The sequence below is a fragment of the Orbicella faveolata genome, unplaced genomic scaffold (genome assembly GCF_042242905.1).
Source record: "Orbicella faveolata isolate gen_17 unplaced genomic scaffold, um_ofav_v1 contig_3, whole genome shotgun sequence".
NCBI classification, from domain to species: Eukaryota; Metazoa; Cnidaria; class Anthozoa; order Scleractinia; family Merulinidae; genus Orbicella; species Orbicella faveolata.
In genome coordinates this window covers 13904589-14186295 of record NW_028301558.1, presented here as the reverse complement: position 1 = coordinate 14186295, position 281707 = coordinate 13904589, and the positions used below count along the sequence as shown (strand labels likewise).

The 281707-nt window shown below is 39.6% G+C and overlaps 24 protein-coding genes, 3 long non-coding RNA genes and 2 pseudogenes across 53 annotated transcripts in view; 12 read left to right on the top strand and 17 right to left on the bottom strand.

Annotated features, from left to right (window-relative positions):
• LOC110048131 (anoctamin-4-like) overlaps positions 1 to 5094 on the bottom strand; it is an 11673-nt gene extending 6579 nt beyond the window's left edge. The window contains exons 1-4 of the mRNA XM_089298544.1: positions 4761 to 5094; positions 4440 to 4499; positions 1617 to 3124; positions 662 to 759 (exon numbers count right to left, since the gene is read on the bottom strand). Coding sequence (XP_089154670.1) covers positions 662 to 759; positions 1617 to 3124; positions 4440 to 4499; positions 4761 to 5003 — 1909 coding nt within the window. The 5' untranslated portion in view covers positions 5004 to 5094. The remainder of the gene's footprint in view (positions 1 to 661; positions 760 to 1616; positions 3125 to 4439; positions 4500 to 4760) is intronic.
• Positions 5095 to 14386: 9292 nt separating this feature from the next.
• LOC149106525 (uncharacterized) lies at positions 14387 to 18077 on the top strand. The gene is made up of 3 exons (XM_089298575.1): positions 14387 to 14870; positions 17045 to 17193; positions 17835 to 18077. Exons 1-3 carry the CDS (start codon positions 14783 to 14785, stop codon positions 17985 to 17987), a joined length of 390 nt encoding a protein of 129 aa, XP_089154701.1. The 5' UTR covers positions 14387 to 14782; the 3' UTR covers positions 17988 to 18077.
• Positions 18078 to 18216: 139 nt separating this feature from the next.
• Positions 18217 to 20903, top strand: LOC149106524 (uncharacterized). Its single transcript, XM_089298572.1, has 6 exons — positions 18217 to 18379; positions 18767 to 18880; positions 19122 to 19247; positions 19432 to 19528; positions 19974 to 20192; positions 20614 to 20903. Exons 1-6 carry the CDS (start codon positions 18284 to 18286, stop codon positions 20901 to 20903), a joined length of 942 nt encoding a protein of 313 aa, XP_089154698.1. The 5' UTR covers positions 18217 to 18283.
• On the top strand, positions 20849 to 25911 carry LOC110048147 (neurexin-4-like). The gene is made up of 7 exons (XM_089298559.1): positions 20849 to 20990; positions 21434 to 21601; positions 21778 to 21888; positions 22143 to 22262; positions 22678 to 22768; positions 22870 to 23244; positions 24853 to 25911. The coding sequence occupies exons 1-7, from the start codon at positions 20922 to 20924 to the stop codon at positions 25575 to 25577; spliced, it is 1659 nt and encodes a 552-aa protein (XP_089154685.1). The 5' UTR covers positions 20849 to 20921; the 3' UTR covers positions 25578 to 25911.
• Positions 25912 to 30864: 4953 nt separating this feature from the next.
• On the top strand, positions 30865 to 43448 carry LOC110048117 (uncharacterized). The gene is made up of 15 exons (XM_089298543.1): positions 30865 to 30988; positions 34441 to 34589; positions 35041 to 35292; positions 36055 to 36219; positions 36620 to 36733; positions 37019 to 37144; positions 37331 to 37427; positions 37872 to 38090; positions 38534 to 38910; positions 39199 to 39366; positions 40064 to 40174; positions 40440 to 40559; positions 40914 to 41004; positions 41434 to 41808; positions 42447 to 43448. The coding sequence occupies exons 1-15, from the start codon at positions 30904 to 30906 to the stop codon at positions 43172 to 43174; spliced, it is 3177 nt and encodes a 1058-aa protein (XP_089154669.1). The 5' UTR covers positions 30865 to 30903; the 3' UTR covers positions 43175 to 43448.
• Positions 43449 to 47265: 3817 nt separating this feature from the next.
• LOC110048129 (uncharacterized) lies at positions 47266 to 98822 on the top strand. Of its 4 annotated transcripts, none has more exons than XM_089298538.1 (15): positions 47266 to 47360; positions 88726 to 88874; positions 89329 to 89580; positions 90343 to 90507; positions 90908 to 91021; positions 91307 to 91432; positions 91619 to 91715; positions 92160 to 92378; positions 92822 to 93198; positions 93486 to 93653; positions 94351 to 94461; positions 94741 to 94860; positions 95211 to 95301; positions 95818 to 96192; positions 97677 to 98822. In XM_089298538.1, the coding sequence occupies exons 1-15, from the start codon at positions 47276 to 47278 to the stop codon at positions 98420 to 98422; spliced, it is 3195 nt and encodes a 1064-aa protein (XP_089154664.1). In that variant the 5' UTR covers positions 47266 to 47275; the 3' UTR covers positions 98423 to 98822. The 4 variants fall into 4 exon arrangements, with proteins under 4 accessions (XP_089154664.1, XP_089154666.1, XP_089154663.1 ...); XM_089298540.1 differs by lacking the exons at positions 47266 to 47360; positions 88726 to 88874; positions 89329 to 89580; ... (10 more) ...; positions 95818 to 96192; positions 97677 to 98822 and adding exons at positions 69133 to 69339; positions 72212 to 72360; positions 73003 to 73254; ... (10 more) ...; positions 78052 to 78426; positions 80037 to 81643; XM_089298537.1 differs by lacking the exon at positions 47266 to 47360 and adding an exon at positions 69153 to 69339.
• On the bottom strand, positions 49823 to 60198 carry LOC110048130 (anoctamin-4-like; annotated as a pseudogene). The gene is made up of 6 exons (XR_016209955.1): positions 59872 to 60198; positions 59551 to 59610; positions 56760 to 58235; positions 55803 to 55900; positions 53817 to 54237; positions 49823 to 51864 (listed from the first exon to the last, which is right to left on the bottom strand). The product of XR_016209955.1 is annotated as an anoctamin-4-like (transcript).
• On the bottom strand, positions 98815 to 116289 carry LOC110048162 (glucose-6-phosphate isomerase-like). Its single transcript, XM_089298558.1, has 22 exons — positions 116048 to 116289; positions 113923 to 114013; positions 112920 to 112988; positions 112714 to 112782; positions 111841 to 111891; positions 111142 to 111166; positions 109391 to 109449; positions 108169 to 108315; positions 107424 to 107495; positions 107146 to 107190; positions 106475 to 106528; positions 106176 to 106236; positions 105664 to 105707; positions 104470 to 104505; positions 103716 to 103799; positions 103335 to 103367; positions 102994 to 103123; positions 102010 to 102086; positions 101773 to 101901; positions 100961 to 101036; positions 100213 to 100279; positions 98815 to 99373 (listed from the first exon to the last, which is right to left on the bottom strand). Exons 1-22 carry the CDS (start codon positions 116200 to 116202, stop codon positions 99247 to 99249), a joined length of 1701 nt encoding a protein of 566 aa, XP_089154684.1. The 5' UTR covers positions 116203 to 116289; the 3' UTR covers positions 98815 to 99246.
• Positions 116290 to 117579: 1290 nt separating this feature from the next.
• LOC110040498 (transmembrane protein 161B-like) lies at positions 117580 to 129680 on the bottom strand. Its single transcript, XM_020745739.2, has 12 exons — positions 129561 to 129680; positions 127089 to 127192; positions 126501 to 126611; positions 126065 to 126164; positions 124892 to 125076; positions 123186 to 123337; positions 122885 to 122945; positions 122511 to 122654; positions 121598 to 121726; positions 120572 to 120746; positions 119512 to 119608; positions 117580 to 118425 (listed from the first exon to the last, which is right to left on the bottom strand). The coding sequence occupies exons 1-12, from the start codon at positions 129561 to 129563 to the stop codon at positions 118205 to 118207; spliced, it is 1482 nt and encodes a 493-aa protein (XP_020601398.1). The 5' UTR covers positions 129564 to 129680; the 3' UTR covers positions 117580 to 118204.
• Positions 129681 to 133406: 3726 nt separating this feature from the next.
• LOC110060862 (uncharacterized) lies at positions 133407 to 142412 on the top strand. Of its 3 annotated transcripts, none has more exons than XM_089298218.1 (3): positions 133407 to 133689; positions 138421 to 138576; positions 140367 to 142412. In XM_089298218.1, the coding sequence occupies exons 2-3, from the start codon at positions 138423 to 138425 to the stop codon at positions 141629 to 141631; spliced, it is 1419 nt and encodes a 472-aa protein (XP_089154344.1). In that variant the 5' UTR covers positions 133407 to 133689; positions 138421 to 138422; the 3' UTR covers positions 141632 to 142412. The 3 variants fall into 3 exon arrangements, with proteins under 3 accessions (XP_089154344.1, XP_089154343.1, XP_089154345.1); XM_089298217.1 differs by having other exon boundaries at positions 133407 to 133716; XM_089298219.1 differs by lacking the exon at positions 133407 to 133689 and having other exon boundaries at positions 138273 to 138576.
• On the top strand, positions 135306 to 138188 carry LOC149106523 (uncharacterized). Its single transcript, XM_089297363.1, has 2 exons — positions 135306 to 135327; positions 136627 to 138188. Exons 1-2 carry the CDS (start codon positions 135306 to 135308, stop codon positions 137982 to 137984), a joined length of 1380 nt encoding a protein of 459 aa, XP_089153489.1. The 3' UTR covers positions 137985 to 138188.
• Positions 142413 to 145439: 3027 nt separating the features above from the next.
• Positions 145440 to 166991, bottom strand: LOC110062202 (uncharacterized). Of its 8 annotated transcripts, XM_089297538.1 has the most exons (5): positions 166878 to 166991; positions 158137 to 158343; positions 157211 to 157343; positions 148721 to 148878; positions 145440 to 148241 (listed from the first exon to the last, which is right to left on the bottom strand). In XM_089297538.1, exons 4-5 carry the CDS (start codon positions 148833 to 148835, stop codon positions 147013 to 147015), a joined length of 1344 nt encoding a protein of 447 aa, XP_089153664.1. In that variant the 5' UTR covers positions 148836 to 148878; positions 157211 to 157343; positions 158137 to 158343; positions 166878 to 166991; the 3' UTR covers positions 145440 to 147012. The 8 variants fall into 8 exon arrangements, with proteins under 8 accessions (XP_089153664.1, XP_089153663.1, XP_089153666.1 ...); XM_089297537.1 differs by lacking the exon at positions 157211 to 157343; XM_089297540.1 differs by lacking the exons at positions 158137 to 158343; positions 166878 to 166991 and adding an exon at positions 157558 to 157802.
• Positions 166992 to 167073: 82 nt separating this feature from the next.
• On the top strand, positions 167074 to 179685 carry LOC110062174 (uncharacterized). Its single transcript, XM_020769057.2, has 15 exons — positions 167074 to 167278; positions 167914 to 168111; positions 169563 to 170305; positions 171116 to 171174; positions 172052 to 172155; positions 172246 to 172335; positions 173160 to 173243; positions 174002 to 174098; positions 174454 to 174542; positions 174777 to 174879; positions 175393 to 175575; positions 176150 to 176308; positions 176971 to 177100; positions 177675 to 177751; positions 178175 to 179685. Exons 1-15 carry the CDS (start codon positions 167169 to 167171, stop codon positions 179249 to 179251), a joined length of 3303 nt encoding a protein of 1100 aa, XP_020624716.2. The 5' UTR covers positions 167074 to 167168; the 3' UTR covers positions 179252 to 179685.
• Positions 179686 to 179893: 208 nt separating this feature from the next.
• On the bottom strand, positions 179894 to 184216 carry LOC110062193 (kelch-like protein 18). Its single transcript, XM_020769068.2, has 5 exons — positions 183277 to 184216; positions 182364 to 182510; positions 181753 to 181921; positions 181015 to 181149; positions 179894 to 180314 (listed from the first exon to the last, which is right to left on the bottom strand). Exons 1-5 carry the CDS (start codon positions 184214 to 184216, stop codon positions 179894 to 179896), a joined length of 1812 nt encoding a protein of 603 aa, XP_020624727.1.
• A 1290-nt stretch (positions 184217 to 185506) lies between these two features.
• LOC110061344 (eukaryotic translation initiation factor 2 subunit 2-like) lies at positions 185507 to 194669 on the top strand. Its single transcript, XM_089297629.1, has 10 exons — positions 185507 to 185666; positions 185760 to 185934; positions 186880 to 186974; positions 187626 to 187751; positions 187867 to 187948; positions 190961 to 191028; positions 191550 to 191698; positions 191837 to 191893; positions 192298 to 192383; positions 193199 to 194669. Exons 1-10 carry the CDS (start codon positions 185649 to 185651, stop codon positions 193372 to 193374), a joined length of 1032 nt encoding a protein of 343 aa, XP_089153755.1. The 5' UTR covers positions 185507 to 185648; the 3' UTR covers positions 193375 to 194669.
• Positions 194670 to 196240: 1571 nt separating this feature from the next.
• LOC110062675 (oxidative stress-induced growth inhibitor 1-like) lies at positions 196241 to 208880 on the bottom strand. 4 transcript variants are annotated; one of them, XM_089297626.1, is made up of 5 exons: positions 204768 to 204843; positions 203957 to 204128; positions 199873 to 199950; positions 199096 to 199229; positions 196241 to 198443 (listed from the first exon to the last, which is right to left on the bottom strand). In XM_089297626.1, exons 3-5 carry the CDS (start codon positions 199916 to 199918, stop codon positions 197160 to 197162), a joined length of 1464 nt encoding a protein of 487 aa, XP_089153752.1. In that variant the 5' UTR covers positions 199919 to 199950; positions 203957 to 204128; positions 204768 to 204843; the 3' UTR covers positions 196241 to 197159. The 4 variants fall into 4 exon arrangements, with proteins under 4 accessions (XP_089153752.1, XP_089153754.1, XP_089153753.1 ...); XM_089297628.1 differs by lacking the exons at positions 203957 to 204128; positions 204768 to 204843 and adding an exon at positions 208771 to 208880; XM_089297627.1 differs by lacking the exon at positions 203957 to 204128 and having other exon boundaries at positions 204768 to 204864.
• A 2749-nt stretch (positions 208881 to 211629) lies between these two features.
• Positions 211630 to 231790, top strand: LOC110060882 (lysophosphatidylcholine acyltransferase 2-like). Of its 5 annotated transcripts, XM_089298565.1 has the most exons (16): positions 211630 to 211790; positions 213236 to 213403; positions 219263 to 219405; positions 220452 to 220672; positions 221435 to 221569; positions 221704 to 221745; positions 222962 to 223011; positions 225305 to 225339; positions 226054 to 226108; positions 226672 to 226701; positions 226831 to 226883; positions 227834 to 227959; positions 228387 to 228537; positions 229003 to 229101; positions 229627 to 229756; positions 230280 to 231790. In XM_089298565.1, the coding sequence occupies exons 2-16, from the start codon at positions 213377 to 213379 to the stop codon at positions 230381 to 230383; spliced, it is 1401 nt and encodes a 466-aa protein (XP_089154691.1). In that variant the 5' UTR covers positions 211630 to 211790; positions 213236 to 213376; the 3' UTR covers positions 230384 to 231790. The 5 variants fall into 5 exon arrangements, with proteins under 5 accessions (XP_089154691.1, XP_089154694.1, XP_089154693.1 ...); XM_089298568.1 differs by lacking the exon at positions 213236 to 213403 and having other exon boundaries at positions 211631 to 211790; XM_089298567.1 differs by lacking the exons at positions 211630 to 211790; positions 213236 to 213403 and adding an exon at positions 215986 to 216107.
• LOC149106522 (uncharacterized) lies at positions 212270 to 215385 on the bottom strand. Its single transcript, XR_016209957.1, has 2 exons — positions 215271 to 215385; positions 212270 to 214334 (listed from the first exon to the last, which is right to left on the bottom strand). It is a non-coding gene; the product is annotated as an uncharacterized LOC149106522 (long non-coding RNA).
• Positions 231791 to 232251: 461 nt separating the features above from the next.
• LOC110069508 (contactin-associated protein 1-like) lies at positions 232252 to 233800 on the bottom strand. Its single transcript, XM_089298570.1, has one exon. The coding sequence runs from the start codon at positions 233533 to 233535 to the stop codon at positions 232474 to 232476; it is 1062 nt and encodes a 353-aa protein (XP_089154696.1). The 5' UTR covers positions 233536 to 233800; the 3' UTR covers positions 232252 to 232473.
• A 1561-nt stretch (positions 233801 to 235361) lies between these two features.
• LOC149106521 (uncharacterized) lies at positions 235362 to 240024 on the bottom strand. The gene is made up of 3 exons (XM_089298557.1): positions 239393 to 240024; positions 238413 to 239057; positions 235362 to 236764 (listed from the first exon to the last, which is right to left on the bottom strand). Exons 1-3 carry the CDS (start codon positions 239655 to 239657, stop codon positions 235623 to 235625), a joined length of 2052 nt encoding a protein of 683 aa, XP_089154683.1. The 5' UTR covers positions 239658 to 240024; the 3' UTR covers positions 235362 to 235622.
• An 853-nt stretch (positions 240025 to 240877) lies between these two features.
• LOC110060475 (contactin-5-like) lies at positions 240878 to 247316 on the bottom strand. Of its 6 annotated transcripts, XM_089298550.1 has the most exons (4): positions 246664 to 247291; positions 245277 to 246208; positions 244684 to 244685; positions 240878 to 242046 (listed from the first exon to the last, which is right to left on the bottom strand). In XM_089298550.1, the coding sequence occupies exons 1-4, from the start codon at positions 247052 to 247054 to the stop codon at positions 241836 to 241838; spliced, it is 1536 nt and encodes a 511-aa protein (XP_089154676.1). In that variant the 5' UTR covers positions 247055 to 247291; the 3' UTR covers positions 240878 to 241835. The 6 variants fall into 6 exon arrangements, 5 of the variants coding, with proteins under 5 accessions (XP_089154676.1, XP_089154673.1, XP_089154675.1 ...); XM_089298547.1 differs by lacking the exon at positions 244684 to 244685 and having other exon boundaries at positions 240878 to 242071; positions 245291 to 246208; positions 246664 to 247316; XM_089298549.1 differs by lacking the exon at positions 244684 to 244685 and having other exon boundaries at positions 240878 to 242059; positions 245270 to 246208; positions 246664 to 247294.
• LOC149106520 (uncharacterized) lies at positions 247151 to 248176 on the bottom strand. The gene is made up of 2 exons (XM_089298576.1): positions 247656 to 248176; positions 247151 to 247316 (listed from the first exon to the last, which is right to left on the bottom strand). Exons 1-2 carry the CDS (start codon positions 247924 to 247926, stop codon positions 247249 to 247251), a joined length of 339 nt encoding a protein of 112 aa, XP_089154702.1. The 5' UTR covers positions 247927 to 248176; the 3' UTR covers positions 247151 to 247248.
• A 791-nt stretch (positions 248177 to 248967) lies between these two features.
• On the bottom strand, positions 248968 to 249891 carry LOC149106519 (uncharacterized). Its single transcript, XR_016209961.1, has 2 exons — positions 249653 to 249891; positions 248968 to 249493 (listed from the first exon to the last, which is right to left on the bottom strand). It is a non-coding gene; the product is annotated as an uncharacterized LOC149106519 (long non-coding RNA).
• A 7657-nt stretch (positions 249892 to 257548) lies between these two features.
• LOC149106518 (uncharacterized) lies at positions 257549 to 261120 on the bottom strand (annotated as a pseudogene).
• On the top strand, positions 260744 to 262420 carry LOC149106517 (uncharacterized). Its single transcript, XM_089298562.1, has one exon. The coding sequence runs from the start codon at positions 260789 to 260791 to the stop codon at positions 262358 to 262360; it is 1572 nt and encodes a 523-aa protein (XP_089154688.1). The 5' UTR covers positions 260744 to 260788; the 3' UTR covers positions 262361 to 262420.
• A 596-nt stretch (positions 262421 to 263016) lies between these two features.
• On the bottom strand, positions 263017 to 268294 carry LOC110060873 (uncharacterized). The gene is made up of 3 exons (XM_089298552.1): positions 267858 to 268294; positions 266901 to 267545; positions 263017 to 266552 (listed from the first exon to the last, which is right to left on the bottom strand). Exons 1-3 carry the CDS (start codon positions 268126 to 268128, stop codon positions 265402 to 265404), a joined length of 2067 nt encoding a protein of 688 aa, XP_089154678.1. The 5' UTR covers positions 268129 to 268294; the 3' UTR covers positions 263017 to 265401.
• Positions 268295 to 269503: 1209 nt separating this feature from the next.
• Positions 269504 to 273520, bottom strand: LOC110060501 (contactin-associated protein 1-like). Of its 2 annotated transcripts, XM_089298554.1 has the most exons (3): positions 273084 to 273520; positions 272008 to 272643; positions 269504 to 271657 (listed from the first exon to the last, which is right to left on the bottom strand). In XM_089298554.1, the coding sequence occupies exons 1-3, from the start codon at positions 273358 to 273360 to the stop codon at positions 270510 to 270512; spliced, it is 2061 nt and encodes a 686-aa protein (XP_089154680.1). In that variant the 5' UTR covers positions 273361 to 273520; the 3' UTR covers positions 269504 to 270509. The 2 variants fall into 2 exon arrangements, with proteins under 2 accessions (XP_089154680.1, XP_089154681.1); XM_089298555.1 differs by lacking the exon at positions 273084 to 273520 and having other exon boundaries at positions 269504 to 271626; positions 272008 to 272081.
• Positions 273521 to 279068: 5548 nt separating this feature from the next.
• LOC110060491 (lysophosphatidylcholine acyltransferase 2-like) overlaps positions 279069 to 281707 on the top strand; it is a 20156-nt gene continuing 17517 nt past the window's right edge. Inside the window, exon 1 of the mRNA XM_089298563.1 lies at positions 279069 to 279377. Within this exon, the coding sequence (XP_089154689.1) occupies positions 279264 to 279377 (114 nt within the window). The 5' untranslated portion in view covers positions 279069 to 279263. The remainder of the gene's footprint in view (positions 279378 to 281707) is intronic.
• Positions 281371 to 281707, bottom strand: part of LOC149106516 (uncharacterized) — an 11167-nt gene continuing 10830 nt past the window's right edge. Inside the window, exon 3 of the long non-coding RNA XR_016209959.1 lies at positions 281371 to 281707. This exon is cut by the window's right edge and continues 704 nt beyond it. This is a non-coding gene — a long non-coding RNA (uncharacterized LOC149106516).

Here is a 281707-nt window from a genome sequence, read left to right as displayed (position 1 = left end):
TGTATTCGCATCTGCGAATTTCATTGTTAGATAAATCTAACAAGTCAGTAGCAGGGTAAAACATTGATTCCATCTCCTGCAGCCGGTCTTTCATTATACTTTTCAATGGCAATTATGACGAGAATCGCTGCATTATGTTCTTTTATAATTAGCTTCGCAAGTACAAACATTTGATAAATTTAATTCTTGGAACTCTTCCCATATTTAATGGGCAAAACCGCGAAGACATCGCCATCGGTTCAGAAAGCTCTTACGGCTGATTCTTGTTCTTGTTTCAGACAATGTTTCTCATCCCGAGGAGATTTAAATCTCTCAAAGCACGTGCTAACACGTTTGCGTCCACTGCCATCTTGGCTATTTTTGTTGAAATCGTGAAACTTACATATATAAGTTACTCATTTTCTCTCAGGCAATCGGAAATTTGCTTCCGTCAGGGAACGCAGAAATGAAGTAAAGGGTCTTCTTACAGCAGGCATTCCTCTCTGATCTCCCCAATCCCTCTCCCTTTTTTCCTTCCTCCCCTTCCCCTTTCTACGCCTGCCACGTAGGCTATGGGTGTTGAGAGTCTTCATCCAATTCAATTTATCCGAAGCGTAGGCGGGAAAATTCTTCCAGCTTAGATATAAGTGAAATTGAAATTAATGTTTTTGTTTTATCGTACCAGCCTGCAAATATTCCCAAAACATGAAATGGTCGTCAGCTGGACTTAGATTAAAATCACAGACTTCACGTTTCTTGTTGCGAGTCTTCATCCAGTACCTAAGGTAGAAGAAATAGCATTAAGGATTACTTCCAAGTCAAGAAAAACTGAATAGTTCTTCATCTAGCTATCTTGGCTTGTTTAGGGTCATGACAAGGAACTGCTTTTAAAGTCGATGGTGATGTGAATTATATATGAAATAATTCATATTTGACTTGCGGTTGTAGATGAAAGTGAAGAATGATCATCGCAGTAAATTTTCCAATTTAAGCAACTGGAAAGAGGAAGCCTGAAAAAATCAGGGCTTCAACGGGATTCGAACCCGTGACCTCCGCGATACCGGTGCGATGCTCTACCAACTGAGCTATGAAGCCACACATTGGGAGCGAGGTCAATTAATTGAGTTCATATCTTCCCGTGAGGAGCGAAATGATGTGAAGTATATATGAAATAATTTGTATTTGAACTGCGGTTGTAGATGAAAGTGAAGAATGATCATCGCAGTGAATTTTCCAATTTAAGCAACTGGAAAGAGGAAGCCTGAAAAACTTTTCAGGCTTCCTCTTTCCAGTTGCTTAAATTGGAAAATTTACTGCGATGATCATTCTTCACTTTCAAAGTCGATGGTATTAAGTCACTTATTTATAATTGAATTTTATTGCTAAGAACCGAAAGAGATTAAATGCACTAGCGATGCGGCTCTTGCAAAGAGGAAACGTACGCAAAAGGTAACAGACTATGATGTCTGGTATTTTCAAAGAGACCTTAGCAACCTCCTCTTCTAGTTCGCTTTCGGCTCGCCCGTCGTTGCAGCAATTATTATATTTTGGCGAACTTATTATAGCAGCCCATTATATTCACTTTTGCCATTGCGTCTAATTTTATAAAGTGCAATAACTGTGATACAATCACTTACGGGATGGCCACTTCCATGATGATCCCGATGGCCTGCTGCCCAACCATAAGAATAAACAGCTGAATGCAAAGCTCCAGAAAGCATCCCTGCTCGCTGCATCCGTCCAACCTGTAGCTTCCACCTATCCGTTTGTATCTGCTGGGGGTTCCAATCATGTGTCCGGACTTGAAAAAGGCTATGTAGAACACGGATGAATAGGTGTTTACAAACTGGAACAGGTACATTTTCCATGTGAAGCTGTCTTTGTATTTACTACGAGTTGGCGGATTCTCCCAATCTGTCAGCCAAACCGCCAGTTTCTTGTAAAACAACTTCATCACGTTTATGGCGAGAAGATTGAGCAAAGCTGCCGTGAATGAGGTGATAATCCTCGCTTGCGCGTGGGCCGTACCATCAGAACTTCCACTCAGAGAGGCAAACACCGCCGCCCGGTAGACAACGACGCCCACGACAGCAGCGATCACCAGAGATACCATAAAAATTACGATGATCAACACGCCGGCTAAGCAGCCACATTTTCGAATCTTAGACTGCACGGTCGGTTCCATCCTTCCGGTGACTTTGTTCTCCTTCAGGTTTTCTTTTGGGAATTCCGGCCGCAAAGGCTCCTCTTCTTTAAGGGCATTAGTGTGCCAGGTTTGGGAAAGTGCCCGCTGACGACGCTTCCAGAACTTGAGAAACAACGTCGCCCAGATCGAGGCAATGACGGCCAGAAAAACCGTACCGCTGTTGTCAAAGAAGTGTGTGGCGTAAGCATAACGACACGTGGAGGAAGCTAGGTCCCAGTAGCTACACTTCTTGTCGCACAGTGGGCACATGTACCACAACCCCTTGTTTGTTGGGTCGCAAACATCTTTCACAGGAATGTGGCTGCCAGCGGAAAGGATTCCATACAGGAATACGAGCACACCAAGAATGGCTAACGGCGCCAACATGCCGGTGTAAAATCCAACCCACGCGAAATAAAAGGCAATCTCGCTACCAAAATAATTCTTGATGGCTGCATATTGCTGGAGCTTAAAAATTCGTCCAAATCTGGCCCAGTTTAGCTTTAGTCGTTGTCTGTCATTCTTGGGCTGAGTAGAATCATCAGAATCGTCGTGAAGTGGATACCCGGCCTTGTAAGCGCCATTGTATATCAATTTTTTCAGCCCAACTTCTCCGTCCTTTTTTTCTCCGAAAGGAGTGTTGGAGCAAATATGCTGGACAATGTAGATGCGATCCACTTTATCAAAGAACCTCTCTTCGTCCTGATAATTGATGAACTTGTAACAGTAATCTTGCCTGAAGTTTGCAAAGAAGTAGTCTTCCCTTTCTTCAAAGATGGGATCATGGACCCTAAGTGGATTTAATTTTTTGAGAAATGACATTACTCTTGACTCGCAGCCAGATGTGTTTTCATTCTTTTTGAAAGGGAGTTTGATACGCATTTCTTCGGCGTATTTCTTCAGCGCCTTAAATGAAGCACGAATAAGAACGAAATGCCGCGTGATGTTAGGTGGTGTAACCTGGAAAGAAAATTGAAAACTGCAAGTTATATGAAAAGCAATGTTAAACATATATCTCACAGAGATTTCGAGATCTGTGTACAGTACATATAGTATACGTCTTTGCGGGTCCGTGTAGTCTTTTAAAAATAAAGCAAATTAAACCTTTTTTGCCTTATTCTTGAATGTTACATCAAAAGTATTGAAACATGGTGCCCAGATGGAAGAAATAACTGGCGGCAGTTCAGCTATTAGAGAAAGGCAGTTTCATGAATGTAGAATTGAAGAGAGTTTTGTTTGTACTTATATCTACAAGCGGTCTATGAAGAATACCGTTCTTTTATTGGCTACGTTACTCGCTCTCTAATCTGTAGATATTGAGTAGCTGTTGTCAACAAAATGGCGGCCGGTTTTTTGCGTTTTCGAAGTGTCTGCGAGGGGGATTTAAATAATTTACCTTGTTTAGTTTTGAACGACTAGTAGATTTAATTTATACTAAAACAATTAGATTATTCCTTCTCGATTTCTAAGCTTGATAGCTAATTCGGGCTGCGCCGTCATGCATCAGCTGTCAAGCGACAGAAATCTCGAGCTCATAATCTAATTGTTGAATACAGCTACGACTATGATAAAGATACAAAAATTCGAAAGCTTAATTCGAAGGCTTAGTAGCTTTTATTAGAAAGATCCCAACTTAGGATTTAATCCAGAAGCTCAAATTGCAGAAGCTCTTCAAAACACTGAATGAACAACACCAGTTGCAATTACGGCTCAGTACATTCATTTGATCACACTTTAGCATTTCGTCCAAAGTAGCAAAACCTTCAGCCGCCTTCAAAAGCCGAACTTTCTGAAGTATCATTGCCTGTTAGCTTTAATTTCCGATCTGAAGGATTTCGCCGATCAACTCAAAAGTTAGAACCACTCAGCAAAGCACAACCAGCACTACCACAACAACTAAGAAGTGCTCAGTACTGTGGTCATTTGAATCGCCCGCCACACACTAGTATCTCATCAAAACAACATGAAAATAAGTCAGGGAAAGTGCTGCCTCTTTCTGCTGCCATAAAACCTACGCTCTTTCTTTGCGCGAGAATATATTTCACGATATATCAGTTTGTTTTTCGGGTTAAATCCGTATATGCACTCAATAGAAGACAAATCAGTCCAATCTGATACTGCTTTTCTGCTCAATCAGTAAACTGAGAGCTGGCAGACCGAGGAAATTTCTAATCGCAGTGCTTTAAATGATTTGCCATAGCATCGAATCCCTAGCCCTGCTGTTTGCGAGTAGCATAATATTTTTTCCAGGTATGCATTTGGAAGAGTGACGTACCTCAGACTTTTCTTTGCAGCATGACTTTAAAAGCTGTCTTCCTGCTTGTATCGACACATCCTAGGGCAAGATGGCAAAATATATTAATAGAATCAACGTGCTTGCCAAAGGTTTTGGGAATAAAAACATATTTAAAATTCAATGTCCACTTAAAATGCGTATAAGCTGTACCAAGCCGGAGAAAGCCACGTCCTTAAATAACTACCAAATTGGGTAAAGAATGAAAACGACATAAATCCCCAGGTTCATTACGGACTGAAAACTCTCAAAAATCTGTTTTCCTATGGCGCAGAAATTATCCATAGTTTTCTTTTAACTTACCACCTGGGCTGTGTCTTCGATACCTTCCAGCCGCCTGAGTTTTAATCCTTCCTTTTCTAGATTTTCTTCAAATTTTTTGCGCATGCCTTCAAGACGATCTGATGGCTTCTCGCACACGCCATCTCCTTCCTCCTTCCCATCTTCTTCCACCTTGCTTTGCTCATAAACGAGGACATAGTCTGTCCAATTTCGATCCTCCGTTTGATATAGTGGTTTGGCTTCGACGTCTACAGTTGTCGCCATCCTGAGACCTTCCGTTCTCTAAAACGTTTGACGGCTACAGCTAGAAAACAGGAAGATATAAGTCAACGATTAAACAATATGGCAGGAAACCAAAAATATTTGCATTATAGATGGGAACCGACCTGTCCTGCCCTAAGGTGATGTGTCACCCAAGCGTAATTATGCCACTTGAACCTGTTTTTAAGGGTGTATCTAGAAATGTATGCTTAACGTTATGGAGCCGCAAAGGTATCATTAATCACACCCTGGAGAATGAGGCTTAAAGAGAATAAGTGTTTTCTTTTCTTTTATTTCTCGTTTTTTTTTTTCATGGACTGTGTATTGACACGGCTGCTACAACTAGAAATTCCTGGTTCTTGAGCTTGAAGTACGATGATTTAGCAGTTTGAAATACTTGTCAGTGAACCGTGGATCCGCCAAAGTGTTAAAACAAAGGAGTACGTTAAGTAAGTTAAAGATGTATATGACATTCAGTATTGGACGCAATACTTGATGAAAACAGGAAGTTTTACTAGTGAATTGGGTTTTAATAATGCAAATAATTTTTCAGTGGACAATGAAATCGGCCAAGGGTGTACTTGAAGAAAACAATATGCACAAATATTTATCCCAGTTCTGTTTATGAGCAAAGAGGTATGACGTGCAATTTCATTCGAAATTTAGACTTTTTTTTTCATGGATTGGGGGTATTTAGTGATGACCACAGCCTTGGCCATGGCCGGTGAATTTTGTTGAAGCACGGAGATTAAGCGCATGCAAATATTTGTCACTTGGTCCGTGGGAATTCGAATATTTAAGTATCTAAGACGTTTCATTTCAGTTTAACCAAACAAGTTAGAAATGGTACGGTAAGTTCAGACTATAAGTTTGTGTGGCTGTACGCATACTTATCTTTTTTGTTTTTTAATAAAATTTCCAAGCCTTCAACCAATACAGTGTGTGTACTATATGATGACTACATACTACAATGAGTGGATGGCTGCGGTTTCTTTAATTTGCCTTCATTGTTAATGACATAGTGACAAGTGGGCCCAGCTGCTGCTGGGGTTCGTCTGAAATTTGTTGCGTAGATCCATCGTCGGCCTCTCGGCCCCTCGAACGATTTTTTAATTCTCTTGTAAGAGAAACTTCAGACCTATCCCTAAAGTAATTTAATTTTCAGGAAAAAACTGATGAAACCTATCTCGACGCTCTCTGCAGCAAGGGAAGTGCACCCCACCCCTCTGCCAACCGTGGAATTGTATTTGTGGAATTAATTTCAGTACCAATGAAATAATTACTAGAAATACAGCACAAGCTTCATAGGAACCTAACGCCAATTTACAAGAAGGATTTACAACCAACCGCCCCCCCCCCCCCTCCTCCAAATCATTGTAGAAGCACGTGCGTGCATCACCGATATCACTTCCGGTTTCGGCGGATTGAGAACAAAAAGTCATCACAGTTTGATTCCGTTGGACTCTCGGGCCAATTTTGAGTAAGCTTTTCTGAGGCAACTTCACTGACGCCGCTTTCAAGCGTTGTCAAGGGTCTAGTTTGAAGCGTACACTAAATGGAAAGACTAGACTTAAAAAACAAAGATCCAGTCGGATGCGAAATTATGCCAGGGAGCCGTAGAACATTAACTAGATAACTTGACAGGAACTACGAATTAATGTGGATTTTCAGTACCTGGGCTTGTTTTGACCAAGTTGACGGACCAATAGAGAAGTGAATTTCTCCATGAATTATACGTTTGGAATGTTGTACCGTGTTGGGAGTCAGGAAAAGTTTGACAATTATTCCTCTACTCTGTTTCTACTCTTTGATAATAAAAAATAATTGCAAGTAGAACTTTTAAAGTAACTTATGAAAAGACCACCGGCCGTCTTTATATGAGACAATACTACCACCAGTAAAATCAGTTGCGCTTGGGTATATACAGTACATACAGCAACTAGTATTGCTCCAAAGTTTATTCGCCTTCGTGGAAACTTTAGCAAGATAGTAAATAGTTCACTTCTCGTAATCTGACTGGCTAATTAACTGATAATACCTTTTTCTCTTCATTAGATTTTAAATTGCACCCAAAACATCGAAAACGTTTTTGGCTGAGGAAATCGGCAAAACACGATTCGTACATTCTTTGTACAGTGCAAGCAAGCGTGCATCAGGGTTACCTCATTATGACCACCACCAGTTTGGCCGAATAAAACTTAAGTTAGTAATTTCCTGTGTTTAAATACTCCTTTGAAAGGACCACGCCGTTAACACGGCGGACCAAGTTTTGGTGTCCCGTTGAATCTCATATTAATAGGATTCTACTATCTCCTCTTTACCCATCGCTCAGTGATGGCTTATCCTCTTTTCGTTTCGGTGAGTAAATGTTCTCTTACCTAAACCCGTTGCCCATTTTCAGGAACACTACAACGCGCTCTCCATCGTTGGTTTGCTGACCAACACACAGACTGTCTTCCTCATCGTCGAATTTCTCCACTGCAACAGTTCAGTTAGAAAGCAGTTAGAGATACAGTATCTACTGATCAGCACAGTTAAGAAAGGTAGCCACAAAAAATGAAAAAAAGTCATGAAATCAGTTTAGAGAAAACTTTCAAGCCTAGTGTTGATACCAGGCGAATGTGTGTTTAAATGCCCCCTAATAGTCAAATTTTCAACTGACCTGTTTTATAAATTTCCACACTCCCGAATCTGACACCAGCTGGGTTAAGAGTTCCATCACTGTATTAAAACGAAAAGAGACAAAAATTCTCAAACACTCATTTGGTTTGATAACTAGTTGGTCACAAGACGACAAATAGAATTAATGGCGGGTTCTGTTTCGGAATTTTCGTCACATTACCGTGGATGAATCTCTGCGGGCTCTCGAAAATTTTAAAGGTAATGTTTGTATTTCAGTTAGATTTCAGAATTGGCTTGTTGTCAAAATTGTTGATCAGTCTTAGTGAAGTGCAATTAGTGACTTAGCCTTATCTTACTCATTTCTCTATTCGTTTTTCTGTGTTCGCAGTAATTATCACAACCATGCTACTAAGAATTCTCGATGATGTACCTTTGAGACTGGGTGTTGTTCAACTGCAAGACACCCTATCCTAAGACACCCTAAGACATCCTAATTATCAAGAGTACCATACGACAATTCACAGAAATGGATAAACTGCAGCCTTTTGCTAAATTTTAAAACAAATTCTACGCGTGGAAGCGTCATTGTCTGTGGCAAGCGGGTGATTGTAAAGTGCTCCAGTGGAAGCTTTATTACATTCACGTTACCTGCTTCACAAAATATGAATATTCCACCAGTGGAAGAGCTGATTGAGGAGAAGTCTCCGAGAGTCCATGCACCTGTGACAATGTATGACAGAATGAGATTCAGCTACCCTTTGGATGCACAGTAATCTTGTTCAAGTGCAGTACTGACTCATGATTTGTTTTTATTCTCATCACCTGGGTTTTCCACTAGCTGTTATGAAGCTAAAACTAAAGCAAAATCAATCAGTACTCTAGTAGACCAATCAAATCTTTTCATAAATGCGCCTTCCTTATCGCCCCTATTTTAGCCACAAAATTCCCTTTTAGTGACGATGACGAAGGTACAACAAGTGAATGTTCTAATGACTCGCCAGTTTAGTGTGTTTGCTTTTCGCTTTACGTTTTCTCGAGGGGCGTGCTTTAGGCAACCTAAGCAAAAATAGTCAGTTTTTTCAGTTGCTATCGTTTAGGTACATAATCGAACCCAGTCGTGCTTTTGCCCACGCAGTCAGTCCTGTGCTTACCGCCAATGATCGGTATAGGCGTATGGGCACCTTCACACAGCGCCCGAAAGCATGCATTGTACAAACGCGTTCAAATCGCAGTAAAAACAAAAACGTTCACAATTCTCACGTCTAATAAAACTCTTATCATTCCAAAATTACAGTGGAATCCTGATTTTTCGAGCCTCCAAGGGAAACGGAAATTCGGATATTTCGAGAAATCTGGGGTAAAGTTAGAGTGTTTGATTGAGGAGAGGGAAACGACTTTTGTTTCGAGTTATCAGAGGGTTCCAAAAAATGAGGGTTCGACAAATCGGGATTCCACTGTAGTTATTTTGAAACCTCGTATACTCTATGACCTCGATCGACAGCCTAGTAAAATCAGAAACTTATAAAATAAACAGTAAATTCTTCCTCGTGCGAGAAGTTCAAGAAAATTTTTAAACGGCTCTTATTGTGGAGCCATTCAAAACTAAAAGTCTAGGTCTTCGTTTGCTTTGATTCTGTCATTGTTTTGTTGATGAAAGTAATATCCATCTCCATTTTTTTCGAAACAGATTCTCTGGATCCTTAAATAAATTGACCTTAACTTCGTCTTGACAAGTCAAATGGCAGAGAAAGTAGTCTACGAGCCTGGCTTTGACTACCTTTTATAATGTTTTATCCCCAGTAGCTTTTGGCCGAATCATCACCGTTTTGCCCGAAAAATTTCAAAAAAAATCTGTAACTGGGAGAGAGGGGGGCTGCAGCCTCCCCCGCCCCCCCCCCCCCCCATTATCTAAGGTTTCCTTTGCTAGAAACTTAAAAAGAAAAGGCGTTCTTGCTGCGTAAGATAGTAACCACTTGTAGCCAAATAAAAGCAACGGGATCTTCTTGAGGAGTCTACTTCACAGTAACATTTTACATTAGTGTTATTATTGTTACAATTTATCCCAAGAAGTACGTGCACCAACTCTCCAGCTCAGTGAAATACTCACGCAGGCTGCGGTAAATAGCTTTAACCGCACTGGAGTAAGTTTATAATATACTTCCTCTCGATGGACAAGCTCAGACGAGTTAAGTTATTTTCAATTCATATCGTTTAACGTCAAGAGTCACGTTACACTTTCAAAAGTGAAACTTGGACGCTGCAGCTTCTAATCGTCTTTACTCTGAATAAACCCACACTGAAGTGATTTGTAAGCAGCTCAGATCGAGAATGAAAAAACGTCTTGAGGAAGAGTTTGGTATCGGAAGTGTGTGGCGCCCTTGTATAAACAATGAAACAACAAGATCAAGGAGAAAAGCAGATGAACAGAAGACAAACACTGGACCACTTGTGTTCCGGGTCAGGCTTGCTGTTGTTTGTTATAGATTGTATGGCGCTAATTTACGTGGAACTCAGAATACTAGAACATCATCGACTGATATCACACTCAGTAACATTCTTTACTAAGGCCCAAAGATCTGGAATTCCCTTCCTGTTTCAATCACCTCATTGTCAAGTTTTCCCAATTTTAAGAAAAAACTGCTAGAGTTTATAATAAAATAATTACTGAACTGGCAAAGCCGCACACTGTCGCACTATTTATGTAACCGTATTGTTACGTACGAGGTGACCTGATGGTTTCTAGAGGTCATCTCGCCTCACATTAAAATATTTATAAATACTGTACATTAAGTAAAAAAGGCAAAAATAAACAGAATGAATGAATGAATGAATGAATGAATGAATGAATGAATGAGTGAATGGATGGATGGATGAACATTCTGTGATAACGGAGACAGAAATCCTTCGAAAAGTTCATCAAAACTAGGGAAGATGGAGAGAGATGGCTGCAGGCGGTTATTGGCAACCGACCAATGGTAGATGATATTTGTAGTTGTATAACTTCCTGTGTAATGTTACAGTTATTGTTGTACGCTTTCTCTTCGTGCAGGGTTGTATGACATTATTATTCTTTAGTGAATTTCTCCCCAACAGAAGCGCAAAGGAAAGACCGCTTGAGGCAGTCTTTTATTATTAAAATAGCATCCCAGCGAGCGTTGAATCCTAAAGAATGGTGCAATCTTAACATTCTTTTTCAGGTGAACAAGAAACCATCTCAAGATTAAGACCCTCTTCATCCAGCGATTCACAGCAGAAATCAACCTTAATTAATCTTGTATTGATCAAACAAGAACTTGGTCTTCTGCAAAACCAAGTCTGTGCTAAAGATCACACGCTCAGCCGTTCAGGACCAAAAGGGAACACAGGAAGACAAGGATGAGAGGGAACCCGAGGGAGACCCGGATTAAAAAGACCTCCTGGCAAACATGGACCAGTAGGAAGTCAAGACCGATGGGTATAAAAGGGGATATTAGAATGCTGGCAGATCCCGGTCCCGTGAGACCGAGAGGCCCGTCGGGTATGAATGATGTCCATCTCCTGGTAGTGGTAAGTGCGCATTCGGGATGACCAACTCATGTGCGGAACCCAGTTATGGTTGTAACTGTGATGCGCTTGGCCTTGTATGGCGTGAAGACAGCAGTCTCGTCACTGACAAGACACATCTGCCAGTTAAACAGCACAGGTTTGGGGATACAGGCAGTACGTAGCAGTGAGGAAAGTTACCATACGCTGGGAAAACTGAAGTGCTATGGTGTAGCGTAAACGCTGATATCTTGGAGAATAGCAGTCCAAGTATTAATAACAAATTTATAAGAAAAGTCGAGGCAACTTGGTATATATAATGATAATGATTATGATGACAATATCTGTGTAGTAGACATGCTGCAAAATTGTTTCATTTTCATAGGAGAAGTCACTGCAGGATGGTTATTTTTAGGTTTTTACAACAATACCATGACCCTCTGAATTTGTAGAGACACAAAAATTATGTAAAGATAATAACCCTTTCTTTCTCGATCGAAGATACTAGTCTCTCCAAAGACCTTTGATTTCCTCTTCTGATCTTAAAGAGCAGGAGCAAAATAAAAACCGTAGGGGATTGAACGAGCGTGAGAGGTTACCTATTGTTATTCTTAGAATTATGCTAAACCTAACACTGATTACTTTTAAATTCCACTGCGTATAAACCTATAATCCTAGGTCCAATTAAACGGATATTATCCGGATAGCCAGGTTCATTGCTAAATAATAACTATTTACAGCAAGATATGTGACCTTTCCCACGCAATTAACAACTTAAGAATAAACCGATCGGACAGATCCTTTTCTGCCACTGGCTTTTGTGAGCTGTTTGAAAGAGATTCTCAAGGTATTAAATGCAAAGCCTTATTTTTTCTTAAGTAGATTCTCTAAATCCGTACAATAAATTTGCCCGCCTTGGTACATCTACTTTGAGTCTTTGAATATTTAAGAATCAAAGGGAAGCTGATACAGGATCACAAAAAAAGATGACTAAAAAGTTTATTAATTGTAATCAAAATAAAGATTTTTAATCATGCTCTCCATTTTATTGATACATGTCGTATGTCCATGATATTTCTGTGTTTGCTCAAAGGCTGAACGATCTCGCATGGTCTTGGTAATTTGAACAATGGACTATTGTTGCAATAATGCAATAATGATGAGATCCATGGCAAATGTTCATAGATAGTAAAAATTCTTGGCCTTGCTTTTACAATCTCGTGGTTCCGTCAAGAGAGGATGTAACCCTCAGTGCACCCTCTCAGTCTCCACGCTCAACAGTTTCTGATACTCTCTAATGCCTCGAGCAATCTTCAACCTACCCCCACTCCATTTTACACCTCTCTCACTTTCTTCACTTTCTATCTTTTAGATAGCCTTTTTGTGATCCTCGACTCTAGATGTATCATTTAAAATTATGATACATGCATCTTCGAATTCCGACGCACGCACGACGTTTGGAGAGCACGACCTGAGAAGCGTGCGAGTTACTCTATAGGTACAACCGAAAGTAACTCTAGCTTCTTGAGTGCTCTCCAAGCTTCCCAGGTGCATCCATAGCTACAGCTTTTAAGCTTATGCTTTAAAAAGCATGACTCAATTGTTTTGTAACATGGCCACTAAAAATGGATTTCTCGTGCGAAGCGATGTTTACCGTACTCAAGCTATGCGATTATCATGCACGATTTGCTAGCCATTGAAACGTGCTTAAGCGTGCTGTATCTAATCCGTTTGCTTTGATTAGTGCCGCGTAAATATGTTAATAAGGTCTTGACTTGGCCCCTTTTCAGCGCACCATGAATAAGCGCCCGATTATTGAAAGAAAGACTGATGTGAGATTCCCGCCTGCCATCAGTCATTGTACCGATGCGATTCATTTTCAAAGTAGTAGGAAAGAATTTTTGCTTTAATTTTCAACTGCAAGGTGAGTCCTTTATTCATTCCGTGATAAGAGTTGTTGTTGGAATTGTTCCCCCAGGTAACTATAACCTGACCTGTAAATCCCCTTTGAAATAAGCCTTTCAGCTCCACCAAAAGCACATGCTAGAAATATATTTTGTTCAAGTCTTATCTGTACAATGTCTAGAAACTCAAGGTTTCCTTATTCTAAATGTAGTACTGGGTAGGTGCTTGTACTTTTCACTGCGTACTCGCATTTACAGGCCGCAAGTTCCCTGATGTACCTTTGTCTGTAATGATCATTTCCCATTTTGTGATAATGTGATATTTGTTTAGCGTCAATCCCTTAAGTAAGCTTTTAACTGTCGTAAATACTCTTTTTCTTTGGCCATCGTAGCTTGATAAGAAATAATACGCAAACTGCGGTGATAAACATGGCAATAAAACGCATTTTAAAAAGCAATGTTCATTTACCTGACGTTTCGTATGTTTCAACATACATCTTCAGTTCAGAAATGACCGTTAGGAATAGAAGTAACTACTAAGTTTCAATTTAAAATAAGTAACTAATTAACAATTACAATGACAGAAGCTTATCGCATCAAGTCTTTATTTCCCTACAAAGATAGGATCACCCGTTCCCAACTGTCAAAAGTTGTGTATAAGGCTAGTTGTTGGGACTGCCAGGATTTCTACATTGGAAAAAACAAAACGTAGATTGCATGACAGAAAAACTGAACATTTTAAATCGATCACGAGTAGCTGTCGTGCTTCTGCTATTGCAGACCACGTCACGTCAACTGGTCACAACTTCAAATGGGACCACTTTGATATGTTAGCAAAGGGTCGGACAGATACACATTACAAGATAAAAGAGACTCTGCTAATAAGGGAATTAAAAACCCACCCTAAATGATAATGTAAGCAGCGAAAAGCTTTATCTTTATTAGTTTGCATTGCTTATATGCAAATTTTTCTCAGCTTCTGTCATTGTAATTGTTAATTAGTTACTTATTTTAAATTGAAATTTAGTTATTACTTCTATTCCCAACGGTCACTTCTGAAGATGTATGTTGAAACATACGAAACGTCAAGTAAATGAACTTTGTTTTTTAACATGCGTTTTATTGCCATGTTTATCACCGCAGTTTGCGTGTTACTTCTTATCAAGCTTTTAACTGCTCCAGTCATTAAGATGTTTTGTGCCAGTTATTTGTTTCAAAACAATCTCATCCCACCCTGTTATCTGTTGCTTATCTCTTTTGTGACTACGTATCGCCCCACCCTGCCCTTTACATTATTGCACACTATGACAGAATATTTTTGTAATCTTTTGAGGACATTCTTTGAAGCTGGTCACGAAGCCAGCCACGAATAAACTTTTAACCACCGCCAATCACATCACATTGATAGTTAACTGAAGCACCGTCAACGTGTGCTTATAAAGCTTCCGCGTTGTTTTAATATGTACCACAGGTACCCCACTTTGATGTTCTTTCTGTACCTACTAATGTTTGCACGATATGTGCGTTTCCTACTGAAGTCGTGTCAAAATTTCAGGAATGTTTTAATACCTGGCACCTTCAGTCTGACTTTAATCTGACCTGTACAAATCCAGTTGCAAACAATGTATTCAAGAGACACATTCCTTCTGCTTACGTATGATGCCAGTTTGAAGAGTCCTGATAAAATAACACTCTGACACACCCGGAAAACAGTTCCCCTCCAGACTCGACAATATGCGCTTGGCAATGTGTCCTCCATCTTCGCCTTCAGTTTTGCTGGTTTTTTTATTCCTGGTTATGAATGTTACTTTTACCGTTCAAGGTAAGATTACGATTCTCACATAACTTATAGGATAGCAGTTTACATACAATGCAAAACAGCTCAAAACGCATTGTTTTAGGTTATGTCGTTGTTCTTTTACAATCATTAGGAAGTTTAGAGACTTTCTTAAAAGTTTCTTATTGGTCATGTATATTCCTAGAAATCAAGCATTTCCATAAAAAGCCAAGAAACTTGTTTCTTCAAGAATTAATCCCATAGTTCGGTTATAATTGCTATTGTTATCCGAGGAAATAGACTCGATAAAGATGTTCCTCGATCCGGATCGATTAGCTCTTCTTGTGTAAAATGCTACGCATATTTTTATTCAATGTTAACTCGTAGTACTTTATATTCGTGCCGTTTCAGAAAGACATTTTCTTTGTCGAAAACAGCAGCAGTGTTATAAAACTAAGCTTTATCATCGACGTTATCATATTGGCAGCGGACTTAAGTCGACTCGCCCCCCGAATAATGTTTCATTTTTTAGTGACTGTGAATACATCCAGAGCACTTTCCAAAACTAACCTATTTGCGACGTTTTTCAGTTAGAGATGTAGCCAGCTTTGGCATTTTTTTTCTCACGGACAAACTACAGTAGTCTCAGGTAAAAGGAGATATTTACTATGGAAGGACATCGTTGAAAGGTGACGCTCGCTGTTAACCTACTTTCTAGCGATAAAACTTTTGATCATGTACAATTGTCTCTAGCTAGCTAGCTGAAACTCTTCAGTTTCAACTTGATACGTTTGACTCATTGTATTATCGCACCAGAGAGGAGCAGGACTTGCAAAGATGAATTAAACTGTTTTGTTTGCTTTCTCCATAGATACTTAATCCATCGTCTTAGTTTTTCGTGAGTGTTATTAAATTCAAAACGTTAGTTCGTTCTCAAATGAAAAGGTTCGGAAAGTGGTCACAACCTGTTCCTTGGGAGACGTAATGGTGTGGCTGGGGGGATGGGCGAGAGTTAATTGCACAAAACTGTCCGTATTATCCGTTGTTGAAGTGTTCTGGAGGTAAAAGTATCACTTTTGAGTATTTTAAGTCGGGCTTCGCAATCAGGAAAAGGTGTCGAAGTGCCACTTGGCCGGTTTTCCTGAAAACTTTTCGAACGTGCAGGAACTCATCCTGTAAATACAAAAAAAAAAACCTACATGCGCAAGCTTACCGTAAATTTTTGACGCAGTTTTTTGTCATGGAGAAGTGGATACTGTTCAATGTTTAATGCATTTGGCAGGTTCCGAGGAATGTCAGCTTTTATAAAAAAAAGCCTATCACGTTAGTTCTGCGGAGCACTAAATCCTCTTCAACAACCGAAAAGAAGGCTTAACTGTGATTTGTTTTCCTTTGGTTTCACTGCAATGTTAAAACCACCTTTTTTCTAACTAAAAATTGAAGTCACAGATTAAGTTAGACTTTCTGACTTCATTTTCTCATCAGTGGGTCGCTTACAGTGCAAACAGTAAAATAACCCTGATCTGATGTCACTGTCGAGTTAATACGTATTCAGTGAAGCCACGCATGTCTATTCAACTTTCCATGTTAGTTCGTTCCAGAACTTTTAAACTTATTCGTATCACTGAAAATGACACTTAAATGTTTTACTGGCATTTCAGACGCCACTGAGGAAGCTGTAGCTCGCTAATGGCCTTTTAAGTACAGGCTGTACCTTGTGAATTTGGCTGGGACCAAAATTGTTTTTTGAATTTTATTTTTATCTTGGCCTGTTGAAATCCCGCAATTTCTCGTGGCAGTTTGTTTTCGTTTGTTTTTGTTATTGTTCTCTTTCTTGTTTAGAGGAGTCTTTTATTTATATGCTTGGTGCGAATCCAGAAAATTCAGATAGAGGACGCTGACGAAATTGCAGCAGAGCGAAAGCCACTCCCCTACCGCAAACCGAATAAAAAATTCCGCATTTAAGACGGTTAATCAATTTTTTTCGGAAATACAAGTAATAAGGGGACTGCGGGCGCCTCGCCCACCCCCCCCCCCCCCGCCCCTCTTAAGTCCACTCCTGAATATAAGTGGATTTGGCTTTCATACTGACCTAGCAGTTGTTTTATATTTATAGCGTCTCACTTGCATTTATCCATTATTGTCCTGTCCATGTGTTTTGTTTACACTTAATATGCGTGTTTAACAGCTAACACAATTCTACCGTTTTATCCGCTAAGGGTTTTCTCTGCTGCAAACTGGCAAGCTCAACATGTCGCAGACTTTTCAAGATTGGAGCTGTAGCAGTGGATGTTCACCCCCTCTAAATTGTCGACTGGCTATTTGTACCAACGTTGCATTTCCTCAAGCGTTTAGTGGATCTGGCAAGGTAAGTGTGCTAGTAGTCCTGAATGGCTGAAAATAACACCACCTCATATGAGACAAACTGGGACAAATGAAATTTATAACATTCATAAGTTTGTCCAATAAAATTGCTTCTTTCTTTCTTTTTTTTTTTGAGATATGGTTTTGTGAACGGTAAGTTGAAGGACCTCTGCATCAACTATGTTTCCAAGCAGTGGTGCATGGGTAGTTAAGTGGTCTATAGATATATATGCATGGCAGCGCCACGTAAGCTCAAGAGGCTGAGTACAGCTTCTACAACTGTTCCAAATCGCGTGATAATCGTCTGAATCTACCAAGGCTTCATTTTGACCTGTAGATCATTCGAGGGAGTTAAAGCCATTATTAACACATCACAGACATTGCGCATCACGGCACACAGTCGACGTAAACAAGAGCTTTCATTAACTATAAGCAGCATATTAACTTAGAGATAAAAATTATTCATTTTGTCCGATTAAAGCCTTTGTAACTGGGAAAATAAGGCTATTAACTTCATGTCAATTTATGTCCCTTGCTACATGCTGAAGTATATTTACTGAGGAGTGATTTTTTTTGTCGTGAAACGGCTTCATTTAGCTAAAGAAATTTGCTTTGCTCATATTTTATACATTTTTACCCCATTAGGTATACGTGCACGTGTCAATAGGCCACGGTGAAGAGTTTTCACGCGTCCACCCGCCTTCTGCTGTGTGGGTTCAGTCCAGTAGTACACGTGGATTTGAGGTCTGTTCACGTGAAGCAGGGACTGGATCAAATAAAACTGGAATTATCAACTAGCTGGCCTATCAAAATCATCCAAAAATGATGCATGGCAGTGTGACTTTTCAAGGACCGTGGACTACAGAAAGCAAATGTGACAAAGTGACATTCCCAAAGGTTAGACACTTAACAACAGCGTCAGGAAGGAAAGAACCGTACATGATTGTGTGTGTGTGTACCCAATGACTAGCCAAAGAACATTCTTTTTATTTATCAATTGTGACATAAGTTTGTGTAATTTACAGAGCTTTGTTGGAAGACCTTCTGTGTTTGTCTCAGCTAAGTACGCTCATAGCACAAAGCCTGATGACGCAATGTATGTTTGGTTGGAGAACGTGAATTCTGGAAATTTTGAAGTTTGCATCCGGGAATTCTTGCCGTTTGACGGAAAACATCAAGACACAATTGTGGTAAGTGAAATTTTGTTAAGGTATTTTTGAGACTTTAAGAGTCCGTTAGTGCGAAGATGTGATTACGAATAAACATTAGAGTATTTACTACAACCATTGTCTTCCAGGGTAGTTAGGTATCGCAACATATTGTAGACCACTCCCCTTCAAAGTGCTCTTCTTTATCTGCTGCTAGATTATTACACAATATGCTTTGGAGATAATTATTTTTAAAACTGAATACTTAAGTTACAATTTGAATTTTCATTCTACAATTTGTTTGTTTTCCTTATATTTTCTCGTTTTATATACTTTTGTTTCGTTAATGCGGGTGATGTTTGCCGCTTTTTTAGAATTTATAATGTCTTTGTTAAAATCATCTTAAAATATTTTCTTTTTTCTTCACAGGATTGGTTTGCTTTCCTCGGCAATGGTTCTGAGTTTAATTTTACGCTGGTAGGAGAAGCGTTTTTCCCCAACACGGGAAACCCATCAAGTGACGATAACTATGGCTTCTGTCAAGTAAGTTCTGTCATTTGATTGGCAGGTGTCAGTCGTCTCATAGACGTTTTTCATCTTAGCTGATAAGTCTGACATTAACAGCTATTGCAAATTTGAAGGCTGATCCAACAAACACATTATCGCATTCAACAAAATTTCGATTACGAAGACTATTCTCTGATATTCCTTTGGTGTTAAATCTTACTGCAGAGGAAAATTGCAATTTGACTCTTTTAAACGCCTTTTCTGTTTCTCTTCACAGCAAGTACAGTTCAACACTACCTTTTATGCGTCACCAGTTGTACTTGTGTCTGTACATCACGATTACGATCGTAAAGTAAAGAACCACATTCCACCAGAATACAACATAATAACAGCCTGGGTCGAGGTAGGACATAACTCTGTCTGGCATGCCTATCAATCAATGGCAGTTTGTTCTCGTTATTCTCTCGGAAACTAACGGGTAAAAACAGTAAACACAGTATCCTAAAAAGTCTTTATCTTATCAACAATGTAAGAAAATCGTTTATTATAAAAGGTCACTTGACGTTTAATATTTCACTCTCCTTTAGGAAGTCGGTCTGACAGCCATGAGGATTTGCGTCAAAGACCTGAGTGGATCAGGAAGTAAACAAGACCCTCTCTCTGTCAGCTATGTTGTTATTGGAGGTTTGTATTATGTACTATTTATCATCTTACTCTGGATAAAACTAAATCCCATCATTACACACTCGGTCATCCTGAAGGAGAAAGGTTCAGTCATTTACAAATTAAATTCACACTGAATTCTTTCAGTTTATGTGTCCAAAAATAATGTTTAGAAGAGTTGACAGCTTTTTGAGCGATTGACTACCTACCCTTTAGTACTAAGAATTTTGAACGACTACTAAAATAACAAATTGGGTCATTTAGGAACAAATCTTCAGTTTAAACTTGATCACTTGCTGATATCATTAGTTGTTAGTTGTATACTCCCCGGTTATGAAATCGAAATGTAATACAGTAGTAAAGGCGAAACGGCTTGTGTTTCTCAAATGAGAAAAAAGGGTTAATGTTCCACGTGGTATCCTCTATCACTCACAAACCAACTCGAAAATATTGTTTTGCTTTGCAGACTTAAACCCGTGCCTTGACGTGCATTGTCCATCATTTGGAGTGTGTAAGACTTTCAGCGCTCATGAAGCTCGCTGTGTGTGTTACGAAGACTGCCCTTCCTATCATGACCCAGTGTGCACAGCGAATGGAACAACACACGACAACAAATGCTGGCATGAGCTGTACTACTGTAGAGGACTGGAGAATAATCTTGTGTATCACCCAGGAAGCTGTGAGGGTAAGCAATGGTTTTTGTGTTAAATTAACAATGTACGTGTCTGTTCTAATCTGGTATCGCAAGAGGTGGATGGCTTATCTGTTCCAGCGCATGTGGTTTCGGTTTCTGTAGTTTGAAACTAATTGGGCAACTTTACCTGAAAGGGACTCATAACATTTATATTTCAAATCGGAGAGAGAAATTTTAAAAGAAATATGCTGCAATGAAGTATTTATTCACTGACATATTCAGTGCTTGCTCGCGCATTTACATATGCTTCTGTTTACATATAAGGCAGTCTTTCTAAATTAAAATCTAAAGATATCAGGTCTCTGATAATATTTCAGTTGTCGCTACATTCTTTGTATAGGTAAGTTACTTAAAATAAGATGTGACAATTAGGAAATGATAGGAATGGCTAACTTTTTAAATTTATTGACAGGTTTCCCAATTGTGCATGGTCGAGTAGAACTTCTTCGTGTTCCAAAGTGGTCCGATTCAAGCTGCCAGACGGTTGCTTTTCCGCCATACCGCTTTTATCCAGATAAACAGGTCCATGTGCAGATAACCGTCAATCATATGAATCTAAACGATTCTGAAACTGTACACGACGCCATTACTTCCTGGACTGAAAACATTAATACAAAGAATTTTACAGTTTGCGCAATACAATCTGGTAGAAAGAGCAAGAACTTTAATCCATTCGCGACTGTTGATTGGATGGCGTATTAGGGAGCACCGCCCGAAGGAATGACGGGAGAAATCAAGATGCAGAAATGGTGGTCTGGAACAAACTGTGCAGATGTGACTTTTCCCAAGGTAGGATTAGCTGCCTGCCTTTTCTCTCTTTTCATGAGAAATTTTGATTGATGACTGGTAGAATTCTTGTCCAATTATAAGTCAAACGAGTTAACAACTTTTCGACAAAGGCTTCATTTTCATGCTGTACCATACTATACCGGATTTCTCGTTGGATTCACTCTATTTTCCTGGTACATCATTTTTTTTCTGTCGTTGTGAAAAGAGAAAAATGATAAGCATTTTTCCTTGGTCCACACTCGAACTACGACAATCACGCCTCAAAATTCTGTATGAAAAGCTTTTCAGTGAAAGTCCTCGCCATGGTCTTGGCTCAACTTGTGATGTACATCTCATGGTGACTGGGTCGATTGTTTGAAGTGCATTTTCTGCTAGGAATACTGTTGAAAAGTGATGTTACGTTATTTAATTTGATTTCACATTTCCTCCTCGCACTTTTTCAGAACAAGTTTAAGGACGATCCTGTAGTACTCATAACAGCAGAACATCTAAGGACTGGTAAGGATTATGATGCCGCGCTGATCTGGACAGAGGATGTAACCAAGGACTCATTTAAAGTCTGCCTCCGAGAATTGCAAAACTTTGATGGAAAACATGAAGATATTAGTGTGGTATGTACTTCATAACAAAATAACACGACAAATGATTCAGTCAATATTACCTGTTTATCCACCTTCAACCATTTGGAAAATGCTTGGACACAGCTTTACATGAAGCTTTTCTAGACAGGGAGGTCTAGAAAATTTTGTTTTAATTCCTATACTAAATCCCTGTCATTTTACTACAGAACTGGTTGGCGTTTTCTAAACTTCACAAACCGCTCTTCACTGAACATGGCTCTGTCAAGTTTTCAAACACAAACCCACCAACAGATGAAAACAACAACGCTTATTGCGAGGTAAGTTTACAGCTACAATCAAAGTTAATTACCGATGTGAGAAAGAGAGAAAGCTAAAATTTTGTCTCTAGATGTAAATCTAGATGAAAATAAATTAAGTATTTACGTTTCCATATGTGTACTAACAATATTACTTTTCGCTAATATGGCGCGCATTTGCGGTGTAAAATGCGCTTACAGATTAAGAATAAAATGTAGAGATAATGTTTAGAAACAGTGTTATAGAAAGGTCCAATAATTTTTTCATGCTATAGTTTGTGCATTTTGCACGAAGTTATAACATTACACCATCAGTCCTGATATCAGCCAATCACAGCACAACAGCAATTGGAAACTTGGCACCAGTTCATAACGGTATCACAACATGGATTGAGGTAAAATATACTTACGTCTACAGTTTTAACTTACAACCGATACAAAACTAAGAGGGTGATACTGTTGCTCTAGCAATATCCATTTTTGCAGGATTCCATCCTTTGTGAAGGAAATTCATTGTCATATATCTGTTGTTTGGTGTTCAAATCGGTGTCTATCACTATTAGTTACCGAGTCAGATAGAAATCAGCTTGAGTGTTTTTTTTTTTCTTGTTTGATTTCACATTTCTAGTTTATCAAATATTGTAGCCTGATCAAGTGATTATTACTTTCGGAAAGTTTTGCTTCCGTTCAGTAAAATTACTACAAATACTTCGCATGCAGTCGAGGTTTGCCATTATTACAGTCACCGTCATCGTCATCATTATTAGTAGTATTAATAACTATAGCATTATGTTTGTTTCATATTTGTAGAACATGAATACGTCTGGATTCAGAACTTGTGTCAAAGAACTGTATGAAACAAGATATGATCCAGTGTCAGTTTGTTATGCAGTCGTAACAGGTAAGAAAGTATTATTTTATTACCATGCCCAGTTGAACAAGAAAAAATCCCTCCCAATTTATTAAACATAAAGCGCTGAGAAATATTTGTTCTTTTCTCAGATATCTGTGATCCTGGTTGGAGCTACTTTAATGGCTACTGCTACTTCACAAGTGTCAGTTGTACAAACTGGACCACAGCGGTGCAAAAATGTCGACAAGAAGACTCGGTCCTTGTTGATGTCAGCAGCAATGAAGAGAATGTGTATTTACAGCATCGACATAACGGCGCCAAATCTTGGCTGGGCTTGAATGATAGAACCATAGAGGGCAACTTTACGTGGGTGGATCGAGGAGAAAGAAACTTTACAGCTTGGGCCAAAAATCAGCCAAATAATTTCAGAGGAGAAGATTGTGTACAGGCACTTGGTGTGGAATACGGCTATGAATGGAATGACGTGCAGTGTAGTGATTGTCATCCCTACACTTGCAAGAAAGGTAAAAATTAAATATTACGAATTTTGAATATTCGAGACCAACCAAATAAACAGAACTAAGGCGCACAGAATACCCATCTTCAAATCCCATGGGCTCACACAGATAACCATCTTCAAATCTCATTGGGCTCACAGAGATACCCAACTTCAAATTTCATTGGGTTCACCCCGATATCAATTTCAAACCTTATTGGCCTCACACAGATACCTAACTACTAATCTCACTGGGTTTACGAAGGGACCCTCAACAGCCCTCAACACTTATTTTTTTTAACTTTTTAAGTGTGGACCCAGAAATAATAACCCATCACGTCCTAAACCGTCGCAAAGCTAAATTTATTTAAACCCGTGCTTACTAAGATACCACCTCTTACAATGACCAGGATCAGAAGCTATCCGCTAACACCAGCGCGTACGCACCCAAAAATCCAACTCAGACAACTCTAAGCCAGACAGCTACATTCATGTCACCAAACCCACGAAAAGAAATGCCCCCCCCCCTCCCCACCCACCACCCTCTAAAAGGGTTACTAGGCAGTGGGGCAAGCTAACCATCCCAAAAACGGGGGCCTAAGAGTACCCATTATTTGGGCTAAACTGGATTAGCATTCAACGCACCGGCGGAAAAGCCCCAAACGAAAGCAATTTAGGGATAAAACAAAATCCCAATTGGGTACAACACAGCCCCTACGAAAACAAAAAACCAAAAACAAAACAAAGTAAAAACAACCTCTACACGCGCGCAGTCGAAAATTCCCGCTTACCGGGTTTCAGCGGCATGAGGAGAATAACAAATGACTGGCACGCATAAACGACAGCCCGCAAAGAAAAGAAGTGAAATAAAAGAAACTGGACCTCCAATATGCAATACCAAAACTGCCCCATAACTAACTTTACAGACAAAAGTTCGAAATACACAAACCTGTAACGGCTCCGCCTTAGAAGGAGTAGAACTTGACGCCCGACCACGTTGCTCAACAGAAGTTCCTTGTTCAGAGGTCGTGGACGCACCAACTTGGGCTTCATTTTCAATAGCTTGCGGAGCTTGCGCTGGTTGGGGTTGTAAAGGAAGCACGGCCTACTGTAACTCAGCCGAAGGAACGTCAGCAGGCCGTGCCGTAGCAGAATCTTACTGACCCGTATTCATTGACACTCTTTGTGAACTGACAACCTCGCATAATTATGTTAGGCCCGGTTCATACGTCGCATTTCTGCCGTGTCGAATTCAATTCAACGAATTCAATTCGACAGAAATTCGACGTCTGAATCGGCTGCCGCATTTCTGCCGCACGTTCGACTGGTCTTGTCGCATTATCCGACAGAAATGCGATACCGATTCAGACGTCGAATTTCTGCCGTGTCGAATCTAATCTCTCGTTTTCTACAAGCGAAAATTAACTTGGCTGACCTGTTTCGGTCTCGTAGAATAGAACTCGTGAGCCACTTCACCCTAATATCATAAAAGTTCAACAAGGAGACATTGTCTTTATGTAAAACCAAATTTTATGAACCAACATTAATTGAAAAGTATGGTGACAAGATTGAAAGTTACTATTATATGTTTTTAAACGTCGTTTCTAACTTCATAGTTATATTATCTGTTCAACAGATCTAAATGAATGTGATAGAAATACAAATGACTGTCATCAGCATGCCAGTTGTACAAATGAACGTGGGTCATATTCATGCAAGTGTAACCATGGTTACAATGGAGATGGCTTTAAGTGCGGTCTTATGGGTTCCTGTTCGGTGATCAGAAAATACCTGAGCAGTGTAAGCGGAAATTACAAAATTGATCCAGATGGACTGAGAGGCCTGGCACCGTTTACTGTTTACTGCGATATGGATGACAAAAATGGAGTTGGCGTGACAGTCATCAGTCACGACAGTGAAAGCAGAATGTCAGTGAAAGGATGTGAATCTGGAGGTTGTTACTCACGTGACATTCATTACACAGGAGCGAGTCTTTCGCAGCTGGCGGGTCTCACCAGAGTCTCGTCACAATGTGAACAGTTTATCAAGTACGAGTGCCATGGCTCAACAATGTCTGGGGGATATGCCTGGTGGGTGTCACGTGATTCTAGTAAGATGACCTACTGGGGCGGAGCGTCACCTGGCAGTGGTAAGTGCGCATGCGGGATGACCAACTCATGTGATAGCCCAAGTCATGGTTGTAACTGTGATTGGGATAACCCAGTATGGCGTGAAGACAGCGGTCTCCTGACTGACAAGGCAGATCTGCCAGTTAAACAGCTCAGGTTTGGGGATACAGGCGATAGCGGTGAGCAAGGTTATCACACACTGGGAAAACTGAAATGCTATGGTATAGCATAAACATTATTCTAATGCAGGTTTCTCAACATTAGAGCTTTTAAGATGCAAAAATGTTTGGCCAAGCCCATCAGAAGGTATAGCTTCTTGTAGGAATGTACGGATTACAATCCAAGTCATAGCAGCAAAAATGGCAAAAAAAAAAAAAAAAAAAAACAGTTTAGGATAAGAAATGAGTTTATTTGGTATGTGGGATATGTGGTTTTCACTTCGTTGTCATGGTATAAAGCGAGGAAACTCTGTGCAGCCTAATTTCAACTGTGAAACATGACAGCTTCGTTGAGAACTGTAGTGTAACTAGACACAAATGAAAGAATAAAACGAGGAACTACTTGAATTGCTTAAGCTGTCGTTTTTTCACCCTTTTGTGACTAGAGGAAAGTTGGTTTGCACTCTTGTGACTCAAGAGAATCACTCTACTGTATTGAAATAAAACGTTTCCTGGTTTTCATTATCCGTACCAGTGTAAAATAGTCCACGGCATCCTTAAATAACACGGTGCAGACATCACACGAGAACTGCCTTTGTCTTAAGTAATTCTTTTCAATAGCGTCCTGTATTGTTCTTGCTTGGCGGGTCACTACATTATATGAAATGCATTAAGTAACAAATAGATTCCATGTTGCCGTGCGTCTGTTCAGTAATAGATCACAGATGACGTTAAAATGCGGTAAGAACAAAAAGCATATACTACCATAATTTTGCCATCTTGGAAATCGTAACTTTGCGAGAATAGATGAATTAATATGTGCAACAATTGCAGCCCTTACCTCCAATGCCAGCCACCTTGGAGTGACAGCAGATGCGCAGTTGTACCAAATGATATTTATGGCATGAAAATTCCATTCCGTTCTTGCAACGTAGTCACTTTGCTGGAAAATCGGCATTTTGTACCATTGTCCGCGTTTTACACCCACGAGTCCACGAGTATAAATTTAGTTGTTGTTTAGTTATAAAATTGTCGTGTATAAGTTCCAAAAACATTTTTCTTGCATCCAACACAGACTGATACCCGAAAATTTGACTTTAGAATCTGAGTAGGCAAGGTCAGATCTTTAATGTGAATGCCATTTTGATTTTAGTTTAGGTACCGCTTTTGAGATTTCAATTCTTGCATTTAATCAATTTTCGGTTCCTTCTGACCAGCGACGCGGTAGGGTGTTTTTGATTTTCCCTGTTTTGTGTAGTTTTTACTGACCAAACCTTTACAAACATTGGTGCAAAGCAGTTCAAACGTACCTAAATATTGTGATCTCGTCAATATGGAACAATACGCCGTAGCGGCGTTAGCCAAAAACTCGCAAATTTCGACTCCTGAATGGGCCCTAAATCTCCCCTCGGATGGCTGAAGTCATTTTTGCGTGTGGCAAAAACGAAAAGCAAGTAATTGAAAAAAACAACCCGGTTTTATTATGTAATCACCAATTCCTTTCTTTCGACAAAATAAAAAGGCTAACTTTTTTCTGACACGAAATTGACCGCACCGCTCTTAGCGGGAATGCCACTTAATTTTGGTTTATAGTATGTATAATTTCTCTTTCACAATTGTAAGGAAGAGTCTATAAGTGGGTTTTATCCTGACTGCGTGACTTAATTCTGTATTGTGTCATTGGCCATTTACTTGCAAAAGGGAAAAATAACTAAAAAGTAAGTTAATTAGAAAGGCGGAAAATTACCCTTTTTTTAGCCCAACCCCTGGGAGTCAACTAAGGGTGGCATCAGAAATAAAGAAGCTACTTTCTTGCATAAGAAAAATATATCTATGCCACCAAAGTAATATAATTTTAAAAGTATCAACAGAATTGTTAGGATGTTTGTTTTTGTTTAGACTAATTTTTGTGCCAAGCAACTGACTTCAGTCGACAGCTCAATTGATAGAGCACTTGCCAGCATCGCAGTTGACAGCATCACAGTCAGCATCACCGCAGGATTATTCTTTCACAATTGTATTGTAGGCGTGTATATATAGTGGAAGTGGAGGAAGGGTCCTATATAATTTATTAATTACAGCTAAGGAGAAAGCAATACCTCAGTTACCTTCTGTGGAAGACGAAGGGGTGTTACCTAATATTTTCCAAGATAAATTTCATTTTTTCTGCTCTCATTCCCTCTTGCCAATTATTGAACAGTCCCTTAATATTACTGCGAAGTCGTGTGTACCCTTTGTAACAGAAATGACCGGAAAACTCGATCTGGTAAGATTTTTGCTCTCTTAGGTGGAATGGAGACCTCTCTCTCCCTAATACTGGATACTGCGGGGAAACAAAGCGCTTGATGGTTAGGTTGCGTTCCGTAAAGGGGGGATCCGAATTTTCGAGTGCAACCGATCCACAACACCACTGGCACTGCGCTCCAACTAGAGAAGGACGTCTGGGGACGAGGCAGGAAAAACGACAAAGATCTTCCTTATATCGCGATCAAAATTTGCCTAAGCATATATATTGCAATGTGGATGTTGCTTTAGTGCCCTCTGGTGGCATAAATGAGCTGTTAATAGTAAAATACAGTATTAACAAGATTCCATTTCCTTGATCTGTTTCGCATTGAACGTCAGTCGCCTGATGCCAATCTGATTGGTTACATCTACGGGTAGGTTTTAGTTTAGGCTCCTAGATCGGTGCTTGTTATAACTATCTCCAAGTACGCTGCCTTCGTACTTCATAAATCGCAGCAGTGATTGTAAGCAGGATTACTTTAGTAATTCTTCTAATCCCAAACCTAACGCTAATGGATATGAACCTCCAATGCTTATACTCCTAACCCTTCCGCTCATTGCACTGACACCAAAACGTAGGGTTAAAGCAGTTGCTGTAGCCCTCTAGAACTGCGTGAAATTTCCTTTTAATTTCTCCCGTTGTTTTGTTTGGGACAGTACTGAGGACGATTTACATGGTACTCTGGTAAACTCTTTAATGAAAGCTTTTTTCCTTTCAAACGCGACATCTTGTCTCTGCCTTGACAAAGATGGCGCCATCTTCTTCGCTCGGGTAGCCAATCACAGCGCAGAATTTGGTTCGTTTTGCCCGCTAACTGAGCTAGCCATGTAATAATATTTGGTCTACACAATATAGCCCAACATTAAAACGTGCCGTAACAGATGTTATTGTCTTCGTCATAGCGCGATCGAAATTTGGCTAGTAATTAGTTTTAATAGAACCCATAAGAGACAAAGAGGATATATATTGCAATGTGAATGGTGCTGTAGTTCCACTGGCGGCATAAATGAGCTGTTATATGATTAACAGTAAACTTACAGTTTTTAACAAGATTCCCACATCTTTAATCTGTTTTGCATTCAACATCAGTCGCCTGATCAATCGGATTAGTTATGTCCAGGTAGATTTTCGTTTGGGTTCGAGCAGTGTTTGTTGTTAAAACCACCTCCTACATGTACTACGAAAGTAGCCTTCTTGTTTCACACTTTCCACCAATAATGGTAAGTACGATTAATTTAAATAATAGGGACCTTAAGCACCGACGACGAATGGGACGACGACGACGAGTAAAATTGTTGTAAGACTGGGTCGAGGACGTCGTTCACGGCGTGAAAACCAAGTGCGAGTACATGTAAACAGAGCTGAGTTCTTGTAAACATGGACCTAAAACCATCGAAAAATTTTGTCATGTCTTCCTTTCGCGAGCTCCAAGACCTGTTTCTCTTGAGCTACGAAAACGGTAGTATCGATGACAACACATTTTCAGTCCTACGTGAGGAACTGATGTCGAAAAATCCCGATTTCTCATACGAAGAACATAACAGGTTTTCACTCGAAGAGATGAATGATGCCGAATTTTCGCCCGATATAATCTAAAACGACCTTCACGGTATAAAATTCTATCCTAAAAACATAAGCGAAAGCCTACATGTAGATAGGAACCAGAAGAAACGAAATACAGAGTCATTTTTCAATTTCTGAATTCATTTAATTTCGTAGTTTCGCTGACAAGCAAATTCAACAACGGACAAATCGCCGACAAAATAAGGTTATTACCAACGATTTTTACACCAACCTCGCCGTAAAATCTAGTTGATACAAAGCTAAGAGATTAAATAAATAACCAACTTTCATTTCAATAGTTTGATATACATTTTCTGCCTGAAACACAGCGTTAATAGATTAATACTTACTCACGTTCGCTCAGGACGGCAAACCTGACGTTTTGACGTCCTCAGCTTTACGTGGACGACGAGTCTAGCATGCGCAGTAGCGCGGTAAGGGGAAATTTTACTTCCGGTCGTCGTCCTCTGGGCTCGTCGTCGTCGGTGCTTAAGGTCCCTAATGTTTGTAATTCTTGTAATCCTAAACCTAACGCTAATGGCTTACTTTCCTAACCCTACCGCCAATTGTTCTCAGTTACCCCAAAACGTAGGACCACTGAATGAGTTAAAAATTGCTGTAGCCTTCCAGAAATGGATAAAATATCTTTTTAATTTCTCGCGTTGTTTTGTGTAGGACAGCTGTTGTTTAGGATGGCGGCACGACTTGCGTGATCTACGAAAACTCTTAGAATTGAAAGTACTTTTGGCTTTGGCACGACATATTGTCTACCTTGACATTTATCCTGTTAGTTTTACGAAATAGTTTCTTAACTTTTTTAATCATGCAATTAGTTACTTTCCCTTTAATTTGGATTGTAGTATTTATGTTGTTAATCCTTTCACGAACTGATGTCAAACAAGGCGTTGTTTTTTTGTTCACAGTTTGTTCATGGCGTAATCGAACGTTTGTAGGATCATTATTTCGTTGTACGTTCATTTAGATTTCTTGTTATTTCTCTCTGCTACAAGACTACCAAGCGAATTGCTGTGGATAATAGTATTGATTAATGTTTTGCAAAACTGTTGACGATTGAGTGTAAGGAGCGCTGGAGCCGGTGGACAATTGGTTGGCAACCTGAACAATGTGGACGCCAGATGTGAAAACCATTAGTTGGATTAGAATTTAAAGAGTAAAGTGCAATTAAGATCTTAAATTTAATCATTTAGCAGTGATGGTCCAACCAAGAACTGTTTTGACGAAAGAAGCGGAAAGATGGAGAAAAAAAAGAAATCATTGAAAAGAAATTAAGAGAAGAAAACTTTGAGGTTGTTAATTACAGTGTTTAGCCTCGATAATTTAGCGTTGCACTGTTATTTCTGCTCCCAATCATTCATTGCCTGACTTTTTCAAAGTTATTTTAACCTGACCTGTTAAAATCCAGCTGAAAACAATACATTCTTCGAGAAACATAGTATTCTGATAATGGACCTATGCTACCAGTTAAAAGGGTTGCAATAAAATAAGCTCCTGATAGACTCGAAGAACAGTGCACCTCCAGACTCGCAAAGATGCGCTTGGGAATGTGTCTTCCACCTTCACTTTCAGTTTTGCTGCTTTTGGCAATGCTCGGAAATATCACTTTAGCAGTGAAAGGTAAGTCTAAAAAAATTATCCTTTTCACTTGTTAGAAGAAAAATCATTTTAAATAAATAATCGTTGAATATTGTCCTTCAGTAGGACAATTCAGTAGGATTCTTCTATCAGAAGAAAGACTTTTTTTTGGTTTCTTCAAAAAATTATTTTATTGTTCTTTTGCAACCTTGAATAAGCCTCGAGATCTTTCATGAGAGAAACGGCAGGTTTTATTTTAGGATATACTTCGTTAACACTCTACCTATACACTGCTTCATTTAATTCAGCCAAAATCGGGGTTCTTCGATTCGATCACACACGGAGCGTTCACATTTGTTCAAACTCAACGTAAAATGTCATTTTACCGAGCAGCTTTTAGTGTTGCCGTTCCAGAAACTCAAAGACATAAGCTTATTTCCTTTGTTAACATTACGGTAGAAATATAAGACTTTTTATGGCCGACTTCAAACAGTTGCAATTGCACCAGTCTCGACGGCGAAACGCCCCCTTTTACGGCAAATTTTCTGTTCTGCCAGTGGTAAATTGGAATAAAAAAAATGGAACGTTTGTTTATTTTACGGTTTATTTTTTGGCTGTTTGGACAACAAAGTTGTCTGGTTCTTTTTCTGTCGAAGAATACTGACAAACTGAACGAGCACTAGTCTCGCGTGAAATGACAAATAAATCTGTAAAGATAACGTTACGAGTCGATCTAATCTATTTGAAAACTATAGTTGCCTCTATAAGCTCAAAATTACTATCGTCTGCACGACCTGTGAAGGTATTAATCATTTTCAGAGGTCGCAAGCAGTGCATCTCACTTCGTTTGACCATATTTCAAAGGGACTATTATCCCAACAGAAAACAGCAGCGGCGGGGCTGAGGGTGGTAAAGGGTATTTTCGTGACTCGTGATCGGCCCTCTTTTTTTCCCGTGAAATGTGAAATGGCTAATTTTTTCCTCGTGAATCGTGATTTCCATAGTCGCCGTGAACCGTGATTTTCCAAAACGTTCTCTTTTATTTTCCGTGAAGCGTGAAATGCCAATGTTGTATTTTTCGTGAATTGTGAAAGGGCTGCTTTATTTTCCGTGAAACGGTGATCTATACCACCCCCCTTCCTTTACCACCCTCGGGGCTGGGGTTAATTGCAGAACACGGTACGTACCGTCTAAGGGTTTGGAAGTAATGGATCCCTGTGAGTGTTTTGCCTCGTGCCTATCATGTGACAACTTCTCGAACGTGCAAGAAGTCATTTTTGGTATACAAAGTAGAAAATTCCGTAAGATGACCTGGCTTGCTGTAAATTTTTGAGGGACTTGTTTTGATAGCTAGGTAGATATTTCAATGCTTAATGCCTTTGCTCGCTAATTTTATTCATACAGTAATTCACAAAGGTTTCCCATCCCTGTGAACTTGCGTAAAAAAAAAAAAAAAATACTATGAGCTAATCAAAGAAATAAAAAGGTGCTACTTAATGGAACAAAACTACTTAAATCAGCAGGTAAAAATAATACTGATTCAGAAAGACTACTACATTAGGCTGATGTATTGTGGAGTTCGGTACGAAGTGCCATTCTTTCAAAGTTCTGTTGAAAAAGTTGTACCCATAGTTGTTACTGTTATTGCCGATATTGATAAAACAATTGTTTGTTTAACGCTTCATATTTGCGACTGATGTAGGGATTTTCCCGAAACGACTCTAAAAATACCGCACATAAAATTAAATTCAAAGTGCTACACAGCAGCCATTTCTTTTTATTTCTAAATGTGATGCCATATGTGATGAGCATGTCTCAGCATGTCTCACGGCTTTGGTTCCCAGTGTGTCGATAACAATTTTGCCGTAAACCATTCAGTTCAACATGATTATTAGGCGAGCTATTGTGTGTTTTCCCGTTCGGGCTGTTTAGCAGGTTAAAGCTGTTCCAGGTTCACACACATCAGCTCTGAAAGATCCCTCCAGTTCTCCGCTCTGCTCCTTTGATGTCTGGAAAATACTTCTGGTTATTAGGGTCCCAAACGCTTCAAGCGTACTCCAGACAGAGTCGAACAAGAAATTTGAAGGCTTCACTTTTAACACTTTCAGGACATAAAAAAAGCCAAGGGAACGCTTGGCTTTCCTGATGATTTTGTGGATGTGATAACTCCACTTTAAGCTGGAAAACAACTCAACACGCACAGCTGTAGTAGGGGTCATAAGACGCTAACATAAAGGAATTCCATTCATCATGTTCTGGTATAAAAATGGATCTTCAAATAGATGAATTCTGACGATTTTTCACTTATTGCAATTAAAAGACATTCCAGTTCTACAAACAAGACCACGCAACTAAACACTAAGGTCATGCTGCAAGTTATAAGCATATGATTCTTCTTGCGGCTTCATACAAGTGCGCAGAGGAATGTTATGTTTTACAAAAAGGATATTATGTTAACTGTGATCACTAAATCCCCTCGAGCAGACGAGAAGGAGATTTAATTGCGCTTTGTTTTCTCTTTGGTTTAATTTGAAGATTAATACTACCCAAGTAGCTTATCTTTTTAATTCGTAAATTGGGGCGCGATTAGGACAGAAGTTCATCCAAACTGTTGGTTTTTATTTTTACTGACGTACACTTAAGTCGTGTAGAGTGCAAACAGTAAACTAGTAAGTAAAACAAGCCTGATCTCAGGTGATAGTCGAGCTTAGCATGACAGGTAATTAGTAGGCAGGTCTGTAAAACTTTCCAAACTGGTGTCACGCCACAGATCGTGGAAAACTCTATGCATGCACGAATTGTTTTTGACACTGAAAATGGCAGTGAGATGTTTTATTGAAGTTTTATTGATCAAGAGAAAGCTCCACCTTGCTAAGAGCGATATAAGTAACTTGTTAATCTGGCTGGCACTCGAAGGGATTTGATCCTGACTTGCGGTCAGCCAAAAATCCACTTTTTCCGCGACAGTCCAATATGTTTTCAAGGTTGTTTTGGCGTTTATTTCTTGATTGCGGCGATTTAGTCACATGACTGTCGACTGTTTATAGTTAGTCCACAGAAAAGAGTTCGAAAGCTGCAGATTTTTAACCATGCAATAACTGATTTGGATTGCATATCTCACTTGTATTGTCACAAATCACTCGCGTGCATCTTTCATAATTACATGCTATGTAGTTTCGCGAACGAGCACAGCGAATCAAATCCTCAACGGTGATTGGATACCGGGCGGACAAGATGGCGCTATTTGCGCGGGATTGCCCGCGTTATCCCTTTATTGACCAAGCGTAATCGGTAAATATTTCTCTTTATATTATTGGCATCGATCTTTTTAAGCGTGTTTATGGACCTTTAGGTTCATAAAAGATTTTGGCTAATATATGGCCATCTTTTTTTATGTTTTTGATGTATCATAACCCTTTAGATCTTAATTTGGTTAACATGCGTTTCTTCGTTAGAATCCTAGTAAATAGACGTCCGTCTTTTTGTCTGTTCAGGGATTTCTCTGCTGCAAACTGGCAAGCTCAACATGTCGCAAACTTTTCAAGATTGGAGTTGTAGCAGTGGATGTTCGCCTCCTCTAAATTGTCGACTGGCTATTTGTACCAACGTTGCCTTTCTTCAAGCATTTAGTGGATCTGGAAAGGTAAGTGTGCCTTTGTAGAATGTCTGAACCCCATGAAATGTTAAATGCTGTTTAATGAAAAGCTTTAAAGCATTAATGAAGCTGCTTGACGTGCATGTTTAGTTAAGTGAAAAAAAAAATTCATTAGAATGGAAACCACAATCAGTATAGGCTTGCAGTCGTCAGGCACGTAATTTCAGGTTTAAAGCTAAAGCGCTTTATTATGTAGACACGAGTGTTTTACTGGAAACACCGCACGTAAAATTCGTACGAAGCCACATCCGGGACTCGAGTGGCGTATTTTCCATATTTTCACTAGAGAAGATATCGATGATTTCACTGATATCAAGTTTGTCTCTTAAGTATCATCGAAACATCTTCGGGTGGTCCTCGAAAGTCTTCGGTTATTTTACTAAATAGCGGTAAATAATAAATTTATGTTACTAATATATTTATATATTACGCCCGTTAGGTTCAAGTGCATGTATCAATGAGCCACGGTGAAGACTTTTCACGTGTTCACTCGCCTTCTGCTGTGTGGGTTCAGTCCATTAGTACACGTGGATTTGAGGTCTGTTCACGTGAAACAGGGACTGGATCAAATAAAACTGGAATTATCAACTGGCTGGCCTATCAAAATGATCCAAAAATGGTACATGGCAGTGTGACTTTTCAAGGAATGTGGACAACGGAAAGCAAATGTGACAAAGTTACATTCCCACAGGTTAGACAGTGTATTGCAGCTGGTGTTAGAATCATTATTACATCGTATATGAATATACGTATGTACAATGTACGCCCTCTTTAAGATGAGAGTTGATTTCAATTTGATTTCCTGTTTTGAAAAGAAAATTTAAAAGGAAATTCAGTAACAGAACCCCAAAAACTGCAACTTGAGGCGATGGTTTGCAAAGAAATGGAAATGAAATTCTCGTTTTAAGCGAACAAAATTTCGATCACACCACACTTTTGAGTAGCTCTCTTCCTTTTTATCAAGTTACCTGTAGCATCAGCTATGGAGGGATACTCCCATTAAGTAATTAGAGGGAGAATCCTGCATGCTCTGATGAGTAATTTTCAGTTTCAGCGCTTCCAGAAAATTTCCCTATTTCCTACTCTGCTAACAGTTTATTCACTATCGTGAATCCTCGAATTAGCGCTCGGGGCGCTTTTCTCAAATTTAGGAGAAGACGGGGGGCGTTTATCCGAGGAAGGCGCTTATTTAATTTTTCCCAAATCGTGGCATGATCATTGTTTTAATACATCATCTGCGCGTAAACAACAACATAAGCTGTTTATCGAGAGCACTTATTTTAAGCTTATTTTAAATTTTGGCCGATTGGAGGGGCGCTTATTCGAAGGGGACGCTTATTCGAGGGGGTTGCTAATTTGAGGATTTACGGTATGTCAAAATCTTGAGCCTATCTTCTCATCAAAGAACATTCTTTCATGTATCAAATGTAACATAAGTTTGTATTGTTTACAGAGTTTCCGTGATAGACCTTCTGTGTTTGTCTCAGCTAAGTACGCTCGTAGCACAAAGCCTGACGACGCAATGTATGTTTGGTTGGAGAACGTGAATTCTGGAAGTTTCGAAGTTTGCATCCGGGAATTCTTGCCATTTGACGGAAAACATCAAAACACAATTGTAGTACGTGAAAATTTGTTGATGTACTTTTGAGACTTTAAGAGTCCATTAGCGCTTAAGATGTGATGGCAATAAACGTTAAAGTATTTGTTACAGCCATTTTCTTCCAGGACAGTTAGGTATCGTAACATATTGTAGACCACTCCGCTCTTCTTTTACTGCTCCCAAAATACTACACAATAAGTTTTGAAGACTGAATTATTTCTAAAAAGGAATATCTTAATTACAAGTTAGATTTTCATTTTACAATTTGTTTGCTTTCCTTAATTCTCTCCGTTCATATCCTCTTCTTTCGTTAATACCGGTTACCTTTCCTGCTCTGTTGTCTAATTCATTTGAATATTTATAATGTCTTTGTTGACAAGTGCCAATTTTAACAAAACATTTTCCTTTTCCTTTACAGGATTGGTTTGCTTTCGTTGGCAAAGGTTCTGAATTTAATTTTACGTTGGTAGGAGAAGCGTTTTTCCCCAACACAGGAAACCCAACAACTGACGATAACTATGGCTTTTGTCAAGTAAGCGCATTTGATAAGCAGGTGTCAATCATCTCATAGAAGCAATAATCACTTGGTCATTATTCATCTCAGAAAACAGCACTAAACAGCTGATAGGTCTGACATTATCATCTATTGTAAATTTGAAGGGTGATCCAACAAACACATCAACGTATTCATGAAATTGGCATATACGAGAATGGTTGTCTCAAGACGATCTTCTAATATTCCTTTCGTGTTAACTCTTACTACAGAGGAAGATTGCAATTTGACTGGTTTAAACTCCTTTTCTGTTTCTCTTCACAGCAAGTGCAGTTCAACACCACCTTTTATGCGTCACCAGTTGTACTTGTGTCTGTTCATCATGACTACGATCGTAAAGTAAAAAACCACATTCCACCAGAATACAACATAATAACGGCCTGGGTCGAGGTAAGACATAACTCTTTATTGCTTGGCTACAAACGGAAGTTTCGTCCTCGCTATTCTCTTTAAAACCTGCGTGTAACCACAATAAATACAGTATTCAAAAAGAAGTCTTAGGGCCATTAACAATGTAACTCTATCGTTTATTAGAAAAGGTTACATGACGTGTATTATATCTCATTTCTCCTGTAGGAAGTTGGTCTGACAGCAATGAAGATTTGTGTCAAAGACTTGAGTGGATCAGGAAGTAAACACGACCCTCTGTCTGTCAGCTATGTTGTAGTTGGAGGTTTGTATTATGTACTATTTATAATTTTACTCTGGATAAAACTTAATCCCATCATAACACACTCGGTCACCCTGAAGGAGAAAGGTTCAATCATTTACAAATTAAATTCACAATGAATTCTTTCAGTTTATGTGTACAAGTTAAAATGATGTTCAGAAGAGTTGACAGCTTTTTGAGCGACTGACTTCCTAGCCTTTAGTACTAAGAATTTTGAACGACTATTAAATAATAAATTGGGTCATTTAGGAACAAATATTTCAAACTTGATCACTTGCTGATATCATTAGTTGTTACGGTATACTCCCCGGTTATGAAATCGAATTGTAATACAGTAGTAAAGGCAAAATGGCTTGTGTTTGACAAATCAGAAAAAAGCGGTTAATGTTCCACGGGATATCCTCTATTTCACACAAACCAACTCCAAAATATTATTTCGCTTTGCAGACCTGAACCCATGCCTTGACGTGCATTGTCCATCATTTGGAGTGTGTAAGACTTTCAGCACTCATGAAGCTCGCTGTGTGTGTTCCGAAGACTGCCCTTCCTATCATGACCCAGTGTGCACCGCGAATGGAACAACATACGACAACAAATGCTGGCATGAGCTGTACTACTGTAGAGGACTGGAGAATAATCTTGTGTATCACCCAGGAAGCTGTGAGGGTAAGCAAGGATTTCTGTTAAATTGAAGAAGGAACGTGTCTGTTCTAATCAGGTTTCGCCAGAGACGGATGGCTTATCTGTTCCAGCGCACGTGGTTCCGGTTTCTGTAGTTTGAAACTAATTGGGCAACTTTACCTGAAAGGGAATCTTAACATTTATATTTCAAATCGGAGAGAGAAATTTTAAAAGTGATATGTATAACCCATGAAGACACTCGTTCTGCAATGAAGTATTTATTCACTGACATATTCACTGCTTGCTCGCTCATTTACATATGCTTCTGTTTACATATAAGGCAGTCTTTCTAAATTAAAATCTAAAGATATCAGGTCTCTGATGATATTCTAGTTGTCTTTACATTCTTTCTATAGGTTAGTTACTTAAAATAAAATGTGACAATCAGGAAATGATAGGAATGACTAATTTTTTAAATTTATTGACAGGTTTCCCAATTGTGCACGGTCGAGTGGAACTTCTTCGTGTTCCAAAGTGGTCCGATTCAAGCTGTCAGACGGTTGCTTTTCCGCCATATCGCTTTTATCCAGATAAACCGGTCCATGTGCAGATAACCGTCAATCACATGAATCTGAACGATTCTGAAACTGTGCACGACGCCATTACTTCTTGGACTGAAAACATTAATGGAAAGAATTTTACAGTTTGCGCAATGCAATCTGGGAGAAAGAGTAAGAACTTTAATCCATTCGCGACTGTTGATTGGATGGCTTATCAGGGAGCACCGCCCAAAGGAATGGCGGGAGAAATCAAGATGCAGAAATGGTGGTCTGGAACAAATTGTGCAGATGTGACTTTTCCCAAGGTAGGATAAGCTGCCTTTTCCTCTTTTTCTGAAAGGATCGATGGAAAATTTCTAAATTTAATTTTTCGTGTGTCATGGTATTCTTGTGTTATTATAGGTCAGAAACAAGTTTAAATGTGAAAAACTTTTCAGTGAAATTCCCTCGCAATGGTCTTGGTTCAACTTGACGTGTACATCACGTGGTGACTGAGTCGATTGTTTAAAGTGCATTTTCTGCTAGGAATACTGTTAAAAAGTGATGTTACGTTATTTAATTTGATTTCACATTTCCTCCTCGCACTTTTTCAGAACAAGTTTAAGGACGAGCCTGTAGTACTCATAACAGCAGAACATCTAAGGACTGGTAAGGAGTATGATGCCGCGCTGATTTGGACAGAGGATGTAACCAAGGCCTCATTTAAAGTCTGCCTCCGAGAATTGCAAAACTTTGATGGAAAACATGAAGATATTAGCGTGGTATGTACTTCATAACAGAATAACACGACAAATGTTTTAATCAAGTAAGGCTGCTTAGTGAAATATTACCTGTTTATCCACCTTCAACCACTTGGAAAATGCCCGGGGGTACTTTGGGAATTTCTGGGTGGGGATGTGCCGCTGGGACCCCGGAACCCTTAGCCTATACCAGAGCTAGTTCAGCTGAATTTTGCTAACCTATACTACGGTAAACTCCCCCAACCCCCCATCTATCGACATTGTTGAGGCCGATTTACGTAAAGTTAAACTTGCCGATTTGATTTTTTTATATTTTTGAGTGACAATTCCTGGTTTCCTTACTCTAGATAAAATCTTCAACCGACCAGTCAGTTTTGTGAAAAATTATACCCTATTCTAGACCCAAACGCTCTAATTTATATACCCTATCCTAGAGTAAACTGCTTGAACACCATACCCTTCACAGCGGCACATACCTATATAGCCCATATATGGCAGTGCCCCGCCCGGGGGAAAATGCCAGGACTCTATCCTTAATAACAACAACCCTGACCCAGGCTTTTGTAATCCAAGTGACAAGATTTGATGCGGGGCCATTTTTGAGAAATAGCCTGTTTCTTTTTTTGGTGTTAAACACAGCTTTTCTTAAGGCTTTCCCCGGTACGTCTAGAAGATTTTGTTTTAATTTCCAGGCTAAATCCCTGACATTTTATTACAGAACTGGTTGGCGTTTTCTAAACTTCACAAACGGCTCTTCACTGAACATGGCTCTGTCAAGTTTCCAAACACAAACCCACCAACAGATGAAAACAACAACGCTTACTGCGAGGTAAGTTTATAGCGGTATGGAAAATTAACAACCAATGGAAAAACAACGAAAGCTGAATTTTGTCTTTAATAATTAATTAGTAATTCTAGATGAAAATAAATTAAGCATTTAAGCAAATTTCTACGTTTCCATATGTGTACTAACAATATGACTAATATGGCGCGCATTTGCAGTGTAAAATGCTAATACAGATAACAATAAAATTCAGATAACGTGTAGAAACAGTACGTATAATAAAAGATCCAATTATTTCTTCGTGTTGAAGTTTGTGCAGTTTGCACGAAGTTATAACCTTACACCATCAGTCCTGATATCAGCCAATCACAGCACAACAGCAAGTGGAAACTTGGCACCAGTTCGTAACGGTATCACAACGTGGATTGAGGTAAAACACCATGCATTGTTACTTACAACCAATTACGAAATATACGGTTTTGTGAAATTCTTCCCCTCAAGGAGAAATTAATCGTTACATATCTGCTGTTTGGTGTTTAAATCGGTGTCTGCCACAGAGTAGTTACCGAGTCAGAGAGAGATTACTTCAGTCTTTGTTTAGTTCCCATTTCCAGTTTATTAAATGATGTGATACGAACAAGAGATCATTATTCAGAAAATTTTATTTCCGTTAAAATTACTACACGTCCTGCGCGTGCTGTCGAATTTTGGCTTCATTATCGTTATCGTCATCATTATTAGCAGTATTAATAACTATAGCATGATGTTTGTTTCATATTTGCAGAACATGAATACGTCTGGATTCAGAACGTGTGTCAAGGAACTGTATGAGACAAGATATGATCCAGTGTCAGTTAGTTATGCCGTCGTAACAGGTTAGAAATATATATATATATATAACTAACTGCAGACAGTACTGTTTCGGCCTTCTAGGCCTCATCAGTGCAGTGCTGAAGACTAGGATGGAGGCTAAGCTTAAAAAGCCGCCCCAAATACTACACATGTGGTAGTATCTAAGCCATTACCAGAGTGCTCAAACTAGCGAGCTAGTGAGCATGCGCAATTGCAGCAGCAACGACTCATCCCAGTAGAGTGCTCAAACTGGACATGAAAGCAGAGCTTTGTATGCCAGCGAGCTATATCTAACTGCAGACAGTACTGTTATATACATATATATATATATATATATATATATATATATATAGTTTTTTTTTTTTTTTTTTTACAATGCCCAGTTCAACAAGAAATAGTCCCTACCCATTTATTAAACATAAAGCGTTGACAAATATTTGTTCTTTTCTCAGACATCTGTGATCCTGGTTGGAGCTACTTTAATGGCTACTGCTACTTTACAAGTGTCGGTTGTACAAACTGGACCACAGCGGTGCAAAAATGTCGACAAGAAGACTCGGTCCTTGTTGATGTCAGCAGCAATGAAGAGAATGTGTATTTACAGCATCGACATAATGGCGCCAAATCTTGGCTGGGCTTGAATGATAGAACCATAGAAGGCAACTTTACTTGGGTGGATCGAGGAGAAGGAAACTTTACAGCTTGGGCCAAAAATCAGCCAAATAATTTCAGAGGAGAAGATTGTGTGCACGCACTTGGTGTGGAATACAGCTATGAATGGAATGACGTGCAGTGTAGCGATTGTCATCCCTACACTTGTAAGAAAGGTAAAATATGAATCATTGCGTATTAAAGCAAATTAGAAGTCGTAAACAGCAGTAAATAGCAGATTTTGAAATAATACGAATCATGCAGATGTTTCTTCACGTTGTTATCTTTTGTGCTTTGGAGGAAGATGGGTTAAAAATAACAGCAAATCTTCCAACGGGACATAAATTGATCATTACTTTACGGAGCTTTGGAATGCCCATGAACAATTTGAAAATTTATCAAAATTGTACATGTATTTAACAACAGCAACAACAGCAGCAACAACAAAAATAATAATCACTTTATTTAAGTGTCGATGTATTTAGCACTAATGTGCTAACTGGGGACACTGTAAATAAATAAACAAATGTTTCAAACATAACATAAACTACTAAGAATCCCAACTGGTGGGAGGCTGACCAGTTGGCTATTTACACAACGCGGTCGAGGAGTTGAACTCAGGGCTACCGAGAACAAATCCAGATAGCGGTAGGGCGGAGGATTTGAACTAGGGATCTCCAGATTTCAAATCCAGCGCCCTGAACCACTCGGGAACGCCGTCTTACTAACAGAGTTTGAACATCACATTTAAAATTTACACATAGAAAGAAATAAAGCACACAAAGTTACTATGGTTATGTTGTCTGTTCAACAGATCTAAATGAATGTGATAGAAATACAAATGACTGTCATCAGCATGCCAGTTGTAGAAATGAACGTGGATCATATTCATGCAAGTGTAACCATGGTTTTATTGGAGATGGCTTTAAGTGCGGTCTTCAGGGTTCCTGTTCGGTGATCAGAAAATACCTGAGCAGTGTAAGCGGAAATTACAAAATTGATCCAGATGGACTGAGAGGCCTGGCACCGTTTACTGTTTACTGCGATATGGATGGCAAAAATGGAGTTGGCGTGACAGTCATCAGTCACGACAGTGAAAGCAGAACGCACGTGCATGGGTATGGTGGTGTTGGTAGTTACTCACGTGACATTCATTACACAGGAGCGAGTCTCTCTCAGCTGGCGAGTCTCACCAGAGTGTCATCACACTGTGAGCAGTTTATCAAGTACGAGTGTTATAATTCAGTGATGTTTACTAGGTACAGTGCATATGCCTGGTGGGTGTCACGTGATTCTAGTAAGATGACGTACTGGGGCGGAGCATCACCTGGCAGTGGTAAGTGCGCATGCGGGATTACCAACTCATGTGCGGGTGGATATGGTTGTAACTGTGATAAGAATGACAATGTATGGCGTGAAGACAGCGGTCTCCTCACCGACAAGAAACATCTGCCAGTTAAACAGCTCAGGTTTGGGGATGCAACAGGTAGTGAGCAAGGTTACCACACACTGGGAAAACTGAAATGCTATGGGATAGCATGAACACTACCATCTGTATGTTGCTTTTCAGTTTCAAAAATGTTTGGCCAAGCGGAGTTTTTTGTTTTTGTGAGAATGTACGGAACAAATCAATTCGTAGCAACAAAGCTAGTGAGGTTAAGATTTTTTTAAGATTTGTCATTCCGTCGCCATGGTTTAAAACAACTGAGCTTTGTACGTAGCACTTATTGACAGATGTTAAACGTGACAGCTTAATGAACAACTGTAAAGTAACTAGACTCAAATGAAGGAATAAAACGATGGACTAATTGTTCAAGCTGTTTTGCTTTCAGTTAAATTTAATTAATTGTGCATACAGTGGAACCTCGCCTTACGACCACCCCGTTAATGCGACCACCTCGCTATTACAGCCACTTTATTCTGGCCCAAAAAGAAGCTCAGTCAGTCATTTGCTTATTTAAAGAACCCCTTTAATACGACCACCCCGTTAATGCGACCAATTTTCCGTGGCCCGAAGGTGGCCGTATTAACGGGGTTCCACTGTACATTAAATTTCTTCATTTCTTCATTTCTTCTAAGGTGTAACGGTGTCGGTGATCACGTGTCCACCCTTTTTGACTAGAAGAACGTTGGCTTGTACTCCAGTGGCTCGAGAGACATGTCTTAGCTCTTGCTGTCAAGCACTTCGTCATGTAATCGGACCGGATATTAATTGCAAAAGTAGCCTCTTCTATGCGTTCAGTTATAGTTGGGGAGCAGCGCGGAAAACAGCGAGCAAAAAAAATAGGGGAGAAGCGCGGGGAGAAAAAGCGAAAGAACGCAAAGTTTTTAATTAATGTAAATATGGTAAAGGACCGCAAACGTAAATGCTGCTGTTTTACGTAGGATCTATGAAAGATCGGCTGATCAGCAATTCATGAGAAAGTAATTCTACAACATTTTGGAAGACTAAGGACTATCACATTCTGTTTCCCAAGATGAAGCCCAAATTTCAGGCCTCGTTCCCTCCTGTTTAACTGGGCGGTCCCTTACTATCGTGGTGAAGTCTTTTGTACCCTCTGTAAGAGACCCTGCTGGAAAACTCGACCCGGTATTTTTTTTTTTTGCCCTCCTTAGTGGAATGTAGACCTTAGAAAGTGATGAACTTGGAAACTGTGGCTTCACACCCAAACTCCACTGTGGTGAATTTATGGGAAAGCGACTACCTCGTCCCTGGTGCCGTTGCGTTTCGTAAGCGAATAGCGCCGGGAAACGAGGAGGACGGTGCTTGACGGTTAGATTGCGTTCCGTGGAACGGCGTCCGATTTTTCGAGTGCAACCGGCCCACAACACCACGGACCGCGCTTAAACTAAAGAAGAACGCCTAGGGAAAACGAGAAGAAATCTTCCTCATATCGAGATGGAAATTTGGCTGAGCATATAGAGCTTTATAATCCGTCAAATATTTTCGCTCACGCGCAATGCAATTGGTCTAAACGTGCCACGTGACTGAATATTCCCCAGCTAAAATCCAATTTTCAAAGCCGCGTGTGGCGAAAATATTTGAAGGATAATAAACACAATAGCCTCCATTTGACCCGAAAATATGCTCGGATATTATCTGTTCCTCAAAGCTCAAAGTTCTCCTCGCGCTACGCTCTCGGAAAACTGTTCGTTTCCGTCGGGAGATATAATTTCCGAGGACAAATATGCTAACATATTTCCGCGCCAAATGGAGGTTTTTGTTTATGTATATTGCAATGTGTACGGGGCTATAGTGCCCTCAGGCGGAATCCATGAGCTTTTATTTCCATGTCATTGGTCTGTCTCGCATTCAACATCATGCATCAGTCGCTTGAAGGCAACCTGATTGGTTATGTCGAGGTAGACTTTAGTTTGCGCTCCCAGGTCAGTGGTTGTTATAACTACGTAACCTCTTGCCACGAAAGTAGTCTCTTTGTAGCATTAATTGCACAAATGCTGTTAAGAAGGATTAAAATAACTTTCTTAATTTTTATAATTCTTATTACAACACTGTTCTAGATCGATGTTTTACAAAACAAAACAAGCAGAGCGATGGAAATAGTTTTGTAATTTTCTTAAACCTTATTAAATTCCACACATGGAAGGTTATTTTCATGTAGATTAAGCGAGGAAGACTTGCGTTATAGTGCATCTAAATTTGTGGACTGAGTCACAAAAGCACAGAAAATTACGCGATTTCTGAAAAAAAAAGTTATAGTTAACCTCGAAATCGTAGTGTTAGACCAGTGTTGTTTTGCGAAGAACATCGTTATCGTTACATGTTTGTAGATTTTTTTCATGAATTCGACGAGATGGCATGAGGAAGGAGCGATAATCCATCTAAACAGTATTATAATCCTGAGATACATCAGGAGTTTCGAGAATCAAGATTCAAGTTGTACTACTAGTACCACCGAAGGGCCACAAGGCAAACCAAACTAAGTTCTTTCAAGCTGTTGTGCAAAAATTGCAAGAAAATGGTAAGCTCCTGGTAGATGAGCCCAGAAACACGTCCAGACACTTTAATTTCCTAGAAGCACAAATAGCAGTGTCTGAAGTTCTTGGCCGACAACGCTTTAACACGGCATCATTTTGTGCAATTGTGGCTTGTACGAAGCGCGAGCTACAAGCCATCTTCAGGGACCGATCGTTTATTACGTCCCAGGGGAGGGCGGTGGTTTTCCAAAAAAGTGTAGTGTTTGAAAACTGACCCCCCCGCCCAAATATTTTCAGACAAAAATTATACCCGGCGTCCCAATTCTTAGTTATAAAAATGTACTCCCCCCCTCCCCGGCCCCTCTTCCGTAACATTTTTCCTGTTTTTGAAAGCAGAATTCCTATCCTGACTCTTATTTTTTTAAACTCCTGTTAACTTCTCAGCCGCTTGTTCAACTTTTGATAGCAACGAGGACATTTCGTTACTCATATCTGATGGTGATTCAGTTTGACATTGCTGATGTGATGAAACATTCGCCACTCATGCTTAACATTTCTGCCATTTGTATTAAACAATGATTGATCATGTGCCTTTACTTCATTAATTAGGCTTTCTACTCAGTGATCTAACAAGTGAAGTATTTTTTCAACCACACCAGCTAAAACATTCCCATCATTAGGGCGAGGGATGTAGCCTTCTTCCAGCCGATTACCAACGCCTGTCATATTTTGCGATCCTAGAAAAAGATAACGTTTTCAATTTTTTCCTCTCTTTTAAAAAAAATCCCATGGCCTTAATTTTTCCTGTGTAAAGTACCTGCCAAAAAGTGTTTTGCTTGGAACCAGCGAACCAGCATATATGAATAAAATTCTTTCAAAAGATTGTTGGAAAACTGTGTGTCGCGATAGCCTGCGAGTTTGTTTGGGAGCCACGAAGGTCTGTGTCATTCCATCCTTCAGAACTACCTGTGACAGTCGCTCTCTCTACGTCTAAAAAAGAAATATCAGAACCTTTTAAGCACATATTGCCGGCGCTCTAAAAAAATAATATTCGTTCAAAAGTCCCAATTCTTTTTTTCAACCATATGTGCAATATGTACTATTTTTCCAGTTTCGGCAGGCATGCAGCTTGTGTCGAGCGGAACGAACTTCAATCAACCCTAGAAAACCTCAATTAGAATTTTTAATCAAATAAAACTCATTTTAGTGATTGACTAGGTAATGGCTTCGAAATCCCACCTTATGAGAAAAATCGAATTTTCGAAGTAAAATCAGTGGTCGGTTTTTACAGAGACAGCCTCTTAAAGAGTAAAGTGCAATTAAGATCTTAAATTTTAACATGTAGCAGTGATTATGTACAACTAAGAACTTAAAAGAAAGATGTAGCATATAAAAATAATTTGATGAAAGGAGAAGTGGGAAGATCATGAGAAAAGAAGAAATCATTGAAGAGAAATTAAAAGAAGAAAACTTTGGGGTTGTCAATTCAGTAGAGTGTTCAGACTTGATAATTTAGCGTTGCGCTGTTATTTCTGCTCCCGATCATGCATTGCCTGACTTTATCAAAGTAATTTTAGCTGAAAACAATGCATTCTTCAAGAAAGATAGTAGTCTGATAATGGACGTATGATACCAGTTAAAAGGGTTGTAATAAAATAAGCTCCTGATAGACTCGAAGAACAGTGTACCTCCAGACTCGCAAAGATGCGCTTGGGAATGTGTCTTCCACCTTCACCTTCAGTTTTGCTGCTTTTGGCAATTCTCGGAAATATCACTTTAGCAGTGAGAGGTAAGTCTAAAAATATTTTCTTTTTATTTAGAAAGAAAAATCATTCACAATAAATAATCGTTGAATATTGTCCCTCAGTAGGACTATTTTAGTAGGATTCTTCTATCGGAAGAAGGACATTTCTTTTCGTTTCTTCAAAATTATTTCCTAGTTCTTTTGCAACCTTGAAGAAGCCTCGAAATCTTTCATGAAAGAAACGGGAGCTTTTATTTTAGGATGTACTTAGTTAACTCTCTACCGCTATACACTGCTTCATTTAACACAATCTTCAACCAAAATCGGGGTTTTTCGATTTGATTACAGACGGAGCGTTGCACATCTGTTCAAACCTAACGTAAAATGTCATTTTGCCGAGCAGATTTTATTATTGCCGTTCCAGACACTCAAAGACGTAAGCTTATTTTATTTGTTAACACTACGGTAGAAATGTACGACTTTTTATCCAACAGTCCTTTAACGGGAAAATTTTCTTTTCTACCAGTTGTAAATTGGACTAAAAAAAATGGAACGTTTGTTTATTTTACGGTTTATCAGAGTTTCCTGGTTCTTTTTCTGTCAAAGAATACTGACAAACTGGACTAGATCTAGTCTCGTGTGAAATGAAAAATAAATCTGTAAAGATAACGTTACGAGTCGATCTAATCTATTTAAAAACTAATTGCCTCTATAACCTCAAAATTACTATAGTCTGCACCAGCTATGAAGGTGTTTTGAATAACGTATTTTGCTATTACAACAGCAGCCATAATCGGGGACGGAGACCGTAAGCGCGCGCTATTTCTAGTATTGGGGCTGTCCCTATGATATGGGACAATTTTTTCTATTTTGAAAACAAATTGCGCCATCATGTGCGGTACACGCGCGTACACGCCGCGAGGATTTTTGCGGATGTAACGCGGGGAAATAGCGTCCGAAATTCCCGAAATGTTTGATGCTTTTGGCCCACAACTCAATACGTTCATGTCTGTTGGGATTTTACTTCAGTATTTTCGTCGTAAGCTGCTCCAGTTTGAGTGAAGTAAGACAGTGTCACTGACTATGCTATGTTCCGCTGCTTCTTTTACAAGAGCTCCGCATTACTCCACTCTAAGTTTCACATATGTTGAAGATTAACAGCCTTTCCATACCACAGCGAAAAAACTAGTTTGATATTATTATATTCGGATATAGCAGCGTTTCAGGACTACAAAGCCTCCCTCCTCTTCAGTGCCACACGCTTGCGAGAATTTCGCCAGAGTCTATCGCGACCGAAAAGTAGAAAAAAAATAATTGCAAGTTTGAGTTTCGCCTGAATTGTAAGCAACGCTTGATGTTTTATCAAGGCCCTATAAGTGACAATGAAGTTTGTGTCTGTAGATGCTGCTCAGTTTTGTTTGTGTAAAAATCCAATAAATTGTCTGTTGTCGATCAATAAGTGCGCCCGCCGATGTGTGTTTTGTACAGTCAGTAAAACATGACAAATTGGACTCCCGCACTTTCGCGTGAAAACCATGTACATCGAACTCAGATAATATCTCTAGTTTTTAAATACGTTTAAGGTTGATAAATGTTTGAGAACATATTAAAAACTTAGCTGAAAATATGTGAATACAGGAGAAATAATCCGCAAAGTTACGATGACGCTTTCTTTAAGCTACTCAAAAACTTTTGCAAACTCGCCAAACAAACAGAAACATTAAGAAACTATCGAAAACAGGTTTTGGTTATGATTAAGCATTGTTTGAGAAACTCTCAAATTAGCTCGATACCAGAGTGAAGAGTTTTCTTTCATAACTTTTCTTTACAGAACAAACGCAAAAGCTTACGCGTTCAACTAGCGCGAGCATATATTTAATATTCATGCACACCGCGAAATTGAATTCGACCCTGAAAAACTCACCTTTTCCATTAGCTCAGAGCATAAGAGCCCTGGATCTTATTCCTTGCCTTATTCCCCGCCATCGCTGCGAAAAATCTGCAAGAGAATCTCGTAGCTCTCACCATTTGATCACGCAACGTGACAACATCCACGCGAGAGCCCCAGACATGTGCGTGGATCCGCGCGGATATATGACGTCAGGATGGCACAATTTGTTCTAAAAATAGAAAAATTGTCCCATATCATAGGTGCGCGCGGATCCCAAGACTTACGGTCTCCGTCCCCGATTATGGCTCCTGATTACAAACAATATTTTGGGTGCAGGATATATCAACATTCACCGATCATCCCTTGTCCTGGTAAGGAAGTAAAGTTATTTTCTTACGAGCTGAGCTGGTATACAAGCTATCAATTGTTTCTGAACAAATTTTGAATGCAACATTTAGTTTTGGTCATGAGCCATAAATCAAATAACCCTTGCCATCGACATCAGCGTTGATCTGACGAAACACAGGCGCAGATGCTTTAATTAATTGTTACTGTCATAGTCTCGTCCATGGCCAGATGTCCTCTTTTGCCTTAGTAAACAAACCCTTGTCGAACGCATCGCACGAGAAAGCACACTTTATTCAAACACGCGCGTTATTTGCACTCAGTGTTGGTCATGGGATCAAGCAATATTTACTGAAAATACACACAATTATATTTGGGTGTATGACAAGGCACCATAACGGCATACAAATCCACACAAAAAACCGGTTGAGCCAGAATAGCGTATTCAATGTCAACATTTTCCACCCTGATTTCCTAATTTTGCTGATTGTGACTAAACTGCGAGCAGTCCCTTGCTTTCTAGGGAAGAGTAAAGCGAGCAAAATTAAACACTAACAAAAATAAGGGACAACTCCGTAATCTGAATGTGACAGCTGGTGTCTTAAGTTTGCAGTAATAGCATTTTAAGTTTGCCAAGCAAAATTGAATTTTCTCTGAATTGTCTCATTTCTCTGAATGAAATACGGAGAAAACGCTACCTGCTTAACTAACAAAGATCAGGTGAGGAATCTTAAGCTTAGTTGCCAATCACTCCACACTTGAACGCTATACTTGTGAATGGGACAACATGCGCCATGGTTCGCTACCCTGAAGGGAAGCCAAGGTGGAAATGTTAAACTTACTTGTTACAAAACCCACTTTCGTAATTAAACTCTTAACCGTTTAAGCCCTTTGACTGCCAACGGCGTATATAGACGCCCTCAATGGTCGTGCTCTTTGTACCATTTTTGACGTCATCAATTTAAACATCACCAGATATTCTTGATAAGCAGATAGTAGCTAGAATAGATCTATCCGCACAATTGACTGTTTTGGACATCAATTGCAACGGCATTCTGACATAGCAAATTGAAAAACAACGTTATCATGCAGTTTGGATGCAAAAACAGTGGTAAAATGGCCCATTATACCTATAATTGAACAAGGTCCCATTTCCAGGCTTTGCTCATAATTAACACCTAACTTTTTATGGCAGCCATGCAGAAAGAATATGAAACGCAGAAGGTACCGAGAGTAAAAGGGCCAGAAAAAGGAAAGCAAGGGGGCAAGAAAAAAAAAAATCGGAATGTGCAAGGGCAAAAAAGTCCAAATTTTGGCTCATGCGCGTGCGCCTAATTAAAATATTGCACATTTTGGTACCTAATCTTGGGGAAATCTATCTTTTTGGTAAATAAAAGCTCTCTCAGCAAGACTAAGGTATATTTAGCGTCATGGCAGCCAAAAAACTGATTTAAAGACGGCTTTTTTGTGTGAAAATTTGACAGTCAAACGGTTAAGTTTCAATGAATTCCTCTCTAGGCTACCAGTTACCAGTTTTTCTCACAAGAATTAGTTTAAAACTGAAGTGAATACATCTAGCTCCCTATTGCTACGCTCGATAGTGCAGTAGCAAAGCGGTGTCAAAGTTAAGAAATTAAAGCTAAAACTACCACGCCTAAGCGCAAGAGTTCTTGAGGTATAACTTATAATTCCAAGTTAGGATTAATTTCAATCGTGCTTTCGATTAATCAGAGAACGAGTGTTAACACTCTTTTTCTCCTTCAAACACACTGATCTGAATATACTGGTAATATCTGATAAGTGATATCATGAAATTCTGCAATGTTTGAACTTGGTGACGGTTACGCATGAACACTCGTCGACGAGGTCTCCATTATCAGTGAATAAGTGCCACAACGAGAGAAATAAAAATACACAAAAAAAAAAGCGATATTCAGAATTTCCCCAGGCCTCTATTGCGGTCTCTGGTTCAAAATACAACGGTCTTTGGACACTATTGAAACTGGTCGTGTCTAAGATAGGTTCTCCCTGCACTCGCTTTAAATAAAGACAAGGTCATGACGAAAGCGGAAGTAGGCTAGACCCATTTATATTGCTCAACTGTGCCCAAAGACAGACTTAATCTGATCCTCCTCTTTCTTTGCCTTCTCGGCAATATTATTTGGAACATCTGGGAAGAGCTTCTTGACGAAGTCTGTGATTAAGAAGACTGTAAACTGGAAAACGAACACAAAAGCAAGCCGCGCAGTGGTCACCTCCCAGTGTTGCTTTGAGTAGTTGTATGGCCAAACGTTGTCATGGTAACCAGGATACCTGAAATATGCAGGAGATCATAACTATTCGATCACGATACGGCGAAATGACTTCGGGTATGTTTTACTAGGATATCGCTGGCGCCTGTCCCTCCATCTCGCGATTACTCTTTTTCGCCCTACAAGGCCCGACTAGCCTCCACACTTTCATACTGCCACACGTACACGCTTCCACACTTCCACCGTTGCACAATTCCACACTTTCACACTTCCACTCCTCCTTACTTCCTCACTGCCACACTTCCATACTTCCACGCGGACACACTTCCACAATTCCAGTCTTCCACACTTCCACAATTCCAGTCTTTCACACTTCTACACCTCCAGTCCTCCACACTTCCACACCTCCACACTTCCACACTTCCACAATTCCACACTTCCATAATTCCACACTGCCACACTTCCACGATTCCAGTCTTCTACAATTCCAGTCTTACACATTCTCACACTTTCACATGTACACTTCCACAATTCCAGTCTTCCACACCTCTACACTTCTAAAACTCCACACTTCTACACTTCTACACTTCCACGCTTTCACACCTCCACACTTCCACACTTCCACACTGCCACACTTCCATACTTCCATACTTCCACACTGCCACACTGCCACACTGCCACACTGCCACACTTCCACACTGACACACTGCCACACTTCCATACCTCCACACTTCCACACTTCCACACTTCCATACCTCCACACTGCCACACTTCCACCATTCCACTCTTCCACACTTCCACGCTTTCACACCTCCACGCTTCCACACATCCACACTTCAACACTTCCACACTTCCACACTTCCACACTTTCACGCTTCCACACTTCCATACTTCCATATTTCCATATTTCCATATTTCCATACTTTCAGACTGCTACACTGCCACAATTCCACCATTCCAGTCTTCCACAATTACAGACCTCCACAATTACAGACCTCCACACTTCCACACTTCCACACTTAAACACGTCCACACTTCCACACTTCCACACCTCCACACTTCCACACTTCCATACTTCCATATTTCCATACTTCCACACTGCCACACTGCCACAATTTCACCATTCCAGTCTTCCACAATTACAGACCTCCACACTTTCAACCTGCCACACTTCCACAATTCCAGTCTTTCACACTTTTACTCTTCCACACTCCTACACTTTCAAACTTCCACACTTGCACACTTGCACACTTGCACACTTGCACACTTGCACACTTGCACACTTGCACACTTGCACACTTGCACACTTGCACACTTGCACACTTTCACACTTGCACACTTGCACACTTGCACACCTCCAATCCTCCACACTTCCACACTTCCTCCCTTTGACACTTCCATACTTCCACCCTTCCACACTTCCACTCTTCCATACTTCCTAACCTCCAGTCTTCCACACTTCCGTGATTCCAGTCTTCCACACTTCCACAGTTTCAAACTTCCAGACTTCCTAACTTCCAGACTTGCAGACTTGCAGACTTCCAAACTTCCGTAATTCTTCCACACATAAGAGAAAATATATGTGAGTCGTGGAGGTATATTTAATTGTGCATGCAATATGACTAAGCTGGCTGTTTTTGTCATTCCACTCTGATGACGCGTTCTGTGCTCTTCTACCCGAAGTAAAAGCCAAGAACGGCTTTTAGTAGAGTACAAATTGACGCCCGAGGCATTTTTCTGAAATCGGACTTTAACTGTTTTAATTTCCCTGCAGAACTGTAACATTCTATTCAATCAGTAAAATTCTGGTCAATTCTAGTCTCTTTTTGAAACTTCTGGGAAATGTTAAAATCCAAGATGGTGAATCCGAGTGGCATGCATTTCCACAGCCATGGATACTCTCGAAGTTGAGACCAAGCTGAAAAATAACTGACCTTTTAAGCTTAGCTTAAGTCCCAGAATAAAGCGTACGGGGAACCCGAAAACTGCCTTAAAAAGATATGAAATTCATACCTGCAGAAAGAATGGTTGTATGGTAAATTGGCATGAGGATCTACTGGTTCTGATCCTGCTTCAAAGCGGGAAATATCCGCAGTATGAATGGTGGATAAGCTGTTGTTTATGTATCCAGTAAGTGTTCCTCCACCAAGCGAATCTCGGTCTGGCGCGTACCTCAATCTGTACAAAAGCTTGGGGATGAACTCAGAGGTGAACGCCAACACAAAGGCGTTGACCAGTACTGAAATTTTAGTGACCCATTTTAGGATACGATACCAGACTCCAATGGTCTTGGAGTGAGCAACGTCGGGTCTCCTGAAATGGGACACAAAGTTGATGGCATCCACGCGAATTCGGATGACAGAGGTGAAAAGGGCGAACAGAGGACCCAGTGGAAAGGCAGCCACGAACATTGTTGCAAATCCGTATTGCAGAACTGTTGAACGAAAAGTGAATGAAGGCGAGGAGCAATGTCAGTAAAGGAACAATGTAGGTAAAGAGCCCAAGCAGGTGTTTGTACTCAGAACAAGTCTTCTGTGGCTATTTACCATGCTCTGAGTTTATAGTGCCTATGTATGTATAATGACGTGTAATGCTTTTGAGAGAGTTATAATGACTTCACTTGCAGAAAAAACTAGGCAAACGAGGAAACGTCTGGGTTAGGCGCAAGTGTTTACTGATATTGGACTAAAGTTTGTTTTATAGCGTAACGGTAGAGGCTTAGTAGGAGCCGCTACAGGTGTGGATGTTCACCCTGTGTGGCAGGCATAGAAAGGCGAGGGGGAAGGAGAGCAAAAGGGAGAAGGAATGGGGGAGAGGAGAGAGGGAACGCCTGCCATAAGAACCCAGGTTTTTGCATTATGCTCACTGATTTACTCGTAATCCGATCACGTCTACCGTCAATTAACTGTCACGCGTTCACTAATCAGAACGTAGAGCTCGCGCCTTGCAGACTTCAAGAACGGAAGAACGGCAACAAGCCCAATTCAACTTTTACTGGACGTATGAAAACAATTTCACGCTTCCTTAAAACCTCGAAATTCGTAGATCAAAGAAAAAATACTTTTGCCGAAAATAAGCAGCGTTTTAGAGGTAAAAATGAGGAACGTGATTTAAGTGCATATTCAGCGTCGTAGAAGAAGTGTCAACCGTCTCGTACGTAAACAAAACTAGTTTTTTTTTCACTTTCATAGGGACTAAGAAAATAATTGGACCTTCTACAAGCAGATTGAACGGCCTAGTTTGTAATACGATTTGGAACGCTAAACACAAATCCGAGCCGGCAAAGCAAGCGACGATTGTTTTGCTACAAGCACGGAGTTCAAAATTAATTACTTGAGGTTGCATACATGATTCTGTATTCGCATCTGCGAATTTCATTGTTAGATAAATCTAACAAGTCAGTAGCAGGGTAAAACATTGATTCCATCCCCTGCAGCTGGTCTTTCATTATACTTTTCAGTGGCAATTATGACGAGAATCGCTGCATTATGTTCTTTTATAATTAGCTATGATAAATTTAATTCTTGCAACTCTTCCCATATTTAATGGGCAAAACCGCGAAGACATCGCTATCGGTTCAAAAAGCTCTTACGGCTGATTCTTGTTCTTGTTTCAGACAATGTTTCTCATCCCGAGGAGATTTAAATCTCTCAAAGCACCTGCTAACACGTTTGCGTCCACTGCCATCTTGGTTATTTTTGTTGAAATCGTGAAACTTACATATATAAGTTACTCATTTTCTCTCAGGCAATCGGAAATTTGCTTCCGTCAGGGAACGCAGAAATGAAGTAAAGGGTCTTCTTACAGCAGGCATTCCTCTCTGATCTCCCCAATCCCTCTCCCTTTTTTCCTTCCTCCCCTTCCCCTTTCTACGCCTGCCACGTAGGCTATGGTTGTTGAGGTTCTTCATCCAATTCAATTTATCCGAAGTGTAGGCGGGAAAATTCTTCCAGCTTAGATATAAGTGAAATTGAAATTAATGTTTTTGTTTTATCGTACCAGCCTGCAAATATTCCCAAAACATGAAATGGTCGTCAGCTGGGCTTAGATTAAAATCACAGACTTCACGTTTCTTGTTGCGAGTCTTCATCCAGTACCTAAGGTAGAAGAAATAGCATTAAGGATTACTTCCAAGTCAAGAAAAACTGAATAGTTCTTCATCTAGCTATCTTGGCTTGTTTAGGGTCATGACAAGGAACTGCTTTTAAAGTCGATGGTGATGTGAAGTATATATGAAATAATTCATATTTGACTTGCGGTTGTAGATGAAAGTGAAGAATGATCATCGCAGTAAATTTTCCAATTTAAGCAACTGGAAAGAGGAAGCCTGAAAAAAAATCAGGGCTTCAACGGGATTCGAACCCGTGACCTCCGCGATACCGGTGCGATGCCCTACCAACTGAGCTATGAAGCCACACATTGGGAGCGAGGTCAATTAATTGAGTTCATATCTTCCCGTGAGGAGTGAAATGATGTGAAGTAGATATGAAATAATTTATATTTGAACTGCGGTTGTAGATGAAAGTGAAGAATGATCATCGCAGTAAATTTTCTAATTTAAGCAACTGGAAAGAGGAAGCCTGAAAAACTTTTCAGGCTTCCTCTTTCCAGTTGCTTAAATTGGAAAATTTACTGCGATGATCATTCTTCACTTTCAAAGTCGATGGTATTAAGTCACTTATTTATAATTGAATTTTATTGCTAAGAACCGAAAGAGATTAAATGCACTAGCGATGCGGCTCTTGCAAAGAGGAAACGTACGCAAAAGGTAACAGACTATGATGTCTGGTATTTTCAAAGAGACCTTAGCAACCTCCTCTTCTAGTTCGCTTTCGGCTCGCCCGTCGTTGCAGCAATTATTATATTTTGGCGAACTTATTATAGCAGCCCATTATATTCACTTTTGCCATTGCGTCTAATTTTATAAAGTGCAATAACTGTGATACAATCACTTACGGGATGGCCACTTCCATGATGATCCCGATGGCCTGCTGCCCAACCATAAGAATAAACAGCTGAATGCAAAGCTCCAGAAAGCATCCCTGCTCGCTGCATCCGTCCAACCTGTAGCTTCCACCTATCCGTTTGTATCTGCTGGGGGTTCCAATCACGTGTCCGGACTTGAAAAAGGCTATGTAGAACACGGATGAATAGGTGTTTACAAACAGGAACAGGTACATTTTCCATGTGAAGCTGTCTTTGTATTTACTACGAGTTGGCGGATTCTCCCAATCTGTCAATCTCGTTTATGGCGAGAAGATTGAGCAAAGCTGCCGTGAATGAGGTGATAATCCTCGTTTGCGCGTGGGCCGTACCGTCAGAACTTCCACTCAGAGAGGCAAACACCGCCGCCCGGTAGACAACGACGCCCACGACAGCAGCGATCACCAGAGATACCATAAAAATTACGATGATCAACACGCCGGCTAAGCAGCCACATTTTCGAATCTTAGACTGCACGGTCGGTTCCATCCTTCCGGTGACTTTGTTCTCCTTCAGGTTTTCTTTTGGGAATTCCGGCCGCAAAGGCTCCTCTTCTTTAAGGGCATTAGTGTGCCAGGTTTGGGAAAGTGCTCGCTGACGACGCTTCCAGAACTTGAGAAACAACGTCGCCCAGATCGAGGCAATGACGGCCAGAAAAACCGTACCGCTGTTGTCAAAGAAGTGTGTGGCGTAAGCATAACGACACGTGGAGGAAGCTAGGTCCCAGTAGCTACACTTCTTGTCGCACAGTGGGCACATGTACCACAACCCCTTGTTTCTTGGGTCGCAAACATCTTTCACAGAAATGTGGCTGCCAGCGGAAAGGATTCCATACAGGAATACGAGCACACCAAGAATGGCTAACGGCGCCAACATGCCGGTGTAAAATCCAACCCACGCGAAATAAAAGGCAATCTCGCTACCAAAATAATTCTTGATGGTTGCATATTGCTGGAGCTTAAAAATTCGTCCAAATCTGGCCCAGTTTAGCTTTAGTCGTTGTCTGTCATTCTTGGGCTGAGTAGAATCATCAGAATCGTCGTGAAGTGGATACCCGGCCTTGTAAGCGCCATTGTATATCAATTTTTTCAGCCCAACTTCTCCGTCCTTTTTTTCTCCGAAAGGAGTGTTGGAGCAAATATGCTGGACAATGTAGATGCGATCTACTTTATCAAAGAACCTCTCTTCGTCCTGATAATTGATGAACTTGTAACAGTAATCTTGCCTGAAGTTTGCAAAGAAGTAGTCTTCCCTTTCTTCAAAGATGGGATCATGGACCCTAAGTGGATTTAATTTTTTGAGAAATGACATTACTCTTGACTCGCAGCCAGATGTGTTTTCATTCTTTTTGAAAGGGAGTTTGATACGCATTTCTTCGGCGTATTTCTTCAGCGCCTTAAATGAAGCACGAATAAGAACGAAATGCCGTGTGATGTTAGGTGGTGTAACCTGGAAAGAAAATTGAAAACTGCAAGTTATATGAAAAGCAATGTTAAACATATATCTCACAGAGATTTCGAGATCTGTGTACAGTACATATAGTATACGTCTTTGCGGGTCCGTGTAGTCTTTTAAAAATAAAGCAAATTAAACCTTTTTTGCCTTATTCTTGAATGTTACATCAAAAGTATTGAAACATGGTGCCCAGATGGACGAAATAACTGGCGGCAGTTCAGCTATTAGAGAAAGGCAGTTTCATGAATGTAGAATTGAAGAGAGTTTTGTTTGTGCTTATATCTACAAGCGGTCTATGAAGAATACCGTTCTCTTATTGGCTACGTTACTCGCTCTCTAATCTGTAGATATTGAGTAGCTGTTGTAAACAAAATGGCGGCCGGTTTTTTGCGTTTTCGAAGTGTCTGCGAGGGGGATTTAAATAATTTACCTTGTTTAGTTTTGAACGACTAGTAGATTTAATTTATACTAAAACAATTAGATTATTCCTTCTCGATTTCTAAGCTTGATAGCTAATTCGGGCTGCGCCGTCATGCATCAGCTGTCAAGCGACAGAAATCTCGAGCTCATAATCTAATTGTTGAATACAGCTACGACTATGATAAAGATACAAAAATTCGAAAGCTTAATTCGAAGGCTTAGTAGCTTTTATTAGAAAGATCCCAACTTAGGATTTAATCCTGAAGCTCAAATTGCAGAAGCTCTTCAAAACACTGAATGAACAACACCAGTTGCAATTACGGCTCAGTACATTCATTTGATCACACTTTAGCATTTCGTCCAAAGTAGCAAAACCTTCAGCCGCCTTCAAAAGCCGAACTTTCTGAAGTATCACTGCCTGTTAGCTTTAATTTCCGATCTGAAGGATTTCGCCGATCAACTCAAAAGTTAGAACCACTCAGCAAAGCACAACCAGCACTACCACAACAACTAAGAAGTGCTCAGTACTGTGGTCATTTGAATCGCCCGCCACACACTAGTATCTCATCAAAACAACATGAAAATAAGTCAGGAAAAGTGCTGCCTCTTTCTGCTGCCATAAAACCTACGCTCTTTCTTTGCGCGAGAATATATTTTACGATATATCAGTTTGTTTTTCGGGTTAAATCTGTATATGCACTCAATAGAAGACAAATCAGTCCAATCTGATACTGCTTTTCTGCTCAATCAGTAAACTGAGGGCTGGCAGACCGAGGAAATTCCTAATCGCAGTGCTTTAAATGATTTGCCATAGCATCGAATCCCTAGCCCTGCTGTTTGCGAGTAGCATAATATTTTTTCCAGGTATGCATTTGGAAGAGTGACGTACCTCAGACTTTTCTTTGCAGCATGACTTTAAAAGCTGTCTTCCTGCTTGTATCGACACATCCTAGGGCAAGATGGCAAAATATATTAATAGAATCAACGTGCTTGCCAAAGGTTTTGGGAATAAAAACATATTTAAAATTCAATGTCCACTTAAAATGCGTATAAGCTGTACCAAGCCGGAGAAAGCCACGTCCTTAAATAACTACCAAATTGGGTAAAGAATGAAAACGACATAAATCCCCAGGTTCATTACGGACTGAAAACTCTCAAAAATCTGTTTTCCTATGGCGCAGAAATTATCCATAGTTTTCTTTTAACTTACCAACTGGGCTGTGTCTTCGATACCTTCCAGCCGCCTGAGTTTTAATCCTTCCTTTTCTAGATTTTCTTCAAATTTTTTGCGCATGCCTTCAAGACGATCTGATGGCTTCTCGCACTCGCCATCTCCTTCCTCCTTCCCATCTTCTTCCACCTTGCTTTGCTCATAAACGAGGACATAGTCTGTGCAATTTCGATCCTCCGTTTGATATAGTGGTTTGGCTTCGACGTCTACAGTTGTCGCCATCCTGAGACCTTCCGTTCTCTAAAACGTTTGACGGCTACAGCTAGAAAACAGGAAGATATAAGTCAACGATTAAACAATATGGCAGGAAACCAAAAATATTTGCATTATAGATGGGAACCGACCTGTCCTGCCCTAAGGTGATGTGTCACCCAAGCGTAATTATGCCACTTGAACCTGTTTTTAAGGGTGTATCTAGAAATGTATGCTTAACGTTATGGAGCCGCAAAGGTATCATTAATTACACCCTGGAGAATGAGGCTTAAAGAGAATAAGTGTTTTCTTTTCTTTTATTTCTCTTTTTTTTTTTTTTTTTTCATGGACTGTGTATTGACACGGCTGCTATAACTAGAAATTCCTGGTTCTTGAGCTTGAAGTACGATGATTTAGCAGTTTGAAATACTTGTCAGTGAACCGTGGATCCGCCAAAGTGTTAAAACAAAGGAGTACGTTAAGTAAGTTAAAGATGTATATGACATTCAGTATTGGACGCAATACTTGATGAAAACAGGAAGTTTTACTAGTAAATTGGGTTTTAATAATGCAAATAATTTTTCAGTGGGCAATGAAATCGGCCAAGGGTGTACTTGAAGAATATTTATGTTTATGTTCTGTTTATGAGCAAAGAGGTATGACGTGCAATTTCATTCGAAATTTAGACTTTTTTTTCATGGATTGGGGGTATTTAGTGATGACCACAGCCCTGGCCATGGCCGGTGAATGTTGTTGAAGCACGGAGATTAAGCGCATGCAAATATTTGTCACTTGGTCCGTGGGAATTCGAATATTTAAGTATCTAAGACGTTTCATTTCAGTTTAACCAAACAAGTTAGAAATGGTACGGTAAGTTCAGGCTATAAGTTTGTGTGGCTGTACGCATACTTATCTTTTTTGTTTTTTAATAAAATTTCCAAGCCTTGAACCAATACAGTGTGTGTACTATATGATGACTACATACTATAATGAGTGGATGGCTGCGGTTTCTTTAATTTGCCTTCATTGTTAATGACATAGTGACAAGTGGGCCCAGCTGCTGCTGGGGTTCGTCTGAAATTTGTTGCGTAGATCCATCGTCGGCCTCTCGACCCCTCGAACGATTTTTTAACTCTCTTGTAAGAGAAACTTCAGACCCATCCCTAAAGTAATTTAATTTTCAGGAAAAAACTGATGAAACCTATCTCGTCGCTCTCTGCAGTAAGGGAAGTGCACCCCACCCCTCTGCCAACCGTGGAATTGTATTTGTGGAATTAATTTCAGTACCAATGAAATAATTACTAGAAATACAGCACAAGCTTCATAGGAACCTAACGCCAATTTACAAGAAGGATTTACAACCAACGCCCCCCCCCCCCCCCCCTCCTCCAAATCGTTGTAGAAGCACGTGCGTGCATCACCGATATCACTTCCGGTTTCGGCGGATTGAGAACAAAAAGTCATCACAGTTTGATTCCGTTGGACTCTCGGGCCAATTTTCAGTAAGCTTTTCTGAGGCAACTTCACTGACGCCGCTTTCAAGCGTTGTCAAGGGTCTAGATCCAGTCGGATGCGAAATTATGCCAGGGAGCCGTAGAACATTAACTAGATAACTTGACAGGAACTACGAATTAATGTGGATTTTCAGCACCTGGGATTGTTTTGACCAAGTTGACGGACCAATAGAGAAGTGAATTTCTCCATGAATTATACGTTTGGAATGTTGTACCGTGTTGGGAGTCAGGAAAAGTTTGACAATTATTCCTCTACTCTGTTTCTACTCTTTGATAATAAAAAATAATTGCAAGTAGAACTTTTAAAGTAACTTATGAAAAGACCACCGGCCGTCTTTATATGAGACAACACTACCACCAGTAAAATCAGTTGCGCTTGGATATATACAGTACATACAGCAACTAGTATTGCTCCAAAGTTTATTCGCCTTCGTGGAAACTTTAGCAAGATAGTAAATAGTTCACTTCTCGTAATCTGACTGGCTAATTAACTGATAATACGTTTTTCTCTTCATTAGATTTTAAATTGCACCCAAAACATCGAAAACGTTTTTGGCTGAGGAAATCGGCAAAACACGATTCGTACATTCTTTGTACAGTGCAAGCAAGCGTGCATCAGGGTTACCTCATTATGACCACCACCAGTTTGGCCGAATAAAACTTAAGTTAGTAATTTCCTGTGTTTAAATACTCCTTTGAAAGGACCACGCCGTTAACACGGCGGACCAAGTTTTGGTGTCCCGTTGAATCTCATATTAATAGGATTCTACCATCTCCTTTTTACCCATCGGTCAGTGATGGCTTATCCTCTTTTCGTTTCGGTGAGTAAATGTTCTCTTACCTAAACCCGTTGCCCCTTTTCAGGATCACTACAACGCACTCTCCATCGTTGGTTTGCTGACCAACACACAGACTGTCTTCCTCATCGTCAAATTTCTCCACTGCAACAGTTCAGTTAGAAAGCAGTTAGAGATACAGTATCTACTGATCAGCACAGTTAAGAAAGGTAGCCGCAAAAAATGAAAAAAAGTCATGAAATCAGTTTAGAGAAAACTTTCAAGCCTAGTGTTAATACCAGGCGAATGTGTGTTTAAATGCCCCCTAATAGTCAAATTTTCAACTGACCTGTTTTATAAATTTCCGCACTCCCGAATCTGACACCAGCTGGGTTAAGAGTTCCATCACTGTATTAAAACGAAAAGAGACAAAAATTCTCAAACACTCATTTGGTTTGATAACTAGTTGGTCACAAGACGACAAATAGAATTAATGGCGGGTTCTGTTTCGGAACTTTCGTCACATTACCGTGGATGAATCTCTGCGGGCTCTCGATAATTTTAAAGGTAATGTTTGTATTTCAGTTAGATTTCAGAATTGGCTTGTTGTCAAAATTGTTGATCAGTCTTAGTGAAGTGCAATTAGTGACTTAGCCTTGTCTTATTCATTTCTCCATTCGTTTTTCTGTGTTCGCAGTAATTATCACAACCATGCTACTAAGAATTCTCGATGATGTACCTTTGAGACTGGGTGTTGTTCAACTGCAAGACACCCTATCCTAAGACACCCTAAGACATCCTAATTATCAAGAGTACCATACGACAATTCACAGAAATGGATAAACTGCAGCCTTTTGCTAAATTTTAAAACAAATTCTACGCGTGGAAGCGTCATTGTCTGGGTCTCAAGCGGGTGATTGTAAAGTGCTCCAGTGGAAGCTTTATTACATTTACGTTACCTGCTTCACAAAATATGAATATTCCACCAGTGGAAGAGCTGATTGAGGAGAAGTCTCCGAGAGCCCATACACCTGTGACAATGTATGACAGAATGAGATTCAGCTACCCTTTGGATGCACAGTAATCTTGTTCAAGTGCAGTACTGACTCATGATTTGTTTTTATTCTCATCACCTGGGTTTTCCACTAGCTGTTATGAAGCTAAAACTAAAGCAAAATCAATCAGTACTCTAGTAGACCAATCAAATCTTTTCATAAATGCGCCTTCCTTATCGCCCCTATTTTAACCACAAAATTCCCTTTTAGTGACGATGACGAAGGTACAACAAGTGAATGTTCTAATGACTCGCCAGTTTAGTGTGTTTGCTTTTGGTTTTACGTTTTCTCGAGGGGCGTGCTTTAGGCAACCTAAGCAAAAATAGTCAGTTTTTTCAGTTGCTATCGTTTAGGTACATAATCGAACCCAGTCGTGCTTTTGCCCACGCAGTCAGTCCTGTGCTTGCCGCCAATGATCGGTATAGGCGTATGGGCACCTTCACACAGCGCCCGAAAGCATGCATTGTACAAACGCGTTCAAATCGCAGTAAAAACAAAAACGTTCACAATTCTCACGTCTAATAAAACTCTTATCATTCCAAAATTACAGTGGAATCCTGATTTTTCGAGCCTCCAAGGGAAACGGAAATTCGGATATTTCGAGAAATCTGGGGTAAAGTTAGAGTGTTTGATTGAGGAGAGGGAAACGACTTTTGTTTCGAGTTATCAGAGGGTTCCAAAAAATGAGGGTTCGACAAATCGGGATTCCACTGTAGTTATTTTGAAACCTCGTATACTCTATGACCTCGATCGACAGCCTAGTAAAATCAGAAACTTATAAAATAAACAGTAAATTCTTCCTCGTGCGAGAAGTTCAAGAAAATTTTTAAACGGCTCTTATTGTGGAGCCATTCAAAACTAAAAGTCTAGGTCTTCGTTTGCTTTGATTCTGTCATTGTTTTGTTGATGAAAGTAATATCCATCTCCATTTTTTTCGAAACAGATTCTCTGGATCCTTAAATAAATTGACCTTAACTTCGTCTTGACAAGTCAAATGGCAGAGAAAGTAGTCTACGAGCCTGGCTTTGACTACCTTTTAGAATGTTTTATCCCCAGTAGCTTTTGGCCGAATCATCACCGTTTTGCCCGAAAAATTTCAAAAAAAATCTGTAACTGGGAGAGAGGGGGGCTGCAGCCTCCCCCCCCCCCCCCCATTATCTAAGGTTTCCTTTGCTAGAAACTTAAAAAGAAAAGGCGTTCTTGCTGCGTAAGATAGTAACCACTTGTAGCCAAATAAAAGCAACGGGATCTTGTCAAGTTTTCCCAATTTTAAGAAAAAACTGCTAGAGTTTTTAATAAAATAATTACTGAACTGGCAAAGCCGCACACTGTCGCACTATTTATGTAACCGTATTGTTACGTACGAGGTGACCTGATGGTTTCTAGAGGTCATCTCGCCTCACATTGAAATATTTATAAATACTGTACATTAAGTAAAAAAGGCAAAAATAAACAGAATGAATGAATGAATGAATGAACGAGTGAATGGATGGATGGATGAACATTCTGTGATAACGGAGACAGAAATCCTTCGAAAAGTTCATCAAAACTAGGGAAGATGGAGAGAGATGGCTGCAGGCGGTTATTGGCAACCGACCAATGGTAGATGATATTTGTAGTTGTATAATTTCCTGTGTAATGTTACAGTTATTGTTGTACGCTTTCTCTTCGTGCAGGGTTGTATGACATTATTATTCTTTAGTGAATTTCTCCCCAACAGAAGCGCAAAGGAAAGACCGCTTGAGGCAGTCTTTTATTATTAAAATAGCATCCCAGCGAGCGTTGAATCCTAAAGAATGGTACAATCTTAATATTCTTTTTCAGGTGAACAAGAAACCATCTCAAGATTAAGACCCTCTTCTTCCGGCGATTCACAGCAGAAATCAACCTTAATTAATCTTGTATTGATCAAACAAGAACTTGGTCTTCTGCAAAACCAAGTCTGTGCTAAAGATCACACGCTCAGCCGTTCAGGACCAAAAGGGAACACAGGAAGACAAGGATGAGAGGGAACCCGAGGGAGACCCGGATTAAAAAGACCTCCTGGCAAACATGGACCAGTAGGAAGTCAAGACCGATGGGTATAAAAGGGGATATTAGAATGCTGGCAGATCCCGGTCCCGTGAGACCGAGAGGCCCGTCGGGTATGAATGATGTCCATCTCCTGGCAGTGGTAAGTGCGCATTCGGGATGACCAACTCATGTGCGGAACCCAGTTATGGTTGTAACTGTGATGCGCTTGGCCTTGTATGGCGTGAAGACAGCAGTCTCGTCACTGACAAGACACATCTGCCAGTTAAACATCACAGGTTTGGGGATACAGGCAGTACGTAGCAGTGAGGAAAGTTACCATACGCTGGAAAAACTGAAGTGCTATGGTATAGCATAAACACCGATATCTTGGAGAATAGCAGTCCAAGTATTAATAACAATTTTATAAGAAAAGTCGAGGCAACTTGGTATATATAATGATAATGATTATGATGACGATATCTGTGTAGTAGACATGCTGCAAAATTGTTTCATTTTCATAAAGGCTACAGTAACTTGTTCAGGAGGGCTATAGGAGAAGTCACTGCAGGATGGTTATTTTTAGGTTTTTACAACAATACCATGACCCTCTGAATTTGTAAAGACACAAAAATTATGTAAAGATAATAACCCTTTCTTTCTCGATCGAAGATACTAGTCTCTCCAGAGACCTTTGATTTCCTCTTCGGATCTTAAAGAGCAGGAGCAAAATAAAAACCGTAGGGGATTGAACGAGCGTGAGCGGTTACCTATTGTTATTCTTAGAATTATGCTAAACCTAACACTGATTACTTTTAAATTCCACTGCGTATAAACCTATAATCCTAGGTCCAATTAAACGGATATTATCCGGATAGCCAGGTTCATTGCTAAATAATAACTATTTACAGCAAGATATGTGACCTTTCCCACGCAATTAACAACTTAAGAATAAACCGATCGGACAGATCCTTTTCTCCCACTGGCTTTTGTGAGCTGTTTGAAAGAGATTCTCAAGGTGTTAAATGCAAAGCCTTATTTTTTCTTAAGTAGATTCTCTAAATCCGTACAATAAATTTGCCCGCCTTGGTACATCTACTTTGAGTCTTTGAATATTTAAGAATCAAAGGGAAGCTGATACAGGATCACAAAAAAAGATGACTAAAAAGTTTATTAATTGTAATCAAAATAAAGATTTTTATTCATGCTCTCCATTTTATTGATACATGTCGTATTTCCATGATATTTCTGTGTTTGCTCAAAGGCTGAACGATCTCGCATGGTCTTGGTAATTTGAACAATGGACTATTGTTGCAATGATGCAATAATGATGAGATCCATGGCAAATGTTCATACATAGTAAAAATTCTTAGCCTTGTTTTTACAATCTCGTGGTTCCGTCAAGAGAGGATGTAGCCCTCAGTGCACCCTCTCAGTCTCCAAGCTCAACAGTTTCTGATACTCTCTGATGCTTCGAACAATCTTCAGCCCACCTCCACTCCATTTTACACCTCCTTCACTTTCTGCACTTTCTATCTTTTAGATAGCCTTTTTTGTGATCCTCGACTCTAGATGTATCATTTAAAATTATGATACATGCATCTTCGAATTCCGACGCACGCACGACGTTTGGAGAGCACGACCTGAGAAGCGTGCGAGTTACTCTATAGGTACAACCGAAAGTAACTCTAGCTTCTTGAGTGCTCTCCAAGCTTCCCAGGTTCATCCATAGCTACAGCTTTTAAGCTTATGCTTTAAAAAGCATGACTCAATTGTTTTGTAACATGGCCACTAAAAATGGATTTCTCGTACGAAGCGATGTTTACCGTACTCAAGCTATGCGATTATCATGCACGATTTGCTAGCTATTGAAACGTGCTTAAGCGTGCTGTATCTAATCCGTTTGCTCTGATTAGTGCCGCGTAAATATGTTAATAAGGTCTTGACTTGGCCCCTTTTCAGCCCACCACGAATAAGCGCCCGATTATTGAAAGAAAGACTGATGTGAGATTCCCGCCTGCCATCAGTCATTGTACCGATGCGATTCATTTTCAAAGTAGTAGGAAAGAATTTTTGCTTTAATTTTCAACTGCAAGGTGAGTCCTTTATTCATTCCGTGATAAGAGTTGTTGTTGGAATTATTCCCTCAGGTAACTATAACCTGACCTGTAAATCCCCTTTGAAATAAGCCTTTCAGCTCCATCAAAAGCACATGCTAGAAATATATTTTGTTCAAGTCTTATCTGTACAATGTCTAGAAACTCATAAGGTTTCCTTATTCTAAATGTAGTACTGGGTAGGTGCTTGTACTTTTCACTGCGTACTCGCATTTACAGGCCGCAAGTTCCCTGATGTACCTTTGTCTGTAATGATCATTTCCCATTTTGTGATAATGTGATATTTGTTTAGCGTCAATCCCTTAAGTAAGCTTTTAACTGTCGTAAATACTCTTTTTCTTTGGCCATCGTAGCTTGATAAGAAATAACACGCAAACTGCGGTGATAAACATGGCAATAAAACGCATTTTAAAAAGCAAAGTTCATTTACCTGACGTTTCGTATGTTTCAACATACATCTTCAGTTCAGAAATGACCGTTAGGAATAGAAGTAACTACTAAATTTCAATTTAAAATAAGTAACTAATTAACAATTACAATGACAGAAGCTTATCGCATCAAGTCTTTATTTCCCTACAAAGATAGGATCACCCGTTCCCAACTGTCAAAAGTTGTGTATAAGGCTAGTTGTTGGGACTGCCAGGATTTCTACATTGGAAAAATCAAAACGTAGATTGCATGACAGAAAAACTGAACATTTTAAATCGATCACGAGTAGCTGTCATGCTTCTGCTATTGCAGACCACGTCACGTCAACTGGTCACAACTTCAAATGGGACCACTTTGATATGTTAGCAAAAGGTCGGACAGATACACATTACAAGATAAAAGAGACTCTGCTAATAAGGGAATTAAAAACCCACCCTAAATGATGATGTAAGCAGCGAAAAGCTTTATCTTTATTAGTTTGCATTGCTTATATGCAAATTTTTCTCCGCTTCTGTCACTGTAATTGTTAATTAGTTACTTATTTTAAATTGAAATTTAGTTATTACTTCTATTCCCAACGGTCACTTCTGAAGATGTATGTTGAAACATGCGAAACGTCAAGTAAATGAACTTTGTTTTTTAACATGCGTTTTATTGCCATGTTTATCACCGCAGTTTGCGTGTTACTTCTTATCAAGCTTTTAACTGCTCCAGTCATTAAGATGTTTTGTGCCAGTTATTTGTTTCAAAACAATCTCATCCCACCCTGTTATCTGTTGCTTATCTCTTTTGTGACTACGTGTCGCCCCACCCTGCCCTTTACATTATTGCACACTATGACAGAATATTTTTGTAATCTTTTGAGGACATTCTTTGAAGCTGGTCACGAAGCCAGCCACGAATAAACTTTTAACCACCGCCAATCACATCACATTGATAGTTAACTGAAGCACCGTCAACGTGTGCTTATAAAGCTTCCGCGTTGTTTTAATATGTACCACAGGTACCTCACTTTGATGTTCTTTCTGTACCTACTAATGTTTGCACGATATGTACGTTTCCTACTCAAGTCGTGTCAAAATTTCAGGAATGTTTTAATACCTGGCACCTTCAGTCTGATTTTAACCTGACCTGTACAAATCCAGTTGCAAACAATGTATTCAAGAGACACATTCCTTCTGCTTACGTATGATGCCAGTTTGAAGAGTCCTGATAAAATAACACTCTGACACACCCGGAGAACAGTTCCCCTCCAGACTCGACAAGATGCGCTTGGCAATGTGTCCTCCATCTTCGCCTTCAGTTTTGCTGGTTTTGGTATTCCTGGTTATGAATGTTACTTTTACAGTTCAAGGTAAGATTACGATTCTCATATAACTTATAGGATAGCAGTTTACATACAATGCAAAACAGCTCAAAGCGCATTGTTTTAGGTTATGTCATTGTTCTTTTACAATCATTAGGAAGTTTAGAGACTTTCTTGAAAGTTTCTTATTGGTCATGTATATTCCTAGAAATCAAGCATTTCCATAAAAAGCCAAGAAACTTGTTTCTTCAAGAATTAATCCGATAGTTCAGTTATAATTGCTATTGTTATCCGAGGAAATAGACTCGATAAAGATGTTCCTCGATCCGGATCGATTAGCTCTTTTTGTATAAAATGCTACGCATAATTTTATTCAATGTTAACTCGTAGTACTTTATATTCCTGCCGTTTCAGAAAGACATTTTCTTTGTCGAAAACAGCAGCAGTGTTATAAAACTAAGCTTTATCATCGACGTTATCATATTGGCAGCGGACTTAAGTCGACTCGTCCCCCGAATAATGTTTCCTTTTTTAGTGACTGTGAATACATCTAGAGCACTTTCCAAAACTAACTTATTTGCGACGTTTTTCTGTTAGAGATGTAGCCAGCTTTGGCATTTTTTTTTTTCACGGACAAACTACACTACTCGCAGGTAAAAGGAGATATTTACTATAGAAAGACATCGTTGAAAGGTGACACTCACTGTTAACCTACTTTCTAGCGATAAAACTTTTGATCATGTACAATTGTCTCTAGCTAGCTAGCTGAAGCTCTTCAGTTTCAACTTGATACGTTTGACTCATTATAGCGGAGCTCCGGCGGCCCGAAGGGCCGCCAAGCGGAGCCTCATACTCATATGGGAAAGAAAAGGAAACCCATGAGTTGATTTTCTCATGGTTATCATGGCTAGCGGTATTGCTCGTGGGCGCGTACGCACGACGACGACGACGACGGCGACGGCGGAGTTGCCCAACATGGCGGCCATACTCCAAATAATAGGTTGACAGAGACATGCAGCCTTGGTTTACCGTGTACTTCCTTGATATTGGACATCCATGTTATGATCAATTGACACCTGCCAATACAAGGTATCCGCTGACCAGTACCACGTGACCATATCGCGGGCTCAGGTTTACAGCTCCTCGAGGTCACGTGTTTTCTTGAAGTTGACCGCTGACCAAGCGCTGGTTATCGATTGGATCGCGGGCTCATATTGGGTTAGCTTGTTGGAAACAGGGCAGGATTGCTCGGAAGCCAGTTTACGCTAACCCAGGATTAAAAGTTAATCGAATTATAACTTTTTCTTCTATACAAATGTGCTTTGCTATTTTGTTTTGTGTATATGGTGATTATTAAAACTCAAAACAGAAGGCCAAACAATATACAGAAACCTCACCGCAAAGTTACAAAACTCAAATCAAAATTCTACCTTTTTCTGGGTTAGCTTAATCGGGCTTTGAACAACCCGGCCCAGGAGCTACGCTTTTAGGCTGGCCTAAATCTATATATTATTATCGCACCAGAGAGGAGCAGGACTTGCAAAGATGAATTAAACTGTTTTGTTTGCTTTCTCCATAGATACTTAATCTTAATCTGTTTTTCGTGAGTGTTATTAAATTCAAAACGTTAGTTCGTTCTCAAATGAAAAGGTTCGGAAAGTGGTCACAACCTGTTCCTTGGGAGACGTAATGGTGTGGCTGGGGGGATGGGCGAGAGTTAATTGCACAAAACTGTCCGTATTATCCGTTGTTGAAGTGTTCTGGAGGTAAAAGTATCACTTTTGAGTATTTTAAGTCGAGCTTCGCAATCAGGAAAAGGTGTCGAAGTGCCACTTGGCCGGTTTTCCTGAAAACTTTTCGAACGTGCAGGAACTCATCTTGTAAATACAAAAAAAAAACCTACATGCGCAAGCTTACCGTAAATTTTTGACGCATTTTTTTGTCATGGAGAAGTGGATACTGTTCAATGTATAATGCACTTGGCAGGTTCCCAGGAATGTCAGCTTTTATAAAAAAAGCCTATCACGTTAGTTCTGCGGAGCACTAAATCCTCTTCAACAACCGAAAAGAAGGCTTAACTGTGATTTGTTTTCCTTTGGTTTCATTGCAATGTTAAAACCACCTTTCTTCTAACTAAAAATTGAAGTCACAGATTAAGTTAGACTTTCTGACTTCATTTTCTCATCAGTGGGTCGCTTACAGCGCAAATAGTAAAATAACCCTGATCTGATGTCACTGTCGAGTTAATACGTATTCAATGAAGCCACGCATGTCTATTCAACTTTCCATGTTAGTTCGTTCCAGAACTTTTAAACTTACTCGTATCACTGAAAATGACACTTAAATGTTTTACTGGCATTTCAGACGCCACTGAGGAAGCTGTAGCTCGCTAATGGCCTTTTAAGTACAGGCTGTACCTTGTGAATTTGGCTGGGACCAAGATTGTTTTTTGAATTTTATTTTTATCTTGGCCTGTTGAAATCCCGCAATTTCTCGTGGCAGTTTGTTTTCGTTTGTTTTTGTTATTGTTCTCTTTCTTGTTTAGAGGAGTCTTTTATTTATATGCTTGGTGCGAATCCAGAAAATTCAGATAGAGGACGCTGACGAAATTGCAGCAGAGCGAAAGCCACTCCCCTACCGCAAACCGAATAAAAAATTCCGCATTTAAGACGGTTAATCAATTTTTTTCGGAAATACAAGTAATAAGGGGACCGCGGGCGCCTCGCCCACCCGCCCCCCCCCCCCCTCTTAAGTCCACTCCTGAATATAAGTGGATTTGGCTTTCATACTGACCTAGCAGTTGTTTTATATTTATAGCGTCTCACTTGCATTTATCCATTATTGTCCTGTCCATGTGTTTTGTTTACACTTAATATGCGTGTTTAACAGCTAACACAATTCTACCGTTTTATCCGCTAAGGGTTTTCTCTGCTGCAAACTGGCAAGCTCAACATGTCGCAGACTTTTCAAGATTGGAGCTGTAGCAGTGGATGTTCACCCCCTCTAAATTGTCGACTGGCTATTTGTACCAACGTTGCATTTCCTCAAGCATTTAGTGGATCTGGAAAGGTAAGTGTGCTAGTAGTCCTGAATGGCTGAAAATAACACCACCTCATATGAGACAAACTGGGACAAATGAAATTTATAACATTCATAAGTTTGTCCAATAAAATTGCTTCTTTCTTTCTTTTTTTTTTTTGAGATATGGTTTTGTGAACGGTAAGTTGAAGGACCTCTGCATCAACTATGTTTCCAAGCAGTGGTGCATGGGTAGTTAAGTGGTCTATAGATATATATGCATGGCAGCGCCACGTAAGCTCAAGAGGCTGAGTACAGCTTCTACAACTGTTCCAGATCGTGTGATAATCGTCTGAATCTACCAAGGCTTCATTTTGACCGGTAGGTCATTCGAGGGAGTTAAAGCCATTATTAACACATCACAGACATTGCGCATCACGGCACACAGTCGACGTAAACAAGAGCTTTCATTAACTATAAGCAGCATATTAACTTGGAGATAAAAATTATTCATTTTGTCCGATTAAAGCCTTTGTAACTGGGAAAATAAGGCTATTAACTTCATGTCAATTTATGTCCCTTGCTACATGCTGAAGTATATTTACTGAGGAGTGATTTTTTTTGTTGTGAAACGGCTTCATTTAGCTAAAGAAATTTGCTTTGCTCATATTTTATACATTTTTACCCCATTAGGTATACGTGCACGTGTCAATAGGCCACGGTGAAGAGTTTTCACGCGTCCACCCGCCTTCTGCTGTGTGGGTTCAGTCCAGTAGTACACGCGGATTTGAGGTCTGTTCACGTGAAGCAGGGACTAGATCAAATAAAACTGGAATTATCAACTGGCTGGCCTATCAAAATCATCCAAAAATGATGCATGGCAGTGTGACTTTTCAAGGACCGTGGACTACAGAAAGCAAATGTGACAAAGTTACATTCCCACAGGTTAGACACTTAACAACAGCGTCAGGAAGGAAAGAACCGTACATGATTGTGTGTTTGTGTACCCAATGACTAGCCAAAGAACATTCTTTTTATTTATCAATTGTGACATAAGTTTGTGTAATTTACAGAGCTTTGTTGGAAGACCTTCTGTGTTTGTCTCAGCTAAGTACGCTCGCAGTACTAAGCCTGATGACGCAATGTATGTTTGGTTGGAGAACGTGAATTCTGGAAATTTTGAAGTTTGCATCCGGGAATTCTTGCCGTTTGACGGAAAACATCAAGACACAATTGTGGTAAGTGAAATTTTGTTAAGGTGTTTTTGAGACTTTAAGAGTCCGTTAGTGCGAAGATGTGATTACGAATAAACATAAGAGTATTTACTACAACCATTGTCTTCCAGGGTAGTTAGGTATCGCAACATATTGTAGACCACTCCACTTCAAAGTGCTCTTCTTTATCTGCTGCTAGATTATTACACAATATGCTTTGGAGATAATTATTTTTAAAACTGAATACTTAAGTTACAATTTGAATTTTCATTCTACAATTTGTTTGTTTTCCTTATATTTTCTCTTTTTATATACTTTTGTTTCGTCAATGTGGGTGAGATTTGCTGCTTTTTTAGAATTTATAATGTCTTTGTTAAAATCATCTTAAAATATTTTCTTTTTTCTTTACAGGATTGGTTTGCTTTCCTCGGCAATGGTTCTGAGTTTAATTTTACGCTGGTAGGAGAAGCGTTTTTCCCCAACACGGGAAACCCATCAATTGACGATAACTATGGCTTCTGTCAAGTAAGTTCTGTCATTTGATTGGCAGGTGTCAGTCGTCTCATAGACGTTTTTCATCTTAGCTGATAAGTCTGACATTAACAGCTATTGCAAATTTGAAGGCTGATCCAACAAACACATTATCGCATTCAACAAAATTTCGATTACGAAGACTGTTCTCTGATATTCCTTTGGTGTTAAATCTTACTGCAGAGGAAAATTGCAATTTGACTCTTTTAAACGCCTTTTCTGTTTCTCTTCACAGCAAGTACAGTTAAACACTACCTTTTATGCGTCACCAGTTGTACTTGTGTCTGTACATCACGATTACGATCGTATAGTAAAGAACCACATTCCACCAGAATACAACATAATAACAGCCTGGGTCGAGGTAGGACATAACTCTGTCTGGCATGCCTATCAATCAATGGCAGTTTGTTCTCGTTATTCTCTCGGAAACTAACGGGTAAAAGCAGTAAACACAGTATCCTAAAAAGTCTTTATCTTATCAACAATGTAAGAAAATCGTTTATTATAAAAGGTCACTTGACGTTTAATATTTCACTCTCCTTTAGGAAGTCGGTCTGACAGCCATGAGGATTTGCGTCAAAGACCTGAGTGGATCAGGAAGTAAACAAGACCCTCTCTCTGTCAGCTATGTTGTTATTGGAGGTTTGTATTATGTACTATTTATCATCTTCCTCTGGATAAAACTAAATCCCATCATTACACACTCGGTCATCCTGAAGGAGAAAGGTTCAGTCATTTACAAATTAAATTCACACTGAATTCTTTCAGTTTATGTGTCCAAAAATAATGTTTAGAAGAGTTGACAGCTTTTTGAGCGATTGACTACCTACCCTTTAGTACTAAGAATTTTGAACGACTACTAAAATAACAAATTGGGTCATTTAGGAACAAATCTTCAGTTTAAACTTGATCACTTGCTGATATCATTAGTTGTTAGTTGTATACTCCCCGGTTATGAAATCGAAATGTAATACAGTAGTAAAGGCAAAACGGCTTGTGTTTCTCAAATGAGAAAAAAGGGTTAATGTTCCACGTGGTATCCTCTATCACTCACAAACCAACTCGAAAATATTGTTTTGCTTTGCAGACTTAAACCCGTGCCTTGACGTGCATTGTCCGTCATTTGGAGTGTGTAAGACTTTCAGCGCTCATAAAGCTCGCTGTGTGTGTTACGAAGACTGCCCTTCCTATCATGACCCAGTGTGCACAGCGAATGGAACAACACACGACAACAAATGCTGGCATGAGCTGTACTACTGTAGAGGACTGGAGAATAATCTTGTGTATCACCCAGGAAGCTGTGAGGGTAAGCAATGGTTTTTGTGTTAAATTAACAATGTACGTGTCTGTTCTAATCTGGTATCGCAAGAGGTGGATGGCTTATCTGTTCCAGCGCATGTGGTTTCGGTTTCTGTAGTTTGAAACTAATTGGGCAACTTTACCTGAAAGGGACTCATAACATTTATATTTCAAATCGGAGAGAGAAATTTTAAAAGAAATATGCTGCAATGAAGTATTTATTCACTGACATATTCAGTGCTTGCTCGCGCATTTACATATGCTTCTGTTTACATATAAGGCAGTCTTTCTGAATTAAAATCTAAAGATATCAGGTCTCTGATAATATTTCAGTTGTCTTTACATTCTTTGTATAGGTAAGTTACTTAAAATAAGATGTGACAATTAGGAAATGATAGGAATGGCTAACTTTTTAAATTTATTGACAGGTTTCCCAATTGTGCATGGTCGAGTAGAACTTCTTCGTGTTCCAAAGTGGTGCGATTCAAGCTGCCAGACGGTTGCTTTTCCGCCATACCGCTTTTATCCAGATAAACAGGTCCATGTGCAGATAACCGTCAATCATATGAATCTAAACGATTCTGAAACTGTACACGACGCCATTACTTCCTGGACTGAAAACATTAATACAAAGAATTTTACAGTTTGCGCAATGCAATCTGGTAGAAAGAGCAAGAACTTTAATCCATTCGCGACTGTTGATTGGATGGCGTATCAGGGAGCACCGCCCGAAGGAATGACGGGAGAAATCAAGATGCAGAAATGGTGGTCTGGAACAAACTGTGCAGATGTGACTTTTCCCAAGGTAGGATTAGCTGCCTGCCTTTTCTCTCTTTTCATGAGACATTTTGATTGATGACTGTTAGAATTCTTGTACAATTATAAGTCAAACGAGTTAACAACTTTTCGACAAAGGCTTCATCTTCATGCTGTACCATACTATACCGGATTTCTCGTTGGATTCACTCTATTTTCCTGGTACATCATTTTTTTTTTTGTCGTTGTGAAAAGAAAAAAAATGATAAGCATTTTTCCTTGGTCCACACTCGAACTACGACAATCACGCCTCAAAATTTTGTATGAAAAGCTTTTCAGTGAAAGTCCTCGCCATGGTCTTGGCTCAACTTGTGATGTACATCTCATGGTGACTGGGTCGATTGTTTGAAGTGCATTTTCTGCTAGGAATACTGTTGAAAAGTGATGTTACGTTATTTAATTTGATTTCACATTTCCTCCTCGCACTTTTTCAGAACAAGTTTAAGGACGATCCTGTAGTACTCATAACAGCAGAACATCTAAGGACTGGTAAGGATTATGATGCCGCGCTGATCTGGACAGAGGATGTAACCAAGGACTCATTTAAAGTCTGCCTCCGAGAATTGCAAAACTTTGATGGAAAACATGAAGATATTAGTGTGGTATGTACTTCATAACAAAATAACACGACAAATGATTCAGTCAATATTACCTGTTTATCCACCTTCAACCATTTGGAAAATGCTTTGACACAGTTTTACATGAAGCTTTTCTAGACAGGGAGGTCTAGAAAATTTTGTTTTAATTCCTATACTAAATCCCTGTCATTTTACTACAGAACTGGTTGGCGTTTTCTAAACTTCACAAACCGCTCTTCACTGAACATGGCTCTGTCAAGTTTTCAAACACAAACCCACCAACAGATGGAAACAACAACGCTTATTGCGAGGTAACTAAAGTTTACAGCTACAATCAAAGTTAATTACCGATATGAGAAAGAGAGAAAGCTAAAATTTTGTCTCTAGATGTAAATCTAGATGAAAATAAATTAAGTATTTACGTTTCCATATGTGTACTAACAATATTACTTTTCGCTAATATGGCGCGCATTTGCGGTGTAAAATGCGCTTACAGATTAAGAATAAAATGTAGAGATAATGTTTAGAAACAGTGTTATAGAAAGGTCCAATAATTTTTTCATGCTATAGTTTGTGCATTTTGCACGAAGTTATAACATTACACCATCAGTCCTGATATCAGCCAATCACAGCACAACAGCAATTGGAAACTTGGCACCAGTTCATAACGGTATCACAACATGGATTGAGGTAAAATATACTTACGTCTACAGTTTTAACTTACAACCGATACAAAACTAAGAGGGTGATACTGTTGCTCTAGCAATATCCATTTTTGCAGGATTCCATCCTTTGTGAAGGAAATTCATTATCATATATCTGTTGTTTGGTGTTCAAATCGGTGTCTATCACTATTAGTTACCGAGTCAGATAGAAATCAGCTTGAGTGTTTTTTTTTTTCCTTGTTTGATTTCACATTTCTAGGTTATCAAATATTGTAGCCTGATCAAGTGATTATTACTTTCGGAAAGTTTTACTTCCGTTCAGTAAAATTACTACAAATACTTCGCATGCAGTCGAGGTTTGCCATCATTACAGTCACCGTCATCGTCATCATTATTAGTAGTATTAATAACTATAGCATTATGTTTGTTTCATATTTGTAGAACATGAATACGTCTGGATTCAGAACTTGTGTCAAAGAACTGTATGAAACAAGATATGATCCAGTGTCAGTTAGTTATGCCGTCGTAACAGGTGAGAGATATATGTTTTTTTTTTTTTACAATGCCCAGTTGAATAAGAAATAATCCCTCCCAATTTATTAAACATAGAGCGCTGACAAATATTTGTTCTTTTCTTAGACATCTGTGATCCTGGTTGGAGCTACTTTAATGGCTACTGTTACTTTACAAGTGTAACTTGTACAAACTGGACCACAGCGGTGCAAAAATGTCGACAAGAAGACTCGGTCCTTGTTGATGTCAGCAGCGATGAAGAGAATGTGTATTTACAGCATCGACATAACGGCGCCAAATCTTGGCTGGGCTTGAATGATAGAACCATAGAGGGCAACTTTACGTGGGTGGATCGAGGAGAAGGAAACTTTACAGCTTGGGCCAAAAATCAGCCAAATAATTTCAGAGGAGAAGATTGTGTACAGGCACTTGGTGTGGAATACGGCTATGAATGGAATGACGTGCAGTGTAGTGATTGTCATCCCTACACTTGCAAGAAAGGTAAAAATTAAATATTACGAATTTTGAATATTCGAGACCAACCAAATAAACAGAACTAAGGCGTACAGAATACCCATCTTCAAATCCCATGGGCTCACACAGATAACCATCTTCAAATCTCATTGGGCTCACAGAGATACCCAACTTCAAATTTCATTGGGTTCACCCCGATATCAGTTTCAAACCTTATTGGCCTCATACAGATACCTAACTACTAATCTCACTGGGTTTACGAAGGGACCCTCAACAGCCCTCAACACTTATTTTTTTTAACTTTTTAAGTGTGGACCCAGAAATAATAACCCATCACGTCCTAAACCGTCGCAAAGCTAAATTTATTTAAACCCGTGGTTACTAAGATACCACCTCTTACAATGACCAGGATCAGAAGCTATCCGCTAACACCAGCGCGTACTCACCCAAAAATCCAACTCAGACAACTCTAAGCCAGACGGCTACATTCATGTCACCAAACCCACGAAAAGAAATGCCCCCCCCCCCCTCCCCACCCACCACCCTCTAAAAGGGTTACTAGACAGTGGGGCAAGCTAACCATCCCAAAAACGGGGGCCTAAGAGTACCCATTATTTGGGCTAAACTGGATTAGCATTCAACGCACCGGCGGAAAAGCCCCAAACGAAAGCAATTTAGGGATAAAACAAAGTCCCAATTGGGTACAACACAGCCCCTACGAAAACAAAAAACCAAAAACAAAACAAAGTAAAAACAACCTCTACACGCGCGCAGTCGAAAATTCCCGCTTACCGGGTTTCAGCGGCATGAGGAGAATAACAAATGACTGGCACGCATAAACGACAGCCCGCAAAGAAAAGAAGTGAAATAAAAGAAACTGGACCTCCAATATGCAATACCAAAACTGCCCCATAACTAACTTTACAGACAAAAGTTCGAAATACACAAACCTGTAACGGCTCCGCCTTAGAAGGAGTAGAACTTGACGCCCGACCACGTTGCTCAACAGAAGTTCCTTGTTCAGAGGTCGTGGACGCACCAACTTGGGCTTCATTTTCAATACCTTGCGGAGCTTACGCTGGTTGGGGTTGTAAAGGAAGCACGGCCTACTGTAACTCAGCCGAAGGAACGTCAGCAGGCCGTGCCGTAGCAGAATCTTACTGACCCGTATTCATTGACACTCTTTGTGAACTGACAACTTCGCATAATTATGTTAGGCCCGGTTCATACGTCGCATTTCTGCCGTGTCGAATTCAATTCAACGAATTAAATTCGACAGAAATTCGACGTCTGAATCGGCTGCCGCATTTCTGCCGCACGTTCGACTGGTCTTGTCGCATTATCCGACAGAAATGCGATACCGATTCAGACGTCGAATTTCTGCCGTGTCGAATCTAATCTCTCGTTTTCTACAAGCGAAAGTTAACTTGGCTGACCTGTTTCGGTCTCGTAGAATAGAACTCGTGAGCCACTTCACCCTAATATCATAAAAGTTCAACAAGGGGACATTGTCTTTATGTAAAACCAAATTTTATGAACCAACATTAATTGAAAAGTATGGTGACAAGATTGAAAGTTACTATTATATGTTTTTAAACGTCGTTTCTAACTTCATAGTTATATTATCTGTTCAACAGATCTAAATGAATGTGATAGAAATACAAATGACTGTCATCAGCATGCCAGTTGTACAAATGAACGTGGGTCATATTCATGCAAGTGTAACCATGGTTACAATGGAGATGGCTTTAAGTGCGGTCTTATGGGTTCCTGTTCGGTGATCAGAAAATACCTGAGCAGTGTAAGCGGAAATTACAAAATTGATCCAGATGGACTGAGAGGCCTGGCACCGTTTACTGTTTACTGCGATATGGATGACAAAAATGGAGCTGGCGTGACAGTCATCAGTCACGACAGTGAAAGCAGAATGTCAGTGAAAGGATGTGAATCTGGAGGTTGTTACTCACGTGACATTCATTACACAGGAGCGAGTCTTTCGCAGCTGGCGGGTCTCACCAGAGTCTCGTCACAATGTGAACAGTTTATCAAGTACGAGTGCCATGGCTCAACAATGTCTGGGGGATATGCCTGGTGGGTGTCACGTGATTCTAGTAAGATGACCTACTGGGGCGGAGCGTCACCTGGCAGTGGTAAGTGCGCATGCGGGATGACCAACTCATGTGATAGCCCAAGTTATGGTTGTAACTGTGATTGGGATAACCCAGTATGGCGTGAAGACAGCGGTCTCCTGACTGACAAGACACATCTGCCAGTTAAACAGCTCAGGTTTGGGGATACAGGCGATAGCGGTGAGCAAGGTTATCACACACTGGGAAAACTGAAATGCTATGGTATAGCATAAACATTATTCTAATGCAGGTTTCTCAACATTAGAGCTTTTAAGATGCAAAAATGTTTGGCCAAGCCCATCAGAAGGTTTGGCTTTTTGTAGGAATGTACGGACTACAATCCAAGTCATAGCAGCAAAAATGGCAAAAAAAACAAAACAAAAAAAACAGTTTAGGATAAGAAATGAGTTTATTTGGTATGTGGGATATGTGGTTTTCACTTCGTTGTCATGGTATAAAGCGAGGAAACTCTGTGCAGCCTAATTTCAATTGTAAAACATGACAGCTTCGTTGAGAACTGTAGTGTAACTAGACACAAATGAAAGAATAAAACGAGGAACTACTTGAATTGCTTAAGCTGTCGTTTTTTCACCCTTTTGTGACTAGAGGAAAGTTGGTTTGCACTCTTGTGACTCAAGAGAATCACTCTACTGTCTTAAAATAAAACGTTTCCTGGTTTTCATTATCCGTACCAGTGTAAAATAGTCCACGACATCTTTAAATAACACGGTGCAGACATCACACGAGAACTGCCTTTGTCTTAAGTAATTCTTTTCATTAGCGTCCTATATTGTTCTTGCTTGGCGGGTCACTACATTATATGAAATGCATTAATTAACAAATAGATTCCATGTTGCCGTGCGTCTGTTCAGTAATAGATCACAGATGACGTTAAAATGCGGTAAGAACAAAAACCATATACTACCATAATTTTGCCATCTTGGAAATCGTAACTTTGCGAGAATAGATGAATTAATATGTGAAACAATCGCAGCCCTTACCTCCAATGCCAGCCACCTTGGAGTGACAGCAGATGCGCAGTTGTACCAAACGATATTTATGGCATGAAAATTCCATTCCGTTCTTGCAACGTAGTCACTTTGCTGGAAAATCGGCATTTTGTAAAAAAAAAAAAAAAAAAAAAAAAAAAAAAATTTGTACCATTGTCCGCGTTTTACACCCACGAGTCCACGGGTATAAATTTAGTTGTTGTTTAGTTATAAAATTGTCGTGTATAAGTTCCAAAAACATTTCTCTTGCATCCAACACAGACTGATACCCGAAAATTTGACTTTAGAATCTAAGCAGGCAAGGTCAGATCTTTAATGTGAATGCCATTTTGCCATTCATGCCTCCCCATTGGGGAGGTAACAATAAAGTATGTATGTATGTATGTATGTATTTTGATTTTAGTTTAGGTACCGCTTTTGAGATTTCAATTCTTGCATTTAATCAATTTTCGGTTCCTTCTGACCAGCGACGCGGTAGGGTGTTTTTGATTTTCCCTGTTTTGTGTAATTTTTACTGACCAAACCTTTACAAACATTGGTGCAAAGCAGTTCAAACGTACCTAAATATAGTGATCTAGTCAATATGGAACAATACGCCGTAGCGGCGTTAGCCAAAAACTCGCAAATTTCGACTCCTGAATGGGCCCTAAATCTCCCCTCGGATGGCTGAAGTCATTTTGGCGTGTGGCAAAAACGAAAAGCAAGTAATTGAACAAAACAACCCGGTTTTATTATGTAATCACCAATTCCTTTCTTTCGACAAAATAAAAAGGCTAACTTTTTTCTGACACGAAATTGACCGCACCGCTCTTAGCGGGACTGGCACTTAGTTTTGGTTTATAGTATGTATAATTTCTCTTTCACAATTGTAAGGAAGAGTCTATAAGTGGGTTTTATCCTGACTGCGTGACTTAATTCTGTATTGTGTCATTGGCCATTTACTAGAAAAAGGGAAAAATAACTAAAAAGTAAGTTAATTAGAAAGGCGGAAAATTACCCTTTTTTAGCCCAACCCCTGGGAGTCAACTAAGGGTGGCATCAGAAATAAAGAAGCTACTTTCTTGCATAAGAAAAATATATCTATGCCACCAAAGTAATATAATTTTAAAAGTATCAACAGAATTGTTAGGATGTTTGTTTTTGTTTAGACTAATTTTTGTGCCAAGCAACTGACTTCAGTCGACAGCTCAATTGATAGAGCACTTGCCAGCATCGCAGTTGACAGCATCACAGTCAGCATCACAGCAGGATTATTCTTTCACAATTGTATTGTAGGCGTGTATATATAGTGGAAGTGGAGGAAGGGTCCTATATAATTTATTAATTACAGCTAAGGAGAAAGCAATACCTCAGTTACCCTCTTTGGAAGATGAAGGGGGATTACCTAATATTTTCCAAGATAAATTTCATTTTTTCTGCTCTCATTCCCTCTTGCCAATTTTTGAACAGTCCCTTAATATCACTGCGAAGTCGTGTGTAACCTTTGTAACAGAAATGACCGGAAAACTCGATCTGGTAAGATTTTTGCTCTCTTAGGTGGAATGGAGACCTCTCTCTCCCTAATACTGGATACTAGATCTTCCTTATATCGCGATCAAAATTTGCCTAAGCATATATATTACAATGTGGATGTTGCTTTAGTGCCCTCTGGTGGCATAAATGAGCTGTTAATAGTAAAATACAGTATTAACAAGATTCCATTTCCTTGATCTGTTTCGCATTGAACGTCAGTCTCCTGATGCCAATCTGATTGGTTACATCTACGGGTAGGTTTTAGTTTAGGCTCCTAGATCGGTGCTTGCTAAATCCAAATACGTTGCCTTCGTACTTCATAAATCGCACCAGTGATGGTAAACAGGATTACTTTACTAATTCTTCTAATCCCAAACCTAACGCTAATGGATATGAACCTCCAATGCTTATACTCCTAACCCTTCCGCTCATTGCACTGACACCAAAACGTAGGGTTAAAGCAATTGCTGTAGCCCTCTAGAACTGCGTGAAATTTCCTTTTAATTTCTCCCGTTGTTTTGTTTAGGACAGTACTGAGGACGATTTACATGGTACTCTGGTAAACTCTTTAATGAAAGCTTTTTCCTTTCAAACGCGACATCTTGTCTCTGCCTTGACAAAGATGGCGCCATCTTCCTCGCTCGGGTAGCCAATCACAGCGCAGAATTTGGTTCGTTTTGCCCGCTAACTGAGCTAGCCATGTAATAATATTTGGTCTACACAATATAGCCCAACATTAAAACGTGCAGTAACAGATCTTAATGTCTTCGTCATAGCGCGATCGAAATTTGGCTAGTAATTAGTTTTAATAGAACCCATAAGAGACAAAGAGGATATATATTGCAATGTGGATGGTGCTGTAGTTCCACTGGCGGCATAAATGAGCTGTTATATGATTAACAGTAAACTTACAGTTTTTAACAAGATTCCCACATCTTTAATCTGTTTTGCATTCAACATCAGTCGCCTGATCAATCGGATTAGTTATGTCCAGGTAGATTTTAGTTTGGGTTCGAGCAGTGTTTGTTGTTAAAATCACCTCCTACATGTACTACGAAAGTAGCCTTCTTGTTTCACACTTTCCACCAATAATGGTAAGTACGATTAATTTAAATAATATTTGTAATTCTTGTAATCCTAATTAAACCTAACGCTAATGGCTTACTTTCCTAACCCTACCGCCAATTGTTCTCAGTTACCCCAAAACGTAGGACCACTGAATGAGTTAAAAAATTGCTGTAGCCTTCCAGAAATGGATAAAATATCTTTTTAATTTCTCGCGTTGTTTTGTGTAGGACAGCTGTTGTTCAGGATGGCGGCACGACTTGCGTGATCTACGAAAACTCTTAGAATTGAAAGTACTTTTGGCTTTGGCACGACATATTGTCTACCTTGACATTTATCCTGTTAGTTTTACGAAATAGTTTCTTAACTTTTTTAATCATGCAATTAGTTACTTTCCCTTTAATTTGGATTGTAGTATTTATGTTGTTAATCCTTTCACGAACTGATGTCAAACAAGGCGTTGTTTTTTTGTTCACAGTTTGTTTACGGCGTAATCGAACGTTCGTAGGATCATTATTTCGTTGTACGTTCATTTAGATTTCTTGTTATTTCTCTCTGCTACAAGACTACCAAGCGAATTGCTGTGGATAATAGTATTGATTAATGTTTTGCAAAACTGTTGACGATTGAGTGTAAGGAGCGCTGGAGCCGGTGGACAATTGGTTGGCAACCTGAACAATGTGGACGCCAGATGTGAAAACCATTAGTTGGATTAGAATTTAAAGAGTAAAGTGCAATTAAGATCTTAAATTTAATCATTTAGCAGTGATTGTCCAACCAAGAACTGTTTTGACGAAAGAAGCGGAAAGATGGAGAAAAAAAGAAATCATTGAAAAGAAATTAAGAGAAGAAAACTTTGAGGTTGTTAATTACAGTGTTTAGCCTCGATAATTTAGCGTTGCACTGTTATTTCTGCTCCCGATCATTCATTGCCTGACTTTTTCAAAGTTATTTTAACCTGACCTGTTAAAATCCAGCTGAAAACAATACATTCTTCGAGAAACATAGTATTCTGATAATGGACCTATGCTACCAGTTAAAAGGGTTGCAATAAAATAAGCTCCTGATAGACTCGAAGAACAGTGCACCTCCAGACTCGCAAAGATGCGCTTGGGAATGTGTCTTCCACCTTCACTTTCAGTTTTGCTGCTTTTGGCAATGCTCGGAAATATCACTTTAGCAGTGAAAGGTAAGTCTAAAAAAATTATCCTTTTCACTTGTTAGAAGAAAAATCATTTTAAATAAATAATCGTTGAATATTGTCCTTCAGTAGGACAATTCAGTAGGATTCTTCTATCGGAAGAAAGACGTGTATTTGGTTTCTTCAAAAAATTATTTCATTGTTCTTTTGCAACCTTGAATAAGCCTCGAGATCTTTCATGAGAGAAACGGCAGGTTTTATTTTAGGATATACCTCGTTAACACTCTACCTATACACTGCTTCATTTAATTCAGCCAAAATCGAGGTTCTTCGATTCGATCACAGACGGAGCGTTGCACATTTGTTCAAACTCAACGTAAAATGTCATTTTACCGAGCAGATTTTATTCTTGCCGTTACAGAAACTCAAAGACAAGCTTATTTCCTTTGTTAACATTACGGTAGATATAAGACTTTTTATGGCCGACTTCAAACAGTTGCAATTGCACCAGTCTCGACGGCGAAACGCCCCCTTTTACGGGAAATTTTCTGTTCTGCCAGTGGTAAATTGGAATAAAAAAAATGGAACGTTTGTTTATTTTACGGTTTATTTTTTGGATGTTTGGACAACAAAGTTGTCTGGTTCTTTTTCTGTCGAAGAATACTGACAAACTGAACGAGCACTAGTCTCGCGTGAAATGACAAATAAATCTGTAAAGATAACGTTACGAGTCGATCTAATCTATTTGAAAACTATAGTTGCCTCTATAAGCTCAAATTACTATCGTCTGCACGACCTGTGAAGGTATTAATCATTTTCAGAGGTCGCAAGCAGTGCATCTCACTTCGTTTGACCATATTTCAAAGGGACTATTATCCCACCAGAAAACAGCAGCGGCGGGGCTGAGGGTGGTAAAGGGTATTTTCGTGACTCGTGATCGGCCCTCTTTTTTTCCCGTGAAATGGCTAATTTTTTCCTCGTGAATCGTGATTTCCATAGTCGCCGTGAACCGTGATTTTCCAAAACGTTCTCTTTTATTTTCCGTGAAGCGTGAAATGCCAATGTTGTATTTTTCGTGAATTGTGAAAGGGCTGCTTTATTGTCCGTGAAACGGTGATCTATACCACCCCCCTTCCTTTACCACCGTCAGGGCTGGGGTTAATTGCAGAACACGGTACGTACCGTCTAAGGGTTTGGAAGTAATGGATCCCTATGAGTGTTTTGCCTCGTGCCTATCATGTGACAACTTCTCGAACGTGCAAGAAGTCATTTTTGGTATACAAAGTAGAAAATTCCGTAAGATGACCTGGCTTGCTGTAAATTTTTGAGGGACTTGTTTTGATAGCTAGGTAGATATTTCAATGCTTAATGCCTTTGCTCGCTAATTTTATTCATACAGTAATTCACAAAGGTTTCCCATCCCTGTGAACTTGCGTAAAAAAAAAAAATACTATGAGCTAATCAAAGAAATAAAAAGGTGCTACTTAATGGAACAAAACTACTTAAATCAGCAGGTAAAAATAATACTGATTCAGAAAGACTGCTACATTAGGCTGATGTATTATGGAGTTCGGTACGAAGTGCCATTCTTTCAAAGTTCTGTTGAAAAAGTTGTACCCATAGTTGTTACTATTATTGCCGATATTGATAAAACAATTGTTTGTTTAACGCTTCATATTTGCGACTGACGTAGGGATTTTCCCGAAACGACTCTAAAAATACCGCACATAAAATTAAATTCAAAGTGCTACACAGCAGCCATTTCTTTTTATTTCTAAATGTGATGCTGATGAGCATGTCTCAGCATGTCTCACGGCTTTGGTTCCCAGCGTGTCGATAACAATTTTGCCGTAAACCATTCAGTTCAACATGATTATTAGGCGAGCTATTGTGTGTTTGCCCGTTCGGGCTGTTTAGCAGGTTAAAGCTGTTCCAGGTTCACACACATCAGCTCTGAAAGATCCCTCCAGTTCTCCGCTCTGCTCCTTTGATGTCTGGAAAATACTTCTGGTCCCAAACGCTTCAAGCGTACTCCAGACAGAGTCGAACAAGAAATTTGAAGGCTTCACTTTTAACACTTTCAGGACATAAAAAAAGCCAAGGGAACGCTTGGCTTTCCTGATGATTTTGTGGATGTGATAACTCCACTTTAAGCTGGAAAACAACTCAACACGCACAGCTGTAGTAGGGGTCATAAGACGCTAACATAAAGGAATTCCATTCATCATGTTCTGGTATAAAAATGGATCTTCAAATAGATGAATTCTGACGATTTTTCACTTATTGCAATTAAAAGACATTCCAGTTCTACAAACAAGACCACGCAACTAAACACTAAGGTCATGCTGCAAGTTATAAGCATCAGATTCTTCTTGCGGCTTCATGCAAGTGCGCAGAGGAATGTTATCTTTTACAAAAAGGATATTATGTTAACTGTGATCACTAAATCCCCTCGAGCAGACGAGAAGGAGATTTAATTGCGCTTTGTTTTCTCTTTAGTTTTATTTGAAGATTAATACTACCCAAGTAGCTTATCTTTTTAATTCGTAAATTGGGGTGCGATTAGGCCAGAAGTTCATCCAAACTGTTAGTTTTTATTATTACTGACGTACACTTAAGTCGCGTAGAGTGCAAACAGTAAACTAGTAAGTAAAACAAGCCTGATCTCAGGTGATAGTCGAGCTTAGCATGACAGCTAATTAGTAGGCAGGTCTGTAAAACTTTCCAAACTGGTGTCACGCCACAGATCGTGGAAAACTCTATGCATGCACGGATTGTTTTTGACACTGAAAATGGCAGTGAGATGTTTTATTGAAGTTTTATTGATCAAGAGAAAGCTCCACCTTGCTAAGAGCGATATAAGTAACTTGTTAATCTGGCTGGCACCCCAAGGGATTTGACCCTGACTTGCAGTCAGCCACAAATCCACTTTTTCCGCGACAGTCCAATATGTTTTCAAGGTTGTTTTGGCGTTTATTTCTTGATTGCGGCGATTTAGTCACATGACTGTCGACTGTTTATAGTTAGTCCACAGAAAAGAGTTCGAAAGCTGCAGATTTTTAATCATGCAATAACTGAATTGGATTGCATATCTCACTTGTATTGTCACAAATCACTCGCGTGCATCTTTCATAATTACATGCTATGTAGTTTCGCGAACGAGCACAGCGAATCAAATCCTCAACGGTGATTGGATACCGGGCGGGCAAGATGGCGCTATTTGCGCGGGATTGCCCGCGTTATCCCTTTATTGACCAAGCGTAATCGGTAAATATTTCTCTTTATATTATTGGCATCGATCTTTTTAAGCGTGTTTATGGACCTTTAGGTTCATAAAAGATTTTGGCTAATATATGGCCATCTTTTTTATGTTTTTGATGTATCATAACCCTTCAGATCTTAATTTGGTTAACATGCGTTTCTTCGTTAGAATCCTAGTAAATAGATGTCCGTCTTTTTGTCTGTTCAGGGATTTCTCTGCTGCAAACTGGCAAGCTCAACATGTCGCAAACTTTTCAAGACTGGAGTTGTAGCAGTGGATGTTCACCTCCTCTAAATTGTCGACTGGCTATTTGTACCAACGTTGCCTTTCCTCAAGCATTTAGTGGATCTGGAAAGGTAAGTGTGCCTTTGTAGAATGTCTGAACCCCATGAAATGTTAAATGCTGTTTAATGAAAAGCTTTAAAGCATTAATGAAGCTGCTTGACGTGCATGTTTAGTTAAGTGAAAAAAAAAAAAATTCATTAGAATGGAAACCACAATCAGTATAGGCTTGCAGTCGTCAGGCACGTAATTTCAGGTTTAAAGCTAAAGCGCTCTATTATATAGACACGAGTGTTTTACTGGAAACACCGCACGTAAAATTCGTACGAAGCCACATCCGGGACTCGAGTGGCGTATTTTCCATATTTTCACTAGAGAAGATATCGATGATTTCACTGATATCAAGTTTGTCTCTTAAGTATCATCGAAACATCTTCGGGTGGTCCTCGAAAGTCTTCGGTTATTTTACTAAATAGCTGTAAATAATAAATTTATGTTACTAATATATTTATATATTACGCCCGTTAGGTTCAAGTGCATGTATCAATGAGCCACGGTGAAGACTTTTCACGTGTTCACTCGCCTTCTGCTGTGTGGGTTCAGTCCATTAGTACACGTGGATTTGAGGTCTGTTCACGTGAAACAGGGACTGGATCAAATAAAACTGGAATTATCAACTGGCTGGCCTATCAAAATGATCCAAAAATGGTACATGGCAGTGTGACTTTTCAAGGAATGTGGACAACGGAAAGCAAATGTGACAAAGTTACATTCCCACAGGTTAGACAGTGTATTGCAGCTGGTGTTAGAATCATTATTACATCGTATATGAATATACGTATGTACAATGTACGCCCTCTTTAAGATGAGAGTTGATTTCAATTTGATTTCCTGTTTTGAAAAGAAAATTTAAAAGGAAATTCAGTAACAGAACCCCAAAAACTGCAACTTGAGGCGATGGTTTGCAAAGAAATGGAAATGAAATTCTCGTTTTAAGCGAACAAAATTTCGATCACACCACACTTTTGAGTACCTCTCTTCCTTTTTATCAAGTTACCTGTAGCATCAGCTATGGAGGGATACTCCCATTAAGTAATTAGAGGGAGAATCCTGCATGCTCTGATGAGTAATTTTCAGTTTCAGCGCTTCCAGAAAATTTCCCTATTTCCTACTCTGCTAACAGTTTATTCACTATCGTAAATCCTCGAATTAGCGCTCGGGGCGCTTTTCTCAAATTTAGGAGAAGACGGGTGGCGTTTATCCGAGGAGGGCGCTTATTTAATTTTTCCCAAATCGTGGCATGATCATTGTTTTAATACATCATCTGCGCGTAAACAACAACATAAGCTGTTTATCGAGAGCACTTATTTTAAGCTTATTTTAAATTTTGGCCGATTGGAGGGGCGCTTATTCGAAGGGGACGCTTATTCGAGGGGGTTGCTAATTTGAGGATTTACGGTATGTCAAAATCTTGAGCCTATCTTCTCATCAAAGAACATTCTTTTATGTATCAAATGTAACATAAGTTTGTGTTGTTTACAGAGTTTCGGTGATAGACCTTCTGTGTTTGTCTCAGCTAAGTACGCTCGTAGCACAAAGCCTGACGACGCAATGTATGTTTGGTTGGAGAACGTGAATTCTGGAAGTTTCGAAGTTTGCATCCGGGAATTCTTGCCATTTGACGGAAAACATCAAAACACAATTGTAGTACGTGAAATTTTGTTGATGTACTTTTGAGACTTTAAGAGTCCATTAGCACTTAAGATGTGATGGCAATAAACGTTAAAGTATTTGTTACAGCCATTTTCTTCCAGGACAGTTAGGTATCGTAACATATTGTAGACCACTCCGCTCTTCTTTTACTGCTCCCAAAATACTACACAATAAGTTTTGAAGACTGAATTATTTCTAAAAAGGAATATCTTAATTACAAGTTAGATTTTCATTTTACTATTTGTTTGCTTTCCTTAATTCTCTCCGTTCATATCCTCTTCTTTCGTTAATACCGGTTAACTTTCCTGCTCTGTTGTCTAATTCATTTGAATATTTATAATGTCTTTGTTGACAAGTGCCAATTTTAACAAAACATTTTCCTTTTCCTTTACAGGATTGGTATGCTTTCGTTGGCAATGGTTCTGAATTTAATTTTACGTTGGTAGGAGAAGCGTTTTTCCCCAACACAGGAAACCCAACAACTGACGATAACTATGGCTTTTGTCAAGTAAGCGCATTTGATAAGCAGGTGTCAATCATCTCATAGAAGCAATAATCACTTGGTCATTATTCATCTCAGAAAACAGCACTAAACAGCTGATAGGTCTGACATTATCATCTATTGTAAATTTGAAGGGTGATCCAACAAACACATCAACGTATTCATGAAATTGGCATATACGAGAATGGTTGTCTCAAGACGATCTTCTAATATTCCTTTCGTGTTAACTCTTACTACAGAGGAAGATTGCAATTTGACTGGTTTAAACTCCTTTTCTGTTTCTCTTCACAGCAAGTGCAGTTCAACACCACCTTTTATGCGTCACCAGTTGTACTTGTGTCTGTTCATCATTACTACGATCGTAAAGTGAAAAACCACATTCCACCAGAATACAACATAATAACGGCCTGGGTCGAGGTAAGACATAACTCTTTATTGCTTGGCTACAAACGGAAGTTTCGTCCTCGCTATTCTCTTTAAAACCTGCGTGTAACCACAATAAATACAGTATTCAAAAAGACGTCTTAGGGCCATTAACAATGTAACTCTATCGTTTATTAGAAAAGGTTACATGACGTGTATTATATCTCATTTCTCCTGTAGGAAGTTGGTCTGACAGCAATGAAGATTTGTGTCAAAGACTTGAGTGGATCAGGAAGTAAACACGACCCTCTGTCTGTCAGCTATGTTGTAGTTGGAGGTTTGTATTATGTACTATTTATAATTTTACTCTGGATAAAACTTAATCCCATCATAACACACTCGGTCACCCTGAAGGAGAAAGGTTCAATCATTTACAAATTAAATTCACAATGAATTCTTTCAGTTTATGTGTACAAGTTAAAATGATGTTCAGAAGAGTTGACAGCTTTTTGAGCGACTGACTTCCTAGCCTTTAGTACTAAGAATTTTGAACGACTATTAAATAATAAATTGGGTCATTTAGGAACAAATATTTCAAACTTGATCACTTGCTGATATCATTAGTTGTTACGGTATACTCCCCGGTTGTGAAATCGAATTGTAATACAGTAGTAAAGGCAAAATGGCTTGTGTTTGACAAATCAGAAAAAAGCGGTTAATGTTCCACGGGATATCCTCTATTTCACACAAACCAACTCCAAAATATTATTTCGCTTTGCAGACCTGAACCCATGCCTTGACGTGCATTGTCCATCATTTGGAGTGTGTAAGACTTTCAGCGCTCATGAAGCTCGCTGTGTGTGTTACGAAGACTGCCCTTCCTATCATGACCCAGTGTGCACCGCGAATGGAACAACATACGACAACAAATGCTGGCATGAGCTGTACTACTGTAGAGGACTGGAGAATAATCTTGTGTATCACCCAGGAAGCTGTGAGGGTAAGCAAGGATTTCTGTTAAATTGAAGAAGGAACGTGTCTGTTCTAATCTGGTTTCGCCAGAGACGGATGGCTTATCTGTTCCAGCGCACGTGGTTCCGGTTTCTGTAGTTTGAAACTACTTGGGCAACTTTACCTGAAAGGGAATCTTAACATTTATATTTCAAATTAGAGAGAGAAATTTTAAAAGTGATATGTATAACCCATGAAGACACTCGTACTGCAATGAAGTATTTATTCACTGACATATTCACTGCTTGCTCGCTCATTTACATATGCTTCTGTTTACATATAAGGCAGTCTTTCTAAATTAAAATCTAAAGATATCAGGTCTCTGATGATATTCTAGTTGTCTTTACATTCTTTCTATAGGTTAGTTACTTAAAATAAAATGTGACAATCAGGAAATGATAGGAATGACTAATTTTTTAAATTTATTGACAGGTTTCCCAATTGTGCACGGTCGAGTGAAACTTCTTCGTGTTCCAAAGTGGTCCGATTCAAGCTGTCAGACGGTTGCTTTTCCGCCATACCGCTTTTATCCAGATAAACCGGTCCATGTGCAGATAACCGTCAATCACATGAATCTGAACGATTCTGAAACTGTGCACGACGCCATTACTTCTTGGACTGAAAACATTAATGGAAAGAATTTTACAGTTTGCGCAATGCAATCTGGGAGAAAGAGTAAGAACTTTAATCCATTCGCGACTGTTGATTGGATGGCTTATCAGGGAGCACCGCCCGAAGGAATGGCGGGAGAAATCAAGATGCAGAAATGGTGGTCTGGAACAAATTGTGCAGATGTGACTTTTCCCAAGGTAGGATAAGCTGCCTTTTCCTCTTTTTCTGAAAGGATCGATGGAAAATTTCTAAATTAATTTTTCATGTGTCATGGTATTCTTGTGTTATTATAGGTCAGAAACAAGTTAAAATGTGAAAAACTTTTCAGTGAAATTCCCTCGCTATGGTCTTGGTTCAACTTGACGTGTACATCACGTGGTGACTGAGTCGATTGTTTAAAGTGCATTTTCTGCTAGGAATACTGTTAAAAAGTGATGTTACGTTATTTAATTTGATTTCACATTTCCTCCTCGCACTTTTTCAGAACAAGTTTAAGGACGAACCTGTAGTACTCATAACAGCAGAACATCTAAGGACTGGTAAGGAGTATGATGCCGCGCTGATTTGGACAGAGGATGTAACCAAGGACTCATTTAAAGTCTGCCTCCGAGAATTGCAAAACTTTGATGGAAAACATGAAGATATTAGCGTGGTATGTACTTCATAACAGAATAACACGACAAATGTTTTAATCAAGTAAGGCTGCTTAGTGAAATATTACCTGTTTATCCACCTTCAACCGCTTGGAAAATGCCCGGGGGTACTTTGGGAATTTCTGGGTGGGGATGTGCCGCTGGGATCCCGGAACCCTTAGCCTATACCAGAGCTAGTTCAGCTGAGTTTTGCTAACCTATACTACAGTAAACTCCCCCAACCCCCCATCTATCGACATTGTTGAGGCCGATTTGCGTAAAGTTAAACTTGCCGATTTGATTTTTTTATATTTTTGAGTGGCAATTCCTGGTTTCCTTACTCTAGATAAAATCTTCAACCAACCAGTCAGTTTTGTGAAAAATTATACCCTATTCTAGACCCAAACGCTCTAATTTATATACCCTATCCTAGAGTAAACTGCTTGAACACCATACCCTTCACAGCGGCACATACCTATATAGCCCATATATGGCAGTGCCCCGCCCGGGGGAAAATGCCAGGACTCTATCCTTAATAACAACAACCCTGACCCAGGCTTTTGTAATCCAAGTGACAAGATTTGATGCGGGGCCGTTTTTGAGAAATAGCCTGTTTCTTTTTTTGGTGTTAAACACAGCTTTTCTTAAGGCTTTCCCCGGTACGTCTAGAAGATTTTGTTTTAATTTCCAGGCTAAATCCCTGACATTTTATTACAGAACTGGTTGGCGTTTTCTAAACTTCACAAACGGCTCTTCACTGAACATGGCTCTGTCAAGTTTCCAAACACAAACCCACCAACAGATGAAAACAACAACGCTTACTGCGAGGTAAGTTTATAGCGGTATGGAAAATTAACAACCAATGGAAAAACAACGAAAGCTGAATTAATAATTCAAATAAAAATCTTTAATAATTAATTAGTAATTCTAGATGAAAATAAATTAAGCATTTAAGCAAATTTCTACGTTTCCATATGTGTACTAACAATATGACTAATATGGCGCGCATTTGCAGTGTAAAATGCTAATACAGATAACAATAAAATTCAGATAACGTGTAGAAACAGTACGTATAATAAAAGATCCAATTATTTCTTCGTGTTGAAGTTTGTGCAGTTTGCACGAAGTTATAACCTTACACCATCAGTCCTGATATCAGCCAATCACAGCACAACAGCAAGTGGAAACTTGGCACCAGTTCGTAACGGTATCACAACGTGGATTGAGGTAAAACACCATGCATTGTTACAACCAATTACGAAATATACGGTTTTGTGAAATTCTTCACCTCAAGGAGAAATTAATCGTTACATATCTGCTGTTTGGTGTTTAAATCGGTGTCTGCCACAGAGTAGTTACCGAGTCAGAGAGAGATTACTTCAGTCTTTGTTTAGTTCCCATTTCCAGTTTATTAAATGATGTGATACGAACAAGAGATCATTATTCAGAAAATTTTATTTCCGTTAAAATTACTACACGTCCTGCGCGTGCTGTCGAGTTTTGGCTTCATTATCGTTATCGTCATCATTATTAGCAGTATTAATAACTATAGCATGATGTTTGTTTCATATTTGCAGAACATGAATACGTCTGGATTCAGAACGTGTGTCAAGGAACTGTATGAGACAAGATATGATCCAGTGTCAGTTAGTTATGCCGTCGTAACAGGTTAGTACTGTCTGCAGTTAGATATAGCTCGCTGGCATACAAAGCTCTGCTTTCATGTCCAGTTTGAGCACTCTACTGGGATGAGTCGTTACTGTTGCAATTGCGTATGCTCACTAGCTCGCTAGTTTGAGCACTCTGGTAATGGCTTAGATACTACCACGTGTAGTATTTGGGGCGGCTTTTTAAGCTTAGCCTCCATCTTAGTCTTCAGCACTGCACTGATGAGGCCCAGAAGGCCGAAACAGTACTGTCTGCAGTTAGTTAGTTAGTTAGTTAGTTAGTTAGTTAGTTAGTGAGTTAGTTAGTTTAGTTAGTTAGTTAGTTAGTTAGTTAGTTAGTTAGTTAGTTAGTTAGTTAGTTAGTTAGTTAGTTAGTTAGTTAGTTAGTTATATATATATATATATATATATATATACTTTTTTTTTTTTTTTTTTTTACAATGCCCAGTTCAACAAGAAATAGTCCCTCCCAATTTATTAAACATAAAGCGCTGAAAAATATTTGTTCTTTTCTCAGACATCTGTGATCCTGGTTGGAGCTACTTTAATGGCTACTGCTACTTTACAAGTGTCAGTTGTACAAACTGGACCACAGCGGTGCAAAAATGTCGACAAGAAGACTCGGTCCTTGTTGATGTCAGCAGCAATGAAGAAAATGTCTATTTACAGCATCGACATAATGGCGCCAAATCTTGGCTGGGCTTGAATGATAGAACCATAGAGGGCAACTTTACGTGGGTGGATCGAGGAGAAGAAAACTTTACAGCTTGGGCCAAAAATCAGCCAAATAATTTCAGAGGAGAAGATTGTGCGCATGCACTTGGTGTGGAATACAGCTATGAATGGAATGACGTGCAGTGTAGTGATTGTCATCAATACACTTGTAAGAAAGGTAAAATATGAATCATTGTGACTAGGTCGAATAAGGGTCGCAAATAATAGCAAATGTTAAAATACTACGAATTAACGATGTATTAGTTGACATGCAGATGTTCCTTCACGCATAAAAGCTATGATCAATTTGTGTCCGGTTATTAGGTTTACATGCAGTTATTTCTAGAAAACTACAAACGGCCTATTGTGTGCTTCCTTTAAGGAAAGGAAAATATAAAATTGTTCTGTGTTTTTCTAGCTAGAAGGCAGGGTTAAAATAACTGCAAACCTTATAATACGACATAAATTGATCATAACTTTAAACGGAGATGAGAGTCCAAGATCAATTAGAAAATTGAACACAATGGTTCATGTATTTAACAACAACAAAAAAATAAACAGCAGCAAACACAACAAAAGTTAACCTATATTTAAAATTTAAATATACAGTTGAACCCCCGCTATTTCAAAGGGGTAATGAAAAATAGTTCGAAATAGTGAGAGTTCGAAAAAACCGATAGTAAATGACTGAAGGGCAAATCCAAGGCAAATGGTTTCGAGTTCGAAATAACGGGGAATTCGAAATAAGCGAGTTCGAACTGGCGGTTCAACTTTACATACAATAAAATGGAAAAGAAGTACAAAAAAAGTGAATGTGTGGACACTTAACGTGTTCTGCTGAAAATCCTTGGATCCGATTGGTTCTTTATTGTTGTCTATTTAGCCAACAGATTCCATGGTGCCGTGCGTCTGGTCAGTGATAGATCACAGATGACGTCAAAGTGTGGTAAGAACAAAAGAGTGGCACACGAGGCGGATAGCCGAGTGTGACACTGATGTTCTCACCACATCTTGACGCCTTCTGTGATCTATTACTGAAAAGCCGCACGCAAACATGGAATTTATTTGCTTCATATAATAAAGAAACCAAAAAAAAATGTCACTGACATCATCTATACGTTTGTCTTCCAATAGATCATAAGAACTAATCAAAATGCGAGAATAATTCGACATATTGTGTAATCACTGATAGAGTTTGATCGAATAAACTGGCGCGCATGATTCTCTTAACGGTTAAGCTCAGTTTTGCTTTTAAGGCTTACTTAAAACTTGCAATACTTGTAATACTTTTTTTAAAAAGTATTACAAGTTTTAGGTATAATTGTTTAAGTAGACACATTTAAAAATGCGTCTACTTAAACAATTAGACTGTTCGCCCAAGTCTTCCAAGAGCGATAGCCAGTCAGCTCAGCTGATGTGCCTCGATTTTGCAGGGTCTTGTACACTACAACGCTCGAGCTACTTCTTCCTAAATAAATCATGAAAGTTCAACAAGGAGACATTGTCTTGATGTACAACCAAATTTTAAGGAATAATAATAAAAGAAAAGTGTGGTGCTTAGAAAGGAGAAATGCTACTATCAGTTTGTCCGGCGGTTTCTTATGTCTCAGTTAATCTTAGATTTTGACTAACTTAACTAAAGTTATGTTGTCTGTTCAACAGATCTAAATGAATGCGACAGAAAGACAAATGACTGTCATCAGCATGCCAGTTGTACAAATGAACGAGGATCATATTCATGCAAGTGTAACCGTGGTTTCATTGGAGATGGCTTTAAGTGCGGTCCTATAAATAAGGGTTCCTGTTCTGTAATCAGGAAATACTTCAGCAGTGTAAGCGGAAATTACGTCATTGATCCAGATAGCTCAGGCGGCCTGGCACCATTCACCGTTTACTGCGACATGAGTGATAAAAATGGAGTTGGCGTGACAGTGATCAGTCACGACAGTGAGAGCAGAACGCAGGTGCAGGGTTTTGAATCTCCTGGTAGTTACTCACGTGATATTCATTACACAGGAGCGAGTCTCTCTCAACTGGCGAGTCTCACCAGAGTCTCCTCACACTGTGAGCAGTTTATTAAGTACGAGTGTTATCATTCGTTCTTCACCCACAGCGGAACTATTTTTGCCTGGTGGGTGTCAAGTGATTCTAGTAAGATGACGTACTGGGGCGGAGCAACACCTGGCAGTGGTAAGTGCGCATGCGGGATGACCAACTCATGTGCAAATCCCAGTTATGGTTGTAACTGTGATATAAATGACCAAGTATGGCGAGAAGACAGCGGTCTCCTCACTGACAAGACTCATCTGCCGGTTAAACAGCTCAGGTTTGGGGATACTGGTACTAGTTACCTCAGCGAGCAAGGTTACCACACACTGGGAAAACTGAAATGTTATGGCATAGCATGAACACTGTCATCTTGAAATAAGTTTCTTTGCATTAGATTATCACTTTGAAGAATGTCTGGCCATGTTCAGCATTCGTATAATCATAAGGTTACGTTTGTACTGATTTACCATTTCGTAGCAGAAAAAAGCGCAAGTGAGGGTAAAAATACAGTAGAATCTCGATTTTTCGAACCCCGCGTACCTCGAACCAAAAGTCGTTTTCCTCCCGTCAGTTGAACACTGTAATTTCACCCCCGATTTTTCAAACCAATTTTTATTTCCCTTGGAGGTTCGCAAAATCGGGATTCTAAAGTCGGTTTGCTTGCTTCTCACTCGGTCAACATAACATAAGACAAGGAATCTCCGTACCACTTAGTGGCAACCGTGAAAAAAAGAATAAAACGAGGGACTACTTGTTCAAGCTGGTTCGTTTTCAGTCTAATTTCATTGTACACCCACTGAATTTCTTTACAGAGTTCCAAGCCGTAACGGTTTCGGTGATCACGTATCCACCCTTTTTGACTAGAAGAACGTTAGCTTGCACTCCAGTGGCTCGAGTGAATCACTCTACTTGTGTTTCCTAGCTCCTCATTCTCCGTAGAGGAGTAAATAAGTCCACGGCAGCCTCACATAAAACCACCTGCAGACATCACATGAGAACTGCTGCTACGTTTCAGTAACTCCTTTTCAAAGAAAAAAAAATGTCCTATATTTTATCCTTGTTTTGCAGGTCACTACATTATTTGAAATGCGTTATAAATGTTCCTTTGCTACTGAATTTCGATAGCCTATTCACTAATCACTAAAACCTGAACATTTGAGACCAGTCAAAATGAGCAAAGCCACTACTTCGCCGAATGCTTTTTGATAAAGTTGATGAGACCATTGGTGGAAGAGTCGTGTGACGTCACTGGTTCAGGTCCCTCCAGTTCTGGCTGAATTGCTTTAGCGAGCTGTTTGCCTAATTCAACTCTGCAAGAAAAAGGGTGTTTTGTAAGGAGAAATTCTAGCTGACTGGGCGAGATTGGTTTGATGTTTAAAATACAGTCGAACCCGTATTAAGGGCTTAATAGGGGTTGGTCGCGTAATAGGGGTTCGTGTACTTTGAATATTTTTTGGATTGGGTTAATTTCTTAGTGAACATTGGATCGCGCAAGACAATCTTAATAAACGTGTGTTGTAATGTTTTTATCAGTCGACAAATTCTACTTCGGATTCTTACCTGCCATCGTCTTTTCCGAAACAAAGTTAATTTACGCGTATTAAATTTTGGGTGGCCGCTTAAAAGGGGTGAGGACAATAGAGAACCCCTTTATCAGAACGACCAAAGGATGGTCGCGGCCGCTTAATACTGAGAGGTGGCCCGGTAATAGGGGTTTTAATTTACAGTATTTTACTGGTGACTTCGATATCTGGCCTCTTAATTGGGGGTGGTCGCTTGATAGGTGGCTGCTTCATAGAGGTTGGACTGTAAATTCTCCCTACCAGTGATATGAGAAGTGTATGTAGACCTGAAATGTGAATTTATATGCTGCAATACAAATTCAGAAGGGATGACTGGAGGAAATGACTGACATGTGGATGCTGCTGTAGTCATCTTCCTTAACAAAGCTTCTTTTCCGTTAAGCAAGAATTCAGCAATGTTTTTAATCCATCAAAAATGATTTTTGTTCAAGCAAGAACAAGCGCCTCGTCCAACTGATTGAACCTCAATTTTTGGTATAGAGGTTGACGTCTTACTTAAACGCTCTGGCGTTTCCCGTTCTCTTGAGAAAATAATGCATAAGCAGTGAGGAATTTCAGCCACTTACCCCCACTGGTCATATGAGTTGATATCCCAGATAACTCCCTGACAAAATATCTTGTGTTCATACATAGCTGAGGAAAAGAGCAAGCGCAACAGTAAGTGACGCAGTTATTATCATTATTATGATACCTGTATTTTTGTCTTTCTTCCTCATGTTTGCCTTTGGTTTAGTTCAAGCTTCACACGAAAATGGATGTAAAAGAAAAGGAACTAAACCTGGTTAACGTTTAACCTTTCTTGCGTCAATAGCTTGTGGCATGGGGAAGAGACAAATATGTATTTACGTTCTACAGATTTCTCTGGTCCCAAAGATCTTACAAACTCCAGCGGTTCGTAATGTTACTACTAACTTCCTATTTTCCACTCTTATTATATAGCTGAGAAAATTACTTCATTGTGATTGGCTGAGAGCAGGCCAATTTGTCGTTAATTCTTAATTTGCACCCAAGTGCAAATTAACGTGCACGCGTCCGCAATTTTCTTAGTCATATAATAAATGAGCAATCGTAGGAAAGCTCGAGCATTTAAAAGGATTTACACTACTCGTGACATTTTCAAATTGCACTTGCCTAAAGGCTCGTGCATTTTGAAAGAATTTTCAAATATCACTCGTCGTGTAAATCTTTTATTGCATTCGCATTCATATGATTACCTATACATGTGATTCCGCCGAAGTAGTCCTCAATAGTTCGATCATTCATCGAATATATTTCACAAAACTTCTTCATAATGCTATTAAAAGTGTAACTTACCGATCAAGGCGCCCAGGATAAAGGGAGTCAGCTTTTGAAACAATATGGAATTAGTGGGCTTATTTCCGGCAAATACCTGCAATGGAATCAGAGAGCTGGTCATGACTGTGCTATAGAACCTCGAACATATCGTATCTTTTTAAAAGCAATTTCCACATGAGTAATAAGTAATAAGTAATAAGTAACGTTCCTAGTTATCTTTCAACATGTTTCCAACACAAAATACGTCGACTCTTTATCAAAGACGATTAATATTAAGAAATCCTAGTTGACCTTTTCACGCGTACAGCATTCTTAGACGCCATGCTGAGTTACTGAGCTCGCTGTTACGAACTAAGAAATGTGTGCAAGAAATGTTAGATCCTTTTTTTTATATCTATCAGCTATAATTGTATCTTTTCAATCGACGGAAGCATTACTTTACTAAGGTAGAAACAAAGAAGTTATTTAATAATGAACCAAAGAAACAAGAGTGTCAAAACGGGGGACGAGTTAGACGTATTAAAGGAGCTCAGCCACGGTATTTTGAGTTATTTTGGCCACGTACAAAACTACCTTTAAATGGTAGGAAACCTGAAAATAATAATTTCCTCAGATAGAAAAACACTTAAGAGACTATAATAATAAACCACAAAGGAACAAGGATGGTTGAGGATAGAGAAGACTGACACGGATTACAAACGAAGAACTTGAAAAAAATAGGCTAACCTTTTAGACGATGCGCAAACCGTGACGTAACTACTTTAAGAAAGATGAACTTACGTGACACGCCTACTTTACCTACTGCGACTAAAGACCAGAGCAGATAATACCTTATGGGGCAAAATCCTCTCCAATGTTTCTCCTGTCTTTCCACTCTTCTCGAGCTCTGCGCGGGCTTCCTCGCTAGTCTTTCCTTTCATCAGGGCCTCGGGTTGGGCCAAGAAATTGGCCAAAAGAATCTGCCATAAATTAAAATGAGAGTTTAACAGGAAGTTTTTGTTTACTTTAAAACTGAGCATGTACGAAAGTTTGGGAGTACAAAAATCATTTCCCGCAAGACACTGTACCTTGTGATGTAATCCACCACGAATAGGATTCTGGGTCTCGACCGGCGCCAAGAAATCCCCTGGAATTAGCTTTGTTCCTGAAAAGAAAGCCGAGGGAAGTCTGGGTTGGATTTCAGACATGAACAACAGACGGTGGCATGGAAACAAATTTCTGCTATGGATGGTTGGCTTACAACTCACAAGTTTTCATTAAAAACGACTAAAATGCTTATGATAGCGAGAAACAATATATATTAAGCAGAAAGGTTCCAAGAACTTGATTAAAAGCTATTTTTTGCAGTCTAGTTGGCCTGCGAGCGGGATCTTTGATGAGCCTGCTCGCAGGCTGGAGTCAAGTGATTCATAGGTGCCGCTGCATAGCTATAGCTCAGGCTTTTAAGTCTTTGTTCAGAAGATGTATTAACGCTATCCAGCTGATAAAACACTATGTTCACAAATGTTCAAATGTTGTTGTTTATCGTGGTCAATGCACTTAGCTGCACCTAGCTAGTTCACAGTCATGCCACTTAAACTGAAAGAAACAAATATATCAACTAAACATAATAGGCTTAAAAATCCCAACTGGCGGGAGGCAGACCAGTTGGCTATTTACAAGCCTGACCGAGGAGTTGAACTGGGGTCTACCGAGAAACAACTCCAGCTCAGTGGTCAGAGCGGGACTTGAACCCGCGACCTCCGGATTTCAAGCCGGCGCCCTAACCACTCGGCCACGCTGCCTCCAGCGCAGTATGTTTTGTCAACACTAAGCCACTGAAAGGCGATTTATCCGGTAAATAGCCTTATTTGTTTTCTTCCTAATGGATTTGTAATTCCAGGAAGAGAAACAGAATCGACAGGAATCTGCCATTTGTGGTATAAGTCGGGACTTAATTCCTTAATTATCTCTCAAGTTCGCATGACAGCCCGGAGGAAATCAGAGATCGATTGCATGTTTGCCTACAAGATGTACACAGTGGATATTGTTAACAAAGGATCGGAACAAACCTTGGTGAATGAGCTGATAAAATGCATGCTGTCCATTAGTGCCAGGCTCTCCCCATACAATGGGACCAGTTGAGTAGTTGACATGCGCACCACTGCGAGTCACGGACTTGCCATTAGACTCCATGTCACCCTACCAAAAGACATGCGCACAAAGTTGTCACCTTATACATAACAACCTAATTAACTCTTGACTAACCCTAACTCTGTCATATCATGTTGATTGTTCACTGCAGAAAACGACCTTCTTAGACTGAAAAAAAATGAAAATTGACAACTTCAAATGGTCAATAATTTGTTATTAATTTTAAAACAGCATTGGTTGCCAAATGATTCCTACTTACCTGCTGAAAATAGGCGGCAAAACGGTGCATGTACTGAAATAAAAACAACAACAGTTTTAAGCGTAAATATTGACAACGATGTACTGCTCAGAGGGAAAATTTCCAAGAAATCTTAAGTCACATATAACAATATATAATTCATGAGAAGAAATCCAGCAAGAAAGAGAAAGGTTTTCCTTTAAATTACATTTACTTCTGTTCTTTATTTCTGTTCTTTGTTCTGGTTCTCTTATTTAAGTGTATTGCCCCAGTTTTGGTCTTCTTTAGCCTGCAAGCAGGTTCTCATGCCGCAGAGACAGAGCCTGCTCGCAGGCTAAGTCTTCTTCTATTGAAGCTCACTGTGGGTGGCATACTGCCAGCTCACTAGTAGTAAGGGCTCACCTGGTCATATGGAAAAAGGCCATGTGTCTGGGCGCCAAAGAAATTGTTGTACCAAACTCCTAACACAGCAAGGATGACAGGGATCTGTTCACAAAAGATGTTACAAACGGTAAGTTCAGACGAATTTGAAGAGATTTTCAGTCTTATTTTAACCTTTACTTGATACTTTCAAGGACTCAGTGTGAACTATAAAAACCAAAACACTCTGAGAATTATCAGTATCAGGTTCTCTGTTGTCTGTAAAATACGAAACCTATAGGGTTTCCCTGTATAATGTAACACGAAATGTTTGATTTCAAGGGTATGGCTAGCTGTCTACCAGATAGATTAAAGTGAAATCTTCCTTGCCAAATGATACTCTTATGGTGTTTAGTGAAATGAAAAGTAAATGGTTTATAATTTTCTACTCGCCTAGCTTTTGAACCAATCAAAACTGTTGTCATGTGACCAGCATTGTGCCAGTGGGTTACATGACATGCAGCAGTGTAATGCCGATTTTTTTTTTTCTACAACCTCTTACTAACTCAAACCAAATCCGTTCCCATTGCATTTGTAACCTGTTACTACCATTATCTCCCAACTCCGAATTTCTTGAACTAATTATTGTTTCCTCTGGAGGTTCAAGAAATCGGGATTCCATCGAATAACACTTGCAAGAACTCATAAGGTTAAAAATAGTATGAACTGTCTAACAGCAAGAAAGGTGTACCACAGGGGCATGGACGTAAAAGAATGATAAAGGGAGAATACTTACATTTTTTTCCAAAGGGGTAGAGCAGAAGTGATTGTCCTAAAACGAAATATCACATGCATGTCAAGTGCTCAATACTTTGACAAATGACAGTCATAGTTATTTCCTCTTTCTGTTTATTTCATTTTTTTAACTCCCTTTTTGAGTGATATCTGGTACAGCCCATTTCTGTTAAACTCTTACAAATTAGCTGCCCTGAAAAAATGTTTGCCAGTGCCCCTTTGTCCAAGATTGGGCACATTAATTTATTTCCGTGAGGTTTTCAATGAGCCGTTAAAAAACAAATCTTTATTCAGATTAACACTTGATTTCTGCTTTAGCCCACAACGTCAAGTTATTATGCATGTGGGAAGTTTGGAGAGCACTAATGAAGTTTAAGACTAGCTCAAGGCGCAGCCAAGCTTGTTGAGTGCTTCCTAAACTTCCCAAGAGCGTTATAACTCAACGACGCACATAAAAGCATGAATCAATTGTTTTAAAATGTGGCTGACGGAAATTATGTGTGACAACTACCAGTCGAAAAATTCCTATGGCAAAAGCAAAGTTTACTTCGTTCATGGGCTATCATACTACAACAAAGCAGCTTTTTTTTGGATACTGAGTTTGACAGCGCAGCCTTTCTAGCTATGTTATAAAAGGCAGCTTAAGCAAACCACGATGACGATGGCAATGAAAACGTCAACAAACAAAAGAATTAATGAGCAGTGCGTTATAAGTCTTAAAGTGTAAGTCTGCACTTATTTGCCGTCCTCTGCAAACCAACAGCGTGAAATGACTAAGTTTTGCGTAGTCTGAGGAACGCCAACGACGACGACCAAATTGTTTTGTATTTCCATGTTGAATTGAATGTTGTCATTGCATATTTAGCCTGTGCACGTTTTTAGAGCCAATAGTGCACTGTTTCAAACAGATCTAGACAATAGGTCACTTTCTATATTATATATTAGAATTCAGCTTGATAGTGAGGTTTAGAGGACACAAACAAAATAAATGAATAAACGTGGTCATTCACGTTTCTTTGTTTGTGCCCTCTAGGCCTCACTGCCAAGCTGAATTTTAATACATCAAAAACAGTCTATTGCGAATTTCGCTGGTAAAATACAAATTTATCTCTGACTGGGCATTGTCCTCGGCGTCGCCGTCATCGTTGCTTAAGCGCCCTAATATCTTTTTGGGTAGATGTTACGAAGTATTTACCATAGCATGTGCTCCAGCAAGAAGAGCTTCAAAGTTATCCATTCCTGCAGTGGAGAAATAGTGCAACTGCAATTACACGTACACCTCAACACGCTATGTTGAAACTGAGAGGCTGTGACAAGTCTTGCAGTCTTAACTAAAGGTAACTGAGAGAGTGTGGGGCTACAACAAAGCAAGACTTAAGGCAGTGAATGGGGCTATATATCTGTGTGCAGGGGAGGGGTGCACAGAGAGGTGATGGAGAGCATTGTACATTGCTCATGTTGTACTTCTCGCACTGCTCTTACTAATGCACGACAATATCCTCGCCTCAACAAAAGGTCAATGGACAATCTGCAGTCAGCTCTGAACAACATGGTCTGGCCCATCCGTGTAGTAACTCTTACTAAATCTGCTTCCAAGCTACCAGAGATGAACTATTTTACCATCCTCTAGCAGAGATTGTTTTTCACTTGATTTTAGATATAAATGTTGAAACTGACTGACAGAATGAGTTATGATTTTTTTTTTACCAATAAAGACAGCAATGGACATCCCAATAGCTGACCAAAGAGAGTATCTTCCTCCAACCCACTAGAGAAGAGAAGCAAAGAAACAAACAATAACGTGGTAAATAGAAATAGAAATAAGGAATTAACATATGTATGTACTAAAATCAAGTGTCACTAAAATAAGTTGTAAGTATCTTGATCCTAGCAGATTACATGCATGTTATTTGATGATTTTACAGAGACTGCACATTGTCGTTTTACATATTAGTAAATTTCACAATATTTTGCAGGGTGTACATTCAGTTACCACTGTTACTTACATCCCAAAACGCAAACATGTTTTTCTTGTCAATTCCGAATTTTGTGACCTCTACCTGTGGAAAAAAGGCACACATGATCAGATGGTGGCCAAAAGATCAGTGCTTAGGACACCAAACTCAGAGAACAAGGTTTTCCTCACTCAGGTTTACATGTATGAATGTTGGTTAGGACGACTGTAATGGACAGCATGAGGTATGTGCATGTACATGTAGGATCCCATCTAGGGAAGGGGAGGAGGGATAGAACTACGTATACTACAAGTCACTTCAAGTTACTGTTCATAGTAAGGTAAGGGTAAAGTCAAATGGCCTATCAGGTCAGTGCTTATCCTGGTTTCAGTAGCATGAAGTGAGTAACTTAAGTATTTCTACCCCCCCCCCCCCCCCCCCCCCCCCCGCCGCCCTGGATGGAATGCTAGTCCATTGCAGGATTACTCGTCAGATTATGTTCGGAGGTACCCATTTATACCCCTGGGCGGAGAGAGTTACTGTGCAAGTTTAGTGTCTTTCCCAAGAACACAACACATATATGTCCCTGGGTAGCCAAGGCTTGAACCGGGACTGCTCGATCTGGAGGCCAGTACACTAACCATGAGGCCACTGCGCTTCCGCAAGTTACTGTTCATGGTATGTCTTAATGAACCTGAAGAAGCTAGCAAATTTAACCATACCTCATTGGTGGAAAGAGCAATAAAGTGCTTTGCCACAGCTGATTCCTGTTTTGAGAAGAAGAAGAATTTTTATCAACAAAAGGATTAAACAAATGCCATGTTCTGTACATTCAAAATCAGCTACCTAGCTTACAAGAGATCACACAAACATATTCTTGTCATTGACACTTTCTCGTAGATGATAGCATTTTATAAGTGCACGACTTATAAGACCATCTAAGGCAAAACAAACTGACCTTTCAGTAAGGAACATACATCTTAAAAGTTTACTAACTTACATCCTTTAGCTTTTCTAGAAGCCACTCTCTTGCTGACTTTGCATTTGTAATAGTTTCTATAGTAGTGAACGTCTGCAATGAGATGTGCAGTAATAAACAATGACATAATTTTAATGGGCTGAAGTGTTCTTGGTACTAAATATAAACCGCTTGCAGGTGGCTTTTTCTTCTTCAGTCAGATGGCCCTGTATTCTCACAAACACATTAATGCCAAAAAAACATTATGGGTAAAGAGAGGTTGGGGTGAGATAAGTTACATCCTCATGCACTCCACACTTTTGTCCCAATCCCTTCTAATGCCCTGTACTCCCTGAAGTCCTTTATTTTTAAGCAAAAAAACAGAATACAAGCAGTCTTTACTAAATATGTTCCTCCAGTGCAGTATCTCAGGTCTGGTTGCAACCAACTTTGGCTGACAACCTGTGACTTGAAATGTCCAGAGTGAGTTGAGGTAGGTGTCTTAAAGCATGGGTCATGTGGTCAAGTGGCACTCAGAGAAGAAGCTTTTCAGTGGCTAGATAGTGCTAGATAAAGAAATCAAATATCATGGCAAATATTTTGTTTTATATGAGTGCTCAAGATAAGGGACAAGTCAGACTTACCAGATCAAAGGGTCAGATTTAATCATAAGGGAAGAGGGCCGTATAACATAAATTAAAATAATATTGATCAGACACCAAATCACAAAAAAAATCATTTGAAATTGATTTAAAGATCAATATTAACAAACATAAGCTTATGGTACCTTTGACGCTACAATAAACAATGTTGTTTCCGGATTTAATGCCGCCAATGTCTTTGCAAGGTGAGTTCCATCAATATTGGACACAAAATGGACATGGAGGTTTTTCTTGCCATAAGGTTTAAGGGCTTCAGTGACCATCAGAGGTCCCTTTGAAAAAAATTACAAGGCAGACAAATTGAAAACAATAAAATCATTTATGATTTATGGTATTATAATGTTTGTGCACTGCTTTTTGTAAATTAAGAATTACTGGAAAGCATGCTTAGCTTTTTGTATGCACCCTTATCTAATTATGTAGATCTTCACAGTTTACTCTTGCCTACCAAAGAACGATTACAGTACGTGGGTTGAATGTAAATTGCCAGGTAATAAAATGCAATTGATATGTATTTTGACTGAGTCAAACAAAAGGCAATTAATATTGAAGTTTAATCAAGGCTCAGTTCCCACTATGAGATGCACCTGCAGGAAATCATGGTACTTGTATTCATCATCTCTGACAGTCTGCATGGATATTTGTTTTCCATTGATGATTTACACAACTACATGTACTATGATTCCCTGCAGGCACACTTCATAGAGGGAATCTAAGGCTACAATTAATGTGTCAAGCCACAGCTTAAAAGGAATCTGAATTTTCATCATGTATTTAGACTAAAAATAGACTGAAAACCCTTAAATTCTGATAAAAATCTTTTGTCACATCTTGCATGTACCTGAAAAGCCTAGATCTTTAGTTTTATGGCTGTCAGCCAATCTTTTATCTTAATTAATAATGGTAATAGGACTGAGTGGAGTCCAATTCGGTCTGTAATCATACGAGCGATTAACAGAATTGGATGACCGCGAAGCAGGAGTCCGATTTGTTAATCACGAGTATGATTACAGACTGAATTGGACGACATGATGTCCTGTTAAAAATTAATCAAAACTATGACAAAATTCGAGAAATGAACAAACTATTGATTGAGTGCTGAATGATTAAATGCCGTTATGAATGCTGAAAAACACGGCAGTTTACTCAACAAAGTGCACCGCAACAGCACACGCAAAATGACGCGTACTGTCCAATTACAAGCATGACGCATATACACTGTCCAATTAATGCTCAAATCGGGCTGCTGACAGCCAATCACGTTCGAGAATTTTGTTATAGTTTTGATTATTACTAAAACCAACACTAAATATATTTATAATAATTATAGATCATTAAAAAATGTACCAGATCTGATCCTCCAATTCCAATATTCACAACATCTGTTATTGTCTTTCCAGTGTGGCCTGATAAGTAAATAACATTAATTTAGATTACTTACATAAAGTTCTATTTACTATTTTGACCAACATGTAAAAGGGTACTTTGTTTACATTTCATTGGAACAATGTTCTGTCAGGGACACCCAATGGATCCTTTTGGTAAATTATCTGTTTGGAAGGTCTTTAATCCCCTACGATTTTCTTAAGAGAATTGTCACCTTGAACTTTTGTGATTAATAAGAGAAATTTAATGCCTTTTGGTTTTTGGATTTATTTAATAAAATGTTATTTTGTGTATCAAAAATAGGACTCAGCTATGTATGATTTTTCTGGCAAGGCAACTAGACCAAAAGGTTTTCAGGAACGTCCAAAAAAGCCCTTACAGTTGAACCCTCATGATTATGCGGCCACCCCTATTGGGCGACCAGTAATCAAGGTCCCAATTGAGGGCTTTTCTTAACTATCGCTTTTACCTCTATTAACTGGCCAGCTCCCTTTATGCGGCCACTATCCATTTTACCCGTTTAATAGGGGTTGAACTGTAGTTAAATAAATCCATGAAGAGTCAAGTTCCCCTACAGAATGGCTGAACAGATAAACATTTTAAAGAATGCAGCCTAAAAGCAACCCAACAGAGGTTTAAAAGCACTTCAGATGGCCTAAAACAGCATTTTTGAGTATTTGAGAGAAACTGTCCTTGGGTGCCCAGGGCTCAAAATTGCGACTCACTGGTCGCCAATGCGACCAAAAATTGAGCACTGGCGACTAAATTTTCAGAACTGGTCACCAGCTGGCGACTTGCGTTTTGTCCGATAACTAAGGAAAACCACGACACAACTTTTGTTTTTAAATCTTTATATTAGGAAATCAATCGAATATGGTAGCTAGTTTGCAATTCACCTTTCTGTCCCCAGTAAAATAATGTCTGAATATTACAAGATAATCGAAAAAATTGAATGTACAATGTATTTTGACACGTCGATACTGCGTTCTGCGTTCACAGCGCGCAATATTGTTTCAGCAGCTTCTTCCGAAACTGGGATCGCAGGCGCACTTCAACACCATGTGCTTTTCACTTGCCGCGAAAATGACGGCAGATACCAATCAGATGAAGGAATTACGTGAGTTTTTTACGTGCGGGGAATGAAGATTCAGCCAAAAGGTTAATCCAAACTTTGAATACTTCTTCAGTTGCTGATGTAGGGAAAGTGGATTTCACCAAACTGTCGACAGCAAAAAGGCGTCGAGGAAAGCCAGTCGAAAATAAAGAACGGCATTTCGAAGAAGTAGCAAAGGGAAAATACGCAAGGACCCGTGTTTGTCTCAAAATGAAAACCACGGACTTAAAACGTTTTAAGCTTCGCTTCATTTAAAATGACTATGGAGACAACCATCACCTTCGGACCAGAGACATATCACCTGAGAACAACGGTAGCTTTATGACTAAGTGTTACTCGTGTTGTTTCTAATTGTTTTCGCTCTTCAATTGTGACTTTTCTTGCATGCAAAGTAACGTATAAAGTCGTGTTCTTGTGTAAGTTATATATAAAATAAATTGGCGACCAAAATTTACGATCTGGCGACCAAAATTTTTCCGTTAGTCGCCAGCTGGCTCCCGAACGAAATAATTAATTTCGAGCCCTGGTGCCCCTGTTTTGTTGCCGTCCAAACACAAGTTTAATTGTTAAAAGACATAAAAGACATAATTGCATATACCTTTCCATGTGCCATTTCTCACAGCCTGCAAAAAGAATTTTTTTATATTTTAAAAACAGATCATTTCAAATATATTCTATTGTCCACTCCAAAGAAATGTGCAATGAGATACTAAATACACTATATATGCCCTAGATGTAATATTAAAATTAAGCTTTGATTAAAAGTTATGCATTTCAAGAGAAAAGATCAGTTTTTTTGTGGACAAGAAATCAACAGATAAATAAATAGGAATTTGTAGTACCAAATCTCATGGAGAGGCTTTTCATCCACCATTTCCAGATCGAATAATAATCAGAATTTAGCAGTGTTGGTTTTTGTGGAGGAAGGAAAACCAGAGAACCTGGAGAAAAACCCTCACAGCAAGGCAAGAACCATCAACAAACTCAACCCACTTATGACACCAGGTCCAGAGTACAAACCCAGGCCACATTGGTGGGAGGAGAGCACTCTGTGCCATCCCTGCTCCCCATGACTATAAGGACGTACAGTGAAGTTCACAAGCTACAGTGTAGGTGCCCTATTATATTTGATTTACAATTTATAAAACAAATTGTAGCGGCACTTACATGGTGGTTCTCAGCCAGTTTGGTTCGCACCTTCCATGCACCCCTCCCTCTTCTACAACATTACCCTTTTTAAGTGAGAAAGGGAATCCATCTGTTTTTCTTCAACACCCATCCCTCAAAACTAACCTACCTCAGTGAAAGCCCTCATCTGGTTACAAACTGCATTCACATCATCCATAACCTGATGATGAACATATTAAATGTACTTAATGTCAGACCTCTGCTAACAGGAAAATCCTGCAGGCAGACATATCCCATAAACAGACACATGGCAATCATACCAGCCACATACAGTAAATTATATTATTAAATATTAATTAATATATTTAACACTATTTTAACTGCTCCTAAGCAGACACCATGTACCTCTACTAAGAAGACACTTTTTGGGTCCTAAGGGTGTCCACTAAAGTAAATAATAATAATGAGGTTTGACAGTATTATAAATTTGTTTAAATGTATAAATTTGTTTTACTTTGTTGTTTTTTGTCAAATTAAGTTAAGACTGGTTGTGCAGCTTTTACCAAGGGAAATGCGGGGGCTGACTGCTGATCTGAGGAAATATCTCTTAACTTGAAATCTCAATTGAGACAGATTTCTGACAAACATCTGTATTTTGATGAAAGTAATTGCAGTTATTGTGTACTAGTTTTGAACACTTTTGAGACTTTAAATCTACAACTGTCAAATACTTTCAAGGTGAAATACCTAGATACATGAACAAAGTGCACACAGGGCATATTTAAAGCTAATTTTAATTTGCATTGATCATCAGCCTGATAAATAAATCTAATGATATACAAATCCAGAATCCAGGAAAGTTATAGTACCTATAACCATCCAAGCAAGGGTAAAAAGAAATTACGAGGACTGGGGGTGGGGCTTTTGATCAAGAGTGAACATTTTTAAAGGAAAGAATGAAGCTTAACTGTATTTTAAAGACAGGTGGGGTGGAGATGCAAAGCAAAGATTAAGAGCATATCAACGAGGCTACAAAACTTACATTTTTTCCATCCACATTTATTGGTGTATTAGAACGGTTTCTAAGAGCGATATGGAGAACTGCTCGGTTCTGGAACAAAAAATACATGTCTAGTTACCGGAGCTTTCATCAGACTATGTTAATTTTTAACCAACTGCCCAGTGATAAATATTTATCTATTTTAAGCAGTTAAACACAGTGCAAAACTTATTTCCTATTAAACACACCTCAGTAAAATTAATCTTCTCTCCAGAAAACATCTTCTGCCGAGCGCTTTCAATTCCCCTGGCTTTGGCCTGTTTAATAGTAAAGAGAAAATGGCAGCAGCTAGTATGGTTATAAGTCTGCATACGAGCCAAGTGGCCCATCAGGCAAGAGGTTCTTTTGGTTTCTGTGACATGAAGTGACTAGGAATATTTCTACTCCCCCCTAGATGGGATGCTAGTCCATCGCAGGGTTATACCTCCCTCAGCATTTACCTCGCCAGTACCCATAATGTAATACACCTGGGTGGAGAGACTTTCAAAGTCTCTGGCACTTTGAATAAAATTGCCTTGCCCAAAAACACAAAACAATGTCTCTGGCCAGGGCTTGAACCCGGACCACTCGATCCACAGACAAGTGCACTAACCATGAGGTCACTGCATCTCCCAGCTAGTATGGGAATGGATTATGTTTCAAATGGGAAAAGCCAAGAAAAGAACTAACACACAGTATAGCAATGTGCAAAAGAAATATTTTTCACCTCTGGTGTTTCTCTACCTTAAAAACTATTATTGAACATCTCTAATTTATGTTTTCATCAAAAATAAAAACTATATAACTGCAGATTATAAAATTCTGTTAGAAAGGGTATACATGTTATGATCTCAAAGCCCTGCCTGTTAGTGGAGGCAGAGTGGCTGCTGGTTAGTGCGTTAGTCTCTGGATCGAGCAGTCAGGGTTCAAGTCCTGGCTGGGGACATTGTGTTGTGTACTTGGCAAGACTCTTTACTCTCACAGTGCCTCTCTCCGACCAGGTGAATAAATGGGTACCAGCGAATTTAATGCAGGGGGTAACCCTGCGATGGACTAGCATCCCATCCAGGGGAGAGTAGAAATATTCCTAGTCGCTTCATGGTACAGAAACCGGGATAAGCTGCAGTCTGATGGGCCACTTGGCTTGCAGGCAGACTTAACCCACTGTTTAAGACCAGACATTATTATTATTATTATTATTATTACACATACCAGATTCATAAGGTGCTTCATGGTCTCCTCTGTAATGATATTTTTGGAATAGTCAACTAAGAGAACACCATCTTGAGTATCAAGCTGTACACTTATGGAGAAAAGAAGGTTGTTAAAATACACCATTCTTGCATGCGTACATACATGTATCTTTAAGCTACACGTAGGTTTATTCTTTTTTATGCAATTTGTTATAAATTTCATATAATTTATATGATAAAAGAATTACATTATTGGAGTTAAATTTGATCAGCAGTAAGTTCAGAAAATAAACTTAAAAAAAAAGACACTGTCCCAAATTATGCATTTCATTAGTATTTAACACGTTGAGAATGTGCAAGATGATGATATTCTTGAAACCTCTACAGTCAAGTCTGGAATTGATCAGCATGAAAGTAAAATTATTATTAATTAATGGTGCTGTTGTGTTGATCAATAGACCAGCTTTAAATCCCTTTCTTGCCTGATGTGTGCACCCCCACCGCTTTCCAACCACTGCCCGCATTACAGCTTTCCCCTGCCTTCAACCCAGAGGGTCCACAATAGGGTTCTCAATTCCCACTTTCCCACCCATTTTTTCCTGTTAATCCTGCCATCCCACCCTTTTTTGCCTTGAAATCCCAATCCTGCCCACTTTTTAAAGACGTTTCTGCGTTAATTATTAATTTAATTATTAATGCAGAAACTTTTTAAAAATCAAAATTGTATAAAAGATTACAAAAGAATTCATTGGATAGCAGATAAATAAGCCAAATGATTATAACGTTTCTTTCAGAAAACGGTTTACTGTTTTGTTTTCTTTTGTCCACGTATCAGTGAAAGAAAAAGATTGTTCATTCCCAAATTTAAGAGATGGCCCGTAAATACACTTGAGAGTTTCTTTCAAAGCTTTCAGCGTCTTCACTTTCCTTGAGATCTGGGCTCAGAACTTTTCTTTCCAAAAGAAGGTATTCCTGCTTGCGGATCCTTTTCAAAATATATGGCAACGCAATTCGTAGTTCGCATACTTCATACGGTAAATCACTATCACCACCATCCAGTGTGGTCATCCTGGCCAAAACAAAGCAAGCCCTCTGGAAAAGGTCGAAAGACTGGAAAAACTACAAAGGATTGTGGGGCCAAGATTACAGACGCAAGCGTCGAAAATGTCGGAAATGGACGGATGTCATTGATGTCAGAGGTCAACACAAATGATCGCAATCAGTAGAAATAGGACTCAAAGACCTCATACAGTCTCATGGTACTAATGTAGTCAAGCGATAATGGATACATTTGACAGAACCTGACAGGGTACAGAGCTGTTGCTATTCATTACTTGAAACCTGACACAGCTATATGCACATTTCTGCCAGCTTGTGGTTTTTGCACTGGTCAATAACAATTTATGACGTCATGTAAGAATTGAAACCCCTTATCCCGCTCTCTTCCCCTTACGAATCCCGCATCCCAACCTTATAAAAACATGAAATCCTGCTCCTGCTCATAATTGTAATTCCCGATTCCCGCCCCTGTTTTCAGCTCAAATCCCAAATATCACAGCGAAAAAAGCCAAATCCTGCATCCCGCCAAACCTATTGGGGACCCTCAACCCATACATGCACACTCCATGAGTGTTCAAAGGATACATGGATTATCTTTTGCTTTATTAATAGGCATATTAACCTACTAGTATAGACAACAACGGAATGTTCAATCCTGTATCAGAATGCAAGATTACTTGCAAAATTCATGTGGTGAAATAAACTGAAAGATATATTAAGACTTCCGTCAACTATGTGAAAACGTCTTGTACACGTTAAACGCTGTGATTGTTTGAATGCATATAAATGATGAAGCTTTACTTCAACACTGAACGCCTGCTGAAGGAATGATTACACTAATTATGCAGTACAAAGACCTGTGTAGTCACGAAATTTTAAGGTTTCATAAAAACAGAACGCTGCAACAAATTATGTCCTCTTTTACTATGTATCGAGATCAGATAAAGCTAAATTTCGGCCATTTCGTTACATAGATTATTATTATGACAAGTTCCACAGGGTCAAAGAAAATACAACTGTACTACAGGCCAATCTGAACAAAGCAAAAGAATTATTGAATAACAGATCAAGCTGTACAGCTGTACCTGAATTTCTCAAACCTCCCGGGATCTGCCTCAAACAGAGCGCGCATATGGAACTTGGAAGCAGCTTCATAATGAGACTGGAGCGCAGAAAACTCAGGGCACTCTGTAAGAGATGTAGCCATGTCTAACTTTGCGATTTTGGGGGCTGTGCTCATGAATATAGTCAAAGAAATGCAAAGTCACCCCAAGAACGGGGGCAATATCGCCTGAAAATCAGTCAGGCGTAATCCATCTGACAGCTACGTCATGTAACCGTCAAATGACGTCGCCTGTCACACGGAATTCAGGGCCTTCTCGAAGGTCCCTGGTCCTGAAAAGTTTTCGCACCCAGAAAGCGGTAGCAAACTCTCAAACCTCATGATTATAGAGCTGTTTTATTTACATGTTCTTAATATGACCAGAAGTTCACTTCGTACAAGAAGTTTCAGGCGTATACTCGCACCTCTCTGTTTTTAGATACAGATTAATTAAAAATGATTTTGCGGGACCGAAAAGTTTCCGGGGCTTCCGAGAAACAGCTGGCCCCTGGGCGGAGTGGGCGGGGGAAGGGGGAAGGGAGGATACCCTACAAAGGTATATAAGTTATCTAATTTTTGGTCAGGTCTAGAGGGTAGGAAAAATGGCAGATTTTGGTCTGAAATAGGGTAAAGATTTCGGAAAGGGGGCCGCATACCTTCAACCAATGCTTCTTAGAGTACCCCTCCACCCCGCCCTTCAAGGTTCAAGGGCGTTGTCTCTTCCGCCTAAGGCTAAGGGATAACTTCTGAGGAGTCTGTTGCTATTAAATATACTCGCTTAGTGGACGGTGATTTGGGGTATTTCTTTTGTCCCTTAGCTATGCCTCCTGGCTTTGCAAGTGGGTTACGAGACCATCTCTTCCCGCAAAAAACGCGGCTTCAGGCCTCCACCACAATCCCTAAACAATAGAGCCTACCAAGAGACTCTTGAGCCTGCGCACTAGCTATTTCAGCCCGATCGGAACGAATCATAAGGAAATAATAACATGTAATTCTGTAATTCACTTTCACCTTTTTCAGTCTCTCAACGGGAAAGAACAACGATCACCAGAAATCGAACTATAAATGTCACTTTCGGTAGGTTTGCTGACTATTGGACAAAGATTGATCATAACTCAACAGTTTTCCAAACTTTTTTAGAGGCCTATGGCAAACACCTCTGGTGCCATATCCTTTTCTTGTCGCACTGATTATCTGAAGAGAAGTTTTTCGTAGTGAGGAGCTCAGTTTTAGAACAACTTACCTATAGAACTAAGACAAGCAACTTCATTAACCGAGTTCAAGACTAAACTAAGTCGCCACAGTTTTGAGTAATTGTTTTCTACACGGCCTCCAAGAAAAGCAGTTTCAGTATTTTGGGGAGAACTTTTATTTTTTTTGATTGTAGTTAGGAAGATACCTAGCTATTTGATAATCATAAATAGACTGATGGAAATAACGTGTATAAATGAAGACTATTTTTGGTCGTCTCATCTGGAATATGAAAACACTTTCAACAAATGACTAAGCCAGGTGTTTCAGTTCATTGTTATTTATTGATTCAGTTGCTACCGAGGCGCTACTTTCTCGAATCCCGGGCCCCTCCCTTGACAAATGTTGGACTTGCGCAAGCGAGGGCTCTGGGCTTCGGAGTACGCCACGTTCATTGCCGACCTGCGCATGCGTTGCTACTCGCTTCTTACTGGTAACTCTCATCTCGTTACTGGATCCTTCGGTCACCTGGAAGCCTTACGACTCATTGCACTTTCTTTCAGTTCGAGAACGCAGGGATTAAAAAACAGAACCGCGCCATCGCAAACACCAACAGGGCCTCTCGAAGAATCCCGAAGATTTCCGAAGAATCCCGAAGCGTCCTGTCACCAAGACCCACAGAGGAGCTTTTCGTGAAAGACCTTTAAAGGGCGAGGTAATCATTGTTGGTGTTTTACATCGACCTATACAATAGAAACTCAGGAACTCATATATTAAAATAAATACTGATTGCACGTATTCCGAAACCTGAAGCGCGCACGCTTTACACCAAGCATGCAAACCCGTCATTTTCGCAGCGCGCCGGTCTCTTTCTCGTAATGGACGATCCCCATAACCCACCGCGCTCTCCACAAAATCGCCACCATTTTGTTTCGCTGTCCAGACCTTGTCAACTTGCTTCAAACGTCTTAAGATAAAGAACTCCAAAGAGCGAGGTGATGAACCAAGATGTACACAGCCACCAGACCATGTAAGACATGACTCCCTCAAACAGCGCCGGCGTGAATACTCCGCGCAGACTGAGCGCAGCTTCTCTTGTACTGTTCGATATCAAAGAGGAGTACTGGAGACGAGAGACGTCCACCGGATTACTATTCCAGTCGGTACAACCTTGAATAATGAACGCCAGGAAACTAGATTAGTGTCAAGACTAAACTAAGCATTTCACGTTCTTCTCTACAGAGCATATTCACTCAGGTGTCCAGCAGCCATGCAAATTTATTGGAACAAAAGAAAGTGTTGAACATAAGAAAAGAGTTGAACTTCCACAGGATTGGCTTGGTACACCATCTTGGCCGCCGTTTCATTGTTTTGGAACACCAATATGGCTGCCATGACGTCATGTGGATACGCTCCATTTCTTTTTTGTTTGAACAAACGGTAATCGAGAATGACACAAAGAATAATGAAAAGGGATTTAAAAAAAAAAAATACGAAAAACAGATATAGCTTCCACAATCCCCCCGCATAATACAGTGCGAAAAACTGCCCACAAGTTTATACGTGCACATTGATTATATGAACAGAGTTATTGCTGTAAGCTACTAGATTAAGCCACCATGATTCGCGTTATTCCAGGTGATAGTTACAGGAATTCAGTGTTTAACAAGGCGGGCCAACTTTTATTGAAATTTTGTTACGCCGTTGGAAGGCAAGTTTCACAAGCCGATGTTTAATGTAACCCCGCCTGCCTGTCATGTAACGCTTTCATAGCAGCGATTGTTGCGAAATGTAGAACTTGATTCTACTCAATTCGTGCGACATTTACTAAGAAAGCAACGTTTGCGAGACACGTTCATTTCAAGGGATGTTAGGCCCAGGTCAAACATCGAACTTCACATGAAGCGAACTAAACTGCAATTTGAGTCGATCCAAACGGGCAACGTTCGACCGTTGAGTTCAACGTCAAACTTAATTCGAATTTAGATTGACCAACACGTTTTATCCGTTCTATATCGGTCGATCAAAATACAGTCGGACAAACTCAGTTGAGTCAAAAGTCGAAAAAGTCGAACTTATCATCAACTTAAGTCGCTTAGTTTAGCTCGTCTCGTGTGAAGTTCGACGTTTGACCTGGGCCTTAGATTGGATAAGTTTTCGCGCAACCTCTATCGCCAAAAATCGTGCAACAAGTTCCAAGAAAAACTCCCCAGTATAACAACGAGTTATATTTCGCTGTATGGATTGTGAACCTACCGAGTGTCCGCAGCGTCAAGACAGAGAACAGAAGAAGAATAGTTGGAGCCAGATATTGAAGAGCAGCCGCTGACAGGTAATAGAACACGCGGGCGACCTGTATAACAATAACAGACATAGTGAATTCCACTCAGTTTGAATGATCAGACACAAGTTTGCTTATATAATCTTACAGAGCTTAAGCATTGGCGAGAGTCACGCCCGGGACAACGTGGAGTAAAAAAGCGAATTTACATTTTAGTTGAAAATCTCGAAATTATCGACATCTACTCAAAGTAATTTGTTCCAACTTAACGTTGTAAGCACAGCGTACAATTCCAATTTTGCTTTGGCAAAAAACGGAAAAAAATGCATACTTATTAAATTTAACAACGGTCTCGTTGCATGGCGTTTACGTCGTCTTTTTTAAATGGTCCCTGCCGATACTAATCGTAAGGTTTTACCGGGCAACAAGACTCCCACGGAATTAGCCGAAGAGTCTCCGAGGAGACGCCGATTTGCATTGCCCAATCAGAAAATGGCACTTGTACTACGAAAGCTGTCACTTGAGTTTAACGTCAGCAGTATGGATCATGTTGCTTAGAGTCAACGCTGACAAAAATACATACTCTTAGAGACATTATCATATCTCTCAGTTATTAACAGTGATTTGTCAATTTAAAGCTGATCTTGTTGCAAAAATGTGTCGTGATTTATCGTAAAGTGTTCTTAACTTTTATAGCCGGTAAGCAAAAGTTTAAAACTTCCTTTTACTTTAAAGTGCGCAAACCAGTCTGACACACAGTAGAGATATAATAAATATCTTGCCAACGTCGTCTTCTCGGCCCGTATTGAAGGTTACGGATCCTCGTTTTTCCCCTTCAATTTATGGCTCGCGCGCTTCGCGCTTGGGCCACTGTAAATCGAAGAGGTAAAAACTCGGTCCGTAACTTACAGTACGGACCTCGAATTCCGTTAGAAAGAGGTATAGACTGCGACCTTAAAAAGTACTTAAAGATTTCGTACTGTTCGCCACAACACACGCGAATGACACCAGTGGGAAACTGAAAGACATGGTCACCTTGCGTTGTAATTCCACGTTGGTGATTCTTCCAGTTTCTTTCTTCATCTTTTCTATCCTCTCGTGAGCCATGTCTAAGTAAGACTGAAGATGTCGCCACACCAAACTCAACCGCAGAACACAGAACAACAGGAGCAGGATGAAACGAAAGTTGGAGTAGCCTTTCTCTGTTAATCTGAAATGAAAGGTATCAGGTGAACTCTGATAACTAGTAGAACAGAACCACAGACTGAAACAGCAACCTTAACACCGTGACAACATTGAAATAATGTTCGGGACAACAATAGAAAAATGTTAGGACAGTAGCAACTTCACCAACTACATTTACGTTCCTGGAAGTGGAGCATAGTGAAGGAGTTGAGCAAGTTACCTAAGAGTCTAGGGTCGAACCTGCGCTAACGGCAGTGGAACCTCCGCAAACGGCAACCTTCTATAATGGCCACTTTTTTGTCTTGGCGGACGGTCCCGGCTACGTTCACTCTTATTTTAACCTCTCTAAAACGGCAACGGCCGCTAAAGCACGTTCCAATCGGCCGAAATAACCTCTCGACAATGGCCGGTTAATCAACGACTGACGAACGGTGTATACAAAACCCACTTCTTATTGTAAAAGGTGACAAAAATTGATCTCTACCGCGCGTCGTTGATCTCTGTTTCTGATTGGTTTCTGTTTTATCGATATATTTTTGTTGCGTTACGTATTTATATGCTACAATAAGCATTTTTTAAAGATAAAAATGTTGCACCCCCGAAAAAATACGTGTCACATCACACCCCTTACCTCACCATAACGGCAACCTCTCTACAACGACTGCTTTCCTGTCCCCAAGATGGTGGTGGCCGGGGTGGAGAGGTTCGAATGTAGTTATTGAAACCTTGCCATAATTTCGACGTGTATCCTATTGTTAATAATGTCAGACCTTTGTAACGGGGGTAGGGAGGGTCAATATTGAGCATCGTCGTGTCTCACAAGTCATTTACAATGACATTTAATGTAAACGAAGTAAGAAAAAACTTTTCACTTACACAGGTTCTGTTTGTTTGTCGTCACTGTCAGTATTCCACGAGCCGGCCATCAAGGGTCCTTGGACGATGGGCGTCACCCATAACAGGACAAGAAACAAAGGGGCCAAGTAGTTTACATGGAGAAGGACCCTGCGAGAACATAAAACGAAGACATAAAACGAAGGGGGAACTTTCACTGTTGAGCATTATTACTTACTAAGTATCAAGAAAGCGCTTTCTCATAAGTCTCATGATGGCCGTAGCCAGAAAAAAATTATAACTGAGGCAATGCCCATGACTAAATTATTTTCCTAGAAATTTACTGTGTTTATTATGACTATTAAAAAAAATACAAACAAAAAGAAAAAAAGAGACGGAGGCAAGTGCCTCGGTTTGCCTGCTGCTAGCTACAGCCCTAGGCCTGATGAACAGATCAGAAGTTTTCCTTTTCACCTTGGGCGGAATGTTAGGCCATCGTAGGGTTACCCCAGCATTTTGCAAGGCTGTTCAAGCTAACTATGGTTAAGAGCGAGGCATGTGAATCAATGCAAAGTGTCTTTTTCAAGAACGCTAGGCCAATACCCGGTCCCCGTTGCGTTAACCACACGGCTAATGCTGACTTCACTATATCACCATTTTCGAGGTAATAAGGTAAATAATATAAAATAAATTACAATATTTAGGGAGCAAGCTATCCTGGCCGAACCGGAATTTGGAGATGTTGGTTTTCGCGGAGGGAGGAAAACCGGAGAACCCGGAGATAAACCCTCGGAGCAAGGCGAGAACCAGCAACAAAATCAACACACTTGTGTCACCGACAGGAATCGAACACGGGCCGCATTTGTGGGAGGCGAGCGCTCTCACCACTGCGCGATCCCTGCCCCCCAAGCAAGCAGCGACTTTAACAGTGTTTCATTACGGTGATTTGACTTACAACATGACGCGAGTCTCTTTGCAGTAGAACAGTGAATCCAGATACATATTGGCAAGTCGCATGCCTGGAAAACTAAGAAAAGCGCCGAGTAGACCCGACGCCACGGCGAGAAATAGCTTGAACACCCATTTTGGAGCAGGACCTCTGTAAACAAAAGACAAATAACAGTTACTTGCTATTATAAACGCCAGAAAAAAGGAACTAGACCCATCTTGGGCTTTCTTCCGTTGTTTTCTCAGATTCGTGATTTTGACGTAGACATACAACTCAGACAAAACCTCAACCAAATACAATATTGCTGTCGGAGTAGAATTGAGAGAAAGTAAATTTCCACTGTGCTTACACTTTGAAGCAATTGCTACACAAAATCCCACCTGGAAGGAAGTCCCTGCTTTTCCATGAACTCGGTGACCTTTTCGGAAAACGTTTCGTAACCTACGACATAAACCAAACTTAAGTTATAAGATTATTGAACGCTTTTGAGTGATGGTGAATCTGACATCTTTACCAGCGACAGTTCCCATGATTTGATTGGCAAAACGTTGTCAAAACGTTGTCAAAAAGATGTCCAAAAAAACAACTCTCATGTGGTAATGGTACGGTGCGTAGCAGTGTAATGGTGTATAAATGCACAATGCTGGTAATTATTATTTATAAAAAGTTTCAATCACTAGCCTTTATCAAGTCCAAAGTCCAGAAGAGACTCGTCAATCACAAGAACGGCCATAGCCACCACGAAAAAGAACAAACCGAATGTCAGACACATAGAACGCTCGCCGGTGTCATCCCCTCTCCAGTAAGCTGCCGCCAGAGAATACAAAACCTTACTGAACTAAATTAAGGAACACAGTCCAGTAAAAGAACTAACAAGGAAGGTCAAGAGATTACTTGAATTTTTCACTGTTTAATTCCATTGGTCCTGATATGACCCACTGAGGGAGCGGTCAATTAAAGATACAGTCGAACCTCCACTAACAGCCACTTCTCTACATGGGGTACACTTTGTCCCGGCAGACGGTCCATACTAATCCCTCTACAGTGGCGACGGCCACTAAAGCAACAACGGCCAGTTAATCAATGACTGACGAGCGGTGTATACAAAACACCATTTTTAATTGTAAAAGGTCCGGAAACTTGACCCGTACAATGTGTTCACGGTTGGTCTCTTTTTCTGTTTGGTTTCTCTTTTAATGATACATTTTGATTGTTTTACGTATTTATATGCTACAATAAGCATTTTTTACAAATAAAAATGTTATTTCCCCCCCCTGAAAAAGCAGGTGTCATATTACACCCCTACCTCCTCGTATTGGCCACTTCTCTTCAACAGCCACTTTCATCTGTCCCCAAGGTGGCCGCCGTCGCGAGGTTCAACTGTATTTTGTTTGTTAAAATATTATAAGAGTTACTTTATAGAAAAAAAAACCTGCTGTTAGAATACTCAGTTTGTGACAAACGTAAACGAACTGACGTTTCAAGTGTAAGTCCTTTGTCAAAGCAAAGCTGGGAATCTGATGCGGGAGCTAAATTTTGTACAATTCTGCTAAAACCATGGTGATGAAAAACAACTCGAGCAATGTTGAAAGCAAGCAGTGCCTATTTTCTTCTAAAACCAAGTGGAACCAACTGAAGGCAAAATTAGTTTAAGAGTGTAAAAAGTGCAAGTGTAATGATCTGTTTTTGATTCATGATGATGGCCATTTCTCTACCATACATCTAATACGCCATATTCGTATTCCCGGTATTGGACTGGAACTAGCTTGCAACTGAGGCTAACGTGAGGAGTCTCTTCAAATGCAAATGACACTAAGACAGATTTTGCTCAAAGTTCGAGCAATAAGTGCAAAAATTATTTGCTAAAAATCTACTCACAGAACGGTAACTTTTTGAATACTATTAAAAACATCTCACTTTAATTAATTTCTCTAAGTGACCCCACAATTAAATTCTCAAGCATTCTCGAAAAAGGTATTGTCAAACCTTGTAAGAATGCTTAATGCGTGTGTTATTGTGTTTTCAACTAACGTGGAACATGTGTTTTAATTGAAATATGGATAAATTCAAGTTTGTGTTTCTTTCGCGCAGTCAGCTTGAGAGCTTAAATCTCGATAAGTTCTTTTTACCTTCATTCAAAACATTACCATGCTATGAGGTTCTTTTGGTAACTTTATTTTGCCACTATTGCTGGAATGCTCTGCGGAGATCATCTTAATCTCTCTGTAATGACATTCCCCCGCATGAGCGTCCGGATCCATTGCAAGCTAGTTGAGTCCCATACCAAGAATACGAATATCGCCTACTTAGAACAACAAAATACATCTAGAATGCCAACTATTAGAAGAGTCATAGCCTAAATATTATTGATCTCCAGCAGAGGATACAGCGCAAAGAAGATTACAAGGCAGTTCCACACCAGCCCCAGGTTAAGTTCTTGAGTGTAGATTGCAGGTAAAAAGAATGCAAAGATTTCAACGAGACCATTTATAACAGCTGCACAGAAGGAGAAATCAATCAGCCATTTGTAATCATTGTAAAGGAACTGGGGGAGTAAGTCAATCTCTTCAATCTGAAACAAAAGTCACAAAGAAATCATTGTTATCAAATATTACTCAAAACTGGATCATAGGGCAATGCAATTTGAGAGTTTTCATTGGCTTAGCCATCATGGGTTATGAGCCATTATACCATAGGAATGCGTGCGATTTTTTTGGGCATTTTCATTTTTATTTTAGTTTAGTTTTCTATATTTTGGGTGTTTTTAGTAGGAAAAAAAAACAAACAATTATTCCACTCACACTTGTTGGATATGAAATGATTGATTATATCCAACTTGGTACTACGCACCTCATTAGCTAACTACCATCTCGTATGAAAATCCAAATTATGTGTGCTTGTGGAATATTTGTTAACCATATTATAAAAACAAATAAATCATATTTAATAATATACATGTATTTAATTGCAATATTGTTATCATAGTTAATTCTGGTAACATAGTAATAAAAGTAAAATGGTACAATCTGATTGTCTGAACAATCGCAGATTATCAGGTCATCTCCAAAGTGGCAATATTTTCTTGTTTCTCTGAAGTTCTGAAGGACATCTTATAATATTACCAAACAATTCAACTCCAAGAAGACCAAACAAAAGACATTCCTGCTACTTGACTTTAAAACCTTAAAATTGTTAAATAAACTGAATCATACAATAACCGTAAGAATTTATTGTTAAAATACATGTTAATACTAACAACTCTGCGCTCAATGTAATAAGTAATTTTCAAAGTACCGGTACATAAAACAAAAGGGTGGCATTAATAGAAGCCTACATTATGCAATTCCACAAAATACATGTATTCATATTTTCCCACAGAAGGGATTGGAATTTCCTGGGGGGTGGGGGCTTCTGACACCTTCACCAAAAAATTTAAAGAATTTATACCTGAGGCTTAATTAGAATTTCCAGAGGGGTGTGGGGTGGGAGTCTATTATAAAAAATCCCTCCTGCGGGGGAGGTATGGACATTTTCTGGAACTACACATTGTATTAATATACCGTAGCCTTGTCCAGCTGAACATCAATGTTGCAGGGCACTGTAAATGTCTTGACTTCCTCACCATTACTTCCAACAGCTGCAGCATTACTTTGCCGCTTTCTAATGTAAAAAAATATTATTCTATTGATTATTAAGCAAGAACAAATTACAAAGTACAGTTAGAAAAAAAATGCCTACACAGCAATGTATGTTGCACAAAGTGACTCTTATTTGAAGTTGGTGATGAAAAAAAATCACCGTTCTGTTTTACCACATTGTTAATCACCTGTCTCTCTGTGCTAGTTTTTGTGATTTTAATGATTTTTACTCACTTAAAAGTATTTCGCAGTTCACCTGCCCAGTAACTAAAAATGTGCCCAGTGGTACCTAACTGAAACTTTCTACAGACAGAACGAGCATGTGGGGTGACGGTGCAGCTCTATAGACTCACTTTACCTGGCATCTGTAGGAGCTGCTCTCTTTCCTTTACCTTTGCTTGTCACAGCAGAGTTCTTTCCAATCAGTCCTTTAAGCTCTTCATCAGTTGGATGAAGATATCTAACAAGGCTATACATCAAGAAAATAAATTATTAAGAAATAGAAAACATTTAGAAGTATAAACACAAAAGCAATGAACATGAAAAAAAAAAAAGAACTTGGCCAATATCCAGCCATCCTGAACACTTGGTCAATAACCATAAATATTATAGTAATTCTGATAAACCTTGTTTTTCATTTTCTTTCCTAGATGCCAACCAAATCAAACAATAAGATGCAAAACCAAAACCATTCACAACTTGGCTATGCACATTTCCCTGTGCTTGTTTTCAGTTACTTATAAAAACAAATACATGTAAATGCACCCACAGTTTTCCTTTTGTTCACTCATTTCAAACTTACATCGAGGTCTGTGGAAGTGATAAATAAGGATGAACTACATGTACACAATGACATCATCTGCAGAACTTATTCAGAACAGGATAAACCTGATCACAGGTTTACAAACTTTCATTAGCATTAGTAACTGTATCAATGTAAACTTACTGTTCATTACAGAGAATCCATCTTGCTAGGGAGATGAAAGGGGAGAACTTCTGCAACATGGTTGCCATAACAACACTGAGTACAAACTGTACTCCAAACAGTGCCTGCAAAACAAAAAAGAAATGTTACAAGATTTTTAATACATTATTAGTTAACTGTAAGCTTAATATAAAGATTTCGCCTAGCCTAAAAGCGAAGCTCCTGAGCCGGGTTGTTTAAAGCCTGATTAAGCTAACCCAAGATAAATGAGAATTTTGACTTGAGTTTTGTAACTTTATGTTGAGGTTTTCTGTTTATGTTGTTTGGCCTTCTGTTTTGAGTTTGAATAATCTCAAGGTCCTCAAAATACACAAAACAAACAGTGACTGCGAAAAACATCTGTATACAAGAAAAATTTATACTTCAGTTAACTTTCATAATCCTTGGTTAGCATTAACTGGCTGCCAAACAACCCGGCCCTGTTTACAACAAGATAACCTGACATGAGCCCGCAATCCAATTGAAAACCAGCACTTGATCAGCAGTCAATTTCAAAAACCATGTGACAATGAGCTCTAAACTTGAGCCCACGATATGGTCACGTGATACTAGTCAGCAGATACCTTGTTTTGGCAGGTGTCAATTGACCATAACATGGATGTCCAATATCAAAGAAGCATGCTATAAACCAAGCCTGGTGCATGTCTCTGTCAACCTATTAGCTGGAGTATAGCAGCCATCTTGCGCGACTCCGTCATTGTCATCTGTATGTGCCCACAAGCCATACCACTAGCCATGATAACCATGAGAAAATCAACTCATGGGTGTCCTTTTCTTTCCTATATGGGTATGAGGCTCCACTTGGCAGCCCTTTGGGCTGCCAGAGCTCCGCCATAATGTTGTTGTTATTTTAGGAATAGACAATCCAAAAGCTGGTTTTTGAGTAGTATAATAATAAACATGAGAGACATGAGAGACATTTCCAATGAAAATATGATGCCCAGTGAAGTATGTTTTTATGAATTTTGAGAGGTGTTTCGAAAAAATATGACACACACCTTTGAGTATTTGATATTTCTTTTGAATGAATATGGTTCACTTTATATGAATAACTTCACTACTATAAATACTAGCACAGATTTGTGAATATGACCAAAGAAATTGCCCTGAGGTTACAGTTTCAGCCCTTAATTTAGAGTGCATTCCTTAGGGATGATCTGGATCAGGATAAATTATCAAAGATTACTTAAATCATGGTGCATCAAAGGACCTTACTAATGAATCCACTCTAGGCATGGATTCATTGATTGTTTCCATGAACCGTGACCCAGGTGATCAAGAACAATTGATGCTTATCCAGATCAACCCTAAGGAACACACCTTGGATTCAAAACAGCTGAAATGCCCATGGGGGTACTCCGATGTGAAAAGGTTGCATGGGAATGCTTGTCGTTTTGCATAGGGCTGTAAATCCTGCATTTTGGTTTCAGTTAGGGTGCTAAGGATGAAATGACACAATAACCCATCAAGCTATCTTTCAGGGTTGTACTTGAAGAAAAAATCACCGTCCGCCTGTTTCAGAGTAGTACATGTACCTTTAAGGGGTCAGTTAAGCTCAAGCCATGTCCTAATTGGTCTATTTTAGGGGCTTAATTCAAATCACTGTCAAGTTTCCCTGGCCATTTTACATAGGAGTCCCCCCTTCCCTACAGCTGAAATGCTCCACCTAAAAGATAATAATTTGATAAATTCAACCAAAGAATGAAAGTCAGTCAACCAAGGCCTTTAATGTGGACATTTTATTAATCATTGGTCAACATAAACATTGATCAGTAACTGTTGTAATCAGCATGCATGTTGGTTTCAGAAAAGAATTTTCTTTTCAGTATTGATTTTGTTCATAAACTTACTTTAGCAGTTAAAGATTCCAAAAGTATCAGTCAACTTCCAAAAGACACATGCAAGCTTAAGGCATGCACAAAAATGCTTGCTATTTCATACAGCAGACGATTTTGTCATGAATGAAGACATGATTTGGTAAAAAATATTAATTTTAACAAAGTGAGATGCAACAAAAAAATTGGTTTGTACACATATAACGTTATTTAAGCTTATTACGCTTAAAACGTACTGCTGAATAAGCGTGATTTTTTTGTGTGTATGGCGTGAGAAATTGAGATATTGAGTCAGTGAGTCGTCAGAACACGTGAGTCTTTGATTTTCCCACATCAACTGAAGAAATCTAAAATTTAACGTCCAAATGAAGCTCAAGTCTGCTTGACTCTAAACTCAAAGCACAAGACCATAATCTTGGTGAGCTCTGCACGTTAGCTTAAAAAATAAAACGGAATTATATAGTAAGTTATGTGACGCTTTTCATGTGCTCTCAAAACTTTCACACGCACTATCGCTCCTGTATGCTTTGGCCATGTCTTTGATAAATGGAAATTTACATTTTTCACTTACGACATTCATAGCCAACTATTTACTTACCATTTTATCTGTTGCGTTTGCTCTTCACCTGGCTTGATCGTGGTAAGTGTAGCAATCTCTTTATGATACATTCGCAATTCCCAAGATCACGGACGCCATTATAAATAATCTACCAGGCGATAACTTGAAACCGAGCAAGCACTGGGTTCCATACCCAGACCGCGCTCGGCCAAGATCCCGACGGCAATGAGTCTGGAAAAGGAAAATAGGGACGAGAATGCAAAAACGAGAAGCACTGAGAATTTTTGTGCCAAACTCACTTGAGTCTGGCATGCTACCCCACTAGTGAAGCAAACATTAATACAACGTACACCCAAACCGTTGTCTTGGCAAAATTTTACTTCATAAAAATGAAAAGTGAGAATAGACGAATAGCGGTAGCGGACAAGAGAGAATACCGTCCCCCCCCCCCCCCCCTGGAGAGAATGTCCACGACAAAGTGCAGCGACAATGCCCATTGAGACTGATTCCGTCTTCATTTAAAGCAATTGCAAAAGTTTCTTGTCACTTTAGAATTGGCCTATTCTGCACAGCAACGGCTCACAACGCGTAGAAATTACACCGGTCGAGCTGTCTTTCGAGAAAAACGATTGTCAAAAGTGATCAAAAGTATGATAATTGTGGCTATTTCACACCGTTATCGCATTTTTTATTGATTTTATTGTACTGACTCTCTCTCTATTTCTTTTCCATTTAGCCGAAAGCTCCGCATATTTTCATTTTTTTTTTAAGTAACACCTTTAGCCTTGCTCGGAAAATGGCATCATTGTTGCAGTTGCTGTTTTGATGTGATGTTGTTGTTGTTGTTTTTCAGACTGCTGTTTTTGTCTCGTTACAGTACTGATATGCCTCATAAGCTAAGTAGTGGCTGTATGACATCAGGCAGGATAATGGCTCCGTCAAGTCCAGCCCTCCTCACCCCCTCCCACCAGCTATTTAAGAGGCACTTGTAATTTCTTGAAACAAAACGTTGCAAATGCCCCACGGTGGGGCTAGAATATTAGCAAATCCCTTCAGTGGAGCTTCGGGGAGACTGCAAGACCAAAATACTATTTTCCTGGTTGATAGGGTAGGAAGCAATGTTATTAATACTTGTAGTTATTGATATGACTTTTGGAAGCAATTTAACTCCGGAGCAGGCATTTCCTTTCGTCCGGACTTAAAGCCATGTTGGACAACCCGACAGCTTTAACAGTTTTGCAATCGCCTAGCGCATTCGCAGAATCTGGTCTCTGTTAGACATTCTAAATGCGAAATAAAACAGCAGCCAAGTGCTTAAGAAATGGACGTCTTGCCTTGCAAGGGCTTCTGTCCAGCATCCTTGATTCGCACGAGGAAGCATGAACATTGCAAATTTTTGTTAATTTGGGAGTGAGAGTTGAGCTCGGGTTTCTTTAAAATGAAAAATGTTTGACTCCTCTGATTACCTATCACCCTTTCGCATCCGGTTTCGTATCGAAGGCAATCAGGAAATTTCAAAATAAACAACCGAAGATGAGCGCAGTGCCCTACCCCGGCGCAAGAAAAAGTGTCAAATGCCCGACAAAAACTGGGGGAAGGGATGAAAGGGCTTGAAAATGACGTAGACTTGAAGTTATAGGTCTATTTCGACTTTATTAAAAACTGGATCATTGGATAATGCCATTCGAGAGTTTTCATCGGCTTAGCCATCATGGGGTTCGAGTGATTATACCATGCTCTACAAATATGATAAGAGTATGCGCGATGTTTGAGGCGTTTTTGTTTTTATTTTATTTTAGTTTTCTAGATTTGGGAGTTTTTCATAAAACAATGATTCCACTCGCGCTTGTTGGATGTGAGATGATCATAGCCAACGAGGCGCATATATCTACCATCTCATATCCAACGCGCGCTCGTGAAATAATAGTCAAGTAACCAGAGATTTATTCTGCACTAAACTTATAAATGACCTTAAAGCATATGCAAAGTGTTGTATTTATTTAGGTATAAACCACATGCTATTAATCAAAGGTTGCTTCCTCGTTGTTACCCTTACGCTTTGTTGCGAAGAAATAGTTAGTTTACTTCCATTTAGTTAAATTTAAAAAAAAGAAAACATTGTCTGGCTAAAAATATTAAAAAAAGCCCCAAGCTTTCGACTGCCTAAACTGTGGTCTTCAACGGGTGAAATGAAAAATGCACTGAGAATTCTCAAATATAGTGCGATGAAATGGACGCAATAGACAATATTATGGAAAGTTTTGTTAAAAAGAATGTTGAATTGTCCTGGGGGTGTACAAAAGTTACTGGCCGCATTGGGGTTGTCATGGTGTGCCAAGATTCCAAGCAAGAACTTTCCATTGCGATTATTGTCCGCTTTGTTACTGATTGAAGCGTTTAATATTTAAGTCAATGACGGGTGGTCCTGAGACCATGCATGAATGATTGTTGTTGAAGCGACCTTTGGGGAAATTAGCTGATCACTCCAACACTCTTTGTTTGGTTGCTTCTCTTTTTATTCCCACTATTGATGACTTCGGTACAATACCAACAACGTTCTCCTACTTGTTGCTCTTGACTGGTTACAGCAATTACCACAACTACTAGGAGCTAACTCGTCACGTTCCTTTAAAGGAACAACCACGTCATCCATCAAATCAATGTCAATCTGTCAATTAGGCTAACGTAATGCCATGCGCAGTTCGAATAAAATTCTATTGCGACTGCGCACCAAGCTACTTAGCATATTTTCCTTCGAGGTTATCGAGGTTGACTAAAACATTTTCTACCTTGATTTTAACCGACTTTCTTAAGTGGTTGACCTAAATAAGGTAACGTGAGCAATATAAAAGTTACAATCTTGGTTCTTACCGATTAAAAGTTTAGGATAACACTATGTTAAAAGATAAAAGTTGTTGTTAAATATTTGATACAACATAAGTGTTACAAGAAATAGGTTTGCAAACTCCCAGCTTCGTGGGCGGGATTTCCAGTTAAAACTATCCATCTCATTAACTGGACGTGCTCTTGGTACAAACATCCTCTAATGAGGTGCCGCTGCTATTGTTAGGAATCTTTTCTTTATTTGGGTAGAAGTGTAAATTAGGAATAAATTAATTTAAACATCGTTATCAAACTCCTTGAAAAGGTCAGTAAAAAGGGCAAGGTTTGACTGAAAAATTGGACAGGAGACTGAAAATAAGTTAAGGAGTCTAACGCGGCTAATTCCAAAAAGAGCGCTTCCAAAATCCAGATTTCAATTTTTACTTCATTTTCTCGATCGACACCCGCGAGTAAACAAACGAGTTGCTGGACAACGTAGCTAAACCGAAAACATGCAGTGCAGCAACGGTGCTCGCAGAACATGAATGTACCAAGGCATCCTACCAAGAATCGGCTACAAATTATTGAAGTAGACACTACATTTTCAAAATAGTTAGATTACATGGCACCATTTCCAGTTTAACAACGGTCAAGTAATTTACTCATATTTCACTGAAGAACTAGTTCCTAGGAAACGCAGCACCTGCGTACACAACAACAACGGTAAGAAAAGGCAACATTTTTTAAACACCTAAAATATTCCAATATTATATTTCGAATGACCCAACAGCTATTTCTCAGAACATTACCATTAACTTTTTACCCATTATCACAACGAATAAATATGGTTGGGAATTTATATCTTGCTTGCATTTTTATTGTTTTACAGTATGCGTCATATTGTATCATGCATAATTCTTTTTAAAAAATCTTTTATCCACCGACAAGATGTAGTATTTGAATCAAAACAGACCGTGTTTGACTACATTTCCAAACACCGAGAAGAGAGTTGAAAATACGACGCGTAGCAGAGTATTTTTGACGAACTTCGAGGTGTTGGGAAATGTGCTCAAAAACTGTCTTGAGTGTTTAATACATCTTCTCAATCGAAACTAAACCTGAGGAAAAAACAGATGAAAAAAATCGTAAAAATCTATGTATGCTAAAATATTAGGATCAATTATCCAAACAACGCGAAGATCATGATTTCCTTTGTTTAAACTTGATGAATTATTAATAAGTTTGTCCGAGAATATAAACTGAGACATGCGATCCAGCTGTTAGGAATTCATTTCTTCATTTCTTATTTTCTACAGATTGAAATAGTAATTGTTAACCTTGCCTGGTAAGTCTACTCCTTGAAAACTTGAAGGTTAGTAAAACGAGTCGTTTTTCGTCCAGTCATGTCTCAAATAAGAAATTCAATCATATAATTTCTCAATAATCCAACTGAAGTGAGCCAGTTCGTCTTCCTTGTATCATTTTAATACCGGTAAATTTATAATATGGGCTATTTTGTCGTGATTGAAATGTAACAGAGAACCAAGCTAATGTGATACTTTTCCCAGCCTAGTTTTTCAGCGAAAAAGCTGATATCGAATAACCTCATTTATGGCAAATATTTTTAGTAGCGTTATATATTCAGTGATACACTTTCGACCATGTGGACTTCATTAGTTATTGAAAATTGGCTATCAAAATTGGGTTTGAAAATGTACTGGCAATGATTATGAATAATATGCATGTGTGGTAGGAAGTCTAAGACAGATTGATCGTCTCTGATCATTTAGCGACTACGTTAAACCCAAAATCATCGTTAAACCATTGACTTTTTGAACTCACGTATTTTGAAGCATTGAGGTAGGCTATTAACGATTCGTTTCGTTTTGTTAAAGAAAGCTGAACGATAACGTTGAGCAAAAAATGAAACGTCATAATTTGCTATTCAGCTACTTAAGTTTGAAGTAATTTTTAAACCGGTTAACAGTTACGGTTTCTTGCTCTCCATTGGCGCCATCTGAACAATAATACCACCGATTGACTGGAGGCAGCGTGGCCAAGTGGTTAGAGCGCCGGATTTGAAATCCGTAGGTCCCGGGTTCAAATCCCGTTCTGACCGCTGGCTGATGTTGTTCTCGGTAGCCCCGAGTTCAACTTATCGGCTGCGCTTGTAAATAGCCAACTGGTCTCCTCCCGCCAGTTGGGATTCTTAACCTAGTTATGTTTATTTGAATATTTATTTATCATTGTTTGCTTACATTGGTCCTGAAAAGTCCCAATAGGGAGTGGCTAATTAAGTAAAATATAAAATATAAATATTCATCTGTTGCGGTATATTGTCACCGTCAGGCATAAATGCAAACCCTGAAGCCGTGTGCCGGTGATTCTTTCTGGTGGTTTCGGCGGCAAGTATGCCACTTATGGTGAAAACCCCCCGGGAGGTGGTACTCGTAGAAAAATTGGGTAGGGGTGTGCGACCAGCTTGCCAGAACTCTTACCATTCTTAAGACCAAACTCTACGATATTCCCTAGCCTATTTATGGCCTGACCAAAAATTCGATACCCCATATAAGACCTGACCCTTAAATCAATACCCTGTTCAGACCTGCCTTATAATTAGTTCCTACTTCAGACCAATGTTAGACTAAATGCAATGTTTATATGCTTTTATGAGGTAGGATAGCTCGATTCCTCTAGAACACATACCCAATTCAAGACTAGAGAGTGAAAACACCTATTCGATACCAAAATAGCCAAAATCGATACCCTACCGTCCTTTCTGACTAAAACGGCTGAAAATCATACCCTTTGGGGCCACACGTACATATAGAGCCGTCATACAAGGGAGCACCATCCCCTGGGTGAAAATACTGCCGCCATCTGAAACGGACCAAAGCAACTGTACAATGGACGAAAAACGGAATCCGTTGTCAAATCATTGCCGTAAAAGAGGTTTCAGAAATGCTCACAGTATTTAAACAAGGTATATTTAGGGACGACTTTGTCTTATTCTTTTCTTGATGCGCGCGTTATTTCAGAAACCGAACTTATAATAGCGGACATTTCTAACATCTTATTTTCCCCTGTTTCTCCTGCCATGCATATTCACATCTCTCAGTTGCTATTTCAACAAGGTGGATTTTACTAAGAAAAAGTGTTTAAACCCATTTACGAATTACTTACGGAGAACTCCGGCTTTCTAACGTGGAAACCTTTTTTTTTTTTAACTTTATCGTTTAGCGTTTTTAAAGTATAGCGATGAGTTATTTATTTTCTTCTAATCCTAGAAAATTAGCTACAATTCCTGTGAAGTTGGTAACAGTTGTTGAAGCGACCTTTGGGGAAATCAGCCGATCACTCCAACACTCTTTGTTTGGTTGCTTCTCTTTTTATTTCCACTATTGATGAGTTCGAATACGGTTCTATTGCGACTGCCCACCAAGCTACTTAGCATATTTTCCTTCGAGGTTATCGAGGTTGACTAAAACATTTTCTACCTTGATTTTAACCGACTTTCTTAAGTGGTTGACCTAAATAAGGTAACGTGAGCAATATAAAAGTTACAATCTTGGTTCTTACCGATTAAAAGTTTAGGATAACACTAAGTTAAAAGATAAAAGTTGTTGTTAAATATTTCATACAACATAAGTGTTACAAGAAATAGGTTTGCAAACTCCCAGCTTCGTGGGCGGGATTTCCAGTTAAAACTATCCATCTCATTAACTGGACGTGCTCTTGGTACAAACATCCTCTAACGAGATGCCGCTGCTATTGTTAGGAATCTTTTCTTTATTTGGGTCGAGTTGTGAACTAGGAATAAATTAATTAAACATCGCTATCAAACTCCTTGAAAAGGTTAGTAAAAAGGGCAAGGTTTGACTGAAAAATTGGACAGGAGACTAATTCCAAAAAGAGCGCTTCCAAAATCTACATTTCAATTTTTATTTCATTTTCTGGATCGACACCCGCGAGTAAACAAACGAGTTGCTGGACAACGGACCTGGACAACGCAGCTGAACCGAAAACATGTAGTACAGCAACGCTGCTCGCAGAACATCAATGTACCAAGGCATCCTACCAAAAATCGGCTAACAAATTATTTAAGTAGATACTACATTTTCAAAATAGTTAGATTACATGGCACCATTTCCAGTTTAACAACGGTCAAGTAATTTACTCATATTTCACTGAAGAACTAGTTCCTAGGAAACTTTGAGGGAATTTGAGGGATTTTTCGGTGCTCGATGTTGGGTTCCTTCTTTTGTCTGTTATCTTGTGGTAGGTTTTGTCGTCGCCATTGGATCTCCCACATATGAACTATCCAAATACCTCGCCAACATCTTGTCGCCACTTCAGAATAATGAATACACAGTTAAAAACAGTGCATCTTTCGTCGAAAAGATCCGCACCTTGTCAGTAGATCCCGACGAGATTCTAGTATCTTTTGACGTCGTGTCACTGTTTACTTGCATTCCAACCCACCTAGCAATCGAAGTGGTTAAAGAGAGACTGGACTTTGACCAATCACTACCGGAAAGAACCAACTTGTCTATCCAAAATATCATGACACTTCTTCAGTTTGTCCTCGACAACAATTTCTTCATATTCCAAGGCAACCATTACCAACAAATTTTCGGTTGTCCGATGGGATCCCCAGTCAGCGCCATCTTGGCCAATCTCGTCATGGAACATGTCGAAGAAAAGGCTCTCTCATCGACCCCTAACCCTCCTAAATGGTGGTTTAGATACGTAGATGACAGCCACGTATGTGTTAAAAGAGAGCACGTAGATGAATTCCACTCACATCTCAGTTCCATCAACCCTCACATCAAATTTACAATCGAGATAGAATCAGAAGGTTCCATTGCCTTTCTCGACACAAAAACAACCAGACAAGAAGATGGCTCGATCGCTGTGTCTGTTTACAGGAAAACTACTAACACCGACCGTTACCTTGATTTCAAATCACACCACCATCCTCAGCATAAACACTCGGTCGTGCGCATTCTCATGGATCGCGCAAGGAACATTCCTTCCACGGAGGAGGAAGTTTCACGGGAAACTAAACGAGTAACGAAAGCCCTTGCCACTAATAACTACCCTGTGAATTTCATTCACAATGGCCGCCAACTGAGTAGACAACAAGAAACGAATGATACCGACCATCGTGGTTTTGTCATCCTCCCCTACGCCAAAGGTTTTTCCGAAAGAGTCGCAAACGTTCTTCGAGGTTTCAATATCAAGGTCGCCCATAAACCTATTCGTACCATCTCGAAAATACTCAAAAAACCTAAAGACAAGATCGAGAAAGAGGCTTCCAGAGGCATTGTTTACAAGATCAAATGTAAAGATTGTGACTGTGTTTATGTTGGTCAGTCATCACGCGCGTTAAAAACACGTATGAAAGAACACGCAAAGGCTATAGCAACATTGGACAAAAACTCTTCATTGGCCAAACACCATATGCTCAACGGTCACCAAATAGATTTGGAGAACGTTGAAATTGTCGACAGATCATCAGTATGGAAACAAAGACTAATTCTTGAAGCTTGGCATTCCTTGCGAGTCAGGAACGCTATAAACGAACACATAGCGCTACCGAACGTGTACAATGGCATTAAGAATTTTTACACTCATTAAGAATACTCTAGAGACTATTGCTCATTTAGTTCTATCACACATCTATTACATATTCGAGCAGGACGCCGTTGAACATTTGCATTTTCCATCTTTTGCTGAAGAAGGCAACAGTAGTGGCCGAAACGTCCGATAACCATATTTTTAGCCAGTGACAACCATTTAATTCCTTTCCTTTTTTACCAGTTTTTAACAGTCAAGTAATTTACACATATTTCGCTGAAGAATTAGTTCCTAGGAAACGCAGCACCTGCGTATACATCAACCGCGATAAGAAAGGCAACATTTTTTTAAACACCTAAAATATTTCAATATTATATTTCGAATGACCCAACACCTATTTCTTAAAACATTACCATTATCTTTTTACCCATTATTACAAAGAATAAATATAGTTGGGAATTTTATATCTTGCTTGCATTTTTATTGTTTTACACAGTGATGAGGTGCAGCGGATTCCAGCTGACGGGTGTACGAAAGAACAGGCGACTAACACTGTTTGTGTTCCTTGGGATTTTTACTTTGGCATTTTACATCCTTCTCCATCGAAACAAAGACACTGCTTCCCTCATAAGCAGAATAAAGTCATCTACAGGTACACTTAGTAACTTTCTCTATTGCAATCATGATTTTAGCCTCTGCGGTGTATATACCAACTTGCGCATTTTATCTTATTTCGTGCTCGTGTGTCACGTTTTTCTCGTTCGGTGTTACATTTTCATTTCGGATTTGTTGCTGGGTTTTTATTGACTCTTTGAGTTGTTTCGGTCGAGTTCCTAGTTTTCCAAAGCATTCTCTTATCACATGGACCGAGTTATGCGTTCACTGCCACGGATACCATATACTTACAATGTACACACCATCTGGAAGCATGCATCTTAAGGACGATCGCGTGAAAATTTTCTAGTTTATAGATTTTGTTTAAATTTTTACTGCAGTCAGATAACGAGTTACTTGTGTCAGAAATGCAAAAAAAAAAAATGGAGGTCACCGACGTCGTTTCAGATATAAAGCGTGTGGAAAACTACCCTGATTTTGAAAAATTGGCGTACGTAATTCAGCATGGTCTACACTGAGGGGTTTGTAGTTAAAAATATTGAAGGTTAGTCACGAAGGCAAACGATGTTAGTCATATTTTGCAGAAGTGGGTTTGTTGCGTAAATAATTCCAAATATTTTGCCAACGTTTTCACAAAACTTAACCCTTCAAGAGGCAATAGAAACTACCGAACAGATAAACGAAGAACTGATAAGAACGGAATTCGATGGTGCATTGTGAAATAAATTCAAACTTCTAGTCGATAGTTTTTCTTCATTTTTTTCGCTAAACGAAGAAAATCAGCAGAGAAAATGATCCATTGAAAGAAAAATAAGGGTCACCGAAGGTCCAAAATCGTTAAATCCAGGCAGAGCTATAACAACAGCCATCTGCCCTATCATCGTTCATTTCATTACTTAGCGCGCGCTCTCATCAACCTCGTTCCCAGAGTCTTTTCCTTGGCTTGGGGGCGAGGTGCTTGTGAAAGGAATTTAGATAAAGTTTTGAACGATTAGTAGATTTATACTAAAGCAATTAGATTATTCGCTCTCGATTTCTATGCGTAATAGTTGACGAGGGCTGTTATCACGCTATAGAAATCTCGAGCTCATAATCTAATTGCTTAATATTATACGAGTAGTTCAGCTAATCATATTGCAGCATTTGCATTAGTATGCTAGTAGAATTTTCTAATTAAGAATTGGTTCATGCTTAGCGTGCGTATATCGAGTAATGGACGCACGCGGGAAGTTTGGAGAACATGCGTACGAAAGAAGGGTAAGAGTTGCTCAAGGCGACAGCCTCGAGCAACTCTAGCTTCTTGAGTGCTCTCCAAACTTCTCAAGTGCATCAATTCTTTTATAACATGGCGACAACAACTAGGGCGCTGAAACATGTTTTATTTGTGATTGACCTCAAAGTTCTCACAATGCACGGTGAAGAAAAACAAAGGTCATTAGGATCTTGACACGTCACAATCAGCTGAGGAATGGTTGAGCGAAAACCTTTAACCTGGTTTCTAAAATTGTCGATGAAAAATTCTTTAGAATAATCTTCACATTGCCGAAAGTTAAAAAGAACTTGCGCTAAACTCGACGGAAATTTTGCTGCATACGTCATCTTATACGCGGACGGCCGTGCGTACATAGACACTTCGTTCATGATGGCTCAATAGGAAAATTAGATAGAACTAGCGCGCGCTAGGCTATAAATTAGACTAGCGCAGGGGGCTCGTAATTTAGTGATTATGGTAAACATTGTGTTAGCGATGAAGACCTTTAATTTACTGGCCTATTAGAGATAATTGTTATCATCCAGTTTATTTTTCACTCTTTTTTTATTCTCTAGGAAATTGGTGGAGGCCTTGGCAATTATTTATTACCAAAGACCCACTTGCTAGTAAACTGAATTTTTCACGGCTTTGGAACCAGAGGTTGACTTATGAGCAACGTAAAGATAGAATCTGTGGCAAAGAATGGCAAGCTAACTACACCAATCTTCACAAAGATATTCTGCAATTGCGGCGGCCTCGACGGTTTATTGTTTTTAGCTGTACTGTGGAAAGTTATAAATGTGCAGGTTATGGCAATCGCTTAGGGGGCATCGCCTCACTTCTGTTTCTTTCTATTTTAACGCAAAGAGCGTTGTTAATTGAATGGGACCAGGAAATGCCTTTGGATACTTACCTTGTCCCAAAAGGGATCGAGTGGAACTATTCAACAGAGAATATAAAAGATCTTGACACAAGAATACATTTCTTGGGGAAGCAAAATCACTTCAATACGAGGAGGAACGATGTGCTCAATCAGTGGGAAATGAAAACAGATTTTGTTAGCTGGCTTCTGCAGACAAACATTCAAGCTTATTTTGACCGACCTGTTGAAAAAGTGGTGTCAAATTGGTATTTTGCAGACTTCTTATTGGAAAATCCTTTTTTAGGACAAAATGTTGACGAGTTGGGAATCAGGAGGGAACGCTCTCGATACTCACTCATAGGTTGTGCTTTTGATTTTCTCTTCCAGAAGTCTCGCGAACTGGAAACCAGGCTTGACGCTGCTAGACGATCGCTCGGTCTTGCAAGCCAGGCTCCTAAGCTCGGGCTTCAAATAAGAATGGGGGATATATCTTTACACAGAGGCTTGCTGAAAAACAACCACATTGACTTCAAGCGTTTTATGAATTGTGCGCGAGTGTTCGGCCAATCCCTCGCGAGGCGAAAAGCAGACACTGTAAGGGAACCAGTTAAGTGGTTCCTAGCAACAGATGATACTGCAGTTAAGCGATACGCACTTAAGAATTACCCTTTAAATGCAGTCACGCTAAATATAACTCCTCAGCACATAAATTCACTCACCAAGACGACGAATTCGGAGAAGATAGAAGGCATGTTTGGTGTTATAATGGATCATTTTTTATTGTCTGAGTGTGATTTTCTTATTTTGTCCAAGAGCACATTTGGAAAAACAGCAGCCGCGTTATTTTTTCATTCAGAAGGAACATCGATTTACGAGGATGTTTGTGGGGAACAATTAAGGAAGGGCATGACGCCCAACCTGCGCACAATACATCAGATTGACGGCTATTTCTGGAAACACCGAAATTCCTCGAATTAGCGCCTAGTCCGGCAATCTCAAATCTAAGATTAGGCGGTGGGCAGTTCACCATTCCCGTTATACCAGCTTGTAGGTCAGCCATTGAAAGACACAATTTTGATAAACTCAAATTAAATTGAAATTTCGTTGACTTGAACATCACAACAAACGACAAATGTGATTTTAACGTAACTCAGCGCAGACTCTTTGAATCGACGATCTCACGTATGCACTCAATTGCTTTATCACGAGACTGAAAATTGTTTTTGTTCCGTTCAGTTGTTTTCTTGTTGGTGTCGGAATTTTATTATGCATTCTGTCACTGGGCTAGAATTAATTTTTTGCAGCAGGTTTTAGAGTTGAAATGTTACTAAGATAGAGAATTGGGAATGGGGAATGAGAAAAGGGAAATGGAAAATGGTGAATGAGGAGGCAATTCACACAAAAATAAACCTTGACTGTTTTCGGCCTCGAAAGAAATCCACAGTTTTCGCACCTCACTGAAGTGGCTGTCAACGTGGCCATGCCACCAACGAGGCTACAGTAGCCACAGGCAGACCACTCTATGTGTTCGTGGTTAATAATTGTTTTTATTATATGGCTGTGTCTCACAAGGACTGGGAACTACCGAATTCACGAATTTGATTGGCTGAAATCGATATTGACCGCGGTCTAGATTTTCCCATCTAGACCGGCATCCAGACCGGTTTCATTTTGCGTTGAAAAAGTAGCAAACTAAAATAAAAAAATGTTCACCATTTTCTTTTATTTTCTTCTCAATCATTTATGAAAGTGCCAAAAAGCCTGATGACAAAAAAAAAAAAAAAAAAAAAAAAAAAAAAAAAAAAAGTGAAGAGGACGAGCAAATCTCGGCAGGTTTAAGTTAAGCTCATCGCCGTTCGCAAGCAAAATGTCAGCTAGTACAAACCAGTTACATTAAACGAATTAAAGTTTTCTTCTTTGCCATATAATAAACATCTTATTAACCGACCTACGTCGGTCTGTATGGGAGAATCTTGACCTCGGTCGTATGTACAGACCCCACTGCGTTCGGCCTGTACTCACTACCTCGGTCAAGATTCTCCCATACAGACCTCCTGCTCGGTTAATAAGAGCTAAATATGAAACAAGTAGAATCTATGAGGGTTATGAATAAAGCTCTGAAATTTCATCTCGGTCTGAATATCCCACTAAAGTAAGATGAAACGTTAATCGACTCGTGTGGTGTTTTTTCGCCCTCCTGGGCCTTCTGATGGGTCGTTTTACAAAATTACTTTTGGCCGGAGACCGGTAAGACAAGAGAGGGAGACGAGCTTGTTTGCGATTCATTGACTCGTTTTAAAAATTTACGTTTTTGTGGACAACTCGTACGCGTAATTAAAATTTTTTTTGGGGGGGGGGGGCGGGGGGGGGGAAATTTCAGATAAAGTAGAAATCTTGAATTCGATGTGAAAATATAATTTTGGACAAAATAGGCCTTTGAAGGTCTACAGTAACCTTAATGAGCTATTTTTTTTTTCCTGTGTCTGCAGTGGATGTGTACGCTTGAGATTCTTTCGTGATTTTTATTCACAAATTGTGTACATGCGCGCAAAGATCCCAACACTGCACACCAAAATATTGCATTTTTCCATACCATCAAATACGGGTGCATAAATGGAGCCGACATTTAATTGATCAAGAAATAGAAGAAATGTACCGTGTTTCTATCGAGTTTTAGTATAAATCTACCAGCGTTCTATCACGAATACCGTTCTCTGATTGGCTACGCTACTCACTATCTATTCTGCGATAGATAGCGAATAGCGTAGCAGTGTGCCCTTGTTAACAAAATGACGGCCGCTTCTTGGCGTTTTCGAAGTGTCTGTGAACAGGGTTTAAACTAAGTGTTGAACGACTAGTAGATTTATCCTAAAACAATTAGATTATTCGCTCTCGATTTCTATCCGTGATAGGTGACTCGGGCTGCTCCCTCGTCAACTATCCCGAGATAGAAATCTCGAGCTCATAAATTGTTTTTTAGTATAAATCTACTAGCGTTGTATCATGAATACTGCTCCCTGATTGGTTACGCTATTCACTATCTATTAAACAAGTAGATTATTCGCTCTCGATTTCTATCACGTAATAGTTGACGAGGGCGCAGTGAGTAGCGTAGCCAATCAGAGAACAGCATTCGTGATAGAACGCTAATAGATTTATACTAATCTGTGATAGATAGTGAGTAGCGTAGCAGTGTGCTCTTGTTAACAAAATGACGGCCGCTTCTTGGCATTTTCGAAGTGTCTGTGAAGAGGATTTAGATAAATTTTTGTACGAGTAGTAGATTTATACTAAAACAATTAGATTATTCGCTCTCGATTTCTATGCGTGAACTATCACGCGATAGAAATCTCGAGCTCATAATCTAATTGCTTAATAAAAACATGATTTTTAACCAATCAGCGCGCGTATTTTCCTAGGGCTGTTTTAAGCCTCGCATTCATGTGAAAAATCCTTTGCCTGGAAACATGATTACCAGGCTTAGGATGTACAAAGTATTGTTATTTAAATTTGGGCGCCTTTTATGCAAAGGTCTATTTGCAATGCAGTGTAAATTAAAAATAAACGATAAATTGGCCTGCTCCCAGCCAATCATAGCTTGTGCTTTGATTTTCTCTTCAGAAGTCTCGCGAACTGGTAACCAGGCTGAATAAGAATGGGGGATATATCTTTACACAGAGGCTTGCTGCAAAACAACCACATTGACTACAAGGGTTTCTTCGATTGCGCGCAAGCGTTTGGCGAAGCCCTAACAAGGCGAAAAGCAGGCTCTGTTAGGGAAACAGTTAAGTGTTTCCTAGCAACAGATGGTAGTGCAGTTAAGCGATACGCGCTTAAGAATTACCCTTTAAATGCAGCCACGCTAAATATAACTCTTCAGCACATAAGGTACAACAAAGCGCTCACTGAGAAGACGACCCCGGAAAAGATAGAGGACATGTTCGGTGTTGTGATAGATCATTTTCTACTGTCTGAGTGTGAACAGGCCCTTTGCACGATCCGTTCATATGGTACGGAATTAATTATGCTGGTACGCAAGTTACGCAGTGGGACTTTCAAAACAAAGGAAAGTCGGGCCTATTTCTTATTATATCCCGGAGCACATTTGGAGAAACAGCTGCCGCGTTATTTTCTCATTTAGAAGGAACATCGATTTTCAAAAATTATTGCAACAAACGATTAAGAAGGGCATGACGCCCAATCTGCGTGCTGTACCTCATTTTGAGGTTTTTTGGAAAAAGTGATAATCAAGGAAGCGGGGTGGAAGGTGGAGGCACTTAATCGAGTAGGTCCCTTGTGGTTCGTCACGCAGTCGTTCCTCACGCTCGTAGGGGAGAGATTGCGTGACTAGCCCAAAAAGCGTGTGCGTACCGTATGAGGCTATATACCATTCACGAGGTGCTTATTTAAATATTTAATCATACCGTATAACGTTACTCACATTCTGAAAAAGGGAGCTGTCCAAAAATTAGTTTACAAACTGACGCTTGTCTTTTTATATTGATAATCAAATTTTGCCCGATAGAAGAAGCGCATATTGGGGTCGGTCGGGGGGGGGGGGGGGGAGGCGCGGAGAGCCTGCAAAGCCATTTTTTATTTTATTTTATTAAAAACAGAGAGGTATATAGGCCTGAAATTTCTTGTATAAAGGGAACCTCTATTGAACAAAACAGCTCTGTAATCATAACGCTTGAGATTTCGCTGCGGTTTTCCGGGAGCGAAAACTTTTCGGGAACTTCGAGAAACGCCGGCCCCAGACCTGAAAGACACGACGAATGAAGCGTAATAAAATTCCCAAGGTAAAAATTTAATAATCTGTTCATCTAATCTAAATTTGTCCATATTTTTATTCCATTTATCAAATAATGTATATCACATTTCCATTTTTTTTTTTACAAAATAAATAATTCAAGATGGCGCTGAATCATACTCTCATATTCAAGTAACCATTTCAGTGTGACTCGTATCTCTGTTGTTCCTGATATATTACTGTGTATCAAATTTTATTCTGAACGACTAGAAGCAAAAGATTAACAGCGCGAGTTCTGTAGCGACTGCACCGATAATCGTTACTGTAAAAGCTCTTTGTTCTCAATCATCGTGTTGTTTCGGCTACGCGCCCAGTTTGTTAGGGTCACGTGATCTGGAAGAGAGAAGATCCTTCACAGTGACGTCACCAAAACAAATCCGACCGCAACTGGGGTATACGACAGCCATATTAGGTCGGTGATGTGATATCGGTGGATATCAAGACTGTAGACATAACTTCTGATTGACTAGCTGCGAATTTGGGTGCCGTAATGGAGTTATCAACTGTACAAATAACTTTCAAAACTAAGACTTTCAAATCCAACAAATTAACTAATATAGTAGTAAGCTTAATTTCCCTCTTAACAAATATATCAGAGCTCCTTTTGCTTCTATAAAGAAATGTATAATGAAGAAAACTTTAGAGAATTGGTGTCAACATAACTTATTTGGCCACAGCAAGTAACTTTTCCGTCTTTGTGTTGGAAACTCTACACTACGTACGAATACTAAAATATCGATTTTTGAGAAATTTAACCGGATGTTAGCAAGACTACCCGGTTAATTGCACTCGCTTTTCCTTTTGTCTCGAAACACCAGTGGCGGTCTACTTGGTAAATGCTGACAACTGAACAAACAACGAAGACGACCTCTCTCCTTTCTAAGAGTAAAAAATACCGATCTCCTAGAAAACGAAACCCATTGCAATAAATAGTCACGCCGTCTGTTTGAGTATTTCGCTGGCCTGAAGCGTCAGGCATCTCCCGCCCTTAGCCTGATCCCGGGCGAGAGATTAGGCGGTAGATTAGTCAAGGGATTAGGCTCAGGGCGATAGATGACTGACATATCAGGCAAGTATTTCACTTGCTGAGCTCTAATCAGTAGGACACTCACTGGTGTTTTGCTGTTCCGTCCTGTAATATCAACAAGAATCCCTTATCCTAAAACACTATTTGCTGAAAGAAACAAATGATAAAAAGTTCTTCTTGTCTTACTCGCAAAATCAGACGAGACCACGTGATTTTCCAACCTCCATATCAGACTTTTTTTCCATCTGGTCCATTACGTCTGTAAATAAAAATCAAACAAAACACGCGTCCCAGAAATGTAATGATCTTGCAGCTACCATTTTTTAGCCCAGTGGCAGCATGGACTAACTCTATTACGATGCTGTTTTGGCGCGTTGCAGTTAACTGTCGGCAAAGGCTTTTGGTGTCACTGTAAGAGCCAGCCAGTTTCTCCTATCTTCGGCCCTACCACTTCCGGGCTGTTTGCATACGCGCCGAGCTGTCACATTACTGAACAAGACAGTGTGCGGAGGCAAGGAACTATCATGTCACGTATCTGCACTTATCACCGAATGTACTGTGTTCTAACGAATGGAAATTCATTCCCAGCGCTGTCTTGCTAAAACTGCTGTCGGACAATACAAGGAAGTCGCACTCCGACAAAAGGGTGTGGTCGAGAAGCACCCCTGTCATGCCCTCCATGGAGGGCTCGCGAAAATTAATGTGCTCAACTTTCACTGCAAGAGACACCACTTTATTCGGGTACGTTCTTAAGGCGTACTGTTTCACCTCGGTGTTGTCTGTGGCCAAGAACCACTTAATATCCGCGCGACTGGCGTTGTTATTCGATTGAATGATTGCGCTTTCTAGCTTTTTGGCGCACATGAAAAAGTTTTTGAAATCCGACGTCCTTTGATCCAAAGATCCATGGCTAAACGACGACGCATCCCCCATTCGAATGTGAATACCAATTCTAGGAACATTCGCATTGAGATGGAGAGATTCACGAGCCGCCGACAAAGTTTTGTCGAACTCGGCTGTTCTTTGGAACAAGAAGTCGAACGCGCAACCCACTAGAGAATAGCGATGGCCTTTCGCTTTCACACCTAACATGTTTGCCAAGCGTTCGGCAAACTTATGCTGTCGAAAACTCGGCGCAAAATACCATAAACTTGTGACTACCTCCACGGGCGAGTCTAAATACTTTTCGAGGTCAGTTCCCTCGAGCCAGTCACGGAACAGGGAAAATTTATCCGAAGATCTTTGAGAATCTCTGTAGACCAATTGGTGATCACCCTTGCCCCAGTAGTGATAGTTCGTCTTAAGATGGCGCAGTTTGGAAATCGGAAAATTCCATTTGATGTTCTTGGGTTGCAGATACTCTGCAATGGGAACTGTACTTTTCCAATCTATAAGAAACGCGCGACCCGTTATAACTGCTAAGTAAAAGAGCGATGTGACAGCTCCCAATCGATTACCGTATCCACCGCAGCCGTACTTTTTACCTCCACAAAAATAAACAAGATATTTGGGTGGTTTTCGATTGTTTAGGATGTCGTCGTGAAGTTTCACGTATTCCTCTTGCCATTCTGAACCGCACAAAAGCATTCTCTGCTTTTTTTGCAACTGAGAAGATTCCTTGTCGTTTCCAAATGAGCTCAAGACACGACCAAGCTTAGACTTTTTGCTTTGAGGATCAAAAAGTTCACCAAGGTTCAAGTCACTGTTGCCGACTTCGATGTGCGCCGGCATGTAGTTTGGGAAACGTGTTCCTGAAATAAGACAATCGAAATAAACCTACTAAGATACAAGTTAACCTGATTTGGCACAGTTCCTGGAGACGCCGTATAAGCTACGAGAATGCCATAAATTGAACGACAAGGGGAAATCCCCTCTCTCAACCTGATATAAAGAAATTCCCCTAACCAATATTATAACAAATTCACTGGAACTACTTAGGAAAATTTATACCTTGCTCAGCCTCGCAAAATGTTACGGATGCTGCCCGTCACGCAATTTTTCCTTCTTCGCTGTTTCCTAATGATAAAATTGCGTGACTGCCAAGTCAGGTATCAGAGAGCGCGAATAATCTAATTGTTTTAGTAGAATTCTAACTAAATTTTGTTCAAATAATGATTTCCAATCATTTTTCAACTTAGTATTACACTTCATACTTCAGCAAAATAGAGCAGATTTAATTGTTACTTGAGATTTGCAGTTGCGCACGCGCAGTATACCGGTATATACTCACCACGATCGGAAAACCATACAACGTCTCCTTGGTACGTTATTAGGAACACAGAACATAATGCTATGAGAAGTAACAATACTCGCAACTTTCTGCCATGATTAAGCACCCGCCTCATCTCCTGACAGCACAAGGAACAAACCAGATGGACACGGTGGATTCTGCAAAAAAGTACAACATTATTAATCACCTCTATCCAGCGAGAGCTAGCCCGTCGATATGGCCGTCTCTTTCGCTCTCGGCCGCTCTGGAGGTTCAAAATCTTGAGAGGACGAAAGTTAAAGAAAGCGGAAAGAGATATGGCGGAGGCCGAATTCGCACGCTAAAACGACCGCACTCCAGTCGGAAAAACGTTTTGGGACAAGCTTCTCAAACTCATTAGTAATTCATCAAGTGCAAACAAAGAAAATCACAACCGTGAATGAGCCTGGATAGCTGGTCTTAATTAGCATAAATTTAAACGATTTTACCTCTCCGTTTACTCGTTAGTTTTTGTTTCGATTGGGAAGATATATCAAACACTCGAGACAGTGTGTCATCGGCTATCCAAACACCTCGAATTTCATCAAAAATACTCCGCTGCGCGTCGTATTTTCAACTTTCATCTCGGTGTTCGGATATCCCGATGAAACACTGTCTCTCGTGTTTGATATATTACTTACTTCACTGAGAGTGATCCAAGTGCTGTAAAATTAATTCTTAGCAGAACGCATGAGAGAAGTGAACGGCAGTAGTGCTTAATTCGTAGTCGAACTCCAAGGTGAAAGGATTAAATTGTACTGAGTAAATCCGCTACGTAGAAAATAGATCAAAGTCACTGCGGTGAATATGTATGAAAACGGTGAAAAAGATTGAAAACAAAACGGTTAGTCCTTCTGCTGTCTTTTAAAGTTCCTGTTCATTTGACAGTGCCGAGTTATAAAAGCGGCGCTATTCACTTTCAAAATGATACTCGGTGACGGCAGATACATGCAACGAAAATTTTGACTTGATTTGTCTTTCGATGCTTGTGCCAAAAAGCAATCCACTCAAGCCAGTTATAAAAGATGTAATTATCCCCCAAAAATGCTTAATTCGTTTACTGAGGTTTCGTCTTAATAATTGCACTGTTATCACTCTATATTTGATTATGATAACAGTGCCTAATTTCTTCGCATAATTCGTTTTTGTTTATCTCTTTGTAAAACGCACGAACGAAAGCCGGAAGGGTTGTCTCTTGATGAGCCCAACACCGGGTTCAACAGCTTCATAAACATTCCATACAGTTGCCTGTTGTACTCGACGAAATATCACACAAAATCAACTGTCCCAAATCAAGCCACTGGTGATAACCACGCTACAAATTCAGTGGAGAGAGAGCGCGATGAAGGGGCAACTTAAGATAAAACTGGCATTTTTTGCTTCATTATCCAAGGCATCACCGATAACCTTTCATCTGTATCGTTGTAATGATGATCCGAAATATGACGCCGGCGAAACAGAAACCGCACGAAAAGGGATCAAGGCTGTTTCGACACTGTTTTGAAATCCTAAACAAGCTAATAAATAATCACATTTTTCCACTATAAATCGCAACACAAAGTGACAGCACTGTCATGAACGAACGTTCGGCAACGATTTCAGTTAAATCTTACTGAAGCGATCTTGTCAACTGAAGTCTTGAAAAAGAGAAACTTAGTAGTTGTACTTTTTGTAGTTTCGCCATGTTATGAAATCGGTTCGCACAATCTGAGGAAGTTGTTTGGAATTTTCAAGTTTTTATGATTTCCGGCAATGCAATAACATTTGTCTTGCGATAACAATAGAATAGTAAACAAGCACATATATTGAACTGATTCAATAAAATTACAGGAACCAATCTGGACATGTTATAACAGTGAGACTTTGCACTCATTATGAGGGGAAACGTTATCCGTTAAAAATATAAAAGTTCAAATCGAAACCTCCGATTTGAACCTTCAAACAACAGACTAGAGGTAGCTTTCGAGAAACAGCTTCTTCTCAAATTGATAAGAAAATTGTAAATCATTATTCAATACACAACTCAAGTGAACAACAAATTAAAACAGGAAGACAGAGATCTCAGTTTTCAGGCGTTTTTTTCGCGAAGATTTCCCCTTGCATTGTTGACGTTTCACTTTCTCTTTTTTCGAGTTCGAATTTCCAAAGCTTGATTACGGCGGCCTGAAAAAATATATGTTGATATTAATATTCTTGAAGGAAGGAAAGTTGAGTTTCATATCGCTTACACCCAATGTCGAGGAATCACGGTTGTTTTGAAAGGAAACAAGCCCGTGAGGTCGGCGTCGCGACAAAACTAAGAAAAACAAAGACATCTCTGGGGATCACGCGAAAAGTATCGAGTGAATATTTCCTTTAATAACTCAAGTATCTCGAGAACAAAGGATGCAATAAAAAGACCACTGATTTCTTTTTCTTTTTCTAAAGTGTTGTTGTTTTTCTTCCATTCTGTCAACGAATATTGTGTCTAAATAGATTAGCATGCAAGATGTGGCCATGCTGGGAAGATACAAAGCTCAACTTCTTTACATCAACGCACTTTGAGTGTTCAGAGCTCAGCTAATTATCAGCTACTCACTCAGTTGCGATTATACATTCAATTCAGGACGAGTTTACAAGAAGCGTTTTATCTACTACACTCTTAAATCTAGAGATAATTTTCAAATTGTTTCTTACGAACGTAGCACAAAGTTGATAGAAATCGATACAGAACCAACCGGCATCTCGGGATCCAAGCGCCGCCTACGCGCATGAAATAACAGAAATCATACCTCCGTACGTAGTTCAGAGCTTTCTTTGACAGTTACCCGAGTTCATTTAGCAATTATCCATCAAGCGATCGCTTAGATTCAAACCATTAGAAACACGACAGGGCAAAAATGATCGGCGCTGAACCAGCGCACAATCGCGTGCCATGAACCGAGCGCCCGCTGGTTACTAAAGGCGTTGCGCACGCGAAGAATGCAAATTTACACTTCCAGCTGATAGAAATACTACATTACCGTTAGTAAATCGGGCTTGGCCTCCCAGTGAACCAGCGGGAAAACCACGGGAAATCTTTTCTTCTCTCTCTGACGTGCGGCGAGGCAGGTTTAACCGCCGACTTGCCCACTTCTGTAATCTGTTTGCTTTTGCAAACTGGCTCGATTAACAGTTTCTCTCGGACGAGAACTTAATCCGGTGCTAATACAATGAAAAGATTTACGGGCCAAGAGGTGAAAATAAACAGAAAGATGAGGGACAAATCTGCCATCACTAGCCGAAGGTCAAAGATTGCGATTGCTCCTCAAAGAAAACACGAGTAGGTTTGAGAAAATAACACTGAACGAACAGATAACGAGGACAAAAAATATCTCATCAGGTAAGGCTTGATATGCTCTTGATTTACAAGCAAATTCTCAAAACGATCATAAGAAGAAACGTACGCGAATTGGTAAGGAGAATTCAGATATTTAGCGCTTTGCAATTATGGAGTTCAAAACTGTTCGATTTTTCTTTTAGGGTTCGCGTTCCCTGCAATCTATATCAGCTAAAGTCGAACCGTTGTTTGGGAAATTAGGCAGTAGGAACTTTTTTTAATAATTGGGTTATTAGACTCCGCAAATCCACTAACTATGGCATCGAGTTAAAATTTTCATGGAAAATTCCAGCAGTGCCAATGCTGGGGGTCTGTCTGGTTTCTTACCCGACTACGCTGACAGAAATGAACTATGGTATCTGTTATGTTTTACCTTAGAAAAATAAAGGTCTTCTTTTCAAAAGCGCTCCTATATGCCCGCAATGCATTACGGCCTTGATCACGTTTTCCGTGAGTGCGGATTAATTATCGTAATAGCATTACGAGTACGAAAAATTTTGTCCCACATAGCGAACAAATCCAATTTGGTTTGTGAAGTACATGAATCAACTTGTCCAATATTGCTACTTTTTAATTTTATTTTTCTATCAGGAATAACGTGAAAGGGCAAAAAGAAAACTACAGAAGTAAGCCAAAATGTGAATGCCAAACCCTAATTTTTGATTATATGAAAAAGAAAGGAGCATTTTGCACGATTTTTCCAACCAATGTTTGTTTCCCTCGGAGATTCGAAAAATCGAGATTCCACTACACTTTCTAAATCGCCAAACATGTTGTTCCACGATGGAAATGGAAGTTTTTTTTTTTTCATTATTTTTTTTCGGGAGGTAAAGGAGGGAATTCAAGCTGTAGCTAGCGAACCGAATAACATGGCTCCATAAACACAGACGACTCGGCCCAGGCATAACTCTTCATATTAAGCACAACGGAAATATACTATATAATAAATAGCTTTCACATGTTAATAAACAAATAGGTAAATATCAGATAAGTAAAAACGAGTAAGTAAAACATCTGAATGAGACAAGAGGGTAACTGAGGAAAGCACACAAACCTGCGCAAACTAATTTCTGCAAAAAAAAATTTCTCTTTTGACCGTTTGTATCAACGAACGAATGACACAATTTCCGCCATCCTTCCAAGAGCAAGGGAGGTAATTGCACCACTAGCAAGTAACAACCTAGAATGAAACGATTAGTGCAAATTTTAGATCTGCGTAGCGCTTTCCTCCAACCAAACCTGGTGACAATTGTGAGCATTCCAAAGTCATGTTTCGCTTCAGGATGATCTCGCTACATGGCGGCTGTAGAAGGACACAAGAAGCCGCGAAGATTTCACCGTCAATATCATTTGACATTTTTCTCATGACTAAGAATTTAATAATGTTTGATAATATTGGCTATTGTATATATTTAGATCGAGAAACGTTGCGTGGGACCATCAAAAGTTTACAAACTCAGGACCAAGTCTGGTGTTTTACATCATGAGATCGACGAGAGTGTTTCGTCTGACCTATCGGTAAAATACCGATAGGTCAGACGAAACACTCTCGTCGATCTCATGATGTACAGGCAGAAAAATTAATGATCACGATCAATCATTTGAGTCATTACAATAGAATAAAAGAATGAAACTTCGTGATCTTAGTATCTATTCGACGAACTGAGGACAGAGGCCGGCTAGAGGGACAAATGCAGCCACAATGCGACCGGCTTTCACGAAAAGTCGAAACAAGGAAAACGTAATGCAAACAACGCTAACCTTAAAACATTCCAAAACAAGGTACCTGATCAGTTGACAGCTCATCGCCGAACGTATGAAGCTCGACAAACTTTGAGTGTCCACGCGTTTTGGATTATTAACATCTGGTCGGCAATCCCTTGCCATTAAAAGACGGCAGTCTAAAGATCTGAAAACTTCCTGTAGATTTATAATTAGGACATAGCAAAAATACTGTTTATATCCATGTCGCTCTCTAGGAGAGCTTTTGCGCCGTTCCCTGGAGCCGCGCCACGTTTTAACTAACAATGATTAATCCAGTGTCAAAATTTCTCTACTTCCAAGAACCAAATTTAGTAGGAAGGTAATAAAGTATAAAGGACCTGAAAATCTTTGGAATGACGTCTGGATTAAAATCCATATTCTCCCACGCGATTTCTAGAAAAAAAAAATTCTACCGATCGCTATGGAGAGAACGCTGATACCAACGCGAGGAAAACCTCAAGTTTTCACTTTCGCAGAGGAAACTTCCTCTTGGCGCTAGCGTGTTTTCGGTTTCTACTAGAGACAAAGGCTGCTATTTCAACAAGCCAAAAGCCGCCATTTAAAGAAATATCACAATAATTATTAGATGATAAGGGAAAAGCACAGTCACGCCCCGCCTATAAAATATCGTTTAGGTCAACTTCACTATAACAGACTGTCTGTGTGATGGCAAAAATCCACCAATAAGCGCTGGATTCTTGTTCAAGACCCGAAGCGGTGAGAATCTGATTTCCTTGGAATTCTTTTTGACTTGCTGTTACTCTAAGAAGACCTTGAAAGCTGCCAGAGACTAAACAGTATGCGTAAAGATGGAGAATCTGACTTCTATACCAGATGGCAGAGTCGCACTTGCGGTTTCGAACACTGAGACCTTGAAATGAAGACCTGTCAAAAACCTTACTTAACACCTGTCACACTGAAGAAGAGCCTGAGACAACTAATAATAATAATAATTGTAAGTCAGGCTTATCTTTTAGAAAGTTTAAGTTTCTACTCTTCCGTCTCTCGCGACGCAAATTTTGATAAGGAAGAGAATTAATGACTGAAATTCACGTGAAATTTACAATAACCGGCTAAGAAAGACATGTTTAATTTGAAACGTAAAGCTCGTTCCATCATTCCTATGATCCGCGTTCTCTGTTTCAATTTTATTTTTCTTGATTTTTGTTCCGCAACTAAGGGTTTACTTAGCTCTGTTTCCATGCATTTGTTGCCTGCGAAGGCACAAACGCATGCTACAGTAAACTAATCTTCCTCTCCTTCTGATCTAGGGCTTTTAGGGTGACACACAGGCCATTTGTGTCACCAGACAGCGAATAAAAAACGTAGTTACATACACAAAAGAAGAGATGAGATTGCCGGGATCTCACTCCATTACTCACGGAGCCCAACACTGTCCACTTCTCTCAAGGCCACTTTGATGCGCTTTTCAAATTTTGCTGGAGAAAGTATTTGATGAGATTTTGCTAGAGAAATATCCTCGAAATTTATTGCGACCCGAGAAAGTTTATGTGCGCGATATTTGTTTGAAAACGTTTGATCCCGTTGCGTAAATTGGCCCCTGGTTTAACAGATAATCCCACAAATCTTCTTTATTTTGTTTACGTAGTCCCCTCAAACAAAGTTGTATACTCCAATATTTGAAACACAAAAGAAAAATTGTTTAGAAAATAAAGGCATGTTATCGATAACTACAAAGGAAGGAAATGCTTAACACGTTGAGAAATTCAGCAGGAAGAGGTTTTATTTTTTAACATCATTTAGTAATCCGCAAACACGCAAGAGAAGTTGGGCACATCGCACGCACGTACACAACATAAAATACAACAAAACACTGAATGTAACTTGTCAAAATAACGCTGTCGTCTGTTCGTCTCCAGTTAGACGGAATTCAAGGACACGGTCTTTTTATCAATGATTGACCGTAGCCAATCGCTCTTTGCACCAGCAAGCTATTTAAAAACTATCAACACACTGATGTGCAGAACGTACCAACCGAGCAGCGCCAGCGAAATCGAAACATGCCCGCACAAGAAAACACTGTTTTCTCGCATGAGGTTATCGTTTAGCGCGTGAACAGGAGTATTATATTGATCTGTGACAAAAAAAATTAACGAAGGCCACTCATTTGACCGAAGAGTTGAACCTGAACACTAACTGTGCAAAGCGGCAAAACACGAAAAAACACCCGTGTACGGGAGCGTAAGACAGATCGCTTTGTATGAGAAAACCAATTTTGTTCACTGTCAAATGTCTTAGTTCGACCCACAGTTAAGTCTTTTTTCTTTAAGAAACTTCTGCTTGAAAGAGTTCAACTGAATATCCTGTAATGTTTCCCCGCTACATGTATTGCCTATAGTCTTCAACAACCTTGCAAAACTATAATTTATCTGTCGGTTGTTTTATTTGCTCTCTTTTCGCTCTCCTCTCGGCTTTTTGTTATTGCGCAGAAACTCTTGACACAGCCGGATTTTTTTTCATACAGAGTCGTGTTGTTTCATGTCGCAAAGGTTAGTGAACCACGCTTTACGTTTTCCCTCAAAGGGGAAAGAGCAACCAGAAGACGCTTTGTGGTCCTCACCGTCAAAATAAGGTCTGACAAATCTGCAAATTCTTTACAATAACTATGCTTGGAATGACGCGAAACTGAATCGGCTATACTACTAAAGGAAAGTGGCCCCTTGGTTAGCACTCGGGACAGCCCTTTATTGAAGAGTAACACCGAAATATTGAACAAAAGCCACTATTGTTAATCCGCAACAGTGACGCATTTTTTCCGAGGACAAAAAGGTGTCCGAAAGCGACTACTGATTTCGTGTCTTAATTATCAATTTATTTGTTCCCCTTCGTCTTTTAATTAAACCGCAAGTCGATACCGCATGAATGTTCCATAATGTTGAAATAATAACTAATAACTTTTGACGTGAGGGCGGCGTTGTTGCTGACCAAGCCTTTAACGACGAGGAAGAAAGAAAAAAAAACGCAAATTGATCAAGGCGCATAGCAAAGGGTTTACAAATTTCGAACATCCGTTTCCTAATCACGATTTTATCTATATTATGGTGATTTTGGCCCGTGAACTTGTAACGCGGTACTCGTGTTGTAGAAAAGGAGTTTATGATTAGCGACTTGGTCAAGAACACATGCGAGTGCAACGAGAAATCAATTACGACTCGAGCGACAACAAACGTGCTTCTAAAAGCTTCATTGTTATCGGTGATGATAAATGAATCTTGATAATGTTATCAGCCATCCAACAAACCAACCAAAACGTCTATAATGTCAACAAAAACGCTCGTATGGACCTCAAATCAGCTAAAAATCTAGTAACATAACACGGGAAATATTACCTTTTCAATCGGGCGATAAATCTGATATCTAGTCACTCTCGCTCCAAGGGTTTTAAAGAAAGACCACGGGATTTCACCAGCTACCGATCGTGACGTTTTATCTGTAGACCAGACTCCCTCCTCTTCTGTGTGCCTATGTCGCCAGAACGAAGGGATTTTAGTAGTCAAACCAGAGGGCAGTGCCCAGCCTGCACACTAACAAGGAGAATCACTTGCGGAATGCAAACTCGAGATTTCTCTAGGTATCTAGTTGCCTGAAGCCTGCAGTTTGTAAAGAGAATCCCGTCGACTTCGGGGCAGAATCTGTTTTTTGTTTCACCGAGAAACCAATAAATGAATAGGCTTACCAAAGCAATAGTCACGAAGCACAAACACAGTTTAAAGTACAGAACAAGCCGCCACGAAATTGAAATGTAAGAGCTACTGACGGTCAAGGCCGGCGCGCAGTGGATATTTCATTGTCTGTGGGAAAGCGAGTGTGTGTCGGAAACTCAACCACTGATCATAAGACAATTCCTGTCAAAACAGCGGCAAGTGTTGGGAGATATAAAACTGACATCTTAATTTAACTTTCTCGTTCCCAAAGCTTTTGCGATGTTTCATAATTTTTGTTAAAAAAAAACGGTAAACAGACTCGAAAAATTCTCAAAAACAAATAAACTGCGTCACTTGACCCGGTATTTCAATAAAGATTTACGTGACAGTTCATTGGCGATATGAAAACGTTTTTCTACCGAGCGCGCCATTAAGAAATCAAATTTTGCCGCACTAGTCACAGTTTACCTACAAAACAAAAGACGGGATATACGCAACAAAAAAGCAATTACCCTCTTCCGTTTTATAATGTGAAACGCGCCCTCGCCAAACTGCCATATTGTCACTGAAGTCATGCGGATAGAACACAACAATTTCCAATGACTACATACCTTTCGATATGTGGTTTTCCGACGGTAAAATCTGCGCGTTGCCACATAACACCATCATGTTGTCAGCATGATCTTTGCGTTGTATTTCGCTCCATATTTCGTGGAATGGATCGTTGTGACTGACCTAAACGCAGCGTAGCCAAATCATCATTATGAAACGGCCGTGCTTGTCAATATTCATTTATCATGCTCCACCGAACTCGTGCCCTAAAAGGCAACGTGACATTTATTAATAGAACCAAGACGTTTTAAATTGTTTATGTCTGTTTGCGATTAGCGGTGTCAAGGTTGACCCTTTGAAAGGGAGCATACTACGCTAATTAGCGTTTATTAAGAAATCTACGATTTCCAATCACGGAGTGAAAAATAAGGCCTTCCCGCTCAAATCTACCGCAATCACTAACTGAGTTTGCCACTGAAAGTACAAGTTAAGTTCAAGGCACTTAGAGCACTTTTCATCTTCCTCCTCGGCTTGCTTCCAGTCAAAACAATCGCCCACTTAGAAATCCATTGTCTGCTCCTCGCGGCCTCGACATCTTAATAAAATATAAAATAATTGTTTTTTAATTTCGAATCTTGCAAGAGGAAACATTTATTTTGCGCTACTGAGAAATCAATGAAACGCTGACGACCTTGATCGTGACGATATTGCGACCAACCGGCCAAGAGGTGAATACTAGCCTGCCATTTGGACAGCCGGGCTGTCTATTAAAACTAGAGATAACGTTCTTGTTTTGAAGAGAAAGTAAACAATTAGAACTAAGCATAGAAATCACGCCCAGAACATAAAGCAATATCGCTTCTGTGGTATTTTTAGTACATGTTTTCTCAATGGAAAACAACGCCAGATCGTTTTCGTAGAATATCTTTTGGAAGGCCTCACTCTCGGAGGACTGGAAAGCGTGATGCAAAATTGGAGAAAAGGGTCATCTTGATTAAACTTTCGTGATATGGAATATGGAATATCACAATGACCAATAAGTCGGTCTGTTGTTTTTGGAGTGATACAGATATAAAAAAAAAGAAAAAAAAAAAAGCGGGCCAGCTGCGATCTTCGGTAAGGCAACAGCTGCTCGCAGCTCAGTAGTCGGTTAATACGATTTTCTATTTTCTCTCTAACCAGTCAGTCTTATTTCGGCGACTTCAGACCGCTAGTTTACTTATTACTTAAACACACACATCCGGCTAGATATAAAGCCCTAGATCCAAACAATCTGGGAAAACAACAACAATAACTACAAACTGAATTGATATTCTAACACTTTTTTCGCAAAAATGTCCTCCTTAAACGGTACCTCTGATTTTTCTACAGCCTGAAACGCAATGTTCGAGCGAGGAAAGCCTGAAGGCCACTTATTTTCAGGCTCCTGACTAGCCTGCGTAGCTTGGCGGTTAAGCAACAGCGAGCGTGCACAAAGCGGCGAAGCCAGGCTGAATATTGAAACGTGGAATATTTTAACAGCTGTACATTCCACTTTTCGCTTAGTACCCAGGCCGGATGGGAGACTTTCAGAAGACCTCTCATTCTCTTCCCCAGTGCTCCTCGTTTTAAAATGTCGTTTCGCAGACCACGTGATCAAAAGAAACGAAAGATCTGACGACAAGAATGAAAACCTCTAAGTACAGACTTTCTTCACGATTCTCGAAGCAATCTTCTCTAATGAAATTACATGGCATTTTCACAGTCATCCAAACGATCAGTTTTTTGAGTTTCAAGCCTGGTCTTGAAATTCACTGATTTTCATTGCCATTAGCCCTGCTATAGTTTTGAATCTGAGCGACAGGCATGCGCAAAAGAGTTCAGTAAAAGTGTAGTCTCGATACGTGCCAGTCACAGTTTCAACACTGAGATAGGTTTAAGTTTGCGTGTACTTTAGGTCTGTGCTGAACTTAAAAATTCCTTTATAACAACATGTAGCATTCAGCATGTTCAGAGTTGACAAAATCCAGCGAAATGACGAAGTTACAGAAGTTCAAAACAGTTCCAGCCCCCCCCCCCCCCTCTCAGGTTTAAAGGTGACACTTAATGGCTCTTCCCTAGGGCACAGTTAATTTTGTGTCCCAAGATTCTTGATGGAGTTTCCTTGGCTCCCAGACCCGAGACCGGAAACAAAATGTCTTAGTTTTCCGAGGGACCATGCAGTCATGAAGTGACTTGATACACAGCACAATGTAACAAAAGAAATCAGCACTAGGTCATATTTTGATGGCAACAGTGCCCTACTATATATCCCAATAAAGATTTTAAAATGTTGCTTGCGCTCCTGTTTGTGCTGTTGTATGTTCAGAGACTTTTGCCGAGAAACAGTTTCATTGTTCCAATTGTTAGATATCACGTGACCGCCGAGTATGCCATAGCTCCGCGAGCTGGCCATGACAAGACGACATGGCATACTCCTGCAGGAGCGCAAGGCGAAAGCGCGCTATACTTCGGCCAGGGCGCTTATATGAAGGGCGGTGAAACGAGCGGGTCCGAGCAAAAAGGTGTGATGCAGTAGACTGGGGTCTACTAAAACGAGCAGATTCCGCTTACTTACACTGGAACTTAGATTTCTGAAGAAATTCCACGAAACTCCCTTCTATATGAAGAAGGAAGGTGCATTTTTGTTCTGAGACAATGGGAAAAGGTGAGTTTTTCAGGTTGCCGGAAAACAGGAGTTCGTATTTCGCACTGTAAGATCTGCTTGCGCTAGTTGTACGCGTGATCTTTTGCATTTCTTCTGACTTGCGAATAAACGTTATGAAGCTCTTTACTCTGGTATCGCCGGTTAATTTCTCAATTTCTCTTGTCGAAGTATTTTTTTCCCCATCTTTTGTGCTGAGATGATGAGATGATGCGATAATTTTTGCCAACGCTAAAAGGCTACTAAGATCACGGTTTCTTCCTAGTGAAATTTTATACTGCGAAAATGAAGAAGACAAGGAGTTTTGAGAACTCAAACAGCAATATGAAGCTGTTATTCGGGTTGATTGAAAAGTGCTACCGTAATTTTGCTGATTTAATATCTCTGCTGTCTTCCCACATTTCCAGTTAAACTTCTAACATGTTCTCAAATATTTATCAAATCAGTCAAACATACATAAAGCTAGAGATATTGTTTGAGTTCGATGTGCGTTTTTACACGAAAGAGCGTAATTGAAGTCAATTTGTCATGTTTAGCTACAAAACACGGATCGCCGGGCGCTCCTTTTCATCGACAACCAGCGATTAATTGGATTTTTACGCGAACAAAACTGAGCAGTATTTACAGACGAAAGTTCTAATGCCTTGATGAGGCATCACGTGTTGCTTGCAATTCAGACGAAACTCAAACAAGCAAAATTTTATTACTTTTCGTTCGCGGTAGACTCTATGGCGAAATCCTTGCAAGCGTGTGGCAAGAGGAGGGAAACTTTGAAGTTCTGAAACGCTGCTATATCCAAATATATCCAGCTGGTTTTTTACTATGTTATGTTAAAGCTACCGATCTTCAACATATAAACTTTGGAGTGGAGTAATGTGGAGTACTCGTAAAAGAAGCAGCGGATCACGACTTGGTCAGGATAGGCGGGACACACCTGCATTCGACACAGTCTTATTTCACTCAAATTTGGGTAGCCTACGACGAAACTACTTAAGCATCATTACAACAGACATAAAAGTATTGACTTTTGGGTCTAAAGCATCAAATGGCTTTTGAAAATAAACCACTGGTGGCTTAAAAATAAAGAAAGAAAAGTTGATTTCCGGTTCGTCGAGAGGAGATTTTTGGCAGCCATTAATCTCACCGGAAGCGCGGAAGGAGCGCTCGTGCCAGTCTTTCTCCGCATCACACATTGGACCAAGAGCGGACTGCCCGTTTCACCGCCCGGCCTTTTTCCGCCCTGCTTCGGCTCAGCTAATCCGCCTGTACTGCAAGCTAAGAGACCCAAATCCTCTGCTGTGATAGACGTGGCCACCGAGCGGGCAGCTTGCGCGTTCGGAGCAGTCTACTGTATTCCGCACAAAAAACCGTGACCTATATGCCGTGTAATAAATCCTTCATTGACCAAGGCCAATCTTGTTCGAGACGCAGAGATATCCATAAACAAGCAAGTAAAGATCTTGGCTAATGTCCTATCATCTTGACCTCACACGTACTTGCTTAAAAACGCATATACGATCCACTCCAAATTGCAAACGCAAATCAAGTTCTGCTCCTCAAATGACCATGATGAAAAATTTCCTAAGCGCATATACGACCCACAATCCCTCATTTGCTTTCAACAGGAGTAACGCTGGAAGTCAGCTTCGCAAACTTACTACAGCTTTTAACTTACCTTGATTCGCTTCAAATTGATACATATTTCAGTGTTTAACTTGCCTACCAACGCAGCCCAACAGTTTCGTTAGATACTGATACCATTTCGCCATCACGGCAAATCTTCGACGCAAATTCCTTCCATTAATGGCCGTCCCGTCTATATGTTCACGGAGTTTTGGCACTAACATTTCCCGATTATAAAACTCCCATACCTATTTAGATTTATTTCGTCCGCATTTCGATTCAATTTTTCGAATTTGGATGATCTTGATGATCACGATCATCTGATGAGTGTAGAATTCAATTGTGTTTACATCGTTATGATTACACAGTTTCAACATGCATTTTTTTTTTTAATGTACACCGCAGAAACGTTTTTTCGGACGCAAAGCGGGCCGCTTTCAAATATGAAGCTCCACCATTCGTAAAACGTAGAATTTCTTCCACAAAAAGCACCTCCTAAGTCTAACCTGCGATTTCGATTTCACGGAGAAATATAAAAGAACCCCAGATGGCAGGTTTCGAAATCAAGCCGACCCGAAATAAGACCACCGAATTAAGAAAAAAAAAAACTCTGGAACACAAATATCAAACAAAGAACAGAGCTTATCTTGGGAATTTACGATATCACAGACGCTGTTACAATATTCCGGCAGTACAAACTTTCTCTTGGGGCTTTAATTTCACTTTACTTAAACCACGTCACTTCGGATGGATTTTACAAATCTATCTCAACACCCCTGCCGACTGTGAAACACACAAAACAAATTCTGCCATTCTCCATTCCTTTCTGTTAGCGAAACTTCCTTACACTTCCTTCCGCTTGCCCCGGCTTCTTGCTCGGGGAATGGACGGGGAATTGATAACATAGGCTCTTCATAGCTTGTCTATGGACAAGAGAATATGATAATAATTTCTTGCTATGGAACAGTCGAAGAAAGTTGCATTGCAAGCAGTACATCTCTTTGCGTGACAGACCTGGATAATACCTAGAGCGGCTTGCTTTGCGTCGCGTATAGTGCTCAGCACGGTCTGGGCTCCAAGAACAAGGACAAGAGCGGCAGGTAAAAAGGGAAAGAAAAGGGGGCCAGCTTTCGCTTTTCAAGCTCGTTTTCACCCTTCCACCCACTCTCCCAAAAATCCATGAACTTGGCAAGGGTTAAATTTAATAGAAAAGTGTTGTTGGAAGGTAAGTCGACGTTTAAAGTTGGAACAGATGTTATGAAAGAAATCACACAACCTTTTTTTTAGATGTTTTTAAAGGTAATAGAACCAACTTTGGGTCAATCGACATACCTATAGATTTACCCGATAAACTAATCCATGTTAATTGATGCTGTTTTTATCTTCGTTAACCATACCACGACAATATTTCCATTAATTGAACGGAAATTAGTCTTGTTGCCATCTAGTTCCCTTTCTCATGATCTACGTAAGCGGTCAGTTAGTTACGCCGGAGAGTTTCTGGGATCTGGTGATATTGCTGCAGAAATATGTGACCTTTACACGATTATGTACTTATTTATAAAGCTCAGCGCCTCAGGAAAATGCCAGAGACTGAAGGGTAACCTATCGAATGCATATTTGACCAGTAAAGTGAAGCAAAAGAAGCGAACAATAAGCAGATAAAAATTCAAAGTTATCTACACCACGTCAAAAGCAAAGCCACTGGCATATTGTGGTTTCTTGTGATGGGAGCTTGCCGACAATGAGACTACAGCGGAAGCCATCAGTTTTTGATATGATCTACGTTAAAATTTTGTATTGCCGCCATGAATGTAAAACCAGAATGACAATGATCACCCCAGACTACGACCCGCCCCCTGAATACACGCCCCCTATAGTAAGCAGCACTATTGCAAATGACCCGTCATGCCCTATATCATGGCGCCTTATATTACAGTGCACCAGGTGCTAGTTTAGTTTTGAATTGAGAACCATTGTTCTGTTTTTCTCGAGAGTTAATAACGAAGAAAAGAGCAAGTGCACAGTTCGTAGTTCGTCCACTCGCCTCTTTTGAGAAGGATATTAAGGCTAAAAAATAAAAATAAAAATACGCGCCTTGTTCCGAATAAGTGACCTAGCGACCTCGGTCTCCAATAAATTCGCTTCCTTGAACTCATAAAGTGCAACAAGTGCCCTGCGCGCTAATATAAATCAAATAGACTGGCGTGCATTGTCGAGCGAAAAAAGAGAGAAAAAAGATCAGTATCCCCCCCCCCCCCAACTCTCCGCTCGAAAAGTTGATTTTTTGCGCGGCAAAGTGCATGTCTCAGTCTAGTGTGGTTTATTGCGCAAAATCTGCGTCCATTTACGAAAGAATCAGAAGCTTTAGTTTAACAAATAAATGGAGATGATTAGACTCGTTAGGTCACTGCTTCAATTTCTTACGACAAAAGAGCCTGGTCAAACACTGGTTGAGTTGTGTGCATAAGTTGAGCTGTGAGGGTTCCAGCCCTGGCTGGGGTCATCGTGTTGCGTTCTTTGTTAAGGCACTTTACTCTCACAGTGCCTTGCTCCACCCAGGCGTATAAAATGGGACAACTTCCACTGAGTTAAAAGCTGGAGGTACCCATCTAGGGGCAAGTAGAAATGTTCCTACACTAGCTGTAGTTGCCTCATGTTAAAATAATCGGACATGAATTACCTCTACTTTAGCTTGACACAGATTTTGCTATTTTACCCTCATTTTTTGCCATTCTACCATAGCACCATTGGCTGATTTCAAGCCGAAAAGGACTAGGTACGAGTCTGTAAATTATGGGATTAGCAGCTATTGATCCACATAGTCAGAAAGAGCACACCAAGATTCACAAAATCCCCAAGTCTAGTGTTAATCAAGCTAGTTTTGACTGAGATGCAGCCATTTAAAAACGCTAAAATTACACAGAAATATTTGGTCATCCGGACATGGCCATACAATTTTTTGTAAGTTTTGATGTTTTCAAATGGTTGTATCTTGCTTACTATTGGATCTATTTGCACCCAAACTTGGGGATTTTGTGAATCTCGGTGTGCTCTTTCTGACTATGTGGATCAATAGTGCTGTTGCTAATCCCGTAATTTATAGACTCGTACCTAGTCCTTTTCGGCTTGAAATCAGGCAATTAGTGTTCACCATTTTATATTACCCTCCGAGTGAAGAGACGCTAGCAGAGATTCCAGCCTAAAACCCAATCCAATCAGGATCCTAGCTGAGACTCAAACTTGTAAATCTTAATCCCGCAGCACTGTGCGAGTTTCTGCATGTACGGTCTTAAGCAAGAAGCCCATACCAATTTAAAAGGTACAGTCAATAAAGGACCTGTAGCCACGACAAACTAAGATCCTCACAAAAATTTATACTGATGAGCCAGCTGATTCAAGGGATTTTGTTACGTTCAATCTTCAATGCTCAACTTGCTATTAAATGGGGTTCAAGGGATGACCCCCTTGGAAATATGTTCAGATTTGGTTCTCTAAAGAGTAATTGCCCTGGGTACTAGAAACCAAGAACTTTTCTTTCATATCAACACTAAAGCCCCGTCCACATTACGCCGGAGGAATTTGAAAACATAGCTTTATTTCTACAGTTAGGCCTATCGTCCACACTAATCCGTCACGAAAACGGAGCTTTTCGGAAACTCTCTTCAAACCGGAGGAATTTGAAAACGCCGACTTTGCGCTTTAGTCGAGACAGAAAACATTTTGAAAACGAAGCTTTTCGAAAACGATGAGGTGGCAATGATCAATTTTCCTGCCCGAGTTTATACTCAAATTCAGACTGACCGGTGATTGTCGCGTTTTTTAAATTTCTCCGGCGTAGCGTAGACGGAAAACATTTTATGCGTTTTCAGAGTGAAAAGTCTGTTTCAAATTCCTCCGGCGTAGTGTGGACTCAGCCTAATTTCTTTTTCTCTTCAGTTTTGAAAAAGCACACCTTTCGTCTGCCACGGGGTCACGCACGTGGTAGGTCCCGGATCGTGCTGCACGCGATGCACACGAGATCTCACGAATTCTGCCACTTTCGTTTATTGACTGATCTACTTATAGAACCCAAAGAAGTGCAAGCTCAAATCAGTTTTTCCATGAGAAAAAAAATCATTTTCGCTAGGTTTTGGACGTGGTCAATACTGATGGCTTGGCCGCGGTCTAGCGTCAAAACACAGCACCCAGCTTTTAATTCTCTTGCACATCAAATTTTAATTAAGCAACATTTTAAAGATCTCTAATTTGGCTATGCGTCAAGAGCAAATGTGTGTGTATGCTATACATCCAACAAGATTATTTCGCTTTCTACCGCTTTGTTTGCCTAGATCGACAATTTTCCCGAAGAAAACGAAAAACTAATTTATGCATCCAACATTTCGAGTCTCGATCTACAAACTACATACATGTCCAATTAACTATTTTTAAAATGTTCTATTTGCCGAAATCGCAATACACAATCAACATGTCGGAAATTAGTCGAAGTCTTACCTCTCACGGTGCCACAGAAATTTTGTTTTCGAGGGCAAAAGCACGGCTCAACATCGGCTCTACACACTACAAAAGCTGTAGAATTATAGAAGCTCAAATTTCAGGCGAAAGCAACAAAAATATATCGTTACGCGTGGAAGCGAGCAGGTGTTCCACGACCGAGAGAGACTTGGCCGAGATGTTATCGCGGAGCAAAAGAGGAGGAACGCCTGGCAAAAAACAGCACACTGAGCTATTTCGCTGAATTAGCTATGCATTTTTTGCTTCTTTTAAGAAGCCATATTTAAAAATATGACCTCTGCATCGTTTTTAAAGAGCAAAGCTTTTAAAGAACGAGAAGAGAATGTAAGGGAAAAGTTGCGTCAAGCGTCCAAGCAAGATTTGTTAGCGGATTTATCCAGGTGATGCAAATTTAATGTTCAAACTAAGTTGTCGATTTTCAGTGTCAAATCGAAATGCAAAGTATTCTTTATTGACGCAATTTAAGATACAGCTTGCTACCTTTGTCTGCTGAGAAGTATTCCAAAAGGTCTTACAGTCCATCTCTCTATTGAATCTGACCTACTGAGTGATTTATCTACGAAAAAAGAGTGCATGAAAAACTAAGTGTACAAACAACAACTTGCATCATAGTAAGTTTGTAAGTTGTGAAATGATCTCTGTCAATTAACAGATTTAATATACCGACAGGAGGAAATCTTCTGATGAATGAATTTGAAGAAACCTCTAAGCTTACCTTTATAATTTTTAGGGAGCGTTGGGCAAACTCATTCTTTGAAGATGCAGAGGTAGACCATTTTCTTTGTCCCGATATAAATAATTCAAGTCACGGCGAAGGGTTTTAATAACAATAATAATAAGAAGAAGAAGAATGATAATAATAATAATAAAAGCTTTATTTAAAACTGACAGACCGATCAGTGACGTCTGGGAGGAAGACGCTGGTATAAACCAATGATCAGTATTTGAATCTGACTTAAACACAAGTTGACTTTGTAAATATTAATGTGACAACTTGTCTTGCTTTGAATTTTAGGCTCTATGGAGACACCACCTTCAGTGATGTATCATTTACAGTATGTAATTCAGAATTTCAAGCTCACACAGTTTTACTGAGAGCCAGAGCACCGAATTTTTGTTGGCATTTTCTTCCAAGACATTCCTCACCTGTTTCTGTCCAAACATGTATCCAAATAAATGGATTAGAAGCTACTGAGTTTGAGACATTTCTAAGGTATTCAAAATTTTCAATTACTGTATATAACCTAATAAATATTTTGCTGCTTCAAGTTGATTTTCAGTCCATACTGCACAGTCTGAACACCCTGGAAATCATCTTTAATGTAAAGTAATAAAGAAAAATATTTACAAATACCAGTAAGAACATGAGCTATTTACAACTTTGCACACTGATTCATCTTATACTTGCTCCCTTTTCTGCTGGTTTAAAATTTGTAAATATTTCACTTCAGATTGAGACTGTACAGATATGTCTTATATCTTCTTATAATTTCAGCAGTCTTGGTTTATGCTAAGCCATACTATTGCCATCATGATCAAAACCTCCTGTAAATCAGGTTAATTAAACTTAATACTTAAGAAATAGAAAACATGTACTGTGTTTCTATCAAGTTATAGAAACATGAGGGAAAATTTGTTTCCACAGCTTTTTTGAGTTCTCCCAAACTTTCACAAGTATTTCTATAACTCAATAGAAACACGGAGAACATGTTTTCTATATCTTTGAGAAAACACAGAGATGAAAAAAAGAAAAACAACTTGTTAACTTTGATTATCAAAATGTACATTTTCTTTGCTTGTGCATTATTACGCCAACAGCTTGTGCTAGTTCTGTGTTTCTATTGAGTTATAGAAACACAATTTTAAACCAATCAGCATGCATTTTTTCCTAGGACTGTTTTATTAATGTAGTTAAAAAATAAATGAACTTAAATTTCTTATTCTTACACACTGTCCTTAATGGGGCTGGGTCAGGCAATTTTAAGCAATGATAAACTGGTCACAGAATTATCTGAAATATCACATTAACAGCTTAAAACTGTAGGGGAACTCGAGAGAAATACAGGAAACCCATAAAGGGAATGGATGGGAGAAATTGGATAAGACTGAAACAGATATTTTTTTGAGCAAACTTAAAAAATGGCGGCCTGACTTTTTCAAGTTGATCTCAATTTGTATGGAAATGCTGTTTATTTTCATCTTTGTTTTAATAATATGTGGCTGTGACTTGACCCATCAAAGGCTGTTACCATGCCAATTTGATGTATAGGGCTCATAATTATCCAAAATAAACAGAATTACCTGTTCCGTAGCTATTTGAAACAGTCACCTAACTTGTTTAAATTGAGGTCCAGGTGGTATGTTATGCAATAATTTTGTTTAAATTTGTACATTTGTCACTCATAGTTAGACCAAATCAACCTTAGTCGTATCCACCCTTGTTAAGTTTTTATTTCTTCTTTCCACTGGTGTTTTTCTTCTTTAGAAGAAGGTTATTTCTAGGTGTCCACCTTCATTTTGAGAGTAACTTAGTCAGCACATGTATCCTAAAAATGACGTATTTTTTGTCACATTGTTAATGTACAATACAGCAAATGTTCTTTAGATCCATCCAAATTTGTAATTATAATAATCAACAAATCATTTTCTGCTGTTTTCGGAAAGGTCTGCCTACACTGAAGATGATTTCAAAGACTACAATGAGTCAAGCCATCCATGGAGTAGGCAGAAAACTCCATGTCTGGCAGATGAAATCAATCATGTTGTTTGCGAGACTGAATTAAAAGCAGACAATGCAAGCTTTCAGAATGATGTAGATGTAGATGGAAGTGATAATATTATCCAGCCTTGTTGTGCTGTAGATGGTTGTGGGACAACAACAACCACATTCAATGCAATGGAATCTTGTGGAGGTGATGTTAAATGCACCCAATCACAGTGTGGTGATGTGAAGAGTAAAGATTCAAAAATTGCTGTCACAGATACCATTGATATGTTAGGAAATGGTGAAAGGACTGATTCTCAGCAGAATAGTGACGAGGATTTTGAAACACAGAGTGTGTCTCCTTGCTGTTTATGTGATGGTGTGGCAAATAACGCAGAACTTGCTGGTCAGGAATCAAGTCACCCTCATGTTGTTACCATTAGCAATACCACTCAAGAAAATGTGACCCATCGACCCCAAGACCAGGCAGATCAGAATAATATTGATTTAGTTAATGGTCTCCATACTGGGGTTCTTGAAGAAGGAACTGGGTCTGTCTGTCCTCAAGGGGGATATGATACATGCACACCACTTTCAAGACGTCTTTTTAATTGTCAAGCTGAAGGAGTAGAGGAGGACGTAACTTACAAATTGACTTCCACTGATGCCAAAATTGTTGGAAACAATTTCAGACCAAAGCAAGGTAATTCCAATTCTCTGGACTGGTATGGACTGAAGTTGTAGAATGATCAAACTCATTTTCTGCCCATTGGATTTAAAATTTTAGTAGTAGTTCCATGTGTTTGATGTCATTTTATCACATGGAGTGTTTTGTTGGCATCCCTGCTGTCAACTCACTTAATCTACATCTGTAGCTGTAGCCACATTGAGGATTTGGCAGGAAACAACAACTACTTATTAACCTTGAATGTTCAGTTTTTACAGGAAAATCTCAAACTGAGACTTTGTCATGTTGACCCGCTTACGCTTGCTCAATACAGCAAAGCCAAGGTTTGAGATTTTCCTGTAGAGACCAAACATTTGAGTTTAATAAGTTGTTTATTATAAAGCTTTTACTTTGTTCTCGCAGGCCCGTAATCAGCCCATGAGCATTACAGGAGAATAGACTTTAGTGCCCTAGAATTAGCTGATCAAAGTGTGCATTATATATTTGGGCTACAAACTCAAGCCATATAATTATGTATTAATACTATTATTATAATACCAGTTACTGTTGAGTAGCATTAATAGGTGAAATCAGAGCTTGATCTGCTGGGTGTAGTTAATTAAAACTAACTGCACAAAATGAATGTTACTACTTGTGCTGCCCTGTAAATTTATCTAATATGACAGTGTTATTGATAGAGTAGTTTGTAATTTCATACACAAGTGTGCACTGTATTGTCAAAATCAGGCGAGAGGGCTGAAGTTTTTAATTTCTTTTTGTCACTGAGTCCCTTTATGTACAATCATGATCAATTTTTAAGCTTTCAGTCAAATCACTTTACTTCAGATTTTGATCTAACAGTGGATCAAGGAGCAGCTGACAAGCCATCAGAGAATGAATTAGAGGTGAGGTCTGGAGTAGCAGGGTTTGAGCCAGTGTGTGAACTTGCGAACTTGCAACATTCTTCCCCTAGGACTATTTGTCCTTAAAATTCCATGGCTAGGGCATGAATGTCCCCCAAGATCAAAACTATTCTGTTGTGTTTGAAATACATTGAGCCTACTACTGGTGGAGTTGGTTACTTCTCAACTGAAGAAGCTTCATTATACCCATCAGAAAACTAACAATGAGTTTCATTTTAAAAATAATGTACCTTTTGTTGACTAACATTTCACATTATATTTTTCAAATTGTTACATAACTGTTCTCACTAGAATATTAAACAAAAATTTGTTCATTGGCATCTTAACAAGTGCTTTTGCTCGAACCCTGGAGTAGAAAATGTTTTACATGTAATTAGATTTTGTTTTAGTTGTGGTTTAGAAAAATGTCTGAAATTAAGTCATTATACGGTTAGCTCTGTGAGCGGGCAAGATGAATCAAATCCTGTGCTGTGATTGGCTATCCAAGCGGGCAAAATGGAGCTATCTTGCCCACTAGGGACTGCCTTCCGTGTCCGACAAAACATTTCCCCGAAAACCATATAATAGATCCCTTATTGACCAAGCTTGTTCAGTCAAGATGGCTGGATATTGGCCTCGTTCTTTTTTTGTGCGTTTGTGGACCTCCACTCCGTCTCGGCCCATAAACATGCAAAAAAAAAAAAGAACTTGGCCAATTTCCAGCCATCTTGACCTCACACTTTGTCAATAACTCATAGATATAGCCAATGTTTTTCCATTAAAATTCCTCACGTAACTGAATTTTTGCTTTTTCAGACAACTAATATAAATTCAAATACCAAATACTGTTTAAGTATTTTTTTTGTTGTTTAATTCTTAGAGTTGCTGCTGTAAACTTGGTCAAGATTTACTCCGGTTATTTACCAGTGGGGTTGGATATGATGTCATATTTTTGGTCAATGGTGGCAAAGTTAAAGCCCATAAGTAAATGTTTGCTAATCACTATTGATTTTCTTTTGACTAATACAAGGCTTATTATTAATAGTTTGCTGACTTTGATGTTATAAATTCCAGAGCCATTCTGTGCGCACGATCCAATTACTTCTCAGCCATGTTGTATGGTGACTGGATTGAGGGAAAAACTAATGAGATACCTCTAATTGGGTGAGTCTGCTCTAATTAGCAAATTATGACATGGTTAAGATAGCTGATCAGCCAATCAGAATACTTCAATGCTGGACTGCATGACATAGTCCTGGAGGTGTAAAGACCTCCTTACAGATCCTAGAACCTGCCTTGTACATGTGGCCATGCCATGCTTATGTGGGAAGAGCGGTGTCGTCATCATTAGTGCGTTCATCTCCAGATCGAGTGGTCCGGGTTTGAGCACTGGCCAGGGACATTGTGTTGTGCTCTTGGGCAAGACACTTTACTCTCACAGTGCCTCTCTCTACGCAGGTGTATAAATGGGTACCGGCAAACTTAATGCTGGGGGTAGCCCTGCGATGGACTAGCATCCCATACAGAGGGGAGTAGAAATATTCGTAGTCACTTCATGCTGCAGAAAGCGAGATAAGCTCTGGCCTGATGGGCCTTTTTTATGCCATGCTTATGAGTCCCAACTAGGACAACACAGTTGTCTGTAGCTGCCACTCCACAGTTAACTGACATGCAGAAATGTGTAGTTTGACCAGACCATTGCTTTTAAATGGTTAATCCTGTATAACCTGTTCCTAGTAGGATCTTGTGTAACCACTCCCCCCTAGCAAACCCCCACCCTGTCCAAACAACCAGCAGAGATTGTGTCAGCTAAGGAGTAGAAGGATGCTCTTATCCTATTAAGTTCCTGGGGCTCCTTTCATCTCAAAGCCTTTGAGAGATGTGGCTGGAGGCTGGAAGTAAGGGGGTATAACAAAAGAAAAAACAGTGTGGTGAATGGATAGGTTACTACATCCTTGCTAACTGCTTCAATCATCTGTTTATTAAAGGGTCAATTATAATGGATTCATGACCATTTTGAAGTATTTGTATGGAGGAATAACTCAGGTGAAGAGTGATTCATCACTCATTTGGTAAGTAAAAAAATAATAATGAAAACTGCTTTTCCAGTGGAAAAGACTTACAGACCTACTCATAAATGGCTGCCAAATTAAAATTCTTTTGTATGCATTTAAATTAGCCTCACTAATAACTACTAATTTTTGAGAGTAAAAACTGTTTTTGAATTATCAACTCAAAAACTTTAGTCGGGCTAATTTTAATACCTACAAAATTTATTGGCAACCATTTATAAATAGGGTCTACAGTATCTCTGAGAAGCTGCTGCAATTTTACAGGCATATGATATTAGACAGTCATTATGTTCTATAATTTTTCTAGTTTGCAAATCTAGTGATTATTTTAGTATCACTGACAGTTAACAATATTCATTTGATTCCAGCTTTACTGTACATTTAACATTGAGTTATGATGCACACTGGAAGTTTGTAAGTGCATCATAACTCGATGATGCGTAGCTACATGTAAAAGCATGAATCAGCTGTTTGTAATGTTGCCAATGAAACTGAATTTGTCCTATGAAGGGAAGTTAATATTACTCACGTCATGAATCTGAATCATTGGGTTATGAGGTTATTGCTTTGCCTCAATATTTCGCCTCGTTTTCGGGTCACCTGGTCCTGAAGATGAAAGGTGTATTCTGGGCCATTCATCTCGGATATGCCACTAAAATCAATTGACCTTGAAGACCTGGTAGGAAGCCATACAGGAACTAGGCAAATGTATGCTTACGGATTTATAAATACATTTGTTTTATTCTTTTAATTTGTAGTGACACATTACCACTTGTGGACATGTATGGCCTTGAAGGACTGAGAGAGATCATAATCTGCGCTTTAAAAATTGACAAGTGCCACATGTTTCATAAGGTGACGTGTTAAATAAATGTGAAAATAAGCACTCAGTGTGAAAGTTAAAAGTGAAAATGAAAAGTTTTACAAAACATGCCATGATGTTAGCTGCAATTCTCTATTCATTCTGTAAGTACATTATATCTCTGAACATTACACAGTGTACTATCTACACACAAACTTCTCCACTGGTCGCCAGATTAAGGCCAGTGATGTGAATTCATGTGGCACAGTTTGACTTACATTAGCAGATACAAGACGGTCACATTGCAAGACATCTATTCCAAAGACAAGCTTAATGTTTTCCAAATTGAATTTGTTAATTCAGCGTTTTGTTAAGTTTACCACTCCAGCTGCTGTTTTTATTTTTCAGCCCTGCGCTGAATGTTTAGCTGGTGTTCCTGAATGTTTAGAAGTTTCTGAGCTGTTTGGTCTTGCTGACCTTAGGAAATCCTGCATCAAGTAGGTAGCTGTATCATTCATATGTAACAAAACACTCTGATGTCTGCTGAGCTGGTTTGGTTGATCAAAAGACGGATAATGCTATCTATAGATTACTGAGGTTGATCACTATGTAGTGGTAAGCTTACATGTAGCTGATTTTGTTACGCTTAAGACTTATCCACTTGATAGTGTTTTATTCATCAGTAGCGCCACCACCTTCTTTTGACTTTTACACGAAACGTACTTTTGCAGATGGATAGCAAAACACTTTGATCGTGTTCTGGGTAGCAAGGGATTTGCCACTCTTCCAAAGAAGCTTCAGGAAGAAGTCCTGGCAGAAATTCAGGGTAGTTTTGTAAGTGATTAATTTGTTGTATGATGCATACCCGTGGTGGGAAAATTTGTATTTTTCAAATAATTGCTTAGTACTTGCAATGAATTTTTGACTACAAGTAGTCCCTTTTTTGCTCTAATCCGTTGTGCGTGATGCAAAAGAAAACCGCAAGAAAAAAATTGTCGGTCGGCATCCTGCGGGCGAAAAGGAGGGACTTTCCTCCTTTCCTGCGCTTTTCGCCCCCAGAATTTCGCGCGGCAGTTTTTTTCTTACTGTGTTCTTTCGCATCACGCACGACGGACTAAGCAGAAGAGGGACTACTCGTAGTCTAAGCTGTTTCCATAGTTATTTCATATCACAGAAAGCAGAGTTCTAGCCCTCCTAGCTTGTATCAAATTCAATTATTAATTTTACCAAGAATTATAGCCAGGCATTGTCAGCAGAGGGGTTTATGCATGCAGCTTGTTACGTTCAAGTAACACGTCTTTGCACGCTTCGCGTATGTATGAACTAGTTATGATTACCTTATGGCAGGTCATATCGTCGGCTATAGAAGTCTTAAATCACTGTGACAAGCTGTCCTCATGTACACCGCTGGTCAAGTGGACTGAGCCTGTTCACGTGGCGGTCTCCACAGTCCAGGAATCCTGTTTGTTGTTTGTCAGCAACAATTTTTTCTCCATGATAGATGAAAGGAGTTTTCATGAGATCCTCAAGGTAATAAATGTCACAGGTATTATCTGCTTATGACTGACAAACCAACAGGCTGACTGCAGGGCTCGGAAAAAATGTGAATTCCAGCTTGCCCTTGGAACAAGTTACTTTTGCTTTTTTAATGATTTAGTTGGCAGACGACTTATCTGATCCCTTGCCCATTAGGCAGGTGAGAATGAAAAGGTACTTGCCCAGAAGGGGAATCTTCCAGTTGTCTCGAACAGCCGGACGGCACTATTTTCGAGCCCTGTGACTGACCGACCGACCGACCGACCGAACGGCCAACTTCGACTTCCTAACCCTAACTGTCTTTCATTTCGTATAATATCTTTGTCGTACCCACCATTTCAGCTATTATTAGCAAAATCAGCGATGAAGGAATTTTCATTTTTCATATTCCTTGTACTGAACCATATTTTCCCAGGTATTTCTAGCTTTAGTACCGTGTGGGTCTGTTTGGCTAAGCAATGTCGGAGGAGCTCTCAAAGCTGACGCTATGTTGACCCTTTTTAGGAGATATATTGTCAGTGTAAGGCACTCAGTTTATTTTTTTATTTATTTTTTTTCTGCGGTTCAGGGGGTAGGTTGGTCGGTGCCTGTTCTGGAGAAAATTCTTGCTGCAGTGAAGAGGAACTTGACGATTGAAAACTGTTGTGACCAGCTCAGGGCCATTCTCATGTTAAAAAGGATCATTAAACTGAAGACCCAAGAGGAGGGTGAAGAGTGCTACCCGGAGGTAAGAACACTTTCTCAGTGGCCCAGTGTATACCTGGTGACATCTGAATTATTCTCATACGGCCAATTGTAAGCCATCAAATAGTTTCGCTCGCGCACGATTGGTCTAAACGCGTCACGTGGCTGAATGCCCCAGCTAAAACTGGGAATATCCGAGAGAGATATTCCCCAGTTTTCAAAACGGCGCAAGTTGCAAAAAAATATTTCAAGGATTATAAAGACATTTGGTACGAAAATATGCTCGGATATTTGTCCTTGCTCTCGGAAAACTGTTCGCTTCTCGGAACAGATAATGTCCGAGGACAAATATCCGAGCACATTTTCGCGCCAAATGATTTTTACTGTTTATTTAGTCGCTAGTTTTGTCCAGGATAAACTCGGTGAAAAAACTTATAAGATTTACTGCAAAATGAACATTTTCTGTACGAATTCGTCTCTTAGCAAAAACGTTTGACAGAACAAAAGTTACCAACTATTTATTGCAAAATGAACCTTTTCTGTACGATTTTGTCTCTTAGCAAAAGCGTTTGACAGAACAAAAGTTTCCAAAGTTGAGTGTCTGGTGCAAATTTCTCTTTCCAGTTGAAGAGAAGCTGTTTGCTACTATGCATCTGATTGTATTTGCCTAGTGTTGGACAGGTTTGTTTGATTAATCACTCTCAGGAAGTTGTTGATCTTGTGGTCCATTTACACAATGACTGTGTCAAGTTCGCAAGATCAAACCTTTTTAAGGTTACTCGATCAGAGGGATGGAAAAGACTAAAGTATGTTACACAGCGAGAAATAAAGGAAGGTAATATCAAAACATGCTTGTCTGGGATTTTGATATCTTTGTAACTTTAAAAATTGATGCATCTTAAGAAATTCACCAGAGATGCAACGGTAAACTTACACACGGAAGGTCCATAGTGAAAGTTATTTGAATTACAGAGGCAAAATACCATCTCAAAGAAACCTCCCAAAACAACCTTTTGATTTTAAATTTGGCATATATGGTAAATGCTTGCCGTTCTAACACTCAATCGAGCGGTCCGGGTTCAAGCCCTGGCCGAGGTCATCGCGTTGTGTTCTTGGACAAGACACCGGCTTTACTCTCACAGTGCCTCTCTCCACCCAGGCGGCGAATTTAATAATGGGGGTAACCTTGCGATGGACTAGCATCCCATCCAGGGGGGAGTACAAATACTTCTAGTCGCTTAAAATCGGGGGAAGCTCCGGCTGTATGGACCACTTGGCCCGACGCTGACTTAATCCTCCCAAAGGCTTAGAAGCAATTCCATCTAAAGTTTATCAGTTGTTGCTAATAACTGCTCGTTCACAGTTTAACTGATTCAGGTAACTGGATAAATTTTGTTTTAATCTGATAGGCGCCGTGTTTAGTGGTTTCGGGGATTCAGGGGATCGTAGCAACACAAGACAGAGGAGTGCACCACCTTCAGCGCAGGTGAGCTTTATTAAAAGTAAAAAAAAAGACGTAGTGAGTGATGGTTTGAATACTGTAAATAGGATTGGCGAAAGTTTGTGGAGTCTTTTTGAATGGTTTGTAAAACTCATTGAAGTATAAAGGTCTCCAACCGATCAAAATGAAGATATTGTCTTGTTAGCCAATCAGGTGCAAAAACCAAAGCACACGTGATCTGGCTTTGATAGCTTTTCTCGCGTTTGTCGACTTGTCACGTGTTTATTCTTCTCGTTCAAATTAGTTTATTACACGGCTTGACGCCACTGGGGTTGGTTTTATTCTTACTTGGGTCTATTTTTGTGGCATTCATTTCAACATTTTCCATGTGTAGAAGTATAGTTTATATTTTAACCTAAATTAATTTGTCATCTTGTTTTATCTTTGTTTTTTGATTCTGTCGTGAAGACTTCTCGCAGACCTCCAACAAGAAGCACTTTGCAACGTGCTGGAACCGAATCTCGCTCAAGAGGACTCGGAAGAGGAAATGCTACAGTTGATGGACAGCTAAACAGAAGCTCTCAACATGAAAGGCCTTCCTCGACCAGGGGCTTCCAAGGGAGGACTGGTCCTCCGCCAACGAATAAGCGGCCCATTTCGGCGCGGCCCTTGTCTACCCAAGGAAGCGCGATGCTGGGTCGTGGGAAAATGCCGTCGGCATCAAAGGGTGCTGCTGAAAAAAGACCTTTGACAACTTGGGGGACCGGAACTCCAGGAAGTTCAAGATTGTCTGCTCCGACTTCTTCCGCACTGGGGCGTGGAAAGGTATTATCGTCAAAGTCAAATGAACCTTCCACTCGAAGTTCTTGTCAAGCTGCGGGTAAATTTCAACCAGCAACATCTAACAAGAAAACCAGGTCTATATCAACTCAAGAGAATTCTACCGGACAACCTTCATCTGCTTCAAACTCTTACGGGGTTATTAAAAAGGCCCCATCAAAATCCAGACCTGCTCTACTAAGTGACAATGACAAGAGATTCACCAGAGAAAAGCCCCTTACTGTGGAGGGTTCTCGTGTGCGAGCGAAAAACGTACCAGCAGGACCCAAAGCTGCTTCTCTTTCAGGAACGAGCCAGTCTCGTCCAAAAGAATCCAAGGCACGTATAGCTTCATGTAATCCAAACAAGGCGCCTGCATCAACAGATTGCAAAGAGGAGACCTCGGAAAAGGAACTCTCTAATAACGGAACTGAAGGACTGGAAGCTAGCAATGAACACAAAATCGATTGCGCTTCGAGCTTTGAAGATAAACCCCAGACAACTGAAAATGATAGCAGCACGGCGAGAGGACAAGTTGAAACCTTCACGAGTGAAAATAAGGCTAGTAATTCTCAAGATGGCGCCCAGGCCAACAGCGCCAGCACAGTGAACACAGAGGACGCTTCATTATTATTAAATAAAACAGTTGGTGAGGGCTGTCCGCAGTCACAGTGTCGTGATTTCCCGGATGGTTGCAACATGAATGATTTTCTCGAACTGGACTAGACTAAACTAAATTGAAAATTTTCGAGTTAACTCGCGACGAAACTCCGAAGAAACTTTCGTAACCTTTTCAATTGGAATTGCTAGTGACGCCGAAAAACGTTTTTGGTTGGCTACGCAAGGAAACTCGTCTTTTCTATCTTGTTTGCGCTTCTAGCTTTACTATCGTATTCATAAGGGAGAGGATAGGGTTGAGGGGGGAAGACTCTACGAAAATCTATGTAGGGAGACTACACCCTGAGGTCCTTGCCGCCCAGAGTACAAAGAGTTAGGGTGCACCTAGTGTTATAAGAAAAAAAAGGAGAGTTTATAGCAAAATATCTCGATAAAATTAAAAAGTAAGTGAGTATTCCTTTTATTAGTTGAAGTTTGACCAGATTTCTGTTTGTACCTTATTGTTCGCCACAATCACAATAAACACAGTGTTAAAAATGCAAGAGCTGTCCAGGTTTCCTTGTAGCGATAACAATTCGATTGTGTCTGTTGTTGCCAGCTTAACGAGGACAAAACGCTAACTTAACTTTGTTTACGAGAAAAGACAGACAATTCTTCAGTCTACGAACGAACGCGTGTAATAAATACCACAGCTTAAAAGAACGGTTTAGTTCATGATAACTTTGAGAGTAAGATACAGTGCCACACCCATCAGCATATAATGCACATATGGCCGCGACTGCCCCTGCTCTTGGGCTTTTGTTCGTTCGTAGACTGGAAGGATAAAAAACAGCACCGTACACCAGTTGTTGGACGTGGAAGGGAAGGCATGCGCTGCCATACGCGAGTACCCACGTCAAAGCACTCCACAGAATTCAAACTGATCCCGTCCCATCCCCCGACGAGGTAGATTTTGCTATTGAATACGCATGCGCCAGCGTTGGACCTGGGCGTGCCCATGGGAGGGACCTGGGTCCACTCGAGTGTGGTAAAGCTGTAACACTCCACAGATCTGAGCGTGTCGTTTCCATCGTAGCCACCCAGGACGTACATTTCGTCGTCTGTAACAACTGCACTTGGGAACGACCGTCTGTCGCGCATGGGTTGGACCTCAGTTGAATTCCAAGTGTCCCTGTTGAGTTTAAAGTAAATGTAATGAAAAAATGAAACGCCAAAACACAGTTTTGAAAATTGAATGAATTTCAGTGTTTACTTAAGTGTTTTCTGGTTTTCCAGCTGCACGCAACTGCGCAAGGTTTCTTGCGGATGCAAAGCTTCCTTCCGAAAAGAAGCAACTAAAAGTTTAAACTTTTCCCTCAAAAACTACTACGCTCAGTTCCCTTGTTTTGGATCGCGCATCGTTCAATTCGCATCGTTCGCTTTACATTTCGTGATTGCAGCATTTTAATTTGTGCCCTGAAATGTTCCTGGTCTGGCCAACAAGGGAGTAACTGGAAACACTTTTTTTTTGTTTAATCTTCAATTCGTTTAAACACCCAAAAAACATGGTCAAGAATGTTCTCGCAGTGTAGTTCCTTGTTTACCATGACCGGCAAGTACACTTTGATCTTACATCTTACATTTTAGCGGGGCTCTTTAAACTTTGCTTTGTGAATGGCTAAAAATGCCTTGAACGGTGTTTAACCAATCAGAGCGTGATTTGAGTAACGCGCGTTAATTTTCCCCCGCTTGGTACAAGTTATTGAATTTGTTGTGAGCTCTGATTGGCTCATTGCCTATCTGCGTTGGCTTTGATTGGCCAAATGCGGTTATTTAGGTAGCGTTAGTCTCCTAACACTTGTAGTAAAAACCCTCTGAACATTTCTTATTACCTTGCAGTATCATAGCACTCCACGGTGTTCAAAATACTTGATCCATCATGGCCACCAATGACGTAAATGGACTTCCCATGAGCCACTGCACAGATGCACCTTCTTCTGGTTGGCATTGGAGCTTTCGTACGCCATCTTAAGGATTCGTAAAAAAAAAGTATGGCGTAATTCTTAGGATCTTTAAGCACAATGATTTTGACAAATTTGTAGTCTTGGGTACCGAATGGCACAGATCCTTTTTGGTAAATCAGCAAGGGTAGGCATCTTTACGATAATAGGCCGGACTTTAAAATACATGTTTCGATGTTGTTTAACTCCATGACATAGTAACAATAAAAATCCCGCGATATGTAAAACTTTCTTTTCAGCAAATTGTCATGGGGGGCTTTCAACAATGACCGGGCGGTAAAGTGTAAAGTCTGCATACGAACCAAGTGGCCCATAACGTAAGAGCTTATATCCCGGATGCTGTAGCATTAAGCGACTAGGAGTATGGATGCAACGCTAGTCTATCGCAAGGGTACCCCCAGCATTAAATTCGCCGGTATCCATTTGTACAACTGGGTGGTGAGAGGCATTGTGAGAGTTAACTTGCCCAAGAAAACAACGGACAGTGTCCCCAGCCAGGGGGAGCACACTAACCATGAGGCCGCGCCTCTACATCAACAGCGACCGGGGGCAGGCTAGAAATAATTGAATTTCCATGGGGATGGTAAGGCAAGCTTACTGTTGAATTACCTGGCGGACTGAAAGCCGTAGCATTCCAGGGAATTCAGCGTGCTCTGTCCGTCATAGCCGCCGACTATGTAGACATGACCGTCTACCTCAACAGATCCATGTTTGCTTCTCCGTGTCAGCATGTTGGGCATGTTATGCCATTCCTTCTGCCGCACATCATAACGCTGGGCTGAGAAAAAAACATATTAACACATCATTTTTTTTTATTCAAGAGAAAATAATTTAAACTTCTAAAACAAATGAAATAACGAGCAACGCAACGTTTTTTATTGAAGAGAATATAATTTAAACTTTAAACGCCACTTAAATAACTAAAAATATAAACTGGACAAAACTGAAAATCTGCGGTGAATTAGAAAATTACTGACCGAAACTTTCCGTGATCTGATCGCGAATTTATTTAACGGTGTGTTATCCTTGACTTATAATCGCTTGTCCGTTCAAAGACTTCTGATATTCAAGTCATTTTAAAAATTTAAAGCTAGAAATTTTTTTTCTCTTCAGGGCGTTCGCGCGAAAATGTTCTACTCGATAGATTTTCTTCAAACTTCTACTGCGGACAAATAATGGTTTGCCATGTTTGTCAGTTTTCACAGGGCAATTTTTGTTACCTATGTCGAGTGTCTCAGAGTTGATATTGCAGTACCCTCCTGTGACGTAAAGTTGCCCGCCAAAGCTTGCAATCCCATGATACCCACGATCCTTTGTAAACCGTGGCAAGTCTGACCACAGCTGAGTTACTACATTGAAGCCATAGACTGAAAGACGAAGAAGCGGAAAATACATTTCATTGTATGCACATGCAGTCCTTTCTACTCCAGACGATATCATTTAGACAAGAACTATTATTAACTGGAACAGTCTTCCATTTGATTACTTGTCGATAGACTCTTCCAGAAAATTTAAGGCCACCATCTCTGACCACATTTATTTGTTGTAATTTCATTCCATAGTTTCATCTAAGCTTCCCCCATTTATTTTTGTACTGATTTAAATCTTGTTTAATATTTAATCTTGCACTCATTTCAGCGGGTGAATTTGCAAGAACCCATATGTACTCAGTGAGGTCCTGGCACTATGCAGAACAGAAACAAAACATCCGAATTTGGGTCTACGTAATGACATTTTAGAAGCGGTCTACGGGAAGTGCTTATTGAAGAAAAGAACATTTATTCGTGAGGGTTTTCATATTTTTCTGTCTAACCAAACTATCAAACAAAGAAAACACAAACTGTTCTCAAATTAAACTAAACTTAACTAACTTGGTATCTGAGCGTTAAAGTCACAAGAGGCGCATTTTGATAATTATAATAGGGCTACTTATTGGAAAACCTTTCCTTGAACAACGGGGACGTTTATCGATTGGAGACTCTCTTGGAAGGAGAGAATTAAATTCAAGCGTTGCGGTATTTAATCAATCAATATGAAGAACGCAATTTACTGGAGTTATAATGCTTCATTTACCATCTGCAAACCTGAATTGTTTTGTCGCGCGTGAGTTGTATGAGAGACAATCTTTCTTACCAGTGCTTTGATTATGGTAGTCTCCGTTGCCGCCCATTGCGACGAGAATCTCGTGAAAACGTTCATAATTTCGCGGCCTCGTTCTCGTGCTGTCCAATAGCTGACGTCGATCTGGTAACAAGTGATAATGTTGCGCCTCTTGCAGGAGTTCCTTGCACCTTGGCGAGGAGTTAAAGAGTTCCTCATTTTCAACTACATCAACTAGGTAATACGGCGAAACAAGTGGAAGACGAACATCCTCCATTAAAACGGGAAAGAACTCCCGTCTGTTTTCGCGATCGTAGTTGATCCAACCAACCAGCGCTTCGTAGACCTTTTCCTCGTTTTCCACTGAAATTTCATCACTTTGTAACAAAACCTGGATTTGTTTCTCGTCCAAATTCAGGAATTCTTCATTCTCGGCAACGTGGGGAAAATTTTGAAAGATGAAATTGTTCGTTACCGTCCACAATTTTTGACACGCGTAAGTCTCCGCGAGGCTTTGAATGCCGAGGCAGTTCTTGACGTTTAGTCGGCTTTCAAGAAAACGAGAGCACGCGTCTTTTACAGACTGCACGAGCATCAGATTGGCACCTTGTAGAATCGGTTCGACGTTATTCCAGTCCAATATGATCTCGCCCGTGTAAATAAAACCCATGATCACTTTCATGCTGTCTTTGTCGACGCCAGTGATTGTAATCTCGCGCTGGTTTCGCTCTTTCATGTTTCCGTTGAACATTGCAAAAAAGTAGTCCGAGCTAGCAGAAAGTATATTCCTGTGGGCGTGAAACTCCTGGTCGTCAATCTTAATCGTTACATCACACATGATGCCTTGTTTTTGGAGCCCGCTTAATCTCTTTAAGACATCTTTTGAGTATTTCTCGTCCGAAAAGACAAAACTATCCTCCATGGCTTGTCTTTTTAAACGAGCTTTCTGAGGCAATCGTCTTTTAGGCCGCATAAAACTATCCCGACATAGAGACTACATCGTAAAAACCAAGCTTTTCTGAAACTAAGTTTATAACGCGCGCTGTTCTCTATTATGACGTAAAGTTCGTAATTAAGGTAAGAGAGAGCGTCATCATTAATTAGATCATTAGAGTTGCTTAGTTGATTTTAAAGTAAGGGTTGCTCCTTGATTTGTCAAAATAAGTGAAGTTCCAAATATTTTGTTCCCTAGTTCGTAGTACTAAATGATGTTTTAGTCAGGGCTAATCAGCTAATCAGAAAATAGCGCGAGGGAAGATAAGCTCGCGCAAGCTACCCCGCTCCTGACTCGTCCCCAGTCCTCTCAAAGAGTCATTGAATACAAATGAGGGAGTTGCAAGCGCGAGCCCGAGGGGTGAGGGGAAGGAAATAGTCTCTTCCTTCCTACCCATGATTTTCACTCCTTGCCCAGAGGTGTTTCATCCAGACTTCCTCGGATGTCGCTTACTCAGACCTCTCAAAAGACGACTGGAGACGAGTCAGATACTGCATTGATGCTTAGTGAAATACGATATGTTACTTGAAGTCTTTCATGTGAAACAATGAGGGACTTGTTGTCTTCGGAATGTATTAACAGGATTTTAGAAACGCAGCAAGACGGCCTTCAGTAAATCCGCCGTTCTCCTCTTCGTACGACACACTCGCGATATCAAAACGAAGCCGGCATCAATGAAACTAACTTCGAACGCGCAGCTGGCGCAAATAACAAACTTTCTAGCCAAGCGCATGCTAACAAAGTTTTTAAAAACCTTGAAAAAACATTAACATGAAAAAAATGTTTTCATCGAAACAGTCACTATTTCTGTCACTGGACTATCATTTTACACTGAAGAAAAACGGTAGTTTCCTAATACTTTCAGCAAAGAACTTCTGAACAGGAAGTTGCCTGTCTTCCAAACCATTTATCAGCTCCGAAAATACTACATTTGTTCGAGTCCATTTGGGATTAACTTCGTCTTATTTTCCTGACATTACCTACTAATTAATTATGTTTTCTTCTAGGGGACTCTTTTAAGGTTTGATTTATTATTATTATTATTATTGTTATTATTATTATTATTATTATTATTATTATTATTCATTTTCTTTGTCACAACCTATTATTACTACTATTACGTGAATGATGAAACACGAGGCTCGAGTTGCTCTCTCTTTGTTTACAAAAATGAGAATTCGAGGAATTAAACGTGAAGGCATTTTGATATTTTTTATATCTGCTTATCTTGCGCCAAAGGCTGTGCATGTGAAACTCGCCCGTCATTCAGCGGACTGGAAACGAGTCTAGCGTTTGCTCATGCGCAGCAGGCTGACGCAACTGCATGTGGAAAATTATTCTTGTAATTCAGAGAAATTCTTGGTAATATTTTGATATAAAGGCGTTTATTTCGTTATTATTAGGCATAAAAATGGCAGAGGATGAAGCGGTAAGTATACTCTGGTTATATTTTAAATTACTATTGAAAAGGTAGATCTTATGGTCCTTTTGATGTCTTGTAATTTCACCTTGAAAATCGTAGATGTTCGATCCTACCATGAAAAAGAAGAAGAAAAAGAAGAAGGTTCCTCTAGATCTTGATGCCCTTGAAGAGCCAAATGCTCCATCCAATGTGGATGAGAAAAACGACAATCCTCCCGAAAACGAGAGTCAGGACAATGTAGCGACAGAAGAAAAAGAAGACAAAGAAGATACAGGTAAGCAGGATGACGACGAACTCGGAACATTATTGCGTTGTGTGAAGTGCTGAGCTAGTTGACTTGTAGTCAAGATGATCGCTGACAAAACTTTTTTCACATTCATTCACTCTTTGTTGCCCCAAAATTGGAGACGAGACCGGCATAATTTCACGTAGTCATAGGAGAGTTTTCGACACATAGGCATGTAGCGGACATGCGTAAGCTTATATTAAATGCTTGCATAGGGCTTACTTTTTAAGCTTACAATGCTTCTGCGTTTAGTTACTGTATGTAAACGGGAAGCAGATAGGTACTTGTAGTAATTCTCACACAACAAGACTAAAACATGTGTCAAGCTATCTGGTGAAACATGGCTGAATGCAATTTTTCGCTTTAAACATTGCTAAATGCATTGTATACAGTCATGTATGATTGAGGAATTTTTAATTTTTCTTCCAAAACTGAGCAAAGAGAACATGAAATGCTTGGGCGTTAAGTGTCATTGGGGTGCAGTGGGAGAGAGGCTCCATCTTAATAATCCCCCTTCGACTGCAGGATGCCAACCTAAACAAAAATGAAATCCAGGAGATTGCCAATTTTACCTTCTCTACCCTAAAAGAACGTTGTTAAAAGTAGAGCTCCTCTGACTCAGCCACAAAATGGGTCAAATATTCCAAAAAATCAGACAAAATAAGGGCACTCCTTCAAATCCGGGAGATTTGGTGACCCGTATAGGAGACCAGGGGATTAGGTCTGTATTCAGAAGACTCCTGGATAATGCGGGAGAGTTAGCTTAGATGCAATTGTCTGGTACCTCCTGGCAAACTGAACCCCATTGTGAACTGAGTTCTTTTGTGGGCAGTAAATTTTTGTGAATTTAGTTGCAAGATCTTGTTAATATAATCCGCCATGCTCTGTAAACATATTATGAACTATAAGTGTATAATTTGGTTGTTACAACAGACATCTTGGACCTTGATGACTTTTCTGGAATGAAGAAAAAGAAAAAGAAGAAAAAGAAACCGTACGATATGGAGAGTCTTGAAGATGCACTCCCGGTAAGTGATTATTAATAGTATTGATTTGCTTTCCAAAAGCTGATGTAATAATAATTATTATCATAGGATATATATAACATGTACAAAACAGTAAAGATGATCTAATTGCCTTGCAATGATCTTGTGTGTTTATAAACTTTCATGAGCAAGGCTGATATAAAAATGTTGCAATAGGCCAATTCTAAGTAGCCCTTTATACTGTACCTCTGTTTCTAAATGTGCCCTTGTGGAAAATTGTTCGTCTGAAAGTGACCTTGATTTGTATGAAAATGAACAGACAGGTGAGATGTAATTTAACGTGAATGGTTTTGTACAAAGATTCATTTGACACAGTGGCAAGAGGCATTCAGAATGGCCTTTTACATGTAGATGCTTTGCGCAGCTAAGAAAGTACAAATGTACAATACTATAATGTTATAAAGATTGCAGTGAAGCAAGTATGCTGTTCCAGTCATTGCCCTGATCATACCAAATATGATTGAAGTATGAAGTATTTCTGTCTTCTAATAATGATTGAATTCAAAATTTAACAGAAGCAGAAGGACGGGCTGTAGTAATAATATTAATGCCTTCCTGTAGAGGGGAAAGTAGACGATAGTCTTTTTGTATGTGGTAAATTTTCTGCTCTTTCAACTTTGTTGCCCCTCTCAGGATGCTTCCACTGACAACAAAACTGAAGAAAGCGGAGGACAAGAGGGTGAAAAGGAGTCTACAGCTGAAGCTGTAGATGACTTAGACTTTAGTTTTTCCACAAAAAAGAAGAAGAAAAAGAAGAAGGTGTGTTTCTAGTGGTGCAGTGCATTTGTTTCCATCAGTTTACTCTTTTCTTGTTGTTCTAATCAGCCGTTTGGTAAACATTGTTAGTTTTAACTTGGGTTAAATCTTTTAACAGGTTCTGGTTGACGAGCCAGATCTGGCTGACAGTGGAGACACTAAGGTTTTGGAAAATGGTGCAGATTCTGATATGGATGATGGTATGGACAGAATAGTGTATATTAGAAATATTTGTTATTGTATTTCCTTAGGCTTTGTTAACAGGTACAGAGTGTAACATACATGTACTGAGTTAAGCCTAGTGACTCATTGTACTGGTTTTCAACCTCGTTCCCAGGGTCTCTCATCTTACCGCCCCCTGGAGCGAGCGAAGAGAGATGTGTCTCCCAGAATCTGGGAGATGACAATTAAATGATTGAAGGGATGGGCGGCCTAGTAAGAATTTTGTCTATATACTTAGCCTACGGGAGTGCGGGATGTGTTGTCACCAAAGTAAACCAAGAACAATATGATGTTCTGTGGTAATGTCCGGCGGTTATATTCTGCAAATGCTGCGGAAAACTTGTCCATCATCTGATAGCGGAAATCCAAGTTGCTGAAGGTTGTATGGTTCAGTAAAGGACATTACATATCATAAAAATCTCCTAAAGAAGGCGAATGGAGAATTGCACACTGCAGCCGAGGCTGTGTATCAAAGATCTTTGACTCATCTTTACCTCAGAATGAAGTGTAGGTCTTGTGAACGGCGATTAAATAATTTTAGAGAATTCAGGGCCTGTTAATTGATCACTTTGAAAGGAGTGAAAGGGTGAAAAGATTTTTTGAAGTTTCACCGCGCGGCCGGCACCCCAAACTTTGCAGAGCGTGAAGAATAATACAACAAACTCGTCGCGTCTGCATTTCGCCTTCATTGCTGATAAACTGGATTTATCTTCAACCAAAAGGAGGCTAGAAAAAGAAAAAATAATTTTTGTGTCGTTAATAAATTAGTGTACGTGACTCCAACGGTTCGTGACAATTGTGCACATTCTCATTTAATTTTTGATCTCTCGACCTCTCTTTGCTTCACATGTGTTTCTGAGGGGCACATTTTATGCCGTGTTATAAGAAGAAATGGAAATGATTAGTAGAGCGGAGTCGTTTGATTGTGTTACAGCATTTTTAGAGGTCGTAGGTCTGCATGGTTTCTGCTGTTAAGTGCATGTCGCTTCTCAGAGTTTGACACCTCTGTAATTTGCCATGCCATGCTTATACTTTGTTTAGGTTTGTTTCTATTGCAGCATATGTTTTAAGGCTCTAAGTATTGGCTCTCCAGGGACAAAGATTAAAATAGTCTGGCAACATATTGCTTACTTGCATTCAATATTGTGGTGCCACAGGTGACTTCGGGCCCGCCTATTTGATTAGAACTGTTTGCAAAGTGTGTTGCACGAATATCATATTTATCTTTGTCCAGCTTTTCTTCAGAGACTGCTGTAGCTTTACTTTGAGAAAGCTATATGTTTTCCTAGAGACATTCTTATGTTTTTTGCATCAATTTGATCATGTGCATTCAAAGGAAAAACAACAATTACTATGGGATGTAATTGCACTGCTCGATGCCCACAGTTGAAATATGAGTGACTTTCCATAAATCTAGTGGGTGAGATGGCAACACTGAAAATCACGAGCACTAAATTGCCTTGAGATAGACTTGCTTAACCTTTAGGTAAATGTTGGAATAGATATTACTCGAAATTTCAGCTTGAAAGCTAACTATTGATAAATGCCGCGGATAATGGCAGTCGCAGCACGATACTTTGAATTCGACAAAGCTCAATGCGACAAATTGCTGATTACAAAGGACCCTTCCCTGATTTTCTCAATTGTCAAAGTGGCACGTGACCAGACCCAACCAGGGTCTCGCGTCGCTCACTCCAGGGACCCTGAGAACGAGGTTGACTGGTTTTCAGCTGTAGTTTCTGTCGCAGGAGGTGACTAGGAATTTTGTTCTCCTCCCTGGATGGGATGCTAGTCCTACCTAGGGTTTCTCCCTAGCAGTTAATCAGTTGGTGCCCATTTTTACTTCTGGTGTGAGAGAACATGACACAATTATCTACCCAGGGTTCAAACTTGTAAGCTCCTCAACCTGGAGTCTAGCACACTAAACATTAGGCAACTGTACATTCCAAACTAAGGATGGTATAAAGACAAACAGACTGATTTTGAATGATTTTATTTCTATGGTTCATTGATTCAGTTTACAACACATAATGAGGTTTGAGCTTTTCAATCCATAATGATGGGGCTTGTATATATATATATTGGCAAGGTGCTCAGAAGGCAGCATCCTTGCAGTACTGTACAGGATTGTCAAGAGTTGCCAGCTACAAGGGTGGCAAAGGGTTATTGTGTTACAAGAGAAAAGGACAAAAATTAGTGTTTGACATGTGAAAATCAAGTTAAAAAAGTGCATGATTTATGAATTTATAAGAAAACCATCGTTTAAAGCAGCTAAAAGTTTGTGAGACCTGAGTTTGTTGAAATTTATATGCAAAACAGGATCACACTCCACACCCCACCCCTCACCCCCTTATTGGCTACCCTTGACTACCAGTAATAATTACCTTCTACTTTACAATTTCAACTGGCTACTTTGTTGAGCTGGTTGTGTGATTCTTTAGAAGAAGTTAAAAAATTAGCTGCCTACTCAGGGTTGTAGCTAAGAAAATAGTCCTGCCTAAGATTTCCATTGGGCTGGTCACCATTTTTCATGAGAGACTGGGAACAAAATTTTCATCCCCAATCTTTTGCAACACCTTGAATGTGGGGCTACATGTACCAAGCTTCGAGTTTACAAGCTGGTGGATGCAGTACACAGAAAGAGAACATGATAAACTAGTGCTCAAAACAAGATTTTATTTCAATTACTTTACTCGTTATAGTGGCACCGATACTCAAGGTAGTCAGGAATTTATTCCAAACTTTTCATTTTGACAGTTTGATATGGTTTAAGTATGGAATGATTGTACGTGCGTAACCTAAAAGCCGTTCATTATCCTTTAGCAAGTTACCGCCTGCCAAAATCCAGCCAGCAGTCACCTCTTTCTCAGCCAGCGAATTTTGCTGGTAGCTGCCGCTTAGTGACAATCTGTCTGCTCCGAATGTAAATCTGCATACTTCTAACCTTTGTGGAAACCTTGACTGTATATCAATTTTCTAACTTTGTTTAGGAGATATGTTAGATGATAATGATGAAAATGGCCCAGCATGGGGTGACAGAGATTATACATATGAAGAGGTGTGTATTTGTGTTAAAATTTCCTTTGTAGCATTTTTGCGTTATTGCAGGACAAAGCACTACATCTGAACAGCAAATTTCAACTGTAACCATGTTGAGAGTAATGGAAATTGGAGGATAGTTCTCTTTTATGATCTGTTTATGATCAAGATTTACACTGTCGGTAAAAATTGGTGCACTTAATGAATGAGTTAATCAGTGTTGTGCTAATAATGTTTCTTTTGTTTTTCACTTAATTTTCTTTATATTTTAATTGTTAAATTTGTTCACTTGTAACTGCTCTAAAATGCATTGTTTGTTTTAGTTTTTTTTGTGAAAATTTTAATGATAACTTGTAGTTCTGTTTCTTAGAATTCTGTTGTTTAGGAAATAACAGATGTAGAATCTCTCACTAGAAACTAATCATATCGTAACCCGGAAATATAAAACATTTCATTTACGTTAGAGGTAGATGTGAAATGGTTTTATTATATGACTGTGTACTTTGGATGTTGACTCATTTTTTTTTGTAATATATGCAGTTGTTAACAAGAGTGTTTGATATAATGCGAGCCAAGAACCCTGAAATGGTTACTGGAGAGAAAAAGAAGTTTGTCATGAAACCTCCTCAAGTTGTCAGGATAGGAACAAAAAAGACATCATTTGCCAACTTCACGGACATCTGTAAAATGTATGTCAATGACAGCTCTGTTCAGTGCAACGTAATTAGATAATAAATTTACAAGGAAAGTGTGTAGGGTTACCCATTCAAATTTTATTAATTTTTGTTAACAACGCCACTTTGTGCCACTTTGTGTTATTTTTGCAGCTTACACAGACAACCAAAACATCTTTTAGCATTTCTTATGGCAGAGTTGGGAACAAGGTATGTGTTATTACATGTAACTGCAAAATGTTGAGTAATGAGTCAATACATACATTGTACATGTACATGTACATGTATATATATGTGATAGCAATTTGACTGCTTGTCATCAAGGTTTAGCCAAGCTGACCAGATAACAGAAGAAGGTGGTCATAATGATTTGTTTTGAGATTGCCTCCCCCATTGTTGTCTTTTGATGATTTTTTAATTTTAGTCATCTTTACTGCACTTGCCATCCATAACATACAGTTGTTCAGTTGTAGGCTTCTGAAAATAGTAGCCCAGTGCTCTCAGTTAGGAAGTGTCTTCATTCAGTGTGGAATTCCAGTTTACAATAATTATTCAGTTTTTGAGACTTTCTTAGCTTGTGCTTGATTGTTGTTGTCTGTATTCTACTTTTGCAGTGGTTCAATTGACGGAAACAATCAACTTATCATCAAAGGTCGTTTTCAACAAAAACAGATTGAAAATGTGCTTAGAAGATACATCAGTAAGTAATGTTCGCGTTGTTTTTAGTTTGAACCCAGGAAAATGGCAAGGCTTGTTCTCAAAAGAACTGTTGTTGGTGGCAGTCAAGTGGCACGAAGACACCAACAACAGTTCTTTTCAGAACTACATGTACCCTCACCAGGCTTTTAACAGATGGGCATCCAGGCATCCTGTGGATGGCCACATATTAAATAAAATAATTTTATTTTTTTTCCTTTGTGGCCCTATAAATTGTTCATTTGAGCAGGCCCTATAATTAGCACATTTTGGATGCCCACTTTTCAGATCCTGGCTTAAAGCCTGACCCTTACTCAAATGATTACACTATTATGAACTGCTGTTTTTAAGTTGGCTGTTATCGGAAAGTTGATATTCTTCTGATAGCTTAGCCAGTATCTTCTAATGTTGCACCCAGAAAAAAAAAGAAAACTTACCCCACAGTAAATGTGAATTGTGCCATTAGTCCACCATTAGTTGACCTAACTCAGGCTCCACATTCCATTACTAGATGCTCTTTTAGCTTGTGGAGTACAATCCATCTCCTATTAGGGATGGGATTTTTTATGTACGTGAGAAGCCAAATGAATATCTAGGAAGGATCAAGCTATATTATGTGAAGCCACCCACCAGTACCTGTAAGGGCTTTCGCACCCATACAATAATTGCCTTATGAAGTAGTTGTATTCAGAATTTTTCAAAAAGATTTTTTTACATTTAATTCTCCTGTCTGCTTTGGGGAGGCAGTTAGACAGGTTGGCTAGATTTAGTGATTGATTTTGTATCAATCTAATGCTGCTTTCTTTATTTGTCTAACAGAGGAGTATGTGACATGTCACACATGTCGATCTCCAGATACCATTCTTCAGAAAGAGACTAGGTTATTTTTCATTCAGTGTGAAACATGTGGATCACGACGATCAGTAGCAAGTATCAAATCAGGCTTCCAGGCCATCACACAGAAGAGAGCACAACTGAAAAGCAAGCAGCAGTGAATTACATCTTTGACATGACTGCAGCTGTTAGATTTACTTGAATGTCGACAAATCATAGTACCGCAGGACATGGTGGTCTGTGATCCTTTGAACTAACTAAGAATCACGTTAGCTTGTACGAAGATGGATGGCAAATTGTGAAGAGAATCAAGATTGATGGGGAAAGATTACTTTTTAAAATTTAAAACTGGAACTATTGAAAACATTAGAAATGACTTTGTAAATTTTGTGTGCAGATGTAAGGTGTTCATGTACATACAAAGTGCAAATTTTTCTTTTCTTTAGTGGTTTCACTCATAAGTATACACTTGTATCAAGTGCTTGTGTACTCAGAGTTGCTGAAAAATAGAAGTACGTGATTGTAGAACTGTGTGAAAAAAATTCAATATTATATTCGTTGTTGTGTCCATTTGTTTTAACAAAGCTGTGAACCTTCAGTGTTTGGCTGGGGCAAATGGCTTGCTGTCCTAAAACTTTGTAACAAGTGGGTTTCTACAGGTATATGTAATTATTATCAAGATCTCCTGTACGACATTTATTGTAGAATAACATTTTGGACTCATTCTTTAGATAGGAATCGTACCTGAAGTGAAGTAAATAAATCGTAGTGCAATCTGTAAGTTACAAAGTAAGACCTTGCTTGCTTTCTCCATTTCTGGATTTCAGATTGTTTTTCTTTTTTTGCTTGCTTGAGTAAGCACTGACAAAACTGGTTGGTAGGCTTTTACCAGGCCCCTACTGTGATCCAGTTTAGTCAACTTAGTACATTGCTCTACTCTGGAAAACCTCTCCCTTGCCAAAAAAAGTCACTAAATCCTAAGAGACAAAAAGTCCTTTGATATGGGCCGTAAAAGCCCAAAATAAAATAAACCCTTGAGCTTTTCTCCTAGAAACGAAATAAGCCCAAGACTTATAACCATCCAAATTTTACAGTATTTGCCAGTCAAGTTCTATACTAGGCAACCAGGCTATGAAAATAAAACAACACTGTTTGGGAAGAGCTTGTGTGGCAGTCATTCTGAAATGTTAAGATAGCTTGGCTGGCGAGAGGACTGGAACTGTAAGAAAGCAATTTTCCTGGAGTTCCAAACAGACCTCACATTAGCCAGACCACTTGCATCTACTTATAATCCAAAATGCCACCATGGCAACTTAATGCCGTAAGTTATTATTAAGGTACGATTAACTTTTATTCATCCTTCAATTGATGTCAGAGCCCCTTATGCCCAACATAACTGAGTAGTGTGTACTGCGAGGTATTTTTCTCGATACTTAATAAATCTCGTGATACCAAATTTGTTTGTGAATTTTGTATCTTAATTAGCTCTTTGAATCATGGGGCAAGATTTTGCTCATCCAAGCATTTTGTTCATTTTGAAAACTATTTTGTGGTTCAGTAGGAAACTTTTTTTTTCTAACACAAAGAAGAGAGGGATTTGCTCACCAGGGAATTGGAAAGGCAACCCTGTCAGGGTCCTGAATATTTGAGTAGCTTTGTGAGTAAGGCTCAGCTCGATTTAGACAGATGACTTTTTCCTTTAACTCGTGCAACACACTTGTGAAATGGCTTGGGTTTCTAACCACCTGTACTTCTTTACTGCACGTGTGCACACGTGTGCAACTCATGGTGAAACACAATCTCGTTCCCAGAGTCTTCGTTCCCCTTGACCAGCGGTCGGAAAACGAGAGCTCTGGGAGCAACCATTTCAGGCATGCACCATAGATGCAGACTGCGCAGTGAAACCGGATAGGCAGAATCACCAGAATTCAGTTATTTCAAAATGGTAAGGGGAACGAAGACTCTGGGAACAAGATCGGGTAAAACATAATGAACAGTTACAACGGTTTTAGCTAGAATGGGCAGCCTGTGTCTAAATTTTATTGGCCCTTGGAGGTACCAATGCATTAAAAACTCTTTCCATATGAACAGTATTAATTTAATCGTAGGGCTGAATTTACAGACTTTGCCAAATACAAAAAATTTATAACAAATTGTTTGGAGTAATCAACCTAGGCCTACAACTTGCTTGAGAAGTTGTAGGTTTGATTTAAATGGAACTATTTGTATTTTAACCTTGTCAAATGCAGGGAAGTTCCACTGTCTAAATCAACCCTAGGATACACCTTTCTCGATATTCTGGAAAGGACAAGTAGCCAGTATGTATACTCCACCCAGTGACACCACTAGGGTATCAAGTTATGCCAAGTAAAATTGATGTACATTGTAACTCAACCTCATTCCCAGGGTCCCAGGGTCTCTCAGGATGAGAGACCCTGGGAACAAGGTTGGGTGCAGCCTTAACAGCTATAACTGTGCTACAGCTGGGCTGAGCAGCACAGTAACAACTACAACTGTGCTGAACAATACTGATACATAAACATGCCAAGTTTCACCCCTAAATGGTATGTTAATCATGCCTATTAGTCAATGCATAGGGGGTCCCTCCATCCTAAGCAGAGGGAGATCAGAATGCAGTTAAGAGTGCAAAAGGGAGGTTGAACCCTTGGGGAGGGGGGAGACTCCCACATGAAAAAGACAGGGGTGCTCATCATACCTTTTGAGGTTAAAAAAGCAGTTTTGGTACATCTTAGGGTGTTAAGTCTCAAAAGGTTGACGGCGTGAGCTTTTGCAGTACCTTTTAGGGTATTGAGCCAAAAAAATATGACAGGAGATAATGCGTTATGTAGGAATTGTTACCTCTTGGAGGAGAAAAAAAATTCAAGCCACACTCACAAAACAGGATTTTGGTACCACTTAGGGGTTCTTTACAAAATTTCCAACGAGCACTCAGTCCTTTTTATATGGGAGTTCCCCTCTCTACCCCGGGGGTAGAACTATTGAAAATCATGTTAATACAACAATAAGTAGTGACAAATCCAGTAATTTATTGACAAGTGTGACTCTGCCAAGCAATACATGACTGCTATAAATAATGACTGACATCTTTGAGCTCTTTTGTCTGCGATGAGTACTACAGACTGAGTACTACTACTCCTTGATCCCCCCCCCCCCCCCGCCCCCGAGAATTTTCTTTTCTTTCTTTCTTTTTTTTTTGAGTGGAAAAACATTAAATTTTATGCTACCTGGCTAGCAATGGGATAAAACTATTTACAGTAAACTTATTTTCCATGAATAGATTTTGATACTGAAAATTACACAAAACGGTCAAAATAATAAAAGAAGAGAAATTTGATACTCAAAGCTTAATGACCTATGAACTTGAAATAAACTCAAAGAAGTTTAAATGTCTAGAAAGGCAAGTGTTGGAGAACTGTTATATTCCTTGTTTTCTTTTTCCACAAAAAGTGTTGTTGCTACAAAAAACCTCGAGACTGAAAAGCTCTAGTGGGGTATTCAATATTAAAGTTAGCCATCATGAAATACAACTTACAATTTCATGCAGAGTATATAATTATAAAGGCTAACAAACTAGTAATTAGACTATTTTGAATATCTAGTTTTAAGGACAGACTGCCCCTTCCAAATGTATAATTTACGACCGAAGTACATTGAGGATTAGCGAATGGTATAATTTGGAGACACTAAAAAAAGAATTCTAGGTATGACTTATATGTTAGTGAATACACTTATTGTTTATATGGTGAAAAAAATAATTAGAGAGCATATAACCCTTTTCAGTTAAGACCTAACTGCCACTCCAGACAACACATTACATAAATTATATTACATTAATAGTCTTAATACTAGATACACCACCACTAATTCAATATGTATTTTTTTATACAACAAGTATTTACTGGTAAACAGTTGACAGTTCTTTGGGCTATTCATCTTCCCTCATAAGATGATTAGCGATACCCAAAGCACCACCAATTCCAAAGCGAACAAAGTTGTCACCAATTAGAGGTCCGACTGCAAACATCCCAGGTTCGTTCACAGCCTCGTAACTGAAAGGATTTATGTTGATTGGATTCTCTTTGCTGTCAATTTTCTTTGCGGAATTAGCTCCAAGTCCACTGATGCCATGTAAGAAAGAAAGATCTGGCATTGCACCAATTAACACAAAAACATTTGAGACCTTCTGTTTGAATAGAGTTCCATCTGCCTTCTTCAGAATGCACTCCTTGTCTTTACGGATCTCTACAAGAGCAGTTTTGGTATAAGCTGTGTACAAGGCATCCTTCCCGTATGCCGTTGTTACATCGCCCTTGATCATCTGACCCACTTTATAATACTCTGGATACACCACTCCCGGCAGCTGATTGTAAATTATTTTAGGATCATTTCCATTTCTGCGAATGGCATGGATGACAGGAACACCCTTGTTCCGAAGAGCTAAGACACAATCAGCCGCTGACAATCCGGCGCCGACTACAAGACAAGGATCCATTGAAAGGGCAGGCTCACTAAGTTCTCCTAAATACCTGTCAATAACATCCATCTTATGGTAAACAAATGGAAGATTTTCACCAGGTATGCCCAAGACCTTCGGGATACTGTTTCCTGTTGCCAGAACAACATTGTACGCGCGTACAACAAACATCTCTGGCATTTCAGGTAATGCACCCCTGACACCACGGATCTCCCAGCAGCCGTCTCGAGGAATGTTCGACTCTCTGCAGTGGCAGTTGGTACAGTCACTTTGATGTAAGTGCTTGACAGACAACACCTTGGCATCATTCCAAAAGTTTGATGCAATGTTAGTATTATTGACAAAATCCTTGTAATACTCAGCGATATGACTTGTTGTTGCCCGATCGTAGCTGTACCCATTGCTTTTCACCCCATTGGTAACAAGGCTGCATGGCTTCCTTACAGTGGAAGACCTATGAGCTCTTAGCCAATCTTGAAAATCACACCCCGGTAACTCGAGCCAGTTGTTAAGACTTAGCGTCAGTTGCGAGCCCTGCATGTGGTGCCAAGACCCGCCTGGAGGACCACTTCCCAGCACCAGATGTTTGACTGCTCGGTTTTCATTGTGGTGCCATTTGAGACATGAGCCCTGGTCTTTCCCGAGGTCAGCATTGGGACGTAGTAACTGGTCGAATAGCAGTGCAACAGGATTGAAGGAACGTCCTTCTAGGCCTTCACTCAAGTACTCTAAATCCTGAAAATAAAAAGTAACCATTCTTACATACATGTATTATATTATATTGGACTAAATAACCAAGCATAAGGACCATGCTAGGAATATATTGGTCCAAGGTCGAGTTAGGTCCATACACAAAAGACTAAAGGCTTTATGACATACACAATTGACACAGTAACCCCTGCTGGAACCCAGACCACTCAATTCATGGTCCTTTTTGTGCATATAGTACTATTACCAGTAGGATATTGTATGGTGAAATGGGTGATTCCAGAAAACATCCATACCTATACCATTTTGACATATACCATGGAATTCTGAGGACAAGGGAGGGTTCTTTGAACTGGAAATCCAAAGGCACGGAGGGCACTTTATTAGAATTCCTAAGCCATAGGTTTTTCTTTAGAGGGGAAAGAGGAGAGTATGAATGCACGAGCAAACTCATGACACAGCTGATGACCATGGAAAGAAAGATACAAGATGAGCATCGATTGTTTATGCATATGTTCACGTTCATTTACAGAAGAAAACCAATAAAATCTGGGGGCAAGATGGCGGGGGGGGGGGGGGGGGGAGGGGTTGTTAAAATGTTCATGCCGCCTGTGGTAAGGTGTGGATATTTTCTGGAAATATCACCCAATGATTATCTAGTAACAAGGATATCACTTACACTGTCCAGCAATGATTTTCCACACTCCTCATACAGTTTCTGGTCAAGAATGGTATTTGGGTGCTGGTGAGGAATGTAGTATGGCTCATTTCCAGATAACAGGTAAGACAAACTCAGTGCATTGGGACCATTTCCTTGAGTAACAATAGGAACATATTAATTATTAAACAAATGGAATGTGGAAAGGTGCATGTTCACTGAAAACTAATGAATAGTGACTTTTCCATTGTTGGGAGATCTTTATTTAGTTTGGATTCCTACAATGCAAAGCAACTTGAAGCCTCTGAAAACCTGACACCATGATGATAAACTGCTTATTGCATTGTTCCAAAAAATATTCCCCACAATAAAGGGTTTTTGGTTTAAACCCTCTGTCCCCTCCACCCACCCACCTACCCACCCACCCCCCCCCCCCCCCTAGCCTCTCCGTCTCTTTGGACATTTCCAGTTTTCGTTCATACTTTACCTTTCTCGGATAACAAACCAGTTAAAACTTGAAAACCTGCACACAATTTGAGTAGAGCTAAGGTGGGTTTCTGAAATATTCTGATCTAAATACACAATGCAGATTTGCATGTCTAAAAAGGAAATTACTGTTTGTTTTGTAATTCAAATAGCTAGAGCAGCATCAAGAATATTCTTGTCACCTTTAGTAACCTCACTTGACACTGGAGTTTTCTATGATACGTGTACATGTATGCATCTATTCACGTTAATAAACCTAAAAATAATTACCGTTACAGTGGCAATGATATAATATTATGATTTTCTGCTTACCGATCACGACAACTTCATATACTTGGTCGTATGAAAACAAAGACATTTGAATGACAGCTAGTTCACCTTCACTGCAAACTGTTTTCAATACAAACAAATATATTGAAAAAGATCTGTTAAATTAAAAGCTTAAAATATTTCAGAAACACTTAGTTGATGGACCAACAGATTTAAGCCTTATGTTTTTAAAATGAAAATGCCCAAAGCCCCCCTTGCCTGAACACATGAGTTATGTGGGAAATTTAAAAAGATGCAAAGATAGGGCAAAACAAAAAATAATACCACCAACAGACCGTATTCTAATTTGGCAGAATGAATCAGCAAAAATCGTTATCAACATGAAACTCATGCATGCGCTATTAACTTCAACGCTATAAGCTAACTGTGTGAGAAATTCATTTAAGATTCAAAATAAAACTTCGTATTATAGTAGAAATTCTCTTTCCTAAGCTCACATATTAAAGTATAAGCTTACAACTTTCGATATTTCAGTTTAAAACTGATTTAAAATATGGAGTGCTTTACCTCGAAAGAAATACATCATTAATTGATTACAACTTAGAGAACATAATTTTTAAAAACTTCAAACATGAAAACCTAAACTGTGAACTAATAGACGTTAAACCTTATAAAACGTAAGCTTAAGCTTAAGTTTGTCTATAGCGAAAATACCCCCGCACCGCGAGTCAGCTTGAAAACACACGAACTTGCAGCGCGCAGCTCTGCTCGTATTCGACCTGAGAATTTTTAGCGACGAATAACAGATAGATCACTAAACAACATTCAAGAAACATAACCTGGTGACGTTGTTAATGAAGTGAGCGAATTTTCTCCAGTTCACCGCTTACAAGTGTTATTCGAAACGTCCTCTGACAGATTTCAGCTTTTGCGGAACCACTACATTCAAACGAACTGTTATTCATCGTGCCATATTACTAGCTTACGCTCTTTCGGTGTTAGCTGCAAAGTTCGCCTACATGAAAGTGTTTTCAAAACGTACTCTTTAGTTGGAAGATCCTTTTTTTCAACACTTTTCCTACCTCGCTGTCACCGCAGTCTGTAAGCTTCGACGACGACAAGTGTAAAAGGACATAGTGAGCCAGCGCAGACAATTTTGTAACGCGTGAATTCTCCACACATTCCACTCTATTGTTTTGGTGTTTTTCACGTGTTCGGAGTTTTACTGGTTTCCTCTAGAGGTGACAGCTTGACATCGAAGGCGTGACAAAGGTGTTTCGACAAGAACAAAAAAGTTCTTTCCGAAGTTACCTGCAAGGTTATACACCCTTACTGAATTTTGTTATCACTGTTAGTAAATCAATATCGAGGTTTTGGTGCGTTTCTTGCAATCTCGTTCCCAGATTTCCATTCATTTACGCGAGCAAATTCGCGAGCAACACGTCTCAATATAGGTTGTTTTATGGTTACTGATCGTTACAGACTGACAATCTCACAGTTCTAAAAATTGGATAGGTTACAGATCTCGAGCTCCGTACTTTAAGAACTAGGCGTCGGTCTTCCCATAACTGAAACTCGGGAAGTTGAAAAATCTTGACGTTTTTAATAATAATTGGGTATGGAGGCTTCGGTTCATAGGCTATTATCTTAAAATTTGCGTTTTGTTATTAGCAGTACCTATAGACAGATTCGGCAAACGTGTTGCCACCCAATAAATATAGTTAATGATTGGAATAATTTATCTGAAGACGTTGCGGAGGCAGAAACTCTGAAAATTTTCAAGAACAGGCTCTGATGCCCTTTTTACTAATGTTTTAGGAAATTTTTGAACTTTTCGATGTGAATTTTTATCAGATGTGAATTTGCGTTTTCAGGATTATTTTAGGAGACAAACTCGAAAGGGAAAACCCCATACTGTCTCCTTTTCACCTTTCATTTCATTTCATTTGAATTTGAATTTGAATTGTGGAAAAACAGTTATCAGGTCATATGATGATTCATTTGGGAGGTTGTAATTGTTCTGTTTGTACATATTCTCAGCTATCAGCTGCGAGTTTTTCCAGGACAACGCCGATTTATATATTCTGGAAACGTATAGACTTAAGTTTTCTTACCGTTTCATTAAGAAGGATTTTCAAACTAATATGCAAGCGCAATCAGGCTACCGCTTTTCAACTTGAAACTTATTTCCCTAAGAACTGGTTGAGTTCTTTGCTGATCAATATCTTTTTTAATCAACTTATTCACTGAATACCGTTGACACTGAAAACAATGAAATTGTGAACCAATTATCTTTTCAGGTCGTGGCTCATTAAAGGCTGTCTTTGATCTTTTCGTTCTGTTGTGAGTTTTGCTACTTGATTCAGTTTTAGAAGTTGTTGGGTCTATATATTCCGATTAGTTTTCAGAAAATGGGGCCATATGGTTAGATTTCGTCAATAAAATCTGATCAGAGTGGATGGAATTAACAATGTACAGATAATCTTGCAACGCACTATAGCATCTTATTCAAGGGGGTGTAGATATACTCCTAATGTCCCTCTGATGGGCCACTGGGCTCCACTGCAGACTTACCCGCCTTAACTTATATCGTAAATTTGAAGAACACGATAATTTAATAGAGTCCGGCGAACCTCAGCTCCACTGACGCCCCCTACCCCCTTACAACGGCCACCTCTTTACAGCAGCAGCCCCTTCAGTTTTCGGTCCCGGCGGACACTCCATGGCATTCACTTTTTGTATCAGAATTAGCAGCAATTATACCCACACCGTTCACAATAAACATAAAAAGTATTAACGGTCAACGAAGACGAATCAATAAAGGCAACCTTATTTCAACACAGGGCCGTAACACGAGCGGAACCATCTCACGGGCTACAATTTTATGTCCAAGCAGATCAGTGATTTAGAAGACTGGTCGAAAATGCTATTTCAACGAGCACTACTAACAGACAGAAACGCCTGATCTGTCCTTTACTAAGGAAATTTTGATGTTTTCTGATTTAATTAGTATAAAGATTGTTTCAACTGAGCAGGATATAGAGACTGATGAGCAGTAGAGATATAAAATGCTTTTTAACTGGGTTTGAAACTTTGCAGATCATAAAAATGAAAGTAATATGATTTAATACTGAAACTTTCTTTCATTCTTGATTACCAATGGGTGTTTCTGACTAATTTCGATCAGAATGAAAGAACTCAGTACTAAAGCTCCTCACTAAAGCTCCGTGGCGGATCCAGACCGAGCTTGAGCTAAGGAGGAGAGGGGTGGGGGTTGTTTTGCTTGCCCTGCCGGCTTTTCTTCCTTCTGCAATTTTGGAAAAAATAAAGGGGGGCCCTCCTCTAGATCCACCACTGAAGCTTACATGGGTTTACATGATTTACACTACGGTAACTTAGCAGCAACCCCGACGTCGATGGACAGCCACCAGCTAGTCGCATATAATTCGATCTGATTTCAGTACCGTGTAAGTCCCCGCCGTACGCAGCTGTACCCAGTCAGCGGCTAAAGTTGAAAACTAGCTGGTGAATGTCCATCCTTTTAGATTAAACCAGCTTTTTAATATCTACTTCGCACTAAGCGCAGGATCAAGGGATCGCGTCGCATATAATTCGGTCTGATTTCAGTACCAAGTAAGTCCCCGCCGTACGCTGTACCCAGTCAACGGCTAAAGGCGACGCGATCCCTTGATCCTGCGCTTAGTGCGAAGTAGATATTAAAAAGCTGGTTTAATTTAAAAGGGCACAGATCAAAGCTGTCAGCCACTGAAAAACTGACTGAGAGTGACGTATGCTCGTCATGGGAGACAAAACTTCGAGTCTTCGTGTAGAGCTGAACTTTACTGCCAAGCACGTTCTAATCAGTTCAGTCGCAAAGAGCTACTTTTAAGCAGCATTTCTGAAGTGTTTATAACGAATTTAAGGTCCAAACCGGTCCAAACTGAAAACTCAAGTGCTGGAGGGGAAATACATATTTGACCAAACCCGAAGCAATTATGATAAATGCTATGTTTTGTTGACTCGGCGAGAACCCTTTTGCTATTAAATATTTCAGTTTACCCTTGAAAACGTTAAATTGTGGCAGCAACACAATATAAAATATAACTTGAATGTTCACCAGCCTTACATTTGTTGTACACCGGACTTGAAGGTTACTTGACTCTCTACTTCACTAACTCTGTGGTCCTCTGTCTTTGACCGTGTTTTCAAAACGCACACTTCTTCGTCGTCACTGATCCGTTTATCAAAACAACTGGTAAAATAGAGTATAGGTTTGATTTCACTTTCCAACCAGTCAGCTATAATTAAACGAAGTGTAATTTTAGAGAATTGCACGTCTTGGAAATACGTGGATGGACTCCTTAATAAGAAATCCTATATAAGCGGCTCGAGGTGTCTCCGGCAGGAATATACTGTTAGATATGATGTTTACGTCAAAACACTCGAAGCAAGTTGCAAAGAATATCAGTAGCCGCCATTTAGAAATATTTGCTGGGTTGTTCTGTTTTTGGAGAGATCGTTGCACTATCATTTGCTTTCTACGGACAAGAAATATCTCGAGTTAATTCTTTCGAATAATTACTTTCTGTGCATCAGCAACACCCTTTCGGGAAAAACTGTTCCGCCTTGCGCAACGAAAAATGTTTCAGCTGGTTTTTTATGCGTTCCTAGATGCCTGATTGTGCACACAACTGAGAAAATTATCTGCAGAATTACATTTCACCCCGCAGCCGTAAAAAAAGCAGGCTCCCAGTTTATGTTTTCTCTGGATTATTAAGACGCATACTAGTGCTGTCATCTTCTCGACATCCCGTTAACCCTCCTAATTGATGTTGCGAATCGTTACAAACGTTTTTAGTTCCATACTAACTAGTAAGGGCTATCCTAACTCTTTTACCTAAATTAGAACATTTAGAAAGATCACAGATGCAACTAACCTCACTCGGTTTGCCTGTGTTGTAAACCACTGGCCCCGGCGCACTGACTAAACCGCAAATCGTGCAGACTGAGATACTGAGACAATTGTGCGTGCGGGGAATGCTCGGAATTTGTTGAGTCATTACCTGTTCTTAAGCCGTAAGGGCAAATATCGTATATATATCAACCGTGTCGCTTCATTGTAATTCAAACAAAAGGCAAATAAAGCAGCTTTGCGACTGACAGCTCCGTGAAAAACGTGACTTTATTTCATTAGCGATTTCTTACACGCTAGTTTTGAAGAGCGCAATTTGAACGCTTGAGATGTTCCTTGACTACAGTGACAGTCAGGTCCAGGGCTCTTGCGATTTAGTTATAACCAAACTAGAAAAATAATAAAAAGTAGACGCCCTTTTCACGCAAATGCCAGACTGAGATCTAACTTTTAAAGCGACAGTTAGTAAAAGAGTAATATCGTATGCGTTAATTTTAATGATATATTTGTGAAGGTATTCTACAAAACTGACAACAGAATTGATGAGGGATCGTGCCAATATCGTTTCAACGACTAAACGATCTTTCTTGTATAGCAACATTTTCAATATTACGTCATGTTTTTAATGTCCAACCATACCTAACTCACCGGGACCCTGTTCGCGGGCTAATATTAAACGTGTGGTTGAATTTATATGATGACAAAAATAATTGGACGCTTAACATGGCTTTTAACTGCCGGTAAAGATGCACTGTTGCGTTACATTGAGCCTCGATTTCAGTTCCTAAACAAAGCAAGTGCAACGAAAATGAAAATCTGGGGCTTTCAGTGCACGTACGAGTAGGTTGTGGGGGGGGGGGCGGGGGGGGGAGCGCTTAATCAGCGATGTACAAACGCAGGCAGATGCGAGGGTATCCCTGCTTTCCATATCTCTTTTTTCAAACCGTACAAGAAGCTGCAAAATCTACATTCTCGACCGGACTTTGAAAAACTGTACTATCGTTCACAGGGTCCCTCCTGTCTGCCCCTCCTGAGCGAGCTGACTAGAACAGGTGACTATCGGCGAAAACAAAGTTCCTGGTAACCAGAACGCGTTCTTGAAGGCTTTCTCAGTGTTGTTTAGCCGCGTAAACGTTTATATGAACCTTCTCTAGAAAAATAATAATAATTTAAACGAGCATTTTGCATGTATATAGAAATTTTCCATCTAGTCATGAATTGCTGCATTGTAATTTTGCCTTTTAAAATTGTGATTTTATATTGAACACTTAATGACTGGTCCCTTGGGCAACAATGAATTTTGTTTCCCTCGAATCTCAATGTTTCCCTCGACGAAATTTCTAAAAAAAGAAAAAGAAGAGATAAAAACGAACGTCCACGTAGAACAGACTTACTTTTCTAGCCCTCACACATATATTATCAAACACTTGAATGGGCCGATTACGGTTTGTTGTAAGCCGTCGATCGAAAAGAACTTTTCAAATGTCGTGGGACGTTGTCGTCCCCAGGATCGTCTCATTTTCTTACTCAGTGGAGCCTAGGTACGAGATGTTTTAATACATATGATCTGCCAAAAACAGTAAGTGAAAATCATGCAAGTAAAGGCTTTTATTTTCCCTCATTCTTCCAAGCTTGCCATAGAGACCGTGATTCTAAGGTTTCATCGAAATGTTCACAATTAGTAATGCCGTGAAAATTCAACGACACACATTCGCCATTAACATTCGGGGCCAAAGAAATATTTAGGTCCCACAGAATCCTATCGTCTACTCTGTGGTGTTCTGATTCATCCGGTTTTAAAAGAACTTGGAACGTTCTGAGCTGGGTTCTCGGGCCAAATATAAAGAAACATTTTGTAATTTTTTTTTTCAGCCACGCCTTTGCATGAAGTCATTCAAATCCACTTGTTGATTCACTGACAATCAACAACGCGTGTTAAACAAACGAGACGCGGCTTACCTACAAATTAAATATTTGCTTTAAACCAAAACGACTTTTTTTAATCAAGGTGTGTTTAGATTTTAAAAACTTATACAAAGTTGTTACAAGCTACTCTGTGCCAAAAGCCGTTCGTCTGATTTTTTTTTTAACTCCACGAGATATAGAATCTAAACGAATTGATCAGTTCTAGCTTAGCCTCTTATTTTGAGCATCTCATCAATTCAAGCTTAGTTCAGCTCAGTGGAGTAAACGCATTCATCCTTTAGCTATCTTTCTTCTCGTAAACATTCTTCAAGAATATATCAGGTGATAAAATCCACTTCGGCGGTGTCATCTCGATTGATTGATTGATTGATTGATTGATTGATTGATTGATTGATTGATTGATTGATTGATTGATTGATGGCGTAGTGAGGTGAAGTTTCTCTGTTTCATAAGATTGTCATGCACCTATTGCTTTAAAATTTGGCTTTTGCCAGAACTGTATAAAATAAGACTGAATTACTCAGTTTCTGTGTGCCGTATATAATTCTATGCCAAAGTTCTTGAATGCTTGCTTGCTCGCTATTCTAGAGAGGTTAGCTTTGATGGATAAAGGTCCAAAATATCGAGCTTAAGGTTACACTGTGAGCCATTTGATAGTCTTTCAATTTTATTTGACTGCAATTTGTAGGGGATGTAATGGCTTACAATTTTAGTCAACTTGTTTGGACATGCAGGCAAAGAGTAACTCAGTTATATATCACGAAGCCTATATAAAATTAACCCAGAGGTCCATCGCTCTGATAAATAAACTAAACTTGTGTTCCAGATTATAATTAAAGTCCACGAAATGAAAGCTTTTTGCGCAATTGGACTACGGGAGCTAGCGAGCTTGTAATATCCGAATACGATTAGCTTAATAACGATATATACCCTTCCCTTCGGCAGTGAGTGGGCTGTGAAATTCCTCACTTGATTCTCGTTTGACGGTCAAAGTTTTGGCTAGTTCGTCATTGACAGTTGGCCCACCCATAGAGACCCTCTTTTTGTAGACCCACCTTAATTCCACGAGCTAGAATTTTTGATTACGAATACTATAATCATCAGCCGACGCTATCTGAAGTCCATGTTCTGTGACCAGTCAAATGAAAGAGATTTACGCTACTATGGCTAAAATTTACCACCAACCAGTATGAATGAGTATCTATTGCATTGCAAATCACCAAGCTCACAAGCATCTCAGTCTCAATGTACACCACGTTTCTCCAAGGTCCAATATACTGAATTTCTCAAATGAACGCTAACAAAGGATGCCGCGTCTAGCTAACCGCAAGAAGCTCATATATTGGGCGTGACTATTTTTTGGAATAACTGAACCGATAACGGTTGCTGAATACATAATGAGTTAACAGGTACTTTATGAATAAGAGATCAATCTATTCAGCAAAGGAAATCCCACTCAGGTATGGCCGTGAAATATCTAGTCTACACTGCGAAAAAAGGCCTAAGCCCGCCATTATCACGGAAGTCGTCGCCTGAACAAAGACCACAATTATCTTGGGCCGGCTTTTTCACTAGTTGTCTATCCTTTTAAGAACCTTTGTGCATGATTACATGCACATTTTAAAGAACACTGACTGGTGGTTACATTTAGGCGGTAGATAACTTTAATACCACTTAAACAGACTACTGAATACGAGCACTTCACTTGTGTCCTAGTACAAATTCCCATCCGACTGAATTTTTTTTTCAAACGCATTAGGGCTTGACCCAATTAACGTGTTCAAGTGTACAACATTCTCAAAGATTGAAGTACGGCCAACCCGAAAATGCAGAGGTTGAGCGGGCAGCCTGTTCATACATCACCGAATTTAGCAGTTTTAACTCTATTTGAACTTGGATGATAATGTATGTGTTAATGATTTCATGTAGAATCATTTAAACTACCGTAGGAGGGGGAAATCTAGTATATGCCCTGATCCATTGCGGTACTGACGCGCTTGAAGAACTCATGGAATTACTTGAAATCTAGCGTTAGTGGAAATTAATATACATTGCACACGTGCGCAAGTCGCAGATAAATATCACTGTAATACTGCAATTACCTTAATCCGGCGTGAGTGAAATAATGGTATATTATATCCCTCTTGGCTCTCTGAGTTTTTATATATTTACCGTCCGGTCAGTTCAACCTTCAGTGCTGGTCCCAGATCAGCGTAAGCTGCTAAACACCAGCGGCCTACATTTTAAGCGTTTGATATAGGCTCCAAGCCAAAATTTATCGAACCTCAGCGTTGGCAAAGCCACATATGTTGTTCAGAAACTGTCTGCTTCAGCAGGTGGCAAAGGCTGGTACTTAACGCCCACGTGCGCTTTTCAGCGGTTACCTGTGAAGTGTATGTTCAACCCTACTTGATTGTTGCCAGCAAACTATTGAAGGTTTTCTTTGTTTATACTAAGATTTACTTAATTAAAATGTCTGTTATTCAGCTGCTGTTTTTAAATGTAACCAGGGTTAAAGATAATTTTAGGAAGGATTACCTGGCTGAATCCCCGTTAAATTATCTGAATTAACGCCCTAGGATGTTCACAAGCATCCAGACTTTCGTTGTTTTTCGACAATATATATATATCGTAAGAAAAAAAAACACTTCTGTCAGAAAAGGCAATTTTAGCCCAAACAAGTTGGGGTGGGGAGTTTTTAAAATCAATATTTGGATTCTTTAAAATGGAAAGATACCCGAAAAAATGAACAAAAAGTTGAAAAAGCTTCAATTGTATGCCATTGCTGCTCATTAGAGAAAACAAATTTTGAAGGTTTAATTTAAAACGCTTGCCATGGCAACCAGCCCACCCTTTTGAGGTGCTGTTTGATGGCATTAACGCCAACAGTTGTTGCTCTTTTACAAAACATGTACAAGATTTGACTTTCCGCATATCCTGCGGTGAATTTCTGTTTCGTCCTATATAATACAAAATAGAGAGCTTTGACAATAAGCTCTCGTTTTCGGTACTCTTACAGGCTTTTTTGATATTTCCTTATTTTGCACCACACCCAGTGCGCGCTCCCAGTGTCGTATTTAAATGTAGTCATCATTAACACCCTAAAAACCTAGGAAGAGCATTAACATGGACAATGCCTCAGTCCGAATTTTTCTCTGGCTACGGCCCCGATCCAGCGCATGGAGGGCAATTCCGAAAAATCGTTCCAAAATGTTATTTTAAAAAGTTCAGGTGTTTAAAATCTTATATTTTCAGAAAACGCGACTTATGTTTTTCATTAACATCGTCATATTTTAGGGGCTTTTTAACACCTTAAGCTCTTTGGGGGTGGCAAAAGTTGAAGTTATTTGGCACTACAAAATAACACATTTTAACTTTGTTAGGGAGCCAGTGTTCTTACTTGAAGAATAAGACGCAACTCACAAACCAGATATGTTCTAATACGGTGAGTATTTGACATTTAATATTGTGAATATCACAAAGGTTGGAGTCTCGTGGTTACCATGGTTACACTGCCAAGCATTGGACTTTAGGTCCCAGTCAATCTGGCATCGGTGGCGTGAAAAAGAGAGAGAAAATCACGAACAGCAATTTTAAAATGTAAGGAAATTTGCTGAGAAGGAGTATTCAATGTTTGGTCTTTATATGAAAAGAGCAACTGTTAAAATAAAGTTTCAAAATTATGCAAAAATGAGACGGGTTAACAAAGGGAAGTGTACACGTTTGTGATTATGTCTATGTGGTCATTTTTTCCTTCAGGTCGCTTTACACAATCTTAGCAAATGACGACCTTCAGGGTGAAATCCAATATCGCCTGAAGTGCTTTCGGCAAGCTCCCGCGTACGCGAATATTCGAGGACCGTGATGTTCGTACGGAAACAAAGCTCCTGATGAATAAGGCAGTCGTTATCCCAACGCTTCTCTATGCATCTAAGACCCGGACCCATATCGTCACCATCTAGTTCCATCAAAGCTGTCTCCGGAAGATCCTCAACGTCAGCTTGGAAGACAGAAGAGCCAACGTCAGCGTATTACAAAAGGAGAAAGCAACTAGCATCGAAGCCGGCATCATCAAGAATCAACTCCAGTGGAGCAACCATGTAATACAAATGCCAGACCATCGTCTTCCTAAGCTAATATTATACTCGAACTGGTAGAAGGCAAGCGTTCAAGAGGGGGCCAGAAGAAGCGCTTCAAAGATGTGTTGAAAGCGAACCTCAACTGAAGTGCAGCATCAATGTCACTCTTTGGGACGGAGGAGACAGCAAAGGACAGGCCTCTCAGGAGAACCACAATCAGCGAAGGAACTGCAACTTTCGAAGCGAGAAGATTTCAGGAGTTGGAGGAAAAACGAAGGCGTAGGAAAGAGCGCCAACAACAACCACGGCCTGCTCTCTCCCGCGGTACCAGTTGTCCACAATTCGGCCAGGTCTTTCGGGAAAAAATTGGACTCATAAGCCATCAGCAGACACACTGCTGATCAGTATGAGGACTATCATCCTCAACCTAAACGAGGGATAGCCACGACGACGACGTTCAAATGCAGAAGGAATGACCAGAGAAGAGCTTTTCGACAGAAAAATGGAGGTGTTTGTAGGTCAAATTTCAAATCCTAATCGTTTGGTTCCTTAGCCTGCGAACGCAGCACGCATTTCCGGCTGTCACTTGGTTCCGCCGAAAACTTACGTCTGCGAACCCGAGCCAGGAAACGATTTCTGTGACGTAATGACTTTTGTTTCTCCTTGGCCAATCAGATTCCATGATAGAATAAAACTCGAGTGCTCCTCGCGGCGAATACCTCACGCAGTAGTTCTGGGGTTATTTGAGCCAAACTGTGATTGGCTTAGAATTCCTACGTCATAGAAATTGTTTTCTGGCTCGGGTTCGTAGACGTTAATTTTCGGCGGAACCAAGTGACAGCCGGAAATACGTCTGCATTCGCAGGCTATTAGTTCCAACACCGCGGCAAAACGTATGCGCATGCGTCAACTTCGACATTTCCGGTTTGCACGTGTTGTCTGGTTGTTCAGATTAATTTTGTTGTTCGCCTGCGGTGTTTAAGCTTGTTGTTGTGAATCAGCAGCCGCAGATGAAAGAGTAAAGGACCACAAATACAGAAAAGGTATGTAGGCAATTACTTGTTGCAATTACTGGTCCTGGAAATGTTCGCTGGACCCTTTACGAAATGCTCCGCAGTGGCCGTCATTACTGATTAGTAAGCCTTTTGTCAGTTCGTTGTTTATCGATTTTATCTAGCTTATAATACTGCGAATTTCATAAAGGTAGTAATCTCACAATTTCAACTTGTTGAGCTGATCATGAGAAGCTCACTTAAAACTCAAGCTACATGTAATAGTCAAGCGCCTGCATGAAAATACACATTTTCGGTTTGGAAATAAATTTCGATTTTACTTTCAGAACTTCATGATTACAACAGCAGCAAGATTGCCTTCTTTGGCGAGTCATTCTAAATTAAATGCCAGAGAACTTTGAGGTACCATTAGATTTTCATTCAGGATGGATAGGTCAAAGGAGTCTTCAAGTTGTACATTGCCAGTAATAAGAGACAGAACACCATTACAGAACTGTGTAGCAACTCACTCATTCGAAACAATAAATTTATTAATATTTAAAATCATTTCAGTGACTTATATGATTTTCTATGCTACAGTAACATGCTTCCTTCATGTTCCACTGTTTTGCTAGCCTATCCATATGTACACAAAAGACTGTTCAACTAACTGGACAAGTTTTTAATTCACAGTATTTTAAAGTTATAGCTTTCAGATTTTAAACTACCATACTTAAACTCACTTGAAGTACATAATTTTGAAATCTGAAGGTTTACAAACATTGGCTGCTCCCTGAGGAGCCTGCTTTTTTGACCATCCACATCCCTTTGGCTTGTGCTGAAACCTAAAATTCTTCCAGAATTGATAACATCTCAGGATGCTCCATGTTGCTGGATAAATAATCCCTCCTCTCTTTGAAGTGTATTTGTTTTCTGAGGTCTATTAAAAGAATGGCATTATAATTTGCAAGTTAGTTCACTGGAACTACTTTTATGTCCTTACCTTTCAAGGGGTTAAATGTGAAGAAAGGTAAAACATAATTTTACTTTATTATATAACAGAACTGACATTAATTTATATTGAGGTAAAGCTGTGTCTGCTGTTCTAGTTAAGAAACATTATAATTAATTAAACAGACTTTTTAAACTGAGTGGCCTTATACACCTTATTCCAATATGGCTGCCATTTTAGTATTCTTTTGTTTACTTGCAAATTAGCCCTTGTTGCCTCGTTCTTAAACTTGAAATTCAAAAGAATATTTTCCCTTAAACGAGGCAACAAGGGCTAATTTGCAAGTAAACAAAAGAATACTAAAATTGCAGCCATTTTGGAATAAGGTGTATGGTCTTTCAAGGAGGCCTGTATTTTAAATACAAATAAGAATAAAACAGGGCAAAGTGCCTGAAATATGCTATTGTGTACAACAAAACAAGAGTTCTTTTTTCCTCTACTACACGGTGTTCTTCACTCAATCTTGGATCTTCCTGAAGAACAGACTGCAAAATGACATTGAAAAGACCAGGTGCACTTTTGTCAGCAAACTCTTTCATCTGTCCAGGATCATACAGTGACACAGCATCACTGCTTTCATAATGATATTGCAAGGATATGAAAAATTTTCTGATCAGCTGGTCAAATGAATTTTCTGAAATTAATAGAAAAGGTAAGTATCTATTTTACTTATTTAAATAAATTATTTAAATAATTTTATTTATTAAATTTAAATATTTGATTCTCTGCTTGTGTCAATCATTGTCATGTGGTGGTCTTAACCCATCCTCTTACTTATTGGATTGCACGAGTACAATACCTGTATCAGAAATATAGTCTTGAAATGGTGTCTGTTACCCTTACCGGTCACCTAAACAACATTATGTTATTTTGATTGTTAACTAAGTCACTAGTCAATATTCAAACCAAAATAATTATCAGTTTTCCAAATCATTAAAAGAATGAGACTTGAATACTTGTGAAAAAGTAGTTTGTGGCAAGTCTGATGCAGCATTTTTTCTTGGCTAAAAGACTCTTCAGATAACTCTTCCCAATCATTGCCATAATGATTGAGAAGGCCTCTAAATCCTTCTCATTAGTGCTTATGACTTCAACTGAATGATGAAATTTACGATATTGTAATTGACCATGTGCAATACATGTAAATATTGATAATCTGTTTGAATGGGTTTTGGTCAGATGGTGTTATTACAGTGTGTCATGGATTGTCATGATGTCAAACAATTATCCTTCAAAATACTTGTATCTTGTATGTCTTGTATCTTTTCATTTCAGGTAAGTGATACTAACCTGATAGTTGAGTTAAGTCATGGATTGCTGTTGTCATCCTGTTACAAACTGTTTTATCCACTGTAACTTCACCATAGCAATTTATTTTTACTACCCCAAATGATGTTTGTATTTCTGCCATGGATGCTTGCTGGCTTTTTGGGTACTGCAGGTCTATTCCACAAGCCTCCTCTAGACATTTAAGTCTTAAGAACAGCAATTGGAAATGGTTCTGAACTTTTTGGAGGCCTTCGCTACTGCTGTGTTGCTGCTTTAAGTTGTTGTGTAGTCTTAAAATTGGTAAATTGCAAGATCTAAATAAAAATTTTAAAAAATAAAAATAAACATATTAATGATGAGTTTGTTTGTATCCAGATACTGAAAATGGATGTCCAATAAGCATATCCCCCACTAATGAAAAATGGAGTAGGTGAATTGTTAGTGAAATGTTTCATAAAGTGGGTGTCCATAGGGTTCCTGGACACCCCTCTAACTGAATCCTCAGTGTGGAGACAACATTGCAGTACTACTGAATTTCAATAAGTATATGTCAAACTGACATTAATTTTAGACAAAACTATTGGTACAAGTTTATGGGTTTGGTCTTAGGAAAAATAACTTTGTCAAGTGGCATAAAGTTCTTGTTTTGCTGTCTTTAAAATTATTATTTTTCTTTAAATTCATTTGGCAATTAATTTTTCGAAATAATATTTCCCAGCTTCTGTGCTACCTTTTCCTTTCCAAAGTATACCAGTTTTAGAATGAACCGCCTGAGGTGGCTTTTTGCTACCTGCACCCCAACAATGAATTTTAGTGAAGCAATTGACCGTACTGTACTGTAGTCAAGAAGAGTAAAATAAAAATGTGAGGTACATTAAATGCAAAACACTCCAAAATCAGTAGTGTGAGATAATTTTATAGGTACCTTTTGAAGTTTGTCATCTGAGGTCTGTTTATTTCCATCTTAGTGGAGAACCATACATGCGTAAGACTTGGATCATTTAACACGAAATATAATTAAATTTAAAATGAATTTTTTTTGGTATCATGTCTATTTTGCCGCAAATTTTACAAAATTTGATACAAACAACTTGTTTATTGTTTCAACAAAAATCTTTGAAGGAGTATGCTTTCCTTTTCCTTAATTTCATTTAATTTGCTGGTAAAAAGATTCCGAAAATCCTTACAGCAATCCAAGGCAGTGCGAACCTGCGTGTCAATTGTAATTAACCGATGTCTAATTAACTGACCTGCCAGTAGTTCGTAACACCGGCGGCTTCTAGTCAGGATGCGAGGTAAACCTTGTTTCTTCGTCCACTCTGGCACAGCATTTGTAGCACCACCTTGCACCCGGCTTGTACCCATGACATGTTGCTCCTATGGCATCCAGGACTGCAAAAAGTCTCGCAGGAATCCGCTGCTTCCTAACGCCTCGCGAATGGTTTTCTCTAGGAACCAAACATCTGTTGTTGCTCGTCCGTATTTCGTCCCAGTGAACACGGCAAACTGTTGAGCCCACTTGAGTTCGGAAGCTCTGGTTAAATCTTCAGACAGAAAATATTTTTTGCCGGCACATTTACGCCTGCTTTTGTTAGCTTTCCCACATTTTTCTGCGAAGGAACCGCACAACCAAACCAACGCAACAAGGAGAACTACGTAAAAAAAAAATTGCTCTCATCGAGCGCGAACGCGCCCGAAATTCTCTCATATTTTGTTGTTGGTGCAAACACCAAACCCCTGGGTGCAAGCGCTTGAAACTTAAATGAAAAATAAACTTTTCAACGAGACAAACCTTTCCCCTACTTTCTTTTGCTAACTCTTACTTTTTGTTTTCAAACTTAGCGGTACGGGATTTTATCTTGTTTACATTGAATTTTAATACGTAACCGGAAATGCGTAATTTACCGGAAGCTCAAACTTGTACTCATGCGCAGTGCGTTTTACCGCGGTGTTATTAGTTCCTTGCTTCTTGGCATGATTGTCTGGAGTCTGGTACCAACCGAAAACTTTCAGTCCCAGACCTCTAAGACTTCGACGCCGTCGAACATATTCAAGATGGAGGCGAAGAGCTAGCTCGGGCGCGACAGGTGAGTTTTTCGGTCAAGTTAGAACCCCTGAGGTGTTTTCGTCCCAGCTGCACCTGTACAGCTGGGATAACTAATGCTTTTTCCTTTAGTTAAACAGCTTGGTGAGCTAAGAAGATCGTGAAATGAAAAACTTCCAGCAGTTATAAGACTTCCGCTTTAATACTTATAAAAGCCGGGAAGACAGATCTCTACACTGGTTCATTTCATAGATATTTCACTACCTTAACTTTAACTTCTGAATTTCCCTTTTGTTTAAAAGCGTGTTTCTATAGCTAAGAGCACGTACATCTCCAAACTCCTGTCAGTAAACGAGTCAGAACGAAAAGAAGGAACTTCGAGTCAACTGCAATTCCCAGAAAGTATAAAGAGCCGCTGATTTTAAATGCTGAATATTGTTCAATTCGAAGCAAAATACATGAAATTTTCACTCATCAGCTTCGAGGTTTAATTGTGTGTTAATTGGGCAAAAATGAAGTCTAGTTTTGTACTATTCAAAAATTCATTCAGACTAAAAGTTATTTCAGCGATTAGTTCACGCCGAGAACCAGTGAGAACTTTCTGTTAATTCGTGAGATTTTGGTGAAATGTATTTTCTACGTAGACTGTTAAGAATTGGGAATTTAACGTAGTCGAATTCAAATCGAATCAAAGCTCGGCTCGCTTAGAAATTGATATACGAATGCCACTCCGATGTACCAGTAATCGTCTCTAATACTCATTTACTGTCTTTTTGAGCAGTTCGCACAATTAAAAGGCCTGCTGAGTACTACTGGATTAGCCATGTCTCGGCATGTCACAAAATTTGCAAGTATATGTAGGTTATATATCGCAAGCTAAGCGTAACGTTGAACATGGTTCCTAGACCAAACGGATTAGCGCGTCAACCGTGACACTCTGACAATCTTTGCTCTACAATCTGAATGCAGACGTCACGCATGGTCGTGTTCAGCGTGTTTTATCGATGAAATGCCCCAAGAACTTATTCCTTCTGCTTTTTTTACACCTTAGAGGTAAACGAGCATGCATATTGGTTTGTATTTTTACATTTCTGTAGTTTATTTTGAGGTAAACAAGGTGTAAACAAGTGAATAAATTCTTTCCCGCCAAAAAAAACTCGACCTTCAACCCAGATTTCCAGCGGTGCTCTTCCGGGAGACTGGGCATGAAATGCAATGTTTACATCGTGTCTGTTTCAAATAAGTTTAATATTTTTGACACGTTGAACGGGTGTTCCATACAGCAGTTATCCGGGATTCGAGAATTTGTTTCGGGAGAGCGTGTTTGGATTGTCAAGTTATGCTCCCAGGAATCGAGGAGGAAGTGAAACGTTTTTATAGCGAGCTAGACATAGAAGTGCCTGTCGTCCGTAATCCGTTCATTCATAGTGAGCAAATCACAAGTTGGACGAAGAAATTTGAGGTGCGTAGAAAAATACAGTTCGTTACCTTAAGTTCTTCAATTATTGCAAATTAACTCTTTTCTTTATGCTTGCAAGCTCGCCATATGACAATGGTACAGTAGATCTTATCTGAAAGAAGAGGGACGAAATTAGCGTTTGTATTTCGGTGTATACCCAGACGCTTCCCCCCTGAAGCGAGAACCCATTCGTTTGGTGAAGCGTTATTTGTTTCTGCAATTAGCAAGCATTTATTAGCGATGTTTTCAGTATTTGGTAAGTTTATTTGATCTTTCGAGCTGATGTTATTACAAGTAGTATTCGTTTGCGATGCGCATATATATCTCTGAAAATGACATGTATGGTGTTTCGTCAAATGAATCGACTTTCCCCACAAGCGTTCTACAGTTGTATTAATGTTTAACAATTTTAACACGTAAGTTGCAAATTTCACAGCTGCTTATGCACGCTCAACGATCTAAACAGCTGAAAAACCGTTCGATTCGAGGTACACATCTACAAAACGCACAAGACAATACCTGTCAATTATTAAAGTAAACGAATTTTAATGATGCTATCCAGAAAGTCAAATTTACGTATTTTGTAATATTCATCTTTTCCTTGTGCGGACGATTCTGTTTCCATTTTGCACAAACATTTCAAAATTACACAATAAATGTAAAGTATCATTTTGAAATATTATTTTATTATAGTGTTCATAATTTTCTATCAATATTTTTGTAATATCCATCTTGCAAAAAATTTTGGACAGTGATTTGAAAAAAACTTGTGGTTGTCAAAGTCAGTTACTTATAATATTCATGGACCATTTGTATTTTCTGATATAACTTTTGAGACCCCCTCCTATCTCTCAAGGGCTTAGCTAGGGGGGGGGGGTCTTGGGATGCCTGTGACCCCCCCCCCCTTTGTAAGCCTTTTTTAAACAAACAACCTACAACAGGTGGTGAGTTCATCTGGTGAGTACCCTCACATTGACCCAGTGTGAAAATCCTTTGAAAAATCCAGGTTACGCCCCTGTCTCTTCCCTTATCTTGAAGTCCTGTCCACACTAATGTACTTTTGTTTCAAAGTACATTCTTCCTGAGACACTTCTGTCTACTGTCCACACTAAAACAGTCCTAAATGCACGCTGTGAATGCTGTTCATAGGGAAGACATCTGAAAACAGAGCTCTATCATATTATTATGCACAGCAAAAACAGAGAAGAGGCTTTAGAAAACACTGATGTCATTTGGTATTTTCTGATAGCATATCATTGTTTATTCAGCATTTTCAGGTGGACAGGGAAAAACATTACAAAATGGTAATATAACTAGAGAGTTGACAGGGAGCAGTTTCGGTGAAAATGCATCATTAAAATTGCATTGCTTTGAAAACATGTTAGTGTGGATAGGATCTGAATCTGGCAGAAATATAAGAATGGTTTGTGTTAATTCAGGAGTTTAAAGACACAGAGAGAAGTGTCAGTCTTTTTGCAGATCACAGTCTCCTTTCTGCATGTTTTGAGATATTAGAAGCAGGCAAATCCAGTTTTGAAGTGACTCTGGAGTACAATGTTTCTAAAACCAGAAAATATAGGCAAGGTACTTACAATAGCTACTAATCAGATGGTATTTAAAATCTATTTAACTTCTGATTTGGCAAAAAGAAATCAGCCCATGTACAGTGGCAAGATTGTTTAAATCTTTGAATCAGTTACTGAATACTTCTAACAAATATGTTTTATTTATTTTTACAGATTTTTGTGGGCTTTATTGTTCTTTTTCCAATCCGTCTATTAGCTACTATTTTGGTTTTTCTCTTTGCGGGGCTGTGGTGTTTCATTACCATTGTTGGGTGGAATCCACCATACTTGAGGACTCCTTTATCGCCATGGAGAAGGTAAAAGGAAAATTGTATTATTACTCACGAGACTGGGTTTAACTATTTAATATGAACATGTGATACATGTAGATTTTCTTTAAAATAGTTTTATTTTTATTGCTCTGTTTAAATTCTGATGTTGCTATATTATTAATATAGAAACAAAAGCGTCCATTTGGTGCAAAAAATTAATATGCTTGGACATTTGTCCACGGACATCATCTGTTCCAAGAAGCAAACAGTTTTCTGAGAGGGATTAGCTTGAGGAAAACCATGAACTTCAAGGAACAGGTCAATGTACAAGGACAAATTTACGAGCATATTTTTAAAGTCAAATTAGCGCATGCTATTGTGTTTACTATCCATCAAATATTTTGTGCAAAATGAAAATTGGGGAATATCACTCAGATGTTCCTCTGTTTTAGCTAGGGCATGATCTTGTCATATGCATGTGACACACTTTGACCAATTGTATGCAAGCAAAAGTATTTGATGGATTATAAATAGCTCTAGGCAAATTTGATGTCCTGTAAAATTGTTTTGACGTCAATGTCCAGGATGCCAAGAAAATCATGAGTTTTTGAGCTTGCCTTTTGGGTAAGCTGTAACTAGAATATACTAAGTCAACAGTCTTTTTCACTAGCCCAAAAAATTTTCTCACCAGCAATACTACAGTAGTTAATTGAAATTGAAAATTCAAGCAGTTTTTCTGTTGTTTTGAATTTTCTTAAAGTTTACACCAAAAAAATCAACTGCCTTGTCTATTGGGCAAGATAAGGATAGAATGCATTAAGCCCAACCACAAACTCCACTAGCCTTTAGACTGCTAGTTAAGTGTCTATTTTGCTTGAAAAGTTTTGGGGAAGAATGCAAAACACTGAGTGAATGATCAGAGGCAAGCAGCGAAGCTCTTAGCTGCAAGTAGGAATGATGACTACCTGTGGCTCATTTAGTGGCGTCCTGCTCAATCAGTTTTTATGTTGGTCTCTTGTAGAGAGACTGCAGAGAGACTACTCACAGTAGTAGACTTCTTTGCATGCTGAATGTCATTTACTCTTCTCCAGGTGGATGAAAGACTGTCTTCCTTTTATTGTTCGCTCAATGCTGTTTGCCATGGGTTTTCACAAAGTAAGGATAAAGGGTAAATTAGCGTCACCGTCTGAAGCTCCTGTGGCAGTTATTGCCCCTCATTCATCTTTCCTTGATATCTTGTTGTTAAGTGAATATGGATCTGCACCATCTGGCATTTCAAAAATGGAGAATCTAAAGAGCCCTTTTCTGGGGGGTGAGTATGTAGCTAATTATATTAATTGAATGAAGAGGATATACTTTCTACGTAATACTTAATACAAATTTGTCATTATCATCATTTTTGTTGTTGGACAACTGGGAAATAGAGTTAAAGTTGAAATTGTTTAGCTAGTAATAAAAATTATAAAACACTGACATATGAAATGTCTAAAAATGAACAGTGAATAAAGAGATGAATATTTATTGCTATGTGATATGTTATAAAATTTGTTGTTGTTGTCCAATCCAAATAATGTAGCCAACCAGCACCATAATTTTGTAACAATAATTTTGTTTGCATTTTGTTATAACTGAATTTTTATTTTTCATTAAATGTTTATGGGTGGATGAATAAAAACAGTGTTGATGAAAAGCTGTTCCTTTCCACTTAGTTAATTAGTTAGAACATGCTTGGATTTTTATGACTCCTAAGTTAAGTGACTCCAATTTGTGATGAAAAAGAAAAAACGTAGAGGAGTGCAAAAGAGAAGATGAGAGAATGACAAGGAAAAGTGATTGACATTCCCTCTGAATTTTTATATCATCTACTTACTAGGAGATTTTAACTATAGTTGCATTTGTATTTATTGCATGTAAATATCTGTCGAGTGCGAGAAATACTTAATGTTTTAATTATTTTACAGTGTTTTAACCTCCCCCTTATTAATTAATTAATTTGAAGTCTTATATTTAATCCCACGAGTTACAGAAATGCAGAATACATTGAAGGCTAAGATTTGTCACAATTGCCTTGCAGGTTTTTTTCAATGTCTTGAATGCATTGGTGTTTCTAGAGATGACACAAAATCAAGACGATCAGCTGTCAAGGAACTTCAGTACAGAACAACCACAGCAAGAGGACAATGGCCACATATGTGTATTTTCCCCGAAGGTGCACAGTGCTTTTCCATTTGGTATTTGTATTTTATTTCCACTGTTTTGTCTACAGTTAAATTATTACTGAAACACGACTAACTTGTGATGAGTGCAACATACACGTAATTAACAATGTGTAATTTTTTGCAGGTACTTGTACAAACAGAAAAAGCTTGATATCATTTAAACCAGGTTTGTGCATCTATAGATGGTTTTCACTGTCATGCAACGAAAAAATAAATTGAAAACTATTCAGTGCATAAAGTCAAGAAATTTTAATATTATAGGAGACAGGTAAAGAAGACACTTCTCCAAGTTTTGGGTGTCTGCGTTTTCCCAAACTGCAGATATTCGTTGAAATGTTTTGTGCAAATTTACAGAGCCCAGTATGGAGCCGCCATGCTGGTGGAGCTCTGTGCTTCACCAACATGGCGGCGAAAAATAGTGCAAACATCTGGAACTTACTTTAGCTATCTAGGCGACTGATTATCTGAACTGAACCCACAAACATTTACACAAGCACTTTTCCTAACACCTTAACTCCTAAAAAGGCTAAAAATCACTAGATAAGTGTATATTTTTCCACAAACGCGATCGGAGCGGTATGTCACGCACCGCCATAACTCTGAACTTCAAACACCGCTGCTTTCCAAACAAAGCACACTATTGAGCTGAAAAGTTGTAAACAGCTATAAGTTTGGATCCCCTTATGCCTTATGAGGATAACAATTTTCGTGGCTCTTTAGTTTTTGATTTTGGAATTTGATGACGTCACGTGAAAATGATCTATACTTCTTACTGTACAATGAAATGTACAATAAATTGAATAAACAATGAGATTAAGTATATTTACCTGTCAACTCTCATGCCTAAGTCTGATGCCTGCAGTTTGAAAACTTTGATCTCATGCTTACAGACTTATTCCTCACATCTAGCTGAAAATTTGACCTTTTTGGCAGTCTTTGTCTGACACACTTTCAAAACTGTGAACTAAAATTAAATTATGAGAAGCAATGAAATTAGAAAGAAAATGCCCCCCCCCCCCCCCCCCCGGGCTCCAGTGGTGGAGGACAGGGGGGTAACTCTACCATTTTAATGATGCTACTTCCTTCAATTCTCTAATTCTGGCGAAGATTTTTTGTTGGCAAAACACATCCTAATGCTAGAGAGACTAGAAATTTTAGATGGGACGCTGACATCTAGTTCAGAAATCTTCAGAACATCATCAGAAATCTTTGGATGTTGTACCATTGACTTGACCATGGAAGAAAAGAGCAACAGTGTGGTTACAATCTGTACATTTATTTACTCTTTTGGTGTTTCCCCACTGTAATTAACTCTGCTGCACTGATGCCTAAATTAGACAGTTTTTTATATTAATTAAATGTGAATTTTTTTTTGTTATTAGGAGCGTTCATTCCAGGATGTCCAGTTCAACCAGTGTGTTTACACTTTTCAGTAAGCAGTCTGTGATATACTACAGCTTATCAATTATTTGTCCAATATACAATTACAATTTTATTACTCCGATGTGGGATCACAAAACTCTTAGTCAAGCCTTTAATTTGTTAATTTCCCCTTTTCAAATTTTGGTTGTATTCCTGCTTGACGTCACTTGGTGTCTTAAAGTACCCAAATCAAGATGGAAATGGTTTTTCATATTTTAATTTAGTGTTTATGTTAATATTTGGGCTCCATGTCCCAAACAGTCTGCTTTATTTCTTTATTATTTCAAATGCCTTTAAACCTTCAAAAATTTCAAAAATATTCACTCTCTCTAGCTTTTTGGTATGTATTATTTATCATTGTGCAGTTCCAGAAAATATCCATACTCCCCCCACAGAAGGAATTGGAATTTCCTGGGGGGTTGGGAGTTCTATGAGACCAAAAAATTTAAAGAAATGTATGAAGCTTAACTGGAATTTCCAGAGGGGTGGGGAAGTGTCAGAGAAAATCCCTTCCATGGGGGAGGTATAGATGTTTTCTGGAACTACACATTATATATTTGGAACACATCTTTAAAGTATTCAATCAAGGCACTGGAAAAGTAAAAAAGAAATAAATATAGAATTATAACTTATTAAATGGTTTGACAGTGGTTTTGATTAAAATTTTTACATTATTAATGAGTAGAAAACAACTTTTAAAAACATAAAAAATTTACTTTTCTCAAAGTATCACCTATGCCTGAGTCATTTTGTAATGCAACCTCCAAGATACATGTAACTCTTTACGTACAAATTCTGATTTCCAAATTGATGTGTTCCATACTCAAGCACAGTATTTATTATGGTTTGAAACTTCTTAAGACTGATTGTGACTGGAGGTGTTGTGTCACTTATATACATGATGTACATGATTGTATATTCAAGTAAATCAGAGGGCCTCCCAGGGGCCCTTGATCCCTTCAAAATTTCACTGTCTCTCCCTTGTTCCCTATTAATAAATTTGATTGTTCTCTGAAATTTGTTGTCAAAAGTTCCATTTAATAGTAGAGCTATTCCTTGTTCCCTGAAATTTGTTGTCAAAGTTCCATTTAATAGTAGAGCTATTCCTTGTTTCCTGAAATTTGTTGTCAAAGTTCCATTTAATAGTAGAGCTATTCCTTGTTCCCTGAAATTTGTTGTCAAAGTTCCATTTAATATAGTAGAGCTATTGCTTGTTCCCTGAAATTTGTTGTCAAAGTTCCATTTAATAGTAGAGCTATTCCTTGTTCCCTGAAATTTGTTGTCAAAGTTCCATTTAATAGTAGAGCTATTCCTTGTTCCCTGAAATTTGTTGTCAAAGTTCCATTTAATAGTAGAGCTATTCCTTGTTCCCTCAAATTAATCCCCCCAAAATAATATCCCTTGTTCCCTTGAAATAAATGATCATATTGCCTTGTCCCCCAAATCCTCTGGGAGGCCCTCAAATCTGTTTTTTTTTTTTTTTTTATTCCTCCAATTCCTAGCTAATACATAGATATGTAAATATAACATAAAGAAAGTAATTAATAACTGATAGTGCTTTGTAAGGAAGAAAAAAAACGCAGAAAAACAGAAATTACATCACTTAAGTTGAATTACATTGTATATTGGAAGGAGAGGAGAGGGGCACATCTAGATAAACTAATTTCGTGCCCCTTAAAGTTATGAATAACTTGAGATTATTAATAAAAAGAAAAAGAAAAAGAAGAGGAAAAATGACAAAATAGTTCAGAAAGTTATGAAGAGATACTGTTTTCATTAGTATTGAGCAAGGTACCAGCGTAAAAGTGTTTTTCTAAACATTTTTTTAGATGGTTTGTCTCTAATGGATTGCAGAATATTATTCCAAAAGAAACTTCCAATAATGCTGGGGCAAAATCTCCTAAGATTAGTTCGAAATGAAGGTATTGCAAATTGGTTGGATGATGCACTACCGGTACTGTAATTATGTAGTTCAGATACTAATGAAACAGGTAAATTAGGAAACTTATCATGGTGGAAATAATCATACAAAAGCATACACGTGTTCAGTTTAACAATATCAGGAAATTTCAGAAAGCCTAAGGATGAGTAGTGTGGAGTTATTGATTCCATTAAAGGAACATCATTTATAACAGGAACCGTTTTGTTTTGTAATTTTAAGATTTGAGACAATGGAGCGTTATAATTATTTCCCCAAAGTGTACAAGCGTAGGTAAGGTAAGGATAAATAAGAGAATAATACACACTAATAAGTGTTGCTTTTGATACATCTGGTTGAAATGATCTTCAATTCTTTTTTGTAGGATTTTTATGCTTGGACTTGGGAAGGACCTGGAGTGTAAGTTCCTGCAGTTGACTAATGGCAAAATGTAGTCATATCATCTCTTAATAGAAATGTAAAATTACTATTACCTCTTTAAAGTGAGTGTAATCTGATGTCCTCTCATACTGCCTGTAAAATGCCAAGCAGGTTTAAGAATAGGACGTGATCACTAAAAAAAAGAATTCTTCTAGAAACAATTACTGGGAGCTAACATAGCTGACTTGAGAATTTAACTGGTAATTCAAATGTTTATGGCTTTTGATATGATGTGCAGGGGCAGATCTAGGGGGAGGGAGCAGGAGGTGCTATGCCCCCCCCCCCCCCCCCCCCAAGATGCAACCTCCTTCATAGTTGCTTTTAAAATGTGTTTACCTTTAGCTCACCAGTCAGTTATTCCATTCCTTAGTGGTGGACCCCTCCTAAGGAAAATCCTGGATCCACACCTGGAGTGGTCCAAGTTCAAGTCCTCACCCAGGGTCATTGTGTTTTGTTCTTGGGCAAGACATTTAATTGGCCAAGCAGTAAATTAATATAATATAAGACTGGATGGTAACCTTTTGATTGGTATCCTGGGAGGAGTAGAAAGAGTCTTAGTCACTTCATACTGCAGAAGTGACAGTAAAGCACGTGTCAGGCTATAAAGCTACCTTAGGCTTGAAAATGGACATTACTTATCTATGTATGTACCAAGGTCTGCTTGTTAAATTTTTGTTATCTTTGTTGTGGTAGGTTGATGCTGGCTGTTTTACTTATGTGTCAAGTCAGTAATGAGGCTGAGGTAGAGGTGAGACAAAAGATTCCATTTTAACATTAGAGCAATTCATTTGATCAGTCAAGGCTGTGTTCTAAGAAAAATTATGAGGGGCCCATAGGTTCCGAACCATGAAAACCTGGGTACCCAGCACTTAAGCTTATATGGAAAAAGTACTAACTTTTTCCAGTCGCCCAAAGGCCAAAGTTAGTCGCCTGTGGCACCCAGGCACTTCTAGAGCACAGTTCTGGACCTCCTTGTCGTCGTTGTCATCATCATCATCATCATCATCATCATCATCATCATCATCATCATTACTATCATGGTCATTGTTGATGTTGTTATCATCATGACTGTAGCATCACTGGCATCAAGTTGCCAGACAAAAGTGACCTTTGTAAACAAAGAGCTGGATGAACCAACAGCTGCTGCTGGTGGTTACATTGGGACCACCTTTGCCATTAACTTATTTCACATAAATTGTTGGTCTTTGCTGCTAATCAGATTTCATTTCCAAGACTGTTTCCCTCATAAGGTTAGTGGAGTAAATTGAGTTACTGTTACTAACAATAATAATTATTTGTTTTGACTTACAGTTCTTACCAGTATGGAATCCAACTGAAGAGGTATTACTATTTTCTAGTTTAATGTTCCTTAACTACAGTATTATTCAATTGTCTGAAATGTAGATCGAGCAGTTATTGTAAACTTTCTGTTTGTGTCTAATACTTCCACCTTGAAACTTGTGGTTTCAGGAAAAAAAGAATCCTAAATTGTATGCTGAGCATGTTCAAAAGTTTATGGCAAGGTATTTGATTACTTAGTGCATGGTTTACAACAACAACAACCATCGTTAAATTAAAAACATTTTACTTCGATGTTTCAAACATTTTTGTTTTTTGACCAACATGATGACCTTTTATAAATGAAAACTCCTCTGCCTGCAGCAGAAATATCTAATATGGCAAAAAGGCTACTTACTGATCATGACAGCTTCATAGTGCTCTGCATGCATTGTGTAATGCGTACCCATATATGATATGGATGACAACTCTTCCATATCAATTTCATCTCTACATCATATATGAAAGTATATCCATTTTTAGCTTGGATTATTGTTTGTGTTGAGGGAGCTTCTTTTCATAACAAAATGGAGTTTAAATTTGCTCTTGATACGTTGTTTAAATGCAAAAAACAGCTTAACGTACGCACACTTACGTAGTTTAAAAATTTGGCTGTTGAATAGATGTTTTTGCACAACTGATATATAAAGGGATCTGGCAGTTAATGCATTTAAAACTGTTCATTACATTCAAGGTCAGTCTTTTTTTTAACATACATCTGTTTCATGCAGTATGGTGTACATAATTTAACTTTGAATTCTGTCAAACATTCTTGAGACATAAGTTCTATTTTTTATATAAAGTAACGCCAGCAGAATTCAATGCTCTGTCATCGCTTTAATTTCTTCATTTACTGTTACAGGGGCGGATCTAGGGGGAGGGTGCAGGGGGTGTGCACCCCCCCTCCCCACCCGAGATGAAACCTTCTTCTTCGTATTCGCTTTTAAAATTTGTTTACCTCACCAGTTAGTAATGCCATTCCTTAGTGGTGCACACCCTCCTAAGAAAAATCCTGGATCCCCACTTGTCTCATACAGAATGGCTACTTAAACGATATACTTATTAGACTTTGTGTTATATATCGCCAAAATTTCAAAGCCATTTATTTCAATTTTTCAAAACATTTTGCTGTTAGGTGTTTAAATCTTCCAGTGACTGGTCACTCATTTGAGGACACTCTGCTTATGGCAGCAGCTGTCAAACACGGCCTTCCACCTGAAGCGGGCATCATTGAGTTCAAGGTTACTGCAGGCAAACTAGGGTATGAAAGATAGTTCTGTTAATTATAATTATTGATTCATGATTAGGCACCGCACATGACCTACATGTAGACAGGTCTAGACAAGAAGAGAGCCATGGCTTGCCCTGTACAATCTCCTCCTACTGCGGTCTACAATATTTGGCACGGCATTGTTGGGTGGACACACAGGTGCAGGCTAATTATTGCACAAACTTCTGTACCGTGTGTCCAGGCTTTAAACCGTAGCATCAAGAGGTGGATAGAAATGTTGATTGCCTTTTCACTAAGTCGATCAGCAAAGGGTAATATTTGAAGATGACACATGCCGTGTTGTCTAAACATTATTTATGTCAAAACTATGAAACAGGCTATATTATACATCTTTGTGCTGATAGATCGGCATGACAAGTTCTGCACCTCAAGAACTTTGTCTCTTATTCCTCTTTAGAATAAACTTGGACTGTGTAAAGGAACATCTGAAGAGGTTTGTGGCCCTGGATTCAGATAAGGATGGTCGCATTTCACTGAAGGATTTTGCAATGCATTACAAGTTACCTCTGTCATCACCTGTCAAAGAGCTATTTTCAATCTTTGACAGGGTAAGACTTTAATTAATGCACTACAGTTACATTTTTTGATTAGTTAATAGTGTTTTATATACCCGCTGATATAGATGTCTGAGTAGGCAGTTAGAAAAAAATAGGATTTCGTTATAACAATGGAGTAAAGGTTGTTGCTAATTATTTTGTTCACTCATGATCAGTAGGGTGATGTGTGTACCACATTCAGGTCACTTGGTAGTTGCCCAAACTGGACAGATCTTACAAATGTTGTTGAGTCTTACTCTTAATTTGTGCAAAGACAGTTACTCAAATAATAGAGCAACTGAACCCTTCCGTACTAAGTACAATCCAGTATGTTCCTCAACTGTATTAATTACGTGCCCAGGAAAGCTAAGGTCATTCCATTATCTTGATGCCAGAATTGAAGCTTCTAACTTCTTTTTGACGTCTGTAATCTGTCCAGGTAGGATCTTTTAGGTGACATTGTGTTGTATTTTGTAGGGAAATCAAGGTGTCGTTGACTTCAGAGAATATTTGATAGGATCGGTTTGTTTGGTCAGGTTAGCAGCTAACAAGGAGGTGGTTGATAGTGCATTAAAGGTATAGTGCGACATTTTACAGCTCAATGATTTGCTTAACAGTTCTGTAATGCTGATACAATGAAATCCGCCCCCACCATTTTTGAACATATTTTGCCATATCTTTGATATATCTGTATGCAACACCATTTTTTATACGCAACACCACTTTCAAGTGGCGGATCCAGACCTTGAGCTAAGGGGGAGGGGGAAGGGGGATGCGGTTATTTTTGCTTGCACTGCCGGCTTTTCTTCCTTCTGCGATTTTTTTTTTTTTTTTTTTTTTTTACCCAAAAAAGGGGGAGATGGAGCGGGCCCCTCGGGCCCCTCCCCTAGGTCCGCCACCGCGTTCAAATCTAAACCCAAATATCTTTGAAACGTAAACTTTCTTGTGATGATACTTAAGCACTTCCGAAAATAAGTCCACCGAACTCCGACTAAGATGTTTTAAAGTCCCCAGTCAAATACCTTGCGTTAGTGTTGGTGAACGCAATGTTAAACGTTTAACTTCCCCTTCTCTTCAACTGAAGTGTGGAAATTGTTTCAGGTTCTACAGGAATACAGCAAGCCAAAACAAAGTTTCATTTGTGGTAGCAAACAAGAAGATATTCTGAAAAGCATTTTAAAGATCATCGACGACACCTACTCTGATAACCATAACGTGAGGAGTAGAAACGGTGAGCATTTAAACAGTTAATGGGAGCACGTTTTTAGATATACTGAAAGTTTTATTTGATTCGTTCCTTTTTTCTTTCCTCCGCGTTCGCTCGTTCGCTAGTTCGCTCGTTTGCTTGCCCGTTCCTACGTGCGTTCGTGCATTCGTGCGTTCGTGCACTCGTTCGCTGTTTCGTTCGCTCATTTGTTTGTTTTTTTTTAAGCCTATAGCTGGAGTCACGTTTTTAGATTCCTTTCATAGGTCGCTGAATTTTGAATGAGTAAAGATCAGAGCGAAGATAAAAACGGCACCAAAAATCGCAGTGTCGCGAGCAAAACTGGAGAAGAATTTTATCACAATTTTGTCACAATTTTGTTTGTTTGTGTCACAGTAGTGTGTTAATAGTCCTAATAGTCTTGATTCCTTCTGTCAATAAATATTTCCCGCTAAGTAGTTCTTTGAGTTTCTCTTGAAAGAATTTCTTCCCTAACATCTGTATGCATCGGTAGTATAATAACAATTCATTTTGTGTTTTGTTTTTGCAGAAGAGTTTCAAGACTTTTTGTCCAATCATGATGAATTAACTGTTTTACTGTCCAGTTTACTACCTCCTGTTGAAAATCACGTGCGAGAGTCTATACTCATCTGACAGAAATTTGTAAAATATGTTGATTATGCATTAAGTGATGCAAATTTAACATTTTGTATTCAGAACTTTTTGAAGGATACATTTTGTTAAGATGAAATGGAAAGTGAATGTAGGGATCACACTACAACTGGAACTCAAAGATTTTTAAAGGAGTTCAGTCACAGTACTTTGAGTTATTTTGGCCACATAAAATTACTTTCAGATTTTAATAAGAAAACATGAAAATAATAGTTTACTAAGATAGAAAAACACCAAAGAGATAATAATAAACCATAAAGGAACAAGGATGGTGAAGGATGGAGACGATTAACACGGATTACAAACAAACTTGAAAAACGTAGGCCAAACTTTTCAAGATATGCAAACTGTGACGTAGCTCCTTTAAAGTCAGCGTTAAATAAGTGAATGGTTGAATTGAGTCTCAAAGCAATTTTGGAGAATTTATTATAAGAGAATTTATCAGCAATAATATGAAATGGAGACACAAGTTTGTAAGGTGATAAGATGAGTTTTCATTTCATATACATATTTATTAATGAATAGCTATTAATAATCTTTATTTAATTATTAGGTATTTATGAATAAGTACTAATAGTAATGTAAAATTGTTATTTAATCATATTTACGATTTTGAGGCAGCGAGGGTTGGATTTAATTTGATGAGTGAATCTTCAGATGTTACTAAGTAAACGTTGCATGAGCCTACACCAGAGGCAAATTCAATTCAGATCTTAGGCGTAAAGGGTTCTAAAATTCAAATAGCGAATCAAATTCCGTTGTTCGAATGATACCCCTTCAGTGAATCTACAACAGGCTGTTTTACAACAGTGGGTGTCAACAGGTTAATATGTTAACGTCTTTTTTCGCCAACAGAACCAATTTGTAATTTCACGTGTGTTACAACTATCAGCAATAGAAAAATGGGAGGGGGAAGTACGCAGGGGGCTTCAAGAGGGAAATCCGGGGAAAGGAGGAGGAAGACCCCAGGGATTGATTGATTGATTATTTTAATCAAAGCCAGGGACACCGAACGATAAGATGTGGGGAAGTTAACAACTCCCCCTCCCCCCTCTCCCTATATTGCTTTCTTTAGTCCTTTCCTGAAGGTTTTGATGTAAACTGTCTCCTATGTTTAGCTAGGCGGAAATTGAAAGTTTTTCTGTATATAAAATTATTTAATTGCAATTGAGTATAAGGAGAGAGTTAAAGACAATATATTTAAAGAAAAAGTGAGTGTAAAGCCGAGATGACTTGCAGTAAATTTGAATTTTGAAAGCATTGATGGCTAAATTTCTAGGCTAGGTGTCAATTCATAAATTGTGGTATTTTACTGTGATAAATATTGTCCCTTGAGTATGGTGTGCAAAATTATTTAAAAGAATGATATAAATGCCTTTTGCTAATTCAGTTGTGTTGTTCGAGATTTTACATAAGCAATATCGTGAGTTGTCTTGGAGAACTGGTATCTCTGAAAAAAGAAAATGGAGTTTGATGTTGAATTGGTATACACTAGCCTGCGTCGCAGACAGTCTCAACCGCCAGTAGGGATTCTGTGACACGTCCGGCTGCAACGCAGACTATTGGTACACAGGAAGTTTAATGAAACAATAGCTTTACTTTGACAATAGGCCCTTTGCACGATCCGGTCACATGGTATAAAATCACACATGCTGGTGAGCAAGTTGCGCAGTGGGACTTCCAAAACAATGCAACTCGTACCAGTCCACCTGGACCTGCCTTTGTTTTGGAAGTCCCACTGCGCAACTTGCTCACCAGCATGTGTGATTTTGTACCATGTGACCGGATCGTGCAAAGGACCTATTATATTACGAGCTCGAGTGTTCTTTGAGCGAATGGTAAACGAGGCGTAGCTGATGATGATGTTTTTCATTCGTTTCCTTAAATTTGAAAGTTATTTTGTACATAAGACTTAAACTACATTCAAAATATCTTGACATAGTGCCTTTATGATCGCACGTACACGAAAAATACCAAAACAGATCGACGCGAATGTTTGCATGGTGTTATTTCTCTTTCCACTAATTTTGAAGTTGCTGTGTGGCTCATTGTATTTGTTATATATTGAGAGTTTATGTCCACCGAAAAACAACGACGGTGATTATTACAAACACCGAGCATACCATAAGTACAGCATCGAAAAAAGAAAAGTGTTTTTCTTCTATGCCATAGCATCTTAGTTTTCCTAGTGTGTGGTAACCTTGAGCACTCCCGCCCGTATCCCCAAACCTGAGCTGTTTAACTGGCAGATGTGTCTTGTCAGTAAGGAGACCGCTGTCTTCACGCCATACAAAGTCATTCTTATCACAGTTACAACCACAACTTGGGTCTGCGCATGAGTTGGTCATCCCGCATGCGCACTTACCACTGCCAGGTGATGCTCCACCCCAGTACGTCATCTGACTAGAATCACCTGACATCCACCAGGCAAATCCTCTCCCCACCGACTTTGAATGATAACACTCGTACGTAATAAACTGCTCACAGTGTGAGGAGACTCTGGTGAGACTCGCCAGCTGTGAAAGACTCGCTCCTGTGTAATGAATGTCACGTGAGTAGCAACCATGAGGATAACATCCATCCACCAACATTCTACTTTCACTATCGTGACTAATTACTGTCACGCCAACTCCATTTTTGTCACTCATGTCACAATTAACTGTAAATGGTACCAGGCCTCCCGCGCCATCTGGATCAATGACATAATTACCGCTTACACTGCTGACGTATTTTCTTACCACAGAACAGGACGTTGCCATAACTGGAGAATTGACTTTGACTTTAGCTTCTATGGTTGTCACAGCATTAGTAGCTCTACAGGTGTAAGATCCCTTGTGTGATTTCTTGATGTTTCTTATAAGCAGTATTCCATTCGGTAGAGCATTGGACCCCACAGGAAGTGAAGACTTGCCATCCTTGGTCCAGGCGATTGTTGTTCTCAGGTCACTCTTGGCCACACACGGCAGATTAACACTTGAACCAAACGCGTAGGGAGTCACATCAAGAGGAGGACGAATTTTGAACTTCAGGGGAGGAAATATTATGAGCAAAGCGGCGTCTGTTGCTGATCCCAGAATGTTCTTCGCCTTACAAATGTATGTTCCACCATCTTTTTTGGTCACACTATAGATCATCAGGGTTCCATTCTTCACTTCAATTCTGTCTTCAGGCAAACTACCAACTTACTTTGACCACGTGATACGGGGAAGTGGCTGACCAGTAGCAGAGCAGGCGATGGTGACGTTTCGTTTCTCTTCAGCCATCAATCGATTGGATGACAAGAAAAGTTGAGGAGGAACTGTCGAGAAATGAAAAGTTATGATTATTCGGTCAAGGTATAGGTTATGTTACATTTTTTGTCTCCGGTTTAGTATTCAAGAATGAGACTGACGAAAGTCTGAATTTAGAAAAAAGGGGTCAAAGTGTTGATAACGCTAACCACTTGAAAAATCGTGATCCAGTAGATAACAGTCGACAAAAGAAACTACTCTTCCACTAAGTAGCGATTTATCCGGTGAATAACAGATACCCTCATGTTATTTTTATTATCAATCTTAAGGTTTATCTTTCCAATGTGCCTGTTAGACTGCATCAGATTCTGCCTCTAAACAGCCAAATCATAAAATAAATCTACTTACACTGAACAGTTAATTTCGCCGAGACATTCAATTTGGGTACTTAGGATAGGGGAGGAGGGGGCAGGGATGGGAATTGGTACTTGCATAAAGACTACTCATATATGTATGCCATGTGATCCACTTGCCGCTTGCTGATATCCGTCAACAAAAGTTTTTTCACCTAAATGCTCGTCATTTTAAACTTAACACAGCCGGGTTATCATTTTAATGGTGCTGCGATGAATCAAAGCTAAAATTTAGGAACATGCATCTGTCTCAATCCCTTTTAATTAACTGTTAAGTCTGATCGCCAGCGCCTCTTTTAATTTCTATTCGCTGATCGGGTTTTCTGTAAAAAGATGTTTTTGTGATTACTATGTAACAGTACAATAATAGAGAGAAAGTTTTGGTAGCTGAGAATAACACCATGATCACAGATGTTACAATGAATGTAGTGTTCTCGGGGCTAAAGGTCTTAGTGTAGGCCGTCAAACAAAGGAAAACCTGACATGAACCTCCGTAGGCGATAACAGCCGTTCACCGCTAATGAGCTTTTACGCGACAAGCCTTCTGCACCAACTCCAACTTAGATCGTTCTGGTTTCGTTAGGACAAAATTAGAAACTGATACAGAGAGTAAACAATCTGCCATTTGTTTGCATCCAAGCTTATAAAGCACCTCACAAAAAAAAACAAAAAAAAAAAAAGCATGACCAGCATAATGTGTATCAAATCATTTGGCGTTATTTGGAACACCGTAACGCGACCATCGCGCGCCTAGGATAGAACCCGCTTGGTGTCGTTTTCAAGGGCACCTAACGGACTAAAATTATAAAATCCCTCAGACAGGAAAAAAAATCAAGACGTAAAGTCCTTTTTTTTAAGGTAAAAGGGCTTTTTAAACAACTTTTATTTCTGCTTGGAACGATTTAGCTGTTCCGACTTTCGTCAGCGGTAGGGAGTTTAGGCGGATTTCTGGCCTGGTATCGAGGGACACATTTACCCTGGAAATGATGGGGAGGGAGGACACAAGGAAGAAGTAAACTACATTGATTACCTTTTAAAAACGTAATCCTTCCATTTAGGGCACATTAAGCGAACATTTCGAACCAAATAATTAACTGAGGGGGATCCCTTTTGTACATCTATTTTATGGAAGACCTCTTTTGTTGGGTGTGCCGTTCGTCTCCTCGAGTGTCAAAATGTCTCCAAAATAAGTACGGGGAAAGTTGAGACTGATGAGTTTGCTATGCGTGTGCACGAAGATGACGCGAGGTCCTCTGAAGTTGCTGCAACCCGTTTTTTCAGCGAAGCGAGACTCATTGCTACAGCAACTTACAAAACTGTGGTTAAGCGCGAAATTACGCTTTCATTTATTTGCCATATCTAGGTGAGATGGTTTTAATGTCACAGCCTTAACCTAACTGTTTTATTTTGAACATGCTCATGCCGGTTTAATTACATTTTGAAGAGTTCAGTGACTGAACTTATAAAATTTGTCAAATGTTGGCCGAAAGTGCGGAGCTACTATACAGCAATAATGATTGTTACATATACTAAGGGTGCCATAACTTGGAACATGAAAATTAAAGGGAAGATAGTCAGTTACGCTATACCATAGCATTTCAGTTTTCCCAGTGTGTGGTAACCTTGCTCGTTGCTCCCGCCTGTATCCCCAAACCTGAGCTGTTTAACTGGCAGATGTGTCTTGTCAGTAAGGAGACCGCTGTCTTCACGCCATACAAAGTCATTCTTATCACAGTTACAACCATATCTTGGGTTTGCACATGAGTTAGTCATCCCGCATGCGCACTTACCACTGCCAGGTGATGCTCCGCCCCAGTACGTCATCTTACTAGAATCACGTGACACCCACCAAGCATATCCTCTCCCCACTGAGACTGAATGATAACACTCGTACTTAATAAACTGCTCACAGTGTGATGAGACTCGTGTGAGACTCGACAGCTGAGAACGACTCGCTCCCGTGTAATGAATGTCACGTGAGTAACTACCAGGACGGCCATACCCATTCACATGCGTTTTGCTTTCACTGTCGTGACTGATGACTGTCACGCCAACTCCATTTTTGTCACTCATGTCACAATAAACTGAAAATGATGCCAGGCCTCTCGCGCCATCTGGGTCAATGACGTAATTTCCGCTTACACTACTGACGTGTTTTCTTATCACAGAACAGGAAGTTGCAGTAGCTGGAGAACTGACTTTGACTTTAGCTTCTATGGTTGTCACAGCATTAGCAGCTCTACAGGTGTAAGATCCTTCGTGTGATTTCTTGATGTTCTTTATAAGCAGTGTTCCATTCGGTAGAAAACTGGACTCCACAGGAAGTAAAGACTTGCCATCCTTGGTCCAGGCGATTGTTTTTTTCAGGTCACTCTCGGCCACACACGGTAGATGAACGCTTGAACCAATCACAGGAGTAACTTCTTGAGGAGGACGGACTTTGAACCGCAAACGAGAAAATATCACTACTACAGAAGTGTCTGATGTTGATCCCAGAATATTCTCCGCCTTACAAATATACGTTCCACTGTCATTTCCTGTCGCACTGTAGATTGTCAAGGTTCCATTCAGCATTTCAGTTCTGTCTTCAGGCAAACTACCAACTGACTTTGACCACGTGATACTGGGAGGCGGCTGACCAGTGGCAGTGCAGGCGATGGTAACTTTTTGTTTCTCTTCAGTCATCAATCGATTGGATGACAATGAAAGTTGAGGAGGAACTGTTGAGAAAAAGAAAAATTATGATTATTCGGGCAAGGTATATTTTATGTTACATTTTTTGTCTCCGGTTTAGTATTCAGTAATGAGACCAAGTCTGGTTTTAGAACAAAAGGGTAATAAAAATAATAATTACTTTATTTACGTGTCAATAAGATTTAGCATTGCTGCCGATAGGGAACACCTAAAAAGAGTTACAATTATCAGGACTATGTACAAATTAAGTGTTTAAACATTATAATTATTTACAAGAGAAAAGCCTATCTATCAAAATAAAAATACAAAAGTGAATAAAGTTGCAAATAAAGTTAAAGTGCAACTAATCCCTCAATTATTTTCCTTTAATGAAATCTACTAGTTTTGCCAATTACTTCAGCGAAAAAATTTCCTCGATTGATGTTCAAGTTGAACATATATGACATTTGATTTCACTGCTAGCATCAATTAAAATGTTTCTTTTCCTTATTAATGTAATTTTTAATACCGCTTTTACCGGTTGGTAAAACGCAGTTAATGGAACACAACACCCCTTGAGGGTTAGGCTGTTTACGTTTGTCACGCAATTTAGTAGGATAAACACTAATAGAATACTGAACGCTCAATTCATGAATGAACGTTTCCTCATTCTAGCAGTTTGCACAAACACTATTCATGTCTGTATTTTAGTTTCTATCTCGAGGTATAATCTAGAAAAATAACTTAGCCTCTCCTAGATTGGCCCATATATTTGTTAGCTCCATTCATTGCTAACAAGCTCGCCACGTTGCGTCTATTTAGTTCATAGCACAGCTGTACCTATCGGTCGAACGTTGAGACACTGTCTTGTTATATAAATCTCAATACACTGTCAGAGGGCATTATCCTGGCAGCTTGCACGAGAGTACACAGTTTTTAACAATTTAGCTTTAAAATTTCCCACGCTCCCTCCCTTAGAGAAGGGATTTTATTTGCTACTTGTCAATAAACTGGGGTCACTCCTTGTGGTTCAGTTAAGTCTGCGTAGCGACTTTCCCCAAGCTTTGACATTGCTTGTGTCTTGCCATCTTGTATCCTAGCCCTTATCTTGTCCGATCCAGCCTGTGCTGTGCTGGGAAGATAAGAAAGGCTCTGCCAATACTCTTGTTCTGTTCCCACGTTAGTGGGGGAATAACTGAGGTTTTTAGTTTGTGTACCTATCAGCACGTCATGTCAAACCTGCCACAGGGCTGTGTCCCCCTCAATTACGCCATATTGTTGTTTGCGTATTTTGTTGTGTTACCTTTTACCTGGTTGCGTTACATCTACTCTTAGTTTGAATAACGGAATAGTGACATTAACATTCTTTAAACTGAATGATTTAATATGATTGGGAAGTCTGGCCCATAGTTTTGGACGCAAATACGACACTGAATGTTTTCCATAAATCACTGTCTTGAATCGTGGGATCACAAAGTCTGCATTTCTCAAATTCAAAGGGTTGATGATGCTAACCACCGGATAAATGGCGATCCAGTGGATAAGTGTTGACAAAAGAAACTACACTTCCACTAAGAGGCGATTTATCCGGTGGATAACAGATATCCTCATGTTACTTTTATTTTCAATCTAAAGGTTTATCTTTCAAATGTCACAGTCTCTAAAAAGCCAAATACTTAAAATAAAGCTACTTACCCTGAACGGTTAATTTCGCCGATTCATTAACTTGTCCCAGTAAATTCTCAGCTCTGCAGCTGTAAACACCGTCGTCTCCAGATCTAACGTCCTTCACAATCAGAGCGCCACTGGACTCTACCACGTAACGACCAACGGGAAGCGATGAATTCAGCTTAGACCATGTGACTTTTGGTCTTGGATTACCATCGGCTGTACATTTCAAAATGGCTGTCTGGCTTTCATTGACTGTCATTCCAACAGGACCCTGCAGCAGAGATGGAGCCGAGATGGACTGGCCCGGGTCACCTTTGTCACCTTTCATACCCGGCGGGCCTCTAGGTCCCACGGGACCGGGATCTCCCGTAATTCCACCATCTCCCTTTATACCCATGGGTCCTTGACTTCCTATTGGTCCATGTTTACCAGGAGATCCATTTGAGCCGGGTCTCCCTGGGGGACCTGGTCTCCCTCGCGTTCCTCGTCTACCCGTGTTCCCTTTTGGTCCTGCACGGCAGAGCGTGTGATCTTTAGCACAGACTTTGTTTTGCAGCAGACCAAGTTCTTGTTTGATCAACACTTGTACTTCAGAGGCTGTTAGGGTCGATTTTTGTTGTGAATCATCGGGTGAAGAACGCCTTTTTCTTGAGAGGGTTTCTTGCTCACCTGATAAATAAGGACATCTTAAAATCGCACACTCGAAGCCATTTGGTATTCAATAGTTTCTGTGATGCAATAATCAGACAAGCTAGTACAAAGGGATTTCCTTTTCTAGTAGATTGAGTTTCAGCAACTTAGCGTTAGCCTCATTATTTCGTATCCATTTGTGCTGGGAAAGAAAGGTATCCCGTTTATTTTTTTTCTTAATATCCAGTGTCTCGAAACAGCCGCTAATAGGGCCTCTCCGGTTAAAAAGAAATATCGATGGTGGGTGAAGACGACGCGCACCACAATAATTAAGGACTGAGAGTTTTTTATAAGTTACATGACATGAAACTCACCTTTGGTCGGTTGCCAATGGCGGCCTGAAACCTTAACTTGCCATCGTTCATAACTTTGTTGAACTTTTCGAAGAATTTCTGTCTCTATGTTATCACAGAATGTTACTAAGTGTGATATCAGTCGATGATGTTCTTGTATTCTGAGTTCCACTTGAATTAGCGCGATACAACACACAACAGACAACAGCAAGCCTGACCATGAACATAAGCGGTCCAGTGTTTGTCTTCTGTTCGTCTGCTTCTGTTCTCTATCATGTTGCTTCATCGTTGCAGCTAGCAGGCAGACAAAGTCGAGATCTCAAACTGATGCTGAGGACGTTGTATTCAATTGTTTCGGCCTTCAGCTGTTCAGTATGGGTATGTAAAGACGATAAAAAGCTGATGTGTCCGAGTTTCATTGACGAAAGAGTAACATGATCCTTAATGCTAACAGATATAAGATAAAAATAGCAGGACTTGTTTGTACTTTGTAATGGGGATTCAGTATCACAGGAAGTACACTATTACCTTCATATACGTAATTTCAAAGTCTACACAGCAGGCATGCTGTAAAAGACTGCTAGCTTGATGTTTTCGTACTCTTGACCTCGAACTGTTTGGTTGTACTCTGTGTTTCCTAGTTGATTTCCCAAACTCTGTAAAGAGATCTGGTTGGAGGTTATATCTGCCATAATCATTTGGCTATTTGAGATAGGGGAGGAGGGGGCAGGGGTGGGAATTGCTACATGAATAAACACTACTCATATGTATGTCATGTGATCCACTTGCCGCTTAATGATATCCCTCAACAAAGGTCTCTTTCACTTAAATGCTCATCATTTTAAACTTGATGCAGCCGAGTTATCATTCTAATGGTGCTGCGATGAATTAATGCTAAAATTACAAACATGCATCCGGTCTCATTTAATTTTAAAATATCGGAACATTCCTTTTTAACTGTTAAGTCTGATCACCACCGTTTCTTTTCTATTCGCTGATCGGGTTTTCTGTAAAAAGAGCTTTCGTGATTACTATGTAACAGTACAACAATAGAGAGACAGTTTTGGTAGCTCAGAATAACACCATGATCACAGATGTTACAATGAATGGAGTGTTCTTGGTCTAAAGGTATTAGTGTAGGTCGTCAAACGAAGGAAAAACTGACATGGACCTTTGTAACCGATAACAGCCGCTCACCTCCAATGAGCTTTTACTTGACAAGCCTTCTGTACTAACTCCAACTGAGATCGTTCTGGTGTCGTTAGGAGAAAATTAGTTACTGACACAGAGAGTAAACAATTTGCCATGTTTGCATCCAAGTTTGATCCTTTCACGAAAGAACATGATGAGCATAATAGGTTTCAAATCATTTGGCGTTATTTGGAACACCGTAATGCGACCATCACGCGCCTAGGGTACAACCCGCTTGATGCTCGTTTTCAGGGGCACCTAACGGACTAATACTGTAAAATCCCAACGGCAGCAAAATAATCAAGACGTAAAGTACCTTTTTAAACAACTTTTATTTCTTCTGGGAACGTTTTAGCTGTTCCGCCTCTCATCAGCGGCGGGCAGTTTAGTCGGATTTCTTGCCTGGTATCGAGGGACACATTTACACTAGAAGGGATGGGGAGGGGGGACACAGGGAAGAGGTAAACTAATTGATTGCCTTTTAAAAAGGTCATCCTTCCATTTAGGGAACATTAAGCAAACATTCCGAACCAAGCAATTAACTGAAGGTGTCCTTTTCGTACACCTATTCTACGGAAGACCTCTTTTGTTGGGTGTGCCTTTCGTCTCATCGAGTGTCAAAATGCCTCCAAAATAAGTACAGGGGAAGTTTCAGAAATAGACTTCCGTTGTTAGGGAAATCCTGGCTTGAATTTCGTCCACACTTATAGCTACTTATTAGTCGTGCAACCCTTATAATAGCTCACGTTTGTGGCGAAGTGTCCATCCATTAGATATAAGCAACAATATTTAGAACCCGACCTGCTTCTCTTTAATAGTGCTGTTGAGGAGTTACGATCTATGCCAGATAATTTGCCTCGTCCTTTGAATCTATTTCTAAAATAATTAAAGTTGCGAGACTGATGAGTTTGCTGCGCGCGTGCACGAAGATGACGCGAGGTCGTCTCAAGTTGCGGCAACCCGCTTATTTAGCGAAGCTAGACTCATTGCTACAGCAACTTATAAAACGGTTGTTAGGCGCGAAATAGCACTTTCATTTATTTACCCTATCGATCTAGGTAAGGTGGTTTCAAATAATGTTACAGCGTTAACCTAAGTGCTTTATTTTGTACATGCACATGCCGGTTTAATTATATCTTGAGTAGTTCAGTGAATGGACTAATAAAATTTGTCACATGTTGGCCGAAAGTGCGGAGCTACTGTCTGCGAAAACAATATAACGACAATGAGAGTGCCATAACTTGGAGCATGAAAATTAAATGAAAATGGTAAGTTAGGCTATACCATAGCATTTCAGTTTTCCCAGTGTGTGGTAACCTTGAGCAGGACCGCTTGCATCCCCAAACCTGAGCTGTTTAACTGGCAGATGTGTCTTGTCAGTAAGGAGACCGTTGTCCTCACGCCACACATTGTCATTCTTATCACAGTTACAACCATAACTTGGTTCTGCGCATGAGTTGGTCATCCCGCATGCGCACTTACCACTGGCAGGTGATGCTCCACCCCATTCTCGTCCCCAGAGCCTCCGTTTCTTTTGGTCACGTGGTCGGAGAAACGGAGGGCTCTGGTAGCAGCCATTACCGGATGTCCGTAAATCACGGACATCCGGTAACGCATGCGTAAGTTTGGCCTACATATCTGCTTATGCTCAGAAACTAATCCTGAGGGAGGGGAGAGAGGAATAGAGAGTATTCTTTAGATGTAAACAGATCGGAACGCTGACATGTGTTTTCACTTCGCTGAAGTTAGGTGATTTAGAGTTAAAAAGAGAGTAGAAAGCGGCCTTAAATGCCGTCGCCGCTTCAAACACGATTGCCAGCTTGTGTAATATTTCACCAACGGGTTTCGCGGTGCATTTTGTGGTGGACCGTCTAGAAAAATTCAGGAATCGATAGCTGTGTTCTTGTTGTTTCTTCTCTTCATATTCGATAAAAAGGAGAAGTTTAAAGAGCGAGGTGCAGTTGTGAAAGCTTTCAAGCAACGTAATCAGGATACGGCATGTATTACGTCTATCGATGACACGGTAAAATTTGTTTATGGACACACGGAAGCGTTTGTGGAAATCAGCCGTGGAAATTGCATCACTGACCAGAGGATTTAAATATAAGCCGTGCTGATAGATGAAGAGAAAATTTTTTTAATGGTAAGAACTATTTACTTCCTGGTTATTTACATAGGTTTGTAAGCTGTAGCAGAATAAAAATCTGTTGAACTCAGGAAAGTTTTGTTGTATTGGAGTTTTGCTCATGTTTCCTTGCAAGGAATATGTAATAAAGGTGCTCACTTTCATATGATCTTTCATGTCCTCATTTTTTCAAGTAACCCCATTCTGTTCTATTTTTTTTACAAAAAAGGGTCTTACACAATCAACAGATCATTAAACTGTCAAATTAAATCAATCGATCAACTTTTATTGTGCATTATTTACAGAATTAATTTACATCAGTATTATAATTAAATAAATATGAGAAGAGAAATCTATTTTGCATATGGTTATGGAAAGAATAAAAAACTATGTGTGTGGTAACCAGGGTATAGGGTAGCAATTGGCCTTTTGAAGTGGTTACTACCTTGTTAAGAAAAACGCCAAGAAAAAAATAAAAGTCCTATGCCAGTTGTTATCGAGTGGTTATATATGTGTGCTGGGGGCTTCCATAATGGCTCTGCAGCAATTTTAATTAGCTTATCTGGAACATCTAATGATGATTTTTGTACATTCAGGCTTGAGAAAAGCCTGTAGACATTACAAGACTAGATATAGGGCTATTCCACCATTTTGTCCCCCATCCCCCACTGCTTTTATCGATGTAATTGTTTTTGTTCATTTTATACCTTTCAACCAGCTTATATAAAGCTTAATCTTTTGGGTGCTTTCAACAACAACAACAACACCAATTTATTTCAGTATTCCCATATGAGTACATGGTGTTACGAAAAATATAATACAGCTAAAATGATGTAACTATAACATTAGTATCTGGCATTGGTACACATGTAGAGGTTCCTGATGTGAAGAGAGTGATTCATATTGGTGTGCCTCAATGTACATTAAGGAAGATTGTTTTTTAGGAAACTGCATGAACAAAATGAATGGGAAACAATGCAATGTCATTGCTCTTTTACAATTCATGTTACTTCATGGTAATAAGGCTCTTCAGCCTGTTATACAACCATGTGCAACAACAAATCTCAATGTATACTTTCTACGTCTTGTGGTTGATCAGAACATCAGCCACATAACTTTACTATCAACAATGGTTCTTTCTCCATCTCCTTTTTTTTCAGTATTATTTATTGAACTGCAAGAACAACATTCCTATTTGAATTATCCATAAATGGTCATCCTTTGAGGAATTTATGTAGCACTATTATGGTCTGAAAATTAACAAAGAATAGTAAATAATGGCAGGAAATAAATTATCTTTCAAAGGCTAACAAAAAGATTATGACATTTTTCTTATGGGGATATTAATGTAACTCTGTACACCTTTAATGTTTGATTTGTTTTTAGTAGAGATAATTCCCACATTATATTTGGAAACCCACTAGTCCTGATGATGCGTTATCAGTTATACATGTATAAATAATTGTCTCTTATATTTGTTCACAGTTATTTGCATGGATGATAAATTATTGTTATTTACTGATTAATGTTATTGTGACGGAATAAAGTTTTGCTAGTTGCAGTTGCTTCCTAACTAAAGTGGGGAGAGAGGAAAGGGCCTCAAATTTCAGCTATGGTTATCTATGGTTATTTTCCTTCACACATCATTTCCACAAGTAAATTATAAAAAAAAAAATAATAAATTTGGGTGAAGGCTCTAAAGCAAACTAAACTCTTGCCTGACCACAAAAGGTTTGTTCGTGTTTTTTGGGGGTAGACTATAGGGGAGGTCTCAATAATAAAGAGAGGGGAGCTAAAAAAAAAAAAGATATTATATATATCTATAACAGCAGAAGCTTCTTAACAGATAGTAAAAGATACATACATAACAATATGTGGAAGAAACAAAGCAAACTTCATGTTCAGACCATTTGCTACATCATCCAGGTACGTAGCAGAGTATTATAACACGGACCTTTGACTCATTTTGGCAATTTAATATCAATACATTTTGGACTGCTAGAATCTGATCTCCTTGATCTTTCAGAGAGAGAAAAACACACTCACCTTCGCATTTCCAGTGCCACATTTGCTTAGCAAGAGTGATATTTCTTCGTCTTTTCACCTGGCTCTAAGTTTCCTTTTGAGCTTTTCATAAAGGAAGACGAACGTTTCTTAAAACCCACTGCCGATTCGAAGTTAATTTTATGATTTCTTGGGGTATGGTCAGCGACAAAGTAATTGTTGTATTGGCTGGTTGATTCTCAGAGTTCTAAACGTTTCTTCCCACCTTCTCCGCTGCTACAACAAAGGACGATGATTACGATCGTGAATGACATCGTCGCAGGCAACGTACTCCTTTGGTTACGTGGAAACTTTAACGATTCCTTCGGATCGATCGGGAAAGGTCACCATTTGTTTTTTCGTAAAGCGCGCCTGTGTCAACTGAGCGAAGGTGCCTGGGCCGGAAGTAAAATGGAATGCGTAGAGGTTTGTAATTTTCATTTCTGCTGCGCATTCATTTTTTGTCAGCCAATGAAAAAATTCGAATTTTTGGGTGCGTCCAGAGCTACTCGTCAACGACATTTTAAGACGAGTAGCACTGGGGACGAGAATGGCTCCACCCCAGTACGTCATCTTACTAGAATCACGTGACACCCACCATGCCATTCCGTTCCTGAGCAGTCTTGAATCCCAACACTCGTACTTGATAAACTGCTCACAGTGTGATGAGACTCTGGTGAGACTCGCCGGCTGTGAAAAACTCGCTCTTGTGTAATGAATGTCACGTGAGTAACTACCGCGACCGCTATACCCATTCCCATTCACATGCGTTCTGCTCTCACTGTCGTGACTGATAACTGTCACGCCAACTCCATTCTTGTCACTCATGTCACAATAAACTGGAAATGGTGCCAGGCCTCCCGCGCCATCTAGGTCAATGACGTAATTTCCGCTTGCACTACTGACATGTTTTCCTATCACAGAACAGGAAGTTGCAGTAGCTGGAGAATTTGTTTTGACTTTAGCTTCTATTTTTGTCAGAGCATTAGTAGCTCTACAGGTGTAAGATCCCTCGTGCGATTTCTTGAAGTTCCTTATAAGCAGTGTTCCATTCTGTAGAACATTAGACTCTACAGGAAGTGAAGACTTGTCATCCTTCGTCCAGGTGATTGTTGTTCTCAGGTCACTCTCAGCCACACACGGTAGATAAACACTTGATCCAAACGCAGAGGCAGTCACTTCAAGAGGAGGACGAACTTGGAATTTCAGGGGAGAAAATATCATAAGCAAAGCGCCGTCTGTTACTGATCCCAGAATATTCTCCGCCTTACAAATGTAAATTCCACCTTCATTTCTTGACACACTGTAGATTTTAAGGGTTCCATTTATCACTTCATTTCTGTCTTCAGGTAATCTACCAACTGACTTGGACCACGTGATATGCGGAAAAGGCCGACCGGTGACAGTGCAGGCGATGGAAACGTTTTGGTTTTCTTCAGCCATCAATCGATTGGATGACAATGAAAGATGAGGAGGAACTGTGAAGAAAAAGAAAAATCTTGATTATTCGGTAAAACAAACTGGTGTAGTTTATGTTACATTTCTTGTCTGCGGTTTAGATCGAAGCCTTTCAGCCATGAGACCAAGTGGGACTTAGAACACAAGGGCCGCTTGTTAAAAGGGTAGATAACGTTATCCACAAGATAAATCACTATCCAGTGTATAAGTAGGCTAGTGCTGACAAAATAAACTAATCCATCCACTTAATGGTGATTTGTCGGCTGGTTAGTTTTACCAACACTTTCAACAAATTGCCCCAGGACTTCATATACTGTTGAATGTTAGTCGTCATTTTTTCTGAAATTCCATTCTCAAAGATATCCTCATGTTATATTTATTGTGTAGCTATAGGTTATCTTTTGAAAGTGTCTGTATGGTACACAGCATCAACCTCTTGTTCTAAAAAGTCAATTGCATAAATTGGACCACTTACACTGAACAGTTAATTTCGCCGAGGCACTCACTTGTCCCAGCAAATTCTCCGCTCTGCAGCTATAAACACCGTCGTCTCCAGGTCTAACGTCCTTCACAATCAGAGCACCACTGGAGTCTAACACTTGACGACCCACAGGAAGCGATGAATTCAGCTTAGACCACGTGACTTTTGGTCTTGGATTACCATCGGCAGTACATTTCAAAATAGCTGTCTGGCTTACATTGACTGTCATTCCAACAGGAATCTGTTGCAGAGATGGAGCCGAGATGGACTGGCCCGGGTCACCTTTGTCGCCTTTCATACCTGGCGGGCCTCTAGGTCCTACGGGACCGGGGTCTCCCGGTATTCCAACATCCCCCTTTATACCCATGGGTCCTTGGCTTCCCATTGGTCCATGTTTACCAGGAGGTCCATTAGAGCCGGGCCTTCCTAGAGGACCCGGTCTCCCTCGAATTCCCGGTCTTCCTCTTCTCCCCGTGTTCCCTTTTGGTCCTGCACGGCAGAGCGTGTGATCTTTAGCACAGACTTGGTTTTGCAGCAGACCAAGTTCTTGTTTGATCAACACTTGTACTTCAGAGGCTGTTAGGGTCGATTTTTGTTGTGATTCACCGGCGGATGAAGTCTTTTTCTTGACATGGTTTCTTGTTCACCTGAAAAATAAGAACATTTTAAAACGTACAGTCCAAGCCATTTGGTTTTCAAAGGTTTCTGTGACGCAATTATCAGACAAGCTTGTAGAAAAGAGATCTCCATTTCTACTAGATTGAGTTTCAGCGACTTAGCGTTAGCCTCGTTATTTCCTATTCATTTGTGTTGGGAAAAGAACGGTATCCCGTTTATTTTTTCCTTAATATCCCGTGTCTCGAAACAGCCGCTAATGGGGCCTCTCCGGTTATAAAAGAAATATCGATGGTGGGTGAAGACGACGCTCACCACAATGATTCAGGACTGAGGGTTTTTTTTTATAAGTTACATGATATGAAACTTACCTTTGGTCGATTGCCAATGGCGACCTGAAACCTTAACTTGCCATCGTTCATAATTTTGTTGAACTTTTCGAAGGATTTCTGCCTCCATGTTATCACAGAATGTTACTGAGTGTGATATCAGTCGATGATGTTCTTGTATTCTGAATTCCACGTGAATTAGCGCGATACAACACACAACCGACAACAGCAAGCCTGACCCGGAACACAAGCGGTCCAGTGTTTGTCTTCTGTTCGTCTGCTTCTCTTCGTTGTCTTGTCTTGATTGTTTCATTACTGCAACCTGTAAAACAAACAAACTGATCGAGATATCAAACCGATGCTGAGGTTGTTTTCCTTGCTCTTGAGCTGCTTGCAGACCAGTTCACTGTGAGTTTTATGGCGTACGTGAAGACGATAAAAAGCTTTTGTTGCTTGAAGTTCACTGATGGAAGTGTAACCTGAATCTTGATGTTAGCAGAAGTAAGATAAAAATAGCTGGGATTTGTCGGTGCTTGTAATGGTGATTCAGTATCACAGGAAGTACATATCATAATCTTAATGACAGAATTGAATAGCATGCTGTCAGTGCTATAAAGGATCTGTAAAAGATGCAGGGGCACCAAGCGATGGTTTAAAACGCTGGTTTAGACTTCAATCAAACCTCTCTACACAGAGGAAAGTAGCCGTTGTCGAGAAGTGGCCAGTATGGGATTGTAGGAGTGTAGTATGACACCTGTTTTTTTTTAGGGGTGTTTAAAAACTCTTATTGTGGCATATAAATGCATACCACAATCAAAATATATCAGTAACATAGAAAACAGACCTATTAAAACAGAGACCAACGACGCGTGGTATGAATCACGTTTCGTGACCTTTTACAACAAAAAAAAAATGGGGTTTTGTATACACCGTTCGTCAGTCGTTGATTAGCTAGGTGGCCACTGACGAGAGGTAGAGCAAATACATGCATTGTCCGCCGGGACCAAAAAAAGTGGCCGTTGTAGTGAAGAGGCCGTTAGTGGAGATTAGACTGTATGTGGTTTCTTTTAAAGCTTAGTAGGTTATTTTTTAGGCTTAGGTCATTCTAGGGGAACTTACTTTTTTGTCCATTTCCCCAAAACCTGAGGTCTTATTGCATTGGTTTACCGAAAATCGTAGCTAACCTTTCTTTGGTACCCAGAACAACAATTTTATCAGCCCGAAAACAACAGACATTAGACCCTAGAAATTAGACATTAGATAGGGGAGTTGAGATCAACAGGAGGGAGTCCAAATCTTCTGGGAGCCTGCAACGAACTTTATAAAGGCATCCATAACAGGATAGACACACAGGCACTGCATCAGCTAATTCTTTATTACCCTATAGGTTCGCGAAATAGTCGATGGCGAAGCATGCTTACGGCTAAAAGCGCAAAAGTTTGTTTTTCAGCCAGAATATGAGAATAACAGACTCGTTTTGAGCCCAGAATGCACTCGTCCGTCTTTAGGACCGCAAAACCGAGGACAACGTCGTTTAAAAACGATTTTATATTTTACCTATGAATCTCAAAACTACCACGAAACTGGATCTGACACACAGCGATAAATATGAAATAAATATTATATTAGCCTTCATGGTACACGTTCTCCAGACAGCGCAGAATTTGGTCATTTCACGCTCTTCTTTTGCAGAGGACGGCGAAGAAATGTACCAAGAATTATAACACACGTGTACAGCCATTGCTCTACTTAATAAACCTTTATTAAATCGTTTGCTCCCGTTACCGTCATGGCTTTCTAAGGCCCAGTTCAGACGTCGTGCTTCTACCGTGCCGAACTTAATTGCAATTTGGTTCGACTGTAGCACGGCAAAGAAACAACTCTGATTTAGACGTCGTGCCAGAGAGGAACCACATTCAGCATTTACTGATGCCTCGTGACAATTCTCCTCCTAACTCCCCGTTGGAACGCAATCTCGCCAAAATACATTAATGTAATTTATGAATTAAGAATTTTGTTTAGCGTGGCAAAAGCACGACGTCTGAATCACTGCCGTGCCAGAGTCGTGTAGCACGGCAGAGCTTGTCGAACTTAATTGCTTGCCGAACTTAATGCAAAAGTTTGATTCAGACGGCGTCTGAATCAAACTTTTGCATTAAGTTCGGCAAGCAATTAAGTTCGACAAGCTCTGCCGTGTTACACGACTCTGGCACGGCAGCGATTCAAACGTCGTGCTTCTGCCGCGCTTAACAAAATTCATGAATTGTATTAATGTATCTTGGCGAGATTGCCTTCCCATCGGGAGTTAGGAGGAGAATTGTTACCAGGCATCAGTATATCCTGAATTTTGTTCGACTCTGTCACGACGTCTTAATCAAAGTCGTTTTCCTGCCGTGCCACAGTCGAACCTAATTGCAATTTAGTTCGGCACGGTGGAAGCACGACGTCTGAACTAGGCCTAAGACTTCCCTTTAAAATGCGGCGAAATACGAGATAGAAAAACCCTCAACTTGTCGCGCAACATTGTTTCGTTTCAAGTTTTGGGTCAATGTTTCCCGTTTTTCACCTTACGTAATCAAGTTGTCGCGCAAAAAAACATTTGTTGCGGGTTGAAGAAAGTTGTTGCGAAAAGTAGGGCGCGGGTGTACTTTGAGCAACAAATTTTGGCTTTGTTGCTCGTTTTTCCTCAAATTCACAACTTGTCACGCAACAAAATTTGCTCATGTTGCGCGACAAGTTGAGTGTTCATGTATCTCGTATTTCGCCGCCTATATTTCATGTTTGCGACTGCTTCACTGGTGAAAGTGCTTTTTTGTTTCTGCTTTTTTGTTTCAAGTTCATCTTTCATATCCGTATTGATCTCATTGGTAACTACCCTTGCGGGCAAATGACTTACACCCGCTTTCAGTGTTACGTGCATAGGCGACATCTTTCCACTAAGGTGCGGGATTGCAGAATATCAAAATATCAAATTAAGTATGAGATTTTGAGATTTTGAGATTTTGATATTATCATGATAACTATATCAAAATATCAAATTAACTGTGACATTTTGAGATTTTGAGACCTGGATATTTTCATGATATTATTTTGATATTATCAAATGATTGTTGAGGTGCGGGATTGCAGAATATCAAAATATCAAATTAAGTATGAGATTTTGAGATTATCATGATAACTATATCAAAATATCAAATTAACTGTGACATTTTGAGATTTTGAGACCTGGATATTTTCATGATATTATTTTGATATTATCAAATGATTGTTGATATATCTTTTGTACGCCATCTCACGGTGATATTTTGATATTATCATGATATTTTGATATATCAAAATATCAAACTAACTGTGAGATTCCGAGATTTTGCAATGTTGATATTATCATGATATTTTGATATTATCAAATGCTTGTTGATATATCTTTCGTATGCCATCTCACGGTGATATTTTGATATTATCATGATATTTTGATATATCAAAATATCAAACTACCTGTGAGATTCCGAGATTTTGCAATGTTGATATTATCATGATATTTTGATATTATCAAATGCTTGTTGATATATCTTTCGTATGCCATCTCACGGTGATATTTTGATATTATCATGATATTTTGATATATCAAAATATCAAATTAACTGTGAGATTTTGGTGATATTATCATGATATTTAATATAAAAACCATAATCATCACAAATGTGTGCTGCCTCGTTCTTTAAGCGCTTGGTGTATGATCCTCATTCTTTAAGCGTGCGGAGCATAACTCACGGTCTTTAAGCGTGTGGCACTAGAAATGCGATCACAAATGCGTGTAAAATCCTCGTTCTTGAAGACTGTCGCGCTAGAAATATTATGAGCGAACACGCGTGAGAATACCTCCCTCTTTAATATCGCGGCGTGCAAAAAGCAATAACATCTGTATTAACAATACCCTTTAATTTTCACTTCGTCCGCCTAAAAAGACCTAAACATAAGGTCTCGAATAATTGCATAAAGAGAACTGCAGAAAATGTCACCGTTTACAACAACTTCTTTTGCGTTAACTCCACCTCAAAGTCAAGTATTATAACATTTTTGACAAGCTAGAACAAGACGTTGAGTAATATTTTGTGTATGGTCAAAATACTTTTTGGATCGCTCAAACCCCTGTTTGCAAGATTCAGTTGTCCTCACAATAAGTTTGCTAAATTAGAAAGATAGAAAGGTAAATCCTAAATTAAATGAGGGCAGTTCAACATCATTAATTTGGGCAGAAAGTTCTACATCATGGTCTTGTTGTTGCTCGAAAACCTTTGAGCACGCTTCCACTTCTTTCAGCTCTGCATCTGATAAGTTCATTCCATTCAGATTTGATAGTGTATTTTGTTCTCTCAGGAATTTGCCTTCATGGGTGATAAACCATTGTAGAATCTGGCATTCTTCCTTATCTCCCAAAAATTCTGACGGTGGGACGCGGAAAGTCGTACTTGCAGCATAGTATTGCGTTGGCTTGTTGTCGGCCCTTATATAGCAAAGACTGTGTAACATATTGGCACGTGAGAATTAGCACCTATTGTATATTATACTTTGTGTACGCATATTTAAGTAGGATAGCACATTATGTAAATGTAGAAAGCACACACATCCACGCGGTGTGTATGAACAAGCAGAATAAACCTATTCGACAACACACCACATGGTGGCAGCGTTTTACAAGAATAATTTCTAGAGTTAAATCAAGAGAGGCCAGCAGAAGCGAATTATGGCAACAGCAACGTCTTTTGCGTCGCCACAGATGAACTGGGACGCTCCTGATCCGATAACTGCATTCGCAAGATTCAAACAAAAATGTCAACTTATGTTCTCAAGCGTTCTCAAAGACGCCGATGACGAAGAAAAAGTGAGCTATATTTTACTCTGGTCGGGTGAAAAAGGCCTGGATTTATACAACAGTTGGACATTCACAAAGGAGGAAGACAGGAAAAAGCCTGCCATTATTTTCGAACGGTTCGAGAATCAATTGGAACCGAAGACGAGTCATCGAATTCACAGATACACACTACAAGGAATGCGACAAGAACAAGGTGAGCCAGTGGATGATTTTATCTCAAGATTAAAAAATCTAGCAGCAAAATGTCAATTTCGCGACAATGCCGAAGTCGAAGACAGAGTTTTGGATCAGCTCATTTGGGGGTCAAGAAATCCCGATGTCCAGAAGTCTCTCATAAGCCGAGACAAATCATTGACGCTTACAGCCGCTGTTGAGACTGCAAGAAGCTACGAAGCGACAAGTAAACACATGAAGACACTGGCAGGAAGTAGCGAAAGCCATCAAGAGGGTAGAAGTATAGATGCCATTTATAAAGAACAAGGAAGGGAATCCTGTAACAACTGCGGAAAACAACACCCGAGGAACAAATGTCCAGCCTACGGTACATTATGTCGAAAATGCGGCAAAGCTAATCATTGGCAATCTGTCTGCCGATCCAGCAAACGGAGACAACTTAACCAAGGAAGAAAACCGGCCTTCAAAAAAGTTATTCACACGATTGAAGACAGGGGCGACGAGGAAAATGATGAAATTCTGACAATCAGTACCATCGAGGTTAACACCATAGAAGACACGCAACATTCGACACACGACACACGCGATGAAGTCTTTGCAACACTTGAGATAACTCAGCCAGAAAAGAAGCGGAAAATTAATCTCCAATGCAAGGTAGACACAGGTGCACAGAGCAATGTTTTGCCTATCAGGCTACTTCGCATAATCGCCCCAGAGAAGTTTGACGACGAAGGAAACCCCAAACCAGAAGCACTGGAAAAGAATGAAGCCGTCCTTTCAGCATATGGTGGCTCTGTAATTAAGCAGCTTGGCACTATAAACATCCCTTGCAAGTACAAAGAGAAGAAGATTAACTGCATCTTCTACGTCACAGACACTTCAGGGCCAGCTATTCTAGGTCTAAAAGCGTGCACTGCTCTAAAACTGGTCACCCTACACTGTACACTAAGAACAAATCAATTAGCAAATCAACTCAGCTCAAAATCCGGGTACTTGCAAGAAAAGCTCGAGTTACATTGGAAGTCATGTACCACTGGAAGAGCGGCCATCAATCACAAATAAACAAGAGCTGATGGAGATGTACCCAGAATGTTTCAATGGCACAGTTGGATGTTTTGACGACTATACGTATCACATCACACTGGATCCTGAAGTATCACCGGTGGTCCATGCACCTCGCAAAGTGCCCATAGAGTTGAAAGATAAATTACAAGCCGAATTACGTGAGATGGAGAGTCAAGATATCATTGCAAAAGTAACGCAACCTACAGATTGGGTTAACTCCCTGGTTATTAGAGAAAAAGAAAATGGGCGACTCCGTTTATGCCTCGATCCTGAGGACCTGAATAAGGCGATCAAAAGAGAACATCATCCCATACCCACTCTAGAGGAAATCACACCCAAATTAGCAGGAGCAAAGCTTTTTAGCAAGCTCGACGCTCGCAATGGCTATTGGAATGTCAAACTAGATGAGAAATCCTCGTATCTGACAACCTTTAATACACCATTTGGTCGATACCGTTTCCTCAGGATGCCGTTTGGCCTACGAATGAGTCAAGATATCTTCCAATTCAAGATTGATGAGACGTATCGTGATTGCCAGGGAGCCATTGGCATTGCAGATGACGTCACAGTCTATGGAAAGAACGACCAAGAGCATGATTTACACCTACACGAAACCATGGAACGTACCAGAAAGGCTGGCATCAAGCTCAATGACGAGAAGTGCGTTATCAAAACAAAGGAGTGCAATTTCTTTGGTATGCTTTACACACCAGACGGCGTCAAGCCCAGCCCAGATAAAGTCAGAGCCATAGAAAATTTAGAACCGCCCAAAGACAAGAAGGAGCTTCACACCTTTTTGGGGATGGCAACTTACATGAGCTCATTCATCCCCAATCTAGCTGACCACACTGCCCCCTTAAGAAACCTCTTAAAGGAGAACGTTGCCTTTGCATGGAATCCATCACATTCGAAAGCCTTTGAGAAGGTGAAGTCACTGATATGTACCACAACGACCCTGGCGTACTATGACAGAAATGAACCAGTTGTCCTTCACGTTGACGCATCAATTAAGGGCTTAGGCGCAGCTCTCTTCCAAAAAAACAAGCCAATAGCCTTTGCATCAAAAGCACTTACGCCTGCGGAGACCAGATATGCTAATATCGAACGGGAACTATTAGCCGTGGTCTATGGCTGCGAAAAATTCCATTCGTACCTCTATGGAAGATCGTTTGTGGTTAAAACAGACCATCGCCCCCTAGAACAGATCCATAAGAAGAACCTGATGCAAGCACCTCCACGCCTTCAAAGAATGCTGTTGCGTCTACAACCCTACGACTGCGTTATCAAATATCTTCCAGGGAAAGAAATGGTTACAGCCGATGCCCTGTCACGCCTTTCGCCGTTGGATGAATTTGAAGTATCAGACATGAATGTGAAAGTTCACCACCTAATCAGAATCACCCCAGCTAAAATAGAAGAGTTCAAAGAGGAAACTGCAAAAGATGAAACCCTGCAGCTTCTATCTCGTCAGGTTATACAAGGTTGGCCCGATAGTGGGAAGAAAATTGTTCCGGCGCTAAAACCGTACTGGCCCCTACGAGATGACATATCAGTAGAAGATGGGCTGATACTTCTTGGAAGCCGTGTTATAGTACCTGAATCCTTGAGAGGCAACATCTTGCAGCAAATCCACGGAGGGCACTTTGGTATAGAAAAATGCAAACTACGAGCAAAATCCTGTGTTTATTGGCCAAGCGTATACAAAGAAATAGAAAACCTTGTAAATTCATGTTGCGTTTGCCAGAAGTACCACAATTCTCAACAAAAGGAGCCTATGATACCATCAGAGATCCCTTCAAGACCATGGCAAACATTGAGCACAGACCTGTTCTACGTCCAACAGTCGTGGTTCCTCATAGTTGTCAACTACTATTCCAAGTTCCCATTTGTCAAGAAGCTTCACAACCTCACAACCGGAGCCGTTGTTAATGAGATGAAAATGCTATTCGCAGAAAATGGAATCCCAGAATCTCTTCAATGCGACAACGGTACTCAGTTTACATCCGGCGAGTTCCAACAGCTGGCAAGCCAATATGGCTTTGCAATTGTGACATCATCTCCCCATTACCCACGTGGCCATGGGTTCGTTGAACGCCAAGTCCAAACGGTTAAGAAGACGATCCTAAAATGCAGAGAAACAAAAGAAGACATAGATCTAGCCCTGTTAGCTCTACGAACAACGCCCCTGAGTTCCAATATACCATCACCGGCTGAATTACTGAATGGCCGAGTATTCAAATCCACACTTCCTGGTAAGATCCAGCCATCAAAGAACCAAGAAGAAGTTAGAAATTGGCTTAAAGCGAGACAAGACAACCAATGCTACTATTACAACAGGCACACCAAAGAACTCCCTGAACTACACAGGGACCAAGCCATCTATGTACAAGATCCCGTGAGAAAGACATGGAATCCTGCTAGAGTCATAGATCAGGGAGAGACCCCTCGCTCGTATCTTATAGAAACTGGAACTGGTGCTCAACTACGAAGAAATAGAATCCATCTCAGACCAAATAATGCTTCCAACAACTTAGCAAACAACTTGTCGAATTGCATTCCTCAAGGAAGTATGACTGCACAATCTTCAAGCGCCAATCCACGAGAGTCCACCACAGCAGGCAATTCAGCAAACAACCCATCGAGTGGCAATTTGATTATACGGCCCTCAAGCGCCAACCCACAATGTCCCACCTTAACAGAAGCCGAGAAAGGACCAAGAAAATCTCGCGCGGGACGTGAAATCCGAGCACCGGAAAGACTTAATCTCTGACGCCGCTTGCTTTAGTAGTTATTATTAGCATGATACATGAACACTAGACAGAAAATCCCTATATATTCTAATTTTATTCATTGTCAACGTATATACAAGATACGTGTACCTGAGACATTGGCCCGAATGAATATTTTGTTTTTGTTCGTTTTCATTTCAACTAACATAGTTTTTTAAGAGAAGGGGATGTAACATATTGGCACGTGAGAATTAGCACCTATTGTATATTATATTTTGTGTACGCATATTTAAGTAGGATAGCACATTATGTAAATGTAGAAAGCACACACATCCACGCGGTGTGTATGAACAAGCAGAATAAACCTATTCGACAACACACCACAGACTGTGATACATCACTTCACTTTCTCCGCAAGCGAGTTCTAACTCTTCACTCTTGTACACCATACTTCGCATGCGAATGAAACGTTTTTGGATTGACAGAAATTCCTTCCTTGAAATCTTTATAAACGAAGCGTTGCTGTTTTTCAAGGTGGCTTCTAACACACTGTCAACTGACAGTACTAATCCGTTATCCATGTGTGTGGCCGATCAATACCACGACTTTACTTTTGATCCTTATGCAATGAATGTTTCCTTTCAGCGTCTCAAGACGATCATGCATTAATAAAGCGTTTCATAAATGACAGAACTAGATAATGAGGCCCCAAGGGAATTTAACATGCATTAATATTGGTTTGCAATAATTAAACCTTTGTAATCTCTGGTTAAGCAAGATGAACTGATTTATAATCAGTGTGTTTTAAAAAGTTACCTTTTTTTACAAGGGACTCACGATATTTGTGATAACACGAGAATTACTTTACTAATTAACTAATTTTCCTGATTTTGAAATCGCTATTTTAGTTTGTTAGGAATGAAAGGAACAATAGTGTCGCACGAGACTGTAAAATCCAGATCAACGATAGCGCACGTAAACAGAGAACAGAATTAAACCAACACAATGTCTTTCAGCGTTTACCTCAAGAAAAGTGATAACACGTGAATATGCCTCCCTCTTTAATAGCGCAGTGTGCAAAAAGCAACAACATGTCTGTTAAGAATGTCCTTTTATTTTCACTTCGCACGCATAATAACACATCACAATTAGTACTCCAATGATTTCAATAACGCTACTACAGAAAATGTCCCTGTTTACAACAACTTCTTTCGTTTTAACTCTGCCTCCAAGTCAGTATTGAAGCGTTGGTTGACAAACCAGAACAACACGTTCCTCTTAAACTGAGTCATCTTACGAGTTAGGTCAAAGTACTGATTTAATCTCTTTAACCCCTGTTCGCAAGATTCAGTATTCACACCCCTGATTTCATCAAACTTCGGCAGATGCGGGTGAAAAAGACAATTCGGATTTTCAGGTGGCATACAAACATCCTCAGTGTGTTTGGAGACATGAAAAATGTCTACCAGAAATTGGACATTATCTATGAACAACTTTGCCCCTGCAAATTTCATATATGAACTGCGGCTTTCTAGTTGCTTAAATTGGAAAATTAACTGCGATGATCATTCTTCACTTTCATCTATAACCGCAGTTCATATATGAAATATTTCATATAAACTTTACATCATTTCACTCCTCACGGGAAGACATGAACTCAATTAATTGACCTCGCTCCCAATGTGTGGCTTCATAGCTCAGTTGGTAGAGCATCGCACCGGTATCGCGGAGGTCACGGGTTCGAATCCCGTTGAAGCCCTGATTTTTTTCAGGCTTCTTCTTTCCAGTTGCTTAAATTGGAAAATTAACTGCGATGATCATTCTTCACTTTCATCTATAACCGCAGTTCATATATGAAATATTTCATATAAACTTTACATCATTTCACTCCTCACGGGAAGACATGAACTCAATTAATTGACCTCGCTCCCAATGTGTGGCTTCATAGCTCAGTTGGTAGAGCATCGCACCGGTATCGCGGAGGTCACGGGTTCGAATCCCATTGAAGCCCTGATTTTTTTCAGGCTTCTTCTTTCCAGTTGCTTAAATTGGAAAATTAACTGCGATGATCATTCTTCACTTTCATCTATAACCGCAGTTCATATATGAAATATTTCATATAAACTTTACATCATTTCACTTCTCACGGGAAGACATGAACTCAATTAATTGACCTCGCTCCCAATGTGTGGCTTCATAGCTCAGTTGGTAGAGCATCGCACCGGTATCGCGGAGGTCACGGGTTCGAATCCCGTTGAAGCCCTGATTTTTTTCAGGCTTCTTCTTTCCAGTTGCTTAAATTGGAAAATTAACTGCGATGATCATTCTTCACTTTCATCTATAACCGCAGTTCATATATGAAATATTTCATATAAACTTTACATCATTTCACTCCTCACGGGAAGACATGAACTCAATTAATTGACCTCGCTCCCAATGTGTGGCTTCATAGCTCAGTTGGTAGAGCATCGCACCGGTATCGCGGAGGTCACGGGTTCGAATCCCGTTGAAGCCCTGATTTTTTTCAGGCTTCTTCTTTCCAGTTGCTTAAATTGGAAAATTAACTGCGATGATCATTCTTCACTTTCATTTCGGTCATACTTACAACAATGCCGCAAGGCCTTATAAGAGCAAGCATGCCCGCAGTTGTTTGGTAGAATAGCGAAATGTTTTCTTTCTTTTTACATCCCTTAGCACTCTGCTGTGCCAAACATTCATCTTCAGATAACAGACCCGCCTCCGCTCTTGCTGTATTAAATTCCGGCGGAACAGTAACTTCTTCTGCTGATGTTTCTGCAGTCAGCGACAGGTGACTTTTACAGAATTTTGATGGCTTTTGGCTCTTTCCCCCGGGAAGTGGCGAATTCGGGCAGCATTTATATATTTGCGGCAAATCTTTCCTTATTTTCACCTTCTCCATTGGAAGCGCGCACTTTGATCTCTTTAAGTATTCGTTCCCATCAACTGTGACATATCCTTCAGAGCAGCCCGGCGTCTTGCACTTGTGTGTTACCCACTTATTGTCCGATGCACAAATGTCTTCCCAAACTACTCTACATAACTCTTCGGTGTTCAAATGTCTGCCACAGTACGAATATTCACACTTCAAGTCAGTCTCGGCCAATTTGCCCTTGCTGAGATAATAGTTTACTACTATCCAAAGAAACCAAGCATTATTCACTCGTTGTTCATTTAACTCCCACTCTTCATCATTTGTTCGCGCAAACTTTTGTAATTCACTCAACCGTTCACTGTCTTTCATCTTAAAGTTTAGGTTGTAAACTTTAGCACGCGATTGAAAAGTGGCTCCGGATACCCAGATATTATTGCTCATATCTTCTAAAAGCTGCGTTTCAAACACTGTCTTTGAAGACACCTGGAAATACGGGTTCCCCGCATGATTCACGTCCTCAAAAATTTTGGAACCTTCCTTGCTTATTTTGTAGCTAGGAAAGTATTTAACTTTGCATTTCTCACACTGACCATGAAACTGTGCTCCAACATAAGTGCCTCCCATTGTGTATACTAAGGGAAATGACGGCCGACTGTCCATCTTTATATTCTTGCCACAGCATTGCATTTTCGTAGGAAGTAGAATAACCGGCTTGAACGCACTTCTACCGCTCTTTTTGAACAGCCGAGAACTCAAATCCCGTTGTAATAGTGAAGGATACTTGGCCTATAACACTTTAAAGACTGTCCTACAGTTTGTTTTGTCCGTTAAATGCAGGTGCTTTCCATCCTTCCGGTCACTACCACCAAGACACACTGATGGTGTTGCCGTATTAATTTCTCTCGTTTGGCTACGCACAAAGTCCGCCACTAGTTCAAATCTGTTGGGTGTTCCCTCAGGAAAATGACCGACTCCAAACAGAAGAGAATTAAATTCTTCATGATCAACAAGTATTGCACACATTTTTCTTCCACTGTTCACATTGACAATTCACCGGCTACAAACAACTTTTGATTTGGGTTAGGTGTGAGTATCGTTCAATGTTATCCTTAATTTGACCATGACAAAGGTTGTTATGCATACCATTACTTAACTGTAATTTACATCACCTCGCAATTGGTTACAACCCCATCACAATAAATAAAAGGTATCCGACAAACGATACCTTCGGCTTTTGAGTAATCATTACCAATTACCGAACCTGTCGGTAACTTCTCATTTGTATGGCGTTTACATTCCATTGTTTTTTGCGCCTTCCCTATTGGTTACAATGCCATCACAATTATTAATAACGATATCCCCCAAACGATACTTTTAGCTTTTGAAAACAAATCATAACGCTTAACCGCCTTACTGTTCATTTCCTGAGTTCATTTTCACAATGTCACTCGTTCACAAACTTCCAGAAAACTTAAACAAAGCTTTGATTTACCAGAGAATTTCTGCCGGACAAGCGATTTCATTTCCATGGGAGAAAACCTCTAACCAAACACGAAATCTGGTTCGCGCGTATGCCGACGGCTTGGGTTGTCCAGCAGAATACATTCTATTTCCGCTCCTTACGGTTACTGCATCCTTTATTGGAACACATGGAAGGATCCAGATCAACGACAGCTGGGAAGAGCCTGCCATAGTTTGGTTTAATGTGTGCGTGAGAAAAGGGCAGAAGAAAACCGCAGCACTTAACGTTCTTGCTAGGCCCGTCAGGGAAATTGAACAAGATCTCCAGATCGACTTCAAACAGGACAATCCCGAAGCACAAGATAAAGACCTGCCGCGTTTGCTAGTTGACCATTTCTCCTTCGAAAAATTACACCAAGTAATGTCCCAAAATAACAACAAGGTTCTTGGTGCATATGACGAACTAACTCAGTTTTACAATATGCTTGACCATTACAAAACCAACTCTACTTTGGACCGAAAGACACTGCTAGCCCTTAACGGAGGAGCGCAATGGACACGGGACTTTAAAAACGGTTCAGCGACGATGGATTCCACTTGCCTTAACATCATCGGCTTCATCCAACCTGCTTACGTTGTTAAGCTACTCTCACAAGATGACTTCGATGGCTTTAATGACCGACAGCTATATGTGTGCCCTGTAGAGCGAGATGTTGATTATGACGAATTGGTACCATTTGATCCAACCACAAACCCCCAACTGAAACGTGTCTACGAGATCATTGGTAATTTCCACAAGGCCCCAGTTACCTACAAAATGGATAAAGATGCCCACGAACTGTTTAAAAACTATCACGACGAGCTCAAACGAAGAAAACTTTCTATCAAGTTTGACGAAAACCGGCGCGGAATCATCGCAAAGGCGATTGGTCAAATGGCACGCATGTGTATGATTGTTCATGTCTTAGACAACGCTGTTGAAATGGCACAACGAGAGCTTGATACTGATGAGCACAATGACACTCGAGATCAAGTTTTGTCCACCATCGGAAAACATGCTGCTCTACAAGCAATTACCATTATGAATTACGTTGTGGACACAAAGTTTGCGATGATGCCACCAGAAGAGAAACTACAGGATGCACCTGAACCAGCACTAAGCACTTCAGCTATGCCAGTCAATGCCGAGAATTCTTCCCAAACCCCAGCCTCCTACTTTCCACAAGAAACGCTCACAGACCTTTATGGGAAATACGTCAAGAAAGTGTTGCTGCACAAGGGAACTGTAGTTAAAGCCAGCGAAGTTTCCGGTCGCCATCTAATGCCCCCTGTCAATCCACTGCCCAACACAACCAACCGCTATCCAACTTTGGCTGCAGAAGGTTTCCTAAAGTCTATGGAAAGTTTGGGACTCGGAGACATTGACCGCACTGCAAACGGTAAAAGCATATTACTTCGCAAGAGACGCCTCGAAGACATGCCAACAGAGGCCAAAAACAAACTTAGAAAAATCAAACTCAGTGATGAAGAATATGAACAATCCATGGAATAGACGTTTCCCTTTGGAATAAATTGGACAAATTTCCAATAAGTTTTTTCAACTATTTTATAAAGTAACCTTGTTATTGGAGTCTTCTTATGCTGTAACGTATATAAACATCAATTGCTATAAGATTTACAGGTTTCTATTCATATAAAAATGTGATGTTACATATTTTCAGCATTTTCTTTCATTCCAACTCTTGTAATAAGGTGAACATGATTTAAAAACAAACTTAGAAAATAGAACTCAGTGACCAAAAATATGAACAATCCATGAAATAGACATGCCTCTTTAGAATAAGATCGCAGCGCGAGTTCGATTTGAAATCACAAGTATGATTTCAGACCAAAATTGCACGACCCGAAGTTCAATTGCCACTTTATTAAATCCATTTTGAAATCGCACAATTTTATCGCCTTAAATTTAGATTTTTGTTGTACTGTTTCAGTAGCCGGTTTGTTAAAAAAAGCGGAACCGGAAACGCGTTTACGTCTCATTTAGTATGCAAAACGATGTCATGTGACGAAAACTTATTCGAGCATGACAAAGAAACAAGCAGTTCTGAAGTCAGAACGAAAATAGTGTACTTCAGGGATAAAAGTTCAATTCACGTCGCCTGAATCAATTATGGAAGGCCTTCCTTTCTTCTGTGGTTGAGGCTGAGATTTTTCATTGTCTTTGGAGAAGGAATTTAGAGGTGCATATCCTGTGTAATTCTGCGATCGATTTCTTTTGAGTTGTGAAACTCCCTCGAGTGCACGATTCCCAGTGGATAGTACGTTTTTTCCTTTTAAATACCGTTCAATGGCATGATTTTGAGGGAGTCCAGCTCGTTATCATCTCCGTTTCTTTTTGTGACCTCGGCGTAGGACTCAATACTCAGGAACTTATCAAGTTCTTTCGGCTACATTTGTTTTAAGATATTTCCAAGATGGCGGGACTGGCACGGGCTTCGCAAGACGTTCATTCATTCACTATTTTGTGCAGTGTGGCGTATTTTGACTATGTTTATTCACAGCGACAGAGTTTAGCTCTTTTGTTGCTTCGTTTGAAACTACCAGAAACCTGGAAACATCTACCTTCTTGAGATGGCTCTGAATTTGTTGTTGTGTGGTTTTCATTTTATGTTTTACTGGACTCCGTATCGTACGGATCTTGAGCAGATGTTGAAGAAAAATCGCCAAAATATTCATCAAAATGGACACTGAAAGCTGGAAACTTCCATTAAAGTAGGTCTTCAGCCTGAAGGAGCTCATAATCGTCATTCAGAAACTGTAATTAATTAAATTCGTCAATTTTTTTGGAAAAAAAGTACAATAACAACAAAGTTTTGGCAATAATAGTTGCAAAATTCTCCACAAAGTGGCCTTTTGCCTTTCATTTTCCTGAAATTTTATTGATTACTTTAAACTAATCTTGAAATCTGATTGGTTGTGTTGTTTTACTGTCCCATTTTCATTGGCTGAGAAAAAGATGCGATTTGGAGCAAAAAATAGTGCGATTCGTGAATAAATCGCACCACTTAGAGCCAATCAGATTGCAAGGATAACCAGTGATTTCAAAATGGATTTAATAAATCATGATATTATCACTAAAAACTGCTAGAAATGTATGACAATAAATTTGATATATCAAAAGTGATAGCAATGCTTGATATAATGATATTCTGCAATATCGCACCTCACTCTATCTTTTGCCCACCTCTCGCCATCTTTCGACATGCTATGTAAACGACTGAAAGACCGTTTACCTGTGAAACTGCCAATTTTTCCGGTTATTAGCGGAACAAGTGACAAGTGTATGATAATTACTGACCTCAAATGAATGAAAAAGATTGTGGACTCCCGATTTACGGGATAATTCAAACGATTTTAATGTAGTCGATTGGCTCTCAAAGACTGGCCTGTGAAATAGCCGCCTCTCCCCGGAAAAAAAATCGGAGAGAGACGTCCTCTCTCTCCGACTTTTTTTCCGGGGAGAGGCGGCTGTGACCCGCTTTACGGGATAATTCAAACGATTTTAGTCTAGTCGATCGGCTCTCAACAGTGACTTCCGGTAGAATTGGGCCGCTACCGCTCAGTTAATATTGGGAAGATGTAAACATTCAAAACAGTCGATTTATCTCTCACAGAATGACTTCTTGATCTCCTAACCTTAGTTTGATGTCAAATAAATCCATCTTTCATGACTAAAAGTTGAGTTTGACCAAAAAGAAGTCCGTTGTGCTTACATTTTGACGTAGCATGTCGAAAGTTTCAACGCGGGTAACACTGAAAGCGGGTGTAAAATATCATGACATAACTCCCTATGATTACATGCGTGTCTCAAGATACGAAAGCACCAAACTGAATAGACGCGAATGTGCTCGCATACGGCTCTTTGTATTTGTTACATATTGTAAAAGTCAGAGTGTATTGCCACTGAAAACCTTTCGAGACGAAATCCGATAGGAGATCGAGTAATATTGGTTTTCCGTGGACAAAAACCTAGTACCAGAATAATTTTAAGTATATTAAAAACCTTTTCGCATTTTCCAAAATTTAACGTTATAAATAGTAGCCTGAAATTACAGCAAAGACAATTTTCCCATGGAATCTCCAGAAAATAAATTTTAAAAATCCGAGAAATTGTACAACCACAAGTCAAATTTCAACATCAGTTTCATTTCACCAGTACTTTCAAGTGTTTCTTATGAAATTTGTTTTCGACATTTGATGTTGTTAGAAATGATTTCTTTGGAGAGGATATTTAATACAGTCACATAGAAGTTTGCAATACGGTGTAAGTAATCGTGGTGCAAAGATTTTGTCCACTTGTTTATAGTCGAACTTCTGGTGGATTCCTTCTTAAAAATATAACGACGATGATTATTTGGAACTTCACATAATTTAAAAAACTCACAGCATTACAGAATGATCAGTGACGATTTTTTAAAGCCATTCTATAGCATTTCAGTTTTCCCAACGAAAACAAATTATAACAAAAATGATTGTTACAAATACTGAGATTGCCATAACTTGGAGCATGAAAATTAAAGTGACGATGGTCAGTTACGCGATACCATAGCATTTCAGTTTTCCCAGTGTGTGGTAACCTTTGGCACTACCGTTTGTATCCCCAAACCTGAGCTGTTTAACTGGCAGATGTGTCTTGTCAGTAAGGAGACCGCTGTCTTCACGCCATACTTGGTCATTCTTATCACAGTTACAGCCATATCTGGGATCTGCACATGAGTTGGTCATCCCGCATACGCACTTACCACTGCCAGGTGATGCTCCACCCCAGTACGTCATCTTACTAGAATCACGTGACACCCACCAGGCATATGCTCCGTACCTATGAAGCATCACTGAATCATAGCACTCGTACTTGATAAACTGCTCACAGTGTGTTGAGACTCTGGTGAGACTCGCCAGCTGAGAGAGACTCGCTCCTGTGTAATGAATGTCACGTGAGTAACTACCACGACCGCTATACCCATTCACGTACGTTCTGCTCTCACTGTCGTGACTGATAACTGTCACGCCAACTCCATTCTTGTCACTCATGTCACAATAAACTGTAAATGGTGTCAGGCCTCCCGCGGCATCTGAGTCAATGGCGTAATTGCCGCTTACACTGCTGACGTATTTTCTTATTAAAGAGCAACTGGAAGGTGTAATAACTGGAGAATTGACATTGACTTTAGCTTCTATGGTTGTCAAAGCATTAGTCGCTCTACAGGTGTAAGATCCTTCGTCTGATTTCTTGATGTTCCTTATAAGCAGTGTTCCATTCTGTAGAACATTGGACTCTACAGGAAGTGAAAACTTACCATCCTTGGCCCAGGCGATTGTTGTTCTCAGGTCACTCTCGGCCACACATGGTAGATGAACACTTGAACCAAACGCAGAGGGCGTCACTTCAAGAGGAGGACGAACTTTGAATTTCAGGGGAGGAAATATCACGAGTTGAGCCGTGTCTGTTGCTGATCCCAGAATATTCTCCGCCTTACAAATGTATGTTCCACCGTCTTTTCTTGTCACACTGTGTATTGTCATGGTTCCATTCAAAACTTCAGTTCTGTTTTCAGCCAAACTACCAACTGACTTCGACCACGTGATACGGGGAAGCGGCTGAGCAGTCGCAGTGCAGGCGATGGTGACGTTTTGTTTTTCTTCAGCCATCAATCCATTCGATGAAAATAAAAGTTGAGGAGGAACTGTCGAGAAATGAAAAGTTATGATTATTCGGTCAAGGTATAGGTTATGTTACGTTTTTTGTCTCCGGTTTAGTATTCAAGAATGAGACTGACTAAAGTCTGACTTTAGAAAAAAAGGCTCAGTTGTTCAAAGTGTTGATAACGCTAACCAGTTGATAAATGGTGATCCAGTAGATAAATGTTGACAAAAGAATCTACGCTTCCACTAAGTAGCGATTTATCCGATAAATAACAGATATCCTCATATTATTTTTATTATCAATCTTAAGATTTATCTTTCCAATGTGCCTGTTAGACAGCATCAGATTCTGCCTCTAAACAGCCAAATCATAAAATAAATCTACTTACACTGAACATTTAATTTCGCCGAGGCATTGACTTCTCCCAGCAAATTCTCCGCTCTGCAGCTATAAACACCGTCGTCTCCAGGTCTAACGTCCTTCACAATCAGAGCACCACTGGACTCTACCACGTGACGAGCCACAGGAAGCAATGAATTCAGCTTAGACCACGTGACTTTTGGTGTTGGATTACCATCGGCTGTACATTTCAAGATGGCCGTCTGACTTTCATTGACTGTCATTCCAACAGGACCCTGCAGTAGAGATGGAGCCGAGATGGACTGGCCCGGGTCACCTTTGTCGCCTTTCATACCCGGCGGGCCTCTAGGTCCCACAGGACCGGGGTCTCCCGGAATTCCACCATCTCCCTTTATACCCATGGGTCCTTGACCTCCTATTGGTCCATGTTTACCGGGAGGTCCGTTCGAGCCGGGTCTCCCTGGGGGTCCGGGTCTCCCTCGAATTCCCGGTCTTCCTCGTTTTCCCGTATTCCCTTTTGGTCCTGCACGGCAGAGGGTGTGATCTTTAGCACAGACTTGGTTTTGCAGCAGACTAAGTTCTTGTTTGATCAACACTTGTACTTCAGAGGCTGTTAGGGTCCATTTCTGTTGTGATTCATCTCGTGAAGAACGTCTTTTTCTTGACAGCGTTTCTTGTTCATATGAAAAATGCAAATCATTTTAAAATCGTACACTCGAAGCCATATGGTATTCACCGGTTTTTGTGATGCAATAATCAGACAAGCTAGTGGACAAGAGATCTCCTTTTCTATCAGATTGGGTTTCAGCAATATGTCGTTAGCCTCCATATTTCGTATTCATTTGCGTTGGGAACAAAACAGTATCCCGTTCATTTTTTTCTAAATATCTTGAATCGAGAAAATCCCTGTCGATGGTGAAGACGACGCTCACCACAATAATTAAGGACTGAAGATTTTTAATGAGTTACATGGTATGAAACTTACCTTTGGTCGGTTGCCAATGGCGGCCTGAAACCTTAACTTGCCATTGTTCATAACTTTGTTGAACTTTTCGAAGGATTTCTGTCTCCATGTTATCACAGAATGTTACTGAGTGTGATATCAGTCGATGATGTTCTTGTATTCTGAATTCCACATGAATTAGCGCGATACAACACACAACAGACAACAGCAAGCCTGACCCGGAACACAAGCGGTCCAGTGTTTGTCTTCTGTTCGCCTGCTTCTCTTCGTTGTCTTGTTTTGATTGTTTCATTACTGCAACGGTAAAACAAACAAACTGATCGAGATATCAAACCGATACTGAGTCTGTTTTCCTTGCTTTTGAGCTGGTTACAGACCAGTTCACTGTGGGTTTTAATGGTGTATGTGAAGACGATAAAAAGCTTTTGATGTTTGAACTGATGAAAGTGTAACCTGAATCTTGATGTTGGCTGAATGAGATAAAAATAGCAGAACTTATCTACGCTTGTAATGGAGATTCAGTATCACAGGAAGTACCTATCATCATGTAATTAGACACATTTATAATCTGTTCCGTCATTCTAGGAGAACTTGAGACTTCTCGAATTTAGTATGTCTTTTTTGTCCATTTCCTGAAAGCCGGCCTTAATTCTTTGTCTTTCCGAAAATAATAACTGACAATTTTCTGGTACTCAAAACGACATTTTTATTAATCCGAAACAACGGGCATTATGAACGTCTCATAACACGATTAAAGTTCCAGGTGACAACCAGTCTTTAGAAAATCGGAGGGATTAAAGGGCTTCCTGACAGATACCTTACCAGGTGTTTAACGCCGGAAACGATCCGTTTGTATTCTTGGCTGCGTCAGTTTTAATTTTGCGCTTATAATGTTCATGTTTTCTATTTTTTCTAAAATCTGCGTGGAAAACTTGAGGAGGAGGAGGAGGAGGAGGAGGAAGAGTTTATAGGTTGTATATGCCATCGACATTTGTTTATTTTTTAATTGAGGGAAGCGGCCGGGAGGGGTAACTGTGTATGATAGGTATGAAGCTTATGTCACGTGGTCTCTCTATTGCTGATGTACGCTATTCATCTGAAAAGGAGTTATTTCCTTTACGTGCCCATCTTGTGGCTGGTTTGGTCACTTTTTTTTGCAACCGTGTCATGAGAATATCACAGTGCGAAGAAAAAAAGAGTGAGCTGATCTTAAGAATTAGACTGCCTCCGTACAAAGACCAAGTCAACCTAAACATCGGAAACCGGAGTAAATGATCCATTAATGTTTAGAACTCAGCTGACGTACAATGCAAAAGTGAACTACCCAAAAAACCTGATTGCTGCGCAATTCTGGATTATATGTGCTTAATATCAAGTGCCACCACTGATTACAGAGACTAGCTGTACTGTAATTATAAAACGGCTTACTGTATAGCTATACCGTCCGTCACTGAAAATTGCTCTTCATTTCGTCACGCATCATCTCGCTTCCTGTAAAGGGATTTCGTGTCATTCTTGTGGCCTATGTGTGCTCTCACAGGATGCCACTAGTTTCATGGGGAGAGGGGAAATAGATAGGGGAGTTCAGATCAAGGGAGGAGGTCCAAATCTTCTGGGAGCCTGCAACGAACGTTTCAAAGGCATCTACAACACGATAGACACACAAGCAAAGCATCAGCTACTTCTTTATTAACTTATAGGTTCTCGAAATAGTCGTGGGCAAAGCACGCTTACAGTTAAAAGCGCAAAAGCTTGTTTTTCAGCCATAATATGAGAACAGCACACCTTAACTTTTAATCTCACGGTGCACTCGCGCGTCCTTATTTCATAAGTTGCGGATATTTCAGGGATCACTCATCTTGAAAAAAATTTTTTTGCTTTAAGTTGATCTGTCGTATCTGTTTTGACATCAGTGGTTACCAGCTCTGCTTACAGGAAAATGATTTAAAATATCTTGACATAGCTCCTTGTGATTACACGCGTGTCTTAAGATAGGAAAACGCCAAACTGAATTAACCCGAATGTGCCTGTAGTTATGAAGGTTATTACTTTAACATACGTCACGATCTGCGCATCTTGAAAAGTTTAGCCTAAATTTTTCAAGTTCGTCGTTTGTAATCCTTTTAAATCTTTTCCATCCTTGTTCCTTGATAGTTTATTATTATCTCTTTGATGTTTTTCTATCTTAGCAAACGACTATTTTCAGGTTTCCTTCAGTTTCAAAGGTAATTTTGTCCATCATGACAAAAATAACTCATCGTGGTGCTGAACTATGGAATTCTCTTCCAAATCCGATGAAAACAGTACAGTCTCCTAAGTCATTTCGTAAATCTCTTTTTACATTCAGTCTCCACAATAGTGTAGTAATTTTCTTCTATCGTGAAATTTTGAAATTCTTTTAAGTAATTTGTTAGCACGGCTTTCTTGGAAACCAATACTTTGTAACTGAAGAGATACCGTGTTGAAATAAATTTTCTGTCTGTCTGTCAAACTCAAAATGGCGTGACTGAGCTCCTTTAAGTGACACAATTTTATGCTCTCGTATGGCTCTTTGTGTTTGTTACATATTAGAAAAGTCAGAATGCATTGCCACTGAAAAATAATAATTGCCATTTCCGAACTTCCCATGTATAACTTAAACAGCTTAAAGCAATATAAACTGATGAGGAGTTTTTACGCTATGCCATAGCATTTTAGTTTTCCCAGTGTGTGGTAACCTTGAGCAGGACCGCTTGCATCCCCAAACCTGAGCTGTTTAACTGGCAGATGTGTCTTGTCCGTGAGGAGGCCGCTGTCTTCACGCCATACAGCATCATTCTTATCACAGTTACAACCATATCCACCTGCACATGAGTTGGTCATCCCGCATGCGCACTTACCACTGCTAGGTGATGCTCCACCCCAGTACGTCATCTTACTAGAATCACGCGACACCCACCAGGCATATACTCTGTACCTAGTAAACATCACGGAGTAATAACACTCGTACTTGATAAACTGCTCACAGTGTGATGAGACTCTGGTGAGACTCGTCAGCTGAGAGAGACTCGCTGCTGTGTAACGAATGTTACGTGAATAAGTACCAGGGTTGACATACCCATTGCCATTCACATGCGTTCTGCTCTCACTGTCGTGACTTATGACTGTCACGCCAACTCCATTCTTGTCACTCATGTCACAATAAACTGTAAATGGTGCCAGGCCTCCCGAGCCATCCGGATCAATGACGTAATTACCGCTTACACTGCTGATGTATTTTCTTATCAAAGAACAAGAGGTCGCAATAATTGGAGAATTGACTTTGACTTTCGCTTCTATTGTTGTCAGCGCATTAGTCGCTCTGCATGTGTAAGATCCTTCGTGTGATTTCCCAACTTTCTGAATGTTCAATGTTTTATTCCGTAGAACCTTGGACCCTACGGGAAGTAAAGAGTTGCCTTCCTTAGTCCAATCGATTGTCGGTTTCAGATCACTCTCGGCCACACACGGCAGATGAATGCTGTAACCAATCACAGGTGTCACTTCCTGAGGAGGACGGACTCTAAACCGAAGACGAGAAAATATCACTACTAACGAAGTATCTGTTGCTGATCCCAGAAGATTGCCTGCCTTACAAATGTAAGTTCCACCGTCAATTCTTGTCACACTGTGTATTGTCAGGGTTCCATCCAACACTTCAGTTCTGTTTTCAGGTAAACTACCAACTGCTTTGGACCACGTGATGCTGGGAAGTGGCTGACCGGTGGCACTGCAGGCGATGGTGATGTTTTGTGTTTCTTGAGCCATCTTTCTATTGGATGACAATGAAAGTTGAGGAGCGACTGTCGAGAAATGGGAAAATTATGATTTATTCGGTATAGTTTTTGTTACATTTTTTGTCTCCGGTTTAGTACTCAAGGAAGAGACCAAGTCTGACTTTAGAGCAATAGGGTCAGTTGTTCAAAGGGTTGATAACGCTAACCACGTGATAAATCGTGATCCAGGAGATAAGCGTCGACGAAAGAAACCATGCTTCCACTGAGTGGCGATTTAGCGCCCGGTGTATAAAATATGATAAATGATATCCTGATGTTATTTTTATTATCACTGTAAACGTTTATCTTTCGAATGTGACTGTTCGACAGTTGTTTCTGCCTCTAAACAGCCAAATACATAAAATAAAGCTACTTACACTGCACAGTTAATTTCGCCGAGGCATTCACTTGTCCCAGCAAATTCTCCGCTCTGCAGCTATAAACACCGTCGTCTCCAGGTCTAACGTCCTTCACAATCAGAGCGCCACTGGACTTTACCACGTGACGACCAACGGGAAGCGATGAATTCAGTTTAGACCACGCGACTTTTGGTCTTGGATTACCATCGGCTGTACATTTCAAGATGGCCGTCTGACTTTCATTGACTGTCATTCCAACAGGACTCTGCAACAGAGATGGAGCCGAGATGGACTGGCCCGGGTCACCTTTGTCGCCTTTCATACCCGGCGGGCCTCTAGGTCCCGCGGGACCGGGGTCTCCCGGAATTCCAACATCCCCCTTTACACCCATGGGTCCTTGACTTCCTATTGGTCCATGTTTACCAGGAGGTCCGTTTGAGCCGGGTCTCCCTCGAGTTCCCGGTCTTCCTCGTCTTCCCGTGTTCCCTTTTGGTCCTTCACGACAGAGCGTGTCATCTTTAGCACAGACTTGGTTTTGCAGCAGACCAAGTTCTTGTTTGATCAACACTTGTACTTCAGAGGCTGTTAGGGTCGATTTTTGTTTTGAATCATCTGTTAAAGAGCGTCTTTTTCTTGAGAGGGTTTCTTGTTCACCTGGAAAATAAGAACTTTTTCAAATCGTACACTGTCATACAGTTGAGACCTACTATTTGGAACTCTCAAGGGAAACGAAAAATCGTTCGATATAGCGGGAGTTCGAAATAGTCGATGGTAAAAGAATGAAGGGCAAATCCAAGGGAAATGGTTATGAGTTCGAAATAACGGGGAATTCCCAATAACCGAGTTCAAATTAGCGTGGTAGAACTGTATAAGAATTTGGTATTCAACGGTTTCTGTGATCCAATAATCAGACAAGCTAGTAGAAAAATATGGGAAAAGAGATTTCCGCCTCTATTAGATTGGGTTTCAGCAACATACCGTAAGCCTCTTTATTTGGTGTTCATTTTTGTTGAGGACAAATTCTATTGGAAAAAAATATCTATGGTGGGTGAAGAGGACGCGCACCATAATAATTCAGGAGATATGAAACTTGCCTTTGGTCGGTTGCCAATGGCGGCCTGGAACCGTAAATTGCCATCGTTTATAATTTTGTCGCACTTTTCGAAGGATTTCTGTCTCCATGTTGTCACAGAATGTTACTGAGTGTAATATCAGTCGATGATGTTCTTGTATTCTGAATTCCACGTGAATAAGCGCGATACAACACACAACCGACAACAGCAAGCCCGACCCGGAAAACAAGCAGTCCAGTGTTTGTCTTCCGGACCTGTTCGTCTGCTTCTCTTCTTTGTCTTGTTTTAAATGTTTCATTACTGCAACTGTAAAACAAACAGACTGATCGAGATATCAAACCGATACTGAGGTTGTTTTTCTTGCTCTTGAGCTGCTTACAGACCAGTTCACTGTGGGTTTTCTTGGTGTAGCTTGGTGTACGTGCTTGAAGGCAATAGACTGCTATTGTTGTTAGACGTTCACTGATAAAAGTGTAACCTGAATCTTGATGTTAGCAGAAATAAGATAAAAATAGCTGGATTTGTCTGTGCTTGTAATGGAGATTCAGTATCACAGGAAGTACATTTCATCATCTTATTAAATGACAGTATTGGCGAACATGCTGTCAGCGCTTTCTCTAAATGCTTTAAAGTGCTGTTTCATGCGCTATCTGGAGTGCTTTTAATGCTCTATAGGCTATATTTTTAGGCTTGCACGTAGTATTTTTATCTGTTCGGTCATTCTAGGGAAACTCGAGTCTCCGAATTTATTAGGGCTTTTTTTTCTACAATAAAAACCCGCGAGTAAGAACCTGCATTTTCCCAAGTTAGGCTAAACGGGTTCTTACATAAATTGTATCTAAGGCCCAGTTCAGACGTCAAACGTTTCATGAGCCGAACCAGGAGCCATAATCGGGGACGGAGACCGTAAGTCTCGGGATTCGCGCGCACCCATGATATGGGACAATTTTTCTATTTTTAGAACAAATTGCGCCATCCTGACGTCATATATCCGCGCGGATTCACGCACATGTCAGGGGCTTTCGCGTGGATGTTGTCACGTTGCGTGATCAAATGGTGAGAGTTGAGAGATTCTCTTGCGTATTTTTCACAGCGATGGCAGGGAATAAGGCAGGGAATACAAACCAGGGCGCTTATATGTAGTTTTATGCTCTGAGCTAACGGAAAAGGTGGGTTTTTCAGGGTTGAAAACAAGACTTCAATCTCGCGCTGGGAATGAATAATAAGATCTGCTCACACCAGTCGTAAGCTTACGCGTATGCTTAAAAATATAGCAAGAAAACTCTCTACTCTGGTATCGAGTTAATTTGTGAGTTTCTCAGACAATTTTTAATCATAACCAAAACCTGTTTTGATGGTTTCTTATTGTCTCTGCTTGTTTGGTGAGTTTGCAAAAGTTTTTGAAAGGAAAGTCTGACACGTACAATTAGCTCATTTGGACAGTGCATGCTGCTCGTGCACTTTCAAGTCCGAGTCGGTGTTTTCATTTGTCAACAAATCTTGACAAAGATTTCTTTCGTTATCTTTTGTGCTGAGATGCTGCAACAAATTTCACGAATGCAAAAAGGCTACTTACATCATGTGTGTTTCTTCAACATAAGCATAGTGAAGTTTTACACTGCGAAAATGAAAATAGACAAGGAGTTTTGATAACTCGATCATGTAAATCGAAATTGTTATTCCAAGTTGATTAAAGAAAGCGTCATGGTAACTTCGCTGATTGTTTCTGCTTTATTCACATAATTTCAGCTTAGCTTTTAATATGGTGTCAAACATTTATCAATCTTAAACATATTTAAAAACTATAGAGCTATTGTTTGAGTTCGATGTACGCTTTCACACGAAAGTGCGGCGGAAGTACAATTTGTCATGTTTACCATAGGCGGCCCAAGCTCTCAATTTTATCCTTTTTTTTGTCCTTTTTATGCGAACGTTCAGGCTAACGTGACATATGGCATGTACTATTACATAACGACCGAATTTGACCACGCGAAACATGACTCTCGCCTTGCAGCATATGGAGGTGTTGTGTTACAACGGTTTGAATTTATAAAAGTTTGCATGGGAATGCAACGGCTTTGCTTGAAAAGCCAATTATTCTTATATTTTGTGAATAAAGTCCACTTACCCAGTTGCTGTGTTGTATTCTTTGTTGTTTGCCAGCTCCTCGGGCCGATCTAACGCGATTTCGGCGAGTTATCGTTCTGTGGGTTTCCACTAGTAGTGGAATACAACACAGCAACTGGGTAAGTAGACTTTATTCACAAAATATAAGAATAATTGGCTTTTCAAGCAAAGCCGTTGCATTCCCATACAAACCTTTATAAATTCAAACCGTTGTAACACAACACCTCCATATGCTGCAAGGCGAGAGTCATGTTTCGCGTGGTCAAATTCGGTCGTTATATAATAGTACATACCATATGTCACGTTAGCCTGAACGTTCGCATAAAAAGGACAAAAAAAGGATAAAGTTGAGAGCTTGGGCCGCCTGTGTGTTTACTGACTGTACAAAACACGCATCGGTGGGCGCTCTCATTCATCGAAAACAGAGAATTTACTGGATTTTTACACGAATAAAACTGAGCAGTATCTACGGACGTAAAGTTATTAAGCCTTGATGAAACATCAAGCGTTGCTTACAATTCAAGCGAAACTCAAACTAGCAATTATTTTGTTTTACTTTCCGGTCGCGATAGACTGACAAATTCCTCGCAAGCGTGTGGCAAGAGGAGCCAGGAAACTATGAAGTCCTGAAGCTCTGCTTTATCTAAATATATCCAGCTAGTTTTTTGCTGTGTAATGGAAAAGCTGTTAATCTTCAACATATGTGAAATTTAAAGTGGAGTAATGTACAGCTCATGTAAACGAAGCATCAGTCGGAACACAACTTGGTCAGCGATATATACAAGCTTACAGCGGAACATACCTAAATTCGACACTGTCTTACTTCACTCAAACTGGAGCAGCTTACGACGAAAATACTTAAGCAAAATTCCAACCGACGTAAACGCGTTGAGTTGCGGGGCAAAAGCATGAAACATTTCGGGAATTTCGGACGCCATTTCCCCCGCGCGACATCCGCAAAATCCTCGCAGCATGTACGCGCGTGTGCCGCATGTGATGGCGCAATTTGTTCTAAAAATAGAATTATTGTCCCATATCATGGGGACAACCCCAATACTTGAAATGGCGCGCGCTTACGGTCTCCGTCCCCGATTATGGCTCCTGGCCGAACTTAATTCGAATTTGGACCGACTCAAATTATTAAAAGTACACCCGTTGATTCGACTTAATTCGCCGGACTTATTTAGTTTGAACCAAATCACATCGAAATGTCAGCGATTTTCAGGCAAAGTGTAAACTGCTTGTAAAATACGTTATAATACTGTAATTTATGCATTAGGTTCGGTACATGAAAAGGTCGACGGCTGAATCAAAGCCGTTCCAAAGCCGAAATTCCCGGCTGAGCTAGCCGGGAAGAACGGCTCAGAGTTCCAAATTCAAATAGCCTTTCTCAATTGATTCAGACGCCGAACTTTTCATGTACTTAATTCAACGTATTAGGTTCGGCTTATGAAAAGTTCGGCGTCTGAACTGGGCCTGAGAAACATTTAGGCCGCTTAGGCCCAGTTCAGACGTCGAACTTTTCATGAGCCGAACTTAATTAGAATTTGGACCGTCCCAAATTATCAAAACTACACCTGTTGATTCAGACGTCGAACTTAATTCGCCGAACTTTATTTAGTTTAAACCAAATTACATCGAAAATGTCAGCGATTTTCAGGCAAAGTAAAAACTGCTTGTAAAATGCGTTATGATAATTTATACATTAGGTTCGGCTCATGAAAAGTTCGACGTCTGAATCAAAGCCGTTCCAAAGCCGAAATTTCTGGCTGAGCTAGGCGGGAAGAACGGCTGGGCCGTTCCAAATTCAAAAAGCCGTTCTTAACTGATTCAAACGCCGAACTTTTCATGTACTTAATTCAATTTATTTGGTTCGGCTCATGAAAAGTTCGACGTCTGAATCAAAGCCGTTCCAAAGCCGAAATTTCTGGCTGAGCTAGGCGGGAAGAACGGCTGGGCCGTTCCAAATTCAAAAAGCCGTTCTTAACTGATTCAAACGCCGAACTTTTCATGCACTTAATTCAATGTATTTGGTTCGGCTCATGAAAAGTTCGACGTCTGAATCAAAGCCGTTCCAAAGCCGAAATTTCTGGCTGAGCTAGGCGGGAAGAACGGCTGGGCCGTTCCAAATTCAAAAAGCCGTTCTTAACTGATTCAAACGCCGAACTTTTCATGTACTTAATTCAATGTATTTGGTTCGGCTCATGAAAAGTTCGACGTCTGAATCAAAGCTGTTCCAAAGCCGAAATTTCTGGCTGAGCTAGGCGGGAAGAACGGCTGGGCCGTTCCAAATTTAAAAAGCCGTTCTTAACTGATTCAAACGCCGAACTTTTCATGTACTTAATTCAATGTATTTGTGTTCGGCTCATGGAAAGTTCGGCGTCTGAACCGGGCCTTAGGTTCTCAAATGGGTTCTTATTTTCTTAAGAAAATAATTTTAGTTAAGCTGTCAAATTTAGTGGTTTTCAACCTATCCCTTACATAAAATTAGCATAAAAAGTATTTTATTTATGCAATAACGACTTTTATTGAAAAAAGAAGTGCTTACCACTCAAGTGGTCATGTGGAAGTCTTACCTTTGTACATAACATGATTCAGAAAATAAAAGCCTGTTTGAAATTTTAGGCTAAACAGGTTCTTGTACAGAGGGGGTCTAACTGGCAAATTTTAGCCTAGCAGCTTCTTAAAAGTTAAATCTTACTCGTGGGTGGCTACTGTATTTCCCAAAAATGGGGCTTAGGTCTTTGTCGTTCCGAAAATCATAGCTGACCATTTTCTGTTTTCGTTTTAATTAATCCGAAAACAACGAGCATTATAAATTTCTCATATCATGATTAAAGGTCCAGGTGACAGTTCTAGCTAATTCTCTTTAGAAAATCGGAGGGATCAAAGGTCTTCCTGTCAGATAACTTACCAGGTGTAGATTTCGGGCTTATAGTGAGTTTTAATTCTTGGGCTGACAATGTACATGTTTTCTGTGTTTTCTAAAATCTGCCGGGAAAATGTGTCGGAGTTTATAGGTTTTATATGCCATCGGCATTTGTCATTTGTCGGGAAGGGGTAGAAGTGTATCATTAGTATGAAGCTTATGTCACGTGGTCTCTCTATTGCTGATGTAATCTATACTCATCTGAAAAGGAGGTTATTTCGGCTTACGCGCTCATCCTGTGGCTGGTTTTGTCACTTTCTTTGGCAAACACGTCATGAGAATATCACATCTCGACGAAAAAAAGAGTGAACTGATCTTAAGAATTAGACTACCTCCGTACAAACACTAGCCTGCGTAGCAGCCGTTTCCTTTCCTTTTCCTGGCGGAGAGCGAGCAGGTGGGCGAGCAAAGGAGCACGCCTGGGGTGAGCAAAGTACGCCTAGGGAGAGGTGGGGAGGGGGTCAGCTGCTCCTTATTTTTCCCCCTTATTTTTCGCATCCACTCACAGTTTCGTTCCCTGGCTCTGAACCCCATGTACAGAATTTTTTTAAACTTTGCCAAAAGTTGCGTCTTATCATGCTTATCAAAAATTGATAATATAAAAAATTTCACCGTGCCGTTTTTGAATTATAAGCCCCTAAAGCAGTAATTAAGGGTGTTTTTTGGACGTCATACTGTTGCTATGGTAACCTATTGTGTGACGAAAATGATAACAACGTGTTCACCAATGATTAAGCAGTGTTTTGATATCATGATTATTGCATCAAGTGATAAAGAGTGGTTATAACGACCCATCCAAATATAAGTGCTAGAAACTCTTTTGAGCCACCTTAAATGAAAGAAAAGGAGCCGTCATGCAGGTAATGTATAATTTTTCGAACGATTTTTTTTTTCAGAAATAATTGCCTGAGTCATTCCAATTTCTGAATTTCCGTACCCATTCTGATGTTCCAGCCTAGTAATCAACATATATGGAAATGATGACCATATTTGTATACTACCTTGCACAGCAGAAGGTCATCAACAAAGAGGATTAGAGTGGAGGTCATGTTGATCCGATCTTCCACTGTTTACGATTAGCTGAATTGATATAATATGCCCGTTATGCTAGATACTGTTATGAATTTGTAAGCCAGTTACTTGACATGTCTGCAAGACCGAAGGGAAAGGTGCTTTTGCGCGCCAAATCACTGGTGGAACCTGATGTGCAAAATCCGTTCTCGTATCGGCTGCAGCTCCCTGCTTGGGATAAAGTGAAGGTGAGTTACATGTAACTTAGTTTAAAATTTACTCAAGGTTAGAAACAATTTCTCTGTTCTTGATCTCACAAAGATCTGCAAAGCAGTAAAAGTGTCGAAAATGCACTATAAGGAGAAATAAACGAAGCGTTTACAAATTGTGTTGTGTAATATGCAACAACTACCAAGTTTACTTCGTCAGCAGTGCCCTAAACAAACAAACAAATTTCATGTGCGATTTGCACTTTGCATCGACTGCGTTAGTTTTCATAAGCTCAATTTCAATTGATTGTTAGCCCCATTGGTTTTACAATTCTCATTTTTACATGGAATTGATACTATTGGCAGGGGATCCCAGTAAGTTTTTACAAAAGAACCATTCTTAGTTAATCAACAAAGCTGAGCAGTTATTAAATTTAATTCGAAAATTAAAATTAAATTACGATAAGGTCAGTTTTACACCAATTTAATACTAGCTCCTCAGGATGTTATTCAGGGTATACTGGGGAGACATTTTGCCAGGTTTGGATGTGTTCTACTTAGTATCTAGAAATTAGTCCATCAACAGATTTATACTTCTTTTGCAACTCAGCTTTCTCCAAAGAAAATATGCAGGTCAATGCAATAATCTCACATGGACGACCTGGCGTGGCTGTACCAAATTTAAGAGAATTGATTAGATATCAGGAATATTCTTCCTCTTCTCTGATTATCAAACACAACTTTGAACAAGTGCAGAGATGCGAAACTAAAAAAAATTGAAATCCGGGAGATTCTACATTCTAATGTTCCCCAGAAATGATTTTTAAAGTAGAGCTCAGCCAATTCAACCACAAAAATGAACTAATTTCCAGACATAATCCCCCATACAGACGCCAAAAATTGGCCAAAATATGTCACTCTTAAAAATGTATTTTGTATACTTTGTCGCGTATTGTCCCGGAAAATTGGTGACCGGTATGGGAGACTGGGAGATTTGGTCTGTATCTATTAGACTTGGCATAGACGCAAGTGATAGATAGTGTGTCACGAATCGTAGAGAGTGTGTTCATTGTCACGCAGTAAAAAATAAAAAAAAATAAAAAAAACTAAAGAGCCACTAAAGGTTTTATCCTGATCAGGCATAAGAGGTACTTTAATAATAATCTTTAATAATAATAATAATAATAATAATAATAATAATAATAATAATAATAATAATAATAATAATAATAATGATATGCCCCTTACCAAGATGTATACATGTAGCTTTTCACTGTCGCATTTCTGAGCCAAGTTCTCGTGGAGTAGCGGGCTGAAGTTCACATGCTTCAACTAGTTCAAGACCTTCAGTAATCAGATTAATATAATCTTATACTGTCCAAGAAAACACATTGTCAAAACGTGTTCAAATAAAAGTTTGTGGTTGAGCGCAGCGAACTCTGGGCCAATACTCCTCAAGAACTCGCCTTGGGAATGCAATGGTGAAAAGTGCCAATTAATAAATTCAATATAGCAGATGTCTTGGGCCTAGACCTTACAAAAACATTTAAAAGAAAAGAAAAATTGAAAACTGTTAACTAAGATAGAAAAATTTAAGTGTCATCTTGTGGAAAATCACAAACGTTTCGGGCATAGCCCTTCTTCAGTGGGAAGAAGTTGAATGGGACATGTCATCGAAGAAATACATTAATTTTATATTAAACAATATTTTTTTACATGTGACTCTAACACGTGTAGGTACATGTAAGAGCATGCAGTCACTTCGAGCTCTTTAAAAAGTGAATAGGTCCTTTGCAGCTGGGGTCACGTGACCAAATTTTCCTGGAAAAAATCTATATTATGGGCTATAAGGTAAAGAGTGCCAGAAATGGAAAGAGCAAATCAAAAATACCAAAATGACCAAGTTTGAAGCCCCTGGCATTAAAGAGTAAGTTTATACGACAGTTTGAATTTTTGGAAAATTTAGAGGATTTGGATGAAGAAGTTTGCTGGAGAGCAAGGTCTTGCTCTCCAATAACTTTTTCCATACAAATTTTCTTATTTTTTGAAAAATTCAGACCGTCAAAAAATCTCATTGTTTAATGCCAGGGGCCTCAAACTTGGCCATTTTGATATTTGCGACATGCTTTTTCCATTTCTGACATTTGTTAAGTTATAGCCCATAGTTTTATGAAAAGTAGGTCATGTGATGGCGTAGTTGCAAAGGTCCTATTCCATGTTTAATCCATGCTGCCTAAGGGTGCCAAGGTGAAAAATTAGGTGCATTTCGTCAAGACATCTGGCGTTGTTTGTACCCCCGCACTGTTTTATGCAGCGAACCTCCAACTTTATGGGAAAAGAAGCCCAAAGGCTGGACACAAGATTATGGC

Excerpts from the sequence above, each read along its gene's own strand:
- LOC110062174 (XM_020769057.2), top strand. The coding sequence starts at position 167,169 with ATGACCTCTGCATCGTTTTTAAAGAGCAAAGCTTTTAAAGAACGAGAA. Across the intron at positions 172,156-172,245 it reads GGCAAAGTTAAAGCCCATAA|AGCCATTCTGTGCGCACGAT; the intron begins GTAAATGTTTGC and ends TATAAATTCCAG. Across the intron at positions 172,336-173,159 it reads AATGAGATACCTCTAATTGG|GGTCAATTATAATGGATTCA; the intron begins GTGAGTCTGCTC and ends TGTTTATTAAAG.
- LOC149106520 (XM_089298576.1), bottom strand. The coding sequence starts at position 247,926 with ATGAAACAATCAAGACAAGACAACGAAGAGAAGCAGACGAACAGAAGA. Across the intron at positions 247,317-247,655 it reads CCATTGGCAATCGACCAAAG|GTGAACAAGAAACCATGTCA; the intron begins GTAAGTTTCATA and ends CTTATTTTTCAG.
- LOC149106517 (XM_089298562.1), top strand. The coding sequence starts at position 260,789 with ATGTCACTCGTTCACAAACTTCCAGAAAACTTAAACAAAGCTTTGATT.
- LOC110061344 (XM_089297629.1), top strand. Across the intron at positions 186,975-187,625 it reads GTCTTGAAGATGCACTCCCG|GATGCTTCCACTGACAACAA; the intron begins GTAAGTGATTAT and ends TGCCCCTCTCAG. Across the intron at positions 191,699-191,836 it reads TTCACGGACATCTGTAAAAT|CTTACACAGACAACCAAAAC; the intron begins GTATGTCAATGA and ends TTATTTTTGCAG.
- LOC149106524 (XM_089298572.1), top strand. The coding sequence starts at position 18,284 with ATGTATGTTTGGTTGGAGAACGTGAATTCTGGAAATTTTGAAGTTTGC. Across the intron at positions 19,529-19,973 it reads CAGCTATGTTGTTATTGGAG|ACTTAAACCCGTGCCTTGAC; the intron begins GTTTGTATTATG and ends TTTGCTTTGCAG. Across the intron at positions 20,193-20,613 it reads TCACCCAGGAAGCTGTGAGG|GTTTCCCAATTGTGCATGGT; the intron begins GTAAGCAATGGT and ends ATTTATTGACAG.
- LOC149106521 (XM_089298557.1), bottom strand. The coding sequence starts at position 239,657 with ATGAAGCAACATGATAGAGAACAGAAGCAGACGAACAGAAGACAAACA. Across the intron at positions 239,058-239,392 it reads CCATTGGCAACCGACCAAAG|GTGAGCAAGAAACCCTCTCA; the intron begins GTGAGTTTCATG and ends CTTATTTATCAG. Across the intron at positions 236,765-238,412 it reads GGCGAAATTAACCGTTCAGG|TTCCTCCTCAACTTTCATTG; the intron begins GTAAGTAGCTTT and ends TTTTCTCAACAG.
- LOC110062202 (XM_089297536.1), bottom strand. The coding sequence starts at position 153,983 with ATGGCAAGGGATTGCCGACCAGATGTTAATAATCCAAAACGCGTGGAC. Across the intron at positions 148,879-153,882 it reads ATGAGCTGTCAACTGATCAG|AATCCACCGTGTCCATCTGG; the intron begins GTACCTTGTTTT and ends ACTTTTTTGCAG. Across the intron at positions 148,242-148,720 it reads TGTATGGTTTTCCGATCGTG|GAACACGTTTCCCAAACTAC; the intron begins GTGAGTATATAC and ends GTCTTATTTCAG.
- LOC110069508 (XM_089298570.1), bottom strand. The coding sequence starts at position 233,535 with ATGATCTATAGTGTGACCAAAAAAGATGGTGGAACATACATTTGTAAG.
- LOC110060475 (XM_089298546.1), bottom strand. The coding sequence starts at position 247,054 with ATGGGAAGCCAAGGACCCATGGGTATAAAGGGGGATGTTGGAATACCG. Across the intron at positions 246,209-246,663 it reads GGCGAAATTAACTGTTCAGT|TTCCTCCTCATCTTTCATTG; the intron begins GTAAGTGGTCCA and ends TTTTCTTCACAG.
- LOC110060873 (XM_089298552.1), bottom strand. The coding sequence starts at position 268,128 with ATGAAACAATCAAAACAAGACAACGAAGAGAAGCAGGCGAACAGAAGA. Across the intron at positions 267,546-267,857 it reads CCATTGGCAACCGACCAAAG|AAACGCTGTCAAGAAAAAGA; the intron begins GTAAGTTTCATA and ends CATATGAACAAG. Across the intron at positions 266,553-266,900 it reads GGCGAAATTAAATGTTCAGT|TTCCTCCTCAACTTTTATTT; the intron begins GTAAGTAGATTT and ends ATTTCTCGACAG.
- LOC110040498 (XM_020745739.2), bottom strand. Across the intron at positions 126,612-127,088 it reads TGGATTCTCTGTAATGAACA|CCTTGTTAGATATCTTCATC; the intron begins GTAAGTTTACAT and ends CTTGATGTATAG. Across the intron at positions 121,727-122,510 it reads AAAGAGACTCGCGTCATGTT|GGTCCTTCTCCATGTAAACT; the intron begins GTAAGTCAAATC and ends ATGTTCTCGCAG.
- LOC110062193 (XM_020769068.2), bottom strand. The coding sequence starts at position 184,216 with ATGCGGCCTAAAAGACGATTGCCTCAGAAAGCTCGTTTAAAAAGACAA. Across the intron at positions 182,511-183,276 it reads CTACCATAATCAAAGCACTG|TCTATGGCTTCAATGTAGTA; the intron begins GTAAGAAAGATT and ends TTCGTCTTTCAG. Across the intron at positions 180,315-181,014 it reads GAGTGCTATGATACTGCAAG|GGACACTTGGAATTCAACTG; the intron begins GTAATAAGAAAT and ends TAAACTCAACAG.
- LOC110048162 (XM_089298558.1), bottom strand. The coding sequence starts at position 116,202 with ATGAGCACAGCCCCCAAAATCGCAAAGTTAGACATGGCTACATCTCTT. Across the intron at positions 103,124-103,334 it reads TTGCCGCCTATTTTCAGCAG|GGTGACATGGAGTCTAATGG; the intron begins GTAAGTAGGAAT and ends GTCTTTTGGTAG. Across the intron at positions 101,902-102,009 it reads GTGGTGGATTACATCACAAG|ATTCTTTTGGCCAATTTCTT; the intron begins GTACAGTGTCTT and ends AATTTATGGCAG.
- LOC110048117 (XM_089298543.1), top strand. The coding sequence starts at position 30,904 with ATGCGCTTGGGAATGTGTCTTCCACCTTCACTTTCAGTTTTGCTGCTT. Across the intron at positions 30,989-34,440 it reads TATCACTTTAGCAGTGAAAG|GGATTTCTCTGCTGCAAACT; the intron begins GTAAGTCTAAAA and ends TTGTCTGTTCAG. Across the intron at positions 40,175-40,439 it reads ACAACAACGCTTACTGCGAG|TTTGTGCAGTTTGCACGAAG; the intron begins GTAAGTTTATAG and ends TTCGTGTTGAAG.
- LOC110048129 (XM_089298537.1), top strand. The coding sequence starts at position 69,252 with ATGCGCTTGGCAATGTGTCCTCCATCTTCGCCTTCAGTTTTGCTGGTT. Across the intron at positions 88,875-89,328 it reads CATTTAGTGGATCTGGAAAG|GTTCAAGTGCATGTATCAAT; the intron begins GTAAGTGTGCCT and ends TACGCCCGTTAG. Across the intron at positions 91,433-91,618 it reads TAATAACGGCCTGGGTCGAG|GAAGTTGGTCTGACAGCAAT; the intron begins GTAAGACATAAC and ends TTTCTCCTGTAG.
- LOC149106525 (XM_089298575.1), top strand. The coding sequence starts at position 14,783 with ATGCGCTTGGCAATGTGTCCTCCATCTTCGCCTTCAGTTTTGCTGGTT. Across the intron at positions 14,871-17,044 it reads TGTTACTTTTACCGTTCAAG|GGTTTTCTCTGCTGCAAACT; the intron begins GTAAGATTACGA and ends TTATCCGCTAAG. Across the intron at positions 17,194-17,834 it reads CGTTTAGTGGATCTGGCAAG|GTATACGTGCACGTGTCAAT; the intron begins GTAAGTGTGCTA and ends TTACCCCATTAG.
- LOC110060882 (XM_089298564.1), top strand. The coding sequence starts at position 217,404 with ATGCTCCCAGGAATCGAGGAGGAAGTGAAACGTTTTTATAGCGAGCTA. Across the intron at positions 226,109-226,671 it reads GTAATGAGGCTGAGGTAGAG|TTCTTACCAGTATGGAATCC; the intron begins GTGAGACAAAAG and ends TTTGACTTACAG. Across the intron at positions 226,702-226,830 it reads TATGGAATCCAACTGAAGAG|GAAAAAAAGAATCCTAAATT; the intron begins GTATTACTATTT and ends TTGTGGTTTCAG.
- LOC110062675 (XM_089297628.1), bottom strand. The coding sequence starts at position 199,918 with ATGTCTTTGTTTTCATACGACCAAGTATATGAAGTTGTCGTGATCG. Across the intron at positions 199,230-199,872 it reads ATATGAAGTTGTCGTGATCG|GAAATGGTCCCAATGCACTG; the intron begins GTAAGCAGAAAA and ends TTGTTACTCAAG. Across the intron at positions 198,444-199,095 it reads GAAAATCATTGCTGGACAGT|GATTTAGAGTACTTGAGTGA; the intron begins GTAAGTGATATC and ends TTTTATTTTCAG.
- LOC110060501 (XM_089298554.1), bottom strand. The coding sequence starts at position 273,360 with ATGAAACATTTAAAACAAGACAAAGAAGAGAAGCAGACGAACAGGTCC. Across the intron at positions 272,644-273,083 it reads CCATTGGCAACCGACCAAAG|GTGAACAAGAAACCCTCTCA; the intron begins GCAAGTTTCATA and ends CTTATTTTCCAG. Across the intron at positions 271,658-272,007 it reads GGCGAAATTAACTGTGCAGT|TCGCTCCTCAACTTTCATTG; the intron begins GTAAGTAGCTTT and ends ATTTCTCGACAG.
- LOC149106523 (XM_089297363.1), top strand. The coding sequence starts at position 135,306 with ATGCTCACAGTATTTAAACAAG. Across the intron at positions 135,328-136,626 it reads GCTCACAGTATTTAAACAAG|GTTTTGTCGTCGCCATTGGA; the intron begins GTATATTTAGGG and ends ATCTTGTGGTAG.
- LOC110048147 (XM_089298559.1), top strand. The coding sequence starts at position 20,922 with ATGACGGGAGAAATCAAGATGCAGAAATGGTGGTCTGGAACAAACTGT. Across the intron at positions 22,263-22,677 it reads GTATCACAACATGGATTGAG|AACATGAATACGTCTGGATT; the intron begins GTAAAATATACT and ends TCATATTTGTAG. Across the intron at positions 23,245-24,852 it reads TCCCTACACTTGCAAGAAAG|ATCTAAATGAATGTGATAGA; the intron begins GTAAAAATTAAA and ends TCTGTTCAACAG.
- LOC110060862 (XM_089298218.1), top strand. The coding sequence starts at position 138,423 with ATGAGGTGCAGCGGATTCCAGCTGACGGGTGTACGAAAGAACAGGCGA. Across the intron at positions 138,577-140,366 it reads CAGAATAAAGTCATCTACAG|GAAATTGGTGGAGGCCTTGG; the intron begins GTACACTTAGTA and ends TTTATTCTCTAG.